Raw genomic sequence first — 273728 nt, 5'->3', positions numbered from 1 at the left:
TATGTATGTATGTATGTATGTATGTATGTATGTATGTATGTATGTATGTATGTATGTATGTATGTATGTATGTATGTATGTATGTATGTATGTATGTATGTATGTATGTATGTATGTATGTATGTATGTATGTATGTATGTATGTATGTATGTATGTATGTATGTATGTATGTATGTATGTATGTATGTATGTATGTATGTATGTATGTATGTATGTATGTATGTATGTATGTATGTATGTATGTATGTATGTATGTATGTATGTATGTATGTATGTATGTATGTATGTATGTATGTATGTATGTATGTATGTATGTATGTATGTATGTATGTATGTATGTATGTATGTATGTATGTATGTATGTATGTATGTATGTATGTATGTATGTATGTATGTATGTATGTATGTATGTATGTATGTATGTATGTATGTATGTATGTATGTATGTATGTATGTATGTATGTATGTATGTATGTATGTATGTATGTATGTATGTATGTATGTATGTATGTATGTATGTATGTATGTATGTATGTATGTATGTATGTATGTATGTATGTATGTATGTATGTATGTATGTATGTATGTATGTATGTATGTATGTATGTATGTATGTATGTATGTATGTATGTATGTATGTATGTATGTATGTATGTATGTATGTATGTATGTATGTATGTATGTATGTATGTATGTATGTATGTATGTATGTATGTATGTATGTATGTATGTATGTATGTATGTATGTATGTATGTATGTATGTATGTATGTATGTATGTATGTATGTATGTATGTATGTATGTATGTATGTATGTATGTATGTATGTATGTATGTATGTATGTATGTATGTATGTATGTATGTATGTATGTATGTATGTATGTATGTATGTATGTATGTATGTATGTATGTATGTATGTATGTATGTATGTATGTATGTATGTATGTATGTATGTATGTATGTATGTATGTATGTATGTATGTATGTATGTATGTATGTATGTATGTATGTATGTATGTATGTATGTATGTATGTATGTATGTATGTATGTATGTATGTATGTATGTATGTATGTATGTATGTATGTATGTATGTATGTATGTATGTATGTATGTATGTATGTATGTATGTATGTATGTATGTATGTATGTATGTATGTATGTATGTATGTATGTATGTATGTATGTATGTATGTATGTATGTATGTATGTATGTATGTATGTATGTATGTATGTATGTATGTATGTATGTATGTATGTATGTATGTATGTATGTATGTATGTATGTATGTATGTATGTATGTATGTATGTATGTATGTATGTATGTATGTATGTATGTATGTATGTATGTATGTATGTATGTATGTATGTATGTATGTATGTATGTATGTATGTATGTATGTATGTATGTATGTATGTATGTATGTATGTATGTATGTATGTATGTATGTATGTATGTATGTATGTATGTATGTATGTATGTATGTATGTATGTATGTATGTATGTATGTATGTATGTATGTATGTATGTATGTATGTATGTATGTATGTATGTATGTATGTATGTATGTATGTATGTATGTATGTATGTATGTATGTATGTATGTATGTATGTATGTATGTATGTATGTATGTATGTATGTATGTATGTATGTATGTATGTATGTATGTATGTATGTATGTATGTATGTATGTATGTATGTATGTATGTATGTATGTATGTATGTATGTATGTATGTATGTATGTATGTATGTATGTATGTATGTATGTATGTATGTATGTATGTATGTATGTATGTATGTATGTATGTATGTATGTATGTATGTATGTATGTATGTATGTATGTATGTATGTATGTATGTATGTATGTATGTATGTATGTATGTATGTATGTATGTATGTATGTATGTATGTATGTATGTATGTATGTATGTATGTATGTATGTATGTATGTATGTATGTATGTATGTATGTATGTATGTATGTATGTATGTATGTATGTATGTATGTATGTATGTATGTATGTATGTATGTATGTATGTATGTATGTATGTATGTATGTATGTATGTATGTATGTATGTATGTATGTATGTATGTATGTATGTATGTATGTATGTATGTATGTATGTATGTATGTATGTATGTATGTATGTATGTATGTATGTATGTATGTATGTATGTATGTATGTATGTATGTATGTATGTATGTATGTATGTATGTATGTATGTATGTATGTATGTATGTATGTATGTATGTATGTATGTATGTATGTATGTATGTATGTATGTATGTATGTATGTATGCATGTATGTATGCATGTATGTATGCATGTATGTATGCATGTATGTATGCATGTATGTATGCATGTATGCATGCATGTATGCATGCATGTATGTATGCATGCATGTATGCATGTATGCATGCATGTATGCATGTATGCATGCATGTATGCATGCATGTATGCATGTATGCATGTATGTATGCATGTATGCATGTATGTATGCATGTATGTATGCATGTATGTATGTATGCATGTATGCATGTATGCATGTATGTATGTATGTATGTATGTATGTATGTATGTATGTATGTATGCATGTATGTATGTATGCATGTATGTATGTATGCATGTATGTATGTATGTATGTATGTATGTATGTATGTATGTATGTATGTATGTATGTATGTATGTATGTATGTATGTATGTATGTATGTATGTATGTATGTATGTATGTATGTATGTATGTATGTATGTATGTATGTATGTATGTATGTATGTATGTATGTATGTATGTATGTATGTATGTATGTATGTATGTATGTATGTATGTATGTATGTATGTATGTATGTATGTATGTATGTATGTATGTATGTATGTATGTATGTATGTATGTATGTATGTATGTATGTATGTATGTATGTATGTATGTATGTATGTATGTATGTATGTATGTATGTATGTATGTATGTATGTATGTATGTATGTATGTATGTATGTATGTATGTATGTATGTATGTATGTATGTATGTATGTATGTATGTATGTATGTATGTATGTATGTATGTATGTATGTATGTATGTATGTATGTATGTATGTATGTTACTTTTGTATGTAAAGCAGTCTAATAAACGATATATTTTAAGGAAGAATACAGTTGTATTTTTCAGCAATATTCTTTTCTATGAATGCCATTGGCAAAAAAAAACCATTTTAACTACATTTTGCATAAGTCTGCATAATTTCCTATGCAGCCAAAGAAGTCCCAAAATGTTGGCCAACATAATAGTTTATCAAGCTAAATTATTTTATATAAATTGCTGATAAAGATCAAACCGACAATTTATAAGTTAGGAGTGATATAGCCAGCACAAAACGTAATTATTTCATTGAAATAATTTTGCACACAGTAGAGGAAACTAAAAATAAACTTGCCCACTAAAGGGTTAGCCTATAAATGTCTAAAAGGAAAAACAGGACACCAAGCAGCTTGTAATTTGGTTTCAACTGTTGCAGTACCAACTATGTTGTCATTAGAAGCTATTTACTTCAACTTTACCACTATTAGTACCATTGTATCTACACTACATCAATATCGTATTATCTATCTACCCTTCTATTCCCTTCATCTTCTTGCAAAAGAGCAAAGCTACCAAAATAAACTAAAGGTCCATTCCTAAATATTTTTGCACAAAACATGCAACTTACATAATTCACAAAAATAACTCAACTAACAGCTACCGCCTCAAAACTAGTCAGTTAAGGCAAATTGCTACACATTTTTAATGCCTAGAATGCACTTTGACCATACCCTATAGCTAAAATCCACCCATAAAGAGCATTCATCTATAACCATAAAGAATGGTAGGAACAGTAAACTCAATTCCACCATTTCCAAATGAAACTTTTTTCCTACAAAGTCGAAGTCTCCTCGAAGCTCTACTCGCATCACACAATACTCTGTCTTATCTCAAAGACTACAAAAACCACTACTATACTAATTGGTGATCACCTCTCTCCTCAATACAGAATGACAGCGAGCCAGAGCCAGTCAGCCAAGGAGCAAAAACCAAGAAATCAGAGTCGGCCTCCAACAACACTCTGCATATAGATAATTTTAGGAGCATCCATGGTGTTTTCACAGTGTTGAACCGACGTCTCCTAAATTTTCATGATATTGTGAAGAGCTTCACTTTTGCACCCAGCTTGGTCCCCTGCTCAGCCGAACGCCTGCCAGCCTAGCTTATTTCTGCCTTAATCGTTTGGCAAGGGGCCAGCTCAGCAATAACAAGTTGAAAGGAAATTGCTAGACTGAACTTAGGAAAGAGAAAATAAAACTGGCCCAGCCAAAAAAACAACCGGCATAGCATTAGCAGCTCTAAGAAGAGCAACAGGACACAGGCAGAACGGGCAGTTTTCCTATATATATTGATGCCATTAAAGCCAAACAAAGCAGAGCACAAGGAAACCACATGCAAATTGTTGTGTATATGTGCAAACTGTTATCAATAAACTAGCACAAATGTAGTATTTTTGCTCAAAACAAGAAAACGTTTTGGAGTTAATCAGTAAAGATCACAGCATATCCATTTAGAATATCCCACCTCAAATTTTCCATAGTTGTCAAATAGTAACTAGCATCTGAATTTTACAACAACAAAAAACTAACTGTTATTTGCGATTTAAAATAGCCATCCTAACAATACTTTCTTTTCCGAAAAGAAAATCCTTTCTTTCAAAAGTTCCATTCCAAAATACATCTGGACAAGACATGCAACTATTGATGTCTAAACTATCTCTTAATTCCATCATAAACTAGTCAGGTAACACGAAATGTGGCACTTTTTCAAGTAGATGCGGTGTTAAGCCAAGTAATGCACCGAAAGCATAATTCAGCAAACATTAGTCATCACTAAAACAAACATAGCCACTGAACAACAGATGGGCAAATCAAAACAAACATGCACACACTCACACACAAGTACCATGCACACCACTCATACTATTTGCACCAGTGGTACTACTTGAAGCTTGAAGTAGCATGGCTGATGGCCAGCTTTAAAAAATTTGTAACTTGCTTGCAAATGACCTTCAGTTGTTGGCATCTGTTGAACGTTAACTAATGTATTATGTTGACAAATATATTGACCAATGAAAATTGGCCTCAGCCCAGTAAAGACCATTATATTCTTGGCAGCTGTGTCTATTGTATCATAGGACCATTTGAATTGTAACACATATGATCCGTTATATGTGGTAGCTCTAGCGGTTGCGCATTCATCCGCTTTTCTATATTTTGCTGAAAGAAAGGAGCTTTACCAGACCTCCACATACATAAATGACCTACATTTTCATGGAAACTTTCTAAGCAATGATTTAAAACTTGTGCTGTTTTTTGGTACACCTGGACTTCATAACAAAAAAGTTTAAAACTGAGAGTAGTCAGTGCACTGCCTGAGCAGGGACTCATTCCTTAAAAAATTGTTAACGCAGTGTCCAATGTTACGTTGAGTGACTATGCTGAGAGAGAATATAATGTATGAGATTATGAGAAATGGTGAGAAAAATTTTCAAAACCTTGCCACTATAAAATCTATAACTACTAAGCTAGCCATTTTCTGATGGGATCAATTTTAGGAAAGTTACACACATTGTTGCCAAAATGTAGCAAATACTCTAAAAATGGTGAGCTTAATAATGGTGCAACATTTTACTATTACTTCCCGCTACATCCTACAGAATTCAAACACAACTGTAAAAACTTTCTCAAGGTCTGTGTAAGTCTACCTTTGTACAGAGCTGCTTTCTGGTATATGTACATGTATGTACAACTCTTGAGCCATGCCAAACATAATTGCAAGGAACATTACTAGCAGTCCAGTGATATTCCTTGCAATTATGTTTGGTAGGAACACACAACTGTTGATGTAGGTTGCCCATTTCTTCAGATGGTGTAAAAACCGAAGCAACTAAAGATAAGCTGCAATCGTAGCTACAAAATCTATTGATTCCTTTGAAGCGAGTAAATTTTTGACAAGTGATCAAAGAATAATATGAATGATGTTGCATTGAATAGCAATCAGCTACTGAAAGTCTACCATCTACTCACTGCTCCTTAGTTTGCCCAGATGTCGTAAGTATGGCGGCAAGCCAATGAAGCCAAATACAAACGTTGAGCTAACTGTTGCACAGCAGATGACAACAGAGGTGAAGATTTCTACCTCGCAAGTAGGTCATGTGGTAGTATACTACGCTCTGTAGTATTATACTATTTTCATGCAGAAAATATAAATTTAAACACAAATAAGTTATGTCACGGACCAGTAGTTTGAAGATTAAATGAGAATAATCCTTGTTATTCACCTGATAGTGACACGGATGAAGATTTGATATAGAAAAATGTGTGAAACTCTAAATGGTTGCCAGAAATTAGTATTGAGCCAGTACTTGGCTTGAGTATTGGTGACCAGTCCAATCAGATGAGAAGAAGGGGAGGAGGTGGTAGGATGGGGAGGAGGTGGAATGAGGGGGAAGTGGAAAGAAAGGGAGGAGAGAGAGGAAGGCGAGGAGGGGAAGAGGGGAACAAGGGGGAAGAGGGGAAGAGGGATACGGGAAGAAAGGGATGGAGAGGAGGAGGGGGAGGGGGAAGAAGAGGGGGGAAGGGGAGGGGATGAGGGGAAGGGTGTGAGGGGAAGGAGGGGGAGGGGAAGGGGAGGGAGTGAAGGGGAAGAGGAAATGGTGTGAGAGGGGGATAAGAGGAGAGAAGGAAAATAGGGGGACAGGCATCTATCTCTTTCTTTGTGGGAGATATTTTGGCAAAAAGTATCTCAGCTTCTTTATTACTTTGACGTATTCAACACAACCACTGCAAAAATTAAATTTTGAGAGAAACTTTGGTTGCTGTTGTATAGCAAAAGAAAGTTGTATTTCTGGTAAAAAACATTAAGTTCAACATCATAAGGCAAATAAGCCGTATATCAGAATAATCGTAACTCCGGGTGCACTGTACAACTACACAAAACTTACCGCAGCAAATGGAAAGAAGAGGAACAGCTCCAGCCAGCAAACAATTAATGCAATGCGATGTTGTATGGTAGTGCACGTGTATTGCTGCCAGAAATATAGAAGACCAGAGTTCCAGATGATCATCAGCTGCAATAGTTTTGTTTTATAGCTGAGACAAATATTGAAATGAGTGCAGCGATCCAAATCTTTTGTCCTTCATAATCAGAGCATCAGTAGTGCCTTGTGCAGAAGCACCTACATGAGAAGACAGTCATAATGAATGACAAGGTAGAGGAAAAAGCGATGCGAGCACAGCCATCCAAACAGAAAAACTGTGCTCAAGGATTTACAGCATGATGAGGCGTGAAGCAATGTAACAAGTAAACTGCACACATGATAAATATAACCACAATGCTACGAAACATATAAAACTTATCAAACCATCATTCAGCAGAAACCACTTTCAACAACCGGATAGACAATCAACTGAGAATTAAACCGCCTAACTTTAAACATTTTTCTTATGCATTTGGGAAAGATTATCATATCCATTTCAACGCGGACCAGCCACAGTTTGTAATATCATAGCAAGGAAGACAAGTACTAAGGGAATATGTACGCTATGATTGATGCTGAACCATTCTATGTTACACCAAAATGCACATGCTCCTAAATCTTACCAATACTTGACTTACCTGATGAGATAATGTCATTCAAACTCAATTGAAGTACACAGAAGGTAACACCTTTGTGCCTCCAAATATACAAAACATATACATTGATACTGAACAATAAGCTTATTGGCATATGAAAGGAGTAAAAAATATAGAGAGAGTCATTCAAATGGGTCTTCAATGATGGAAGAAAAACCAAGAAAGGCACCCATTACAATTTTATATCTGAAGCCTTATGCAACAACAGGATAAAATTATGACAAATATATGAACAGAGCCTTATTTCTTTCGCCACCGTAAGCCGATGTATCGGATTTTCAGTAATGTTTGTGATCATGTTGGTTTGCTTGGTTTGCGATCATGTTTGTGTTTGTTTCTCTTGAAAAAAACTGCAAACTATCTCCAACCCTGTCGCCTTATTCAATGTTTTGCCTGGCTAAAAGCCCTTGTGTTCATTTTAAAGGGTTTCAGTTTTATTTTCATTACAAAGCCCAGGCATTAGCTAGACCAATCAATTTTTGTTTCTAATAAAACAACCTTGTTGCCAATCGCGTGCAGCCAACAAAAGTTATTTTTTGCTCAGCAATGCCAATTCTATTTTTTTTTTCAAAATGGTAAAACCAGATCGGTAACCTTATAGCAATAAAAACACATCGCTTTGAATCAACGCAAAGGAAGCGTCAGAGATTTTGAGAAAGCGTGCAAGATTGAGATACACTAAACCATTCTACAGTATACTTATCTGGTAGAAAAGTTGATTTTGAATAAGATGCATTTTACAGTAAAACGATATCTGTTTTGATTCTCGAGATATTGCTTAAATACTAACAATATGTTGATTTTTCAAAAATCTGTATGAATTAATTTGAGCAGAATAACATTTGACCAGAATTTATGTGGCAGTGAAAGAATTAATAAAATGCACAAAGGGTTATCATTACACTCAACAAAGCTGGAATATACATACGTGTAAGTAGTGCTTAAGTCAGTTAACAAGACAATAGTCAGCTATGACATCAGCCAAGTGTGCGGCTATTTTGTTACTAACCTTTATATAAATGTCAATGTCTGCCTGTCTGTCTTCCTATCTGTCAAGTTACAGTGGTAAAGTTTTAAGCTTGAGAAGGTTGCTGTAAACTTAATTTGAATTCCCAACTTTCATTTCTGCTTACAGGCATTCATCCAATACAGTGCACACTCAGGCTATGGTTACCCTGATATACAATTTTTTCACCTCTCCTTACAAATTTTTCTTCACCATAAAAATTCAACAAAGTTTTTGCCCCATTTCAAAAAGGGCAGTCCTTGTGCTTAGTACCTACGTCAAAATCGCAAAGACACCAAAATTCTGTTTGCATAAAATATTTTCGCAATGCCTGAAGAAGAAGCAATGACATTTTTTTTTTCAATTCAGCAATTCTCGTGTGTAAAATGCTAATATTTTCCTGTCAAAACCAGTGGCAAAGTTGGAGTTGCAAACCCTTCATACAGAAAGTTTAGTGGTTGGGCATTTTCCACTAACCCATTAAAAACAACCACTTCATTACAAAAAAACCATCATTTGAGTTTTTTTGCCCAATTAGTTTGAAAAGGTTTCAAATGGGTGCGCTAAAATTAATGTGAAAGTGAAGACTGGTAAGTATTAAAAATTTAGTGATAAAAAGTTAAAATTCAGTCAAATAGTTTAAAATACATACTAAAACTTAGCTCTAACTGTGTGTGTTTAGTAAGGTAAACTTATTTGAAGTGAATTCAAAGTTTTTGCTATACGTAAATCAGAGATCGCTAAACATATTATGGAAATGTTTACTTTTCTATATCCATTTCCATAAACATAAATATTTCCATAGTTTTTTTGAAAATGGGTATGGAAATCTTATTTTAGAAATATGGAAATGTTATGGAAATGAAAATAATATGAAAATGAATTATGGAAATGTTATGGAAATGGAAATAAAATGGAAAATAATTATGGAAGTGTTTTGGAAATGGAAATAATATGGAAATGAATTATGGAAATGATATGGAAATGGAAATAATAGGGAAATGATTTATGGAAATACGGCAAAAGTGTAGGAATAAAGTTGTTTTGCACCAGAATCTAACTCGGGTACTTCAACTTCTCGTTTTGCACTTTAGTCTCTGTAACACTAAATTACACTATTAAACCCTGTACTAAAATACAACAATTGCCTACGTAAATGCATTTAGGCAATAAAAACTCTGACCCAACTTACTGCTGTCCAACCTACTATCTGGCTGAAACAAATTGTTGGCTATGACCTGTCATGCTACACTCAACGCAGCTCAAAATATTTAATAACTACAGATCTACAGACTGGGTAACTTTGAATGTACAATATTGATAGTTTAAGAGTTATCATTCTTATTTTATCAGTAATAACAATGCCATAAACTGTAACAATTTTGATAAATCATACGACTTGGAAATACTCCCAATATTTTTGGGAATAGCTGAAAAAGCTTTGGTTCTTGTTTTGCAATACGTTTGAGATATTATTCATCATATCAACTGATGCTTAATTTTATGATAGATAAAATATTATTAAAATATTTGTTATAGACCAAGTGGTTCAAAAGTTATGATTCATATGCGTCTTTGTCAAATATTACATTCTATCAGATACGTCAGTTACGTATTCAGTAAAGATTTTGAGATTAAAAACAATAGAAATGTATTCACTGGTATTAGACTCCAATTTTCATGAGACAGTTTTCTATTAAGCTAATATTGCAGAAAAAAGCTGAAAATCAAATTGAGAGTTATGAGCAGCAGACGTATTTGAGCTACTTTACTTGATTGTGTTCACCTTCCTATTTGTACTAACTGAGAAGAATGAAAAACAAAATGGAATACATAGAATAAAGGAAATAGAAGACTGGAAAAGAAGTCAGGCTTGCTGTTGATTCCCGAGCTCTAAACACAGCTCAAAGATGCGTTTAATGACTCACCATTGATTGGAAAGATCAATTATCACATTGCATTGTCAGGAATGTAATGTTCTCCTCCTTAGATGCCGCATCTGTATTTTATGCACTAGAAAATGAAGAAACTATTAATAAAACGACATTGTATCTGATAAAACAACTCACAATAACTCTAAAAAAGAATCCCAATTAAACTTCCTATTTTCCCTTTTTGTGTATTTCCAGATCAAAAAAAACTGTCAAAAGGCCTATACTTCCTAAGAACTATCAGTGAGATGTAGATAACTGATTTGTTCAAAGTCTGAATGCCTTTTCCGAGCATACAAAAACATTACAGACCAACTAACTTCAATCCCTACTGACCGACAAATAACCTATTGACTGAGAAGCTAAGAACACAGTTAACAAACTCTGGTCATACACGAGATCCACTAACACTAAAGAAAAAATGGTGGTGCACTAATGAAGCTGCTACTACCAGCCTTGCAAACAACCAGCAAAAACAAATATAAATGGCAATGAGTATTAGAAAATTGAGGAAAAATCTAGAACAAAAGTCAAGCATAAGAGCTGTCTGACAAAGATAGATAAAAAAAGTTTCATGGCAGTGAAGCAGACACTAACCAGCATAGTCTAAAACAAAGAAAACTAAATAAAACATGAAAAAATGACAATTCTAGTGCCGATCTTTTTTACAAGTCAACTAGTGAGCCTCAGATATTCGCAAAGCATAGAATTTGGCTGACCGAAATATGAAACAAAGTTTTAAACGGTAAACAGCACGAAAGCTAACTAAATAAAGCTTAATTGGAATAGTATATTTTAATCGTTCCGCACATGAATATAACAGTATACTTCTGCAGTAATCAGAACAAACATTTTACGAACAATAATTACAATGCAAGAACAATTACGATCACTATCATCAACGTTGCACAATGCAACAAAGTTTACAACTTACTGTACCTTTACAAGAATCAATCTACATAAAATCATAAATCAGCTACAAGGGAGAACAATTTTATAACATTTTTTCAACATATTTTTGGTACATTTGGAACATACGTACACTTTTATTAATCAAACTCTTGCATAGAATTTAGCGCTTTTTTCAAATTTGCGAACTTGCTCAAATTTCAGTATATTCCAATGGAATATTTTTGCAATTATAGGCAGTATTTTGCCATTTAAATATGTTGGTGATGACTGAATCATTGGGATAATGGCTTTTCGATTATATTTTTGTTCAGTAATTGAGCATGAAGGTTAGTCAACTACATGACAAATATTTTGTACTGCATCATCTTTTCGATGTTTACAGTTTTTCACTAATGCATCATAGCCAAAGTTACTTATTTCAAATATAACTTGAAGACAAGAATATTAAATTAAAAATATTACATCTATTCACCCGTTACTATCATATTTGGTTTTTAGGGATAACTTTGTTGCTCAAAGAATTAAAAGCAGCTTTGAACACAAACACACTCATGCTGCAAGCTTTTAGATTTAACATTAGGGGAAGGAGGTGATTTTTGGCAAAACACAGAGGTATAAGCAGTAACATTTTATAAAAAGCAAAGTTGGCGGTGGTTTATCTTGTTTTATCGTTTGCGTCTCTACAAATCACAAACATTGTCAAAGCATAATTAATTTTAAAGAATCATTCGTGCTATTAAGATAACTAGAATGTTGCATGCCTGATCGATTTGGACTCGTATTTAAAATTGTTAGATTATATTAGACAGAATTTAAATCCTTAATGACTGACAAATATTTCATTGACCACAAAGTTAAAAACATGATGAGCATACTGTGGACATGCACAAGCTAACAGTATAATATATGAGGCAAAAAAACTTTTGTATGGCAAACAGCTCAAAAGCTAACTAAATGAGCATCACTAGCAATGATTAGTACAACACATGAATACAGCAAAATACACCTGCAGTTGACAGAACAAAAATCTTAGAAACAACAAATACGAGAAAAGAATAATTATAACTGTTATCACCAACTTTGTAGGAGCCAGCAAGATTTAAAACTTACTGATTTATAATGGCATTCAATTCATGCAAAATCAGCAACCAATAACAAGCAAAAACAATGTTTATAAAATTTGATACCATATATGTTAGTTACATTTAAAACACTGTTTGATTAACTCTTTTACTATAGTGAGCTCATTTGTCAGCAATCGCGATAACAGAAGGACAGACCAACAGCTGATGAATCGGCTAATCAAAAGGGTTTAATTTTTCTATTTATGACAGACCCTACACATCAGCTAGACCAATCAAATTTTTTCTGCAACAAAACAGCCTTGTTTCCAATCACGCGCAACTAATCGAAAATAATTTTGCCAAGCAAATCTATTTATAATCGTTTTTCAAACCGGGAAAACCAAATCGCTTTTGTCATGGAAATAAGAAGTTCATCGCGTTTGCTCAATGCAAAGGAAACGTCAGGAATTTTGTGAGAGTGAGATTTACTAAACAAATTAATGTAACTTTTGTGAAAAGATTTGTTCTGAATGGGATGCACTTTACAGTAAAACAACATCTACATTGGGTTCTCAAAATATTGCATGAATGCTAGTGGTATATTGATTTTTAGAAAATTCGTTTGAAATAATTTGGTCAGAATGACGAATTTAGCACAGTTGTGATAGAGTTAAGGATATTGTATGGTAAAAATCATAGACTTGCTTGATATACTGATTCATAAACCTAAATGTTGGAACATGACAGGAACCAGCCCTACTTTGACAATAGCTTGAGAAAAAATACACAAAAGCATTCTTAACAAGCTACAATTTTAAATGCTGGTAAAAACCTTTGCAATAGCATCATATCTGTTGAACAAACATTTATCATTGTTTCACTACTCAAAACAATCTGGAAAGTTATAGGCAGTATCATGTAATGCTTCGTTTAAATCACAATCTCCCATAACCTTCCAACAAATTAGTTGTAGCATTGTTTTATGATGTCATTCTAAATACAATGGTTATTATAATTAAACCGGTAGATTAGGATTATTGAAAATGGTAAAAATGGCAGTGTTCATGCAGGTCAAAAGCCCTGTGCAAAAATTACTTAGTTTGGTTCCACTGGTTACTTCGCAATATTCCCCGTAAAAAGATTCATGTGAATGGCGGTATTTTGGTCTTTCGAGTTTCTGACATACCTTATGCAATGCCCAAATATCGGTCGTCAGAGTTCAATAGGTTGAGTTACTGCCTTTCAGTAGCATAATTGGCAAAACTTCATATAATATGCAAGCATATTCATTGGAATCCTAGGAACATACAGTCAGAAGTTTCATCAACAAACATTAAGATTTTAACAACAATTTTTTTTCCTTCCGCTGTAAAGTGTCAAAACCTCGTCCCTGCTAGTTGGCATTGAAAAATTGCCCGCTATAAACAGAGAATAAATCAAAAGTACGGAAAAAAGTTTTTGAACAGATCAACAGATGGCTGGCAAAGCAGCAACAACAAAGAAACTCATGCCACTAGTGACACCCACAACTCTCCAATGGCTAAAGGAACAGAACATTCAGTAATGAGTCTAGAGCCAATTCCCTTCAAAAAAGAGTCAGTAAGCAACGAATGCAGTTGAAAGTAGAGAGTGTATAAAAGACTCATTGGGCGGCATGTCACTATAGCCAAAAAAGTGTCAGTAGACAGCTACATACCTACAAAAATCCAATGTAAACTGAAAACTGTAACAACATAGAGCTAAGTATCCAAAGCAAATTGTCATCTCTGCTTTAGCTATTGAAAATCATCTCAAAAATTGTTATTTCTGATTCCCTTGTAATAAATAAAGTCATAGATACTTTGAAAGGTTAAAGTTCAATATTAAGGTATAAGATATTAGCACTACAACCTAAATGTGTCTATGTCAAACATCATCTCCAGGGCTTATCACTGATCAGTAGCACAATACTGGCTTACTGATGAAAACATTGATTTCTTGACTGGCTCAACTTGGTTTTGCAACAAATGTTATACAAGCATGTTGTTCCAGGTAATCTATGCCAATGATTGGCATTGCATATGATACACTTACACAAATGATGTCAAAGTCTAGAGACTATTATTATTTAAAACAACTGGAGGCTTGTAAGTCATTAAAACACTTAATTTAGGCATTAAGACCTTAACGGAAGAATTATCAATGCCACGGCTGTTCAAACTTGAGATATAGCCATTTTACAGTTTACAAACTTTTTTAGAAAGAATCACAGCTTATATCAAAGAAACTTTTTAAATTTTGGTAATTAAAGATGTTACCGGTGCATATCACCAACAAAAAGCGGTAGACGTAATTTGGTGTAGCATAACATGGCTTAAGTTAAAACAACTACACATACATTGATTGTTTTACTTTGGAAATCATTGAAAACTCACTACGCATTATGTTTTATTAGGTGATAATGATACAATGTTATCATATTCTGATTTAAAACGCTGTATTGCGGTAGAATATGGGGCTTCTAGCATCTAAATTTCAACAACAAAAAAATGAACAGGTCACAATACTGCAACAACAACTTTTTTGACAGTGTCCTAGAAAAACTGCAATATTTTGTTTTGTTTTACTCTGCACCCTTTTGCACACACTTTTATTTTGGCTTATTAGCACTGTTGGGATACTTCCTTTCATTCCCACTTCCTCTGTCCATTTAATCAAGTTATTAACCCTTTAACTGCCATCCAATAAAAAATTTAGCTATCGGCCTACTGCCAGCCATTTTTCCAAAAAATTGCCGATTTTGCTTCATATGTATACAATTTTTATCAACTTCATCCTTTATTTACATGTAGATCATTTTTCCAAAATGTTAAAAATAGAGCTATGCAAAAAATCCAATGTTTCTATACGCTGTGCATTGCTAAAGCTATGTGAAGCTACGATCACTACAAAGCTAAAATGAACTTTCACAATGTTTCTTTTCTTACAAAACTATTACTTTCATTACTATCAAAGTCAGTGCTGCTACTTCAAGTATATGTTTAATCACAAAAATATTAATCTGAAAAGGCTATCATGTCATCATCATAAATGATTCACTGTTTTCTAACTTGGGAGGTACTTACAAATCTTACACAAAAATGTTTGTTTTTATGTTGGAAATTCCCAAAGTCAAACGTCGCTATTGACTGTAAGTAATCACGTATCTAGACAATGATCGTTATTGTTTTGTAGCACTTGTACATTGATTCTTTTTGCAGAGAGCTAGTTTACTTCAAGCAGGAATATATCTGAACCTAGATAATTTTTGTTGAAAGTTTGTCACAGAGGCTAAAGTTGGTGGCCAGAACTATTTAAAAGAAGATAACTCTAGGATTTAAAAAAAATATGACATTGATCATTCTTCTGTTGAGGTCTTCATATATAAACATACATATGCTGAACATGATATGTTGACGTCATTTTATAGCAAACTCAGAGAAATGCATCAAAATTACATTAAGATGTCATTAAAACATCTTAATTTAAATTTGGATTCGCAAGTTGCTAAAACAAATGAGATGTTGACGTGAAAGTCACTTTATAGTAAATTTAGTCACATGCAGCAATAAATACCATTGATCCCAAAAAAAAGATAAGTACTACGCTGTAATCCAGACACGGGTCCCAAGTGGTTTTGACTGCAGAACAACTAAGCTGCTGTTTTCAGACTAAACCACTCTTGAACAGTATTTTGAGCTTGACAACAACTAAGGATACACGTGCTGACGATTCCTGCACCAACTAATGAACCTAAATATTCAGTGAGTCATACAATGACTCAATCTTCCCCAGACTTTTATATAATAACAAATCTATTTTACACCGACTTTTCATAGTTGATTAAAAACTAGATAGACCGCTGTCATTACATAAAAGTAAATAATATGTATAAATTACTAAAGAAGAACTGAAAAATTAAACTTACATTCTTGATACGCCTGTTTTATAAAAAGATGAGTAGCAAAAAAACTTCATGATTTGTTTAACAAGTTTAAAAGTCTAGGCATTACTCCCAGCATTGCTGATTAAGCAGTAACTGGCAACAATTACTTTAAGTCATGTTGTACCGTGATAGCTTTGATACTTGGATGTAATTGAATACTGGATTGGCTACACTACTAGCTAGATGAGCAGAACCTTCTATATAGTTTTTTGGCCAAATGTGGCTGTGACAAACCATATTGGTTCTCCAATGCACACTTGCTCAATATTAAAAAACTTGTCTTAATAGACATTACAAAGCACAATGGACAAACAAACAAGCATATAAGTTTACACTAAGCATTTAGCTGTTTTAATAATACGGTACTTTTTCACAATCAAATTTATCATACGCTGCAGCTCTTCCTAAAGCTTTGAGAGCATTTACTCTACCATATTGCGTTCTTTTTTATTACTAATTTTAGTAGCAATTATTTTGCTGCTGTTAAATTAAGCCAAAAGTAAAATATTTCTTTGTTAATGAGCTGATACAAGCCAAGTTTGTTTTTTTATTTCTCAAAAAATCGTTTTCTCATGTACTCATTTAGTCAATTTTAACTCTTTGAAGTTTTATGCTAAGAGAATGACTTTTGGTTTTGAGATTAATACAGATGAAAAAAAAGATATAAAAAAAAACTATTTATGGTAAAGTGTCATGATTGATCAAATAGTGTGACTTTGGGGCATGGCAGCAATGCAGCTTTTGTGTATAAACTGTGATAATATTTTTGCAAAGAGTGAAATATACATCTCAAGCTGCATATGAGCACCAGTCGGTTGAATGTAGAAACAGCAAATCGGCAACGTGTCACGGTCAGCTCACCAATGCTTTCGTCATGATTCTGTTGGTGTATTCAGTCAGGCCTTCACCAGAAAGAGAGGCTTCTTACAGGAATTATGCCTACAACAATGGTCTATTGGCAGAAAGAACCATGACAACTTGACAACTTGACAACTTGAGCCTGATCCTCAGATAAATGGACTTCATCACCACAAAAAATGAAGATAAGAGGAGTAACTGCAATGAATTAGCAAGGATTATTTTCTTAATGAAGTTTTACCACAGTGATAAATACACGTATTGCATCGGATTACTGAGTGAAGAAAGAATATACTCCGTGGGATGTTGGTTAAAAATCATCTATCCCATGATACAAGCAGTAAAAACTCACCTGAACACATTCTAAGGGAACTAATTTTTATGAAAGTAATGGACATATTTGCAAAAATATCGAGGATACTCCAAAATGGTAGGCCTATTAATGTCATAACGTATTCCAAATAATGCTCGCCGCATGCGACAGAATCTGAACCTAGCTGTACAAATTAGCTAAGGTTTGCGCAAATCTCCTCCTGCACACATTTTGTCACTTTGATGCTAATGAAAATTTGTGAAACTCTCTAGCAAAACAACATGAGTGATTTCGCATTCAATACTAATCAGCTGCTCAATGTTGATTATCCACTCCCTGCCTGTTTGCGACTCCAGGTATCTCAAACATGGCAGCATGTCGAAGAAGCTACAGGAAAATGGTAGGCTAGATAGCTGAGATCCTGCAGTATGACAACAGGGATAAAGTCTTTTAATCTGCATGTAGATGATATTATATATGTGATATAGAATAAAGATATATATGACAAAGATATATATATATATATAATAAATATATATATATATATAATAAAGATATAAAACTAGAAATTCCACTGTCATACAGCCCACGACCAAAGAGATGGCCAGAGATATTGGCAAAAAAATAAAGGGTACTGATGGTTGAGAAATGCAATATTAGCAATCAAATGGCTCTGCAGTGCAATAGGATAACTGCAATGGTAACTGTAATGTACTGGGTGTGGGTGTTATTATATACAACAATAAGCAATAATGAATGGAAAATATGTTTATATTTTTCCCCCTGCAATAGGAGAAATGCAATATTGGCCAATATTACAAGTAAAATGCACTGATATTCTTAGAATAATCAATTTTATTAATATAGTAATAATAGAAAAACAATGCACAATTTTGTTTACATTTCAAAACGTCATATGTAGCAATATCGAGAAGTTGTGGTATTTATATAGGTTTTTAGAAAATTTATTTAAAAAGTGTTTGGTCATGACAAACAACAACAATGAAAGGAAAATATTACACGTTTATATCTCTCCCTTGCAATAGGAGAAATGCAATCTTGGCCAATATTATAAGTAAAATGCAGTGATATTATTAAAATAACCGATATTGTTAATATAGTAATACAGCAATAATAGAAAACCTATGAGCGTTCATGCGTCTCGAAGATTTCTGCAAACTGCAGCAAAATAAAAGCTGTTATAAAAGTGTTATAAAGCTGTAGGCCTAATTTACTGTAATGTATGTAATTCAACAACAATAAAGAAATATGTTTATTATAACTCTGAAATGCCAAATTAGAAGTAAAATGGCAAGCTACTGTGTACTATACACAGTTTGAAAGTTGGTTGCGTTGAATGTAGAATGGTAAAAGTATTCACGCGTATAAAACTGTAGCAAAATAAAAAATGTTCTCGCCATAAAGGGGCGTTGTAGTTCGGCCCTAGCTTGTACATAAGTTGTAAAGAATTTCGGCTAACGTTTCAAATAATGAAACCTTCGGTAATTGGACAAAAAACACAGGCTGATAAACTGTGTACCACAATTTCGTACCTGTAAATCGGTCTACGCCTCAAACGGTCTACGTTTATTACAGAAACCTTCGAATAAATTCAATTACAAGTAAAAAATGCCATAGACTGATGAAATGAGCACGGTTTTCTCGTGAAATGCGCACTGCTAAATAGTTCTACAATCGGTCGCACGGCTTTATTGGCGTTTCAATTTTCGGTCTTAACTTTTATTAAACCAAGCTTTTCAAGCTTTTTGTGGCAATTTTCGTTCAATTTAATCTGTCTATTTGTGTATAATCCGATCAGATGGGTAAGTTTTAAGATATTATCGTAGGTTTACAAAGACTTGGTAACAAATTTAAATAGGTTTAAATGTGTTTTGTATCGTTATTATACTTTAACGACTTTAAATTCTGATGCTTAAATTTTTTGATGAAATTTCTTGACGACGGTTCGTCTCATTGTTGATGAATAATTTTCGTAAGTTGTGTGCACATGCATTTATCATAAAAACTCTCACACTTCCGCTCCACTCGTGTGGTCGTGGGATGATGATTTTTATAAACATGAGAAAAAAGTAAAATACTAGTTTGAAGATAATGGCAGAGTAAAAGACGTCATTAGCCTATGGCTACCAAACATTAAAAAGTGCCTTCAGAATTTTAATTATATAATCACATTGGCTTTAATAACTATAACTGTCATGAAGTACTCTATCAACAAGTAGACAATTTGTTGACATTTATTATAATTCATATATAATACAATAATATAATATATACATATAATATAATATGAACATATAATATATACATATATAATACAATAAATAATTTATACATATAAATAGAAATTTATATATACCTATGATACAAAATCGATATACAAGTCGCTAGCATAAAATCATACTTTATTATTGGCCACTGCATCATGATTACTATTGCTGTAATTTAACATTTATATTTCTCAGCGTTGTTATTTAAATTGACGCTCTATCAAATATTTATTTGGGCTTAAAAGACTAGTTTTATATAGTTAAATGATATGAAAGATCTGAAATTAATATAACAAACATGATCAACAAAATTAGAAAATCAGAGTTTTCTTTTGTCACAAAATTAAACTATAGATTTTTTTATATTCGAGAATCACAAAACATTTTTTTTATTCTCACTAACATTATTAGTGACGGAGTAAATGCCTGGCGCATATTTATCTATTTTTTGTAGATTTACAGTATATTCGGCTATTAAATGTAGCTATTAACTGAACTTTTTTGTTCTGGCTAACTAACAAACAAACAAAGACTACAGCAAATTAGTGCAACAGATGCTACAAGCATCTCACATGATCAGTTTTTTTCACATGATTGTTCCATATCAATGATCACATGATTGTTCCATATCAATGATCACATGATTGTTCACTATCAATGATCACATGATTGTTCCATATCAATGATCACATGATTGTTCACTATCAATGATCACATGATTGTTACATATCAATGATCACATGATTGTTCCATATCAATGATCACATGATTGTTCACTATCAATGATCACATGATTGTTCCATATCAATGATCACATGATTGTTCACTATCAATGATCACATGATTGTTACATATCATTGATCACATGATTGTTCCATATCAATGATCACATAATTGTTCACTATCAATGATCACATGATTGTTCCATATCAATGATCAAATGATTGTTCCATATCAATGATCACATGATTGTTCACTATCAATGATCACATGATTGTTCACTATCAATGATCACATGATTGTTCACTATCAATGGTCACATGATTGTTCCATATCAATGATCACATGATTGTTCCATATCAATGATCACATGATTGTTCCATATCAATGATCACATGATTGTTCCATATCAATGATCACATGATTGTTCCATATCAATGATCACATGATTGTTCCATATCAATGATCACATGATTGTTCCATATCAATGATCACATGATTGTTCCATATCAATGATCACATGATTGTTCCATATCAATGATCAAATGATTGTTCACTATCAATGATCACATGATTGTTCCATATCAATGATCACATGATTGTTCCATATCAATGATCACATGATTGTTCACTATCAATGATCACATGATTGTTCCATATCAATGATCACATGATTGTTCCATATCAATGATCACATGATTGTTCACTATCAATGATCACATGATTGTTCCATATCAATGATCACATGATTGTTCCATATCAATGATCACATGATTGTTCACTATCAATGATCACATGATTGTTCCATATCAATGATCACATGATTGTTCCATATCAATGATCACATGATTGTTCCATATCAATGATCACATGATTGTTCCATATCAATGATCACATGATTGTTCCATATCAATGATCACATGATTGTTCTATATCAATGATCACATGATTGTTCCATATCAATGATCACATGATTGTTCCATATCAATGATCACATGATTGTTCACTATCAATGATCACATGATTGTTCCATATCAATGTTCACATGATTGTTCCATATCAATGATCACATGATTGTTCACTATCAATGATCACATGATTGTTCACTATCAATGATCACATGATTGTTCGCTATCAATGATCACACGATTGTTCACTATCAATGATCACATGATTGTTCACTATCAATGATCACACGATTGTTCACTATCAATGATCACATGATTGTTCACTATCAATGGTCACATGATTTATTGATAGTGGACATGTCAATGGTGATGCTATACAATGTTATAACACACCAAATAGTGACTATTTCGACATCAGACATGCAAAGGAGTTGTCATGCAAGTATGATATAAAATATATATTTGGAAATTATTTGAAAGGCTACTAAACTTTGAATAATATTAATCATCAGCGCAATAAAAGCAATGCAAAATAAACCTTTCAATAAAGCAGCAACTACAAAGCAGGAATAATAATGATGACTATAATCAGCATTACAAAAACTAAAACAGTTTGCTACATACTAAACCTTTACAGCAGCCCATCTTCACTAGGTCATCAATAACCAATAATAAGAGCAACATTTACCCTCAATAAATTTAAATAGTTTTTTGAATATTGCTTTAGTAAGGATAATACTGTATGAGTCGTAAACCTGGTTGATATAATTTTTCATAAACATATATGATGTACTTCCATGTACACATACAACTAAAAAACACCTATGGATCTTTATTATTCAAAAAAATTTACTTTGTTATTATGATTGTTCATACTCAAGAATTTTATGAAGTTTCGATCACTTTTTTTTAATAGGTTAAGTTTTTATGAAGCTTGAAATTTCTCCAACAAAAAAGGGGAGCTTCTACCGAGATCAATTTAAATTTGTTTTTGCAAGCTTCATTTGTTGAACATTTTTATATTTAATTTATAATTCTATCTAATTTACCTCACTTATAAACAACCTTTCTTTTTGTTTGACCACCAAACAAAAATAGCTCGCCATATTAAATTTTCTGCCTGATGAAATAAAAACCTTACTAATTAATGGTATGTTTAAACCATTATGACATGGATTTGTATTCAATTAACATAAAAAATCTGTGGAACAATTCATAAAATAGAAGTCAGCAAAAATATGGGAAGCACAAAGCATTGATGAATAAAATACAGAAACATAATAGAAAGCTGAAAGGATGTCATTACATCCACATAAAGCTTACCATAGACAATAAATTGGAGGGAACAATTTGTCAATATAATTACAATACGCAACTAAAAAGAAAACCAGACATAATATCGGAGGAGAGGAATCAACAAGGAAACACACTGACTTTAAACACTAAGCAATTCTAATGACAAAAAAACAGGCGGCAATTACGAACCTAAGAGCCATTGTTTCCTTATTAGGAGTTTGACCACTCGCAAACTGTCTGCACATCTTTTCTAATTAAACAAACATTACCACTGCACGAACATAAAGCAAACGCGGCGACCTATAGCCAGACAAGTCATGAAGAAAAATGACAAGTCAACTACAAGCATTATAAACATAGCCACAATGTCACTAGTAATAGAAAAATATTGAAATGGTCCCACTGCAGACACAGCATTCTAGAACTCGGTAAACAACTACAAATTTATCTGTGAAGATTTGAGAAATTGCAATCAGTATTGAGGCAAAAAACTATTGTTATATTTCACTAAAAAGGTCTCATCATATGATATAATATTACAGCAAAGAAGCCAAGCACTGATGGAATATATGAAAAAGTCAAAACTGAATTAGCTGAAAAATTTACAATTGCAGAAACAATAAAAAACTCAGTATATCCAGCCAACAGAATGAAGCATTGGTTCAATAATGTTGGTAAATACTATGCTGTCATTGCTACCATAAACTTAGATACTGTTTTCTACAATGAATTAAAGCCCTCTAAACCAGAAAACATTGTCACCATTTGTCAAAAGCCTGCGATTGATTTTAACGAGAAATCTACTAAACAAGTCAATACGGCAGACACGCTTGACACAGTGACTAATCTACTAAAATGACATATGTTTTAGCGGTATGTGTGCAAAAGAGGAAACACCCCTCTTTCACAGTACACTCTACCCTAGCAAAGTGATGTTGCGCATTTCATTGGCGCCAATGTCTAGCCAGAGAGAACAAACATTGCCATTTTTAAAGGGCAAATGACAATAATAAGACAGAAACAGCAAGATCGTGAGTCAAGCGCGGCAATACACCTGCAAGAATAAACCAAACGGTGCAAGGACACATAAGAGTAACAAATAAAGGCATACATATAATTTTAGCTTGCAGAAACAACCAAGAATTTTCTAGAAGAGCCTGAGCTAATGAGCAACTACAAAAACATGATGACTGGTTGTCAGCAAATGAGGCATCTACACTAAAGACTGAACACAACAGTGACAAGTGGTGACGGCTGGTATTCTTATCGACCTGGGTAGTTGATCGTGTACTTTATAGTGAATAACAGAACTAGGTGTGCAAGGCAGAACATGCGCAGCTGGAAACTGATATAAAATAAAATATAAATAAATATAATCTATTAGTGAGTAGTTAACTAATTAGCCTATTGTATCTGAGAGGAAACAGAAGGAAGTAAGAAACTCTTTGGGCCAATAGAAAACATGTATAAAGCTTTCCAGAAACTTATTTTATTGTTTATTCTCCTCCATAGTGAACATCTGCTGTAGATGATTTACAGTTATTGAGTCTTCAAAAGCTTGTAGGTCAATAGGTTTATGAAGATTATCACTTGAGCAATAGAGTTGGTGACGGAAATTATCTCATCCTTAATACTGCCCGAAGCTACAGTTAAAGTAAAAGATTGTCTGACACGGAGTGTTCTAAAATTATTACTCACAATTATAGGATAAGTAGTTGAAAACATGTCAGAGTTTATTCTGCAGCACATTTTAACCTTGTTTTATGACTTCAGCTGATGTTTATAAAGTCCACGCTGAATAATTTTGCACCAAAATATTTTTGGTAGACTTTGCAGTTAAAAGTTGTAATAGTTTATATACACCATGGTCAAAAATTAGGCTTCATGAAATATTAAATTATTGTCATTTAGAAATATATTATATTCTCTGAATGTTAAATATTAAATATACTAAAACTTATAGCCAGACAATTCTGATCATGCAACATTGTCAGACACAATGCAGCATGATCAGAAGCCTCATTTACAAGACAAAGGAAACAGCTTTTTTTCCTTTGTTATAATTTGGATATCATTTTTAAAAATCCATAAATTCTTAATCATATAATAGGTGTTTATACTTTTATTGCTTTGGTTCATCCTATGGTTTATATTAAGCACCGATAAGTTTAAAACTGTCTAATTGGGTGAATGATATGTCTATGTCTAACAAGTTAAGAGTAGCACAAAAATCTGGCTTATACATCGTGTTGTTCTAAATATGCTAATGCATTTCATTTGCTCCATGCACTTTACACAAAATATGTCAGAATCAACAAAATATGGTTGTGTAAAATAAAAGTGATGGCTTGAATGTTATTATACGTTTAAATCGTTCCAGCTTCACTTAGTTTCGAGGCCTACCAGTTTAAAACCTGGTACAGCAAGCAGCAAAAAGAAAATTAAATTTTGCAAAATATTATGCTAGAAATTCCACTGTCATACCACGACCAAAGTGATAATGAAAAAAAGAAAGGGTACTGCTGGTTGTTGAAAAATTAGTTGTCAGCAGGAACTAGCAGAGTATAGTTTAAGTGAGAGTTGTTCGAGATGATATAAAGTAAATTTGAGGGAGCACGACAAATATAGATAAGTTAGATAAATGCAGTGTTTTGTTAAAGGTCGCGCAATCTAGTATCCTCTTTTTTACATTGTAGGATTCCACAGTATTGTAGTAGATTTATTTTACGTTTATGACATATTTGCATAATACTTAGTGCTTCAAGTTGTATAACACCTAATCTACTACTATCTCAAACCTATGTTTTACAACAATAAAATAAATATTAATTAAAGCTGTAGGCCTAACCTACTGCACTGTATGTAATTTAACAACAGCAATAAGGAAATATGTTCATTATATCTCTGAAATGCAATGTTAAAGAATAAAGAAAGCATAATATTATTATGCTTTATTATTCATCTTGAGTTGTTGACTGATGTGCTAAAAAAAGAATCAAGGAGATTGACCAACCAGAAGCTGAGATATAGCCAGCCAAACACAGGTCTACCAAAAAACAAAAGTGTTTTGGTAATCATCAATATATGACGTATGAAATCGACTTGTATGCCATTGGTCTATTAAGCCAACTAATGTGTTCTCCTATAACAATCACGGCGTTTTAATTGGTTTAATCCCTGGAAGTATAGAACAATCAAATTGGGCCTAACAATCATCGCTCCTAGAATTCCGAACCAGTCCCTCTGACGTGTAGATTAGTTTTAGCATAAAATAATTACACGCATCTATTATTTCGCAACATTTCGCTATCTTGCTAGTTCAGCTCAGTTTTGTTGTTCTCCTACTTAGCTTCCCTATTCAGACTCATCTTTAGCGTTGTTCAGATTTTTTAACTATAGCTATAGCTAATAAATAGAATCAATCATCAATCTCGGTTATCATTTGGAATTTTCTACAAATTATATTAGTTACATCATTTATTCTATACGCAGTTATATTATTATTTTGTATAATATGCATTATGAATATTATATCAATCATAAAAAATAATCATAGATAAGATAATAGATCAATAGAAAAATCAAAGCAAAAGTTATCGTTTTCTTTTCTTATAGCAAAAGCAGCACGGTCAAGTTAGTCTTTTTAAGATTATGGCTGTAGTGAACTTCCAGTCTGTTAATAGTGACGATAATCATGAAAATCAACTGAATGCTGCAGTAGATACACAGTAGAAAAATGATGAAGGAACAAAAAGTCCCATTCCTATTTCTTATTCTAAACAAACTGCAATCGCGGATATCGCATATAGACTATACACGCGCCGTTCGTTGAACAGATGATCTTCGGAGCATATCCGTGGAGATCGAGTTGAAATTTGAAGCACAATAGTCAAAATCTGCTCTTCTGCTTTAAAAAATCATGGCGAGGGGTTGTGGGCAAATGCCTTTACCACACAATGTTTGGATGATTTTCCTGAGAAACCAGAGCTAGTATGTAAATTAATTACTATCGCGAGAAGCGTTTCACATCTCGTAGCCAAAACAATCATTATACATAACGGCGGTAAGGGTGTATAACTCCGGCACATGACCATTAAGTCGATTTTATACGTCACAGTTTTCGGGATTTTCGAAGGGTTTTCCTCTGATTCGTTATTAGGTAGACCTGTGTTTGGCTGTCTATATCTCAGCTTCTAGGGGGTCAATCTCCTTGATTCTTTTTTAGAACATCAGTCAACACCTCAAGATAACTAATAAAGCATAATAATATTATGCTTTCTCTATTCTTTAAAAGTAAAATGGCAAGCTGCTTGGTAATATACACAGTTTGAAAGTTGGTTGTGTTCAATGTAGCATGGTTTTGATAGCGGTCTGTAACAGAAAGTATCAGCATTAACACGTCTGGAAGTTTTCTGCAAATTTGAGCATTATAAAAAAATGTTCTCATCGTAAAGGGGCGTTGTAGTTCGGCCCTAGCTTGTACATAAGATGTAAAGAATTTCGGATAACGTTTTAAATAATTTAATGAAACCTTTGGTAATTTGACTAAAAAACAAAGGCTGATAAGCTATTTACCACAATGTCGTATCTGTAAATGGGTCTACGCCACAAACGGTTTACGTTTATTACAAAACACCTTCGGAAAAATAAATTCGAATAAGTATTTTTCTAACTAAATCTCATAATAATTTTATAAAGTCGAGTAATTATTCTTATAATTAAATATTTTTGCAAAATATAAAAAATGGAAAATATTAGTAACCTTTGGCAATTGTACAATGCCATAGACTGATGAAATGTGCACGTTTTTGTCGTGAAATATGAACAACATAATGGTTCTACTCTTGGTCGCATGGCTTTGTATGTGTTTCATTGGGCGGCCTTCATTTTGATTAAAAAAAGCTTGTCAAAGTTTTAGTAACGATTTTAGGCCAATTTAATCTGTCTATTGATGTATAGGCCTAATCCGATGATATCGATTAGTTTTAAGATATTGTAGTAATCTTTCAAAGACTCGGTAACATATTTTAATAGGTTTATATGTGTTTTGTATCGTTATTACAATTAAACGACTCCATTGAAAAATGGTTAAATTTGTTGATGAGATTTCGGTACAAGGGTGTGCGATGGCCGTTGATGAATAGTTTTTGTGAGTTATGTGCACATATGCATTTATCTTAAATCTCCCAAACAATCGCTTCGCTAGTGTTTAGTCGTGGGAAAATTCAATTAATTTTGTACGGAATACTTCTGCAATGTTTTACCGTGAAGCTCTGAGTTTATTATAGAGTATTATAGGAAAACTTTGCAGTAAATTATATTTATAAATGACCTTATGGCTGCTAAAGGTCTTTTATATCTTCTCGTTTTAAGGCCCATGCTGCATTAGCTTTCATGTGTTTCAAGGAAAGGGTTTTCACCTGTCTTTTATTGAGGTATGGGTTGCTACTGGGCATTTTAATAACACTATAGGGAAAGTTTGAAAGCTACGTTTCTGTTTTAGCTCAGGATTCGTTCGGGTGTGGGTTTAGTTTTTTCAGTGTTAGTATTGAATATCCTCATGCTAAAAGCACTTTTGCATGACTCACTTGCTCTGTGCAGGAGATTCATGCAAAATCAGTACAACATGCAATCTTCATAGATACTTGGATGTTGTAAGTAATAAAATAGCCATGTAGGTTACGTAATGAAGTCAAACTTTCTTTTTTCAATTTTGTCACCGGTTAGCAAATAAGCGACATAATTTAGTTTAATTAAAACTTGAATTTCGAAAATGCTGGTTTAATTCAAAATTTATTGCAACAACTGAAATATTTTCTCAATAATTATACTATTTGTTAAACCATAATTTAGGTATTAATTCTTGACAATGCATAATCTCTATAATAATTTCTCTTATTTTTTGTGTTGTTTTTTTTCTAGCTTTTTGTGGGTTTTTTCTTGTGTGTAATTAACTATAGCTGTCTATATTTACACTAATTTTTGTATATGTGACCCCGGCCGTCAGAATGTACAATCGTGCGGTAATTGGATTGTTCACAATAACACGATACGCGTGCTTTACCTATTGTATGATTCACCGTCACTATTTCAGAAAACAATGGTTTATAGTGCATTAAACCCTGCTCTTTCACGTGGTCTTGTTTATTTTTGTGTCTGACCAATCATAAAGCCATAATTGCCATTTAATTATGCCCATCTCAGTGGTTGCTATGGAATTTTTCATAACCCAAGATCATAAATATAGGCTCTAACTACGGGTGCGTGCATGTATGTGGCTATTTCCTGTTTTGATGCTTCAGGCTAGAACAAAATAAAACCGTCGCAAAAATTACGGCTCGTTGCTGCTATTAATTTAGATGAGTATTTCTATTTAGAATCTGAGTCAGCTGCCTCAGATCATAGTGAAAGCGATGATGAGGGAGGGTTGTAATAATAGGGCAACCTTAGAAATACAGCTTCTTACGCAATATGAGGCTGCTAACGATAATGCGAGTAATAACGGTCATCCTAATGAATTAAATCAAATTACCGCCTATCAAAGATCAGCCTATCACTGCCGATAACATTCTTATTTTAGCTGTTGACATCAAACTAATAAGTGGGTGCAAATGTAGGGAATTATGCGCTAGTTTTATGTCGTCTGAACAATTAAGCCTCATTAGAACTGTGTATCAAGAATTACCGAAGGAAACATTGAATATGGTTGTGTTGGGACAAATTGCCACTAGCATAATAAACAAACCCCTCCAATGCACTACAATAAATCTCTGCAGCGTACTCGTGCTACACTGTGTGAGTGTTAAACTACATAAAAAGAGCTCTAGATTAAATGGTCACTTGATGGGTTGATATTTCCGCATCCTGATGCCCCCTGTTGCCACTTTTCCTTGACCTTACCATGACCTTCTGTATAGGTGGACAAATCTGAATGCACTTCCAACACTTTGTTAAGTTGTTGGACTGTCATTATATGCAGTCATAGCAATATAGCTTGATGAGAAGTGGCCAGTTTGAAGCATACCCTTTTAATGAAAAACTCCAGGACGGTGAGCTTTTAGCCACATATATTGTTAACCTTACCATGACCTTTGGGAGGTCAACCGTCAATTGAATTGAAATAAAAATGCAACCATTATCTTTTTCAGGGTTTTATTGTAGATAATGCCAGGTTTCATCAATATAGGTTGAGATTAAGTGGTCGGTTGCTATGGCATCTTGATTTGTAAACAAATACCATGATTTACAGTTCATGAATCATCAACTTTATCTTGCTTAAATTCAAAACAACAGTTTTAGTTCATCACGAGACCTTCTCTACTAAATCTTGCATAACCTGGGCATAAATAATCCGATTTAAAAAATTTAAAAAGCATTAAAATCCTCAGAATTTGCTGATTTCAATTCTTTAAATAACTCAAAAATGTGGTTTTAGCACGATTGTACATTCTGACTGCCTGGGTCACATATATTAAAAATATATTTTTTTATTTATTTTAAACTTTTTATATGTTTGGAATATATAAAAATAAAGATTACATTGCTAAAACAACAAAAAACCTGTTGCTAAACTCACTCAAATTTTGCATCATTAAAACATTTAGAAAAAAGATTGCACATTCAAGCAATTGAGCATTCTGATTAGAAGCTGACATAAATATCATCGCTATACCATATCGAGGCAATATGGTTGTGTGGAGTGATGGGTTTAATGTGAGTTACGCTTTCCGAACAAATCGGGTTTCGGAGTTCAATAGCATTTTCAAGTCAATTTCCCATTCCTAGATTTTAATTAATGTAATCGGACATCGGATGTGCAAAAACAGAGAAAGACTAACACAGAATTTATATATACATACATGTATATGGTTTGACTAACTAGCAGTGAATTAGTTTGTGGCTTAGAAGCTTGGAGTAAGGCAACTAAAGCAAATCTAAACCAACTCATTGCAATACAAAAACTCTCTACTTCGAGTCATTCATTACAAAAAGCAACAATTCCATCAATTTCATAATTTAAAAAACTTAGAATTTTACCATTAATTTGCTTTACAAGTTGTTATTTCTACTTTAACCTTCCATTATTTTAAAAGACACTACTCCACTTATTACATAAAACACAGATCAGTATTTGATGTCTCTATCACTTTCGTCATCTTCCTCAGCATCAATCACTAAATGAAACATGTTTTAAAAGTTTAGAACTCTTTTTCGACTAACCTCCGGCAAACCATCAAATTTAATCTTTTTAAATCAAATCTGAAACTTTACCTCTTTGATTTAATTGAATGGTGGTGATTTTTTTCTATCTAAATTTATTAACTAACTGACTTGAGTCAGATGAGATGGAACTTTTACTATTTCTTATGAAAGTATTATTACTGCTAAAATAAACAGCCGCTGTAAATAGTACTCTTGCTCAATAGACAATCATCGGAAGTCTATTAATGTACAATTGGTGAAACCTCAATAACTGTAACGGGCTTGTTACGGCTGGTTATTGTGAGGTAGAAATTGCATCAAAAAATGAAGTTTCTGCAAAGTGAAACAAGGCTCAGTATGGACTGTTCTATTACACAGATGGAGAGAATGGCTTGGATTATAACGAGAGCAATACAAGATCGTTTATCTTTAATTTTGTGTTCAAACGAAAACGCATGGTCATCCCCAGACATGAATATAATCTGCTCGTTAAATGCAAGAGTTGTCTACTCTTATTGAAAAAATGAACAAGAGAGAATAACTTGCACTTGTACTAATATCATTACAACATCCCTTCACAAGCTCAAAAGCCGGCATATTTAGATAATGATTTACTAAGATAAATTGGCACATAAAACCTGTGACAACCACATAAGCTATTGTAAATTTGTATGGGTAAATGCAACGCAGGTAAACAACAAGAATATTTGTCAAGAGTAAGGTACGTAATAATATGCAATAGTGATTGTCTAGCGTTCATAGTTTGTTGCTCAGCGATATAATGTAGCAGCATGTCGCAGTATGGTAGTTACCATACTCTTAAGCTTATGCCTCATATTTATCTGGCTGTTGCCTGAGCCGCATACTCCTCCTCGGGGTTGCCGTCATAGCTGATCTGACATTAACTCTGCGTCTTTCTGCATTTACAGTAGAGTCATTAATGAGATTACAGGTGACCTGTTCCATACCAAGTGCTAACCATTATCTCCCTCTATGATAACCTTTCAATTGCCATATTGGTTAGCTCTGACTACTGTGCCCACCTGGCTGCTATCTCTCATCATAACACGATCTCCACCACACACTGCTGGAAGATCTTTTACCTTGAGATTGATATCGTGGTTCATCTTCATTCTCTCTTCGTAAAGCTCATTCTTGGCTTTAAACTTCTTATGATCGGGTAGCTTTGGCATTAGACTATCAGGATGTACTGCCGCAGTTGTCTTCAGCATCCGTCCCATAAGCAATTCAGCGGAAGAGTATACTCCAAGCTGTGGTGATGCTCTGTAGGCAAGGAGAGCTATATATGGATCTTTCTCCTTGTTGAGCAAGGATTTTACTGTTGCAACCGCTCTCTCAGCTGCACCGTTGCCGCGAGCATACTTCGGGCTACTTGTGACATGGGTGAATCCATATGCTTTTGCAAATTTCTGAAAGTACTCAAATGAATACTGCGATCCGCTGTCAGACACTAAACAATCTGGAATACTGTGCCGGGAAAACATACTTTTCATGTGGGATATGACATTCTTTGATGTAGTATCTCTACCTAGTAAAGCTATCTCAGAGTATCTTGAATAATAATCTGTCACTATCAGGTAGTTGTTTCTCTCTAGTTGAAACAAGTGAGTGCCTAACATTTGCCAAGGGCGATCAGGGGTAGCGGAAGGTCTCAGGGGTTCGTATGTTATATTCAATTTTCTCTTACACACTTCACAATTAGCTATCTGTACCTCTATTGTCTTTGCCATAGACGGCCACCACAAACTGTTTCTAGCCCTTGCTTGGCCTTTAGTAATGCCTAAATGTTCCTTGTGTATATCCTCAAGATCCTGACTTTTCTGGGATAGGGGAACCCCCAATCTCATGCCTAGCATCAGCAGTCCCTTGTTCATAGTCAGTAGTCCTCGCCTTTCAAAGTACGGCCTCAGGAGTGTGTCCATGGATGAAAAGTAAACTGGCCAACCCTGTTCAGCATAATGAACAACCTGTCTCAAAGTTTCATCTTTCCTTTGTTCTACTTTGAATTTCTCCAACCTGTCGCAACTTCCATTGCAATGCACACTCTCTCGTACGTAGCTCTCAATCACTTATACTCGAACTATATCACTCTGTTCTGGTTCCCAATTGTTATATTATGATAGTGCATCTGCTGCCTTGTTGTCAGTTCCACTCACATATTTGCTGTCATAGTAGAATCTCTGTAGTCGCAATTTAAAGCCTTGAATTCTGGGAGGCAGCATATCTAGAAACTGATTACCGAACAAGGGAATGAGGGCTTTGTGATCTGTTTCAATCGTTACATCTTTCATTCCTAAGACATAATGAGAAAATTTCTCCATTGCCCAGCACACTCCTAGCGCCTCATTTTCTATTGCTGCATAACGTTGCTCAATTTCACTAAGGGATCTACTAGCCGCCGCCACTAGCTTACGGGTGCCGTCATTTTAAAGTTGACTCAGAGTAGCTCCTAGTCCTTGATTGCTGGCATCTGTGGTCACAAATGTGGGCTTTTCTGTACTGCATGGAGCAAGGATGCTTGGTTTGCTGAACAGCTCTTTGACTTCTTGAAGTGCACTCCCCTGCGCATAACCCCAGTGCCATTCAATACCTGTCTTCAGCAAAGCCCTCAGAGAGGCACTTTTCTAAGCCAGCTTCTCTGAGAAGCGTGCATATTGATTTGCAAGACCAAAGAAACTTCTTACAGCTGTCACGGAAGTGGATGTGGGAAAGTCTTGTATTCCTTGTAGTCGCGGTCCAGCGCTTATACCCTCCTTGGAGATGTTATACCCACGAAACTCCACACTTTTTTGACAAAAGTTACATTTTGACTTGTTCAGTGTCATACCCGTCGTCTTGATTGCGGCCAGGGCCAGCTCCAAACTTTTGTCGTGTATCTCTTCCGTTTCTCCAAATACACACACATCGTCCATATGAACTATCACTTTTTCAATCCCATTCAGTATTCTATTCATTTCTGCTGAAAACATTTCCGAGGCACCACAAAGGCCTTGGGGAAGTCTTTCATACATGTACATTCCTTTATCAGTCAAAAAAGTAGTCAACTTTTTTTACTCTGGCCTGAGTGGTATCTGAAAAAATCCACTGTTAGCATCAATTTTTGAAAACTTTACACCGTTTCCCAGACTAGCAAGACTGCTCTCTACAGTGGCCACTGGATGAATTTCCCTCATCACATATTTGTTAAGTTGGGTTAAGTCTGTACAAATTCTAACTTTGTCTTGGCCATTTTTGGTACAACGACCATTGGTGCAACCCAGGTTGTTGCTTCAGTATTTGGAGTGATGACTCTATCCTTCACCATCTCATCTAATGCTTGCTCCGCTTGTTTCTTTAGCGGGAATGCTATTGGTCTAGGGACGTGTATGGTAAAAGGTATGGCATCCTCATTTAGTGTGATGGAATGTTCACACTTCACTTTTCCTAGACCCTTGAACAGCTGCTGGTCCACATTCACATCACTCACTTCACATCTGTCAGCATCCACTGATATTAACTGTAGTGTTTCACAGGCTTTTCTGCTCAGAAATGGTGTCTGTTGATTCTCAACTACATATATATCTTCTTTTGTGACAAATTTACCAGCTTGGATGCGGCATCTTATAACCCCTAAGCAATTTAACTGTGTTTTACCTGCCCCGTATAATCTTTTAGTTAAAGGCTCCAATCTCCCTTTGAAGTGATTTGGTCCACAAACACTTATTGCAGCCCCAGTGTCCAATTTAAAGCTGGCTGTTTGCCCCTTTTTCAAGCTTGTGTCTACTTTGACTGTAGAATGCCATGCTCCTGTGTTGATGGATTCCACTAGGTATATTTCCCTTAAATAAACCTCCTCCTGAACCTCTGTTTCATCTTCTTTTAGAGCATTTATTTCTGCTCTTCCTCTGCACTGTTTGGCAAAGTGGTTAAATTTATCAAAGTTTCTGCATTTTTGACCCATAGCGGGGCACCTTACTTACTTGCTATGATTCCTTTCACATCTGCCACAAAAGCCTCCACCAACTGTTTTTATTGCTGGTTTAGTTTTCCAGCTTTTTCTTTTACTCCTTACTACCTCAATATCTCCATCCTTGATTTCCTGCTTTTCTTGCTGTGGGGTGGCCGTCACATTTTTTAACTTGACTGCCATTTTTTGCACTCGAATTGCCTTGACAACGTACTCTAAAGTGAGCTTCTCATCAGGCTCTCTCATTAGCTTATCATGAAGCTTCACATCATCCATTCCAAAGAGTAGTTTATCTCTGATGAGTAAATCCCTTTTTGTTTCAAAGTGTCACCCTTCAGCTAGCCTCTTCAGCCTCATAAGATATACATCACATGACTCACCTGACTGAGTGTAGCCGTGGAATTGAAATCTACTCACTATAGTTCCAGACCTTGGATTGCAATAATCTTGAAACTTCTTTAACACATCATTCAACGTCCTCGCCTCCGTTACTTCTTCTATCTCATGAATAAGACCATTTTCATCAGGGTCAGTTGTAAATTCCAGCTGTGAATTTACTTCCCTTACATATTCACCTACCACATGCCTGAACAAGGCAAGCTTCCTTTTTTTCTGCAGCTTTGCTTGTTGGCAAGGCTGCAGAAAACAACATGGACTGCAAAAATATTTCTCATTAACTCAACACAAATGGATAATTATGTCCTTTTCTGTAAGTACGGCTGTGATAGCCAACTAAGCAACTACTCATTAATTCGAAACATATTGTGCAAAGCCTACAACAGCCGTACCAAGCAGCTTTCATGCTGCCCATACACTGTGTGGCTCTGCACTACACAGCTGGTGGCAGTTAATGAATTACTCTCTTATGCAACATCTTGTCATGATAGGTTCGTGCAGCATGTTATGATTACATGACCAGCTTGTATGCAAACTTTCTCCATAAAGTTTGCCATTTTTGTGCTGCTTTTCTAGGGTCGGCCTATACGCGAAGAAGGCTTTTATTCCAGAATTGGCAATATTTTCATATTCCGGTCCTTCGATTGTTTGACAAAAAATTAACATGCAATTTTTTTTTGCACTTCTACGTCAGTTTGTACTTGATACTAACTATAGATATATACAGAGATTCCTCCGATTTATTTATATCTATGATCTTGACTTGGTAAAAAGCTACTTGATTCAAAAATAGGGTTTTTTCTATTGTAAATTACCTTTCAAATCACTTTATGCAACATGGAATTTTGCTTCAATTTGCTATTTCGTTTACATCAACCACACAAAAAATTTCACACATTGCACTATCTTTATCACTACAATTCAAATAGCTCTAAGAAATTTCTTTCTGTTCTTATGCAAAAATATGTTATGTATTGACGAGTTTTAATGTTGTTTCATTCCTTCACTTATAAAAATTGCAAAAAACCTCCAGCAACACTCTCCAACCTAGTAAAACAATTGCAACCTTCAATACCTCATCTGTAGATTGCTGCTATAGCTAAACTCTGTTCATTTACCACTTCATAAAATTTTATCAACTTTTTTTATATGTTGAGAACTCCTTTTTAGGTTAGTTAAAGTGCATTGCATGTTTTGTCGTATAGCAAAACAACTCCCTAAGGAAACACAGACTGTAAGGAAACTAATAAGTTTTTATTAGTGTGTATAATTTCTAAAGAAGTAATAAAATGTTCAACGGACGATATCACTCAAGACTATCACTTACAAGCAAAGCGTTATCGGCAATCAAGGAAAGCATGTTTGAATAACGATATTTCTAAACCATAAAACATGTGTAATTGAACAACATAATAAAGTTTAAGTAGTCATCACATATCATTCTGGAACAACTATACTAAATATGTTATATGTCTACCACTAGATTACTACAGGCTTCATGTGCTTGCATGTTAACATGAGAAGACATTATTGGGCAGCGTGAGTAAGTTCTGTGACTTCAGGAGAGGCAGTGCTTTACCCTTTAATCTCCTCATCAGCTGCATTAGTAGGTACTTCTTCTTCTTCTTCATACATTTGCTCTAAAGTAGCAAAAGTTCAAGAAAACTTTTACAGTTTATAAATGGTAATGAAGGAAAATATCGACACTAAAAAATCATCAAATTTGACTTATAAACTGATTTTACACAAACCTTAAAAGTGGACTAGCAACAAAATTCACATTACAGTTATTTGGTATCAAAAAAATTTACTGCGTCTTACTCTGCTGTGTTGCAGGTGCAAAATATGTAGACATGTGATTACACGCTCATAAAAGCTCGAAAACTAACAGTTAATCATCGCCATCACGAAACCGCCATAGATTGAAGTCAGTTTATTTCTTTGACGTAGTCACTACATTTGGTTATTGTTATGTCACATGATGTTCTATGAAAGGTCAATGAAAGGCTCAATATAAAACTTTTTGTACCAGTTTTTGCACTTTTCGCACTAGTTTATGACGAACACTTTGGGTTTTACTAAAAAGCCTGTATCAAACATAGATGCTCGCTACTTTACAGTTTTGTTTTGGCTTGGTCTAATCGTCTAGTCGTAATCTGATCATGTGACCCATATTTTGCGAATAACTTCTGCAACATTTTTTGATTATCATAGGTGACCAACAGGCTTGTCATGTTGATTATAGGATGATATGCACTCTTTCGAGCTAAGGTTAAACAATAAGATATCAGTGCTGAAAGTGACAGCATTACAATGATGATAAAATTGATGCATAAGAACAATAGACATGGTGTTTGAATGCTTGAAGTATATTGGTGAAAATATTTCGACAGATGAGGTTGCGTGAAAGTGTAAACAGATGCCATATTATACAAGTACGTCCTATTTGAGCAGTTTTGGTAAGAGGTTCTAATCTATGGTGGTTTCAGGATGGTGGCGATTAACTGTTTGTTTTTCAGCTTTTAAGAGCTAGTAATCACATTTACACATGTTTTGCACCTACAACACAGCAGAGTAAAACATAGTGAATTTTTGATACCAAATAACTGTAATGTGAATTTGGTTGCAAGTCAACCTTTAAAGAGTTGAGATAGTTAAAAACCTCTAACATAACAATACATATCTATAAACTATTAAATACTTTAAAAATTCTATGAATTCTAAAAAACCTATGGTAAAATACAGTTCAGCAAGAAATGACTCCAATGTCACAAAATAAGCCAACCTACTATGAAGAAATGACAAAATCCTATGTATCAGCAAATAGCAGCTGATCACACTATATATATATCAGCTAGAAAAATCAAATAAATAGAACTTTCCACAAATAAAGTTCATAATCTGCATCAAAAAAAGAGTACAGAACTTTCCTGATATATAGGTTTGCTTGAAATTTGCACAACCTAGAAATCTAGAAACCTGATTATGCATATACATAGAATAGTATATATATTTAGGTTGATTTATAAATATATATCTTTGCATATGTGGTTCGTTGTATATAAAAATTTAACATATATAACTACATATATATTTTAAATCTAGAACCTTGTGCATATAATTTTGCAAATGATCCAGGTACCTTTTGTAGATGCTGGCTTCTCAACCAGTTCTTCTTTTCCGATGGGAAGTCTAGATGAAGTAGTCACAGGTTTTCTGGAATGTTGCTCTATAAATAAAAATGCACAAAGTCAATGTTTACCATGTTATGCTTATCAAAATATTTGTCCTTAGAATGTAGTAAAATCATATTTGAGACTATATAGGAATTCAGGTTTTTGGGTGAAACTCCTAATGATTAGCCTCTTGAAACTAAAAATTTTCAAAGCAACAGATTAGCATTTATTTTAAGAAAATGATATTTCAATAAAGATTTTGTGGCAGAATAAACAAAAAACTGTTGTTTGTTTAAATTCTTAATATTTAGTAATGTATAACTTAGAGCTTCTGTCAATCATTCCATTTTCACTAATTAAAATAAGTCAAATTGTATAAGCAGTACCTGTGAAGCTAATGTTGTGTTTAAAAATTTGGGATGGCTTAATTGCAGTCTAAAATTATATTTTACAAGGAACATTTTTTTGCTCCAGATGCAATACAATATCCAGAGCTTGCACTGGCATAATGAGGTTTTTTTTCACAGTAATGGTTTTCCATAATGCCAAAACTGAGGCAGCTTTTCTTAGTAATTTCAAACACTATGTTCAAAACATCAATTATAAACCCGGCATCAACTTTTGCCCTTTCTTGACTACGTGCTCTACAAAATTCACTTGCTGATTTGGAACATGTTTAGTGTACATTCATTTGCCGAAAGAGTAATGCATCTCCATCAAAGGAAAATACAATTGGTCAATTGCCACTTTGGTAGTTGCCTATATACTGTATGTATATATATATATATATATATATATATATATATATATATATATATATATATATATATATATATATATATATATATATATATATATATATACATATATATTCATATATATATGTATATATATAAATTATATATTAAATTATAAATATAAATTATATTATATATTATTATAATAAATTATAATTATATAAATTATATTATATATTATATATTATTATATATAAATTATATATATACATATGTATGTAAAATTGGGTAAAAATGAAAGTTAAAGTTAAGTTTAAAATAACTTTATTACTAATAGTTTCATATTGCCATGCAATAATCATCATCATATATATATATACATATATATACATACATATGTATATATATGTATATATATACATATATATATGCATATCTATATATATATATATATATATATTCAAATGTATCCTACTTGAAACTAAAATCAGAGTGCTCAACATAGGATGGAGCAGTATAAATTGGAAAGTCAAATAGTTTACTTATCTTTCAGCTACTGTCAGTTTCCTGCTGGCGCATTCTTCAGGCTTCTTCAGTTGAAGCTTACAGCCTGAAGAATGCGCCAGCAGGAAACTGACAGTAGTTGAAAGATAAGTAAACTATTTGACTTTCCAATTTATATATATATATATATATATATATACCTATATATGTATATTTACATATGTATATATATATATATATATATATATATATACATATATATAATTATGTACACATGCACGGATAAAACTACAGACTTACGGATCTATATAAATAGATCTACATATATAAATATATAATATAACGCTTATATATATTATTTTTCTCTCTATGTTCTTCTTATACATATTTTTTGTATATGATTAGCCACCTTCTGTAGGAGTGCGCTTCTTTGGCAGCACAGTTTCATGAAATCTGGAAATTCTGGGCAACGTAGGCATAGATTCCCAGAAAAGAGGCTCTAGAAGTAAAGGTGTACAAAGCCAATGTTTACCATCCTATGGTTGTTAAGATACTTTTGCTCCGAAAGTAGCTAAAGACATATTTCAGAATATATAGGAATTTAGCTATTTGTAAAACTCCTAATAGTCTACTTTATAAACTGCAAGAAATATTTTTGTATATTTGCGTGTGTGTGTGTGCGTGCGTGTATTAGTCAACCTTATAGAGCGATCTTTCCTTTCTGCGATTCGATCGAACAAAGGAAACTGAAATAATAAAAGTAATGAAAATAAATTACCGTATTTTTCACACTATTAGCTGCTACTTTTTTCGATGTTTTGAGCCATGCAGGCTTATTTAGAGGCTGCGGCTATTCTGTGGCTTTTTCTTTCACCGCTAGCGTGCATTATATCTAGTTAGTAGGCCTCTAACAATGAAAGAAAACGAAACAATCCTTAATGGTACTGTTGAAAGCTATAGCATGGCTCTCCTACATCTACCTCTAGATATATTATAGCATGACATTTCTTGGCATGTTTCTGTGGGCAGCACACGTTTATCTTAAAACTAATTGTTGTCTCTACCATGATTTCTGTTATTTTATTCAGATTTGGACAACGGCTCACATAATCCAACGACAACAACGATTTTAGAGGTCACTGAAGCATATGGGAGCCATATAAGAGACGAAGCATCTATTATCACTCATATTTGGTCTACAACATTGTACCCTGTTGCCTCATTGCCTCCAGTGAAGGAATCTACAGAAAAAGTTAGGTTACATTTAATAATTTTGACAGTTTCACCAATTAAAATGCTAATCTCTCCTAACTGTGTTGAAGCGGTACAATGCCACTCAAAAAGCCTACTGCTAAAATGGAAGAACAGATTGATTCCCATAAATAAAGTGACCAAATTTGCAAAGCAGTAGCTACACAAACAGAAACTGCTGAGCAAACAAGCCTACAGCTCGAACAGGCCAAAAACTGTTACTGCAGCTGCTAGAAGTGCAGAAACTGCAGAGCAAACACAGCTGTGACTCATATGGCTTAAAGCAGCTGTTACAGCTGCCATACATGCAAAAACCACAGCAGAAACAGTGGCGACAAGAACATGCTGCATTATTTACAGCAGCTGCTCGGCGAGCTGAATTTTCAGAGCAGACGCAACGGCAACCACACCAAGATGACCAAACTACATCAGCTGCTCGGTCAGCTGTACGTTGCCTGCTCAAGAGTAGACACAAGTCAAAAACTGTTTGTTCATACACCTGACGGAAAAACCAAAAAACCTTGCCTATCTACAAGTGTTGCGTTAAATTAACGGTATGTTATTGTTATGTCATGCTATGTTTTTCATGTTCTGCTATACCTACATATTATGCACATGCAGCATTTTCCAACATATGTTTCCGTAAATATATATTTTCATGCATTCGTTTTTGTTATTGTATCTCATAAAAAGGCTATTACGTTGGCGTTGCTTTATTATTGTAAGGTGTTAATGCTGTGCTGTATTTGCCTTGACATCATACTGTCTGTGTTGGTATACTTGGAAATTTTACTGATAATAAATTTTAATAACAGAGCCACATTATTGCAGCACTGTTTGTATATACCATGTCAAAACACAGGCTATAGACGAAGAACTGATGAGCTGTGATTAGTGTTTTAAGCATGTAGAAGTATCCATTCAGTATATGCTGGCAATAGCTCAGCAGTGCCATAGCAAAATATTTTGTAGAACTTCTTAAAACATGCAAAATTATTCAACACTGCCAGTTTGAAGAATTTCAGTTTGCCTAGCCAGGTCAATTTCATTATCAGTTCTCTGTACAAAATTGGACAACTCCGGTTTGAGTAGTTTGATACCTGGGCATTGTAGACTAGCTGTAAAACACATTGCAGATTTCTATTGTTCTCCCCAACACTATTGGCATGTATGACTGTATATGTGTATGCATAGTCTGATCAGCAAAACAATATCAGTAGATTGCATATTTGGAGTTGTTTTACAGTATGAAAGACAACTCTTAAAAAACCTATTGCTTTACATGAATATGTTGCTGTGGACGGGTAATGCAGCTGGCTAGCCTCTAAAACAGAAACTGTGCAAAGCAACATATTAGGTTTGTTTTTTTAAAAAGGCAATATTTTCACTAGAAAATTGGTAAGAAAATATATGGAAAATAATAATTTTTCAAATAAACTTTTAATATTTAAAAATCTTTAACATAGAGCTTCTGTGAATCATTTCTGTTTTGTTAATTACCATAACTGCATGTATATAAGCCACACCTGAACAGATAACTTTTTGTGTAAAACTTTTGGGTGTTGCTTATATATGCAGCCTAAAATTAAATCTCGAAACTCTACGCTGCGTTCAGGGATAAGGTATTTTTTAGTATCAGGAAATGCTTAAAGAAATTTTTCCACAACAAGACGCAAAGAATTTTCCAGTACTTGTACTGGCATAATGAGGTCACTGTTCTGTGACAACTCCAGCATCTGATTACATTTGTTGAACTGCTTTCCTTTGATTAATTTGCTAAAGACATACTGCTTCACCACCCTTTAACATAAACCAATTAGTCAATTGCCACTTTGAGAGTCAAAGCGTGCCTGACAAGCATAGACGATAAACTTGGCCAAATGTTTCATGTGGCTGGCTTATTTAAATTAAGTTTGTTAAACCAATAGAAAATGTTGAATGCGGCTTCTACACAATTTGCACCTGTAACTCAACATCAGCTTTCAAAGTTTGGTTTGGAACCTATACACAGTGATAATTTATCAATGAGGATTTTTGTAGCTAATTGAATTTTTGTACTTTTACTATTGTGCAACATATAGCATAACTTGCATTCCAAATATTTGCTAAAGAACAGTAAGCAGTATTGGTGCCTTAGCAATATTACCTACAGTGTGCAGCATAGTGTTCAGATTAAATATTTCTAGTGCACATTCCTTATTACACTGTATATACTCATCCTGGTTCCAAAGGAAAGTTTTTGTAAATGATGATTCAGACTGTCATGTCTAACCATGTCTTATAGACACAAATCATCTAAAAAGGTGTTCATAGACATTGGTTAAAACTTGTATGAACCAATCAAAGATTGTTAATTATAGTCAAGAGTGCTTTGGCTTCGGATCATAATCCATTTCTCAAAGCTCTTTAAAAAGTAATTTGTTCTAAATTCGAAATTATTTTTCCGATATTCTTACTGTAAAGAACTTTAATCAATTTTACATCTACAGAAGCACTATCATTACTATTTTATAATGAAAAATCCTGAAAGAGCAGTAGGTTTTAATTTGATAAAATATTGCACATGCTATCTAAACTGCTATAAATTATTTTGTAATTGGATGAAATCTAACAGCAGCAAAAATGTGTAACTAAAATGTTCACAGATACCTTTTTCTTGCAAAGGGCAATTAGAACAACAAAATATTACAGGATAAACTGCACTACGGCTATTTTCACTAAAACCAAACATATTTGGAAATTGCAGTTCTCAACCACCTGTGCATTGAACTAACTTGAAATATTAACATCTTCTGAGATATATTTTTTATATTGACATGCACACACAGACCCACACACACTCGACACACATACCTGACGCACACACTCGACACACACACATGATACCCAAAAACACACACCAGAAATACAGACCCCGCGCAGACACAGACCCCGGAACACACATGCATGCACACAGTCTTGTAAACGCATGCAATTGGGGACGCGATATTTTTACCATCACTTTGAGGACATTTTTCATCTATCATTAAAAGCTTTAAAAAATAACATAATAAAACATTTTTTGTTGGGTTTACAAATGCACTGATTTTTGGAGCTGTCATCTTATCCGTTTTTCAGTTATAGCTCATGAGAATTTAACACTAACTTTGGGGACATCACATCACACACATGTATGAATTTTTTATCTAATAAACGGGGACTTTTGTGTAGAGAAGATAACTCTGGCTTATTTTTGTTTTTTTCAACCATTATGGAGTTGTCGGTATGTGATACTTTTCCCACACTTTCATAAATGTGCTTGTAAAAGTTATCCATCACTTAATTTTTCCCCAAATATCAACTTAGAAGTTTAATAGTTCTTTATGAAACCTATTTAAAGAACTAATTCTACACATGTATGGTGCGCAAAGGTTGAATCGACCTTAGACTTTTATGTTTAAAAATAAATTCAGTGTAATCAATTGCTTCACAGAATTTACGGTGATCTGTTCAAGTTAAGTTTTTGAATTGCAAACAGCCAGGCCTGGGTTGCAGGCTGATGTCTATCTAGATTTAAGACTTTTCAACATTTAACGCGAGTATGTTCAAGGTAAACATTTTAACATAGTTTTCATAGAACTCTTAAGCCCTGAATAGGCAACAAATTTAATTACTATAATCGATAAAGTATTTTGCTACATCTCATTTTATCACTACCAAGAGCAGCCATCAGAAAATTTACATTGCGCGATCATGAGTTAACTTTTTTAAACAAAAGTAAAAAAAACCAGGCAAGCAAATGCGAGTAATTTTTTTTAAATCAGGAAGCCAAATAAATTGGGATATAGTTAATTTTAGTCGTACTTTTCTGTTTGCTTGCACACGGTGATTACCACTTTTAATTTAAACTTTTGCGCAATTCCTTTGTTTGTAAGCCATCCATGAAAAGCCAAGCATAGGCAGAGACATATTAGAATCAAGCTTTGGAAATGAAGCATTGGTATCTCCAATATGCCTAATGTAAGCCCAATAACTTTTACCTTATAAAAATATCATTATGTTTAATAAAACGTGTTATCCGTACCAAAAAGTTGCCTTCTATTACATTTTCTTAAAAATATATTGAGTTGCCCATCTTTGCAAAAACCATACATTTAATTGTAATCTATTCAAATGTTTAATAACAAGATTGACTCAATTTTTAGTGCAGATATGACCAAAAAAATGCAAAATGATTTAACCATTAGCTTGGGAGTGTTAAATAAATACTATCACTGCACACACTGATTAGAGCTATCTCGGTACTATTGAAATAAACTTTGTTCAATTTGAAGGCGTGTACGTCATCTAAATTATGTATGATACTACAGTCAATGTTTTTTGAAGTAATTGGCCAGTTATTGTAACTGCAAACCGTCAAAAATAGTTTCAAATATGTTGTCATACAGTTTTTTTGATGTATGATGTAAACATAAAAGAAAAGTGTGTTTGTATTAGTATACAAGTATATTTGTTATTTACATGTAGGTACAATTGACAAACTATTACAAGTGCACACGATATCATAAATTCGCTCAATGCTAGTCTAATAGGGAGTCTGTACTTTTCACCATCAACTATTTAGAGGGCAATATGAACACAAGGGAATGTTTGGTATTTTAATCAGCAAGTTTGTAACCATTAGTTTAACAAATTAGTAGAAATATTGTCGTGAAAAGATATCCCCATATTGGTTATAGAAAAATTATCGCAGGTGTGTATGATACTTTTACCATTGATTTGGGGACACTGACTGATTATTTTATTTGATATCACAGTCATGATCATTCCTAATTCCATTGCTGCAAGATGTTCCAAATTTAATGCCAAAATATTAACCCTAATGAATGTACTTCTTAAGCAGTTTCCTGAGCACATTGAACAATTATAACAAAATAACTCAGTCAGTCATAGAATATGTCAACCCCATTGCAACAATATGTCCCCAATTTGATGGTAAAATTATTCTCACAGGTGTGCATGATATTTTAACCATGGATTTGGGGACATTGACTGTTTATCTTATTTGATGTCACAGTCATGAATATTCCTAGCACCATTGCTGCTCGATGTTCCAAATTTAATGCCAAAATACCAACTCCAATGAATATGCTTTTTAAGAAGTTTTCTGAGCACATTGACCAATTAGAACAGAAGAACACAGTCAGTCATAGACAATGTCAACACCATTGCAACAATATGTCCCCAATTTGATGGTAAAATTATTCTCACAGGTGTGTATGATATTTTAACCATTGATTTGGGGACATTGACTGATTATTTTATTTGAAATCACAGTCATCATCATTCCTAAAACCATTGCTGCTCGATGTTCCAAATTTAATGCCAAAATATCAATCCCAATAAATATGCTTCTTAAGCAGTTTTCTGAGCACATTGACCAATTACAACAAAATAACTCAGTCAGTCATAGAATATGTCAACACCATTGCAACAATATGTCCCCAATTTGATGGTAAAATTATTCTCACAGGTGTGTATGATATTTTAACCATTGATTTGGGGACATTTACTGATTATTTTATTAGAAATCACAGTCATCATCATTCCTAATACCATTGCTGCTCGATGTTCCAAATTTAATGCCAAAATATCAACTCCAATGAATATGCTTTTTAAGAAGTTTTCTGAGCACATTGACCAATTAGAACAGAAGAACTTAGTCAGTCATAGACAATGTCAACACCATTGCAACAATATGTCCCTAATTTGATGGTAAAATTATTCTCACATGTGTGTATGATATTTTAACCATTAATTTGGGGACATTGACTGATTATTTTATTTGAAATCACAGTCATCATCATTCCTAATACCATTGCTGCTCGATGTTCCAAATTTAATGCCAAAATATCAATCCTAATAATCGTGCTTATTAAGCAGTTTCCTGAGCACATTGATCAATTATAACAAAAGCACACAGTCAGTCATAGATTATGTCAACACCATTGCAACAATATGTCCCCAATTTGATGGTAAAATTATTCTCACAGGTGTGTATGATATTTTAACCATTGATTTAGGGACATTGACTGATTATTTTATTGGAAATCACAGTCATCATCATTCCTAATACCATTGCTGCCCGATGTTCCAAATTTAATGCCAAAATATCAATCCCAATAATTATGCTTCTTAAGCAGTTTCCTGAGCACATTGATCAATTATAACAAAAGCACACAGTCAGTCATAGATTATGTCAACACCATTGCAACAATATGTCCCCAATTTGATGGTAAAATTATTCTCACAGGTGTGTATGATATTTTAACCATTGATTTAGGGACATTGACTGATTATTTTATTGGAAATCACAGTCATCATCATTCCTAATACCATTGCTGCCCGATATTCCAAATTTAATGCCAAAATATCAATCCCAATAATTATGCTTCTTAAGCAGTTTCCTGAGCACATTGATCAATTATAACAAAAGCACACAGTCAGTCATAGAATATGTCCCCAATTTGATGGTAAAATTATTCTCACAGGTGTGTATGATATTTTAACCAATGATTTGGGGACATTGACTGATTATTTTATTTGAGATAACAGTCATGATCATTCTTAATACCATTGCTGCAAGATGTTCCAAATTTAATGTCAAAATACCAACTCTAATGAATATGCTTTTTAAGCAGTTTTCTGAGCACATTGACCAATTAGAACAGAAGAAAACAGTCAGTCATAGACAATGTCAACACCATTGCAACAATATGTCCCCAATTTGATGGTAAAATTATTCTCACAGGTGTGTATGACATTTTAACCATTGATTTGGGGACATTGACTGATTATTTTATTTGAAATCACAGTCATCATCATTCCTAATACCATTGCTGCTCGATGTTCCAAATTTAATGCCAAAATATCAATCCTAATAATCATGCTTATTAAGCAGTTTCCTGAGCACATTGATCAATTATAACAAAAGCACACAGTCAGTCATAGATTATGTCAACACCATTGCAACAATATGTCCCCAATTTGATGGTAAAATTATTCTCACAGGTGTGTATGATATTTTAACCATTGATTTAGGGACATTGACTGATTATTTTATTGGAAATCACAGTCATCATCATTCCTAAAACCATTGCTGCCCGATTTTCCAAATTTAATGCCAAAATATCAATCCCAATAATTATGCTTCTTAAGCAGTTTCCTGAGCACATTGATCAATTATAACAAAAGCACACAGTCAGTCATAGTATATGTCCCCAATTTGATGGTAAAATTATTCTCACAGGTGTGTATGATATTTTAACCAATGATTTGGGGACATTGACTGATTATTTTATTTGAGATAACAGTCATGATCATTCTTAATACCATTGCTGCAAGATGTTCCAAATTTAATGCCAAAATACCAACTCTAATGAATATGCTTTTTAAGCAGTTTTCTGAGCACATTGACCAATTAGAACAGAAGAACACAGTCAGTCATAGACAATGTCAACACCATTGCAACAATATGTCCCCAATTTGATGGTAAAATTATTCTCACAGGTGTGTATGATATTTTAACCATTAATTTGGGGACATAGAACAATTATTATGTGTGAACTCACAGTCATGAACAATCTAAAAACCGTTGCTGTAAGATGACCGTTATTTGACAGCCAAATATCTCAGACATGTTTACGCTATTTTAAACATTTGTATGGTCGCATTAACCAATTATGGTAAAATAATGTGCAGTTTTAAGCCATGTAAATTCATCATGCCAAGATGTCTCAATTTGATCACAGAACTATTATCACATGTGCATATGACTTTACAAATTTTTGTAAGTTCACTTACAGTCACTAATCATTTCAATGCATCTGGGCTGTGGTAAAATCTTTCTAATTTAATGGCACAAATATCACAGCAAGTTTTAGTTATATTTAAACCATTAGCTTGAAAAAATTGATCTACAATTGTAAGTTCACACTTATTCGTCAACCATCTTAAAGCGAATGTGTGAGAAGAGTTCACCAATTTTGTGGCAAAACTCTTATTGCAACTGTGAATGATATTGCTTCCATTAGTTTGAAACATTGACCAATTATTACAAATCTACACGCAGTGATCAAGCATCTCATAGCTATTGTGACAAGATGTCCCCAAATAGATGCTAAAATACCATCACCAGTGTTTATAATTATGTAACTATTCTGGGAAGTTGGCCAATATGCAACTCCGCTCACAGTCATACAACAGCTGAAAGTATCTGTAATAAAATGTCCCTAATGCTCGCTTCATTATCTCCACAAAGCTTGTATGATTTTTTAACCATTTGCTCGGGGATATTGAGCAGTTATTACAAAAGCAGTTTGTGTGATATAGCATCTCAACGCCATTGTGATATGTTGTTGCTAATTTGAGGGTTCAAATATAACCACGAGTTTGCATGATCTTTTAACCATTGGTTTGAAATAATTGTCAAAATTTTTTGATGCATACATAGTATTAATTCATATCAAGGATGTTATAAAAGGTTTTCTTCAGTTTGTTGTTACATTTGATGACAAAGAATAAAATATCTCTAATTTGGAAAGATGAATACCCCAACAAATAATTATCATATTACAACCATTAGTTTGGAACACTATACAATGATTATAAGAGCACAATTAGTCGCCACCAATCTCAAAACAATTGTAATAAGATGTTCCCAAATTGATGGTAAAAATATCAGTGCATGAAAATTTGCTTGTATGGCCATTGGTTTGAAAACATAAAGCAAATATCATAACTGTACATACAGTCATAAAATTTCTCAATGCTATTTCAATAACTACGAATATTATCAAAACCATTAATTAAAATACAACCATTACTTTTAGAATATTAATGAATTAATTAAGTATACTTTCATCCATACAAAATTCATTGAACATTGAGAAATCGGAGGTGTGTTTGTTATTTCAACGATTAATTTTGCAAACATTAGTTTAACCAAATAATAAAAATAACATTGTGATAATATATCCTCATTTCGGTTTTGGAATTATTATCATGGGTGTGTATGACATTTAACCTATTAGTTTGGGATTTTTACCAATTCTTGTACAAAAATTATTAGGTGTATTAAAATATATTTATTTTCTTTCAAATATTTGCATGATAAAAACTATTGAGCCTATAATTGGCAAACACATACACAAGGCAACAACACTAATGCAATACAAATATAATATAATTTGTGTACAGCTAAAAAACAATATTGCAACTAAAGGTGATTTGCTGTCCGCTAAGTAGGTATTTGCCAGATTATCTTCAGAATCTGTGAAACAAAATACAACCTTTCAAACACATTTCACTTGCTATGCCTGTTTGGCTTTTAATTCATATTTAAGTTTTTAAAATAAAAATAGACAGTAACTATCAAAGTTTTTAAGTATTTAATAAAATTTTAAGTATAACATTTCAACGTGAAACCTTCGGCAATATTTTACTAAGTCAGTATTGTTTATGATAATAATCATTTATGTGAGCAGCATCCAATAATATGAAATATTTTGAAAAGGTGATTCGTCTTTACCGTTAACTGTTGTTCACTTTATTTTTTCGATTCAAAACGCATGGCATAACTCTTTGGCAACTGTGCAGTAAGTTGATGAATGGTGAAAGCTGTTTAGATAGGCAAATATGTACGCATTTCCTTAAAAAAATGGGCTTAGTAAAAATCATGTGATCTGAAATGAACGTGAGCATGACTATCATTAATCCAAAACAAATGTAATATTGCCTGTTTGAGGCTAGCTAGGTGATGTTGCAAATAAAGTTTAAAACATGGCACCTGGGTAGATTCTTAAAAACTATTTGCAGTGTCTGGGGATTTTGAAGCCACCATAGCATTTACAACATGTCTCACTTGCTGAGTCGGCTTGCATTTTAGCTAACCATAAAGCTTTGCGCATAATAGAATACTGTAGAGCAAAGTAGACAGAAAATACTAAACTCATCGAATATTTGTAAATTGTATATGCTACCAAAAGCAAACTTTATGAGAGTAAACATTTGATTTGTCTTTGATTGGTGTATAAAGCATCAAATGTTATAATCTTGTTATTGTATATGACCAGCAGTACTGAATAAGTTTCTTTGTTCTCCAGATTTAACTCCTGCTTCTTCGATATTACATAATCATAAGCAAAACACTACAGGCTCAAGGTATGACAGGCAAAGATTGAAAAGTGATAACATGTTGGGTCAGACAAATCGCAAACAGCATCAAAATTTCACTAATGCCGTGAGACTTTTTCAAAGTAATTATGGAAAAAAGAACAACTATCAGTAGCACAAAGTACAATTAGATGGGTTTTCCAAACATTGAAACTGTAGATAAAATTTACAACCGAAGTTGTCAATGACCAGTTATAAAATAATTCTCAAAAAACTGATTAGTTCAAATTAGCAATCACAATAACAATAGAACAATAAGTAAATTATTGCACTATTGATATCTAAAATTAGTTTGCTACAATGCAATCTATAAAAAATTCTTGCAAATGTCAAATAGGATGTTTCCATGTGAAATATTTGACAACATTGATCTACGTCTGTATAGTTTATGATAACAGTAATCTTTGTGTGCAACGTCAATTCAGATGTAATATTTTGAAAATATGATCCGGCTTGATTATTACAGGTGGTTCACTTTATTTTCTCCATTTGAAACATATAAAATTACTCTTTGGCGCCTGAGCAGTAATTTGATGCATTTTGAAAGCTATTTATATTGGAAAATAAGTACGCATTTTCTTAAAAAGATTGGCATAGTAAAAACAGTGTGATTTAAAATGAACGTGAGCATGAGTATCATTACTACAAAACAAATACAATTTGTTCTATTTGAGGCTAACTGGGTGATATTGCAAATGAAGTTCAAAATCTCGCGCCTAGGTAAATTATTGACATATTATTTGCAGTGTCTGTGAAATTTACAAGCTACTATTTTATTAAAAACATGTCTCACTCACTGCATCTGCTTGGTTTTTAATTAACAATAAAGCCTTGTGCCAATAGAATATTATAGAATGGAGTAAATGGAAAATAATAAACTCGTTGAATATTTGTAAATTGTATATGCTACTGAGCACAAATTTTATGGAAGTAAACACCTTATTTGTCTTTGATTTGGTGTGTAAAGCATCCAATGTTATAATCTTGTTATTATAGATGACCAGCAGTACTGAATAAGTTTCTTTGTTCTCTATATTTAACTTGTGGTTCTGCGATGTTACATAATCATAAGCAAGACACTACAGGCTAAATGTATGACAGGCAAAGGTTGAGAAGCGACAACACGTTGGCTCAAACAAATCTCAGATAGCACGAAAATTTTACCAATGCTGTGAGAGTTTTTTAAAGTAACTATTAAAAAAAACAAGCAACTATGACCAACAAAAAGTAAAATGAGTCGGTTTTCCAAACATTAAAACTGTAGGTAAGCTTTCCAACAGAAGTAGTCAATGGCCAGCTATAGAATAATTCTCATGAAACTGTTTACTTCAAATTAGGAATCACAATAACAATAACACCATAATTAAATTATTGCCCTATCGCTATTGATATCTAAAATTAGTTTGTTACAATGCAATCTATAAAAAAAATTGCAAAGTTTTTTGAACAAAATTAAAAATAGCAAAAAAACAAACGTTTACCTGTGAACTTTTTTAATTAAAACAGCGCAAGTAATAACTTAGTCAAGAATAATTAAAAAAACAGTTTACAAGAAATTTCTAGCAGTTTTGCCAGTGTGATTTTGAAAATTTTTGACCAGGGATCTACTATTTGGTATTTTTTGGTGATCAACAGAAGTTTTGGTTTCATTTTGTGTTTTAATTATAAAAAATGTTTTTTTTGTTATATTGGTCTAACTTCTTTCGATTTTTTATTGTTGTGAATTTTTACAAATAGGTAGCAGCCTCTCTTGCTTTATATAAAACAAGCAGAATGCCCGATTTTGCACGGGTAATAAAAATGATGGTTTCAAATGAAGGTGTTTTTTTATTTCTGCGTACTGCATTTATTTCTGTGTACTGTTTATATATTTGTGTAATTTATACTGTGCCTGTTTCAGTCCTACTACAGCTCTCTACTGATTGCAATATTCTTGCTTATCATATCAATCAAGCTTATGCGAGAGTCATGTAAGTTATAAATGAACATACAATAAAAGACAAAAAGACACTGATATTTATATATAGATTTTCAGTATGCATTGCTTATTTGCTGAGACGTTAGCTAAGCGCATTTGGCTTTGTATTGTATAACAAACAAAGTTTCATGCATTCATTGAACCGTATTAGGGTCTTACATATATACACTACTGAAATCCAGCTAGAATTATATATGATGAATACTATAATAAAATTAAAAAATTTTTAATCTGTTGCATTCCCATGAACCAGGTAGTAATAAACATTAAAAAAATCATTCATGTTGACGATTATTTGCGTTCAGTATTTCACACCCATTTAACACCCCAAAAAATATTTTTATTGTTTGCGAGTATGCAAAAACACTTTGCTTTTTTGTATACCTAATTTTTTGCCAATTTCATGTGCTCGATGGACATTTTCATGTGCAATCTCATGTGCACACTTTCATAATTACGCTATTAAAAGTTATGCATGACTTCATTTCTACTTCAAACTCAGTTCAAAAGTTCTATAGTTGTCTATGAAATCTTTGTTGAGTAATAAATATACATATTATGACACTTTTTTAATTTACTTTTAGGAACTATTAATTCTACACATGTATGATGTACAAAAGATAACTCAGCGTTAGGCCATTAGTGATTGGCATAAACAGACAACAAATTTAATTACGTTACTGAATTAATCTTATTGCCGTATCTTGTTTTATACTGCTAGCAATGCCAGTTATCAACATATTTACATTGCGTCAGCATGAGTTAACTATTATAAACAAAAGTAAAAAGAACAAGTGAGGTGATGACAAGCACTTTTTCAAAAATCCAAAAGCCAAAAAAATTAAATATATTCATTAAATGTTGACACTGCTGCTTAGTTTTACACATTGATAACCGCAATTGATTAAACTTGAAACTTGTATAATTCCATTGTTTTCAAGCCATACATGAAAAGCAAGCATAGGGACATAGGAGTTAAATTACAATCAAGCTTTAGATAAAAATATTGGTATTGTCAACATACTCAATATAAACTTGATGAAATATATATATTTTCTAAAACAACTATAAGTATTTTCAATGAGGAGCGATAAATGTATGGCAGAATTTTCCATCTAGCTATTTCATTCTCTAAAGATATACTACCTTGTCAATCTTTGTAATTGAATCTGATCTTTTAGAAGTAACAAAAGTTTTTTAGTGGAGCTGATGAAAGAATACTACATAGTAAAAAAGTTCAATGATGGACCATTGGTCTGAGCAAGAAAAAATAGAAGATTTGATTGAATTCTAACAATATACAGATCTCAGATTACAAATTTGCAGAGACACTTGAAATTGGTTCAATAATGTTTGTTTTAAATGTTTTGAACCAAAATTATCAGACATTCAAGTTAACTTTTAAAATATATTTTAAATCAGAATTTTGACCATTATTATTCATAGCTATAGGAAAAATGTAAACGAGTTAGAGAAAGCATTGGAGGCTATATGTTTTATTTTAATATTTTATTCAGTCTAAAAATATCAAGGAAAGATGATGTAGTAAAGTTCTTGCAAAGACATACAATGGATCAAGATTTGAAGTCAATAAAGTACATGTACAGAGATGTTATGCTTAAGACTATGTGAAATTAACCTGAGATTTCATGCAGCTATAACTTAGTTAAGAAATTTACGTAATGAATTCAAACAAATCTTTTGAATAATAATGCACAATTTTTTTTAATTGCGTATAAACTACAACCATACTAAAAAAAGCTAGTAAGTAAAGAAGGATGCATATGTGAGAATATTTAAAAAAGTACAAGAGCTCAAAAGGATTATTAAAAGCTTGAACTATTGAAGGAAGCAAACGAGACACACTTTCAAATGTCTGCTGAGCGTGTATAACTGCTGACCAAATACATTATTTTGTAAAAAAAACTTTGCAGATGCTAAACTACAAAATACATTTGTAATGCAGAAGAGCAAATATAGCCTTTAGCTAAACATAAGTTCAAAAATAGTTTAAACGCTCAATTTGCTTCCGAAGCTACATTTTAGATAAAAACTCACAAATATTGTGACTTTTCACTCACAAATATTGTGAGTTTTCATCTCTTGTAATTTCATTCTTGTAGAAACTCGCAAATATTGTGAGTTTTTACAAGATAGAAATTAGCTCCCCAATAAGACATAAAGTCCTCAATTGTTAGGTAAAAAGTTTCTATGAGAAAAAAACTCCGCAAATAATTGCCTACTAACAAATGGAAACAGGTCAAATGTGTGTGAGAATTTAGCAAACTTTATGGGGACTTACATATTTTTTCACACACCCACACTCACAGATGTTCTCGTACAAATGCAGGCAATTGGGGACAGTGCTCAGATTTTGTCGGGAGTTGGATTAAACTATATATTTTTTAGTTTTTTATAAGAAAAAAGGGTTTAAAAGATTGGGGACTTCCCCAATTTCCGAACGTCCCCAATTTGCCTGTTAAATTCTGGTGTGAGTCCCCAATTGCATGCATTTACAAGTTCACTCTGCAAGCGCACACACATGCACACACCCACACACATGCGCACACCAACACACACACACACTTGCGGACACATTTGCACACATACATGCACACACAGTCTTGTAAACGCATGCAATTGGGGACGCGATATTTTTACCATCACTTTGAGGACAATTTTCATCTGTCATTAAGAGCTTTAAAAAATAACATGTTGCAATATTTTTTGTTGGGTTTACGAATGCACTGATTTTGGGAGCTGTCACTTTATTCGTTTTTCAGTTATAGCCCGTGAGAATTTAACACTAACTTTGGGGACTTCACTTCACACACATGTATGAATTTTTTATCTAATAAACAGGGACTTTTGCATGGAGAAGATAACTCTGGCTAATTTTCGTTTTTTTCAACTATTTTGGAGTTGTCGGTATGTGATACTTTTCTCACACTTTCATAAATTTGGTTATAAAAGTTATTCATGACTTCATTTTTCCTAAAATATCAACTTAGAAGTTTAATAGTTTTTATTAAATTTATGTAGAGTACTAAATCCACACATGTATGACGTGTAAAGGTTAAATTGACATTAGACTTTTGTGTTTGGTAATAATTTCAGTGTAACCAATTGCTTCACAGAATTTAAGGCAATCTGTTAAAGTTAAGGTTTTGAATTGCAAACAGCCAGCCCAAGGTTGTAGACTGATGTCTTATCTAGATTTACAACTTTTAAACACTTAACGCGATTATCTTCAAGGTAAACATTTTAACATAGTTTTTTTAGAACTCTTAAACCCTGAATAGGCAACAAATATAATTACTATAATCGATTAGGTATTTTTCAATATCTCATTTTTATCACTACCGAGGGCAGCCATCAGAAGATTTACATTGCGTAATCATGAGTTAACTTTTGCAAACAAAAGTAAAATGAACCAGGCCAGCAATTGCGAGTAGATTTTTTAAAATCAGGCAGCAAAATAAATTTGAATATAGTTAATTTTAATTGTACCTTTCATTTTGGTTGCACACAATGATTACAGCATTTGATTTAAATCTTTGCGCAATTTCTTTGTTTGTGAGTCATGCTTGAAAAGCCAAGCATAGGCGCAGACATATTAGAATCAAGCACTGGAAATGAAACATTTGTATCTCCAATATGCCTGATGTAAGCCCGAAAAACATTTACCTTATAGAAATATCATTATGTTTAATAAAATGTGCTAACCGTACCAAAAAATTGGCCTTCTATTACATTTTCTTAAAGAGCACATTGACCAATTATAACAAATGAACACAGTAAGTCATAGAATATGTCAACACCATTGCAACAATATGTCCCCAATTTGATGGTAAAATTATTCTCACAGGTGTGTATAATATTTTAACCATTAATTTGGGGACATTGACTGATTTTTTTATTTAAAATAACAGTCAAGGTCATTCATAACACCATCGCTGCGAGATGTTCCAAATTTAATGTCAAAGTATCAACCCCCAATGAATATGCTTCTTAAGAAGTTTTCTGAGCACATTGACCAATTATAACAAAAGAACACAGTCAGTCATAGACAATGTCAACACCATTGCAACAATATGTCCCCAATTTGATGGTAAAATTATTCTCACAGGTGTGTATAATATTTTAACCATTGATTTGGGAACATTGACTGATTTTTTTATTTGAAATAACAGTCAAGGTCATTCATAACACCATCGCTGCAAGATGTTCCAAATTTAATGCTAAAATATGAACCCCCCAATGAATATACTTCTTAAGAAGTTTTCTGAGCAAATTGACCAATTATAACAAAAGAACACAGTCAGTCATAGAATATGTCAACACCATTGCAACAATATGTCCCCAATTTGATGGTAAAATTATTCTCACAGGTGTGTATAATATTTTAACCATTGATTAGGGGACATTGACTGATTGTTTTATTTGAAATCACAGTCATGATCATTCATTACACCATCGCTGCAAGATGTTCCAAATTTAATGCCAAAATATGAACCCCCAAAGAATATGCTTTTTAAGAAGTTTTCTGAGCACATTGACCAATTATAACAAAAGAACACAGTCAGTCATAGAATATGTCAACACCATTGCAACAATATGTCCCCAATTTGATGGTTAAATTATTCTCACAGGTGTGTATAATATTTTAACCATTAATTTGGGGACATTGACTGATTTTTTTATTTGAAATAACAGTCAAGGTCATTCATAACACCATCGCTGCAAGATGTTCCAAATTTAATGTCAAAGTATCAACCCCCAATGAATATGCTTCTTAAGAAGTTTTCTGAGCACATTGACCAATTATAACAAAAGAACACAGTCAGTCATAGAATATGTCAACACCATTGCAACAATATGTCCCCAATTTGATGGTAAAATTATTCTCACAGGTGTGTATAATATTTTAACCATTAATTTGGAGACATTGACTGATTTTTTTCTTTAAAATAACAGTCAAGGTCATTCATAACACCATCGCTGCGAGATGTTCCAAATTTAATGTCAAAGTATCAACCCCCAATGAATATGCTTCTTAAGAAGTTTTCTGAGCACATTGACCAATTATAACAAAAGAACACAGTCAGTCATAGACAATGTCAACACCATTGCAACAATATGTCCCCAATTTGATGGTAAAATTATTCTCACAGGTGTGTATAATATTTTAACCATTGATTTGGGAACATTGACTGATTTTTTTATTTGAAATAACAGTCAAGGTCATTCATAACACCATCGCTGCAAGATGTTCCAAATTTAATGCTAAAATATGAACCCCCCAATGAATATACTTCTTAAGAAGTTTTCTGAGCAAATTGACCAATTATAACAAAAGAACACAGTCAGTCATAGAATATGTCAACACCATTGCAACAATATGTCCCCAATTTGATGGTAAAATTATTCTCACAGGTGTGTATAATATTTTAACCATTAATTTGGGGACATTGACTGATTGTTTTATTTGAAATCACAGTCATGATCATTCATAACACCATCGCTGCAAGATGTTCCAAATTTAATGCCAAAATATGAACCCCCAAAGAATATGCTTTTTAAGAAGTTTTCTGAGCACATTGACCAATCATAACAAAAGAACACAGTCAGTCATAGAATATGTCAACACCATTGCAACAGTATGTCCCCAATTTGATGGTAAAATTATTCTCACAGGTGTGTATAATATTTTAACCATTAATTTGGGGACATTGACTGATTGTTTTATTTGAAATCACAGTCATGATCATTCATAACACCATCGCTGCAAGATGTTCCAAATTTAATGCCAAAATATGAACCCCCAAAGAATATGCTTTTTAAGAAGTTTTCTGAGCACATTGACCAATCATAACAAAAGAACACAGTCAGTCATAGACAATGTCAACACCATTGCAACAATATGTCCCCAATTTGATGGTAAAATTATTCTCACAGGTGTGTATAATATTTTAACCATTAATTTGGGGACATTGACTGATTTTTTTATTTAAAATAACAGTCAAGGTCATTCATAACACCATCGCTGCAAGATGTTCCAAATTTAATGCTAAAATATGAACCCCCCAATGAATATACTTCTTAAGAAGTTTTCTGAGCAAATTGACCAATTATAACAAAAGAACACAGTCAGTCATAGAATATGTCAACACCATTGCAACAATATGTCCCCAATTTGATGGTAAAATTATTCTCACAGGTGTGTATAATATTTTAACCATTGATTAGGGGACATTGACTGATTGTTTTATTTGAAATCACAGTCATCATCATTCATAACACCATCGCTGCAAGATGTTCCAAATTTAATGTCAAAGTATCAACCCCCAATGAATATGCTTCTTAAGAAGTTTTCTGAGCAAATTGACCAATTATAACAAAAGAACACAGTCAGTCATAGAATATGTCAACACCATTGCAACAATATGTCCCCAATTTGATGGTAAAATTATTCTCACAGGTGTGTATAATATTTTAACCATTAATTTGGGGACATTGACTGATCTTTTTATTTGAAATCACAGTCATGATCATTCATAACACCATCGCTGCAAGATGTTCCAAATTTAATGTCAAAGTATCAACCCCCAATGAATATGCTTCTTAAGAAGTTTTCTGAGCAAATTGACCAATTATAACAAAAGAACACAGTCAGTCATAGAATATGTCAACACCATTGCAACAATATGTCCCCAATTTGATGGTTAAATTATTCTCACAGGTGTGTATAATGTTTTAACCATTAATTTGGGGACATTGACTGATCTTTTTATTTGAAATAACAGTCAAGGTAATTCATAACACCATCGCTGCAAGATGTTCCAAATTTAATGTCAAAGTATCAACCCCCAATGAATATGCTTCTTAAGAAGTTTTCTGAGCACATTGACCAATTATAACAAAAGAACACAGTCAGTCATAGACAATGTCAACACCATTGCAACAATATGTCCCCAATTTGATGGTAAAATTATTCTCACAGGTGTGTATAATATTTTAACCATTGATTTGGGGACATTGACTGATTGTTTTATTTGAAATCACAGTCATGATCATTCATAACACCATCGCTGCAAGATGTTCCAAATTTAATGCCAAAATATGAACCTCCAATGAATATGCTTCTTAGGAAGTTTTCTGAGCACATTGACCAATTATAACAAAATAACACAGTCAGTCATAGAATACGTCAACACCATTGCAACAATATGTCCCCAATTTGATGGTAAAATTATTCTCACAGGTGTGTATAATATTTTAACCATTAATTTGGGGACATTGACTAATTTTTTTATTTGAAATAACAGTCATGGTCATTCATAACACCATCGCTGCAAGATGTTCCAAATTTAATGCCAAAATATGAACCCCCAATGAATATGCTTCTTAAGAAGTTTTCTGAGCACATTGACCAATTATACCAAAAGAGCACAGACAGTCATAAACAATGTCAACACCATTGCAAAAATATGTCCACCCTTTGATGGTAGAAATATTATCACAGGTGTGTATGATATTTTAAACATTTTTTTGAAGACATTGACTAATTCTTATAAGCGCTCAATTTGATGACAGAACTATTATCACATGTGCATACCACATCACAAATTGTTTTAAGTTCACTCACAGTCACTAATAATTTTAAAGCATTTGGGCTGTCGTAAACTCTCTCTAGTTTGATGGCACAAATATCAAAGCAAGTGTGTGTTATATTTGAATGATGAGCTTAAAAATTGATCAACTGTTGTAAGTGCACACTTATTTGTCAACCATCTTAAAGCGGATGTGTGCCAATATTTCACCAATTTGATTGCAAAAATACTACTACAACTGTGAATGATAATGCATTCATTAGTTTGAATTTTCGATTCAAGATGCATGGCACAACCCTATGGCAACTGTGCAGTAATTTGATGCATTGTGAAAGCTGTTTAGATATCCAGATATGTACGTATTTCATTATCAAGATGGGCATAGTGGAAACCATGTGATCGAAAATGAATGTGAGCATAACTATCGTTAATGCAAAACAATTATAATATTTGCTGTTTGAGGCTAACCGGGTGATGTTGCAAATAAAGTTTAAGATCTTGTGCCACGGGAGATTTTTGACAAATTATTTGCAGTGTCTTTGATATTTACAAGCTACGATTTTATTAAGAGCATGCCTCACTCACTAAATCTGTTTGGTTTTTAGCTGACTACAAAGCCTTGCGCAGAAAAGAATCCTATAGAACGGAGTGGACAAAAAATAATAAATTTATGGAATATTTATAAATTTTATACGCTATTGAGCGCATATTTTAGGAGAGTAAGCATCTTAGTTGTCTTTGATTTGGTGTACAAGCTGAAAATTTTATAATCTTGTTTTTGCACATGACCAGTACTGAATTTTACCGATTGAAGTATTGAATAAGTTTTTTTGTTCTTTAAGTTTACTTGATGCTTCTTCAATATTACATAATCAGCAGAACACGACATGCTCAATGTATGACAGGCAAAGTGGCAACAATTATAAACAGGTTGGCTCAGAAATATTGCAAACAGCGCCGAAAGTTTACCAATGCTGCAAGACTTTTTCAAAGGAATTATTAATAAAAATGAGTGGCTATGAGTTACGCAAAGTAAAGTGAGATGAGTTTTCCAATCATTAAAACTTGAGGTCACTTTCCAACAAAATTAGTCAACGGCCAGCTATAGAGTAATTCTCCAAAAAATTTTTAAGTTCAAATTAGCAATAACAATAGAACAATAAGTAGGTTATTGCACTATTGCTATTGATATCTAAAATTATTTTGTTACGAGGCAATTTCCAAAAAATGCTTGCGTAGTTTTTTAAACAAAATTAAAAATTGACAAAACAGAAATTTTGGCTTGCGACCTTCCTTGAGTAAAAGAGCAAAAGTAATAACTTTGTCAGCAGTAATAAAAAACAGTTAACAAGGATCTGCTGGAAATTTTGCAAGTGTGCTTTGGCGAATTTTCAAAAATTCATCTATCAGTTGGTCGTTATTGGTGCTCAACAGAAGTTTTTGTTTAATTTTGTGTCTAAATTATTAGAAATATTTTTGCAAATTGAGATCATTCTTTCAGACTTTTTATTATTGTGAATTTTATAAACAATTATCAGCCTCTCCTGCTTTATATAAAATTAGCATTGTAATTAAAATCACTAAATATCTTTCAATTTTGTATGTTATGGAGTGCACAAAATTCTTCTCTGTATAAGAGACTGTGTAAAAGTCGCAAACCATATAATCTTATTATTGCCTGCAAGTAACCGTATTGCATAATTTCCTTTGTTCTATTAATTGACCTTGTGGCTGTTTAATTTTGCATCATGATTACCTATACCCTTGCTGCTGAACATTTAGCAGAAAATAAGTAGAAAGTAATAATATCTACTTGGTTCAGGAGATTCTCTAACAACACTGAAGGTATACCAAAACGACGAATATTAAAAATAATTATTAGAAAAACAACAGCACTAGAAAATAACTTTGCAATAAATACTCACTCACTATTAGAGTTCTTACTGTGCAAGCCGGTTCATCAACCAAACTATCTAATATGATGCGAAAGAAAAAAAAACTTTGTGAGTGTGATAGTCAAACAATCAACTTTGAGAATCAGGCAATTTGGGTTTACAAGATTTTTCCAATTGCAATTTAAATTAAAAACTAGAGCAAATCAGTAAATACATGTCTTCAAACCTGCCATGGTTAGGGGTGATATAATTCTACTGTCTATCATAATATTCTTCTGGGTTAAGTTGTTCATGGTTGAATTACATATAAATGGTCAAAATACTAAATTTTTCTTGAGAAATTGAAAAAATTTCATAAGAAAGACCGGTAATATTTGTTTTAAAATATAACTGTTAAACTCTTTGTAAATTCGATAGTTTGATTAAAGAATTAATTTGTGTTCCATATTACCCGTGTTGTTTTCATAATATTTTCAAATAAAATATTTGACAATATTGCCCTATGTCAGTATAGCGTCTAATAATAGTAGTTTATGGGAACAACCTCAATTTAGATGAAATGTTTTAAAAATATGATTTGTCTTGATCATTAGCTTTTGTTTATTTAATTTTTTTTATTTAAGATACATGTGATAACTCTTTGGCAACTGTGCAGTGATTTGATGCATTTTGAAAGCTGTTTAGATAGGCAAATATGTACGCATTTCCTTAAAAATATGGGCATAGTGGATTAATCTGAAATGAACGTGAGCATGACTATCATTAATCCAAAACAAATGTAATATTTCCTGTTTGAGGCTAACTAGGTGATGTTGCAAATAAAGTTTAAAACTTGGTATCTGGGTAGATTCTTGAAAATTATTTGCAGTGTATGGGGCATTTTGAAGCCACCATAATGTTTACAACATGTCTCGCTTGGTAAATCTGCTTACATTTTAGCTAACCCTAAAGCTTTGCGCAGAATAGAATACTGGAGAGCGGAGTAGGCAGAAAATAATAAATTCATTGAATATTTGTAAATTGTATATGCTACCGAGCGCAAACTTTATTTGGAGTAAACATTGGGCTTTGGTTTGGTGTATAAAGCATCAAATGTTATAATCTTGTTTTTGTAGGTGACCAGCAGTACTGAATAATTTTCTTTGTTGTCTATATTTAACTCCTGCTTCTTTGATATGCAAAACAAATATAATATTTCCTGTTTGAGGCTAATTACGTGATGTTGCAAATAAAGTTTAAAACCTGGCACCTGGGTAGGTTCTTGACAAACTGTTTGCAGTGTCTGTGAGATTCAGTAACTACCATCATATTAACAAATTTTGTAAATTGTATATGCTACTGAGCTCAAACTTCATGGAAGTAAACATCTTATTTGTCTTTCATTTGGCGTATAAGCAGCAAATGTTATAATCTTGTTAATGCAGATGAGGAGCAGTATTGAACAAGTTTCTTTGTTCTCTAAATTTAACTTGGAGTTCTTCGATATTACATAATTGTAAGCAAGACACTACATGCTCAATGTATGTCAGGCAAATAGTGAGAAGTGATAACATGTTGGCTCAGACAAATATCAGCCGGCACTTACTATTTACCAATGTTGTGAGACTTTCTCAAAGTAATTATTAAGAAAAAAAGTGACTATGAGCAACAAAAAGTTAAATGAGATGGTTTTTTCGAACACTAAACTGTAGGTAATTGTTCCAACAAAAGTAGTCAATGGCCGGCTATAGAATTTTTCTCGAAAACTGTTCAGTTCAAATTAGCGATGACAATAACAATAGCACCATAGGTAAATTATTGCACTATTTGTATTGAAATCTAAAATTAGTTTGTTATAATGCAATCTATAAAAAATACTTGCGAAGTTTTTCAAACAAAGTTAAAAATAGACAAAAACAAAGACTTTGGCCTGAGAACTTTCTTTATAAAAAAGCTCATGTAATAACCTTGCAACTTTGTATATATATATATTTTTTTTAATTATATATTATATATATATTTAAGTTTTATGAATGAATTTGCAGTCATCAACAATCCTAATAGAAATGGTATGAGATGTTTCAAGTTTAATGACAAAATATCACCACAGGTGCAAATGATATTTCAAACAGTTGTTTAGGCACACTAATCAGTCATTTAAAGAGAGCACATAGTCATAAACTATGTGAAAGCCAGTTCGGGCAATATGTCAAACAGATGGTAGAAATCTCATCACAAGCTTGTGAAATTTGAAACAATTGATTCGGGGAATTGGCCAATTATTGTAAGATAACGCACAGTCATATACCATATCAGAGCTGTTGTGATCAGATGCCTAAAATCTGAATGAAAAAAATAACCTCTCAACTGTGGGTGAACCCAAAGTGGGACCCATTAACCAAATAATAGAAATAGCATTGTGATAATATATCCTCATTTCGGTTTTGGAATTATTATCATGGGTGTGTATGACATTTAACCTATTAGTTTGGGATTTTTACCAATTCTTGTACGAAAATTATTAGGTGTATTAAAATATATTTATTTTCTTTCAAATATTTGCATGATAGAAACTATTGAGCCTATAATTGGCACACATACACAAGACAACAACACTAATGCAATACAAATATAATATAATTTGTGTACAGCTAAAAGACAATATTGCAACTAAAGGTGATTTGCTGTCCGCTAAGTAGGTATTTGCCAGATTATCTTCAGAATCTGTAAAACAGAATACAACCTTTCAAACACATTTCACTTGCTATGCCTGTTTGGCTTTTAATTCATATTGAAGTTTGTAAAAATAAAAATAGACAGTAACAATCCAATTCTTTAAGTATTTAATAAAATTTTAAGTATAACATTTTAACGTGAAACCTTCGGCAATATTTTACTAAGACAGTATTGTTTATGATAATAATCATCTATGTGACCAACATCCAATAATATGAAATATTTTGAAAAGGTGATTCGTCTTTACCGTTAACTGTTGTTCACTTTACTTTTTCGATTCGAAACGCATGGCATAACTCTTTGGCAACTGTGCAGTAAGTTGATGGATTGTGAAAGCTGTTTAGATTGGCAAATATGTACGCATGTCTTTAAAAAAATGGGCATAGTGGAAACCATGTGATATAAAATAAAAGTGAGCATGACTATCTGATGTTGCAAATAAAGTTTTAAATCTTGTGCCTAGGTAGATTTTCGACAAATTATTTGCAGGGTCTGTGAGATTTACAAGCTACCATTTCATTAACAACATGTCTCACTCACTGAATCTGCTTGGTTTTTAGCTAACCATAAAGCCGCGCACAGAATAGAATATTATAGAACTGCGTAGACAGAAAATGATAAGTTCATTTAATATTTGTAAAGTGTATATGCTATTGAGCACAAACTTTATAAGAGTTTAGGATCTTATTTGTCTTTGATTTAGTGTACAAGCAGAAACTGTTATAATCTTGTCATTGTGCATGAGCAGTGCTGAATTTTACTGATTGCAGTATTGAATAAGTTTCTTTGTTCCCAAAGTTTAATTGATCCTTCTTCAATATTACATAATCATAAGCAGAACAAGACATGTTCAATGTATGACAGGCAAAGTTTCAACAGTGATAAACATGTTGGCTCAGAAAACTCTCAAACAGCGCAGAAAGTTTATCAATGCTGTGAGACTTTTTCAAAGCATTTATTAATAAAAAAAGGGGTGGCTATATACATGTATGATCTACGCAAAGTAAAGTGAGATGAGTTTTCCAATCTTTAAAACTATAGGTAAGCTTTCCAACAAAGGTAGTCAATGGCCAGCTATAGAATAATTCAAAAAAAGATGTTTAGTTCAAATTAGCGATCACAATAGAACAATAAGTAGGTTTTTGCACTATTGCTATTGATATCTAAAATTATTTTGTTACAATGCAATTTCTAAAAAGACTTGTGAAGTTTTTTAAACAAAATTAAAAATTGACAAAACAGGAATTTTGGCTCGTGACCTTCCTTGAGTAAAAGACCAAAAGTAATAACTTCGTCAGCAGTAATAAAAACAGTTGACAAGGATCTTCAGGCAATTTTGCAAGTGTGCTTTTGCGAAGTTTCAACAAGGGATCTACCAGTTGGTAATTATTGGTGCTCAACACAAGTTTTTGTTTAACTTCGTGTCTAAATTATTAGAAATATTTGTGCAAATTGGTATCAATCCTGCAGACTTTTTATTATTGTGAATTTTATAAGCAATTATCAGCCTCTCTTGCTTCATATAAATTTAGCAATGTAATTAAAACCGTTAAATATTTTTCAGTGTAGTATGTTATGGAGAGCATATCTTAAGAGAAAAAATTTCTTCTCTGGATGAGAGACTGTGTAAAAGTCGCAAACCATATAATCTTATTATTGCCTGCAAGTAACCGTATTGCATAATTTCCTTTGTTCTATTAATAGATCTTGTTGCTGTTTGATGTTACATAATGATTACCTGGACCCTTGCTGCTTAATGTTTAGCAGAAAATAAGTGGAAAGTAATAATATTTACTTGGTTCAGGAGATTCTTTACCAACACTGAAAGTATACCAAAACGACGGATATTAAACAAAAATTATTAGAAAAACAACGGCACTAGAAAACAACTTTGCAATAATCACTCACTATTAGAGTTCTTGCTGTGCAAGCCAGTACATCAACCAAACTATCTAATGTGGTGCAAAAGAAAAAAACTTTGTGAGTGTGATATTCCAACAATCAACTTTGAGAATCATGCATTTTGGGTTTAAAAGATTTTTCCAATTGCAATTTAAATTAAAAACTAAAGCAAATAAGTAAATACATGACTTCAAACCTTCCATAGTTGGGGGTGATATAATTCTATTGTCTATCATAATTTTCTTCTGGTATAAGTTGCTCATGGTTAAATTGCATATAAATTGTCAAAATACTAAATTTCTCTTGAGAAATTGAAGGAGGTTTCATAAGAAATACCCTTCATATTTGTTTTAAAATATAACTGTTCAACTCTTTGTAAATTCGATAGTCCAATTAAAGAATTAATTTGTATTCCATATTACGTTTTGTTTTTCATAATGTTATCAAATAAATCATTTGACAATATTGCCCTATGTCAGTATAGCGTATGATAATAGTAGTCTATGGGAACAACATCAATTTAGATGAAATATTTTTAAAATATGATTTGCCTTGATCGTTAGCTTTTGTTCATTTTATTTTTTCTATTTAAGATGCATGTGATAACTCTTTGGAAACTATGCAGTGATTTGATGCACTGCGGAAGCTGTTTAGATAGGCAAATATGTACGCATTTCCTTAAAAAAATGGGCTTAGTGAAAATCATGTGATCTGAAATGAACGTGAGCATGACTATCATTAATCCAAAACAAATGTAATATTTCCTGTTTGAGGCTAGCTAGGTGATGTTGCAAATAAAGTTTAAAACCTGGCACCTGGGTAGATTCTTAAAAACTATTTGCAGTGTCTGGGGATTTTGAAGCCACCATAGTATTTACAACATGTCTCACTTGCTGAGTCTGCTTGCATTTTAGCTAACCATAAAACTTTGCGCGGAATAGAATACTGTAGAGCAAAGTAGACAGAAAATACTAAATTCATCGAATATTTGTAAATTGTATATGCTACCAAGGGCAAACTTCATGAGAGTAAACATTTGATTTGTCTTTGATTGGTGTATAAAGCATCAAATGTTATAATCTTGTTATTGTATATGACCAGCAGTACTGAATAAGTTTCTTTGTTCTATTTATTTAACTTGTGGTTCTGCGATGTTACATAATCCTAAGCAAGACACTACAGGCTAAATGTATGACAGGCAAAGATTGAGAAGCGATAACATGTTGGGTCAGACAAATCGCAAACAGCATCAAAATTTCACTAATGCCGTGAGACTTTTTCAAAGTAATTATTGAAAAAAAGAGCAACTATCAGTAACACAGAATACAATTAGATGGGTTTTCCAAACATTGAAACTGTAGATAAAATTTACAATCGAAGTTGTCAATGACCAGTTATAAAATAATTCTCATAAAACTGATTAGTTCAAATTAGCAATCACAATAACAATAGAACAATAAGTAAATTATTGCACTATCGCTATTGATATCTAAAATTAGTTTGCTACAATGCAATCTATAAAAAATACTTGCGAATGTCAAATAGGATGTTTCCATGTGAAATATTTGACAACATGGATCTACATCTGTATAGTTTATGATAACAGTGATCTTGGTGTGCAACGTCAATACAGATGTAATATTTTGAAAATATTATCCGGCTTGATTATTACAGGTGGTTCACTTTATTTTCTCCATTTAAAACATGACATTACTCTTTGGCGCCTGAGCAGTAAGTTGATGCATTTTGAAAGCTATTTAGATTGGCAAATAAGTACGCATTTTCTTAAAAAGATTGGCATAGTAAAAACAATGTGATTTAAAATGAACGTGAGCATGAGTATCATTAATACAAAACAAATACAATTTGTTCTGTTTGAGGCTAACTGGGTGATATTGCAAATGAAGTTCAAAATCTCGCGCCTAGGTAAATTATTGACAAATTATTTGCAGTGTCTGTGAAATTTACAAGCTACTAGTTTATTAAAAACATGTCTCACTCACTGCATCTGCTTGGTTTTTAGCTACCAATAAAGCCTTGTGCCAACAGAATATTATAGAATGGAGTAAATGGAAAATAATAAACTCATTGAATATTTGTAAATTGTATATGCTATTGAGCACAAATTTTATGGAAGTAAACATCTTATTTGTCTTTGATTTGGTGTGTAAAGCATCCAATGTTATAATCTTGTTATTACAGATGACCAGCAGTACTGAATAAGTTTCTTTGTTCTATTTATTTAACTTGTGGTTCTGCGATGTTACATAATCATAAGCAAGACACTACAGGCTAAATGTATGACAGGCAAAGGTTGAGAAGCGATAACACGTTGGCTCAAACAAATCTCAGATAGCACGAAAATTTTACCAATGCTGTGAGAGTTTTTAAAAGTAACTGTTAATAAAAACAAGCAACTATGACCAACAAAAAGTAAAATGAGTCGGTTTTCCAAACATTAAAACTGTAGTTAAGCTTTCCAACAGAAGTAGTCAATGGCCAGCTATAGAATAATTCTTATAAAACTGTTTACTTCAAATTAGGAATCACAATAACAATAGCACTATAATTAAATTATTGCCCTATCGCTATTGATATCTAAAATTAGTTTGTTACAATGCAATCTATAAAAAATAATTGCAAAGTTTTTTGAACAAAATTAAAAATAGCAAAAAAACAAACGTTTACCTGTGAACTTTTTTAATTAAAACAGCGCAAGTAATAACTTTGTCAAGAATAATTAACAAAACAGTTAACAAGAAATTGCTAGCAGTTTTGCAAGTGTGATTTTGAAAATCTTTGACCAGGGATCTACTATTTGGTATTTTTTAGTGATCAACAGAAGTTTTGGTTTTATTTTGTGTTTTAATTATAAAAAATGTTTTTTTTATATTGGTCTAACTTCTTTAGATTTTTTGTTGTTGCGAGTTTTTACAAATAGGTAGCAGCCACTCTTGCTTTATATAAAACAAGCAGATTGCCCAATTTTGCACTTGCATTTTGTTTTAAATGAAGGTGTTTTTTTATTTCTGCGTACTGCATTTATTTCTGTGTACTGTTTATATATTTGTGTAATTCATACGGTGCCTGTTTCAGTCCTACTACAGCTCTCTACTGATTGCAATATTCTTGCTTATCATATCAATCAAGCTAATGCGAGAGTCATGTAAGTTATGCATTGTTATGTTAAAACAATGCATACTTGTTATAAATGAACATACAATAGAAGAAAAAAAGACACTGATATTTATACATGTATATAGATTTTCAGTATGCATTGCTTATTTGCTGAGACGTTAGCTAAGCGCATTTGGTTTTGTATCGTATAACAAACAAAGTTTCATGCATTCATTGAACCGTATTAGGCTCTTACATATATACACTACTGAAATCCAGCTAAAATTATATATGATGAATACTACAATAAAATTAAAAAATTTTTAATCTATTGCATTCCCATGAACCAAGTAGTAATAAACATTAAAAAAATCATTCATGTTGACGATTATTTGCGTTCAGTATTTCACACCCATTTAACACCCCAAAAAATATTTTTATTGTTTGCGAGTATGCAAAAACACTTTGCTTTTTTGTATACCTAATTTTTTGCCGATTTCATGTGCTCGGTGGCCAATTTCATGTGCAATCTCATGTGCACACTTTCATAATTATGCTAGTAAAAGTTATGCATGACTTCATTTCTACTTCAAACTCAGTTCAAAAGTTCCATAGTTGTCTATGAAATCTTTGTTGAGTAATAAATATACATATTATGACACTTTTTTAATTTACTTTTAGGAACTATTAATTCTACACATGTATGATGTACAAAGGATAACTCAGCGTTAGGCTATTCTATTTGGATATAAATTCAATAGAACCAATTGCTTCTCAGGATCAATGCTGATCTTTGCGAGTTTAGTTTGTAAGTAGTAAACAGCAGGAGTAGCAAACTGATGTCTTATCTACGTTTTTGATTTTACAATTATTAATGCTTTTATCAAGGCAAAAATTTCAACAGAGTTTTCTATTAACTCTCAAGTCCTTCCACTTTGCAGAACCGAGAAGACAGCAGAATGCAAGGATGTTTTACACTCATGCCAAGCGATTGGCATAAACAGACAACAAATTTAATTACGTTACTGAATTAATTTTGTTGCGGAATCTCGTTTTATACTGCTAGCAATGCCAGTCATCAACATATTTACAATGCGTAAGCATGAGTTAACTATTATCAACAAAAGTAAAAAAACAAGTGAGGTGATGACAAGCACTTTTTCAAAAATCCAAAAGCCAAAAAGAATTAAATATATTCATTAAGTGTTGACACTGCTGCTTAGTTTTACACATTGATAACCGCAATTGATTAAACTTGAAACTTGTATAATTCCATTGTTTTCAAGCCATACATGAAAAGCAAGCATAGGGACATAGGAGTTAAATTACAATCAAGCTTTAGATAAAAAGATTGGTATTGTCAACATACTCAATATAAACTTGATGAAATATATATATTTTCTAAAACAACTATAAGTATTTTCAATGAGGAGCGATAAATGTATGGCAGAATTTTCCATCTAGCTATTTCATTCTCTAAAGATATACTACCTTGTCAATCTTTGTAATTGACTCTGATCTTTTAGTAGTAACAAATGTTTTTAGTGGAGCTGATGAAAGAATACTACATAGTAAAAAAGTTCAATGATGGACCATTGGTCTGAGAAAGAAAAAACAGAAGATTTGATTGAATTCTAACAATATACAGATCTCAGATTAGAAATTTGCAGAGACACTTGAAATTGGTTTAATAATGTTTGTTTTACAGTAAATGTTTTGAACCAAAATTATCAGACATTTAAGTTAACTTTTAAAACATATTTTAAATCAGAATTTTGACCATTATTATTCATAGATATAGGAAAAATGTAAACGAGTTAGAGAAAGCATTGGAGGCTACATGTTTTATTTTAATATTTTATTCAGTCTAAAAATATCAAGGAAGGATGATGTAGTAAAGTTCTTGCAAAGACATACAATGGATCAATATTTGAAGTCAATAAAGTACATGTACAGAGATCTTATGCTTAAGACTATGTGAAATTAACCTGAGATTTTATGCAGCTATAACTTATGTAAGAAATGTACGTAATGAATTCAAACAACTCTTTTGAATAATAAAGCGCAAATTTTTTTAGTTGCGTATAAACTACAACCATACTAAAAATAATAGCTAGTAAGTAAAGAAGGATGCATATGTGAGAATATTTGAAAAAGTACAAGAGCTCTCAAATATTATTAAAGGCCTGAACTATTGAAGGAAGCAAACGAGACACACTTTCAAATTTCTGCTGAGCGTGTATAACTGCTGACCAAATACATTATATTGTAAAAAAAACTTTGCGAATGCTAAACTACAAAATACATTTGTAATGCAGAAGAGCAAATATAGCCTTTAGCTAAACATAAGTTTAAAAATAGTGTAAACTCTCAATTTGCTTCCAAAGCTACATTTTAGATAAAAACTCACAAATATTGTGACTTTTCACTCACAAATATTGTGAGTTTTCATCTCTTGTAATTTCATTCTTGTAGAAACTCGCAAATATTGTGAGTTTTTACAAGATAGAAATTAGCTCCCCAATAAAATATATGTCCCCAATTGTTAGGTAAAAAGATTCTATGAGAAGAAAACTCCGCAAATATTTGCCTACTATCAAATGGAAACAGGTCAAATGTGTGTGAGAATTTAGCAAACTTTATGGGGACTTACATATTTTTTCACACACCCACACTCACAGATGTTCTCGTACAAATGCAGGCAATTGGGGACAGTGCTCAGATTTTGTCGGGAGTTGGATTAAACTATATATTTTTTAGTTTTTTATAAGAAAAAAGGGTTTAAAAAATTGGGGACGTCCCCAATTTCCGAACGTCCCCAATTTGTCTGTTAAATTCTGGTGTGAGTCCCCAATTGCATGCATTTACAAGTTCACACACGCACACACACACACGCACGCACACACACATATACGTGCACGCACACACATGCACGCACACACAGGCACACACACACATGCACACACACATGCACACACAACTGCACACATATGCACACACATATGCATGCAAACACACACACACGCACACACGCAAATGCACACACGCATGTGCATACACGCATGTACCCACACACATGTGCACACACGCATGTGCACGCGCATACACTTGCATAAACACATACACAAACAATTTGTTTTTTTTATGTTGATATGAGCCTCCTTATTAGGATATATATTTATATTTATATATATTGAGAGAGATATAGATATATATATATATATATATATATATATATATATATATATATATATGTATGTGTGTCTCTCTATCCCTCCCTATTTCTTTATCTCTTTCCATGTATATTTATCTCTCAACTTTTCTCTGTGTCTCTTTCTATCTCTTTATCTCTTTCTATCAACCTTTATCTTTCTATTTATCTCCATTTCTTTCTCTATCTCTTTATCTTTCTCTATATCTCCTTATCTCTCTCTTTATATCTATCTACCTATATATATATATATATATATATATATATATATATATATATATATATATATATATATATATATATATATATATATATATATATATATATATATATATATATATATATATATATAGAACTATATTTCCCAACTAGGAGGCTTCTATCAATATATAATCCATGTTAGGAGGCTCTGAAAAATTAGGAGGCGTCCAGGGAGCCTCCTAATTCTAGCAGTGTTTATAGTGCTTAACTACCCTATAGAAGTATTTTAAACATGATTCCCATAATTGCCTTATATATCTATATTCATATATATGGAAAAGAGGAGACAACTCCAACAAAAATGTGTGATTTTCTATCAATAAATTATAAACTCTAAGAGGTTCTTATATATGGAACTAGGAGGCATATATCACTTTTAAAATATTCTTACTTTTAATTGTTTTGGTATCGTTTCAGTTAATTGCACAATCTATTTAAAAACACATTGCAATAAGCTTATGACTAAGCATCAACCAATACAAGGAATTAGCAGCTATGTCGGATACAGTCAGTTTTGCTAATATTCATGATAGCTTTATTAGGTTTGAGAAATAAAGTTGTATATTAACAAACTACAATACATTACAATTTATTTGCTGACCCTCTTTATGGTTTTCAAGACTGCCATTTAAGCACTCCCTTTTTTTGCAAGGTTTCTCATTGATCTGCTCTTTTTTGTGAAAATTCACATTAATTGCACATTATGGTTTCAACTGATGTTTAAGCATGGCTGTAGTAAAAGTTTAAATAAGTCTATAATCAGTACAATTCATATTTTCGCTGCCGTTGCATCCAGCCACAAAATAAAATTTTTTTTTAAACTTTGCATTCGGACGCAATACCTGAGAGATGGTTTTCTAGTCAAAGAATTGATTTTTTAAATTTATTGAAGTAAAGTGGCAAAAGTATAACCACAGTATATAACAGCTAGAGAGATGTGGCTGTTATAATGTTGCTGTGGCTGTTAGGACTATTAGCTCTTCACCCATGTAGTCTACTAGAGCTTGGTAGCAGCAAAATAACTACATGGGGAGCACATCACATTTGGTAAGTTGATCATGTTATTTTAATCAATTTACAGTTTATTTACTTGAAACATACAGTTGTAGAAAAACAGTATAAATTTTATTTAATATTGAAATAGGACTAGCGTGAAAAAAGTATGTTTCAATTATTATAGCTTTTAAGGAATGTAGCATAGAACACGTTTGATATATATTTTTACACCCGTTTATGTCATCCAACTGCTGATATTGTTCTGCATAGAAAAGTCAAGAAAGGTCAGCATTATAATACCATAAAGGAGAATATCAAAACTTTTTGTAAAATTCTAATTTTGGACTTTATTATTGTTACACAAATGTTCAGTTTTCTAACATCAACACAGACACGCCAGCTGACAATTAATAGTTGTTTTAGTGAATCAGTTAAGTCTCCAACTTTGATCTATTTTCAGTTATTATTATAATAATTTTTGATGCTTTTTTATAATGATAAGTAAAGTTATTAATGTGGTTCTACCAACAGTCAAAACTGTTATTAGAATAACGTGATCATTATGTTATTGTATTATTGTTATCATGAATAGTGAGAGTTTGTGTATTTCAGTTATGATTTTGTGAGTAATAGTAGTACATGCATAGGCATAAGCAAGTAAGTGGGGTATATGCAGCCTTTGAATTTTAAAACTTTTAGTATTTAGTTTGAATCTTGTGTAGTAATTGTGTAGTAATTAGGAGCTTAGCTGTTTTATAGAGCTTCAGTAGTAGGAGGCAGATATTCAAGTTTGCCAAAAAAACCTAACCAGTGAACTAAAATGTACATTTTGCATTCATTTTGGTTTGTATATCTGTTTATGCTATTTGAATTATCTTTTCATTTTTTGTAGAAACTTGGTAAGCATTATTGCCAGTATATTCATCAGGTGGCAGAGAGTATTAGACAAAGTTGGATGTTCTTTTCTAGAAAAGGTACGTTGCTAATTACACGTTGGTTTGCATAAAAAATATGTCAAAATAATCAATGTTTCATCTACCAAATTTTATAATATTTTTGAACATATACATAATTATAGATTAAAAACTATAAAAAATTATATCAGTAAGGTTGTATTTTGAAATGTAGTAATGTTTGACGTTTTGGCAAAGTTACTATGATAAGCAAAACTTTAAATTCACCAATAGAAAATATACTGTACAAAGTTTTACTGCAACTAGCAAATGTATACCTGACGTAAGAATGTAAAAGCATGCCCAAAAGTAGTTTTTCTTTGTATAGTTGCAAATAATCAATGACGCTTTGGTTATAGATAACTGCTGGATGAGAAGCATTGATGGCCCACACCAAAGACTGATTTGCAGACATCAAATTAAAGGTATGCGATGTTGCAATAAGTTGCTGTAAAATAGCACATTATACATGCGAGCCAAAAATTAGTGTGATAATTTGATATAGCGATAGCTTCAGTAAGAAAAGCTGTCAATTTTTATAGGTATTGTATTATTTCAAACGCTTACATAAACCATTATGCCACTTTTGTGTTCTATTCATCTATTATTGGCAGATTACATAATACAGATAGTTCAAACCAATCAAAGGAATGTAGCATAGCATAGAGATTTAGTATTACTCTTCTTAGTCTTTATGAGTCATGGTAGCAATTGCTTAGCAATTGCATAATTATATAAAATGAATAGTTTTCTATGGTTACCCATTACCACTTTTAGTTACTCAGCCAACACTGAGAGTAATTATCAGATTTGAGATATCATGTTTAGAGGCAGGAGATTGACAAATATTTTGTTTGTTTTTACTCTTACCCTACCGTATGCGAATTTATGCTAAATCTATCAGCGACTGCCGTATGCACATTTATGCAAATTTTTTAACAATTGCGTGGTCACCTAATTTTATTATTCGTTGTAAACATAACCAATGATTTTAAATTTTTAAAATATTAAAAGAAGCAGTTTTAAATTTTTTTTTGTGAATTTTCAAAATAGAAATGGACATTTTTTGTGTAAGTTTTGTTAAGTATCGCGCAAGTCAGAAAACAGATAATTACTTATGTTGATGACATTATAGCCAATTCAAATTCAGATTTTTGTGATTACACAGATAATTAAAGTAGCAGCAGTGACTCTGATGATAGTGAAAGTAATGGTTTTGTAAGTGTAAGGGACATTGTAGAGGATCGTTTTAGCTTCGTAGTGATCGTAGCTTCACATAGCTTTAGCAATGCACAAAGTGAAGGTACATTGATTTTTGCATAGCACTATAATAGCTACTAGCATTGAAATATGTTAACATTTTAGCAAAATAAAATATATTACAAAAAGTTTCTAGATAACCTTTAAAGTTGAAACAAAATTGTATACATATCATGAAGCTAAATTGGCAATTTTCGGTGAAATGGCTGGCGGTAGGCCGGTAGCTTAATTTTTACATGGGTGGCAGTAAAAGGGTAAAGCTATAGAAGAATTAGAGATACAAATGTATGTATTTCCTTTTGAATGATTTAGTGAACTTTGATGATTCAAGACAATGAGTTTGGCAAATGATATATATATATATATAAGATGCTGCTGAAGTTGCGCAATGACTTGCATTTAATAGTTTGTTAGAAATTCAACTCATGGCTTTTAATTATTACCTCAAAATGTTGAAAACACGCGATAGGAAGGGTCAGAACACTACTAAAAGTCATAGTTGCTCAAACCTGAAATACAGTAGGTTTTATACAATTTGCTATACAATAACAAAACTGCAAAACTATTGGTAAAAATATAAATAGCAATATATATTATTATTTTTGGCCTTCGGTATCGGGCAGCATGTATGCAGTTTGTTTGCTGATGTTAACAAAAGTTTTACTAATAAGCTGCATAATTTGCTCAATTATTGGTGTCAACTTTAAAATTTAAAACAAATGTAGTGTTAGCACTTTTAGAATATACTACAAACAACGCAGAGGAATTTTTTGTGGCATATGACTTGAATCGAAGAGTTCTCTGAAAATGCAACTTGTATTTGCCCATTTTAATACTTTAAAATGTCAAAGGGAGCTCATAATGAAAGCAACTTTAATATAATTTCAAGATGCTCAAAGCGGTATGGATGTTATGTTGACAAACATTAAAAGGTCACTCTGTACTATGGCTAGTAAGTATTTACATGTATTTAGATTTTGCATTGATGCTTTCAATTAGGTAGTGTAGGAAATCTATTTACATTAGCTAAACTACCAGCATGTGCAATACCCAGCTTTGTTTCCTATCCATCACAAACATTTTGCTAACGCTTATAATAATTCATTGCTCTTTTTAAATCTGATTTCTGAACCAAAGGTAGTTTCAGCGGTATAAGAACATATACTTCTCTTCCTATGGGTCTACTCACTGTTTTGTAGCAGCAAAGGCCATTGTTTTTAAAAGGTCTGTAAGAATTGTATTACTTATTTTGACTTCCATCGGTGCTCGTAGCAAATATAATTTCAGTACCACTTGCATCAATAAAGTTATTATTACTTGTTTCGTAAAGTATTTAGAGCAAAACAATATTTTATGTGCACAACAAACATTTTTGCTGCAAGCTTACCAAAACAAACTAAAACATTTATTTTTATATTACATTTTAATTAAAGAGCATGTTCTATTCAATTATTGCTGTCAGTGCTATGCAGCTATTGCTGTCAATGTTCTTTGTGCATTCTTGGCACACTTTTATGTTAAACTGCCAATGCATTAAACACTTTAGAAATAAAGTGTCCAAACAAGGATGCATAACATGAAATTTGTCACTGGCTTGTTTTGACCTATATCTAGCACTTTTTAGCCAAAGGTGTCTAGCTTTACTAAAAAGTTTGGTAGTAAAATTGTACATAAATTCATTGCCTGCATACACGTCAATCATGATGCCTATGCTCTTATTATGTGTGTTCTACTATTGCCTGCTTAGCTAATTCACTTTCTACTTCTCAATAGCCTCAGCCTCCGAATGAAAGCTATTGTTGTTATTCCTATTCTTTGTAACTTTATAATGAAGGAGGTTGTGGTTAGGCAGCTCATTTGCTTTTCACTCTATTAGAAGTATTGCAGCACAATTATAACTGCAGTAATAAAATCTGCACAGAATTGCATAATGTGGTCTTATTCTCCAAGGTCTTCTAACTAGCAGAAATCACCTATGTACTTATGCAATTGTGGTTTGTGCTTAAAGTGACTCATTCTCCTAATGTGGCATGGCTTGCTACCCCTTCTTGCACGCTAGTCAATTGATTAAATAGATTGTAAGAAACCAGTCAACCTCTCATTCCTACACAACCTAAAGACTCATCACATAAGTTCAACCTTCTAGCGAGATTGTAGCTGCTAAAATTTTTGCTTTTTTCACGCGTCTAGCCATTTAGGGTTTTGCAGCAGCAGAAGAACAGACTAAGCATGTCACAATTGGTATATTTGTTTGTCACAATTGTTTTATATTACTTTTGCCAATTTGGTCACTGAATTAATTGTACCATATTATGGTGAAAAGACCTCATGAAAAGTATTTTACTTCGCCTCAATACCAATGCAAAAGGTTAGACCGGTAGTGGCCTATTTTGATATTTAGGGCGAGCCACTTTAAATACTATTTTTAAGCAACTTACTCATGTCATCAAATTGCGACGGCAAACAACAATGCATAAGTTTTCGCAGCCATTTTCGATTTGGATTTTACTGCCTTAATTGCAGGATCGTAATATTGTCAAGTTAAAAAGGTCAAGAAACCCCAACTTTATAATGCTAAAAGAATGAAATTATTACTAATTTTCATAAATTGATAACATTGTAATTATACACGAGGGTAGCTTTGTGAGATTAACCGACACACATTAAAATAATTATGGTGACATATAGCATGGTAGCCAGCAATTGATGAATATCTGTGACTCTGTCGATGCTCCTAACTTTTGTAACTTTTTAAAAAGCATTAAAATAATTATTGATGCTTTTTATTCTGATTAGTAGTGTTAGCTGATTGATAGCACCAAACAGCAGATATCGCCCTATCACAGCAGATAGGGCCTTTTGATTGCTTAATTGGACTGGTTTCTCATTGTTAGTTTGCCACAAGACCATTTGCCATGACTGGATTATCAAAGGATTACAAGTTTAAATTCTGATATTAATCCGCAATTAGTCAACAAAATGATATATGTTGCAATTCCTATTACTCATCCAGTCAACACATGGATTAAAGCCCTGTAATAGCCATATTGAACTCAAAAGTTAAGAGATGATCAAAGATCATGGTATCCTTCAAACCTGATGTTATGAAATGAAAGGAATAAGTAAAATAGTAGTTTAAAAAAGATCAAACGCTTTTATTGAAAATAATTTAAAACAAACAACTGAGTGCAATAATGTCAGTATTTTAAAAAAGCAAAGCCTTCCAATGGACATGTAATTAAAACAAATTTTTCATCAACTCTCTGAGTCAGATTTTTAAATCGAGACTTTTGTCACTTAGATATCCTCCTGTCATAATAAATATATTATGATAAAAAATATAGCAATAAGATTGAGCACTTAGAAGTGCACTAGCTTGTATGAGCTGCCTTAAAACAACCAATTATATATGCTTCAGTTTCGCTTCCCTTTGTTTATATACTCTTTGATTACATAATGCTGTTCATAATGTCCAACTTTGTGTATGTTCAGGCCAATCAAAACGCTGTATCTGCAGATAGAGCGCTTTGATTGCCACTTCATGTGTGGTAAATGTGGATAGGGCGTTTTGCACATTGTGAAAAGTGCTATTTCTGGTGGTCTCAGATATATGAAATTTTGAGACATGTTAGATCTCAACCTAAATTACATTAAAGCACAAATAAGTGAATTTTGAAAAACTTGTCAAATAGGGTGTTTTGCTTGCTTAGGGCAGTATAAAGTTATGATAATGTATTATTTTCATTGTAATTAACAAGTTGATGCATTTTAGTTGTAATTTGATACGGATTTAAACTAGAGGCTGAGTCATAAGTAAGTGACTGGAGTAAATGAAACCCTTTAAATTGTTGAAGCTTTAAAATCTATGTTTCAATTTTGTAGGAGAATATTGCATGAGATAAATTATTACTGCTTCATGGAATTTTAGTAATGGGAAGTATGGACACGGATTTGCTGAAAAACCTAAAAACATCAGGCATCTTTTCTATCAATTTTTAATCTGCATAACATCTGTTTGGGCTATTCAAATTGTTTTGCTTATTTTGGTAAAAACCTGGTCACCGCATCCAAGCACTATATCCACCAGATGGAAAATGGTACGAAGCACAGCTGGACGCTTTCTTGAAGGAAGTATGTTGCTAATTAACGGTTAATTCACACAAGAGCACGCCACTTTAATAAAAGTTTTATTTCACAAAGTTTATAAGAAATAAGATTACTGTAAAACCTTTGTTTGAATGCCATGGCGCTGCAGTTTTTAACCCTTCTAATTATAGTGGCAAAAATTGTCGATTGCGCTTCATAGTATATGTTCAACTTTTATTAGCTTCAAATTCTATCTAAAACACTTTTGTTATAGATTTTATTTTTCCAACACGTTTAAAAATAGTACTATTCAAAAAAACTTAATGCATTCCTACTTCGTGCATTGCTAAAGATATGTGAAGCTACGATCACTTCGAAGCTCGAAAAACGATGCTTTGCCATGTTCCTTACTCTTATGAAACTATTACTTTGACCACCATTGGAGTCACTATTGGAGCTGCTACTTTTATTATATGTGTAATCACTAAAATCTGAATCGGTCATCAACAATCATCAATACTGTCATCAAAATTAGTAATTCTCTGTTTTACAAATCTGGATGTACTTGCGAAAGCTATAATAGCACTAACTAATTTGAGAATCAGAAAGAATCTCAAATTAGTAAATCAAGAAACCTAAATGTTTCTTTTCAGGTTGAAAAGTCCTAAACAAAAATTTCAAATTGCTTTGTGAGTTTAGAGTAATTTTACAGGGAAATCTTCGGACAACACTGTCAATACCATAACAAGTCTTGTACTACAACATAATATTATTATGCTTTATTATTTATCTTGAGGTGTTGACTGATGTTCTAACAAAAGAATCAAGGAGATTGACCAACCAGAAGCTGAGATATAGCCTGGCAAACCCAAGTCTACCAAAAAACAAGCGTTTTGGTAATCATCATTATATGACGTATGAAATCGACTTGTGTGCCATTGGTCAATTAAACCAACTAATGTGCTCTCCTATAACAATCACAGCCTTTTAATTGGTTTAATCCCTGGAAGTATAGAACAATCAAATTGGGCCTCACAATCACTGCTCTGAGAATTCCGAACCAGTCCCTCTGACGTGTAGATTAGTTTTAGCATAAATGATTACACGCATCTATCATTTTGCAACATTTTGCTATCTTGGTAGTTCAGCTCAGTTTTGTTGTTCTCTTACTTAGCTTCCTTATTCAGACTCATCTTTAGCGCTGTTCAGATTTTTTAACTATAGCTAATAAATGGAATCAATTAAATCAATCATTAATCTCGGTTATCAATTGGACTTTTGTACAAATTATATTAGTTACATCATTTATTCCATACGCAGTTATATTATTATTTTGTATAACATACATTATGATTGTTATATTAATCATAAAAATAATTACAGATAAGATAATAGATAAATAGAAAAATCAAATTAAAAACTATCGTTTTCTTTTCATACAGCAAGAGCAGCACGGTCAAGATATTCTTTTTTAAAATTATAGCTATAGTGAACTTACCGTCTGTTAATAGTGACGATAGTCATGATAATCTACTGAATTCTGCAGTAGGTACACAGTAGAAAAATGATGAATGAACAAAAATCCACAATCCTATTTCTTATTCTAAACAAACTGCAAATCGCGGATGTCGCATGTAGACTATACACAGGCTGTTCGTTGAACAGAGGATCTTCGGTTATCAAATTTGGAGCACAATAGTCAAAATCTGCTCTTCTGTTTTGAAAAATCATGGCGAGGGGTTGTGGGCAAATGCCTTTACCACACAATGTTTGCTTGATTTTTCTGAGAAACCAGAGCTAGTCTGTAAATTCTTTACTATCGCGAGAAGCGTTTCACATCTCGTAGCCTAAAACAATCATTATATGTAACAGTGGTAAGGGTGCGCAACACCGGCACATGACCAATAAGTCGATTTCATATGTCATATATCTCCGGATTTTCGAAGGGTTTTCCTCTGATTCGTTATTAGGTAGACCTGTGTTTGGCTGGCTATATCTCAGCTCCTAGTGGGTCAGTCTCCTTGATTCTTTTTTTAGAACATTAGTCAACGCCTCAAGAAAACTAATAAAACATAATAATATTATGTTTTCTCTATTCTTTAAGCTATAGAATAATTAGCGGTACAAATATTTGTATTTCTTTTTGAATGATTTGGTGAACTTTGATGATTCAAGACAATGAGTTTGGCGAATGATATATATAAGATGCTGCTGAAGTTGCACAATGACTTGCTTTTAATAGTTTGTTAGAAATTCCACTAATGGCTTTTCATTGTTACCTCAAAATGTTGAAACCACCTGATAGGAAGGGTCAGAACACTACTAAAACTCATATTTGCTCAAACCTGAAATACAATAGGTTGCATATAAATTGCAATACAAAGACAAAACTGCAAAACTATTGGTAAAAACATAAATAGCAATATATATTATTATTTTTGGCCTTCGGTATTGGGCAGCATTTATGCGGTTTGTTTGCCGATGTTAACAAAAGTTTTACTAATAAGCTACATAATTTGCTAAATTACTGGTGTCAACTTTAAAAATTAAAACAAATGTAATGTTAGCACTTATAGAATATTCTACAAACAACATAGAGAAATTTTTGTGGCATATGACTGCAATTGAATAGTTCCCTAAAATTGCAATTTGTATTTGCCCATTTTAGTACTTTGAAATATCAAAGGAACTCATAATGAAATCCACTTTAATAGAATTTAAAGATGCTCAAAGCGGACGGATGCTATGTGGACCAACAATAAAAGTTCACTCTGTACTATGGCTAGTAAGTGGTTACATGTATTTAGATTTTGCATTGATGCTTTCAATTAGATAGTGTAGGAAATCTATTTACATTAGCTAAATTACCCTCATGTGCAAGACCCGGCTTTGTTTCCTAGCCATCACAACATTATGCCAATGCATATTATAATTCATTGCTTTGTTCAAAACTGATTTCTGAGCCAAAGGTAGTTTTAGCAGTATAAGAACATGTACTTCTTTTCCTATGGGTCTACTCACTGTTTTGCAGCAGCAACGGCAATTGTTTTTTAAAAAGTCTGTAAGAATTTTATTACTTATTTTGATTTCCATTGGTGCTCGTAGCAAATATAATTTCAGTACATTTTGAATCAATAAAGTTATTACCACTTGTTTCGTAAAGTATTTGGAGTAAAATAATATTTTAGGTGCAAAACAAACATTTTTGCTGCAAGCTTACCAAAACAAAATAAAACATTTTTTATGTTACATTTTAATTAAACACCATGTCCTATTTAGTTATTGCTGTCAGTACTCTGGCCTATGTTGGTAAAACTAGTTACCAAACCAAATTTTAGTTTTTCCGCTCGCCGCTCCAGAGTATTTAATCAACTGAGCTAGTTTTTACAACAGACCTGTATTACAAGACAAAGAATGTTCATATTTATTTTGAATGATCAAAGTAAAACCTAATCCTCAATAATCCCTTTGAACTAGTTATGCAAGCAAAATGTTGAGTAATTATGCCAGGTATTCTGCTGGATTAACTAAAAAAATCAGAAATTCACTACACAATAAGAAATAACTTTTTTTGGGTCATTTTCCAAATTTAAGTGAATGTGTCTGAGTAAAATGTTTTATCAATTTCTTGACAGTTCAGGGCATTATTATTACTGGTAAAATGTGAATAATAGGACTCAGTATTACTATTGATCAATAAAACCACCCAAAGTCGAGAGATCTAAAGTTAGAAAAAATTTGGTGCCGTGCTAGGTTCAGCCCGACTGATCATCGCTAACAATAAATTGCAGTCAAAAAGATGTTTTGAACAGCGAAAATGCCCTCAAGATAGAATGTTATTGTATTTTTATTGGCTCTCTATGTGACATTAATTTTTTCCCTGGGTTCTACATAGACACAATGGGCTTGTTTGGAATCTACCCAATTTATGGTGTTGTGGTATTGTGCCGGTTTTGCAACCTGACTCTCCAGGTTCCATCCCCGAGTGGGAAAATGTTTTTACTTAACGTTCTAAGAGTGGCTTAAGATGAATAGAAAGAAATTGCTGTTATTTTATGTTAGATTGAGTAACTAAGTACGTTGTGCAAGTAAATCATATTATTACTGTAGATAATATGCACAGCAAGGAAAAATGTGTGAGTTTCATTTTAGCAATCACAGTAACTGAGTTGTGTCAATGCATTGTTTCCAACTAATTTTTTTAAGTTTTTGTATGCAGTGCAGCAGCGATATGTGACTGAATAAGAAACTATAACATAGATCGTATTTATAAATATTGAGTTACATTATTTGTTTATTTTAGTGAGTAGAAAGTTATGCAGCCTAAAAGAAAATGGAGCGCTCAAAAAGCCATGATCATGATCGGATGATTTATGCAACCTACCAACAATGTCAGAGCTGTATACTGTTAAAAGAAATTGGTGTTTGAAAATTATAATGATGACTTATGCCCGAGCCCACAACTTACTCAAGAAGCTGCAAAATTAAATTGGCAGCAGGGTCTTCTTGTCGTTGAGGCTTTTGTAATATTGCATTAAACTTGACATCTGAATAAATTTACTCCGTTTGGCGACTAAGCAACAACCATTCTATGGTACTTGACTAGTTGAATTTTTTGGTACCAAGCATGGTGGCTGTTGTTGTTTTATATACACATTTATGGAATCCTACCTTAAAGTTTAACATACTATACAATATGTAAGTTTTAACAACAATTAAATTATTTCAGAAAAAAATACTTGGAAATGTGCAACAGAGGCCGGTTTGCCCACAACTCATGATCGCACCAATAGGCAAAAAGATATAGTAGATTCTATAGTAAAATGTTGTGAGTGTTTTTAGATAATTTTGTTACTTTTCTGATATGTCATAAGTCAGAGAAGTCATTATGCGTATAAGTTGCTAAAAGAGAACAAGGTTTTATGGCCTCTTAGCTAATGTGTGCAAGTTATGTTACCTTCTTAACATAGTACATAATCGATCATAGCCTTTTTGAAGTATGTACACTGTATACGTCATAGGTACCTCTAGAACCTATATTTAAGTTAAATAGCTTTTTACAAATGTGAAAGGTATATCGCTATAAGATACAAGTTGTATAGTTTCATGCAACCTTCTGACTAGTACATAAATTATGTTTGTTAAGTAATAATAACAGATAAATAAGTTATAGCAACCTACTAAATGATATATAAATAGCAGCAACCTCTTAAATAATATACAACTCATAGCAGCCTCCTAACTGATATAAAAATAGTAGCTACCAACTAAATGAAATTCAAATTATAGCAAACTCTTACGTGATATAAAAGTCATAGCAACATCCTAAATTCTATGTAACCCATAGCAACCTCTGCAATGATATGTAAGTTATAGCAACCTCCTAAATGATATATAAATAGCAGCAGCCTCCTAATTAATATATAATTCATAGCAGCCTACTAACTGATATATAAATAATTGCTATCAACTATGGAAAGTTCCAATTATAGCAAGGTCTTAGGTGATCTATAAGTGATAGCAACATCCTAAATTCTATGTAACTCATAGCAACCTCTGCAAAGATATGTAAGTTATAGCAACCTCCTAAATGATATATAAATAGCAGCAGCCTCCTAATTAATATATAATTCATAGCAGCCTACTAACTGATATATAAATAAATGCTATCAACTATGGAAAATTCAAATTATAGCAAGGTCTTAGGTGATCTATAAGTGATAGCAACATCCTAAATTATATGTAACTCATAGCAGCATCTGCAATGATATGTAAGTTATAGCAAACTCCTAAACGATATATAAATATCAGCAGCCTTCTAATTAATATATAATTCATAGCAGCCTCCTAACTGATATATAAATAATAGCTATAAACTATGAAAATTCAAATTATAGCAAGGTCTTAGGTGATCTATAAGTGATAGCAACATCCTAAATTATATGTAACTCATAGCAGCCTCTGCAATGATATGTAAGTTATAGCAACCTCCTAAATGATATATAAATATCAGCAGCCTCCTAATTAATATATAATCCATAGCAGCCTCCTAACTCATATATAAATAATAGCTATCAACTATGGAAAATTCAAATTATAGCAAGGTCTTAGGTGATCTATAAGTGATAGCAACATCCTAAATTATATGTAACTCATAGCAGCCTCTGCAATGATATGTAAGTTATAGCAACCTCCTAAATGATATATAAATATCAGCAGCCTCCTAATTAATATATAATCCATGGCAGCCTCCTAACTGATATATAAATAATAGCTATCAACTATGGAAAATTCAAATTATAGCAAGGTTTTAGGTGATCTATAAGTGATAGCAACATCCTAAATTATATGTAACTCATAGCAGCCTCTGCAATGATATGTAAGTTATAGCAACCTCCAAAACAATTTATAAATAGCAGCAGCCTCCTAAATAATATATAACTTATAGCAGTCTCCTCACTGATATATAGATAATTGCTACCAACTATGTGAAATTAAAATTATAGCAATTTCTCACGTGATCTATAAGTTATAGCAACATACTTTATTATATGTAAATCAGAGCAGCCTCTCAAACGAACAAGTTATAGCAAACTCCTAAATGATATAGATTACGGCATCTTACTAAAGGGTAGGTAAGCTGTGCCATGCTATGTAATGTTTCCATTGTGACTATTACATAAGTTACAATGGTAACATTCTAATTTTCTGTGTAATTTGTAGCAATCTGCTAACTGGTAATCATTATTTTTGCTTACTCATTGAGGTATGAATTATTTTACCTTCAGATTGATATGTAATTTACAACAACCATCTAGACATTCTCCAAGTTTTGACAGTTTTTCTAAAATGCATATATACAAAGTATGATAAGGCGATAAATATATATTGTATGATACCGTATTCTCCTAAAATTTCCATAAAAATATATAATAATTAGGAGGTGAATAAATATATATATATCTACAATGTAGATGTAGGTATATATTCTATTTATCTCCATTTCTTTCTCTATCTCTTTATCTTTCTCTATATCTCCTTATCTCTCTCTTTATATCTATCTACCTATATATATATATATATATATATATATATATATATATTTATATATATCTATATATATATTTATATATTTATATATATATATACCATGTGTATATACATATAGTTCTCAAAGTTGTCGTCCGCCGTCAGTTTTTGTTATCTATCATCCTTCGGTATGTTCAGCTATGGCTATTAAAATTTTGGAAAATAAGCTTCCTCATAATATGATGATTTTGAACTCACGGAAGGAGAGGGCAAAAGGGGGAGAGAGGTGAAAGAAAGAGAGAGGAAAGAGGGGGGGGGAATAAGAGGGCAAATAAGGAGGACAAGAAAGGAAAAAAAGGGGGCCAGAAGGGGTAAAAAGGGGGGAGAGGGAGAAAGAGGAAGAAAAGAGGGCAGAAAGAAGAAGAAAAAGGAGGAAAGAGGGCGATAAAGAAGGGAGAGAGAAAGAGAAGAGATAAAGAGAAGAGAGTTGAGATGGGAGGGAGAGAGAGTTGAGAAAAGGGGGGGAGAGAAAGTTGAGATAGGGAGAAAGAGCGTTGTGATTGGTGGGAGAGAGCGTTGAGATAGGGAGAGAGAGAGTTGAGATAGGGAGGAGAGAGAGTTGAAACAGGGGGAGAGAGTTGAGAAAGGGGGGAAAGAGATTTGAGATAGGGGGAGAAAGAGTTGAGATAGGGGGAAAGAGAGAGTTGAGATGGAGGGATAGAGAGGGTAAGAGAAGGGCAGAGAGAGGAGGAGAGAGAGAGAGGTAGGGGGAAAAGAAAGTTAAGAAGGCGGGGAGAGAGAGAGGGAGAGAAAGAAAGAGGCAGAGGGAACAAAGTTGAGAATGTGTGAAGAGAGAGGGAGAGAAAGAGGGAGAGAAAGAGAGAGAGGGAGAGAAAGAGAGGGAGAGAGAGAGGGAGAGAAAAATGGATAAAGAGGGAGAGAGATAAAGAGAGGGAGAGAGACGGAGAGAGAGAGAAAAAAGGAAAAAAAAAAGAGATAAGAAAGAGAGAAAGAAAACAGATAGGGGAAAGAGAGAGGGGAGGGAGAAAGGGAAGAGAGGGGTGAAAGATAGAAGAGAGGGAAGGGCGAGAGAGAGGGGAAATAGAGAAAGGAGAGAGAGTTGGAGAGAGGGGTAGAGAGTATGAAACAGTATTTTTCTTCCTACAGACACCTACTTCTATGCAAGAATTGTTATTATTATTTGAACACATTCAGTATTTTTATTCTCTTTTCTCAGTTCGTAGCAATTTTATCTTTACCTAATCACGTTTTATTGTAATTGTAGCCAAACAAATTTAATTTAGTTATTACACGGTACTCATTTCAACTTTACACCCGCCCGACCCTTGCATTTAAATTTATGCGCAGTAGAGTGGATTTAGAGTTTCAAAATATTTGAAATCTATATTTATATAGATTTCAAATAATTAAAAAACAAATTTCAAGTGCAGAAAACTAAACTGACTTTTAGGTGTCACATTAGAACTATGTTTAAGCTGAATCCATGATTAACTGCAGATCACGAACAAATAATGATATCTAAGTCTCGACTATATGTTTGCATAGATTTAGCTCCAAGATAAACATAGCATACATATAATTAACTTTCACCTTTTTTTGCAAAATTACAGTAGGTAATGCTAAAAATATTTGTCGTAGTACCCACAATATTTTTGCTGCGAAAGCCTAAAGTTTCTGTTATGAAGCGTTCATATAGTTTTTTTTAATTGAAATAGTGTGCAAAAATTCAATGCATTCAAAAGAAAATATTGATGTTTTTGTTCATTTTGTTGTCTGTATAGTGAAACCAGATCCAAAAGGAAAACACTGTTGTTTCTGCGGTTTGACCAAAGTGCCAACCTCTACTTGTTAAGATAAATGTATATTATAGTATTTTCAAATAACATATAGTAATCAAAAATATTTGACCACACTGTTGATGACTATCACTTGAGAATGATGTTTAGGCTGTCACTTACAGTTTCTCCTTTTGTACGCCATAAACTAAAATTTTAAAAATCTGAAAACCGACACTGTGCTGTGAACTCTGAGTCAAAGGCAATCTAATTGGTTCAATTTCCAACAAAATGATGGTCCAATTCCCTAAAGCTAGTATGTTATTATTATTGCCATTTTGGAGTTGATCGGCTAAATCTGTCGGCAGTGATCCGAACTTTTGTACAAGTGCAAAGGCAGGCCATCATATAGATTATGTAACAGTATGAACGAAGTGAGCAAGTGAAGGTAGTGAAGGCATTTAAGCTTTTCTTGCAGCAAAAATGTTTCAAATAAACCACGAGGGCAGCCAATTCATGAAACATGAAACATTACTAGTACACTCATTCTGTTGAGACGAGACATTTGTGATTAGATTAGTTGATGGCAAGTATCGGATCCAGTCGAGGCTGAAGCTGTGTGTAAAATACTTTTTTAACTTTTAAACAGCAAATATTGTGGTGAAAACTTAGAGCATTGTGCAGTAACGAAAAATTCTAGCCAAAATGATTGAAAAACCAGAAGTGTCAGTTGCTCTGCATCATAAACTTTATACCAACGCACAGTCACAGTAAACCTGTAGGTTCAATGGTCGATTATTGCACATTCACAATATGCATGATTTGTTGAGTCTCAGGTATCATAGAAGTGAAAGCGCGGTTGCATGATCAGTAAACGAATACCATGCATTAAAAATGTGTAATGCACAGCAAAATTGCAGCATTCCGCACACTAATGATGTGGTGCATTTACAATGTAACAACTTGGTTTGATGGAGTAGTTAAAAGTGGCGTATAAGTAAGATGAGCAATACCTTTGGTCATGCTGGTCTTTGAAAAGCCAATTTCCCTTATGTCAATGTGAGTGTGTCTTTGCAAACTCCCGAGCACTGAGGGATACTCTTCAAAGTAGTTTCCAAACAGCTGAAGGTGTCTCAGTTTCTTCAGCTTTTCAAAACTACAAACAATGTTTCATCCACACTTATTTCAGTCCTGGTATGCATTACCTCACTAGTTTAGTTAGACTATCTATTTTAGTAAGTTCAAGGAGCTGGTTCAACTAGTAAAATTGGATATCATAAGATTTGCTATAAGTTAAAGTGGCATGTTTACAGTCTTTATTTTTATGCTTACAGTCATAAATAGTTTTCTTAAAGGAGGGAGCAAGAGAAATGTGCATGAAATGTGTTTCACGCATATCATAGCGAATTGTAGTAAAAATATCGTAGTGAATACAGTAGTCGGGATGCGATGGTAGGAAAGAGGAACAAATGTAAATTTAACTTTTTACAGTTTATAAATGTTTAGCTAGCAGCAGTTGACGAGTAACACTTGCTTATGGAAATCAGCTTATACACCGAGATCAGCCTGGTCTTTGTGAGCAAACAAAACTATGGTTTATGACTAATTCAATTTTTTTTATAGTTGTTCTGGTATGGCCAACGTGGTATAAAAAGTAATTACAAATTGGGTTAAAATCAGAAGATGTAACATTGGCAATCTTACAAGTAATTCAAATAGTTTCTACATGTAAATCAGCAGCAGCCCACAAGTTTTCCTTGTAACGCATTGCAGAAATTAAATAGAAAATTAAGAGAAGGTTTCATGCTCCCCACTTTCTTAGATCACTTAAAATGCTCAACTTCCTTTTATGCGAGTTGAATAGATAAAGTTGTGGCTGACCGAGAAAAACAGAGAACATGACTTATTACTTATTAAGTTTTATGCATGGTGACTCAACAACAAATTATAACAATGCTAAAAGTCATTACATCTCACAGACCACACATGCACAAGCATCGTTATACCTTAGCACAAAAACTACAACTTTAAGTAACAAGTTCAATAGAGAACTGAAAATGCGGACAGTTATCTTTGTGGTGAGATAGTCAAGAAAGTGCAAAAACAAGAGCCATGATTGCTAAAAATAGTTGAGAGAATTTTGTTAAAGTTTTTGCTGAACAAAAGAACTTAACTGGTGGGTTAGCTGCTGTTAAACAAATTACAGACACCCCTGTAAGCAAACCTGCCTTTCAATGTTTTTTATTTAGCAGTATATACTTAATTTGAAAAAACAATTTGCGAATTTTTTTATTGGTATTATAACTTTCATGAAAGTCAAAGACAACATCATTTTTTAGGATAAATGTAATGTATTTCAAAGTAATAAATTCTTAGTTTTTTATTTTTAATCATCTTCCCAATTTAATTATTCCCTATCTACACTGATGCCTGTAAGAATTTGGAAACAAATTAGGTTGAGAAAACTCAGATGAAGATTGACATGAAATATTTTGTAGTGTTAGCTTTAAATATTGACGCTATTGATAGTGTGCCTACCTCAAAACCTTTATTCGAAACCCATGGGGCTGTGTTTTCAAACTTTCCGTTATAGCGATTTTGTATTAGAAATGCCGTTCAACATTTACATGTAGAAGAAGCTTTATTTTGTGGCTAATTTGTCAGATTTTCACGAAGTTAAATCTAACGCTTTTACAAGCAAAGCGATGCTAATTTTACCTATAGTTCACACTGTCCGTTGGGCAGAACAACATCAATGCCGTTAGTATCAGCATTCTGTGGAAAGTCGGAATTCCGAATTTTGATTTAGGTATAATTATGTTAGAAAATTTCTGAGCTCCTAGGGATATTATTCAAAGTTGTTATCACTGAGCTAAATAATTTTAAGATTTGTCCGTCTTTCGGTACTATAAATAAATGTTTAATGCACATTTACTGTAGTCCTGTTATGTTCCACCTCACTACTTCATTTGGACCATCATTCTGGATAGATCCTGTGAGCTGGTTTAATCCTTAAAACTGGTATAAAAAAGACTAGCTACTGTATATTTTAAACTAGCATTTTTGCAATCATTTTATTTTTTATTTGTTACGCATGTCAACTACAAATTGTTTTTTGTCTCTAGAAAAAATAGTGAGTTGCATGTTAATTCAAGTTTGTTTACAGCTGTCGACTACACATACCCAAAACTTTTAAAAAGCATTTTGATTATTTGGTGAAATATCATAAAATAAATTTTAGTTAAACCTAATATTTGTCTATTTATTATAAATTATTGATGTTAAATTTTTATAGATTATGAATTAGTTAGCAGAATATGCTGTTTTTGAGTGCTGTCGCTGACTTGGGCAATTCACATATTAATGCGTAGATATAGTTCATGGCAATGGAACGTCGATGAGTCACTCAGGCATATGAAAAGTTTACATGGTTGATTGAAAAACTTATATAACTATATATTATTATATATAGTATGCTATATTATTGTACCCATGTATATATTATCTGTGCGATGCTGGATGTCTGGCATTGCACATAAAATAAAATGATAACCAAATGAACTTGAGTAACGTTCCTGGTGAGCCAGGAAAAGTAAGTTTACATTTACTAAACAAATGTTGTTTTTGCATATGGCTTAACTCTTTCGCTACCATAAACCGATATATCGGCTTTCATGGTAATTCAAGTACAGATCGTAAGCCGATATATTGGCTTTTTAGTATTATGTCACTCTTCTTTTAATTACGAAGCCTATACAACAGCTAGACCAATCAAAATTAGTCTCCAGTGAAACAACCTTGTTGCCAATCATTTGCTATTAATATAATTTATTTTGGCTAATTTTTTCAACAGTTCGCGATGATAAAAGTACTAACCGTAAAACGATATATCTGCTTATCAATAGGGTTTCACTTTTCTTTTCATTACAAAGCCAACGCATTAGCTAGACATATAAAAACTAGTATCCAGTGAAACAACCTTGTTGCCAATCATATGCACTTAAAAAAAAATTTTGGTTTAACGATTCCATTTCTATTTATTTTTCAAAATGGCAAAACCAGATAATTATCGTCATGGCAAGGAAAAACACCGCGTTTGATCAACGCAAATAAAACGTTAAATATTGCACAATAGTGTAATAAACTTTGTACTTATCTTGTAGGAAATTTTGTTTTGAATAAGATGCATTTTATAGTAAAACTATATATATTTTCATTCTCAAGATATTTCTAAAATACTAGTGGTATATGGCCTTTTCGAAAAATTTGTTTTAATAAATTCGGGCAGAATATTCATTCGGTAAGATTTTAATGCGAGAGTGAAAAAGTTAATAACAGTTATGTTACAAAAAATGTCAAATTTGTTAGTTAGTGACACCAAAAACTTTTGACTTGGGTATTTTAACCACTGTAATGGATGTGATATCACTCATTCTCAGCTTAGGTATTGTACATGAGTAATTTAGATTGATGGTCTGACGACAGCGTGGTTCCAAAGATAACTCTCTGTAATGCACATTTTTAGTCATAGATTTCAATCGCTACAAATGAACATTAACACTACATCGTTTTACTCACAAAGACATTATGACGATATTTTACAAAAAATTTTGCTTATTCAGATAAAATTAGTTGTATTAAAAACATACAAAGCTCATTGGTAATGCAACACAAAAATTTCCATTGAACAAATTTCAACTTGTTTCTTCTCAAAAGCAGGAAGTCGTCTACCACAAATGTTCCTCACTGACAAATGGGTTTTTTGATAAACAAAATAGTTGCTGTAGAGATTAAACTGATAAAGATTTGATTTTCTAAATGGATTTGAATAACTCAGACAACCAAGCACATTTTACTGAGTGTGTGCTCGGCGCAAAGATTTTAGACTAACCTGCTTGGCAATTCAGTCAGCTGGCAGAACGACAAGTCAAGAACCTCTAAAGACTCAATCTTGGCTACTTCATCAAGAGTAGCAGGATCTAAAGGATTTCTTGATAGTTCCAAAGCTTCCAGCTTGGTCAATGACGAAATTCTTCAACAGAGAGTTAAAGCAACTTATTGTTACCATAAATGAACAAACCTAATTAATAACTAGTGGGAAATATCGAATAAAATAGCATTGGTATTATTTTATACTTTAAATTTACTATACTCATTCACTTTTATACAATAATAGTATATACGTGAATGAGCTAAAGTGTTATTGATGCTTCTTTTGTCTCAACTCAACCTGTTGAGTAGAGATCTAGAGCCTGATGATTGCATAAGCAAGAAATTGAGAGTAGGTGTTAAAGATAAGCACATTATCAAATTGTCTTCAAATTATCCGCAAATAAGTAAATAAAATATATCAATATATAATAGAAAAATATTAAGAAGAAAGTAAATTTTCAGTAAAAGCGCTACAAATCTGTCTTTTGTCATGGCTGCCATGTGCTGTTAATTTGTTCATTTTAGTTCATTCTGAAAGATCTCTTGTTCTTAATATTTTTTATTATTAATCTATACTTACTAATTATCTTTAAAGTTTCAAGTCTTGAGAGTAGTATAGTGAGAGCAGATCTACACATTTATGCACTTAAAGTTGGATTTTGGGTACATTTTAGCCCGAGAACCTCGGAGAATGGTGTTGTCTGATGGAAAGTTTGGGGGGTAGGTGTGTGAGTGTTGGGAGCTAAGGTTATGAAGTTTGAGAGGAATTGTGGGAAGGATGCGGTGCTGGTCGAGAGGAATTGTGGGAAGGATGAGGTGAAGAGGGCGATGGTTTCGGGTTTCGATGCGATGGGTTTGGGGTTCGGGTGTCGATGAGTTGAGCGATCGATCGTCGAATGGTTGGGGTTGGGTTGGCGACCGGTGGGGTGAGCGGTGTTATGTCGTTTCGGTTGAATGAACGCTGATGTTGGACGAGTTCGGGCGTGTCTATTCGTGGAATCGATTAACTGTCCATTCACTATTTATAAGTTAAGAGTTTTATATATATGAACATTATATCATTGAGAAGTTCAACTAGAAGGAATATAAAATTATGGAAACTATTCATAAGGATAATTCTAAAGTTTACAATTCTTGTGAAGAAGAAAAAGATGAAACAGATGGATTAGTTGAAGAGGCTGTATTATTACATAATCATTTTGATAACATCACTAAATCTACATCAAAACCGCTTCGACAAAGTTTGCTTCAATTTTTTGGAGTGGTTTTAATATTAATTGCAATAACTGTAGCTTCATCTTTGATTGAATATTTTTTTATTCGGATTACAGGAGAAAACATGAATGCTACTGTGAACTATGTAGAAGTATTTTTTCAAAATCTTGTGAATAATGAAAGTATGATTTTTGAAACATCTCCTCATCATTATAATTAGTTTAAATGAAAACTTCAAATGTTAGTAATTATCAAAACATGGAGAAAGACGGACTACAATCAATTGATGTGAGGTTACATTCTCCTTTCACATCTATGATAACAGGACCAACAGGATCAGGAAAAACTCAACTCGTTAAACGGTTGATTGAACAATCTCAATTAATATCTACTCCTCCTCCAATCGAAATTATATATTGCTATGGAATATGGCAGGAAGCTTTTGAGGATATGAAAGGAGTGGAATTTCATGAAGGATTGAAAGATCCGAGTACTTTTCCCAAAGATGGAGAAAATAGATGGATGATCATTGATGATCTAATAGAGGAATTATCATCAAATATCAAGATGGCTAACAATTTGTATACTCGAAAAAGTCACCATCTAAATATTAGTATTTTTACTATTACACAAAACTTATTCTTTGGTAAACTTAGAACAATTTCGCTGAATAGTCACTATTTTTTTATAGGTAAAAACCCCAGGGATTCTACATCAATCACATTTTTAGGAAAACAAGTTTTTCCTGGACAAGTTAAATATTTTCAGGAATCCTACTGAGATGCAACATCTTCACCATATTCCTTCATGAGACTGGACCTCCGACAAGAAACCGATGATACAATGAGAATTATGGGAAATTTCCCTCCTGTTGACTCTACGCCTATGATTATTTATAAGCCTAATTAAGCAAACGATTTTGATTTGTATTCCATAATTAAATAAAACAAGTATATATTCCAAGTTCTCTTTAAATATTCACCATACCACTTCTGTATCTTCCTCTGAGTGATTACTATAACATCACTAAAATTATCACATAGATATGGCTGAAACAAAAAGAATTCAACGAAATTTACTAACTTTATTATCTCTAGTTGGAGATTCTATTTCTTCTCAAGAATCGATTATTAAAAATGCTAAAACGGATTTAATTTTAGCAATTATTGATTGTGTGAAATTACTCATTAAAAGAAAAGAACGACTAACTGATGCTCAGTATAAAGCTTTGAGTCGACAAAGTAAAAACATCGCTCGACTGATTAGTCCTAGAACATCGAATTTGGAAAAGAAACAACTTTTGCAAAAAGGAGGGTTTTTATCGGCTTTACTAGGTCCGATCGCGGGTGCTATACTCCCAGGATTAGTTGAATGATTGCTCGGAGGATTGTTTAAAACACGAAGAAGAAAATAATTAAGTTATCATGGATAATTCTCCACTTTCTAAGAGAATGAAAAAAAACAGAGTAATTCTGCAAATACTGAACAGTCTTACCGATGAACTTGCAAGTTCTGCTTTACCTCATATGAAAGAAGAAGTAATTAGAACATTACTTGAAATTGTTAAAAATATTATATATGGAAATGTACCTTTAACGAAAAATCAATACCATTCTCTGAGTCAACATAAAAAGGAGTTGATGAATATTATCGATGAAAACAAACCTCTTAAATATAAACGAAAGATTTTGCAAAACGGAAAAGGATTATTGAAACGGATTATAAAGCCATCCCTCAACTTGTATTAATCATTCAGCAGGAAGATGAGCTTTCCTAAGTATACAAAAAAATTTTTTTTGGTTTCTGAAGACGAGTACAAAAGGAACCAATTTAAAAGTCAACAGGATTCAAAAATTATCAATGATGGCTATAGTTCGTCACTTCGTTTCAATCCATTAGAAAATCCAAGAGTAAGTAAGGTTAAGAAGACCAGAGATAGGATGCGTCAAATTTATAACGATAACACTATTTCAGACTATAACAAAGTTAATTTGTATGCAGCTGAACTTCAAAAATTTTCAGATGAAATGAATTCAATTCGGAGTTATCCAATTCAACAGTCTCCGACTATTCGAAATCCGATTTCAATGATGTCACAAACACCTTCAGCTCCACAAAATTCAAAAGAAACTCTAAAGAAAGATACACCTGAATTACCTGAAGATAATTCGTCTCAAGACTCTACAGTTTTAAAAGAATCGCCAAAAAAAGAAGACACATTATTACCACCGAAGTTAAACGAAGAAGAACCATCGTCAAATTCTTCTAGATCTTATTCCATTTCTTCAATAGTTGAAGACTTCGGTTCGATTCAGGATCGAACTAAAGCGAAAAATCTTCTGGAAAAATTGAAAAAGTCTGGAAATTATGATTCTTTAACCGGGAAAATAACAGGATCTACAGGAGAGATTAAACCTGAGAACTTACGAAATCTTCTTGAAAGAAAGATTCGAGTTAAAGATAGTTCAATTGTATCTTCTCCCTTTTCTCCAAGTTCATTTGAGAAACAATATAACTTATTTGAAAAAATTATCAAGGAGTCGAACTCGAATTTATCAAATAAATCAAAATCCAATTCGAATAGATCGTCTTCACGAAAACCTTATGTAGGAACAAGAGGAAAATGGACGACTTACTAAATGAATTCTATTATACCCCGGATCTACCATCTTCATTAGGTGGAGCACGAAAACTGAATGAAGCACTTCGGAGAAAAGAAAGCGAACAAGAAGTTAGAGATTGGTTAAGTGGTGAAGATGCTTATACGTTACACAAACAAATAAAAACGAAATTTAGAAGAAGACCTACAATTGTTGCAGGAGTTGGTGAACAATTACAGGCTGATTTAATGGATGTTAGATCTCATCGAGCTGAAAATGATGGAATTACATTTTTACTTACAATGATTGATGTTTTTTCAAGAAAAGCATGGGTAGAGCCTCTTGTTAACAAATCAGGTATATTGGTAGCAAAAGCCTTAAAAAAAGTATTGGATGGAACTAATTATAGAGTTTTTCAAACAGACAAAGGAAAAGAGTTTAATAATCGAGATGTCAAAAAAGTTTTGAAAGAAAATAAAGTAAAATGGTTTACATCTGAGAATGAGACAATTAAAGCTTCCATCATAGAACGATTCAACAAAACATTACGGGTGAAGATGTATAGATTCATGACATATTCGGATGATCGTAGATATATTGATGTTTTACCACAAATGGTAAAAGCATATAACAATACTATTCACACAACATTAGGAATAAAACCGAATGATGTAAATTATGAAAATCAAGAAAGAATCTGGAATAGGATTTATGAAAATGGAGAATATAGTTCTGACAGTACTCCCAAATTCAATATTGATGATTACGTTCGTATTAGTAAAGCTAGAACAGTTTTCGAAAGAGGTTTCACAATAAATTGGACAGTTGAAGTTTTTCAAATTACAGAAGTGCTTGATTTTGAAAGACCAATTATCTATAAATTACGTGATTTAGCAAACGAACCGGTTGATGGAACTTTTTATGAAGATGAACTACAGAAAGTAAAAAAACCCGCATTTTTTCGAATTGAGAAAATTCTCAAATCTCGGAAACGAGGAAGAACAAAGGAAATACTCGTTAAATGGATGGGATATCCTGATTCATTCAATAGCTGGGTCAATGAAAGAGATTTTGTTAAATAAAAGAGGATGATAAGGAATTGAACTTCATTGAAAGAATTGAAAATGTCGGAGTTCGTAACTCTTCCTTCTGATGCTAGTTTTAGTGACTTTCCTAAAAATACTAATTCAAACTTTACAGTTAGACTAGCCAGATATGTAGATTTTACAGAAGGACAATGGGAAGTTGCTCTAAAAGATATATCGTTTTTAAATAATTGGCCAAATGTAGTAGAAGGAATAATAAGCATCACAAAAGCGGAACTTAATGGGAGATTTCGTCGTTTCGACATAAAAATTGGAAATGGAAGATACGAAGATATAGATGAAGTAATTCAACGAACTCATGATGTTCTAAAACCCTTCAATCTCCATCCAACTATAGAATTCGAATACGACAAAATATCCAACAAATCTATGTTGTATGTAAGAGATTCGAGTGTTCAGGTTTCGTTTTCACAAGATTTCGCAAATATCTTAGGATTAGATCCGAAGATAACTTATAATGTGGGAAAACACGGAAACATCACATCTCCGGATATCAACTATGGATTTACATCATTATACGTATATTCATCAATTGTAAGTAACAGACTCGTTGGAGATGCAAATGTACGATTGCTACGAGTTGTCCCAGTAAGTGGAAAGAAGTTCTCTCGAGTTTATACAGAATTCAGTCAAGCGCATTACGTTGAAGTGGATAAAATTTCTACTGATGTGATAGAGACCCTTATAACAAGTGATGATGGAGAAAAAGTACCATTTGATGGAGGGAAGGTTACACTAACGGTTCATTTCAGAAAGAAACAATGAATTCCATATTAATTCCATATACTCCAGAAGACTCAAAAAACTTTTACATTCAATATTACACGTCTAATCAATCAGGAAATGGCGGATTGACACCATATAAAGGAAAGGGAGTGATGGGAAATGGACGACTATCAGGAATATTTAAAAAATTAGCAAAAGCTGTTGCGCCTCTAGCAAAAAAAACGGCTATCTCATTAGGGAAAAAAGGGTTAGATGCTGCATCCAATTATCTTAATAACATGGTAGAGAGACCAAAAGAAGAAGAAGAAGAAACAGATGAAGTAGTAATTCCAAGAGTTAGAAAACCTGGGAAAAGAAAATTAAATAACCGTAGCAAACCTGCAAAGCGACGGAGAAAAGCCACTCCAAATATTTTTTAAAATTTGAAAATGCTTTATATATTATTATCTCAATATTTTTTAGTTCATTTCATTGACATACATCAATAGTGAAAGATGAGTTCTGGAGAGATTGGTTCAACAGGTTTAAAAATATCGGGTTCTCCTTTTACGATAAACGAAAGTTTGGGTATATTTGATGTTCCAGGCACACATAGTTCGGTGGAGCGCGGATATTATAGTGAATTAGCTCCGTCACGTCTCAGTGAATATGGGCCAATTGAAATTGAAATACCTGGAGATGTAGATCACTATATCGATTTAAGTAATTCATATTTGCAAATCAAAGGAAAAGTAGTCAAGGACGATGGTTCCAATTTAGACAATACTGCTGCTAATGTAAATGTTGTACCAGGGGATGCGTTTTTTCATTCGCTAATCAAAACAGCAACATTCAAAATTAATGGATCTGTTGTTGAACATTCAAGTGATTATCATATGAGATCGTTCATAGAAACCCTTCTCAATAATAGCAGAGAAGCAAAGCAATACCAATTAAAAGCAGAAGGATGGTTTCAAGATGATAATCTTGCAAAAGATGGTGCGGAATTTGATAATAGTGCGGCTACAGCAAGAAAGAATCTTATTAGAGGTTCAAACTCGTTTGAGTTTTTTGGACGACTCCATCTTAGCATTTTTCAACAGGAAAGATATCTCATTCCAGGATTGAATTGTAAATTAGAACTAGACCGAAGTAAACCAAGTTATTGTTTGATGGCAGCAACAGCTACTCCTGGAGGAGGGGGAAAAGTAAAGTTGACGAAATGTGTACTTCATCTTCGAAAATTAAAAATCAACCAAACAATTCAGCTTTTACATAACGAAAAACTACTTAATGGTGTTAATGCAAAGTATCCTCTTTCTCGGGTATACACCAGATCTTATAATGTGAATACTGGATTAACCCATACTCAAATAAAAATTGCTGATAACACACTTAGACCAAATTTAATACTTGTTTCACTTTCATCACACGATGGAGAAAAAGGATCATACAATCGTAATCCTTTCAAATTTGGTCATTACGATGTGAGTCATGTAGAACTACAAATTGATGGACTACCTTTTGGAAAACGATATACTCCAAATTTTGTAAATAGAATGTATACTCGACCATATGTACAACTTCTAAATGCAATGGGAAAAGATCTTTCTTCTGAAGGAAGTGGAATTGGACTGAGTGAATATGAAACTGGACTTGCAATATACGCTTTCGATTTGACAGGAGATCTCTCATCCGAAGGATTTCATTTAATGAGACATGTTTCACTAACAATCGATATCGGTTTTCGGGTTGCAACACCAGAAAATGTCTATCTTAATACATATATACAAAAAGATGAAATGATGGAAATCGCTTCTGACTTTAGTGTTCGACTCAGTGGTGGAAGCATATTCTAAGGATGAATACAGCAAATATTTTCGATGTTCTTTCCCAAGATCACATGACTAATAATCATTTTTTTGCTGTCTGTGCAAGAAATGAATTTATAGAACAATTTTTATCGAATGAAGGAATATATATTTTTAACACACACTATTCTTATCAACCAGGAGAACACTGGATAGGAGTTATTCAAACAAAAGCCGAAATTAATTATTTCGATTCAACAGGACGAGATCCTTCAACATATCCAGATGTCGCTCAAATCTTAAAACTTTCTGGAATAAAGTTAATTAAATGGAATGATGTTCTACTCCAAGGTTTTCTTTCAACAACATGTGGAGATTACTGTCTTCTCTTTGCAATATTTTGGAGCAGAGGATGTTCAATAGAAGATTTTCTAACAGTTATGCTAAAAATTTCTGAAAAAGATACACGAGATCATGTAGTTCGAAAAACTATACTAGATAGATATGATTGGAATGGAAAAATTAGTAAAAGTCTTAATAACGAAGAAAATGAAGGTATTGACAATGTACATATTCAAGGAACTTCCCAAATTGTTAAATTACTAGAAGAACTGACATAAAAGTTTTTCTATATTTTACAATTGAATATACATATATACTTTATATCGAAATAAACTTGGTAAAAAATACAACCGAATGTTATTTACTTTTTTTGTTGAATATGTGTGTAGTTAATGCTGTAGAACGTATATTATGAATAACGAACAATAGTACATGTGAATAAGGAATACAATACAAGAGCATTAGAAAAACGTGTAACGCATCCTCGAGGATAAAAACAGAACTGCGTGCGCATGCACTAACCGGAAACGGCAAAGCCAATGATTCAATAACGTAACATTTTTGATATAAGTTTTATATATTGATATACTCACGCTGAGTTGGAGTTATCCTCAAAATAATCCACATATTAATCCATGTATGCCTCTTTACTAGTTCATCATCTTCATCTATTTACTGGTCGAGAGGCTGTTATGGAATGGTTAAGCCAAACCAAACAGGAGAATTCCATAGGTAAACCTAGGAAAACAATCAGGTCGAATGCCAAGGCGCTTGTCCACACAACAGCCCCTGAAAACAGCGACACTCAACGAACTTAATCGCGAGTAGCCGACTAACCGAATTCTAGCTGAAGCATACAAGCCTTATGGTATCAACGCTCGATCGACCCAAATTCTCAAATATAAGTAGGCATCAAGAGATGGTTAATGAGGCAGAATATTCCATCAGATCATGCAATGCTTATATAGTGAATTGAAGAATGATGGGTGTGTCCAAAGGAATTAATGAGGCGAAAATAGCAAACAGATTTTCGCGAAATTGAATTTTGCGAAAGTTGACTATATAATATATATGATGTGAAATTTCGCGAAATCCAATTTCGCGAAAGTCACTTTCGTGAAATTCAATTTCGCGAAAGTTGACTATATAATATATGATGTGAAATTTTGCGAAATCCAATTTCGCGAAATTCACTTTTCGCGAAATTCAATTTCGCGAAAGTTGACTATATAATATATATGATGTGAAATTTCGCGAAATCCAATTTCGCGAAATTCACTTTCGCGAAATTCAATTTCGCGAAAGTTGACTATATAATATATATGATGTGAAATTTCGCGAAATCCAATTTCGCGAAATTCACTTTTGCGAAATTCAATTTCGCGAAAGTTGACTATATAATATATATGATGTGAAATTTCGCGAAATCCAATTTCGCGAAATTCACTTTTCGCGAAATTCAATTTCGCGAAAGTTGACTATATAATATATATAATGTGAAATTTCGCGAAATCCAATTTCGCGAAAGTTGACTATATAATATATATGTGTAATTTCGCGAAATTCATTTTCGCGAAATTGTAAGCATAGAGAAATGTTTTGTAATCTATTTATAAATTTTCATTAAACTCACTCAAGCGTTTTACAGATGCTCAACTTTATAAAAGCAATCGAGAACAAATCATTATTATCATAACACTCTTCATAAGCTAACAGAATTCTGAGAAGGGTAAAATGTCAGAAGGGAAATGTACAGATAGTTGTGTTCAAATTTGGGCTACACCATGGGAATATTGTACACACGGACTACTTTCCTGTACATGTGGACATGTATATGATGGATTAGCACAATGTGTACATTGGTAAGTACATTTTGAAATTTTAAATTCTAAAGTTTTATATGAATATATAATTATTCATTTTATATACATCATCTTTTCTCAATTTTTAATGGATTTTCAAAAAATTAAACAGGTATCAAGAAGATGGTGAGGAAAGTGATGAAAAAAACATCTCGAAAGAAACAAACTCTCAAAATAGTGAAACGGAGTTGCAATTGGATTTACCATTGGATTATCCTATAGACAGATTACCTTCCTGCACATGTGGACAAGACGTATACGATGGCTTAGCTCAATGTATATTTTGGTAAGTAGATTTTGAGAATTTTAAAACCAAAGATATATAGTTATCCATTTATTTCATCCTTTCTCATTCCTCAATGTTTTATATATTTAAACAGTGATGATGCAAAACAAAAAGAAGATGATGAGAAAAGCGAGTCAAGCAGCACATACTTCTTTCTCGATAAGAAAGAATTACAATATTCTGAAGTGACAAGCTCTTCATCTCCACAGAAAACTGACAATTAGTATTTATAAAAAAGATTTTTTTTTTTTTTGAATGAATATATATGCAAATCAATAGAACCTTTAGAAATAAAATCTTCATCTCCAAAGATGGAGAATTTATATTTTATTGTATATTTTAAGATACTATTATTAAAATAAAATCAATACAATATTCACATATCATTTTCATTGTGGAATAAAAATTTAGGAAAGCATGAAAATTAGATTACAACTTTAGCAGCAGCATGCGATTATGATAAAAAATTTCGACATCCTGTAATTTGTCTACAGAAAAACTTTCATTTCCATAGCCTCTTTCTTTATTACTTGGAGGGGTATTAGTTATATTTCCCTTAAGATTTTCAGATGATGGAAGAGTTGTGATTCCACTTGCTAGAATGATGGTAGCGAGTGTAGTTGTGGTGGTAGTAGGAATTGTACTAGCGAGTGTAGTTGTGGTGGTGGTAGGAATTCTAGATGTATGTGTAGTTCTGATGGTGGATCGAGTAGTGGAAGAATTAATTGGAGCTGTAAATCTACCATTATTTTCTTCGAATTGTGGATGATAACAAACAAACTTAATAGGCATTGATCTCCATCCACAAAAGTTTGAACGAGCTGAGTTGCCTACACAATATCTCGCTGATCGTGAAGATGGATAAGCCCATTGAACAAGTCGTTCAGTAATTCCCAACCTTTGAATAATTTCATAACTAGCTATACCATAAGTACAATCCGAGGGGTTATGTTCAAATTGAATTAAATTTCGTAAAAATTCACCGTTAACCGGAAAAAATCCAAAACTAATAAATAGTAATGGAGAAATTTGAATTATATCATCTAGTTTTCTATAAAGACTCTTCATGTCTTCTCAAAAAAAATTTTTCATAATGAATAATTCATTCGACTTTCCCCTTTTTTATTACTCATCTTTAAAGAGTTTTATAACGAAGGGAGACTTAACCGATTCCACGAATAGACACGCCCGAACTCGTCCAACATCAGCGTTCATTCAACCGAAACGACATAACACCGTTCACCCCACCGGTTGCCAACCCAACCCCAACCATTCGACGATCGATCGCTCAACTCGTCGACACCCGAACCCCAAACCCATCGCATCGAAACCCGAAACCATCGCCCTCTTCACCTCATCCTTCCCACAATTCCTCTCGACCAGCACCGCATCCTTCCCACAATTCCTCTCAAACTTCATAACCTTAGCTCCCAACACTCACACACCTACCCCCCCCCCCCAAACTTTCCATCAGACAACACCATTCTCCGAGGTTCTCGGGCTAAAATGTACCCAAAATTCAACTTTAAGTGCATAAATGTGTAGATCTGCTCTCACTATACTACTCTTGAGTTCTATTTTTGAATATCTATTCATGTGCTTTTAATTACCAAATATATATACATAGATATATATATAAATTAGAAAATTAATTTGATCGCTTATATTTTTGTTCAGCTACTGACGGTTTTTTTCTAGTGGATTATTCAGGCTGTAGACTTTCAAGAAAGAGTTAAAGTTTACAGCCTGAGGAATGCACGAGCAAGAAACCGTCAGCTGCTGAAAAAAGATAAGTGAACTATTTAATTTTCTAATTTATACTGCTCCATTCTATGTTGAGCACTCTGATTTTAGTTCTAAGTATGATGCATTTCGATATATATATATATTTGAAATTTTTTTACGAACAAAGTAAACTTTTAGCAATTGCACTACAAATTTGTTTCGTGCAAAGCACTCATCAGACGCGGTTGTACTAAAATATATATATATATATAAATGTATATATATATATATATATGACTTTAATGCTTTGTTCTTTTTTTTAGTGGAAGAGAAAGAACAAAGCATTAAAGCCTATTCAGCCTCCATGGCCACCTCAGATCAGTTGATGGCTGAATTTCATTCGGCTAATCTGACAATGAAACTTCGCAGTCATGATGAGGCACTTGACTGGCACATAAAACCTCTTCATGGCTCTTGCTACCGAAAAATACCAAAGGTTGGCGATCTCCACCAGACATATATGTGGCTGAACAAAGGAAACCCAATGACCAATACAGAGTCACTACTCATGGCAGCCGAGGAGCAAATGCATCTAACAAGGCAACTCCAAACAAAAATCTATCACATTAGAGACGATCCTATATGCAGAGTTTGCAAAGATGCACCTGAGATCATCCAACACATCATCAGCGGATGCAAGCAGCTAGCAGGAAACGCATACACTGAGTCACATATTCATGTTGCAGGTGTTGTGTATAGAAGTCTATGTGATGAGTATGGCTTTAATAAACCACAATATTTTTGGGAAGCTCTTGGTAAGGTCGATGAAAATGATCGTGCTAAGATCCTTTGGGACCTCTACATCCGGACTGACAAGCATGTTTTAGCCAGCCAACCAGATATAGTGGTGGTGGACAAGGGGAACAAGGAGGAAATTATAATATATATAGCAGTACTCAATGATGACAATATAACCAGCAAAAAAAAAGTAGATAAATGCCTCCCTTTTGGAGAAGAGATTGAAAAATGCTGGAGTGTAAGAACAACAGTAATTCCAGTATCATTGGGGCACTGGGCGCAATAACACTGGCGCATAAAATGTGGCTTGCCCAAATACCAACAGTAATTAATTCAGGTGAGTTGCAGAAAAGTGCGCTATTGGGAACAGCTAAGATCTTGAGGCGAGTGCTCAAACTCCCAGGTCTCTGGTAGGAGACCCAAGTTAGAGCAGAAGTTACCACCCATACGGGGTAACCAGGGTGAGGAAACAACTTTATATATATATATATATATATATATATATATATATCTATTTATATATATATATATATATATTTATATATATATATATATGTGGGTGTGTTTGTGTGTATAAATTTATATGTGTATATATATATATAAATATATATATAAATGTGTATATATATAAATCTATATATATATACTTCTCAGTTTCTGTCCGTGTGTCGTCATATATTTTATATCTGTTGGTTTTCCATCAATAGATCTTAAAATCTTGATTTTCCACCATCTAATGGATTTGAACTCACTACGACTTTTGCACCGACGAGCGTTTAATTCGGATGTTCAACCACAGAGCTAAAAGGCCATAGTGATCAGCATTGTTTTTATATAAAATATACAGCATGCATATGTTGCTAATCAGTTTAGCCTGAAGTTTTCACAAAAAGTTTTGAGCTTTGTTTGCTTCGGAGCTTGAACATAAATTCGGTTCTCGACTAAACTGGCAACATGCGCATTGCAATTAGCAAAACTCCGGAAACGCTCGAAAATGAATAAGCATTTTACGCTTCGTAATATATTTACAAAAGAGAGAAACCATGTGGGACGACGCCTCCTCTATTGAAGAAAACTGGAGGTGTTTACAAACAGTTGTCAAACACTGGTATTAAATTTCAAAGCAATCTGATTACAGTAATAACTTGGATAATTAATCTAATATTTATTAAATAAGTCGTAGTTTTGAGGTATGCTAACAGCAAAATAATTTTTTGAGAGTCTATAGCATGTAGAGAACTCTTGAAACAAAACTATGGAAATAGGAACAAAATTAGGAATGAATCTTTACTAAAGCACATCAATGTAGCAATAAGAGCTTACTACAGAAGTACCTGCATCTGACCAAAATATCCAGTGTTCTTCATCATAATCAACTACATGTATGATAATCAACTTTTTCATAATTATGCAGCGTTTGCACGTTGTTTGATAAAGATGCATTTATCTTTCTAATACTACTACTACATGTCTTTAAAATAATTTTCAGCTTTTCTATTAAGAAGATTGTAAATATTTGATCACAATGAAGCATAGTCTTTTTATTGCTACCTCATGTTAATTGCTCACTTTCTTGAAGACATGTTTGGTATACACTTAAGCAAACTGGTTCCAATGTCATGAAAAATAACTACACTTAGTTTTGCAATTCTTTGGTTGTTTTGGCATTTCCATGTTAAAAATGGTAAACACATAGTGTTATGCTTACTGACACAACAACAAACAGATATCCTGTACACCACTTACCACTACTTTCAGACAGTAAACTAGTGGGTACCAAAAGGAATATTTAGAAATAACTTTCTATTTAGAAATTTAGAGAAAGAAATTTTTTGAATTATTTTAGAATATACTTTTGGTATGAAAGCTTTGTTTCAATCATCAATAAAATATACATATAGATATATACATATACATCACCAATAATATATACATAATACACATATGTTTATCTAAAATTGATCTAACAGACTTGTCAGCTTCTGTTCAAAAGTACAAAATTCAACATAAGAGTATTGTTACTTTAGAATGCAGAACAGAACAGCTTAAACTAGGACGATATAGGTGATCTTTTTAAGAATCAACTGTATTTTATTATGTTTACATTATACAAATATGTTTGTAATAAAATAAATACATATTTATTATGTTGTAAAATAAGACTCAAGATACTTTGCTGCTCTATTTGAACCTTTTGCCAATCAAATACGCGTATCATGTTGAGAATTACATAGTAAATCATTGTGAGAAAGACTTTCGCTGACTTTGGTCAGAAATGCAGAGATCTGTACATATATTTCACAACTATGACATGCAGACAAATGACCCTGGAGTATAGAAGGTTCATGTAGTAAATTGTTATCTGCTTTGCCAATTAAATGAAATATTTGATGAAAATCTAAATGCAGATGATTTACGGAAGATTTACAAACAAGGAAATATGACACAATATGGTCTACAAGAAAACAAGTCAAAACTAGGTAATCAGATAAGATTCACAAAATTAATTAATATGATCATTCCTATTTGTAGCATATGACTTGAGTTGAAAATGGTTTCTCTTTTAGGTAGTAAATACAGCATCAATAACAAATATGGCAGATGAAATATACCTTTGGAAATGGTGAATACGAGTTATATTTAGTTAATGTTGTGTTTTGAATACATGTTCTTGTTATTGTTAGCAGCAGCCATTTAAATGTTGAGGCAGATTTTGACATTGATACAAAAAAATTTGAAACATTGCATAATCGTAAATAACTTTTCGAAAATAATAGAAAAATGTTTATGTTCTTTGTTGTAATACATGCAGAGATATAGCAGTAGAAATACTAGTTGGGATGTATTAGCATAAAAGACAAGCAAACCCAGAGCTACGAGTTCGTCCTTCTTGAAAAATTATTGATTCGAGCCGTTTTTAAGAACAACAATTTTGGGCAAAATATTATGCAAGATTCAGGATCACTCCAAGATTTCTTAGATTATACTGACTCTAAAATTGAGGACGTGAAGAGACAATAGTCTGTATATATTGCTCAAAGTTATTGAGAGGCACGGGAATATATATATGTATATAAGCATATATGTATACATACATAGATATATGTATACATATACGTGAATATATATATATATACATAGATATATGTATACATATACGTGTATATATATATATATGTATACATATACGTGTGTATATATATATATATACATGTACGTGTATATATATATATATATATATATATATATATATATATATATATATATATATATATATATATATGTGTGTGTATGTATACATATACGGGTATATATATTTATATATATATCTATATAACAAGACAGATGGCACAGTTGGTAAGGTATCGGGACAGTGATCATTAGGTCATCAGTTCAAACCCCAACCACTGCACTTTTCTGTTGGTCTGCAGAAAAGACCTTTCCTTGTATAATGTCTACAACCTCTATGATGAGTGCAATAACCAAAGCTATGCCGGCTCGGACATTGCCCGATCAAACAAAGTCCGCGCTGCCGGTAGCTGAACCAGGAAAAGGCAGTGAAAAATGGGCTACTGGTTCAAAACGGATGAAATAGACTTGGACTGATAACACGGACCTTATGCAGTGCTACTTTATAAGTGAACCTCAAAAGTGGGGTCACATGGGAAGGATACGTCAACTGTGGGTAAACATGCGCACTGAATTGCCACTAACCGCTAAGCAACTTGTAGCTCAAAGGAGTAACATAATCAAGCGGCACCTCATATCAGAGCTTGAAGTAGATGAAATTAGGGAACAGTTCACTGAGGTAACTTCGACCAACGAGGAGTGCATATCAACGCACACTGTCACACATACACAATCATGTGTTGACTCACGGGTTGAAGAAGACATGCACTTAGACCGTGATCCAAGGGTGAAAGAGCTGGTGGAAAATATCATGCCAGCTGCTAATGATTCTGAAAGCAGGGTACCACTACGAAAATTTAGCAAAGCCATACATAAGAAGCTATTAGAAGACATTAACTTAGAACTGGAGTCAATCTCAACTAGATCGATCAATGAGACTAATGCCCTAATCTACAGTACAGCAACCGTCATCTTGGAGAAGATGGGTTGAGCCACTGCCAAAAAAGCTCCAAACCATTCCATCCTGGCAGCTGAGGCTACAAAATAAGATCAAGAACTTGCGGAAAAATGTTAGTAGGCTCAGTGAGAGATCTAACAAGTTTGGAGCATCCAAAAAGGGAAGCCACAATAGAAGCTCTAGAATCTGCCAAACAGCAGCTAGTATCACTCTCGGCACGACTGAACCGCTACACCAAAGAACGAGATAACAAGAGAATTAACAAACTGTTTGTCAATAATCCATCTAGAGTGTATTCCCATTTCAAAGGTGAACTGCAGGGGCCAATGTCAGAGCCTCCCCGATCTAGCATTTCAAAGTTCTGGAAGGAAATCTGGAAGGAAGAGACTACTCATAACATCACTGCAAATTGGTTGAATAAGCTTAAAGAGAGCCATCAACACACTGTGGCTCAGCAAGGACTCACCATCAGCGAAGTGGACATCAAGTGCAGAGTGCAGTGTATGAAGAACTTGGTTGCACCTGGCCATGACATGATTCAAGCCTTCTGGTTAAAGAAATTGACATCACTTCACACCATAATGGCTAAGCAGATGAAATGCATAATAGAACAAGGTGACCATCCAGAATGGCTGACCAAAGGACGAACTGTACTTCTGATAAAAGATCCAAAGAAGGGGCCAATTCCCAATAACTATCAACCAATAACGTACTTGCTCACCACCTGGAACTTGCTCTCAGGAATAGTTGCAGACAAACTGGAAGAGCACATGAGTCACTGTTGGACCAGTGCTCAGAATGAAATTGGGCGCAACACCCGAGGAGCTAAACATCAGTTACTGGTAGATCGGACGGTCTGTCAAGATCTCAGGAGAAAGCAAATCAATCTTGCCATGGCTTGGATTGACTACAAAAAGGCCTATGACTCAATTCCCCATAGTTTGATGCTTGAGTGCCCCAGTATGTACAATGTTCACCCTGCTCTTGTGGCATTCATCAAGATGTTAATGACCAAATGGAAGACAGAACTGGAGGCAAATGGCAAAAAGCTGGCGAGTGTAAAGTTTAAGCGAGGCATCTATCAATGTGACTTTTTATTACCACTGCTTTTCTGCATATGCCTATACCCTCTAAGCAAAATGCTGGAGGAGATTCAATATGGGTACCATTTTAGAAGTGGCACCAAGATAAACCACCTCTTCTACATGGATGACATCAAGCTATACGCTAACAAAGAAAGGGACATTGATTCGCTAATACTCCTCACACAGGTATACAGCAAGGACATCGGAATGACCTTCGTAATTGAGAAAGGTTAAATGCTAATTTTAAAAAAAAAGACCATTCTATGCTCACAGATGGCCTAAGAATGCCAAATGGTACCATCAAAGATGGTACTCAGAAGAGGAAGGGACTCAAAAGTGTACAGCAGATGGTGAAAGAGGATGAGCGAAGCATCAAAGCGTATGCAGCCTCGATGGCCACTTCAGATAAGTTGCTAGCTGAATTTCAATCGGCTGCTCTTACAACGGACCTACGCCCTGATGATGAGGAAATTGACTGGCATACGAAACCTCGTCATGGTGCTTACCACCAACAAATATCTAAGGTTGGCGATCTTCACCAGAAATATATGTGGCATAACAAAGGAAACCTAACGGCTAATACATAGTCGCTAATCATGGTAGCCCAGGAGCAAGTGCTCCCAACGAGGCAACGCCAAACAAAAATCTATCACACTTGAGACGAGCCTAGATGCAGACTGTGCAAAGATGCACCTGAGACCATCCAACTTATCATCAGTGGATGCAAACAGCTAGCAAGAAATGCATACACTGAGCGGCATAATCATGTCGCAGGTGTTGTGTATAGAGGTCTATGTGACAAGTATGGCCTTAATAAACCACATCATTGGTGGGAAGCTCCTGGTAGGTGCATGAAAATGACCGCAACTAAGATTCTCTGGGACTTCTAAATCCGGACTGACAAGCATGTCCTAGCAAACCAACTAGATATAGTGGTGGTGGACAAGGAGAACAAGAGGGCTACTATAATATATATAGCAGTACCTAATAACTACCATATAGCCAGCAAAGAAAAATAAAAGGTAGAGAAGTATCTCCCAGTTGGAGAAGGTATTGAAAAATGCTGGAATGTAAGAACAACTGTAATCCCAGTAGTCATTGTTGCACTGGGCGCAATAACACTGGCGAATAAATTGTGGCTTGCCTAAATACCAACAGCAAACTACCCAGGTGAGTTGCATAAAAGTGCGCTATTGGGAAAAGCTAAGATCTTGAGGCGAGTGCTACATGTACAACTCCCAGGTATCTGGTAAGAGACCCGAGTTAGAGCAGAAATTACCACCAATACGGGTTAACCGAGGTGAGGAAACATTTTTTGTATATATGTGAATATATATACCTATACATGTATACATACATACATGTATATATACATATATGTATATACATGTATATAGATATATACATATATATACATATATATACATATATATGTATACATACATATATGTATATATATAAATTGATAAAAAAATTGAAATAAAAAATCGATTCCTCACCCCGGTTAACCCGTATGGGTGGTAGTTTCTGCTCTATCTCGGGTCTTCTACCAGAGACCTGGGAGTTTGAGCACTCGCCTTTAGATCTTAGCTGTTCCCAATAGCGCAATTTTCTGCAACTCACCTGAGTTGATTGCTGTTGGTATTTGGGCAAGCCACATTTTATTCGCCAGTGTTATTGTGCCCAGTGCCCCAATGACTACTGGGATTACTGTTGTTCTTATAACCCAGCGTTTTTCAATCTCTTCTCAAAGAGGGAGATATTTCTCTACCTTTTCTTTTTCTTTGCTGTCTATATTGTAGTCATTTGGTACTGCTATATCTATTATAGTAGCTCTCTTGTTCTCCTTGTCCACCACCACTATACCTGGTTGGTTTGCTAGGAAATGCTTGTCAGTTTGGATGTAGAAGTCCCAGAGGATATTAGCGCGATCATTTTCATTTACCTTACCAGGGGTTTCCCACCAGTGTTGTGGTTTATTAAGGCCATACTCGTCACATAGACTTCTATACACAACACCCGCGACAAGATTATGCCGCTCAGTGTATGCCTTTCCTGCTAGTTGCTTGCATCCACTGATGATGTGTTGCATGGTCTCAGGTGCATCTTTGCACAGTCTGCATCTAGAATCGTTTCTAGTGTGATAGATTTTTATTTGGAGTTGCCTTGTTGGGAGCATTTGCTCCTGGGCTGCCAGGATGAGTGACTCTGTATTGTCCGTTAGGTTTCCTTTGTTCAGCCACATATATGTCTGGTGAAGATCGCCAACATTAGATATATATATATATATATATCTAAGGTTGGCATATATGTAAATATATATATACATATAAATATATATATACATATATGTATGTATATATACATGATGGTGCACTCTTCAGGTGACTTGTGTTGATTCAACACAAGTCACCTGAAGAATCCAGTTTATTGCGACTAACATTTAACTCTATCAGATGGGTTGGTGAATCAAATCTGTAAGAAAAAGGTAACCACAAATTTGCTAGAATTATTCAATCAGGCAAGAGTAATTCATGTCAGTAATAATTTTTACCTTTTCACTACCAAACTCATCAGGTTCTCAATTTTTTAGCAAATTGGGCAGTTGCCAAGTTCCTAATTCAGCGATGATTCCAGAAGGCTACTGAATTGTGCCTATAGCAGGTGGTAGATTTCCAAATTAACGTGCTTTGGGAAGTAAAAAAACATCTCTGTAAATTGATATATTTCATTATTTTTATTTTTTTTACAGAATGAACATCGAGGTTTAGAAAACAGATAAAAATCGATGTAGGTTGTCATTTGAAGTTTGCACTCCTCTCAGCTTAGTATAGGATTATCACACTAGTGGACCATATAAAAATGTGCAAAAGATAAGAAAAAAGAGAAAAGCTGTAAATACAAACCGATAAGACGTCTTACTTTTTACCTAATAACTGTACAGTCACTGCTACTGTACAGTAATTAGGTGAAATTATTACGCCTAGCTTTTTTTTGTTAAGGGCTAAGTTTGTGAGTCTAGGAAGAGCTTCGAATGGATCAGACATATTGAATGTATTTGACAGTTTTATAAAAATAAAAAATGTAAAATCCCTATAGCGTTAAAGCAATTGGAAAGTTTTATTGCTGTTATAGGAACATCTACTGTTTGACAGCATCAACTACAGCAACTCATCAAAACAAAATGAGTCAATTTGCAAATAACAACAAAAATAAAAAAACTGGTTTAACACAGTTTTATTACATTATCTTTGTGTCAACGTTAGTAAAGATTGTAAAATATTGTAAAAATTCAATATGGAGCTGAAAGGTTAATCTGCTCTAGTTATCTAGTTACATAGATAATATTGATGTTAGTGCTTGGAAATGTTAGTGTTAAGCAGCCATAGCAAAATAGCAGCCATTTGAAAGAACTTCCTACTTTTAATAATATTTTATATCGTGATCAAGTCACATGAACGTTCAGTTTGTAGTGACTATCAATATTCAATTTATAGTGAGTTTGGTTTTAGGAGTTGTCTCGAGAACATAAATGGCTTTGTAATTATTCTATAGATTTATGTGACTTTTTTCTAAATATCACGTGTCTTTAAAAAAAAAGTTGGAGTGGTTTACAAACAGTTGTCAAAGACTTGTGTTAAACTTCAGTGCATCCTGATTATTGTAATAGCTTGAAAAACTAATCTAATATTTATAAAATAAATCATAGTTTTGAGGTATGATAACAGCAAAATAACTTTTTTGAGAGTCTATTGTGTGTAGAGGACTCTTGAAAAAAAAACTATGGAAATACAAAAAAATTAGGAATGACTCTTTACTAAGGCACATCAATGTAGCAATAAGAGCTTACTACAGAATTACCTGCATCTGACCGAAATATTCAGTGTTCTTCAATCTAATTATTACAAAGTTTGTACTACTGTTAGCCAATGAAACCAGACAACCTGTCTACAAGATTATTTGGTTGCCAATTCAATTGAGAGGGTTAAGACAGTAGAGGTCATTGTAGTTATCTGACTAAGTGAAGATGCCAGGCATGCCATCATTAGTGACAAAACAATTTTCCTTGGAAAATTAGGAGGCAGTGGTCTGAGAGGACGTAAAGCCATTAGTACGCACCGACAGACACAGACACCTGCCCCAAAACAAGGCGCAAGTAATCAAGGTAGTAGTGGTGCCAGCTCAAAAGGAGATGGCACTGCACTGTCGTATCACCAAATGGAACTATTGTCTATTGGGAATGATTGAAGGTTACCTAACAGACGTCTTGGGCCTGAGGGCCAAGTCATGGCCAGATGCCTGAACACTATGGGACCACTGCTGGCTCACAATTCCGGTACCACTATTGGCACGTATACCAGGGTGGACACTCTGCCAGACGAGGAGAAAGATCTTTTATTGTGGACAGCTGGTTCAACTTCAACCAATGGAGTACCAACTCACATTTAGGAGTTTTTCTGAGCAGCTAGACCAAATTGCGTAAAAGCAGGCCAAGTAACAAGGCTTACTGCACTGCTGAACCATTATGGCTCTATGTTTTGCACAGGCAACCAGGACGTAGGAAAAACCTCCGATGTAGAGCACTCAATGTCTCTGAAGGAAAGGATTCGACGACGACGACTCATAGACGACGGCCAAAGAAAGAGGCAGAAGCCAACCAGAAGGTAGAGAATCCTCTAGAGAAAAGCCTTGTCAAGCCAGCGTAGCATGGAGCTCCACCATGGTGTTGGTAAAACAGAAGGATTAGAAGTGGTGTACCTATATCGATTACCAGCGACTAAACACAGTTACTTAGGAAGACTGGTACCCTCTTTTCAGGATCGACAAAAGTCCGAACACCCTGTCAGGCAGCCAATATTTCAGCTCGCTCGATCTGGTCAGCAGGTTTTGGCTAGTATCGCTGGAAGCAGACGCAATAGAAAAATTGGCTTTCTACCAGGTCTGGTCTATGAAAATGGAAAGTTATGCCTTTGACCTCTGAGCTGACCTCTGCTCCGGCAACCTTCCAGAGGCATATGGAAGGTGCTCTGCACAGCAACCAGTGGAAAACAATGTTGTTGTATATGAATGAAATTATAATCAATGCGCCAGTCTTGTTTCTCACCTCCATTACCCTGAGGAAGTATTATAGATACTCTATGAAACCAGACTGAAACTGAAACCTTCTAAATGTGAGCTGTTGCAATCCCAAGTGCGCTACCTGGGCCACACCCTCCGCCAGGATAGGGTCTCCACAGATCTAGCAAAGGTGCAGGAAGTCACCAAATAGTCCAAGCTGTAAGGAATTGCGGAACTCTAGGTATTTTTTGGGATCATGGGATATTACCGACAGTATATCCTGGAGTTCGTCATAATAGCCCACTCCCTGCTACGTTTGATGGCAGAGATAGAAATGTTGAGATAGACGAATGAGGAACAGACCAGTTTTGACCAGCTGAAAAACAGCATCAGTTCCGCACCATTTCTAAGCTATCTATACCCCCGGAATAGTATATTCTAGACACAGTCGCAAGTTAAAACAAGGTGAAAACTGTGCAATACCAGATGCAAAATGGCTTCGAGAAACTGGTCATTTTTTAAAGTAAGATTATAACCCCATCAGAGCGCAATTATTGCATCACCCGATAAGAACTGCTAGAACGGTCATCAAGGCCGTCAAACATTTTCGGGACTACATGTATGGCCAGGAATTCCTCCTCTGAACCGACCACGACTCCCTTTGCCGGCTATGACGAATGAAAGAATTCTCAAACCAAGTAGCCCGATGGCTCGAGATCTTGGGGGAGGTCTGTACATGCTTGAACACAGGTCATGTCTAAAGAACGGCAATGCAGGTGGCCTAAGTAGGCAAACCTGTGAGGATTGCAAGCAGTGTTCAGGCATCGAGCAGAGGGACAGATGCCCATAAATAAAGGACTCGTCCAAAAAGCGGGGCCACTAGCCAAGTGGGTACCGACCGGTTGACTGAAGAGGCTTCCTGCCCTTGACAAGGCGGGATCGAACCTGGGCAATACATGTACCTCATACGCCGGAACGCCAATTGGTAGTTCAAATGGGCACTGACCGCGGTTTTGCAGGGTTGCCTGCCCCCCACACTGAATCTAAGACACAAGGAAGCCCAGCCCAGGGGTTGCGACATCAGGTAGTACCAAGGCGTCCTGCCACCGGGTGAAGTAGTCGGTGAGAAACAGCCCCCACTTGTTCCCCTTGGCGTGACAGAAAATGGCCCAACCAGATCCATGACAACCTTCTGCCAGGGTCGTCCTGTGTAAACCCTCCTTTTTCTTCCGGACGCCTTCATCCCTCTATGCTTTGCGGCCTGGCACACATCGCAACTCTTGATGAGCCGTCTGACTGTGGACGTCAGTCTGGGCCAGTACAACGTCAGTTGGAGGCGACCTATCGCCCTTCGCACCCTAGAGTGAGCCAGGGCGTGTGTTTGCCAAACCGTGGTTTTCCGCATGGCCAGGGGCAGATGGCGCACCATCCGGCGTGGCCCTGCAGGGCCTGCGTGCTTCCAGCACGCCATCCTGTCGTATGCGCAGAGAGCCCCGCATGTGATGCAAGATGTCCAGCTCTTTGCTCCCGACCTCCATGTGTTCTGCTGGACCCTCCTCTCCTGTAGCGATGGCACAGTACATGATGGCAACTGATTCTTGTCCAATAGCCTGTGTCCTTAGCAGTTCGCTTTTTGGTCCTGTCCCTCCTGGCAGGCCTGATAGCCCTTCGGGAGAACCTCTGGCACCCAGGTTCAATCTCGCCACTGTTGGGACGGGGGTCCTGTGCGGGTTGCCGGCCGGCGCCCCGGGGTATGTGACATTGCCCAGGGTCGATCCCAATCTATCGAGTGCGGAAGTCCCTTCCAGGTAACAGGTTGGTACCCACGTGGCTAACGGCCCTTGTTCCCTTGCCAGCTCCTTCCGTGAAGGCCCCCATCCCTCTGTTCAATGCTTGCGCGTTGCCAGCAGTCGTTGCAGGCTTGCCTGCTCAATTCATCTGCCTTCCCGTGGTGACTCCATGACTGGAGCTCCAGGATGTAGCGGAACTCTACCTTGATCTCAAGCCACTGGCCTACTTGGTTTGAGGATTCCTTCCTCCTGCATAGCCACCGGAGTGACGCAAGGTCCGTCCGTAGGAGGAAATTCTGGCCATACAGATTTGGCCGAAAGTGCTTGACCGCCTTCACTACCACCAGTAGCTCCCGTCGAGTGACGCAGTAATTGTGTTCCAAGGAAGTTAGGGTATTGCTGTAGTAGGCGATGACTCTAGCAGCTTTCCTGCACTTGAGACAGCACGGCCCCTACTCCACATCTGCTGGCATCCATGACCAGGATGTACTGTCTCAAAGGATCCAGATAGCCCAAGATCAGGGCGGTGCTGATGCTCTCCTTCAGCGTATTGAAAGCGGCTTGTTCTCCCTCCGCCCATTTCCATTGCTCTCCTTTCGCAGTCAGTCGGTGCAAGGGGTGTGCTAAAGTGGCAAACTCCGGGAAATATTGTCAGTAGTAGCTGACTGTCTTGAGGAATCCTTGGAGTTCCGTCACTCCTCGCGGACTCGGCCATTTTGCTACTGCCTCCACCTTGTCAGGGTCTGTAGAGACACTGTCTTGGCTTACTATGTGAACCAGGTAGCGGACCTGGGGTTGCAATAGCTCACACTTGGAGGGCTTCAGCTTTAGTCCGGCCTTATTGAGTCTCTGGAAGACCTCCAGCCTATTTAGATGCGTATCGATATCCGAGACGATGACGATTATATCATCCAGATATTGCAGCAGCGTTCTCCAGTGGGGGCTGTGTAGAACGCATTCCATGAGTCTTTGGAAGGTGGCCAGGGCGAACATCAGTCCGAAAATCAACACTTTCCGTTTCCACAGTCTGGACCGTGTCAAAAAAGCCGACTTCTCCTGTGTCTCTGCATACAGGGGTACCTGCTAAAATTTGCTTACCAGGTCGACCGTGCTGAATTAGCGACTGCCGGACCGGGTGTCCAGGCTGTCGTCAATCCTGGGTAGCGTGTGGGCATCTTGCTCTGTGATGATGTTGAGACGGCAGGAGTCAATGTAGAACCACCCCTTCCCGTCCTTCTACCAGACCAACACCACGGGGGAGCTCCAAGCCCCTCTAACTAGCTCGATGAGTCCTCATTTGAACAGATCCTTGACCTGCTTCTTGGCCTCTTCCTCTTTATCCGGTCCTAGTCTGTGAAGGGGTTGTCGGATTGGCTGAGTGCCCTCCTTCAGTGAAATAGAATGTTCCACCTCCGAATTCCTTCCCATTTCATCATCACCCATACTAAACACAGTGGCATACCGACGCAGCAAGGTTGCCAACCTTAGCGTTTGTCCCTGCCCTCACAGTTGGGCTGAGCTGCCTGGAACAATTCTTCAAGGTGACCCGACACTCCATTGATTCAAGTCAGACCACCGTCACGCCGTCACACCGAGATCGTCTTCTTCAACTTGTGGGGTCTCTCTTGAGGGTTGGTCCTATACGGCTCTTGGCAATCAGTCCAAGACCTGCTTATTGATCAGATTTGTGGTGCATCCTGTATATAAAACACACTTGATGGGCTGCCCTCCCACTCTTCCTGGGAGGCAACAGCTGGTGAAGTGAGGTCGGCTGAGGTAATCATTCTTGGCCCGTACAACATCAGAAAGTGTGGGCATATGTATGGCCAACAGATGTCGCTGCAGGGCAGGGTCCCTTAATGAGCTGCAGAAAGTCTCTATAGCCATACTATTTTGACATCAATTCGTCAGTTCCCCGTACGCAATGCGTACCAAACTCTCGACCTTCATAGCATGCTCCTGAAGTGTCGTCCTTTATTTTCGCCTAAGGGCATTGAGCTGGCTTAGCACCTGCTTGGTGGATAGCCCGAATCTTTCCTAGAAGACATTTAAATTGGCCTCCTGGTCATTGTCCCGCTCGCAGTCCTCAGCCTTTTTTGCCAAGTGCTGCTCAGACGTGCAATAGGGTCGCTCTTTCCATCCGCTGGTTGGTGTTGGATACATTCGTAAAGCAAGTAATGAAGTACTCCATATCTCCCTTTTCAGTGAACTGGGGAATTCTAAAGCGTGGTGCTGGCTCCTGAGCCTTGGCATCAGTAGTACCCGCTCTAGTGCCTCGACTAGTCGGTCGGGTCCCGGGTCAGCATTTCTTGCTCTCTTATTTGCCATGTCTGGCTTTCAATAGGTTTCTGCTCTCTTTCCAGAGCAGTGACTTTACTGTGTCCATGGCTGTTGGCTCCTTTCCAGATTTGTTCCTGTAGGAAACTCCTCCGGTAGGCGCTCGCTGCCTCCTCAGGCAAGTCCTGTCGGAACCTTTAGTAGGTTTCTGCTCCCGGAGCAGTACATCCACTAGGTCCAATACTGAAGGGCTTTCTGCAGCTCTCACTGTGTTTCTTCCTGTTGTCAGGAAGTTCCTCCAGTAGGAGCAGTGTCGCCGTTTTTCAGGCGGCCCAGTTCATCCAAAATCCAGTAATCCTCCCAGTGTCCAGTGATCCCGATGCGAGTTCTGTGGTGGAGTTCTTGGGATCGTCAGCAATTCCACTGCTGCCACCAGTGTAAAGGTTTTTGCGCGACCTTTATTTTCTTCCAGTAGTACAAGACTCGGTGCATGAGTTTATACATATATTTCTGCTTAATTCATAAGTTTTACAAGAATAATCAAGTAACAGGCAGTGAACAGGCCCAGAACCGCTCTGCTCTTCTACACAAATGTTCGAGCTTTTATAGCTAGTAAGCTCCGCCTCCGTTCTACTTGGCTGGATCTCCCACGGCTCGGCTCAAATTTGACTCGGCACAGCTCTGGTTTGGCTTGGCTGAACTCTGACCTCATTATTCTGCTTGACTGAGCACAGCCCGGCTCTGTTTACCTCAGCCTAAGCTCTGTTCTCAGTGGACCACATTCCACAACACATTAACATATTCCAACAGTGTAGTTAGTTGCATATATATATATATATATATATATATATATATATATATATACATATATATACATATATATATATATATATACATATGTATATATGTATGTATATATATACATATAAATATCAATATTTATATATTTATATATATATATATATAGTAACTAAAAGCAGGTGAAAAAACATATAAAAAGAGAACTCTACACTAAAAACTTGAAAAATAATTAGTGAAGTATCAAATATTTGAAAAATTGTTAAGAAGAAGGTAAACTTTTATTCATTGCGCTACAAATTTGTTTTGCGTGATGCCCTCATCAGACACGGTTGTACTAAAACGAAAAGCTTTACCGAATTTGCCGAAAAAACTAGAAATGTGTTTCCTGTATTAATCATGTGATTTAGTGTAAAGTCTAATCAAGAAGATAACTCCTAGCGTGTCTGCAACTAGAAGTCAATTCATTTCTTTTATTCACTGTGCTTAAGTGTAGTTTGCATATTATGTAGTATTATTTTAGTAAACATAGTTTGCAGCTTTTTGTTTGTATATGGTTGTGCTTGGACTAATATTTTCCATGTTATGTTGTATGTTGAGTTGCTGTTTTTCAACTTACAAACTTGCTTGCTCAGTTCTGTGTGGGGTTGTTTGTTTTTGTGTTAAACGAGGCTTTAGCAAAGTGTTGACCAAAGTCCTATGTAGATTTCTATGTGGTTGTTTGTATGGTTGTTTACTGTTGCTTGGTATATCACATTTTTGGCTCCGCATTTTACTTCCAAAGAGCAATTGTTCTTTTGTCTGCAGTTGCAAATTTTCTTGTTGTCTTTTCTTTGTTGTGTAATGGTTTTAGTGAGGTTTTTTTTGATCCCATCAATGATTGTCTTTAGGTTTGGCATTACTGAGTAGCTCTGTTTCAAGGTTTGTCTTTTAAACATTGCTTAAAGTGGGTGTTTCTTTAGAAAGCTTGTCGTAACTATGCTGAAGAATTGTTGTCCGATAATGGTTGCAAAATGGGTGCTGAAGGGGGGGTTGTACCATGTGATTTTTTGTCTGTTACATTTTTGGATGTGTTCATGTTACTGTCATTTTGTAGTTTGCTGTTGTTTCCACTCTTGTGGAATGCTTCTTGGTATGGTTGCACTGTGCTGTTAAATTGTTGTTCATTTGATGAAAGTGCGTTTAATCGTTTGTTTATATTGTCGGGTAAGCTTTTCAAAATGGAATGTGAATGGTTGCTTTGTTCGTGCACATATAGTATTGTGGTACCTGGTTTTTGGAAAGGCTTGAAGCTACCATCTTGTAGATTTAAAGTTACATCAAGAAAGTTTACTGACCGTTTGTTTGCCTCAATAGTAATTTTTAAGTTGTTTTTATTAAGTATGTTGCATATTAGTCTTTTTCTTCTCTCTATAGCTTGTGGAGTACCCTTGTAAACCGCAAGTCCGTCACCTCTGTATTGTCCAATACTGCAAGTCAACTCATTGGGTATTTGAGTCAGTAAGTTAGACCCTACTAATGCACAAGTCTCCGCTTTGTCATAGCTAGTCCCATAGTCCTATAATACCCGTAGTCCTGTCAAACAATTTATTAGAGTCCTTCTTTGACCAAGACGTGTCGTTGTGAAATACAAGCAATTTTTTTGCACGTAGTATCATTGTCTTTTCGTCTTCTGTGATTTCTGTTATGTTGCTTGCAAAAACTAAAGTTTTTTTCAATAGTGCCTCTGTTCTTGAAGGGTAAAATTCACAAACGTCAAAAGTAATAAATGCTTGCAGTTGTTTTTCTTTTATTTCTCTAAACCAATTCAGTACATCACCCATACCTTTTGTTATCTACTTACTTTTTGTAATCACCACTGAACTAATTGATATTAGCGTTTAAACAACCTCTAAGCAGAGCAAAGAATTTATATGTCACTAGTTGGAACGCAAACATTTTGCATGAGAGAGACACTTTTAGCTAGTTTAACACGTGTGTGTTAAGTACAGAGTATAGCCGTGGAATAGTTCTGCAGATAATATTTCAATTACTCAAACTAATAATTAGCTGTTAACATACCAAGTCAAAAATAAATTAATCTATAATAAGTCTATCACTAAGTAAAGCCAAACTGTGTGCAGAAGTCTGGTTTGCTATCAACATTTTTGTACCCCGACACAGTCACGCTGAAGAAAATGTTAAAAGAAGTAAAAAACTGTTATGAATTTTTATGCAATATCAAAGTTGAAAAATTCACAACCATTTTTATTTTATATTTAATAGCCCTTGAAGTTAATAAATTAATTTGGAATTATAAAATAAAATTTTGATGTAGTCACACGATGCATCCAAATATAAACAAGTTTCTATCAGACTGAAACTGTTCTAACGCATTGCACAAGGATTATCTTTAGACTAACCTGAATGGAAGTACTGTCAGCTCACAAGACGTCATGTCCAGCTTCTCTAGCGACACCAGTGTGTCAATGCCAGCCAAAATCTCAAAATTCAGTTTACTGCCACTGACATCCAAATCTTTCAGAGTTGTTAGTGAAGCAAATCTGTGGTATACATGAAAAAAAATGATACTGCAGCTTGTACTGGAAGGCAAGACTCTAAAAATGCTACAAAATTTGTATTTGAATGATCAATTCAGCTTTGGTTTGTTCCCGTTTCAGTTTCTGCCAGCATTATCATCATTGTTTGTATGTCGCAATCGTTTGTGTGTGTTTATATGTGACTTTTGACAGATTTTTATATTTGTGCATCCTAAAAATTGGCAAAATTTTGTTTGATAACCATATGACTATACGTGACCTGTGCTTCCAATTAATTTAGTTTCAAAAATTCAATTTTTATGTTGAATAAGAATAAATTTTGCTGCAAACTACCAATCGTGTGAATTAATGCTAGGAAGTTTATCTAACACTATTATACATTTATAAAATTTGAACTGCATTGAAGTTTATTATATTGAAGAATAATATTCCCTGCTAAAACTGTAACGTATAATAAGATCTTCATAGGCTATCTGCAAACAGAAAATGTCAGCTTGTAGAAAAATTTGTTTCTCAACTTTCCACAGCACATTTATTTAGGTCTCTATGAAAAATTGGAGATAAAACATTGCTGTTTTCTGACAGCAATCTCATATTTAAATTGTGCTTCTAAGTAGCTCAATAATTTGGGTGCATTGCAGCCATGTGCAGCCAGTCGCGAAAAAGGTTAAAATATTTTTTCTTCTAATTTTGTTACCAGTAGTCACTGGACAAAAAAGTTTTTCTATTTTGCTGAAGACTTGTAGAAATGTTCTTTAAAACATGTAAAAACATTAAAAATAATTTATACGGTGTTTAAACAACATTGCTATGCAAAAATATTAGAGAAGTTATATTTAAAAAAAATAATGTATTCAGTTTAAGGGATTCGAGTTCGCTTTACTGACTATAAATAATTTGAAATGTTACACTAGTATACATTCTACTTTATAGAGACAAAACTAACTATTTTACATTGGTGTGATTACATCCCATAAGATACTTTGTACAAAAGAGACTACAATGCCTGAAAATGACCGAAAGAGTAGTAAACACTAAAGTATAATTGTAAGACAAACATAAAAACAGGAAAATACTACTAAATTCATACAAATAGAATTAGATGCTTGAATTAAACAAAATAACATCGGGTCTAGCTAACCACTTGGCAGCAGTGCATTATAAAGCAGTTGATTATTTACTAGCAATAGAGTATTATTATTGAAGTCACCAGTAATTTCTGAAATACCAAGAAATAGGAAAAAATATATGAGTACAAAATCATTTTCAAAAATGTAGAACATTAGGGGCTTATCGAAAATTAAATAAAATTCATTGAAAATTGTTTTCATCGACAGCTTCAAACGCCTGTTCGCTACAGAAGCAAATGCTATATATATAGATTGACATCAGGAAAAGACATTACTGAATCCATACAAGTAGAATTAGATGCTTGAATAAAATGAAATAATGTCTAGCTAGCCACTTGGCAGCAGTTGATATTAGTATTAAAAAGCAGTTGATATTTTACTAGCAATATAGTATTATTATCATTATTGGACTCACCACTCATAAAATGTGACACAGGCAGTCAGAATGTACAATCGTGCTAAAACCACATTTTTGAGTTATTTAAAAATTTTAAATTAGCAAATTCTGAGGATTTTAATGCATTTTAATTTTTTTAAATTGGGTTATTTATGCCCAGGTTATGCAAGATTTAGTAAAGAAGGTCTCGTAATGAACTAAAACTGTTGTTTTGAGTTTAAGAAGGATAAATTTGGTGATTCATGAACTGTAAATCATGGTATTTGTTCACAAATCAAAATGCCATAGCAACCAACCACTTAATCTCAACCTATATTGATGAAACCTGGAATTCTTCGCAATAAAATCCTGAAAAACATGATCGTTGCATTTTTATTCCAATTCGATTGACGGTTGACCTCCCAAAGGTCATGGTAAGGTTAACAATATACATATGTGGCTAAAAGCTCACTGTCCTGGAGATATTCATTAAACGAGTATGCTTCAAACTGGGCACTTCACATCAAGCTATATTGCTATGACTGCATATAATGACAGTCCAACAACTTAACAAAGAGTTGGAAATGTATTCAGAATTGTTCACCTTTACAGAAGGTCGTGGTAAGGTCAACGAAAAGTTGCAATAGAAGGCATCAGGATGCGGAAATATCAACCCAACTCATCAAGTGACCATTCAATCTAGAGCTCTTTTTATGTAGCTTAACACTCACACAGTGTAGCACGAGTACACAGCAGAGATTTATTGTAGCGCATTGGAGGGGCTTGTTTGTTTTGCTAGTGGCAATCTGTCCCGACACAACCATATTCAATGTTTCCTTCGGTAATCCTTGATACACAGTTCTAAAGAGGCTTAATTGTTCAGATGACATAAAACTAGCGCATAATTTCCTACATTTGCACCCACTTATTATTTTGATGTCAACAGCTAGAATGGGAACGTTATCAGCAGTGATAGGCTGATCGTTATTCTCTGTAATTTGATTTAATTCATTCGCATTATCATTAGCAGCCACATATTGCGTAAGCAGCTGTATTTCTAAGGTTGGCCCATTATCATAATTCTCATCATCGCTTTAACTATGATCTGAGACAGCTGACTCCGATTCTAAGTAGAAATACTCATCTAGCATCAACTAGCTGTAATTCTTGTGATGGTTTTATTTTGTTCTAGCCTGAAGCATTAAAACAGGAAATAGCCACATACATGCGCACACCCGCAGTTAGAGCCTATATTTATGATCTTGGGTTATGAAAAATTCCATAGCAACCATCGATATGGGTGAAATTAAATGGCAATTCTGGCTTTATGATTGGACAGACAAAAATAATCAGACCATGTGAAAGAGCAGGGTTGAATGCACTATAAACCACTGTTTACTAAAATAGTGACGGTGAGTCATATAATAGGGTGAAGCACACTTAGCGCGCTATTGTGAACAATGCAATTACCGCACGATTGTACATCATGACGGCTGGGGTCACAAATGCCTAATATAAAGTTCCAGAAGGCAAGAGCGGCAGTTAAATTTTCATTTGATATAACATATATTTAGCATTTTACTTTTGTTAATTGAATTTATATCTAAGCAATTATGAGATGGAATTTAGAAATGGTTAAAACACAAAATAGGTGTAGACCTGTAGTATCCAGACTTTACTACAAACATTTTATTCATAGAAAAATCTAACAAAACTCATAAAGCCTGTCGGTCATCAACCTTGACCAAAACTTTTTTCTTGCAGATATGAATAAAACAATTACTTCAACTTATGTAACCAAATATTTAGCTAACTCTTTATCTTAGTACAAATTTTCTAGTTTATATTACATATTTCTGCGGTGCAGTTCCGAATAAGTTAGTAGAAAGAAAGTCACATAGACCCAAAAGCTCTGGAGGGTATGGGAATAGACTGTGTTGGGCCACTAGCCCCACCAACTCTATGAATAAATGATGTTGGGCCATCAACATGATGTTGGCACATTGTTCAGCATCCTTGACAAGCAAGGCTCGTGAACCGATTTTGGATCGGCTAAGGAAACAGCTGAATCCGTGCACTAGCGATGGGGCAATAAATATCGCAGCTTAGGTAAGAGACCATGAGTGGCTCTGAACCAGGATGAACTTGGCATTGACTAACCCGCTCATTTGCGTGTTAGGTGGTGATACTGCTTGTCAATTTGAAGGAAGAAGAGTTGGTGACGCCGCCCAGGGAAAAGTTATAAAAGTCAACACTGGTACACCATGCCTTGGCAAGAAGCATGGCGTCGAAGTGTCCACTTCCGGTTTGAAGCCTGTGACACAGCTAATATTCACTTAGATTAATTGAAACGATTTTGCAGGACATTGGAGTGACTTCAAACGATTTAGGCTTCAAATGAAAATCTATGAAGGGTTTCAGGAATCCATATATGAGTTGGCAGTACCAACAGTGCATGTTTGGCATGCTGATTTGAGGTCGGGAAATGTTGGTTTTGCGTAGAATGATCGGAGAGCTATGCTGAGAGGGCACCTTCTGCAGAAGAGTTTGTAGATTTTTTGAAGGTACATTAAAGTAGCATGAAGTGCTATCGATGTTGTGGTACCCCCTAAGTCAATGGCTGGTCTCACTAGAGCCAAAAAATTCCATGAAATTAAAGCAAGCAAGGTTTATCGATAATCTCCCTTAGACCAAAGTACCTCTGTAAGCCACATATTAGGTCTTGCTTGTTTGGGGCTGCCTGTAGGATCACTCGCAATGACCACATGCCAGGTTTTCAAGACCTTTTAGGTGGGTCTTTCTAGTGTTTGGTTGACACTTAAAGTGAGCCGACATTGGCAAGTTATTTTTCTGAGAACTTACTTACTTTGTCCCTTACAGTTGGTAAATTATTCTTTGGACTTACCGATTGGTAAAGACTAGGTCTTTGAGCAAGACGACCATTGGTAACCTTGAACGGAAAAGCTGCGCTAGTAATTTGCAGCTGCTGCATCATGATTAGACTACAAATACACTGATTTTGTGTCTGTACCCAGTCACGAGGGAGTCGGAGAACCTCAGAGTTGACTGCTTCCTTTTAAGGGTGACGTGATCTATCACATAGGTTGTGTTTCCATAAAGAGAGGCCTCAACTTTAAATACTAAGTTGGCGGAAAATCTCCGCCATCTAGGTGCTGTAGTGTTTCTATTATGGGTGAGAAGCCTAACCATCCATACTTCGGGTAACCATCAATTGATGTCAAAGAATGACATTGTTTTTATAAAATATTTTGAGGTTTCATGTCATTTAGTTTGTCAGAATTTTAACAAACAATGAGTGAAGCGGAAATTTGAAAATTCATTTTTCGCTAGCCATTGAAGACATGGGTGAAAATATTGTTGAACCTTTTTCTGAGATGAGTTGCTGACTGTTAGCCAACCTGATTAAAATAAAATTTAACAGTCAAAGTTGATAGAACACCAAACTTTCAGAGCATTATCCATTACCCTACTTAGCCTAGATCCAGAATAAAGCATTTGAGACATTTTAAATAAAATTCTCTAAAAACTAAATAGAAACTTTGGATGTATATATAAATAATAATTTATACATTAGCTGAATGATTGTATGGTAACTGTTCTAAGTTATGGTGAGTTTGTTCAAGTGTCCACTTACCTGAGTTTCAATTTAGTGAGATTGAAACATCGCATGGCAAGTTTCTCAAGTGAATATAAACGTTCAATGACAACAGAACTAGCCGAATCTATGGTACAGCCAGCAAAGTCCAGCTCTTTAAGTTTGGGGAGTAAAGCAATTCTGTAACAGATGGTTCAGGACAATCCAATGGAGTAAAATCATATCGTTAATGATGATTGTTGCAAGATGACGCATATATTTCTATAATAATCTGAGTTTTCTGTTTCAGTTCTACATGTCAACAGTCGAACCATACATACTGTAGGTAATCACATATTAGAAGGCAAATATTACCTTACATCGAGTAATATGGAAATGTAATGCCAAAAACTGAACCGATAAAATAACCAAAATATATTATAGTTGCCAATTTGCCAATAAGCACAGAAGCACAATGGTAGATTATGCGAAAAGAGAAATGCCAAAACAGCAAGAACCACAAAAGTATTTTATGCAAGAGAAAAAGTCATAACAAAAAGATGTTGAGTAATTCAATCTAATTTTGTCAAAAGTATATTCATTTTTTATTATATTCATTATTTCATAGTAATTTTGCATTATTTGTAAGATTTTTTTCCAGTCATGTTATTATCTTTTTAATGACAGTAGTATTTACGACTTTGTTGGTAATATTACCACTAGCTTGTTAATGGTTACAAAAAAATTTGGCTGAGCTGGTCGTAGGTAGATGTTTATTATAATTGTCCTAAAATAAGTTTTTCATTAAATGTCGTGAAACTGTAAGATTTTTGGACACAATGGTGAGAAAAGTTTCGATGCTTGGAGATTTGAAAAGTTTTAAGTGGTTCTCTTTAAAAAGTCGGAAAATTAACAAATATAAATGTAAAACCATTTACATTAACTCAGATAAATTAATGTTAGCTATAGGCATGCAAGGTTAGTTGTGTTCATACTCTTCCTGATCATCTGGGTGAAGTATTACTTAGGTGATTTAAGGCTTTAACTGCCATCCATGTACAAATTTAGCATCGGCCTACTGCCAGCCATTTTACTGAAAATATCTGATTTTCCTTCAAGATTAGGATACATTTTCTTTTAATTTCAAACTATACTTGGAAAATTTTATTACTTATGTTATTTTGCCAATATGGCACCAAACATTGCTATGCAAAAAATTTGAAGTATCTAATGTATGTTTGGTGCATTGCTCAAGCTATGTGAAGCTACGATTGCCATGAAGCTAAAACAATCTTATACATTGTTCAGGACTCTTACAAAACTATCACTTTTACCACCACTATCAGAATCAGTGCTGCCACTTTCAATATCTTTGTAATCACTAAATTCTGATTTTGAGTTAGCTACAATTTCCTCAACATGGGTAGCTTTTCTGTTTCAACCTGGGAGGTACTTGTGAATGCAATAAGTGCACTAAATAGTTTAAACACGAGAAAATAAATTTTTTGGTTTTTGAGTGGTTACTTCCAAAAGAAAGGATTAAAATTCTGTTGCAAATTTAGATTAATTTTAATGATAAATCTTTGGACAACACTGTCAATGACATAAAATTCTTAAATAGTATTGGTTGATTTGTCAATAAATAATGAAATTAAGTTACTACGTGATTGCTCAGGAATTTGCAAAAATTTGCATACCGCAGTCGGCCATAGGTTTTGCATAAACACGCAATTGGAATTGAAAAGGTTAAAATGAATGAAATATTGTCTCAAACTAAGGTTTCAGCATACAGAAATTGTGGTAATTTACAAAAAAAAACTATTTTACTATCTTCTAATCCAAATGAAACTGCAACCAACTGCTTGGGAAAAGATTTTTCCGTTCTGCTAAAGGCTTTACTTAACAGAACAATTAACAACTTAAACTCATAATATTTCTGTGGCTGCTGGAATGAAGTAAATTTACCCTCTTTGCGGCTTAGACCAAATTAGCAAAAACCATCTGAATACCTCTAAATAAACGAATGCGATTCTTTTTTACCACAGTCAGTTGATAAAATTGCAAAGAAATAAACTCGATATAATTTTTCAAATATGATATTTATGCAAGCAATTAAATATCACATTGTTTCCAACCAGGAGAACAAAGCTTTAGAACTTTTGAAAACCTAATTTATATGATAAAGTAAATTGTGTTTTCTTGACTTTTTCAAGACAAAATTAGTTTTTCACAGCTTTCCAACACAATGAGTTAATTTTTGTTTTGGTTTTTCAAAATATCAAATCGTTTTGCAGAATATTGAAAAAAGAATTTAATATCTGTTTAATCACTATTTATTTATTCACAACTAACTTCTGGTTCTAACAAAATTTGAGTTTTGCTAAAACAACCTTTATTTAGACATTTCAAAGTATTTAATTATTAATAACTTTCCTTACTAACTTCATCGGCTATCGTAATTACATAAACAGACTCAAAAGTATTTCATACGATAACTATAGAAAATTTATGACTATTTAACCAGTTTAAACCAATAGCAAAAAACAGTGAACATTGATTGACATACAATTAACGGCGTGAATGGTTCTTTAAACTGATATAATAATTATATAGCCTGAAATACCTCTCAAAAAGTGTGAATAAGTTCTGCAACCTTTGTCAACTATCACAGGTGACCAACAGGCCTGTCATGTTTATCAAAGGATGATATGCACTCCTTTGAGCTACGGTAAAAAATTAAATGAATTCTTATGGCAAGTTCTGAGATATCAGTGCTTAAAATTACAATATTACAATGAGGTTGAAAAAGATGCTAAAAAGACAATAGACAGGGTTTTTTGAATGAGTGAAACACATTTCTATAAATATTTCATTTAATGAGATTGCATGAAAGTGTAAACAGAAGCCATTGTGTTCAACTACGTCTCATTTGAGCTGTTTGAAAAACGGATTCCAACCTACTGCCTATTTGTGATCAGTGTAATTAGCTGTTCGTTTTTAAGCTTTTAAAAACTTGTAATTACATTTACACATATTTTACACGTACAACAAAGCAGAGCAAAGAATGGTGAGCCTTTTGATTCCAAATAACTGTAATGTGAATTGTGTTGCAAGTCAACCTGTAAAATTCATGAGTATTCCTAATATCCAAGCTGCTCTGCTTCATTATTTTAATGTGTATAAAAGTCAACAAAAATGTTTAAGCATATTACCGAGACATTGCTTGTTCTTTTCGTTATCCCAATTTCCATTAATACATGAAAAAAATTTAAGCAGAGCCAAAGTCGTTCACCACGTAACTGATGGATTTTATTCAAGTTTCCAACAAGTACTATAATGTTTACACAGTCTTTAAGCCTGTCTGCACAATAAACAAACATCGTAATTATTTACTATAGAATTAGTTGGCCCAGTTGCTGCACAGTATCAATGAAAAATTGCTAGTTATGGCTCTGCAAAATTTAAATTTGTTAGACCGAGTAATAAACATCTTTTTCTCCAAACTAACTTAAACTTGCGGTACATTGTCCTGACATAGAGATAACTCTCATCAAAATATGTCGTAGTGCTGTAGTACCTGAGTGGTGAGTTGGTAAGGTTGCAGCCACATATGTCAAGTTTTTCTAGTGAACACAGATTATCAACTATAATAAGGCTTGTTGAAACCATCTGAATGGAGGAGAAGTCTGACTCTCCCAATTTGGGTAGGGAGATACTTTTGCAAAATATGGTTTACAAAGTTCAAGGTAAAAAGAAAGCCAACTTCAATGCTAATTCTTACATGTGAAAGCAAATATTTTAATTACAATACAAATTATTTGGTGGTTCAGCTTTACATGAAAAATGGTCAGGCATGTTCTGTTTAATATGCCTAACCAACCATACTCACTGCATACATTCATATATTATAAGAAAATAGTTACATTATAGCGAAGGCTCCTAATGTATGATATGCTGTATCCATCAAGGAGCCTTTGCTATGATTTTCATTAGCCATCAAAAAAATATGTGAAATGTTTTAGGACATTTTTCAGCTATGAGTTGCTGACTCTTAGCCAGCCTCATTGGATTCAAATCTAACCAACAATGTTAATAGGACATCAAAATTTATGACCAGTAAACATTAACTTATGTGTACGTCCAATATTGGGCATTGTAGACATTCAAAATAAAATCCAATAACAATTTAATAGAAATGTGAGATATAGAAAAAATAAAATGTACATAAGTTGAGTCAGATGAATGTATATATATATATATATATATACATGTATATACATATATATATATAAATAATACATATTGTATATATGTATATATATATATATATATATATATATATATATATATATATATATATATATATATATATATATACGGGACAGATTTAATAGAAATGTGAGATACAGAAAAAATAAAATGTACATAAGTTGAGTCATAAAAATGTTAACTATAGTAAGTTATGACGCTTTTGGTTCTTGTTTCCTCTTACCTGAGCGATGATTTGGTCAGCTTGCAAGATGGCATGGCAAGTTTCTCAAGTGAATCCAAACTTTCAATGACAACAGAACTAGCAGATTCTATGGTACAGTCAGCAAAGTCCAGCTTTTTAAGGTTGGCCAGTGAAGCAATTCTGAAACAGAAGGTCTTGTACAATCCAATGAATTCAAATCCTACCGTTTATGATTATTGTTGCGAGACGACAGATATATTTCTATAATAATCTGAGTTTTATGTTTCCGTTCTAGATGTTAACAGTCTAACCATACATACTTTAGATAATCACATATTGGAAGGCAAATATTACTTTATATCGAGTAATATGGAAATGCTAAGCCAAAAGCTGAAACAATAAAGTAAAAATAATATATTAATTATCAATTTGTCGATGAGACAAAAAATCATAAGGGTAGATTATGCAAGAGGAGGAAAAATATAAAATCTCAAATTTTCTGAAAACTATTTGCTAACGATTTTAGGTTTCATGAATTGCAGCAAGTTTAACTGAGACTGAGTGTGGTGAAACTTTGAAAACCAATTTTTAGTAGCCATCAAAGACCAGTGTGACTAATTCTTTAACCATTTCTCAGAGATGATTGCTGACTTTTATACAACTTGATTAAAATTAAATTTAACTAGCAAAGTTGACAGGACAGTAAACTTAAAGAACGTTATGCGTTAAACTAGACACATAAAATTAAGGAATACTAGCAATTACCACCATCACCTGTTATTAATTTCAAAATGAATGCAATGCAAATGTATATTCTAAGTCTGACTCTCCCAATTTAAGTAGTGAAATACTTATGCAAAATATGTTTTACAAAGTTTCAGTAAAAAGAAAGCCAACTTAAATGTTAATTCTTACATGTGAAAGCAAATGTTTTAATTACAATGCAAATTTTGTGGTGATTTAGTTTTACATGAAAAATGGTCAGGCATGTTCTGTTTAATATGCCTAACCAACCAAATTAACTAATAATGTTAATAGGACATCAAACTTTACGACCGTTAAACATTAACCTATGTGTATGTTCAATATTGGGCATTGTAGACATTCAAAATAAAATCCTATAATAATTTAATAGAAATGTGAGATATAGAAATAATCAAATATGCATATGTTGAGTCATATGAATGTTAACTACAGTAAGTTATGACGCTTTGGGTTCTTGTTTCCTCTTACCTGAGTGATGATTTGGTCAGCTTGCAAGAACTCTTGGCATTTATCTTGAGTGAATCCAAACTTTCCATGACAACAGAACTAGCAAAATCTATGGTACAGTCAGCAAAGTCCAGATCTTTAAGGTTGGACAGTGAAGCAATTCTAAAACAGAAGGTCCAGTACAATCTAATGGAGTAAAATTTTAAAATTTATGATGATTGTTGCAAGATGACACATATATCTCAATAATAATCTGAGTGTTAGGTTTCGGTTCTACTGTCTAACAGTCTAACCAGACATACTTTAGGTAATCACATATTGGAAGGCAAACATTACATTATATCGTGTAATATGAAAATGCTATGACATAAAACTGAAACAATAAAGTAAAAAAAATATATTAATTATCAATTGGTTGATGAGACACAGAATCATAAGGGTAGATTATGCAAAAGGAAAATAAATATAAAATAAAAAATTCCCAAATTTTCTGAAAACTATTTGCTAACTGTTTTAGGTTTCATGAAATGCAGCAAGTTTACATGTGACTGAGTGTGGTGAAAGTTTGAAAACCAATTTTAGTAGCCATCAAAGACCAGTGTGACTAATTTTTAGACATTTCTCAGATATGAGTTGCTGACTTTAATACAACTTGATCAAAATCAAATGTAACAATCAAAGTTGACAAAACAGTAAACTTAAAGAATGTTATATGTTAAACTAGAGACATTAAATTAAGGAATACTAGCAATTACCACCATCACTTCATATTAATTAAAAAATGATTGAAACGCAAACGCACATTCTAAAGTTCACAATTTCTAAAGTTACAATAAAGATAACACAAATTAAATATTTTTCTCTTCAATAATTCAAATGTAACACAGTTAAACTTTCAAAATCGATAAAAATTTGAAAATCCAAAAAACAGCTTCATGTAATTAGCATCCGCTTACCTACACATTTTCGTTTTTACACATTTTCAGGTTATTTCTGGTATTTCTGTTTTTTTTATGAAAGTGTTCATCAAGAAAGTCAAAGCCCAAAAAATGTGTTTGTATATTATTTTAGTCTTACCTGAATGTTGAGTTCGTAAGTTTGCAACCACGGATGTCTAGTTTCTCCAGTAAATCTAAATTTTCAATGACAACAGGACCAGTAAAATATACTTTGCTGCAAGAAAAGTCCAACCTCTTAAGCTTGGGCAGTAAAACAATTCTGTAACAAAATATCTCAAACAGATCAGCGGCGTCTAAAGCTGTTTTCAAAGTTAATAATTACATGTTGAAAAAAGATATTTCTATGGGAACATAACATATTCTGCAAGTTAGTTCAGCAGGTCAAGAGTTTAACCATACATACTATGGGTGATAAACCTTTTGAAGGCAATAATCACTTTGTATCGTGCATTATAAAATTGCAATTATAGAAACTGAATGATTGAAGTAACTAAAACATTTTTTTATAGTTGTGAAGTACTAGAGACACAGTAGCGTAAATGCAGATTTTGCAGAAAGCAGACGCTAGAACAAATAGATGGGAAGAAGTTTAACTTAACTAAAAACTAAGTTTTATCCAATCAAAGTTTAGTACATAATTATAACTATATAATTATACTATAAATACTAAAAAAATAACTAAAGCTATATCTATAAGTAATCAATTACGCTTAAATTTGTTTTCTTCTAATAACTGCAACAAATGAAGACAAACTGTAAACTGTGTAAAACAAAAACCTGAATTAGTTTCAAGGTAAAGTGCAGCTGCCCATCAATACTTGATATGAGAAAGTAAAAGGTTGTCAAACACAAGTTGATTACAAGTTTCTAAAAATAAAATAGTATTAATTCACAGAGTTCTCTGATAATTTTAAAATTCATTACTACATTAATTCATTGCCGTCATTATCGGAGTTGATTAATAAGCGGTAAGAGCACACAACACTGAATATGAGAATTAAGACGTCACACTTTTTCGAGACTTTCCGAGCCTATGCCAGTAAACATTTTTGCAGTAGAACTCTGGGAAAATCCTATAAACACCGACCAATGTCTGTCTCACCATGGCAAACAATAGCTCATTCAAAAGCCAAAACTCTGATGTATTGAAATACACCATAAAATATTATTTAATTCATGTTCTTTAAAGAAAGTTATGCGTTAAACTAGACACACAGAATTAAGGAAATCTAGGAACTATCACAATCACTTTTTAATAATTTCAAAATGGTTGCAATGCAAACGTACATTCGAACACTCACAATTTTTTAAATTACAATAAAGATAATACAAATTAAATATTTTTCTTTTTCATACTTCAAATATAACACAGTTATATTTTCAAAATCAAAAAAAATTTGAATATCCGTAAAAACCGCTTCATGTAATTAGCTTCCATTTACCTACCCTTTTCCATTTTTTACACATTTCCAGATTATTTCTGGTAAAGAATGCTAAGAAAAAGTTCTTTTTTCTTGAAAATGTTTATCAATAAAAAACAAAGCCCTGAAAAATGTGTTTGTATATTATTTTTGTCTTACCTGAATGTTGAGTTGGCAAGTTTGCAACAACGGATGTCTAGTTTCTCTAGTAAAGCTAAATTTTCAATGACAACAGGACCAGTAGAATCCATTTTGCTGTGAGAAAAGTCAAACCTCTTAAGTTTGGGCAGTGAAGCAATTCTGTAACAGAAAGTCTCAAACAAATCAGCGACATCTAAAGTTGTTTTCAAAGTTAATAATTACATGTTAAAAAAAGATATTTCTATTGGAACACAAAATATTCTGCAAGTCAATTTAGCAGGTCAAAAGTTTAACCATACATACTATGGGTAATAATACTTTGGAAGGCAATAATCACTTTGTATCGTGCATCATAAAATTACACTGATAAAAACTGGATGAATGAAATAACAAAAACATTGTTTTATAGTTGTGAAGTTCTAGAGACTCGGCAGCATAAATGTAGATTTTACAGATAAACAGTAGCATAAATGCAGATTTTGCAGATAAGCGGTAGTATAACCGCAGATTTTGCAGATAAACGGTAGCATAAATGCAGATTTTGCAGATAAACAGTAGCATAAATGCATGTTCTGCAGAAAGCAGACGCTAAGACAAATAGATGGAGAGAAGTTTAAATTAACTAAAAACTAAGTTTTATCCAATCAAAGTTTAATAATTATAACTACGTAATTATACTCTAAGTGTTAAAAATATAACCAAAGCTGTAATTATAACTAATTAACTGCATTAAAAGTTTTGTTCTTTAAATAACTAACAAATTAAGACAAACTATAAACTTTGTAAAACAAAAATCTGAATTTGTTTCAAGGTAAAGTTTAGCTACCCATCAATACTTGATGTGAATGTAAAAGATTATAAAGCACAATTTGATTACATATTTTTAAAAGTAAAAAACTAGTAATTCACAGAGTTCCCTGATAATTTTAAACTTAAAACTATGAATTTTATAGCAAATTACTCAATTCAATCTCATTAAAGATATAAATAAATTATTTACCATTGTACATGCATTCAAATTTTTATTAAAAGTTATAGTTTTGCAGACGGTAAAAATGATAAAAAGAGTTCTATCGATTTAAAATTTACTTTTAAAAAACATTTATATTTATTTATTAACACGAACCTTTTTCTGTTTGTTTTATTATTTTGATGTGTATGAAAGTCATCAAAATTGTTTAACCGTACTACCGAGACATCGCTTGTTCTCATCATTATCCCAATTGACATTTCTACATGAAACGACTTTCAGCAGAGTCAAAGTTGTTCACCACGTAACTGAAGGTTTTTATTCAAGTTTCCAACAAGTATTATAATGTTTACACAGTCTTTAAGTCTGTCTGCACGGAATAAACAAACATTGTAATTTATTTACTGTAGAATTAGTTGGCCCAGTTGCTGCACAGTATCAATGAAAAATTGCTAGTTATGGCTCTGCAAATTCTAAATTTGTTAGACCAAATACTAACCAATTTTTTTCCAAACTAAATTAAACGTGTGGTACATTGTCCTGACATTTAGATAACTCTCATCAAAATATGTCTTAGTAATTTAGTGCCTGAGTGATGAGTTGGTAAGGTTGCAGCCACGGATGTCAAGTTTTTCTAGTGAACACAGATTATCAACCTTAATAAGGCTTGTTGAAACCATCTGATTGGAGGAGAAGTCTGGCTCTCCCAATTTGGTGAGAGAAATACTTTTGCAAAATATGGTTTACAAAGTTCCAGGTAAAAAGAAAGCCAACTTCAATGCTAATTCTTACATGTGAAAGCAAATATTTTAACTACAATACAAATTATTTGGTGATTTAGCTTTACATGGAAAATGGTCAGACATGTTTTGTTCAATATACCTAACCAAACATATTCACTGCATACATTCAAACATTGAAATAAAATAATTACATTATAGCGAAGGCTCCTATGATATGCTGTATCTATCAAGAAGCCTTTGCTATAATTTTCATTAGCCATCAAAAAAATACGTGAAATCTTGTTGGACATTTTTCAGCTATGAGTTGCTGACTCTTAGCCAGCCTCATTGGATTCAAATCTAACCAACAATGTTAATAGGACATCAAAATTTATGACCAATAAACATTAACTTATGTGTACGTTCATTATTGGGCATTGTAGACATTCAAAATAAAATCCTATAACAATTAAATAGAATTGTGAGATATAAAAATAATCAAATATGCATAAGTTGAGTCATATGAATGTTAACTATAGTAAGTTATGACGCTTTTGGTTCTTGTTTCCTCTTACCTGAGCGATGATTTGGTCAGCTTGCAAGAACGCATGTCAAGTTTCTCGAGTGAATCCAAACTTTCAATGACAACAGAACTAGCAGAATCTATGGTACAGTAAGCAAGGTCCAGCTCTTTAAGGTTGGACAGTGAAGCAATTCTGAAACAGAAGGTCCTGTACAATCCAATGGATTCAAATCCTACCGTTTATGATTACTGTTGCAAGATGACGCATATATTTCTATAATAATCTGAGCTTTACGTTTCCATTCTACACGTTAACAGTCTAACTATACATACTTGAGGTAATCACATGTTGGAAGGCAAATATTACATTATATCGAGTAATATGAAAATGCTATGCCAAAAACTGAAACAATAAAGTAAAAATAAAATATTAATTATCAATTTGTTGATGAGACACAGAATCATAAGGGTAGATTATGCAAGAGGAGGAAAAATATAAAATTCCAAATTTTCTGAAAACTATTTGCTAATTATTTTAGGTTTCATGAAATGCAGCAAGTTTAACTGAGACTGAGTGTGGTGAAACTTTGAAAACCAATTTTTAGTAGCCATCAAAGACCAGTGTGACTAATGTTTTAGCCATTTCTCAGAGATGAGTTGCTGACTTATATACAACTTGATTAAAATCAAATTTAACAGTCAGTTGACAGGGCAGTAAACTTAAAGGACGTTATGCATTAAACTATACACATAAAATTAAGGAATACTAGCAATTACTACCATCACCTTTTATTAATTTTCAAATGATTGCAATGCAAATGTACATTTTCACACTCACAATTTTTAAAATTACAATAAAGATAATACAAACTAAATATTTTTCTTTTCGATAATTCAAATACAACACAGTTATATTTTTGAAATCGATAAAACTTTGAGGTTCAAAAAAACAGTTTCATGTAATTAGCTTCCACTTACCTACACATTTTCATTTTTACACATTTCCAAGTTATTTCTGGTGAAGAATGCCAAGAAAAAGTTTTTTTTATGAAAATGTTCATCAAAAAAAAACAAACCCCTGAAAAATGTGTTTTTACATTATTTTTGCCTTACCTGAATGTTGATTTGGCAAGTTTGCAGATAAACGGTAGCATAAATGCAAATTTTGCAGAAAGCAGACGCTGGGACAAATAAATGGAGAGAAGTTTAATTTAACTAAAACTAAGTTTTAACCTATCAAAGTTTAGTAATTATAACTACATAATTATAAAATAAATACTAAAATATAACTAAAGCTATAACTATAATTAATTAATTACGCTTAAATTCTTTTACTTCTAATAACTAACAAATGAAGAAAAACTGGAAACTGTGTAAAAACAAAAACAAAAACCTGAATTTGTTTTAAGGTAAAGTGTAGCTTCCCATCAATACTTGATATGTGAAAGTAAAAGGTTGTCAAGCACAAGTTGATTACAACTTTCTAAAAATAAAAACTATTAATTCACAGAGTTCTCTGACAATTTTAAACCAAAAATTAAGAATTTTATAGCTAATTACTCAATTCAATCTCATTAAAGATATGAATAAATTAGTTACCATTGTACAAGCATTCAATTTTTATTAAACATTTTAGTTTTGCTCTGCTTCGCTGCTCTGCTTTATTATTTTGATATATATAAAAGTCATCAACAATTTTCAAGCATGTTACCAAGACATCAGTTGTTCTTTTCATTATACCAACTTCCATTTCTACATAAAAAAAATTCGAAAGAGTCTAAGTCGTTCACCACGTAACTGATTGTTTCTGTTCTAGTTTCCAGCAAGTAATATAATGTTTAAAATGTGTTTAAGCCTGTCAGTATAGAATAAAAAACATCGTAATTATTTTACTACAGAATTAGTTGGCCCAGTTGCTGCACAAAACCAACGGAAAATTGCTACTTATGGCTCTGCAAAATTTAAAATTGTTGGACCGAACACTAAACCATTTTTTAAAACTAACTGCAACTTGTGGTACATTGTCCTGACATATTATAGATAAATCTCATCAAAATTTATTTTTTTACTGTATTACCTGAGAGGTTGGTGAGGTTGGTGAGGTTGCAGCTACAGATGTGAAGTTTTTCTAGTCAATACAGATTATCAATCATAATAAGGCCTGTTGAAACCATCTGATTGTAGGAGAAGTCTATATCTGTCAATTCGGGTAGTGAATAATTTTGCAAAATATGGTTTAGAAAATTTCCATAAAAAGAAACCCAAGTTCAATGCTAACTTTCTCATGTAAAAGCAAGTATTTCTAATAGAATACAAAATATTTGGTGATTTAGCTTTACATGAAAAATGGTTAGGCATGTTCCTTTTAATATGCCTAGCCAACCATCCTTACTTCATACATTTATACGTTGAAAGAAAATAATTAAATTATAGCGAAGGCTCCTATGATGCACTGTATAACTCATGTAACATGAACTCTACATAAAGTCAAGATTTCATGTAAAGTTTTTGCTTCCTACAAGGTAAAAAATTCCATAAAAGATAAAGTAAAAATTGGGCAAATTCTCGAACTCGATTTCAACATGAATCTGCTATACTGCATCTGCGAAACAAAAAATGATGTGCATTCAGCGTTACACTTATTATACATGTATATACAACTTCGCAACAACCTAGTTCATTGTTAGAAGTTTTAATGTGTCGACAAAACAGAGAGAACGGTAGCTGCCCTATTGTTAATAAATACAAAAGCGATTGATTGTTTCAGGTGTTACAGCATCAATCCACCAATCTGTATGTCACGAGTTGGATCATCATGTAAAGTTTTCGTTTATCCTAAAATAATCTCCTGGATACATATGATGACGAGCAGGTAGTATCATCTGTCTGCAAAATATTTTGTCGTTTTCTTTTTTTAGACATGAAATATTTGTTATTGGTTTTACTTAGCCGTTTAGAAAAAATCAGCAAATTGTTGCAAATGGATGTCGAAGAAGTGCGTTCCCATCAACTTGTTGTAAATTTCATGCAATCATGGTCCATGAAACCAGTGAGATTCATCATAAAAAGGAAAAAAGTGGTCGATGCTAGCTAATAATGGTCCAGTTTCGGTAAAGTCCACAAATTGAAAAATAGATCAAGTATTTGTATATATATTTAAATTTAAATAAAAAATTTATTTTGCATATGCTCGTAGGGGTGAGTTTAGAAAGATCTTGGAACCGTTTAAAGTATTTACATAAATTTTACGGTTCATATAACATAAAATGCCATTAACGTAAACGTTCTGGGAGTGAATCACTTACAATGTAAAAGCGCCCACTGTATACCAAAATACCTTGTAAATATCTTAAAACGCCATGAAAAAGGGAAAGCTTTGAAGCCCTCTGCATACACATTAATATTTTGTAGGAGGAGACTGTGAGTGTAGCAAAACTTAGTTTAAGACTAAAAATAACCAGAACTTATTAGTTGTGTTTCATGGTGTTTCTAATTTTCATTAATACAGCCCTTTAATATCCAATGAAGAAACTGAAATATTTTAATAAACTGCAAGTTTGCATCTCAGAAAAGACTTTATTATATGGTAAAATCCATTTTTACACCTTATCATGATATGGTGAAAATATTTTACCTTGGCTATCCCGCTGCAAGAAAATAATTACTACAAATTTTATCATTTGCTTTGAATGTATGATATATATTCATAATATTCATTAGTCATATATTCAATAAATGAAATTTAACTTTAAGACTGTTCGACATCAAAGTTGCAGTAGTTTTATTATTCGACATATACAACATTTGGAATGAAGAATGGTTGAAAAACTGAAAATATTTGTGATCAATGAAAATATATTTTTTATATAACATGCAGATGCTGAGTTGAATAATCGTTGGATATTTTGAGTAAGGGTAAGTTGTGTTCATGTTCTTTATCAAAAGCTTGGTGAAGCGTTGCGTATCCAATTGTTCAAGATACATGTAGTTACTTCTTTATAGTAATTCTAATTTATATTCCAGCCCCTTTGTGCCTTTCAACATTTTTAGAGTCCATAAAGTGTTTCTTTACTATCTTTAAGGTCAAATGGCATACCAATTGCTAGCTTGAAAAGCATATTAGTACATTAAATAATTCACAAAAAAAGATTTTTAACCTAGCTACAGCCAGGCGAGAAATTTTTTTAATAATGACCACAGTCATGCATGGCAGTTAAAAATAGCTTGGCAATACAACAAATTTCGTACAAATGCTAAACACTGACTTTTTTGCGGATGATTGTGGATTTTCAAGCTGAATTTTTAATTGAGTATGTATGATGCAAAAAATGTTTGAGAGATCTATGAAATTGCATCAATAGGGCATTTGCTGATTTTTAGTTACAATCGGATTATATTCATACTTTGATAAGGATATTATGGTCGAATTTGGACTTATATTTGAAGTTAATTTATTTTCTAGTTGCACACAGTTGCGGCATGTGGTTGTGGAACTTTATATGGAACTTATATGAAAAAAACGGTGTCAAAGCAAACTCTTTTGACAGTTAGAAGGGAAGCAAAACAAAATTAAAATCCAGGAAATTTATCTTCAAGTTGCTAGTAATTCTATTTAAAAAAGCAAGTAAAAAACCTCATTTAGTGTTAGATCTAAATATTCAGAGCGTACACTTAATTTTCTTCAAAATGACAACCTAAAACTTTATTATTTTCTTATAATAGATTTAGTCAGCTTCTTATGTTATTTACAAGTTATTAAAGTTTAATTTATTATATTGATAAAAGAATTCATAAAAAAGTGACTGATGGTCTCATTTTTCTAATATTATCCCACACTTTCACTGTGGAAACATGTTTTCAAACAGTGGAAGTTCAGACTTAAAAGTTAGAATGAACCATTTTTGCTTATTTTACCATAACTGTATTACGATTGCGGCTGCTCTGACAAAAACACAAATTTCGGAAAAAAAATCCCAATTCCACCCTTCCTCAAAATATCCGGAAATAAGTTGTCGTTTCTGAACCCAATCTCAGAAAATTTGTGAAAAACTTGAGAAAAAGTTATTTTATTTATGTAAATTGTATGCATTGTCAAAAGTAAAGGAAGATAAAAGAATATAGTTTCAACATTTTTATTTAACAACTTTAAAGCTGTTCAGCACGATTCACATATTAAACAATAATTGTTAATGCGTTTTTAATTAGCCAAGAGTTGATATGAATGGACGATTATCAATTGCAACCACATTCACCGGTTAGAGTAAAAAATAACTTCAACATTTGTAACTAATCCATGTTTTTTGTGAAAAACAGGAAATTGGTTTTACACGAATGTAAATTGTAAGACTTGAGTTCAAGTTGGGTACTGGTTTATGGTAAATTTTTATACTTTTCTGATGCTAAGAATTTAAAAAAAGATGTTATAGAGTTCATGGCTACTAAACTATGTTGCAATCTCACAATGAAAACAAAAATATTAGCAAACTCAAACAAACTATAAAAGTGGAAAAACAAATATATGAATTAATTTTAAATTAAGGTAAGTTATTGCTGTATTTAAATAAAAGAGTGTGTCATAGATTACAAACAAATCTCACCAAAGATTATCATAGAAATCAAACTTGCTTGTTTTTATTTCGAATTTGATTGAAAAAGTATTCAACCAAATCCACTTTTTGACTAAATATTGATAAAAAGAAGGCAATGCATATGCTCATCATATACCTGTATTTTATCATTTTCTAAATTACAATTGAAAGATAAAATGATTAGTACATTTTTACGACTCATTCAAAAGTGAACCTATTCTATTTCAAAACTGATAAAATTTTAGACTCAGACAAAAAACCAGCTTCATATGATTGGTTTCCATTAAAAGGTACCAAGCCTTGATAGCAATCATTGTGGTGCAAAATAGTAAATCACACAAGATTGTTTACATGCTTTATCAGAGTACATAAAACAGCAAAAATCACTCAAACAATTTCTAAAACAATTTCTCAAGACAATTATATTTCTAAATATTGACTCCTCCAAAAAAGAAGTTTATATGTCACCGAATGATTAACATATGAAAAAAGGCATCAATTGTGATTAGTTGTTGATTAGCAGAAATCAACAAATAACAAAAATATTAAGTGGCCGAAAACCCTAGCTTATATAATTATGAGAAAACTAGTCTCAATCTTTATGATTCATTTTTATTAATGATCTGTGGGATTGTTAATGCAAAATGATACTGTCACAAGGTTAATAGGCACTGAATTTGCAGAAAAATATAAAGAGAATTTTGCAGTACACTTGTTTACATTGTGAAATTTAACTGAATGTCTCAGCTTATTACTATTTAAACAATATAAAGCTGTAGAGCACAATTTGAGTAGTACTGACTCTAAATAGTTAGGCAATTTTACCTTGTTACAGCAACTTCTGAATATGAGTGAACAAATCTCCAGTGCAACTGCAATTCTACGTGGCAGTTAAAAATAGCTTGATACAAACACCCATATTTTTGGTGAAAAACACTGCAAAATAACTATTCGTTGGTATATGATGATATATTGTAATGTATACACTACATAAAAATTGAGGGTCAAAAAGAACCGCTTCATTCAATTGGTTTCCGGTAAATAGTAACATGTCTTATATATACTGTAAAACCTCTGATTGAACAAAATGGCGCTCCATTTTTTCAACTCTTCCTTTATAGTGGCTATCAATTAGACGTGGTGTTCAAGTAAAAGCTGAAGTTTTATTTTTCAAAGGACTCGTCAGAATTTTGAAAAATTATTTTCTGCCCTTCAAGGGTAAATCAATTCTTGCCTACATATTTTGCCCTCTTTTTCCGGTTGGGCAATCTTAAAAATTTTGAATGAAATACATCTGCTCACTTACCAACAATTTTTCAAAGTTATTTTAATCAATACGCCTAGAGAAACCAAAAGATATTTTGAAAGCTTATATATTTGGCTTGCAGTTAACCTGCAATGATATTATAGCCTGTGTCAAGCTTTGCAACTTGATGAATTTAAAAAAAAAAGTTCACTCTAAATTTAAGAACATATTTTTATTTTATATTTTTATTTAACAGTTGTACAACAAACCTCATTGCACTTATTGATATGTTTGCTAAAGTTTGCAGCCAAAACTAGCTTTTTATGTGCAATAGACAATGAATTACCAGCGCCGATCAATTGTAAGAACAGATTACCGCAACGATGCTATAAAAATAATGCTAAAAATCTGCAAATTTTAAGGTTACATAATGATAAAATTTCACATGCTACAAACATATATTTATGACCATGATGCATAACTAAATCATACTTACAAAACTTGCAGAAACCAAAAATTAACCTTTTTAAAATTAAAATATTTGCGTCATTTGCTCAATTACTGCGTTCTGTTGGTTGCTTTTGATTGAACGAACATTTTCTGGTTGTCAAATACCTTCCACAATGTCTTCTGATTTCCAGTATTTTTTCAGAACTAGTTAACTAGTGAATATTGGCATTTAAACGATTTTTTAGCAGAGCAATACTTTTACGAGTTGTATTTAGCGCAGAGGCAATGTATAAACGTTTTGCCCACTAAATGTAACCACTGGCAAAAACCTAGTCATTTATCTACATGTACCAACGCAAATTTAAACCGTCTTTTATACAAATGTACTAAAAGTATCAAGACTGCGTTCAACAGAGAGCTACTACCAGCCAAAAACAGTTATCATTGATTTCCATAGTGTTTCTTTCAAAGTTTTAATGGGAAAAACCTAAGAGTTGAACAATGAGATAATTAGATGTTGTTGTTGTAAATGATTCATTTTTAATACAATTTTGTGAACACTTTTTACTGATCACTTGATATAATAGGTTGACAAAAATAAAAAGATTATCAAAAGAGCGGTCAAATGGAGATGGTTCAATTAGACAGTGGCACTTTATTTTTTTATTTCTTACCTCAAAGTGGTGGTCAAATGGGTAGCGGTCACAGAAAACATGGTTAAGTCGCTAATCACAAAGTTGAGTTATCTGAATTTTAAGCTGCACTAACTGATTTTATAATATTGGTAGCGACTTTTGTAACACGTGCATGTGGACCAATCAAAGAGCGATCTTTGTGAATCTGAAATCAGTTTAGCCAATAGAAGTCTTTAACCCTCGGAAAAACTCCTTTAGAACCGTCACTATGCTAAACAGGAAGTACTGAAAAATGGCGCCCGATAAATATAATCGTTTCTTTTTTGTCGACTTTTAAGATAACTTTGACATTTTTGACACTTATATGAGTACGTTAGTATTCCAACTGATGTCAAAAACAGTGAAAGTAAAAAGAATTGTGATGCTATTTTTCTAACGATTCTTGCAAAATTATTACAATATTTAATTGTAAGAAAAATTATTCAATATAATAAGAATACTATCAGATTTGATTACTGTATAAGAACAATTATTCATATTTGCAAGATCGAAGTATATAGTGACCTATGGTGTGCAATATGTTACTGTTGTTATTTTCTAAACTTTGTTGATGATTTGGCTGTTCCAAATATTGCGATACTGCCAAGCCGTTTTTAATATCTGCAAAATTAAGTAATACAATTTCTAATAAATATGCAGCTATTTCTATGACAATCAGTTAAAATTTGTTTAGATTTTCAAATTCAGCGTAATTTTTTGATAAAAATACAGAAATCTAGATAAATTTCACAAATTTTTGATATTGGTTGCCATGACGTTTTGAAATGTAAAAAAATTGTGCATTGCTTTTCGTTTCTCAAACTTTAACGCCAGTTTTCTCGGAAACATGTTTCCGCACTAATGATAAACATGCTTTCAGTTTTTTTGACCATTAAATCCGCTGTAATTAAGCTAGAATCAAAATTCTTTTTGCAAAATAACTGTGAGAGTTTTATCCTTCTGCTAGTATAAATAACTCTAAATCTTATAATCCCGACTTAACCGTGGTTTTTGTGATCATGACACAAATAGTGTTGGAGTTCAAAAAGAGGTGGCATAAATTACAGGTTTCTCGGTATATACACATATATATGTATATATACACATATATTTGTGTATATAAATATTTGTACTCAATTATATATATATATAATTATGTTATATATGAAAAAAAAAAATATATATATATATATTTATGTATATATGAACATTTTTTATACTGATAGCTATATATTGATATATATATATACAAATGTAGATACGCAAATATATATATATATACATATACAGCATATATATATGAAACATAAAAATAAGTACATATATATATATAAATATAGTAAAAATTATATATGTGTCTGTATATTTTTATGCATTTGTATATTTGAATACATAAATATCTATATATATTTTTAAAAAGTCTATCAACAATCTTAAGAAAATAATGCTAGGAGTTATTTTCTTGGTTACACTTAACACTAAATCATGTGATTTAAACATTAAGCCCATTTCTATCATTTTGGTACAGCTTTTCATTTGAGTCAAACCACGCCTTAAGAGTGAATTGCACGAAACAGATTTCTAGCACTTTTACTGAAAATTTACTTTATTCTCTAAATCTTTCTATTATTCTATACTCAACTAATTATCTTTCAGATTTTTAGTTTGGGTTTCTCATTTTATATGCTTATGCACACAATTTTAGTTACTATATATATATATATGTATATATATACCCATATATATATACATATATATATATATATATCTAGCTATGTTAATAGCTATAATTTAAACAAATGAACTACATGCTCACAGATTTATATATAAATATATAAATATGTGTTTATATATAAATATGTGTTTTTATATACATATGCATATATAAATATATATATATATATATTTTTCAGTGTGAATTCATATGAAAACATTGCTCTTAATTTAGATATGGACTTACCCGAAAAGAGGTTGCTCAGTTTACATGACCACAAGTTGAGCTTTTGTAATGAGACCAGTTTTTCCATGCCAACAAGATCATCAGAACACAATTTATTTAAGCTGATACCTAACTCTCTCAGATTGATCAGTGATTCCAATTTGATAACTTGATCATAGGTTGCCATAGGATTACTAACATTAATCACGTCTAAATACATAATGTTGATGATACCTTTAAGACAACTGCTAGCAATATTTCATAAGTTTGCTGGAAAAATAAAATTGTTTTTATTGCTCAAATTTTATGCTGAATACTTGCAGAGTTTCAACAAAAAATATTTTGTAAGGATCACACCAAGTAAATACATGCATATTGCGCTGTTGCCTGATTTATAGCAGTTGACTCAGCTAGACGACATCTAATGACCACTGTTCTAATAATGAGCCAATATAAAATACCTTGCCCCAAATAATTATATAAGTAGTATTAGGTGAAAATTAATAAAATGAATGCTCACCAAATGTGTCAATATAAATTTGTGGAGTGTGGTGAAGCTATTTAGCTGTTCTTAGCCAATTACTACTGATTACGTCCAGCATGAATCTGCCTATTGTACCGACCTAATTGGTAGATCAAGTTTAACTTTTGACATTGATGCAAAAAAGCTGCCATAACTTTTTTTTTTTTATATTTTTAAATAAAAACATGTCAAAACACAAAAAACCTCTATATCAGTTGATACTTATTGCTTGCAGTTACCCCGCAACAAATTTATAGCTTTTGCTGAAATTTATAGAGCTGTCAATCTTCTAATTTATTATCATATATTTGAAAGTGTTTTCATTTTTTTAACTATATTTAACAATGCTGCACAAAAACTCATTGCACTCGCTAATTAATATGTTTTTTTTTAAGTTTGCAGCAAAAATATGCATTTCTTATTAATAGTAGAGGCATTACATGTATGAGTCTCGATCTAACAAAAGCTGAGTTTAGATAATGGCAATGATGATATAACATGGTATGCTACAAATCTGCAAATTTATAAGTTATATAATAGCAGTATATTTAATGCAATGAGGATATATTAGTAAAGGGTTAGGTAAACCAACCAAGCTTATAATACATGGGGCCACTAACATCATTGCGTTCAAAAAGTATTTGCATAAGTTGGTTAGCCAGTTGCATTCTGTTTATTGTTTTCGTTTGGCTTCATTTCATTTCCAGCCTGTTTGAAACATTTCAATATGTCTTCAGGCTTTTATTTCTGGTCACCACTTCTCAATTAGTTGATAGCATCTAATTAATTAGCATCTAAATAATCTTTTAATTTGAGAAAAACTTTTACATGTAGCCATTTAAAATACATACTTATTTAGTGGAAAAAGAGAAACTGTTAGTCAGATGTACGCCTGTGCGCTAAGCACATAGTTTAGCCTTGAAAAATTACTACATATTCAATTAAAACAATTTACACCGACATTTTGTTGCTAAAGTACAAATTTCAAAGAAAACCAACAACTTTTAAAATTGCCTATCACTAAGTAAACCCAAACTGCCGGCACAGGTTTGTTAAGTTGTTGGATAAAACTCTCGCTACAATATAGACAATTATGCTGCAGAAAGTGTTAACTCACGTAATAAATTATTGTGAATTGTTATACAATCAAGATTGTAATAACCTTGGATGTTAAAAAAATTATTTGCAATCATAAAACAAAATATTATAATAGTCATGCAATGCATCCGAATATAAAAAAGTTTGTAACAGTCTGAAACTGTCCAAACGATTGCACAGAGTTTATCCTTTGACTAACCTGAATGGAGGTTTTGTCACCTCACAACACCTCATGTTCAATTTTTCTAGTGACACCAGTGTTTCAAGGCCACCAAAACACTCAGAGTCCAGTTTACAGCTGCTGACATCCAATTCTTTCAGATTTGTCAGCAAAACATGTCTGTAGTGAAAGTAAAAACAAAATGATATTGTAGCTGGTGCCGGAAGCCAAGAATGTAAAGATGCTAAATAAATTTATTTAAATAAATATTTCAGCTTCAGTTTTTTCACTTTCAGTTTATCCCAGCATAATAGCCATTAGCTGTGTGTTTCAAGAGTTTATGTGTGTTAATTTGTAACATTTGGCAGATTATTATAACTACGCATCTTACTCAAATTCGCAATATCTCGTTTGATAACCAAAATAGTTATCTGGCCTGTGCTTTCAATGAACAGAGATTCAGAATTCAAATTATATGTTAAACAAAAAGCGATGTTGCTGCAAACTACCAAACATGGTAGTCAGCGCAATGAGATTCATCAAACTCTCTTACAAATTTATAAAATATAAAAATGCAAACTTAAATTCAAATTTGGCTTATTAAAGAATAAAATTCACTGTTAAAAAACTGTAACAGATGATGAGATACTTGTATGCTGTCTGTAAAAAATGTATGTCAGCCAGCAAAGAAAGTTGTTTTTCAACATTTCAAAGCATATTTATTTATAGATCTATGACATTTTAGAGATAAGTTATAGCTGTTTTCTGACAGCAATCTGAAGTTCATATTTTGCGAATAATCAGGTCGCTAATTTGGGTGCTCTCCAGCTGCATGCAGCAAGTTGCAAAATGGTTAAATCTCATTCATTCCATTATATTACTTATAGCCACTGGACCAAAAGGTTTTCCTCTCCCACTGAGGCGTGTTAGCAATGTTCTTAGACTTATGTAAAAGCATTAAAAATAAGTTATCCGATGCTAAATTGAGTTGCAATGTGGAGGTTTTTTAAATAGCAAGACTGGACTTAGATTATGTAATTCAAGTTTGTTTTATCAACTGTAAGTAATTTGAATTGTGATACTATTATACATATTCCTTTGCAGAGACACAAAACTACATATTTTTATAATTGTGTGATTATTTCAATAATATACTTTATGCAAACAAGACTACAATTATAGAAAATTACTACAGGAGTGGTAATCACAAACCTTCACTGGTAAAAAACAAGATGAAAACATGAACAGACTTTGTTGAAACTGTGCAACTATGTAGAATTAGATGCTTATATAAAAAAAACATTATCTCCATATGGTCACTTGACAGCAGAGCAGTACCTAGAGTAGGTGGTTACTTTACTAGCAATACATTATTGCTATTGCTATTATTCTTGGAATTGCCGGTATTTCAAAATTGTAAATACCTAGGAGTAGGAGAGAAATTTAGGGGTGAAAATTCATTGCGAAGTTAGTGGATCATTAAGAGCTATTCAAAACGCAATTGAAATTAACTAAGAACTATTTTTATTTGCTTGCCTTCAAATCTATTTTGCTACAAAACCAAATAAATTACATCCTTAAGCAATGGAATCAGAAGATATAAGCAAATTTCAAATTTTATTTGATCTAATATATATTTAGTCTTTCAAATTAGTTCACGAGTCATTTAACATATATATCTTACATTAATGTATATATAATGTTTAAAGTTTGTGTGCATTCGTGTATTTGGCGATGTAATTTTTCAGCTATAGCTTTTAGTTGAGCATGTACCCACGCATTACTATGCTCTTGTTAAGAAATATTGATCATGTATAAGAAATATTCTGGGATTTAAGTCTATGGAACACGATATCTCTACGTCTTCTTTTCATTAGGGCTAATTTGTTCCGGCTAGTGATATCAACAATATTTTATTTCAAACTTATACTTTTGCGTGTTTGTGCTGATTATATGCTATTAGGAGGCTTTTGCTAGACAAGTTATCTATTATGATCAAAACCGATAACCCGGACAAATGATAAAAATTTAGTTAAAAGTTTGAAGTTTATTCAAATACTTACTAAAACTTCTTGAAAGTATTGGATTTATAAACTAAATTCATTTATATTAGATTTGATGTTTATGTTACACAGCGGTCTCACAGAAAAAAACACTTTTCTGGTAGTACATTGTAATGTTATATTATCTTGCAGATTATAGCAACAAAATGCACTAAAGTCATTGGAGGTATTTATGGCTACTAAGGTTAGCATATGGTTTTGCTACTATTTTTAATAAAGACGATTTTGATGATTTTTACGAAAAGATGATGAAAATAGGTAAATACCACAGGTTGCTATACCACCCTGTGTATTTTTATAGCCTACGATATTTTTTCTTGCTAATTTTTGAATGTCAACACTGAAACAAACTAAAATCATGTAATTGTATACCAAGTAATTTTTCATTTTAGTTGTAGCAAAACCAAATATATGTAGTCATTACTTGCTAAAGATTTTACATTTACATTTAAGAATCTTTACACTTTTATTTTTCATGTTGAACTATTTAAAAAAAACTCTTCTTTTGAGTTACGAGGTTTAAAAGTTGAAGTTGTCTGACAAAGTTGGAAAACATTGGCAGTTTTTTATTTTCTATCTTAATTTATTTCAACTGCACAAAACCCTTTTCTCATGATATGTAGTTAGAAAGTTAGAGCGACAAATATATTTATATGTTAAATACAAATAAATTTTTTGTCCAAAGACTTATTTTATTCCTCAGACAACACCGGTTAGTACAGCTAGTATATCTAAAATTATAGAAGAAAGAACTTTAGACAAAAAGGCTTAAACATAAAAGTTTGCTAATAAAATGCAATATCTAATCTACGTTATATTGCTGAATAATTATTTGTGCAAATATATATACATATATATATATATATATATATGTATATATATATATACATATATATATGTATATATATATACATATATATATACATATATATATATATATATATACATATATATATATATAGATATATATAGATATAGATATATATATATATCTATATATCTATATATATCTATATATATATCTATATATATCTATATATATATATATATATATATAAATATATATATATATTTTTATATATAGATATATATAGATATATATATATGTATATGTATATATATATATATCTATATATATATCTATATATATATATATATGTACTAGCTGTGTTACCCGGCATTGCCCAAGTGATAAAAAAGTCCTTGGACAGTAAATTGATTTGTATTTAACATATAACAACAATTCCCATTCTAACTTTTAAATTACATATAATGAGATAAGTGTTTTATGTAGTTGAAATGAATTAAAAGAAAAATAAAAAGAAATTTGAAGGCTTTAAAACTTTGTCAAAAATCTGATATTTTCAAGCTGTTAGCCAGGCACAGTGCCAGTGTGAAATTCTAGTAAGCTGGTTAATAAGATAGGCTTCTAATGTTCTAATGGCGGTAAGCCTTGAATTTGTGTCTGCATTGTTGTCCAGCTACAACTATTCTAATAATTGCTATGATAGCCAGACAATGAATCCTACCAATGCACATACGAACATACTTTGATACATATATATATATATATATATATACATATATATATATATATATATACATATATATATAAATATATATATATTTATATATATATTTCTATATAGTATATGTGGTTTACACTGTAAAGTAAAGTGCTCAATAATTGAGTCGATTAGAGCTGTGTATGAAGTTTATTAAAAACTACAGGTTAAAATCATTACTACTATTAGTTTCATGCAATCGTGTTGCAATCTTCAGGTAGAATGACTAAAATGTATAATGTACAAGCTATAAGATTACTTATTAAAGCTGCGGGCTTAACACTATTGTGTGATATATATATATATATATTATAGTATACAGCAAATTATGTAGTCAAATTATGTTATTGAGCTAATTAGATGTTTTCTGGCATGCCGGCATGTGGATATTAGCTCACTTCTAGTGTTAAGGCTGGCTAACTTCGGTTCGATTATGATGAAGTACTTTTCCCATAGACATAACTGGCAAGATTTTGTTGATGTGTTGTAAGACCGCACTCTTTCGGCTAATATCCACATGCCGGCATGCCAGAAAACATCTAATTAGCTCAATAACATAATTTGACTACATAATTTGCTGTATACTATAATATATATATATATATATATATATATATATCACACAATAGTATTAAGCCCTCAGCTTTATTAAGTAATTTTATAGCTTGTACATTATACACTTTAGTCATTCTACCTGAAGATTGCAACACGATTGCATGAAATTAATAGTAGTAATGATTTTAACCTGTAGTTTTTAATAAACTTCATACACAGCTCTAATTGACTCAATTATTGAGCACTTTACTTTACAGTGTAAACCACATATACTATTCAGCTCCTTCGGTTGAGCACTTTATATACACGGTACAGAATGGAAGCTACAAGGTTTGAATACTCGACTAAATGTATTCCGATTCCATCAAGAAAAGCTTATATAAAACAACTTATACAGCAAACTGAGAAGTTATGCAGAAGAATGAGATGGAAAGCCTTTTTTCATCTAAACAAATCTGCAACTGCAACCCAAACAGAAAACTTTGGATTCAACTCAACTAAGTCTCCACCTACAGTGAAGGAATTGGCGAGATTCGAAGACAAACTCACCCACATGATCAGAAATATCAAGTTCAGAAAAATCCGATGCAACTTCCAGCACAAGATGAAAAATGATCTAAGGAAGAAACTTAAAGAAAAAACCAAAGTTATTGTGGCTGCAGACAAAACTAACAATTACTATTGCATGAATACTCAGACCTACCAAAGCCTCTTAACCAACAACACCACGAAGGACTACAAAAAGATAACTACAGCTTCAGTAGATTCCATCAATTTAGAAACAAAGGCATTTGCAGACCAACTTAATATCGCAGACCGCATATATAAAACTAGCGAGCAAGAAGCATTTATCACCATTAAAGACCACAAGGGTAACTTCCCCGAGAAACCAACTTGCCGGCTTATTAATCCTAGCAAATCGGAGATAGGCATAATCAGTAAACAAATCACGGGTCGCATCGACCAAGAAATACTCAACCAACTGAATTTAAATATGTGGAAAAATACAACTTCGGTGCTATCCTGGTTTAAAAACATTACTAACAAATCCCAGCACTCTTTCATTGTATTTGATGTTGTTGAATTTTATCCCTCAATAACGGAAGATCTACTTAACAAAGCTTTAACGTTTGCGTCTAAATACACAAATATATCTGACTTGGACTAGCGTATAATACACCACGCAAAGAAATCTATACTCTACAGCGCTAATGAACCATGGGGTAAGAGATCAACTGCAAACTTGTATGACATAACAATGGGCTCTTATGATGGAGCAGAAAGCTGCCAACTTGTCGGAATCTTCATGCTACACCTTATTACTGAGAAGCTTGGCAAAAACTTTGGCTTATATCAAGACGATGGTCTAGGACTACTAAAAGATACTGCACGAAACATCGAGCACACTAAAAAAGAACAATGTGAAATATTCCGTAAACACAGCTTACGTATCACCATCGAAGCAAATAAGAAAGTAGTAAACTTCTTAGACGTAACTTTAAATCTTAACAACAACAGCTTCAAACCGTATAGTAAACCTAACAACACAACCACATATGTACACAAAGACTCAAATCATCCACCATCAATCATAAGAAACATACCTGAATCCGTCAACAATAGACTCACTAACATTTCGTCAAGCAAGCAACTCTTCGAGGAAACAAAAGCCCCATTTCAAAATGCACTTTCTAACAGTAAATACAACTTTTCTTTAAAATACCAGAGCAACAACCAAAACAAAGAAGCCAGTCAACACAGAAACAGGAAACGCCAAACAATATGGTACAACCCTCCATACAACAAAGCTGTTAACATCAAGATCGGTAAACAATTTTTCCAGATCCTGGAGAGTGAATTTCCACCAGAACACAAATTACATAAAATCTTCAATAAAAACTCCCTAAAACTGAGTTATAGCTGTGCTTCTAATATCAACCACATAATTAGCGGGCACAATAAACAAGCACTATCACAACCAACCAACACCGACACAAAATGCAATTGCAAAAATCGGGAAAATTGCCCTCTAAATGGAGAATGCCTTTCAAAATGCATAGTATATCAGGCAACCGTAGAGTCTGAAGAACGTGATGGGCAAGAGAAACAAACGTATGTAGGCCTCACCGAAACAACTTTTAAAACAAGACTAGCCAACCACAATACATCCTTTAAATATCCTACGGAAAGGCTACAAACAGAATTGAGTAAATACATATGGGACTTAAAAGACAAGAACATTCGCTATAATATAACCTGGAAGATCATCAAAAGAGCGCGGTCTTACAACACATCAACAAAATCTTGCCAGTTATGTCTATGGGAAAAGTACTCCATCATATTCGAACCGAAGTTAGCCAGCCTTAACACTAGAAGTGAGCTAATATCCGCATGCCGGCATGCCAGAAAACATCTAATTAGCTCAATAACATAATTAGACAACATAATTCGCTGTATACTATAATATATATATCACACAATAGTATTAAGCCCTCAGCTTTATTAAGTAATTTTATAGCTTGTACATTATACATTTTAGTCATTCTACCTGAAGATTGCAACACGATTGCATGAAACTAATAGTAGTAATGATTTTAACCTGTAGTTTTTAATAAACTTCATATATTTATATATATATATATATATATATGTATCAAAGTATGAGACTAATAGTAGTAATGATTTTAACCTGTAGTTTTTAATAAACTTCATATATTTATATATATATATATATATATCTATCTATATGTATCAAAGTATGAGACTAATAGTAGTAATGACTTTAACCTGTAGTTTTTAATAAACTTCATATATTTATATATATATATATATATATATATATATATATATATATATATATATATATATATATATATATATATATATATATATGTATCAAAGTATGAGACTAATAGTAGTAATGATTTTAACCTGTAATTTTTAATAAACTTCAAATATATACGTACTAGCTGTGCTACCCGGTGTTGCCTAAGTGATAAAAAAGTCTTTGGACAGTAAATCGATTTGTATTTAACACATAATAACAATTCACAGTCTAACTTTCAAATTACATATAATGAGATAAATGTTTTGTGTAGATGCAATGAGTTGAAAGAAAAATAAAAATAAATTTAAGGGTTTTAAAACTTTGTCAAAAATCTGTTACTTTCAAGCTGTTAGCCAGGCACAGTGCCAGTGGAAAATTCTAGTAAGCTGGTTAATAAGATAGGCTTATAATGTTGTAATGGTATTAAGCCTTGACTGTGTGTCTGCATTGTTGTCTAGCTACAACTATTTTAATAATTGCTATAATAGCCGGACAATGAATTCTACAAATGCACATACGAACATATTTTGATACATATGTAAATATAATACATATATATATATATGTATGTATATATAATACATATATATGTTCATATATATATATATTTATATATATATAAATATACCGATATATCTACATGTACATGTAGATATATATGAAAGAAAAAGTGAATGAAATATAAAATCCACAGATTATTCGCAGTCTCTAAATTAACTGCATGTCTCAGAAATGCAGAAAAAATTTGTGGCTAATAGTCCAAAAAATATGGTACTTTAAGTATAGGTCCACTGAATCGATTTAGTCACACAATGTTTCCATATATAAGCAATTTTTATCAACGTAAAACCGGGCCAAAAAAAACTTATCACGGAGCCTAAATACAGACTTACCTAAATATATGTTTCGGCAGTTCGCAGGAACCCAAGCTGAGATTCACTAGCGAAACAAGCTTGCACACGCCATCAAGAAAATCGGAATCCAGCTTACTATGACTGACATTCAAATACTTCAGACTGGAAAGTGAATCAAATCTGTAACACATATTCTTAAGTAATTTATTCGATGCAACAAAACATCAACTTTGCAAGAGTATATTACGCTGATTGAACATTCAAGGCAGCTATTATATCATCAGTTTAATGCACAGTAAATTAATTAGAAGTACAGAAATCTATTCCACTTGGTCGCTTAAATTACCACATCTGTGATATGTCGTGAGTTTATCTGCTACCCTTGGTTTTTTAGTTTCATTCAATAACGGCAACCTACGTTTAAAACTTATTTTATTGTTTTAAAATGAATAAATAAAAAAGTACAGTTTAATGCATTTTACTGCGCTGTTTATTTTATATTTTGTCTTAATGTTATTTCATTGCATTATGTCCACTCAAAGTGGCTTTCATTTGGAGATGCATGGCAAAATGTTCTGTTATTACCAACTTAAATTATGAATTTAGAGCCACAGCCAATAAATACAAAAGAGCTAGCAACAAGCTTACTGAGACTAGCATTTAAATCGATTTTCTACTAGAAATAGCTGAGCACAATGTTTTTAAAGGAAATTAAATTTTATATACAGGGAACTGGTAAATAGAAAGTTTGTCTATTAACAAAAATGTCTAGTATTGGATTTTCCCCTTTGATTATTTGCCTCAGTCAAGTTTAGTTTGACTGAAGAGAAGAATCAGTCTTGACTTATTCTTTATTTCTTGCTTGAAGGGAACAATCAAGATAGGCATGACTAGCTTGAATAGTAAACACTATTGCTTAGCTAATGTAGTCAGGCTACTATTCACCTTTGTCACATTACCATTTTTTGTATGGAGTTCAGTAATCTATAATCGATATATATATATTTCTCACAGTCCGTCCATCCGTCGTTGGAAATCCGGCTATAGATTTTAAAATCTTGATTTTTTGCCATCTGATGGATTCGATCTCACAACGGTTTTTTCATCGATGATCCATGAAGCAATCCAGTATTTCCGGATGCTTTACCACTGAGCTATAACGCTTTTTATAACGCATTTTTATATACGTTCTCATATAGCGGATACGCTATGCGTGTGCAAACTGTAAATTAGCCCTGCTAAAAAAAGCTATTTAAACATTGCCATTAAAACTTCATCTTAACTCACGACGAATTTAACTGATACACATGTGCTATTTATTTTCGCCTCGGGTCCACGACTTACATTGCTACTGTTCCAAAATATTTTGGGACCTAAATATATGCAATGCGATGCTTCTTTGTTTTTATTCTTTAAAGCTGGTAAGTTTTCTCAAACTATAAGTTTGATGATTTAGTAGATATTATAAACGTTACCAAACTGGGTGTACACGTTTCGTCGACATTTTTTACCTTAAATACCTGTTATTTACTAAACATCTACATTTAGTTACTAATTTATTTCAGCTGTTCAGAAGACTTTTACAGTTACATTATATTTCTTCTTAATTTTACTTCATAGAATTATGTCCACTCAAGGTGGCTTTCATTTGAAGATGTATAGCAAAATGCTCTGTTATTGCTGACTTAAATTTTGAATGTGGGACCACACCCAATAAATACAAAATAGCTAACAACAAGCTTACTGAGATTAGCAACTAAATTGATTTTCTTCCAGAAATAGCTGAGGTAAATGTTTTTAAAGGAAATTAAATTTTGTCTGTAAGGAACTGGTAATTAGAAATTTGTCTATTTATGAGCAAAAATATTTAGTATTGGATTTTGCCCGTTGATTCTTTGCCTCAGTCAAGCTTAGTTTGACTGAGGGGAAGAATCAGTCTTGACTTATTCTTTACTTCTTGCTTGAAGGGAACAATAAAGATAGGCATGACTAGCTTGAATAGTAAACCCTATTGCTTGGCCAAAATAGTCAGGCTATTATTACCCTTTGTCACATTACCATTTTTTCTGTATGGAGTTCAGTAATCTATAATCTCTCTCTCTCTCTCTCTATATATATATATATATATATATATATATATATATATATATATATATATATACATGTATATATATACATGTATATATATATATATATATTTCTCATATATACTTCTCAAACTCCATCCGTCCGTCGTCGGAAATCCGGATATAGTTTTTAAAATTTTGATTTCCTGCCATCTGATGGCAGTTTTTCTCATCGATGATCAATGAGGCAATCCAGTATTTCCGGATGCTTTCCCACTGAGCTATAACGCCTTAGTAAACCTTTGCATTTTTATATACGTTCTCACATAGCGGAAACGCTATGCGCGTGCAAACTGTAATTTACCCTTGCTAAAAAAGCTATTTAAACATTGCCATTAAAACTGCATTTTAACTCGCGACGAATTTAACGGATACACGCGTGCTATCTATTTTAGCCTTGCGTCCACGACTCACAATGCTACTATTCCAAAATATTTTGGGACCTAAGTATACGCAATGAGATGCTTCTTTGTCTTTTTTTGTTAAAGCTGGTAAATTATCTCGAACTATCAATTTGATGATTATTGTACAGATTATATACGTTACCAAACTGGGAATATACGTTTCGTCAACATTTTTTACAATGAAAATATACATAAACAAGCACAATCAGCAAAAACATCTACATTTAATTACTAATTTAGTTCAGCTGCTCAGAAGACTTTTTCACAGTTACATTATTTTTCTTGCATTCTCATTTGGTACATGGCGTTCCACAATCATTAAATACAAACTAAATGATTGTTTGTTTAAAAAAACATTTTACGTTATTTCTTTTAGTTCAAATTAAAACATCTTTGTTTGGATGACTTTATGATTAAATTTATGATTTAAATTTGATGAATGTTTATCTGCATGGAACGGTTAATTAGAATTGTTTTCCATTTATTAGTAAACATATTTAGCATTGAAATTTGCCCTTGATTCTCTGCCTTAGTCAAGCCTTGTTTGACTGAGGCAAAGATTCAGTTTTGACTTATTTTTTACTTTTGGTTTAAATTGAGAAATTAAGCTAGGCATGACAAGCTTGACTAGTCAGGCCTAGTGCTTGGCCTACTGCGTTGCCAACAAAGTCAAGCTATTCTTCGTCTTACTCACATTATCATTTTCCTTTTATGGAGTTCAGTAATGTAGATATATAACATACCACGCAAATAAGCCACACGTAGAACAACCAGTACAAGTACACGTATAGCATCTCCGGATCTTTACAAAAAGGTTCGAGTTTATAAAAGTGTGAAAGCTATAGCTCATACCTGTAAATGTAGTTTCTATTACCAAGAAATTCAATTTTCACAAGCATGGCCTAGAACCGTAATGCAGGAGAGATTAGTTGATGCTAGTCATTAAAGGATGATAAAAATGTTCTTTGTTTCTTATATTTGTAAGTCCAATTAATTTGGCAGGGTAACAATAACAATTCGCAACATGTGAAAGTTGTGATTGTTAAGTAGATAGCTAAGTATTGGTATATCATTCTATCATGCTCCATTTAATAACCAGAATGGTAATTTAAAATAATTTTCTTTCCGCTGTCGCTTCTGGTTGATTAACATATAACATTTAATGTAAAAATTAGCTAATGAAATTGGCATACTATTAAATATTTTGTGCATATAAAATGTCTGCTAAAAAATTGTGCATGAATATTTACTACAATGTTGCGATATAATGCTTAAACATAAAATCACAAGTATGTTTCATGATATGAAATATCGTTTATCTTGGTTGATGAAATTCGACATCAAATAGTTGTTATTGAAGCAAAGAGTTAGATATTTTGACTAGAACACTCGCTTGGGACTTATAAATGGTTAATGACTGAAGCAAGTTATACAACTTTCTTTAAATTTTTAAACAGTCTATTATCATTGCATGCCTCGAGGAAATATTAAACCATCAACTATTTTGTAAACCAAAATAGATTTTGAGCAGATGTGAGCTCGTTCACCACTTTACAATCACTATAGCTTTTTGAAACTATGAAATCAAAGTGCTAGTTTAAAGGTAAAATATTTACTTTAACAATTTATGGGGCGTAATTTTTGTTAGAACTACATGATATTATTTTAAAATAATTTGAAAAATACTTAAAAAAATATAAAACTAGTTTACATATAACTACCAAACAAAAAAGTACCACGGATTCTGGCTCATTCTATGGAAAGTACTATCAAAAACTATGCTAAATCATGACACTGGCCTCACAAAAAGCTAATCAATTAGATTTTGCAGGTAGGCTAAACAAAATATCTACTAGTGAAACCCGAACAAACAAATTTTATATTTCAAACTGTGAGCAGAGACACTAACTAACAGCATACTGCTTGGAAAGTTGATGCGACTTGTACTTATTAGTTTCAACTTCAAATATTTTCCAAAGATTGAAAAAATATTACACAGCAAATTGCTTTTCAGATCTATTTTATTTGGTAAAAAAAGTTCATCAGTTGTGAAATAGGTGGTTAATTTATAAAAACAAGTTCAAATCAACTACAATATAACTTTTTACGGCACAAAAAGTAGTTCACAAAAATCAGAGCTAAAAAAAGATACATTTTATTTGAAAAAATTTCATAAATAACACAATACTTAAAAAACCGTTTTGCCTAAAAATTTTAGACCCACCTGATCACCGATTTAGTTAGATCGCAACTAGCCAAATCAAGTTTATCTAATGAAACCAGATTTTTGATGAGAACAGGCCCAGTAAAATCCCTTTTACAGTAAGAGAGGTCCAGTTCTTTCAAATTGTCCAATGCAGTATTCCTGTAACAAAAATTTAAAGTAAACTAGCTGTGCTAGTTGTAGTGTAACAAAACAATTTATGGTTTCATGCAGTATATTAAATAGGTGAACAGTAAACAGTCAAATATTGTTGGATGAGCGCAAAAGATTTGGAGATTAAAATTTGAAATATTGGTGGTTGATAGCATGAGTGTTTGGTCTTAAAGATGTGGTAGCGTAAAATTTGAGTTGATTCTAAAAGAAAGAATTTTTTTGTCTATCTGTTGATCTGTTGTTTGTTGTGTTAGGCGATCTCATTTTCAAGATATTTGAAGAACAACATGCAAAAAATGATCGCGGCAAAAATGCTCAGGCTAAAAAAACATGCCCAGACTTATTCAAAAGGATGTAACGAGTGATACAACCTGTTTCTATCTCTAGTATTCACGTCAGCTATTGCGATAAAGTCTATTCATACGCGGATCTGTTGGCATGAACTTTGTTTTTGCATATGCGCATGTTGGCTGGAATAAAATTTTAAATCCAGCTACATATAAATTATTGTGAATGTCTCAAATGCCTTAAATAAGGGAAACTCAAAACTTGTCATATTAGCTTTCTCTAAATGCTGTGTATACATTTGAGTACCAAATGCGATTCTGCCAGTCTACGGTAATTAAGTTGTCGAGTTAACTTATTTCATCGTGGCTTTTGTATCAGCTAAGTTCTCAGTTACTACCCACACCGGAAACTAGCTACTAAACAAAATATGGCATGCCGCCAACTTTGAAAATAATATGTTTCGATATATGGCGAAACCAGCTGCATCTCAAAAAGTCATGTATAGTCAATGTTATCTGGTCATTATCATCTAGTATCATTATCAATTTGTAAAAAAATGGCTGGTCACATTTGATTAGTTCATTCAAGTACAAAACAAATGGTTTTATGAGATGACCCAAATAGTGAACGCATAAAAACGTCAATTTCGTTGAAATAAATTTACCAACTTGTTTTTGCAAAGGATTACCAATGCCCTTATTGCACCTTGTTGTCTGTTGGTAGACTCAGCTGTTTTCACTTAGTATGGTAGAGCATAACATTTTTTGAACTTTGTATTTAGTCCATTAGAACAGAGTAGAGCTATGCAAAGGTACCAGGCAATGAATACAGCTCGGATTACACTTCATAAATCCATTCATCAGCTAAGATTTTAGAACATATGGCAACAGGGCTATGATGTATTCAATTTGTTCAGCAAATCATGTTTACATTGTCTTCAACAATATTATTTTATTGTATAGTTTTTCCAAAACCAAAAATCATTCATCCATCTATTTAATCATCCATCAAAGTCGTAGCCATTCCCATTGTTTCATCTCATATAATAAGACAAATTATTCTACTGCAGCAAACTCAAGCAAAACATATTATGGTTTGTGCAGCGCACATTCATATCTTTCTTTCCCATTTATGGCAGTATCCAGACCGACACGACTGCTCCTTTAGTGGACCATGAACAATGAAACAAAAGTCATTCATATCTACGTCATTTTAATGTGTATCTACTGAATGCTTTCAATTTGAGAGTTAGATTGCGAATGTAAATTTCAAAATGACTAAATGTTTAACAAAAGCATATATACGCAAAGCCAACACTTCCAAACTTTGTTCCTGATAGTTGAAGATGACCATTGATCAATCGATTTTCCTCACCTTCTACAAGTGAGAAATGAACAAAAATTCTAATCATAAATCTAATTTATTAGCTAGAATTGCCAAAGAAAATTTTAAGCAAATGTTATTGCTAGATAAAACGATAAAAAGTTGAGAAACGATGATTGAACGAAAAAGTTATAATGTTACTTATAGTATATGTATTCATGATTAATAACATTATTACCGTTAGTTTAGAATATATGCAAAGGATACTCATAGTTAAAGATAAATTTACTTACATTATCCTATCTTCCTCTGCAGCATAATGCTATTGACGCCTGTCAGCTCTAACCATAATCAGTCTGCGCCAATCTTTAATTACCTGACGCTCAAACAACTTTGAGTCACCTTTGTAGTGTTACAATTTTGTTGTTCGTCAATAAACCATGTCAGTGAAATAATTCAGTAAATTAACGATGTCCATAACATATCGATGTCGATGTATGTAGCTAGTAAGATCTACTACTAGTCAAAGAGCGTGACTAACCAGTTTTGGAGTAAGATCTCTAACAACCAGAATCTCTAAAATTACAAACAACCCGTTTTATGAGCGATAATATTTAATATGACCAATATTAAAAGTTCATGCTGATGATTGGCTAATGAAGAAATCTTATATTTATTGCTCATGGACTCTTTTTAGATGCATCACTCGTTACCTCACTACTGAGCCATCCGCTTTAATCTGAGCTTTTTAAAAGATGGCCTCATTCAAACGCTATATCTCTGGGCAAGGTTATTCTACAAAGACAAAAATTACATCAAATTGTAACTAATGTTTTCACCTCTTATTGGTTTAAATTTTATCAAATTAACCTTTTTGATGCAACCACAGCTTTAAAGACCGAAAGAAACTAATAGCCAAGATATTGAGTTGTAACGTACAAAAAATATATGAAAAGACATTACATCTCCCTGTTACCGTTGCATACAATAGTGGGTATGTGTATTAAAATTGGCTAACATACAGAAATGGTTATTCCTAAATGAATTAAAAACAGCCCATAGTTATTACAAAAAAAATTGTAGTGATTATTATATATTAAGGACATCCAGCATGAAGCTTTTCTGTGCACACTTTTGTGATATCAGCTGATCAAGTACTCTGTGGGACTGAGGTATAAAACCACTTACACGTACCTGTGCACAGATAATTGCACTTTGTCATCAATGTCACAGGAAAATTCTCAGTGGCTCGGCTTTGATGTTAGAAATATAATAAGTAATGATTATTTAGAAATCAAGTAGGATTCATAGATTGGCTTAAAGGCCAGGTTTAAAACTGAGTTAATCATCTCGAAAACATTGAAAAGGAGAGATTCGGTTATCAGACGATCGTAAGCTTTCTTAAGACATGTAGCTTTCGATCTCAAAAACCATAGTTTAGCCGCTAGTCATAAAGTTGAGTTATCCGTCTTTGAAGCTGCACTAACTGAATTTATAACATTGATAACGTTTTTTGCAACACGTGGATCTAGACCAACCAAAAAGCGATGTTTTTAAATTTGAAATCAGTAAAGCCAATAGATGTTTCTATTCCTCAAAAAAACCATTGCTACGCTAAACATGAAATACTGAAAAATGGTTTTTGGTGCAAGCAATTGATTCTTTTTGACGATTTTAAAAGTAACTCGGACATTTTAGAAACTTTTGATAAGTACTTTAGTATTCTAATTGAATTCAAAAACAGTGACAGTAAACGGAGTGATGATAATATTTTTATAAAGATATTTGGAAATTATTATAAGATTTAATTATTAGATTAGTTATTTGGTTTTATAAGATTATTATGAGATTTAATTATAAAATTAATTATTTGATTCCAAAAGGTCAAAGTTTATAGTTTCTGATGAGGTGTCATATGTTACCATTACTGTTGTTTTTAAAGATTTTTGTAAGATCTAATTATAATGTACATCGTCCAATTTTATAATATTTAAAAATATTATTATAAAATTCAATTATAAGATTTTTACTTGATTTTATAAGATCGAGTTTATGGTTTTCGATGGTGTACAATATGTTACTGTTATTATTTTTCTAAAGATTTTGAAGGTGATTCTATGGCTGTTCAAAATCGCCAATACTGCCAAGCCGTTTTGAGAATCTGCAAATTAGGAATAAGTATAACATTTTGTAATAAATCTACAGCTATTTTTATGACAGCCAGCTGAAATGTGTTTAAATATTTGAATTAAACCTAGTTTTTTGTACGTAAACACAGAAATCTAGATAAATATCACAATTCCCAAATATTTGTTGCAATGATGTTTTGAAAGGAAAACAATATTGTGCATCAATTTTCATTTCTCAAACTCGAACACCAGTTTGCTTTGAACTGTGTTTTAGCGCAAATATTGAACATGCATTCAGTTTATTGATAATGAAATCTGTTGTATTCTAGCTAAAATCAAAATTTTTTTGCAAAACAACTGTGAAAATTTTTTCCTTCTGCTTGCGTAGATAGCTTTGTACTGACAACACCCAACTTTACTATGGTTTCTGAGATCATGACCCATATTTCATTAAATAAATCTATCAAATAGTGAAAGGATAATAATAAGATATTAGTATAATAGGATAATAGTAAGATAATTGTCCTGTTTTATAAGAATTTAAAATATTATTATAAAATTCAATTATAATATTTTTTATTTGATTTTATAAGATCGAGTTTATGGTTTTCAATGATGTGCAGTATGGTACTGTTATTATTTTTTCTGAAGATTTTGAAGGTAATACCAGCTTGTTCAAAATCGACAATGCTGTCAAGCCGTTTTTAGAATCTGCAAATTAGAAAGAAGAAATTTTTTGATAGATATACAGCTATTTTCATGACAATCAGCTGAAATGTGTTTAGATATTTTAGTTCAACCTACATTTTTGTATGTAAATACAGAAATCTAGATAATTATTTTATTTCGCTGATATTGGTAGCAATGATACTTTAAAATGTAAACAAAGTTGTGCGTCGGTTTTCGCATCTCAAACTTTAACACCAGTTTTCTCAGAAGTAGGTTGCAGCACAAATAGTGAACATGCATTCTTGTTTATTGACCATAAAATCTGCTGTCTTCTAGCTAAATTCAAAATTTTGTGGCAAAATAATTGTGAGAATTTTTTCCTTCTGCCAGTGTAGATTACTTGGCATTGTACACACCCGACTTAGCCATTGCTTTAGAGATCATGACCAATATTTAATTAAAGAAATCTATCAAGTAGTGAAAAGTGTGTCAGCAGTTAAAGAAATGTATTATCGGGTGAACACAACACCTTAGCAAGCACAATGCTTTAGAAAAAACCCATAAAGGTTTGTTGAATGTCAAAATAAGGAGAAACCAACTGATCATCAACTATCAATATCTCAGAGAATATAATAGCAAAGCCAAAATAACATCGTACCAAAACCGCTATATAGTACAAATTGGCTATATTTGGTGCGGTAACGGTCCATCAAAATCAATTGGTTTCTGTTAGATTATCACTTGTCTTGTCACTGTTTTCATTAATAGTTGTTCACTTGTAATATTTCTTATCACCTATCAAAATGAAATTTGTAAACACATTCTTTAAACACATTCGGCACTTGCGGTAAAAAAGTTTGACAGCATGGCACTAAAGTTAAACCTAAAAAATTGGCGTAGAAAGTTGTGTACATAAATTATGCACATTTTACGTAAAAAAACACAAGTCTAGGGTGTACTTTCAGCCAAAAATCAATTTCAGAGCAGAATAAGAAGTGCTTTTGGAAATTATTTGCCATTTTATCTGCTCAGCAGTTCATTATTTAATAAAAAATTGTGTGATCATTAAAAAACTCTGTGTTGATTGCAAAAGCCCTAATGTTTGTAGGTACTTACCACAGTTTGCCATATAATTTTTTCACTGCTTATCCGCTTTATGCAATTGAAGCAATATTTCCATTATTGTACATGTACTTCGACTATGTGACAAGACAATGTAAATACATTGTCTTTACATTATTACAATGTCTTTACACTGGCAATGTTATTTAGCCGCATTCAAATATATATACACATCACAAACTTGTAGGGTTTGGAAAATAACTTGAAGAGGTGTATATTTACCAAAATCATATGATGTAGCATCACACAAAGATTTTCATCGCAAATTTTAATTTGCGATGTAAATCTTATTGGGTATTTTAATTTTGAAACAATCGATCAAAAAACTATATAACATGCCAAAGAAAGACATATATTGAATCATAAAACGAAGTGTATAGCAAAATCCATTTTTTCTCAGACAAAAAAGAGACAGAGAGAGCACTTGGTTATCACATTAAAATATTTAATGTAAAATTGACTAAGATTCTCACAACCTACTACACATTGATTACAATTTTGTCAGACTCTTGAATCAATGTTAACTTTTTCATGTTACAGCAAGTCTGTAAACACATATTTGCTATATCCTATATAAATATATATATGTATATATATATATATATATATATATATATATATATATATATATATATATATATATATATATATATATATATATATATATATATATATATATATATATATATATATATAGAGAATATTATTATTATCACCATTATTGTACATGCATACACCAGATCAATAAACAAATGACCAACACTGAGATTTACATACATAAATAAATTAAGGTGTTTGTGTTGGTCACATGTCCAGTGAATATTGAGTGGTTAAAATACACCAGCTTTGAGCTCACTGTCCAGCTAGTGTTTGCACAGCCCTTCCAGCATTAGCATGCAGTTCTAGATCATGATGTGTAATCATTATAGCGCACAAGTATTCTAAAGTGTGACAAGGTGGCTGCATGGTTTATCGGCTTCACAACTACATGTATGGACTGGAACGTACAGGTTTTTTCTTGCGAGGTGCAATGTTTTTGTTAATGATTTTAGCTACTTTAATACTTTGCTGGCGTTAATCAGACAAAGCTTTTATTAGCTACCCAGTTACTAGTTAAGTTACTCGTATACATTCATATTCATTGAGTAAAGAAATTTAATCTAAGACAGCTGTATCATTCATCACTGTTTATCAGCTATTTTTAATATTTAGTGAATCTGTAAGATATTAGGTAAAAAACAATTTTCAGTAATCTGTTTTAGCTATACTTCAATTGTTCAAATACGTAAATTATGTATTTACCAAGTGGACACTAGTCAACAAATAGCTTTATTTTAAAGTTAGAGTGGTAAATGTTGGATATGTGATAAAAAGGAATTATACATGTATATGCAAACAAGTTGTTAATACCCACTCAACACCGGGACTTTAGCTTGTATCTCTGCAGCACCAGGGTAAGCTTGCAAAAAGTAAAACTGTGACAGAGATATGTGATTAAAATTAACTTTGATTAAGTTTATATCCATCGGTCTTACATTTCAACACTTAGAGTCATGCATTGAAGCATGACAAACAAAAAAAATATACGCAAATTTATATAAAACATAAAATGCCTTGAAAAAATGTTTTGGGATAGTATTTCACACTTACCTGAGTGACAATTTGGTCAGGTTGCAACTACGCATGTCAAGTTTTTCTAGTGAAACCAGATTTTCAAGCACAACAGAACAATCCAAATCCATTTGACTGGAATAGAGATCTAGCTTTTTCAGCTTGGGTAATGAAGCAAATCTGTAACCGATAATTGAAGATGATCATTGTTTTTGGACTAAAATGCAAATCAAACTGAGTTGAACATAGCATTTAAAGTTGATTGTAGCACAGCAAAACCAATGCATTTACAAGGCTACAATGATATATGTTCTTAACTTCAGCAGTTAAAAAGTCTAACCATACCTACTTCAGCTATTTATAGGGTGGAAGCCAATATTTATATTATAGCAAGCATTGAAAAGATACAGCAATAAAAACATATCAATAAAAAAAATCTAATTGATGAAAATATACTTCATTGCTAATGTATCAGCAAGTTGAGACACAAAGGTAAATTCTGCATCTAACAAAATATTAACAGATAAACTAAATGCAATTTAGTTTGTGTAAAATCCGAGCTAATTTAGTTTTTTATGTTGAAATGTTTCTTTATTGGTTATTTTCTAAGCACTTTCGTCCCAAAAATTTAACATACTATTAAACTACAAAAATTGGATGTGAAGAACCTCTTTTGAGAAGGCATTAGATATTTGCTCAACTTTACTATCACAAGTTGGAAAATGCGGAGCCGGCCATGAGTAAAGGTTCTAACGATTGCATAAACATATGTTTTTTGCAACTTTAACAAGACATTTAAGAGTGTATGACAGTTGCCTATCTTTTCTAATAAAACTGGGCTAACTCAGTAAAAAAGATTCTAACGACTGAAAAAACATCAGAGGAAACAATTACAAAAACAAAGTAACCAAAATATAAACTACTGAGATTAACTGACGTTGATTATTGTGAGTTAGTTATATCATTTATTAAAACATTAATGATGAGCAATACAAAATTTGAATAATTAGTAATTACATGTTATTGTATAGCTCTAAAATATTAGTGAATTGCTCCAAAATAATTCCACTAGTTGCTTTAGCATTTCTTCACTTTTTTATAAATTATGTAAAAAACTAGTTTACTAATTTCCCAGTGAAATAGTAAAACCACCATCTGGTTAACAATTGTTTTAAGATTTTTGCTTTATTTAACACCACGCGAATGCCTAGCATTGCCTGGGTAACATTTTCTTTTTTGCGCAGACAATATAATTTTAAATAATGTATGCAAGATTAACCGGTATAACTTTTAAAGGAACGTGTTTTGCTTGTTTTTGTGTACTGTGTTTATATCTGTGTACTGCATTTATTTTTGTAAAATTCACACGGTATCAACTGAAGTGTTTCTTACAGTGCTATATACTAATAGCAATAGTTTTGTTGGCAATATGAGATGAAGCATATTTCTTCATATATTGGCCCAAAGTTTTCTTCTTGGATCATTTTATGCACAACGCTATCAGCATTTTTTGTGTTAAGCCGTGAAAGTATGGCATGTGCAATATTTATGTGCCCGAAATTGTCTAGTTATATATTCAGAGGGACTATTAGGGGTATTACATAAATTTTAAATTAAATGATACTTGATGACAATGCTAAAAATGATTTTGATGCCATTTCTTCACGTTTTATAAAAAATGTGGAAATTTCTTACAGTTTGTTACTGTAGAAACATATTTTTTTCTGAATTCAAGTGGCGGATGATGCAATCATCTTTACTGTTTTTTTCTAAATTGCAAACACTGACTTAATTTTTCCATTGTCTTAAAACTTTATGGAAAGGTAGATAATACACATCCTAATACGTGCATCACAGAATTAGTTGGCAAGAGCTTCTGCATGGTGTCATATTAATTCTGACATTTTTAGCAACCAAAATTATCGTTATTTTTTACTGATTATTAAAGCAGTTATCATTTAAAACTAATTCAACTTAATATGACGCCTCCTAAAATGTAAAAAGAAACTATACCACTTTGTTGCACAATGAAAATTCTAAAAGCACACAAAAAACAGAAGAAAGTGTTTTACAGGTATTTAGACTGAAACCATAGAAATTTGTATGACTTTAAACACTCGTAAAATGTTTACAATAGCATCATATTTATTGAGTCCTTGTTCATCGTCATTTCACAACTGAAAATGAACTGTAAAATTGTAGTTAGTATCATATAATGCTTCATTTGCATCACAATCATTCACAATTTGAATAAAAACAAGTTTTTTCGATTGCTCCACAATATAATAATTTATTCAAAGTTGTTATTATAAAAAAAATGAGTTAATAAAGCTATTTGAAAACGACTAAAAAGGAAAGCAAAAATTTTGATCTAACATCTTGCACAATGTTAGTTTTTCTACTCAAATCCAAGTTTCAACAGTGGTCTCATATGGCAAGAGAAATTTCGCTATCGTGAACTTTGGCTAGCTAGGTTTTAGAGGTCAGATCTAAAAGAAAATTATTTTGTGGGCAAAAGAGACACTTTGTTTAATATAAGGAATTTTAAGTTAAAGATGAAATTAAGATAAATTTTCTGTGGGTCGTTGATGTTGTGATGGTAATACATCTGGAAGTATATATAGGTTTTATTGTTGTTGATCTCTGGATGACGATCAAATATAAATTCCAAAATGTTCTCAAGTTAAAGTGAAGCATCTTTTGTTAGAAATTAAGAATAATTTACAAGCAAATTAATTACGAACATTGCCAAATCTAGCTTGCCAAGATAGTAATAGGCTTGTTTATAATTATACGAGTTATTAACATTGCCTCACTTCATATTGACAAAGCTTTTGTAAATTATAAATTTTGACATTTTTAGCAATTTTTTAGAATAATAATTGATCTGGAACAGCGGAATTGCAAAAAGTTAAAATAATTTTTTAGTTGTAGTTCTAAAAAGTCAAAGAATAATGTCAATATTTTTTGCATCATAATGTACTTGGTTAGCCTTTTAAATTAGTACAAATCATTAAATTTACATTTGAAAAAAAACATTTGAACAACTGACATAATTAAACTTAATAAAATTAAGTATATGGCATATTTTTTACTACAAACTCAACCCAAACTTAATTTTACAAAATAGTTAGATTTTTCTGGCAAATTGCTCCTTTTAAACATGGTAGATAACAAAATAACTAATTTTGAACCAAACTTCATAAAGATATTCCAGCTGAATATTTTTGCACAACAATTTTTAGTAACATTAGAAGTAGCTTTTAGTGGATAAAAGAACACTTCTGGATTCTACTCTCAGAGTGGGAAACTGATTGGAAACAATAGATCATTTAAAAACACTACAACAACTGAAACTAAATGAGACTGACCAAAATTTCCTTTCCTAAGCTTTAAGGCAATACTGTAAAGGATATCGCTGGCCGTTAATTTGGCATAATCTAGAATGTTGCATAAAAAAAGAGAGTAAGTATGAATTATCGTTCGTTTTATTCATGAAGGAAATTTCATTAGTCAAGAAGCTTATGACTAATGCTCTGCTCTCTTATTGAGCACGCTTCCTTTATGTTACCCGTGCCGAATAATGGAACCGAGTTAGAAAAACCAAAAGCGATAAATGTAAATGAAGTCGCTGACGCAATGGCATGGTTTTATTGATTCAATAGCAACACATCATAAATTAAGGCAAACACAATAAAAGTCTACTACATAAACGGCAATCGTTGTCTATCTCTCTGTCTGTGTATCCACCTTATAGAGTATCTTACTTTTCGGACTATGAGCCGCTAGTAGTAGAGTGAGAGCAGATCTACACATAATAGGCGGAGCTTAGGGAGCAGGAAGTGACATCACATCAGGATCTGTTTGATTGACAGTTGGGGGGCGGAGCTAGGCGGTGTTGAGTCATGGTGTGAGTCATGGCGATCTGTGTGATTCGTGGTGCGAGTGAGTAATGGTGTGAGTTGGTTGGTGACGTCGCGGTGGTGGTGTCGGTGGCCGAGTGGTGAGTCGGGCCGCAAGACGATTCGCGGTTGTATTTGGGATTATCGGATTTCGTTGGCGTCCGGTAGAGGTCGCTCTTCCGTGCCGTTTCGGGAATTGACGGAGAGCTCGGTGGCGACGGGTTGACGGACGGTGGCGGATGGATTTCGAGATCGTCGGAGCTTGTATGTATTTTCTTTTTTCTGATCCCGAATGAGAATGATGTGTCTGCGAACGAATATTCATTTTGATTGTAAACTTCATAAATTCTGAAATTATCCATCGCTGTTATGGTTCCACTACTTTTTTAAAGATAATGTATAAATTGATGAAGTATTATTAGTTAGTGTTGATTGTTACTGGAGCTTCTGAGGAGTCAACTTCCAATAGTATGAATATCGACATTATTTCTGAAAGAACTTCCCAATTGAATATGAAACAAAGAGAGTATAGAAGATCAACCAAGTCTAGATTGAACAGAACTACGTCATTACGAAGATCATCAAGAAAAAGTTCGGTAGTAAAGCGGTTATTCGAATCCAAGGAAAATTATATGGAAGGAGATGAGAAAATTACGTCACCTATTGCAACAGTTTTTAAAACCGAGGAAATGCAAGAACCATGGAAATGGATTGATCTAAAAGTTTTGGATATTCCAGCTTCGTTAGAAGTAATACAAGCAAATAAGTCTGAAGAAAATGACAATTGTGAGATTGCGTTGCAATTCTTCGTTGAACGTAAGGGAGAGCGTGTGGTATTATGTTCGATCATCGAACCTCAAAAGTATAACATTCCCTCATCATTTCAATGGTTGACACCAGCTCTCATGATATTGGATCGAAGTGAGATTTACATGAACTCTAAGTCTTCATCAGGATTAAAACTTTTCAGAATTGATGGAGCATGCAATCTGAAGGAATTCAGAGAGAAATTAAACAAAGATTATAAACTCTGTATATCAAGACAGTAATGAGTTAAGGAAATGACATTATGATTAAATTTTATATAGTTTATTTGATGATATATCATAGGGATTTAAACTTACTATCAATGGATATGTTATTGAATAAAAGTTTTGTATATAAAAATGCTGAAACATAATATAAAAAAGACTATTGAATTTCATTCAATCCCAATTTTCTTCTTCTTCTTTCATTGTCGAATGAGAATGAACTGTCTACAATCAAAACATACATTATTTTTAGTGAGATATAGTAAAAGTAAGACATACAATCAGATTAGATGTACATATACTTATTATCTGTACTTTAATAACACTCCTGATGATCTCTTACTACACTTTATAATAATTGTACATATACTTATTCTCTGTACTTTATTAACACTCCTGATGATCTCTGACAGCACTTTATAATAATTGTACATATACTTATTCTCTGTACTTTATTAATACTCCTGATGATCTCTTACAGCACTTTATAATAATTGTACATATACTTATTCTCAGTACTTTATTAACACTCCTGATGATCTTTTACAGCACTTTAGAATAATTGTACACATACTTATTCTCTGTACTTTATTAACACTCTTGATGATCTCTTACTACACTTTATAATAATTGTACACATACTTATTCTCTGTATTTTATTAACACTCTTGATGGACTTTTACTACACTTTATAATAATTGTACACATACTTATTCTCTGTACTTTTTTACCACACCTGATGATCTCTTACAGCACTTTATAATAATTGTACATATACTTATTCTCAGTACTTTATTAACACTCTTGATGATCTCTTACAGCACTTTATAATAATTGTACATATACTTATTCTCAGTACTTTATTAACACTCTTGATGATCTCTTACAGCACTTTATAATAATTGTACACATACTTATTCTCAGTACTTTATTTACACTCTTGATGATCTCTTACAGTACTTTATAATAATTGTACATATACTTATTCTCTGTACTTTATTAACACTCTTGATGATCTCTTACACCACTTTATAATAATTGTACACATACTTATTCTCAGTACTTTATTAACACTCTTGATGATCTTTTACAGCACTTTATAATAATTGTACACATACTTATTCTCTGTATTTTATTAACACTCTTGATGGTCTTTTACTACACTTTATAATAATTGTACACATACTTATTCTCTGTACTTTTTTACCACACCTGATGATCTCTTACAGCACTTTAGAATAATTGTACACATACTTATTCTCTGTACTTTATTAACACTCTTGATGATCTCTTACTACACTTTATAATAATTGTACACATACTTATTCTCTGTATTTTATTAACACTCTTGATGGACTTTTACTACACTTTATAATAATTGTACACATACTTATTCTCTGTACTTTTTTACCACACCTGATGATCTCTTACAGCACTTTATAATAATTGTACATATACTTATTCTCAGTACTTTATTAACACTCTTGATGATCTCTTACAGCACTTTATAATAATTGTACATATACTTATTCTCAGTACTTTATTAACACTCTTGATGATCTCTTACGGCACTTTATAATAATTGTACACATACTTATTCTCAGTACTTTATTAACACTCTTAATGATCTCTTACAGTACTTTATAATAATTGTACATATACTTATTCTCTGTACTTTATTAACCCTCTTGAAGATCTCTTACAGCACTTTATAATAATTGTACACATACTTATTCTCAGTACTTTATTAACACTCCTGATGATCTCTTAATACACTTTATAATAATTGTACATATACTTATTCTCTGTACTTTATTAACACTCTTGATGATCTCTTACAGTACTTTATAATAATTGTACATATACTTATTCTCTGTACTTTATTAACACTCCTGATGATCTCTTACAGCACTTTATAATAATTGTACATATACTTATTCTCTGTACTTTATTAACACTCTTGATGATCTTTTACAGCACTTTATAATAATTGTACACATACTTATTCTCTGTACTTTATTAACACTCTTGATGGTCTTTTACTACACTTTATAATAATTGTACACATACTTATTCTCTGTACTTTTTTACCACACCTGATGATCTCTTACAGCACTTTAGAATAATTGTACACATACTTATTCTCTGTACTTTATTAACACTCTTGATGATCTTTTACTACACTTTATAATAATTGTACACATACTTATTCTCTGTATTTTATTAACACTCTTGATGGACTTTTACTACACTTTATAATAATTGTACACATACTTATTCTCTGTACTTTTTTACCACACCTGATGATCTCTTACAGCACTTTATAATAATTGTACATATACTTATTCTCAGTACATTATTAACACTCTTGATGATCTCTTACAGCACTTTATAATAATTGTACATATACTTATTCTCAGTACTTTATTAACACTCTTGATGATCTCTTACAGCACTTTATAATAATTGTACACATACTTATTCTCAGTACTTTATTAACACTCCTAATGATCTCTTACAGTACTTTATAATAATTGTACATATACTTATTCTCAGTACTTTATTAACACTCCTGATGATCTCTTAATACACTTTATAATAATTGTACGTATACTTATTCTCTGTACTTTATTAACACTCTTGATGATCTCTTACTACACTTTATAATAATTGTACATATACTTATTCTCAGTACTTTATTGACACTCCTGATGATCTCTTACAGCACTTTATAATAATTGTACATATACTTATTCTCAGTACTTTATTAACACTCTTGATGATCTCTTACAGTACTTTATAATAATTGTACATATACTTATTCTCTGTACTTTATTAACACTCCTGATGATCTCTTACAGCACTTTATAATAATTGTACATATACTTATTCTCTGTACTTTATTAACACTCTTGATGATCTCTTAATACACTTTATAATAATTGTACATATACTTAATATCTGTACTTTATTAACACTCTTGATGAACTCTTACAGAACTTTATAATAATTGTACATATACTTATTCTCAGTACTTTATTAACACTCCTGATGATCTCTTAATACACTTTATAATAATTGTACATATACTTATTCTCTGTACTTTATTAACACTCTTGATGATCTCTTACTACACTTTATAATAATTGTACATATACTTATTCTCAGTACTTTATTGACACTCCTGATGATCTCTTACAGCACTTTATAATAATTGTACATATACTTATTCTCAGTACTTTATTAACACTCTTGATGATCTCTTACAGTACTTTATAATAATTGTACATATACTTATTCTCTGTACTTTAATAACACTCCTGATGATCTCTTACTACACTTTATAATAATTGTACATATACTTATTCTCTGTACTTTATTAACAATCCTGATGATCTCTGACAGCACTTTATAATAATTGTACATATACTTATTCTCTGTACTTTATTAACACTCTTGATGATCTCTTACAGCACTTTATAATAATTGTACATATACTTATTCTCTGTACTTTATTAATACTCCTGATGTTCTCTTACAACACTTTATAATAATTGTACACATACTTATTCTCAGTACTTTATTAACACTCCTGATGATCTTTTACAGCACTTTAGAATAATTGTACACATACTTATTCTCTGTACTTTATTAACACTCTTGATGATCTCTTACTACACTTTATAATAATTGTACACATACTTATTCTCTGTATTTTATTAACACTCTTGATGGTCTTTTACTACACTTTATAATAATTGTACACATACTTATTATCTGTACTTTTTTACCACACCTGATGATCTCTTACAGCACTTTATAATAATTGTACATATACCTACTCTCAGTACTTTATTAACACTCTTGATGATCTCTTACAGCACTTTATAATATTTGTACATATACTTATTCTCTGTACTTTATTAACACTCTTGATGAACTCTTACAGAACTTTATAATAATTGTACATATACTTATTATCTGTACTTTAATAACACTCCTGATGATCCCTTACTACACTTTATAATAATTGTACATATACTTGTTCTCTGTACTTTATTAACAATCCTGATGATCTCTGACAGCACTTTATAATAATTGTACATATACTTATTCTCTGTACTTTATTAACACTCTTGATGATCTCTTACAGCACTTTATAATAATTGTACATATACTTATTCTCTGTACTTTATTAATACTCCTGATGTTCTCTTACAGCACTTTATAATAATTGTACACATACTTATTCTCAGTACTTTATTAACACTCCTGATGATCTTTTACAGCACTTTAAAATAATTGTACACATACTTATTCTCTGTACTTTATTAACACTCTTGATGATCTCTTACTACACTTTATAATAATTGTACACATACTTATTCTCTGTATTTTATTAACACTCTTGATGGTCTTTTACTACACTTTATAATAATTGTACACATACTTATTCTCTGTACTTTTTTACCACACCTGATGATCTCTTACAGCACTTTATAATAATTGTACATATACTTATTCTCAGTACTTTATTAACACTCTTGATGATCTCTTACAGCACTTTATAATAATTGCAAAACTAGGATTGTGCTAGGCCATGTTGATATACAAGTGAGCAATGATTATAAATGTATATATATTAATAAAATGTGAGTAAGATAAAAGCTAGGGTTGTGCTAGTCCATGCTAATGTACAAGTGAACAGTGATTATAAATGTATATATAATAATAAAATGTGAGTAAGATAAAAGCTACTCAAGATAGAATAAACAAAGCTAGGATTGTGCTAGTCCGTGTTAATATACAAGTGAGCAGTGATTATAAATGTATATATAATAATAAAATGTGAGTAAGATAAAAGTTACTGAAGATACAATAAACAGAGCTAGGATTGTGCTAGTCTATGTTAATATACAAGTGAGCAGCGAATATAAATGAATATATAATAATAAAACGTGAGTAAGATAAAAGATACTGAAGATACAATAAACAAAGCTAGGATTGTGCTAGACCCTGTTGATGTACAAGTGAGCAATGATTATAAATGTATATATAATAAAATGTGAGTAAGATAAAAGCTACTGAAGATACAATAAACAAAGTTAGGATTGTGCTAGGCCATGTTAATATACAAGTGAGCAGTGATTATAAATGTATATATAATAATAAAATGTGAGTAAGATAAAATCTACTAAAGATACAATAAGCAAAACTAGGATTGTGCTAGACCATGCTGATATACAAGTGAGCAATGATTATAAATGTATATATAATAATAAAATGTGAGTAAGATAAAAGTTACTGAAGACACAATAAACAGAGCTAGGATTGAGCTAGTCTATGTTAATATACAAGTGAGCAGCGAATATAAATGAATATATAATAATAAAACGTGAGTAAGATAAAAGCTACTGAAGATACAATAAACAAAGCTAGGATTGTGCTAGACCATGTTGATGTACAAGTGAGCAATGATTATAAATGTATATATAATAATAAAATGTGAGTGAGATAAAAGCTACTGAAGATACAATAAACAAAGCTAGGATTGTGCTAGTCCATGTTGATATACAAGTGAGCAGTGATTATAAATGTATATATAATATTAAAATGTGAGTAAGATAAAAACTACTAAAGATACAATAAGCAAAACTAGGATTGTGCTAGGCCATGTTGATATACAAGTGAGCAATGATTATAAATGTATATATAATAATAAAATGTGAGTAAGATAAAAGCTAGGGTTGTGCTAGTCCATGTTAATGTACAAGTGAGCAGTGATTATAAATGTATAAATAATAATAAAATGTGAGTAAGATAAAAGCTACTCAAGATAGAATAAACAAAGCTAGGATTGTGCTAGTCCGTGTTAATATACAAGTGAGCAGTGATTATAAATGTATATATAATAATAAAATGTGAGTAAGATAAAAGTTACTGAAGATACAATAAACAGAGCTAGGATTGTGCTAGTCTATGTTAATATACAAGTGAGCAGCGAATATAAATGAATATATAATAATAAAACGTGAGTGAGATAAAAGATACTGAAGATACAATAAACAAAGCTAGGATTGTGCTAGACCCTGTTGATGTACAAGTGAGCAATGATTATAAATGTATATATAATAAAATGTGAGTAAGATAAAAGCTACTGAAGATACAATAAACAAAGTTAGGATTGTGCTAGGCCATGTTAATATACAAGTGAGCAGTGATTATAAATGTATATATTATAATAAAATGTGAGTAAGATAAAATCTACTAAAGATACAATAAGCAAAACTAGGATTGTGCTAGGCCATGCTGATATACAAGTGAGCAATGATTATAAATGTATATATAATAATAAAATGTGAGTAAGATAAAAGCTACTGAAGATACAATCAAAGCTAGGATTGTACTAGTCTATAGAACAATTTTTATCGAATGAAGGAATATATATTTTTAACACACACTATTCTTATCAACCAGGAGAACACTGGATAGGAGTTATTCGAACAAAATCCGAAATTAATTATTTCGATTCAACAGCACGAGATCCTTCAACATATCCAGATGTCGCTCAAATCTTAAAACTTTCTGGAATAAAGTTAATTAAATGGAATGATGTTCTACTCCAAGGTTTTCTTTCAACAACATGTGGAGATTACTGTCTTCTCTTTGCAATATTTTGGAGCAGAGGATGTTCAATAGAAGATTTTCTAACAGTTATGCTAAAAATTTCTGAAAAAGATACACGAGATCATGTAGTTCGAAAAACTATACTAGATAGATATGATTGGAATGGAAAAATTAGTAAAAGTCTTAATAACGAAGAAAATGAAGGTATTGACAATGTACATATTCAAGGAACTTCCCAAATTGTTAAATTACTAGAAGAACTGACATAAAATTTTTTTCTATATTTTACAATTGAATATACATATATACTTTATATCGAAATAAACTTGGTAAAAAATACAACCGAATGTTATTTACCTTTTTTGTTGAATATGTGTGTAGTTAATGCTGTAGAACGTATATTATGAATAACGAACAATAGTACATGTGAATAAGGAATACAATACAAGAGCATTAGAAAAACGTGTAACGCATCCTCGAGGATAAAAACAGAACTGTGTGCGCATGCACTAACCGGAAACGGCAAAGCCAATGATTCAATAACGTAACATTTTTGATATAAGTTTTATATATTGATATACTCACGCTGAGTTGGAGTTATCCTCAAAATAATCCACATATTAATCCATGTCTGCCTCTTTACTAGTTCATCATCTTCATCTATTTACTGGTCGAGAGGCTGTTATGGAATGGTTAAGCCAAACCAAACAGGAGAATTCCATAGGTAAACCTAGGAAAACAATCAAGTCGAATGCCAAGGCGCTTGTCCACACAACAGCCCCTGAAAACAGCGACACTCAACGAACTTAATCGCGAGTAGCCGGCTAACAGAATTCTAGCTGAAGCATACAAGCCTTATGGTATCAACACTCGATCGACCCAAATTCTCAAATATAAGTAGGTATCAAGAGATGGTTAATGAGGCAGAATATTCCATCAGATTATGCAACGCTTATATAGTGAATTGAAGAATGATGGGTGTGTCCAAAGGAATTAATGAAGCGAAAATAGTAAACAGATTTTCGCGAAAGTGAATTTCGCGAATATGGATTTCGCGAAATTGGATTTCGCGAAATTACACATATATATTATATAGTCAACTTTCGCGAAATTGAATTTCGCGAAATTGGATTTCGCGAAATTGGATTTCGCGAAATTTCACATATATATTATATAGTCAACTTTCGCGAAATTGAATTTCGCGAAAGTGAATTTCGCGAAAACTGTTTATATATATCATTAGATCACAAAATTATTGAACCGCGATAACACTTCTACTTGTTATAAAACCTTCGAGCGAATATGCCTTTTCAATTCAGTTCATAATTTCACAATGAGTACCAGAGACAACAGAAAAAGGAAATTTCAAGAACGATTACATTGTGTAGATAAATGTGTGAAGCGATGGGGTTACTGCTCTCATGGAATGGAAATAAGCGTTCGGAAGCGAAAAGCTTGTCGATTTCTCTTACGTGAAAAGTTCTATCAAGATCTCAACGAAAGATTACGGTTTACAGTAAGTACTACAAATTCAATCTAGATGTTATGTAGGAATGATACAATGAATCTTCTCTTCTGAGTAGTAACTATGTGTTCTAGGCTGATTGTATTCATTGCAATTGCAAACTCCAATATCTTAGCAAAGTGTATGTTATATCCCTACTCAGATTAAAACAGATTATTTTAACTGAATATCCTCCTCTGTCTGTGTGTCCTAGTCTGACTATGTGATGTAACATATTTGTTTTTCTTATTGTCTGTATGTCCTACTCTAGCTGATTGCATATCCTATTCTGTCTGCATTACATCTTGCATATCATTCTATGATTCGATGACTAATGCAATTGAAATTTACAATTTAAGTTGGAGTCCATTGTGAATGTAGAGTCTACTATCTCAGCAAGGATATAGTAAACCATCCTGACTGTAATCATTGCAATTGCAGGCTCCCGTATCTCAACAGGAAGATTCCATTCAGAAAAAGGATGGATCTTCTTCTTCTTCAGTAAGTATTACATTATATTTGATTTTTAGTTTGAATGAATGATCTAATCTGATTGTATGTCTTACTTTTACTATATCTCACTAAAAATAATGTATGTTTTGATTGTAGACAGTTCATTCTCATTCGACAATGAAAGAAGAAGAAGAAAATTGGGATTGAATGAAATTCAATAGTCTTTTTTATATTATGTTTTAGCATTTTTATATACAAAACTTTTATTCAATAACATATCCATTGATAGTAAGTTTAAATCCCTATGATATATCATCAAATAAACTATATAAAATTTAATCATAATATCATTTCCTTAACTCATTACTGTCTTGATATACAGAGTTTATAATCTTTGTTTTAATTTCTCTCTGAATTCCTTCAGATTGCATGCTCCGTCAATTCTGAAAAGTTTTAATCCTGATGAAGACTTAGAGGCGATAGATAATTTCAGAATTTATGAAGTTTACAATCAAAATGAATATTCGTTCGCAGACACATCATTCTCATTCGGGATCGGAAAAAAGAAAATACATACAAGCTCCGACGATCTCGAAATCCATCCGCCACCGTCCGTCAACCCGTCGCCACCGAGCTCTCCGTCAATCCCCGAAACGGCACGGAAGAGCGACCTCTACCGGACGCCAACGAAATCCGATAATCCCAAATACAACCGCGAATCGTCTCGCGGCCCGACTCACCACTCGGCCACCGACACCACCACCGCGACGTCACCAACCAACTCACACCATTACTCACTCGCACCACGAATCACACAGATCGCCATGACTCACACCATGACTCAACACCGCCTAGCTCCGCCCCCCAACTGTCAATCAAACAGATCCTGATGTGATGTCACTTCCAGCTCCCTAAGCTCCGCCTATTATGTGTAGATCTGCTCTCACTATACTACTGCCGCTACTTTTTTCTGACGTTTTGTGAGCCATGTGGCTTATATAAGGGTGCGGCTGTTCTGTGGTTTGTACTTCACCGCTAAGGCGCAATATTGGGAATATCCGGTTAGTACACACCTCTACTATGGACAATAAATACTGATATGTTATTATTGTATCTTTGGGAGTTGGCTGCTCGATATATCGAGTTACCGATAACTCCCGAACACTGGTGATACAATCAACTACCTACCGAAATAAAATAACTATTGACCTATCATGTGATTTCAGGTTAGCGTGCTTCTTTACAGTGCCCAACGACACTGTTCCATTTTAAACAGCAAAGTTGCTGCCGCGTTAAAAACACAGTCCTGAGTTCTGAAGCCTATACAAAGGTGCCTATACAGCAATACAAATGTACTTATCATTAAATAAAATAAATGAATTAGTAGTTATTTACATGCAATTAATATTTACTGCCAACGTGTACCGAGAAGGTCACGTAAACGTTTGTTTCTTGCAGCCATTGAAAAAACGCAATTCTCACATACTAAATTTCCACATAAAAAATGTAAGTGCTTCTTATTCAATGTTGTGTTGTCTATAAATTGCCACACTTTCAGTATATAACCCTTTCACTTGCGTCCATGTACAAATTTAGCTATCAGCCTACTGCCAGCCATTTTGCTGATATTGCTTTTGATATGTATACAATATTTTCAATTTCAGACTCCATTTAGATTGTTTGATTTGGTTATATATTTCATTTTGCCAACATGTTAACAAGCGCTGCTAAGCAAAAAATTTGTTGTAGATATACTTTGTGCATTGATAAAGCGATGTGAAGTTACAAAGCAAATCAATCATCTACAATGTTCCTCATTCTTACAAAACCATTACTTTTATCGCCATCAGAGTCAGTGCTGCTATTGCTATTTCAATTATCTGTGTAATCACAAAAATCTGAATCGGCTATAATGTCATCAGCATAAGTAGCTATTTGTTTTCTAACTCGTATGCATTTTCAAAACTTACACAGAAATTGGTTGTATTTAACCACCTCAGGTACAATTGCATAATCCAATTTTGCGTTCAGGTACAATAAAGTCATGGTGATCTACAAATTATGACATGGGTCAACAAAATGTCATTTTAACCATAGAAGCACTCACATTTTTACATAAAACACCTATAATTTATAGGAAAGCTGAGAAAATTCTGGATCTGATCATATCATCTTTATTGCAAAAATTAAAAAGAATAAATATTGAAAGTAGCATGAAATAGCGGTTTTATTGAAATTTGTGTTCTACGAACATATTTGACTAATAAGGGTAGCATATGAATGTATAAAAGTATATATAATAACAAGCAATTAAAACATTATACTGTGTATAAAATGCAATCTACAGTTTCTTCCATAGCTGTTAACTTATTTTCGTCACCGCTCCACTGAAATCTGCCATTTCTATTGCTGAATTGAAGCCTATACGCATCCACTACTAGCTACTACGCATTGTTTTTAACTGATCGCAATGTTGAAATTTGTACGCAAATTACTTGAATTTGTTTTATTTGACCATAGCTGTTTAACCAGTCCAATGTCTGCAAACATGTCTGAAGTTCATGTTTAGCTTTGTACATAGATAGAGTGTAACATTAGGCAGGCTCTAAATATTGATGAGTAACGCAACTACGCAAAGCTTAAAAACTGTTTGATGAACTTTAAAGGAATATACTTGAAGCCGCTATAGCAGCACATGCACCCGAAGTGGTTAAATTGGAAATGTTCAAATAAAGACTTAAAATTAAATTTTAGGCTAATTTTCCAGAGAATTTTTTGGACAACACTGTCACTATCATAAAAGTCTTAAAGATCGTTAGCTATGTTATCAACGAATAATAAAATTCAGTTACTAGCAATTGCTTGGAAAGTCAAAAAAATTTGTCTACGGTGGTAAACTATAGAAAACGCATGAATGAATATATTTCAGTGAAAGGATTGAAAACGTTGGATTTGCCACTGTTTGTGATAGTAAACATGTTCATTTCCTTCTGCAGTGAAGTTACTTTTACTTTTTTTCAGCTACGAGTACTACAGAACTACAGCTACTACAGAACTTGCACGGGCCTCCGAGTGTTGCGATAAGCAATGGTGAAAAGAAAGCGAGCAGCGTATATTACAAAAAATCATACCATTTCATTCTTTTTTAGAAACGCTTGAAGCAGTACAATGCTTCCCAAAAAGCTTACTGCCCAAACGCAAGAACAGATTGATTCTCGTAGAGAAAGAAATCGAACTCGCAAAGCAGCAGCTAAACAAGCAGAAACTGCAGAGCAAACGCAGCTATGCCCACAACAAAACAGAACATCCACAACAGCTGCTAGAAGTGCAGAAACTGCAGAGCAAACACAGCTATGCCCACAATTAAGCAGAATAGCAGCAGCTAAAAGAGCAGGAACTGCTAAACTAACACAGATACATCAAGAGCAGGGCAGAATAGATGCTGCAGCTGCTAGAAGTAGAAGACTGCTGAGCCGACCCAGCAACGACTCAAACGGCTCAGAGCAGCCGCTACATTGGCCAGACGTGCAGAAACCTCCGAGCAGATGCAGCGCCGACAAGAACATGATGCACTAGCTACAACAGCTGTTCGGCGAGCTGAATTTTCAGAGCAGATGAAACGGTGACCACAGCAAGATGCACTAACTACAGCAGCCGCTACCAGGCGCCGTGTATGGGGACAAAACTTTGCACTTGACTACAGTCCAGCAACACAGTAAAGGGTCGAATTCTTTTACGGGACAAATGTCCAAAAATTTTCCAGATGTATTGCATTATGTTGGAAAGGCAAAAGGCCATACATATAGTTTATATAGTAGATTTTATTGATAATAAATTTTATCAACACAACCACATTACTGCTGCACAGCCTGTATATACCATGTCAAAACACAGGCTATAGACAAAGAGTCGGTGAGTCATGATAGGTGTTTTAGGCATGTAGAAGTCTCAATGCAATAAATGCTGGCAATAGATTAACAGGGCAATAGCAAAATATTTTCTATAATTTCTTAAAATTTGGTAAACTTTTCAATGCTGGCAGTTTTATGAACTTCAATTTGCCTAGCAATGTCAATTTCATTATCAGTTATGTGTACAAAATTAGGACAATTCCAATTAAAGGGGTTCTAGACTGATGCATTGTAGACTAGCTGTAAAACACATTGCATATGTCCATTGGTCTCTGTACGACTGCATATGTGTATGCAGTCTGATCAGCACAAAATTTTCAGTAGATTGCATAATTGGAGTTGTTTTACAGTATGAAAGACAACTTTTAATAAAACTATTGCTTTACGCAAATCTGTTTCCGAACACTGGTCATGCAGCTAGTACAATATAAATGAACAATTTTTTAATGACACAATATTCAATAGAAAGAGCATGCACAACATGCAAGATATATAGGAGTATTTATAAAATAAAAAGTCATAGTCCAGCGTCAACCACAATACTTTAATAGTAGAAACGTAGGCAACACATTTAACTATTAATGCAGCAAACTAGTTTCATATTCACAAGTTTCAAATTTTAAAAACTCAAAGCTGAACTAGCAAAAGTTGAGAAAGAAATGTAATACTATCTCAAACCTACCTGAGTGGCGATTTGGTGAAATTGCAATTACGCAAGCAAAGTTGTTGTAGTGAGTCTAGACTTTCAATGGCAAAAGGACTAATTGAATCAATGTTGCTGTAAGAGAAGTTCAGCACCTTCAAATTTGGCAGTGAAGCAAGTCTGAAACAGACGGGCAAGAATAATCAAATCGAGCCAGACCGCCACATCTAGAGTCGATTGTTGCATGTTGAGTAATGTATTCCAAAAAGAATATTGCAATGTATTATGTTAGTTATTATTCTGGAAATGAAGGTTTTGTGGAAGGCATCAATTATGGCAGAGGTAGTGAGAATTAGTCTAAGTAAAACTAGGTACAATCAGAAATTAGTTACCTAACCCGTCTAACTGACTGCCCTTTTATTTGAACCCAACTTCTGTTTGACAGCAACTTTGACATTTTTGGATGGTTACGAGCCCACAATAACAAATGATTAGTAGAAAAATTTCCACAAAATCATAGCGATAATATTTCTTTTACATCAATAACAATTACCTCTTTCATTGCTTCTGTTTGCATCAAAGTCTATTTTCCAACTTAAATTTGGGTTTTTTTTGTTAAAATCTTAGATGAATCAGCATGAAAACTGTGAGTTATTAGTCACGTGGTGCCCGCCGATAGCTCGGAAGGGTTCGTGGGCATGCGCCACCGGACGAGAGAAAACGGCCATGTTGTCATTGGGAATCCAAGCTCCGTTCGCGTAGCTTGTGACTCTGTGCTGTCGTAGCGAAAAAGGATTGTTAAGAGTCCTTCTGAGTCTTGGTGACTCGTGAGTAACCCTACTGGTGTAGTCTGGCACTACGGTGTTTTCTGGTAAAACGTGTAGGTGGAGTAAGGGTGACATAAGGGGAGGTTTTGGAGTGTCACGGCTGGCAGTCTGGTACTGCGTTATTTTACTTAGTAACTTACAAGCTATTTCGGCTTATATATTTGTATTTACTTTGCCTTGTTGTTAGGTGGTGCCACTCAGCTGGGCTGAGGTGAGCACGAGCGGGCCATGAGCGCGCCCGGGAGCAGCCAAAAGGCTGAGCCATCTACCGATGGCGAAGGTGGTCAGCCACCCGAGGGCGCCGCGGGCGCTGTAACAGTGCCGCTGGTTTTAGATGCCGCTTTTTTAGCGAATCTGATGAACCAGGCACGAGGGCCTATTTTAGAAAGGCTGAGCCGGCAGATGCAGCCATTTGCCGGTGATGGTGCGGTTGAGGTAACCGCATGGCTCTCGCAGTACGAGCGACTGTGTGAGTTGGAGCACATTGCTCCGTGCACGCTGATTGCGTACATGCTCGATGGCACTGCTGCCAGAGTGCATGGGCGCATGAGGGTGGGCGACGCATCCCAGTGGGATGTCGTGAAGGCAGTTTTGACTGCCGAGTACGCCATGCCTCGACAGGAGGCATGGCGTCGCTTTGTCAGCTGTCGACTCGAATCCGGGGAGACAGTTGACGTGTACCTGGACCGCTTGGAGCGGCTCGGCGGTAGACTGGGGGTGACGCTGGAGGACCTGGTTTTTAGGACCAAGTTTTATGAAGGGCTGCCCGAGTCAGTCTACGAGTGGGCAGTTACGCACGATCAGGCGTATACTGCTGACTTTGGTTCAGTGCTGAACCGAGTGAGGGGAAGGTTGGTTTCCCGGAGAGCTGTTGAGGGTCGCCCCTCAACAATTAGCTTAGCGGCCAGTTCTGGTAACCGGCCGGCGACTGCTTCTGGCAAGCAGTTGGGGGCTGCTTCTAGCAAGCAGCCGGGAAGCAAAGACAGTTGCTTTCGATGTGGGGGTCCACACCGGGTGAAGGACTGCCCACGTATTAAGCGGCCTTCGTCTGGTACGGGGGCGAAAAAGACCTCTTCTGGCAAGAGGGTCGGGTGTTTCCGGTGCGGCAGCACGGATCACTTTGTACGGGATTGTCCTGTACGGCCACCGCCTGGGGCGGCGGCAGGGCTCACGGAGGATGAGCCGGGTTTTCATCAGGAGGATGCAACTCGGGGCGCCGCATCCTCTCATATGGACACCGTGTAAGCCAGGCTTACGAGGGGTCCCATAACATCAGGGGGACCCGAGGTGGTGTTGGCGTGACAGGGGGAGGCTGGAGGTCACATGTAAGCAGTAAGAGTGTACTGCGGGACAGTCCTCGGCTGTCCGGGGCGACTGGCGAGCCTACGACGAGCAGTCGTATGCCGGTCGTTCGAGCAATTCTGAATGGTTGCGGTTTTCAGTGTCTGGTTGACACTGGAAGCGAGAGGACTCTGGTAAGTCCGCAGGTGTTGATAGGCTCAACCCGACTTAGGCCGAGCCACCCGCTGTTGACAGCGGATGGTAAGGCGTCTCATGTGAAGGGTCAGTGTCGGGTGGTCGTCGGTGTACAGGGACACTGTTTCGGTGTTACGGCACTCGTTATGGACAAGCTGTGCAATCTTGGGGTTGACTGCTTGCTGGGTGGCAACGTCATTGACCACATGGGAGGTGTCACTGTCCGTAGAGGAAGTGATGCGAAGTATTCGGTCAGGTGGGGGAAACCCTATCAGAATGGATGCTGTGGAGTACCTGCTGGGCAGGATACTGGGGCTGGCTGCGCATGCGGGGTGGCAAGGGTGGCACCGTTGTCGGGGTTGGGTGGTGATCTGGTGTCACTGCGAGTCGACGACCCCGATTTTGTTGCCACTTTTGCCCAAGGCCGATGGACCGTTAGCCGGCGGTGGTCCGGGGAATCTCCGAAAGGATTGCAGACCCGGGTCGCGAAGTACAAGTGTACTCGGGCACCTAACCTGCATGAGCGGTACTGTGCTGAAATTGAGAGCTGGATCTCAAAAGGTTGGTTGAAAAGGTGGAGTCGGCCCATTGAGGGTATTATCCCCCTTTTGGCTGTGTTCCAACCAACGAAGGACAAAGTGCGACCGGTCATGGACTACCGTGAGCTGAACGCGTTTGTCGAGAGTCACACGGGAGGTGACGCGGTCGCTGTGTGCGGCGAGAAAATCCGGAAGTGGAGACAGTTGCGTGGCAGACTTGGGGTAGTTGACCTCAAGTCCGCGTACCTACAAATCCATGTTTCGGAGGACCTGTGGAAATACCAGGTCGTGAAGTATAAGGGGGTCCCTTATGCGCTGACACGTTTAGGCTTCGGGCTTTCGTGTGCTCCTAGGATCATGACCAAAATCCTAGGCAAGGTTCTTTCGCTCGACGAGCGGGTCCGACGAGGGACTGACCACTATATCGACGATATAGTGGTGCAGGAGTCTGTGCTTGGCGTGGAGGAGCTGAGGAAGCACCTTGCTAAGTATGGACTGGCGACGAAAGAGCCGGAGGGCCTTGATGGCGGTCGGTTGTTGGGCATCTCTCTAAAGGGAAATGCTCGTGGACATTTGCAGATGTCGAGGGGAACTGCACTCTCCGAAATTCATCTTGAGCCAGCTGGGCTGACTAAGAGAGAGCTTTTCTCGTTTTGTGGCCGACTTGTCGGTCATTACCCAGTGGCTGGGTGGTTGCGGCCCTATTGCAGCTTCTTGAAGCGGCTGGGATGCAACGGAGCCTGGGATGCCCCTGTTGAAAAGGAGGTCCGCTCGCTAGCTAGTGAGCTTTACACAAGGGTATGTCAGGAGGACCCTGTTAGGGGTCCGTGGCACGTAAGACCGGACGGTTCGGTCGTTGTGTGGACAGATGCTAGCTCTCTGGGCCTCGGTGTGGCAATCGAGGTTGATGGCAGCATTGTTGAGGATGTGTCGTGGCTGAGGAAGGAGTCAGACCATTCACACATCAATGTTGCCGAATTGGAAGCTGTGGGACGAGGTGTTAACCTGGCTATTGCGTGGGGGTTCAAGACCTTCACCTTGGCGGTTGACTCTCTCACAGTTGTCAATTGGATGTAAAATACAATTGACGGGCGCAATCGTGTTCGCACGAAAGGTGCTGCAGAGATGCTGGTGAAGCGTCGGCTGGGGGTGATCCGTGATACGATCACCGAGTACGGCTTATCGGTCACTATGCGTCTTGTACCTACTGTGGAGAACAAGGCGGATAGGATGACGAGGGTGCCCAAGAAGTGGCTCGGGCATCGTGGGATGAGTGGGGGCGAGGCCGAGAGCATGGCTGCTGCCATCTTCACCGGCGAGACCCTCGGGGATGCTGTGTGGGCGGCTCATTTGCCTCACCATCTGGGTGTCGAGAGAACACTGTACCTTGCTCAGCAAGTACGCAGTGACTTGACACGGGAGCAGGTCAAACGCGAGCTGGCTGGCTGTGAGGCCTGTCAGCGCGTTGACCCGGCTCCGAGAGGTGAGAACCTCGTGGAAACAGGCAGCTTGGCTGTCGAGGGGAACTGGTGCCGGGTGGCCATAGACGTGACTCACTATGGCGGCCAGGTGTTCCTGTCCATGGTTGATTGCGGGCCGTCACGTTTCGCTATCTGGCGCCGCTTGCCAAGTGAGACGGCAGCGCACATCGTGGCTCAGTTACGCACGATCGTAATTGAGCGAGGGCCGTGTGACGAATTGTTAATGGACAATTCCATGGCGTTTAGGTCAGCAACTGTTGCACAGTTCGCTGACGAGTGGGGGATTTCTCTGAGATTTCGTGCCGCTTACGCCCCGAGTGGCAACGGAATCGTTGAGAGGAATCACCGGACAATCAAGAGGATTGCCGAGAGGGGAAGAATTAGCCCCGAGGAGGCGACGTTCTGGTATAATGTCACGCCTCGCAAGGGTACAGATGGGGGTTCGGTACCCTCGAATAATCTGTATCGATACTCATGGCGAGTGCCTTTTGACGCCAATCTACGTGGGTTAGATGAGGTCAGTCAGGGCAAGTTTGCTGTCGGCGATGAGGTGTGGGTGAAACCCTCGACTCCTTCGTGCACTAGGCAGTGGGCACCGGGAGTGATTACCGGAGTCGTTTCAAAGCACAACGTGTGCGTGGATGGCATGCCAAGGCATGTGAGGGATGTCCGCAAACGGCGGTTTGGCACTGACCGTAGTAGGGAAAACGGCATCCGTGAACTGGCCGAATACGGCCGGCCTAATCTAGATAGATTACGCGGTTCTGCTGCTCCCCCACCGCCTCACCTGCATCCCTGTGAGGTGGCTGAGGTCTCGGAGGGGGATGTGGAGGACGGTCCTCAGACTGCTGAAGATGAAGTTCAAAACATGGATGGTGAGCGTCAGACTGCTGGGGTTCCGTCCGGGGATTTAGATCCTGATGAACCTGAGCTTCAACCGTTAATGCTCAGGCGGTCGCAGTAAGAGCGACGGCGTCCCCAGTATTTGGATGACTATGAGGGATAGCTGGTAGCTTCTTAAAAGCTGGGGGAAATGTGAGTTATTAGTCACGTGGTGCCCGCCGATAGCTCGGAAGGGTTCGTGGGCATGCGCCACCGGACGAGAGAAAACGGCCATGTTGTCATTGGGAATCCAAGCTCCGTTCGCGTAGCTTGTGACTCTGTGCTGTCGTAGCGAAAAAGGATTGTTAAGAGTCCTTCTGAGTCTTGGTGACTCGTGAGTAACCCTACTGGTGTATTCTGGCACTACGGTGTTTTCTGGTAAAACGTGTTGGTGGAGTAAGGGTGACATAAGGGGAGGTTTTGGAGTGTCACGGCTGGCAGTCTGGTACTGCGTTATTTTACTTAGTAACTTACAAAAACAATTAACAATTGTATAAGAATAAGAATATTTTATGGTTCAACGCAGTCTTGATACTCAAACTTTGGTGAAAAACAGTTTATATTTACGATGAATGACTATTTTTAGGAGTTTATCATTGTTTGTGCAAATATAATAAATACTTATTATTTAATAATCAAATAGGATTAATAAATTGGCTTAAAGGCGAAGTTTAAAACTAAGTTAATCATTTCGAAAACATTAAAGAGGAGAGATAACATTATATTTGGTTATCGGAAAGCTGTGAGCTTTTTTTAAGACATGTAGGTTGCGATCTCAAAAACCATAGTTAACCCGCCAGTCACAGAGTTATCTGTCTTTAAAGCTGCACTAACTGAATTTATAACATTGGTAGCATGTTTTGCAACACGTGCGTCTAGACCAACCAAAGAGTGATATTTTTTTGTAATCTTAAGTCAGTAAAACCATTAGAAGTCTCTATCCCTTAAAATAACCTTTAAAACCAATGCTACCTCTAAACAAGAAATACTGAAAAATAGTGGCCGGTGCAAGCCATCAAATCTTTTTGATGATTTTAAAAATAACTTGGACATTTTACAAACTTTTGATGAGTACTTTAGTATTCTAATTAAATTCAAAAACAGTGGGAGTAAAGGGAGTGATGATAATATTTTTCTAAAGATTTTTGAAAATGGTTATAATATTTAATGGTTAGATTAGTTATTTGGTTTTAAAAAATTATTATAAGATATAATTATAAAATAAATTATTCTATCCCACAATATTGCAGTTTATAGTTTTTGATGATGTGTGATATGTTACCATTACTGTTATGTTCTTAAAGATTTTTGTAAAATTTAATTATAGGATAATCATCCTGTTTTATAAGAATTTAAAATATTATTATAAAATTCAATTATAATATTTTTTATTTGAATTTATAAGATCACGTTTATGGTTTTCAATGATGTCCAATATGTTACTGTTATTATTTTTTCTGAAGATTTTGAAGGTGATACTAGCCTGTTCAAAATCGTCAATGCTGTCAAGCCGTTTTTAGAATCTGCAAATTAGAAATAAGTAAAAGTTTGGGCTAGATATACAGCTATTTTCATGACAATCAGCTGAAATTTGTTTAGATATTTTAGTTCAACCTACATTTTTGTATGTAAATACAGAAATCTAGATAATTATTTTATTTCGCTGATACCTTTGATTTAAAGTTAGAGTGATAAATGTTGAATATGCTGATAAAAAATAAAATATATATGAAAAAAGTTGTTAATACCCACTCAACACCGGGACTTTAGCTAGTATCTCCGCAGCACCAGGGTAAGGTTGCAAGAAGTAAAACTGAGACAGAGATATGAGATTAAAATTAACTTTGATTAAGTTTATATCCATTGGTCTTACATTTCAACACTTAATGTCATGCGTTGAAGCAAAGGAGGTATGAATAAAAAAAAATACACGCAAATTTATATAACACATAAAATGCCTTGACAAAATGTTTTGGGATAATATTTCACACTTACCTGAGTGACAATTTGGTCAGGTTGCAACTACGCATGTCAAGTTTTTCTAGTGAAACCAGATTTTCAAGCACAACAGAACTATCCAAATCCATTTTACTTGAAATGAGATCTAGCTCTTTCAGCTTGGTCAACGAAGCAATTCTGTAACAAATATTTGAAGATGATCATTGTTTTTTGACTGAAATTCAAATCAAGCTGAGTTGAACTTAGCATTTAAAGTTGAATGTACCATAGCAAACCAATACATTTACAAGGCTACAATGATATATGTTCTTAACTTCAGCCGTTAAAAAGTCTAACCATATTTATATTTCAGCTATTTATACATTGGAAGCCAATATTTATATTATAGCAAGCATTGAGAATATACAGCAATATAAAGTATATCAATAAGAAAATTTCTAATTGATGAAAATATACTTTGTTGCTAATTTTTCAGCAAGTTGAGACACAAAGGTAAATTCTGCATCTAACAAAATATTAACAAATAAACTAAATGCAAATTAGTTCGTGTAAAATCAGAGCTAATTTAGTTTTTATGTTGTAACGTTTCCTTATTGTTTATCGTTCAAGCCTTTTCATTGCAAAGATTTAACATACTGTTAAACTACAAAAGTTAGATGTGAAGAACCTCTTTTGAGAAGGAATTAGATATTTGCTCAACTTTGCTACCACAAGTTGGGAAATGTGGAGCTGGCCATGAGTGACGGTTTCTGATGATTGCATGAACATACAAACTTTACAACTTCACCAATACATTTAAAAGTGTATCTCTTTGACCTTTGTCTATCTCTTCTACTCAAACTGGGCTAAATCGGTTATTAACAAAGATTCTAACGATTGACAACACATCGGAGGAAATATTTACAAAAACAAAGTAACTAAAATATAAACTATTGAGATCAACTGACGTTGAATATTGTGAGTTAGTTATATCATTTATCAAAACATTAATGATGAGCAATAAAAAATTTGAATAATTAGTAATTACTTGTAATTGTATAGCTCTAAAATATTAGTGAATTGCTCCAAAATAATTCCACTAGTTGCTTTAGCATTTCTTCACTTTTTTTTATAAATTATGTAAAACACTAGTTTAATAATTTCCCAGTGAAATAGTAAAACCACCATCTGCTTAACAAATGTTTTAAGATTTTTGCTTTATTTAACACCACGCGAATACCTAGCATCGCATGGGTAAAATTTTTTTTTGCGCAGACAATATAATTTTAAACAAAGTATGCAAGATTAGCTGGTATAAATTCTAAAAGGATGTGTTTTGTTGGTTTTTGTGTACTGTGTTTATATCTGTGTACTTTATTTATTTTTGTGAAATTCACTCGGTATCAGCTGCAGTGTTTGTTACAGATATTTACTAATAGCAATAGTTTTGAGGGCAATATGAGATGAAGCATATTTCTTCATATATTGGCCCACATTTTTATTCTTGCATCATTTCATGCATAAAACTATTAGCATTTTTTGCGTTAATCCATGAAAGATTGGCAGGTGTAATAATTATGTGCCCAAATTTATCCGGTTATGTTATCAGAGGGAATGTGTAGGATTATGGATAAATTCCAGTCTGCGGAACTCTAGGTAATAAGTTCAAAACTGGTGTGTAGTTTTCAAATCCTAATGCGGTATAACTATAAGCTGATTGGTGGACATAATACAGACATACAGACATACATACTGTGTAACAATTCTATATAATATATATCGTGGCCTTCCACACTTTTAATGGCTTTTGAATGTGTAATGAAACCTCATCAACATATTTTTGGTTGTTTAAACCATTCGCATTGTGTTCTGAACTGCTATGGCTACGTTTAAATTGAAGAACACGCGAGGAAAGCTAATTGTGTTTTGTTAGCCTAAAAGTTTTAAATCAAATGATACTTGATAACAATGCTAAAAATGATTTAAAAAATCCTTCACGTTTTATAAAAATGTGAAAATTTCTTACAGTTTGTTACTGTAGGAACATATTTTTTCTGGTTTCAAGTGGCGGATGATGCAATCATCTTTTTTGTTTCTAAATTGCAAATACTGACATAATCTTTACATTGTCTTATAACTTTATGAAAAGGTAAATAATACACATCCTATTACTTGCATCACAGAATTAGTTAGCGCCAGCTTTTGCATAGCGTCATATTAAATCTGTCATTTCCAACCATCAAAATTATTATCATTAGTCACTGATTATTAAAGTAGTTATCATTTAAAACTACTTAAACATATTATGATGCCTCCTAAAATTTAAATAAAACCCATACCATTTTTATGACTTTAAACACATGTGAAAAAGTGTACAATAGCATCGATTGGTCCACAATATTGTTCTAATAAAGGTTGTTATTATAAAAAAAATAAGTGAAAAAAGCCATTTGAATACGACTAAAAAGGAAAGCGAAATTTTTGATCTAACATCCTGCACAATGTTAGTTTTTTTACCAAAATCCAAATTTCGACAGTGGTCTCATATGGCAGTAAAAATTTTGCTATCGTTATTTTTGTTAGCTAGCTTTAAGAGGTCGAATCAAAAATAAAATTATTTTGTGAGCAAAAGATAGACACTTTGTTTAATATAAGGAATATTAAGCTAAAGATCAAATTAAAGTAATTTTTTGTGGGTCATTGAAGTTGTGATGGGAATACATCTGGAAGTATAACTAGGTTCTATTGTTGTTGATCTACCGATGAAGATTAAATATAAATTCTGAAATGTTGTCAAGTTAAAGTGAAGCAACTTTTGTTTCAGATTAAATATAATTCGCAATCAGTTTAATTTCCAAGCACCGGTTTTACTGTTGTGAACATTGCCAAATCTAGTTTGCCAAGATAGTAATAGGCTTGTTTATATTTATACGAGTTATTGCAATTACCTCACTCCTTCATACTGACAAACCTTGAATAAAATATAAATTTTGACATTTTTAGCATTTTTTAAGAATAAAAATTGTCCTAGAACAGCGGCTTTGCAAAAAGTTAAAATAATTTTTAGTTGTAGTTCTAAAAAGTCAAAGAATAATTTCAATTATTTTTACATCATAATGTACAATGTATTTGGTTAGCCTTTTAAATTAGTATAAATCATTAAATTTACGTTTAAAAAAAACATTTGAACAACTGACATAATTGAACCTAATAAAATCAAGCGTATGGCATATTTTCCTCACTCCAAACTCAACCAAAACATAATTTTACAAGAAAGTTGGATTTTCCTTGCAAATTGCTCTTTTGAAACAGTAGATAGCAAAATAACTGATGTTGAACAAAACTTCAAAAAGGTCTTCCAGCTGAATATGTTTGCAGAACAGTTAGTAGTAACATTGGAAGTATGTAGCTTTTAGTGGCTAAAAGAACACTCCTTGATTTTACTATTAGAGTATGAAACTGATTCGAATCAATCGATCATTTAAAAACACCACAACAATTCAAACTAAATGGGACTGACCAAAATTTTATTTCTTAGGCTCAAAGGCAATACTGTAAAAGATATTACCGGTCTTCTTTTTGGTATAATCTAGAATGTTGCATAAAAAAAGAGAGAGTAAGTATGAATTATCGTTTGTTTTATTCATGAAGGAAATCTCATTAGTCGAGAAGCTTACAACTGCTGCTCTGCTCTCTTATCGAGCACGCTCTTTTTATATACGTTATTGTTACCCGTTCCGAATAATGGAACCGAGTAAGAAAAACCAATAGCAATAAATCTAAATGAAGTCGCTAATGCATTGGCATGGTTTTAATGATACAATAGCAATACAATATAAACGAAGGCAAACACAATAACAATACATTATAAACGAACAATTTTTTAATAATAAAATATTCAATAGAAAGAACAAACACAACATGCAAGATATATGGGAGAATTTATAAAAATAAAAAGTTGTAGTCCAGCGTCAACCACAGTACTTTAATACTAGAAATGTAGGCAACACATTTAACTATTAATCCAGCAAACTAGTTTCATATTCACAAGTCTCAAATTTTAAAAACTCAAAGCTGAACAAGCAGAAGTTGAGAAATAAACGTAATACTATCTCAAACCTACCTGAGTGACGATTTGGTGAAATTGCAACTACGCATGTCAAGTTTCTCTAGTGAATCCAGATTTTCGATGGCAAATGGACTAATTGAATCAATGTTGCTGTAAGAGAAGTTCAGCTCCTTCAAATTTGGCAGTGAAGCAAGTCTGAAACAGACGGGCAAGAATAATCAAATCGAGCCAGACCGCCACATCTAGAGTTGATTGTTGCATGTTGAGTAATGTATTCCAAAAAGAATATTGCAATGTATTATGTTAGTTATTATTCTGCAAATGAAGGTTTTGTGGAAGGCATCAATTATGGCAGAGGTAGTGAGAATTAGTCTAAGTAAAACTAGGTACAATCAGAAATTAGTTACCTAACCTCATCCAACTGAATGCCCTTTTATTTAAACCCAACTTCTGTTTGACAGCAACTTTGACATTTTTGGATGGTTACGAGCCCACTATAGCGAATGATTAGTAAAAAGATTTCCACAACATCATAGTGATAATATTTCTGTTACAACAATAAAAATTACCTCTTTCATCGCTTCTGTTTGTATCAAAGTCTATTTTCCAACTTAAATTTGTGTTTTTTGGTTAATATCTTAAATTAATCATCATGAAAACAATTGACAATTGTATAAGAATAAAAATAGTTTATGGTTCAACACAGTCTTGATATTCCAACTTTGGTGAAAAACAGCTTATATTTACGATGAATGACTATTCTTAGGAGTTGATCATTATTTGTGCAAATATAATAAGTACTGATTATTTAATAATCAAGTAAGATTAATAAATTGGCTTGAAGGCAAAGTTTAAAACTAATTTAATCATCTCGAAAACATTAAAGAGGAGAGATAACATTATATTTGGTTATCGGAAAGCTGTGAGCTTTTTTTAAGACATGTAGGTTGCGATCTCAAAAACCATAGTTAACCCGCCAGTCACAGAGTTATCTGTCTTTAAAGCTGCACTAACTGAATTTATAACATTGGTAGCATGTTTTGCAACACGTGCGTCTAGACCAACCAAAGAGTGATATTTTTTTGTAATCTTAAGTCAGTAAAACCATTAGAAGTCTCTATCCCTTAAAATAACCTTTAAAACCAATGCTACCTCTAAACAAGAAATACTGAAAAATAGTGGCCGGTGCAAGCCATCAAATCTTTTTGATGATTTTAAAAATAACTTGGACATTTTACAAACTTTTGATGAGTACTTTAGTATTCTAATTAAATTCAAAAACAGTGGGAGTAAAGGGAGTGATGATAATATTTTTCTAAAGACTTTCGTAAGATTTAATTATAAAATAATCGTTCAAATTTATAAGATTTTTAAATATTATTATAAAAGTCAATTATAGGATTTTTCATTTGATTTTATAAGATCGAGTTTATGGTTTTCGATGGTGTGCAATGTGGTACTGTTATTATTTGTCTAAAGACTTTGAATGTGATACAATGGCTGTTCAGATTTGACCATACTGCCAAGCCGTTTTTAGAATCTGCAAATTAGAAATAAGTAAGACATTTTGTGATAGATATACAGCTATTTTCATCACAATCAGCTGAAATGTGTTTAAGATATTTTAGTTCAACCTACATTTTTGTATGTAAATACAGAAATCTAGATAATTATTTTATTTCGCTGATATTGGTAGCAATGATACTTTAAAATGTAAACAAAGTTGTGTGTCGGTTTTCGCATCTCAAACTTTAACACCAGTTATCTCAGAAGTAGGTTGCAGCACAAATAGTGAACATGCATTCTTGTTTATTGACCATAAAATCTGCTTTCTTCTAGCTAAATTCAAAATTTTTTGCAAAAGAACTGTGAGAATTTTCTCCTTTTTCTAGTGTAGATAATTGTGAATAGAACACAACCGAATTAACCATGGTTTCTGAGATCATGACCCATATTTAATTAAAGAAATCTATCAAATAGTGAAAGGAGTGTTAGCAGTTAAAGAAATGTATTATTACTTGAAGCCGAAACTTTAGCAAGCACAATGCTTTAGAAAAAAACCATAAAGGTTGGTTGAATGTCATAATAAGGAGTAACCAACTGATCATCAACTCTCAATATCTCCAAGAATATAATAAAGTAACCAAAATAACATCGTAGCAAAACCGCTATATATTACAAGTTGGCTTATATTTGGTGCAGTAACGGTCCATCAAAATCAATTGGTTTCTGTTAGATTATCACTTGTCTTGTCACTATTTTCATTAATAGTTGGTCACTTGCAATATTTTTTATCATCTATCGAAATGAAAATTGTAAACACATTCTTCATGGCGATAAAAAAGTTTGACAGCATGGCACTAAAGTTAAACCTAAAAAATTGACGTAGAAAGTTTTGTACATAAATTCTGTACACTTTATGAAAAAAAAACAAAAAGCTATGGTTAAATTTCAGCCAAAGACCACTTTCAGAGTTGGATAAAAAGCGTTTACAAATGATTTGCCATTTTATCTGCTCAGCAGTTCATAATTTAAATAAAAAAACTGCTTGATCGTTGAGAAACTCTGTGTTCAGCGCAAAATCCTTAATGTTTGTAGGTGTGTACCACAGTTTATCATATAATTATTTCACTGTGTATCCGCTTTATGCAATTGACGCAGTATTTCCATAATTGTACTTCGACTTAGGGAATGCGATTAAGCCGCATTCAAATATATATACACAAGACAAATTTGTAGGGTTTTGACATAAATCCGAAGAGGTGATTTCGAATTTGGAGCATCACAAAATTTGAATTTTGTGATGTTACACCAAAATCATATGATGTAACATCACAAAAAATTTTTCATCGCAAATACCAGAATTTCATATCGAAACAACCGAGTAAAAAACTATATCAAGTGCGAAACAAAGGCATATGTTGAATCTTAAAACAAAGTGTATAGCATTACACATCTTTTGTCAGACAAAAAAAGAGACAGACAGAACATTTGCTTATCACATCAAAATCTTTAATGTAAAATTGACTAAGATTCTCAAAATCTACTACACATTAGTTGCAATCTGGTCAGACCCTGAAATCAATGGTAACTTTTGCATGTTACAGCAAGTATGTAAATATATATATATATATATATATACTATATACATCTATATACATATACTTAGCTAGTATTATATTTTTTTCAGTTTTCCTTGATGAATAGTAAAATCCATGAAACTTTAGAAAGTAAACAGTTTTTCAAAGTTGTCACTTACTAACATGATTTCTTTATATATATATATATATATATATATATATATATATATATATATATATATATATATATATATATATTGAATATATATATATATATATATATACATATATATACATTGTACACTATTATTGTACATGCAAACGCCAGACCAACAGACAAATGTATTGGTCACATGTCCAGTGAATATTGATTGGTTCAAACACACATGCTTTTAGCTCGCAGTCCAGCTAGTGTTTGCACAGCGTTTGCAGCATTAGCATGCAGTTCTAGATCATGATGTGTAATCATTATAGCACACAAGTATTTTAAAGTGTGACAAAGTGGCTGCATGGTTTATCGGCATCACAACTACATGTGTGGACTGGAACGTACAGGTTTTTTTCTTGCGAGGTGCAATGTTTTTGCTTAGGAGTTTAGCTGCTTTAATATTTTTCAGGTGTTAAACCGACACAGTTTTATTAGCTACCCAGTTACTAGCTAAGTTACTCATATATGATCATATTTATTGAGTAAAGAAATTTCGTCTAAGGCAGCAGTATTATTCATCACTGTTTATCAGCTATTTTTAATATTTAGAGAATCTGTAAGATATTAGGTAAAAAACAATTTTCAGTAATCTGTTTTAGCTATACCTCAATCGTTCATATACAGTCAAACATGGATAACTCGTCCGCGCATAGCTCAAACACATGGTTAATTCGAACATTTCCTTTGGTCCGTTCCCACGTAATGATAAATTGCTATAGATAACTCAAACTCAACACTGTTAATTCGAACTGTTTTTTGCCCAACGGCTACCGAAACGGTTGTTATCGCTTTAGAAAATCACTTTATTCAAAGCCATAGAGGTAAACTTCATCTTTTCGTAATTCATAAGCGTCGTTATTACCACCATCGGCAAAATATTTTTGTCAACGACTTTTCTAAAGGTTTGGTGAAATTTGATTTATACTGCTATACGATGAACAGCACAGACTAGCCGGGTCACGCGCGCAAGGATTTTCGCCACGCACATACAAAACAAAAATCGCATGTTGTTTTTGTTTTGTATGTGCGTGTCGAAAATCTTTGAGTGTGTGACCCGGAATAGTTGAATAGTTTTCCGACGTTGACTCCGTGTTGAATCAACGTCGGAATGTTGAATGTTTAAAACGTCTTAAAAATTGTTGTAATTAAATGTATACGTTGTCTGAGCTACAAAAAACTATTCATCGTTTGACCTAAACACAGAATACGTGTGTACATTCAATAAGTATCTATTAAAAAAGCATGAGTGATATAGAATGTACCGTAAAACCTTGTAAAATTTCTAATTGAACTGCCTCGGAGTGTTGCTCTTAACGAATCCCAAGTAAAGTAAGGTAATCTGCTTGAACTGCAAGAAAAAACGGCAAAATTGATCGTGGTTAAAACCCCAAAAGAAAAAAATGTCTTTTCTTTGAGCATTTCAACAACGATCAAGTTTGGCCAATGTCAATCTGAAAAACGTCCTGGCAATAACATCACCTCAAACAACAAACCAATCTCAAGTGATAGAAAAATCTCTATACTTTTTCATAAAAACGTTTTAAACTTTACATTAGAAGCATTTAAATTGAAACAAGCCATTTGTGCTTTTGATTTATATTATAGTTTGTATATGTACATGTATCTACTAATAAATAAGTAAATACATGGACTTGTGACAGAGCTCTGATAACTTGAACGCTCTGATAATTCAAACACTTTTGCTCGGTCCCTTGAAGTTCGAGTTATCCATGTTTGACTGTACTTAAATTATGCATTTACCAAGTAGACAGTAGTCAACAAATAGCTTCATTTCAAAGTTAGAGTGGTAAATGTTGAATATGTTGATAAAAAATGAATTATGTATGCAAAAAAGTTGTTAATACCCACTCAACACCGAGACTTTAGCTAGTATCTCTGCAGCACCAGGGTAAGCTTTCAAGAAGTAAAACTGTGACCGAGATATGTGATTAAAATTAACATTGATTAAGTTTATATCCATCGGTCTTACAATTCAACACTTAGAGTCATGCATTCAAGCATGACGAATAAAAAATTTGACGCAACTTTATCTAAAACATAAAATGCCTTGAAAAAATGTTTTGGGATGGTATTTCACACTTACCTGAGTGACCAGTCTGTCAGGTTGCAACTATGCATGTTGAGTTTTTCTAGTGAAACCAGATTTTCTAGCACAACAGAACAATCCAAATCCATTTTACTGGAATAGAGATCTAGGTTTTTCAGCTTGGGTAATGAAGCAATTCTGTAACAGATATTTGAAGATGATCATTGATTTTGGACTGAAATTCAAATCAAACTGAGTTGAACATGGCATTTAAAGTTGATTGTAGCATAACAAAACCAATACATTTACAAGGCTATAACAATATATGTTCTTTTCTTCAGCAGTAAAAAAGTCTAACAATACCTACTTGAGCTATTTATACTGTCGAAGCGAATATTTATATTCTGGCATGCATTGAAAATATACAGCAATAAAAGCAGATCAATAAAAAAAATCTAATTGATGAAAATATACTTTGTTGCTAATGTGTCAGCAAGTTGAGACACAAAGGTAGATTCACATCTAACAAAATATTACCAGATAAACTAAATGCAAATTAGTTCGTGCAAAATCCGAGCTAATTTAGTTTTTATTTTGTGACGTCTCTTTATTGGTTATCTTCTAAGCCCTTTCATTGCAAAGATTTAACATACTGTTAAACTACAAAGGCTGGATGTGAAGAACCTCTTTTGAGAAGGAATTAGATATTTGCTCAACTTTGCTATGACAAGTTAGAAAATGTGGAGCTGGCCATGAGTGACGGTTTCTAACGATTGCATAAACATATGTTTTTTGCAACTTCAACAAGACAGTTAAGAGTGTATGACTTCTGCCTATCTCAACTAATCAAACTGGGCTAACTCAGTTAGTAAAGAAGATTGTAATGACGGAAAAAACATCAGAGGTAATAATTACAAAAAACGAAGTAACCAAAATATAAACTACCTGAGATTAACTGACGTTGATTATTGTGAGTTAGTTATATGATTTATCAAAAACATTAATGATGAACAATAAAAAATTTGAATAATTAGTAATTACATGTAATTGAATAATTCTAAAATATTAGTGAATTACTCCAAAATAATTCCACTAGTTGCTTTAGCATTCCTTCATTTTTTTAAATTATGTAAAACACTAGTTTACTAATTTCAAGGTGAAATAGTACAACCACCATCTGGTTAACAATTGTTTTAAGATTTTTGCTTCATTTAACACCACGCGAATACCTAGGATCTCATGGGTAATGAGAGGCTTTCTGCACATACAATATAATTTTAAACAATGTATGCAAGATTAACCGGTATAAATTTTAAAGGAACGTGTTTTGCTTGTTTTTGTGTACTGTGTTTATATTTGTGTACTGCATTTATTTTTGTAAAATTCACATGGTATCAGCTGAAGTGTTTCTTACAGTGCTATATACTAATAGCAATAGTTTTGTTGGCAATGTGAGATGAAGCATTTTTCTTTATATTTTGACCCACATTTTTCTTCTTGCATCATTTCATGCACAACGCTATCAGCATTTTTTGCGTTAAGCTATGAAAGATTGGCATGTGTAATAATTATTTCCCTGAATGTATCCGGTTATACATTTAAAGAGACTGTGTAGGGTTATGGATACATTCCAATCTGCAGAACTTTAGGTAATGAGTTCAAAACTGGTGTGCAGTGAGTTTTCAAATCCTAAAGCGTTATTACTATAAGCTGATTGGTGGACAGAATACAGACATACAACTACAATTCTATATAATATATATTGTGGCCTTCCACACTTTTAGTGTCTATTGAATGTGTAATGAAAACTCATCAACATATTTTTGGTTGTTTAAACCATTCGCATTGTGTTTTGAACTGCTATGGCTACGTTTAAATTGAAGAACACGCGAGGAAAGCTAATTGTGTTTTGTTAGCCTAAAAATTTTAAATTAAATGATACTTTATAACAATGCTTAAAATGATTTTGATGCCATTTCTTCACGTTTTATAAAAAATGTGGTAATTTCTTACAGTTTGTTACTGTAGAAACATATTTTTTTCTGAATTCAAGTGGCAGATGATGCAATCATCTTTACTGTTTTTTTCTAAATGGCAAACACTGACTTAATTTTTCCATTGTCTTAAAACTTTATGGAAAGGTAGATAATACACATCCTAATACGTGCATCACAGAATTAGTTTGCATGAGCTTCTGCATGGTGTCATATTAATTCTGTCATTTTCAGCAACCAAAATTATCGTTATTTTTTACTGATTATTAAAGCAGTTATCATTTAAAACTAATTAAACTTAATATGATGCCTCATAAAATTTAAAATAAACCTATACCATTGTTTGCACTATAAAAATTCTAAAAGCGCACAAAAAAACAGAAAAAAGGGTTTTACAGGTAATTAGACTGAAACCATAAAGTGTATGACTTTAAACACTCGTAAAACGTTTACAATAGCATCATATTCATTGGGTCCTTGTTCATCGTCATTTCACAATTCCAAATAAACTGTAAAATTGTAGGTAGTATCATATAATGCTTCATTTGCATCACAATCATTCATAATTTGCATAAAAACAAGTTTTTTCGATTGGTCCACAATATTGTTTTAATAAAGGTTGTTATTATAAAAAATAAGTGAATAAAGCTATTTGAAAACGACTAAAACGGAAAGCGAACATTCTGATCTAACATCATGCACAATGTGAGTGTTTTTACCCAAATTCAGATTTCAACAGTGGTCTCATATGGCAGTAAAAAACCTTGCTATTGTTATTTTTGTTAACTAGCTTTAAGAGGTCGGATCAAAAAAAAAATTATTTTTTGAGCAAAAGATAGACACTTTGTTTAATATAAGGAATATTAAGTTAAAGATCTAATTAAAGTAATTTTATTACTTTATTACTTCTATTACGAACCTGAAGCATCAGGTTCGTTGGTCATAACTGTATTCTGATAGCTGACAGAACTGGACATGCATGCATTGGGCAGTGGACATGTATAGTTGTCTGGACAATTGCATGTTGCTGTTGGGTTTTCGCTTGATAGCTGTGCTTTGTTGTTCTTTGCAATAATCTGTCTAATATTATTCATGCAGATGTAGCTAAGTTTTACATTGTTTCTATTAAATATCGAGTAAAGATCACAAGCTTTATTCGATATTTAATAGACACAATGTAAAACTAAGCTATAGCTGCATGAAGAATATTGGACAGATTATTGCAAAAAACAACAAAGCGCAGGTATTAAACGAAAACCCAACAGCAACATGCAAGTGTCGAGACAATGATACATGTCCATGGCCAAATGCATGCACGTCCAGTTCTGTCATCTATCAGGCTACAGTTATGCCCAACGAACCTGATGCTGCCAAACAAACATATGTTGGCCTGACAGAGGGCCCATTCAAGAAAAGATATTATAACCATCGTAGCAGCTTCAACAATCCATCAAAACGAACATCAACAGAACTAAGTAGTTATATATGGCAGCTCAAAGATTGGTCCATCTAGTATGACATCAAGTGGAGAATATTGAAGAAAGTGAGTAGTTACAATAAGATGTGTAAAAAGTGTAATTTGTACATTTGGGAGAAGTACTTTATTCTATAACAACCTGAGCTTGCAAGTTTAAACTAACAAAACAAGCTTGTGTCAAAGTGCAGGCATTCAAATAATCACTCAATTTGCAAGGCTGTGACATGAACCAATTAAATTGTTGTATTATATACAGCTGACTTTTATCGTTAAGCTATACATTTTGTTTTTTGCATATATTAATATGAGCTTCAGACCTTTTTAATTTTACCTGATGAATGGTAACAATCATGAAACTTCAAGTAGTAAACCGCTTTAAAAGTTTTCAGCTCCTAATATTATATATATACACTAAATATGTCTGTAGCATGAGTATATATATATATATATATATATATATATATATATATATATATATATATATATATATGTATGTATATATATTAGAGCTGCACAACGATTATAGAAATTTATCGCAATTAAGACAGTTAAGAGCTGGTCTGAACCAGTCAATCTTTGATTAATCTTAGAATTAATCTAGCCAAAACCTGTCTATTCAAAAACAAATAACACGGCAATATATAAATTAATTATATTTGAGACACTTATTGTTAACAGGAGTACATGTTAAGTAATCTAGCAAAATCTATACATGTAATTAATCTAGCAAAAACCTGCCCGTTTGAAAACAAATAATACAGGTACCTATAAAATTATAAATTAAATATATTTGGGACAATTATTGTTAACAGGGTTACAGCTTATGTACAATGTACCTATGTTACAATGTATTAACTATTATGAGTATGAAAATAGTTTATGAAAGTCTATAGTTAAGCCAGCCAAGAGTTGAGGCAGCGCAGTTTAGCTATTCACATTGTCCGAATGAAGAGATGCCCTCTTCATACATACACTAGTAGTAGTTATTGTCTTCGACAGCTGGTGATGATTTCTGAGCGGTAAGATGAGAATTAGTTAAATGATATATTAATGATGATGTGCTGTGGTGGTAGACAAATTCTTTCTGGCATATATTGCACTTCACTTTCTTGTCATGCTCCCAACCACATATGAAAATGCGCTACCTAGTACGGAAGACATTTTTCTGCTTTTATGTTCCATTAAAGTGTCAATCTTATATTACTATCATTTTAAAGCTGAAATATGGAATTGGCATTTTTTGAAAAGTTAAGATACATGTATAATTCACCTTGAAGTTTTAAAATATAAACAAAAAATTCGCTGTAAGGTATTAAATAATACTGAAATCACTTTTGTTGCCATTACCTAGAAACATGTGCAAACAACTAACAACATGGGCCGCTTACAACTAGACCAACACGGCGGTCGAGTTTTTGTATTGTATAAACAAATTTTATGTTAGTGACTCACTTCATATTTTCAGAGTTGAGTGCAAAATAATTGTGGTTGTCTCTAATTGGTAAAAAAGTGTTGCTTGTCATGATATTTATTTGTTAATAAATTAAATGGTGGTAACCTGCTTTGTTAATTGTGGCAAACACCGGACAACGAATTTATTTCTCATAATTTATATACTCGCATATAATTACTTTTATATATTGCATGATGTGTCTGTTTTTATGGTGTGTCTTACTTGCATATAATTGCTCTTATATATATTTAGCATATAGCGGTTGTCTTTATTATGTGTCTTATCGCTAATACTTTGTTAGTTTGGCCATAATTAAGCCAACGTGTTAGCGAGTCTATTAATCCTTTATTCTTTCATGGTTTTTCATCTGGTTCCATTAGACAGTTCGGGAAAAATATATGTATATAGAGAATGTGCGCTCGCAATGAGAGCAGGGTAGTCGTAGCTCCACAACTAATGGAAATTGCTTCGGAATAAAATGAATGGAAAACCATACTCACTTCTCTTACCATTTATGCAATAGTATTGCAAACTAGATCGTGCCTGAGTAAAGACTGGCAAATTCCTTTACAATATATTAAACAATACAAAGGAATCACATCATGATCATCACCTTGGTTGCATTCTATTTGAAGATTAATTGGCTCAACGCAGTTAATCATGTATCGATTGCGTTAATCGTTTAATTAAGCTCTATTATATATATATATATATATATATATATAAATATATATATTTATAAATATATATACATATCTAGCTATTATGTACATATATGTATATATTGTGGTGGATGGCGTCCCCTTATATTTAGCTAAGCCAAGCCGATGTACAGCCGAGCCAAGCTTAGCCAAGCCAGGGCCATACCGACTGAAGACCGAACCGAGCTAGACCGAGCCGAGTCGAGCTGGGCCGAACCGCGCTGGGTTTAACCAAGCAGAACAGGGGCAGAGTTTAGCAGCTATATAAGCCCAAACATTTGTCTAGTAGAGCAGAGCTGTGCTGGGCCTGTTCATTGCTTGTCACTTGATTCATTCTTGTATACCTTGATGAACTAAGCAGAAATATATGTATTGTACTCATGCGCAAGTATTGTACTAGTGGAGGAAAGTGAAGTCGCACAAATCTTTTACACTGGTGGCAGCAGTGGGATTGGTAACGATCCCAAGAACTCCACCGCAAAACTTGCATTGGATCAACGGACTCTAGACAAACTGGGCTTTTGGAGCAGCCCAAGTTGGCAGCACAACTCCTACTGAAAGAACTCCTACTGGAAGAAACACAAGGAGAGTTGTGGAAAGCCCTACAGGATTAGTAAATGTACTGCTCCAGGAGCAGAGACCTACTAAGAGGGCCTATCTAAGGAAGCCGCAAGCTCCTACTGGAAGAAATTCCTACCGGAAAAAACCCAGAAAGAGCTGAGGAAAGCCTGCCAATCGGACCGGTAGATGCACGGCTCAAGAAGCAGAAACCTATTAAGGGATCCAACAGGACTCGCTTAAGGAAGGAGTGTTCTTCTACTGGAAGAAAATATCATAGGAATAAACCTACTAGGAACCCGACATGGCTAATAGGAGAGTCAGGAGCGCTGACCCAGGACCCGACCGACTAGTCGAGGCACTAGAGTGGGTGTTGCTGATGCCGAGAGCTCAGGAACTGGCCCCGCGCTTCAGGACTCCCCAGTATACTGGAAAAAGAGATGCGGAATGTTTTATTGCTCGCTTCACAGAAATAGCCGACGCCAACCAGTGGACAGAATTAGCAACACTATTGCATCTACGGGAAACGTTGGACGAGCAGGCTGAGGACTGTGGGTGAGCTGAAGACCAGAATGCCATTTTCAATGCCGTCTGGGCAAGGTTCAGACTATCCGCTAGGCAGGTGCTGAGCCAACTCAACGCCATTAAGAAAGAGGAGGGAACGACGCTGCAGGAACGTGCTATGGAGGTGGAGAGGCTGGTACGCATTGTATACGGGGACCTGCCGAATCGCAACCAAAATAGCATGACTATGGAGACTTTTTGCAGCTCTCTGAGGGACTCTGCCCTGCAGAAACATCTGTTGGCCGTTCTTACGCCCACGCTGTCGGACGCTGTTTGAGCCAGAAATGACTATCTCCAAATCCTGGGAGGCGAGCATAGGCCCAGCGGATCCTCGGTGCGAGTCTTGAAGAGAAGAACCTCTGACCAGGTGAACTCGGCTGAGGCCGATGTCATAGGTCAACTAGTCCGGCTGGTCCAAACTCTCACGGACAAGGTGGAATGGCGCCAGGAGCAGGTGCGCACCCCAGCTGAGAAAAGGAGCCAGCCAGCTACTCTTTGCTGGGGATGCGGCCAACCAGGACATGTACGAAAAAACCGCCCTCGCCACCCACACCAAATCGGCTTTGGGAAACGGAGGAGGGCCACAAAAGTAGCTTGGACTACTGGCTTTGCCAAGGCCAAGCAAACCCGGAAATATACGAGGATTTCGTGGGACTCGGCGACGGCTGATGGCTGGTTTCAACCGGCAAGGGCTAGGCCAAGGAGAAATCGTGTACAGGAAAAACCTGTGGTGACTCGGAATTATTGCCAGTTCTTGGGTGAGATTAGTTTGGACAACCTCCTTGTCCCGGATATTGCCTACGCCCCTCCATGTAAACGACAGGGATTTAACCTGAAGCGTAGGAGGGTGACTCCTAAATCCCTTCCATCCCAGACACTGAGAACAATCCCCACTGACCCCACAATGACCAGACAGTCAGAAGCCTGCCTTAAAAGCGGCAGGGCCAACCCCTTTTCCGCCTTGAGAGTGGCAATCGCGGGAGCAGCAGAACTGCTCGGGGAGTGGTACGGCTCGAAGTGCTGACCTCGCCCCACCACGAAATGGAAGCCTTTCAGGCTTTACAAAGGATGTCCTGGAGGACACCACTAAAGCCCAAGCCCTCAGCCGACCTCACTCCCTGAGCTAGTTCCTCCCAGGAAAAAGTGGACGGGTGGCCCGTCCAGTTTCTACTGGACACCGGATACACCACCAATATGGTGAATAAGCAGGTATTCGATCGATTGCCAGGAGCCGTGTGGGACTGACTCAAGGAGAGTGACAGCCTCAAACTATTGGCTGGCGGAACATGGCTTCCCTTCTACAGAATAATCCGTCTAACCAGCTTGAGGGACATGAAGACGGAAGGGGTTTTCGTATTGAGCCGACTGAGCGAAGATGCCATCTTCGGAATGCCGTTCTTCATGGCTCAACAATGCGTTCCTGAGTTTTAGCAACTGGTGGTTTGGGTAGATGGCAGACAGCTAATCTGCACGGACCGACACGGGCGGTTGCTCCAGAGCAAAGTGCAGGTGATAAGGAGGTAGTGGAAGAGATGGCGATACACTGTTGCATCACCACGCGGACCTATTGCCCCCATGGGACTCATCGAGGAGTTTCCCGACAGACCTCCCGTGGCCAGTAGCTTGAACCAGCCAGAACCCAAGGAACCAGTCAACACTCGCTGTATGAATACTACGAACCGGCTGCTGACTTTTCAGTTCGGAGCCACTATCAGCCTGTACACGAGAGTGGAGGCAACGCAGCCCAAAGTGGACGATCCCTTACTGTGTGACGCCGGTTCGACTTCAATTAATGGAGTGCCGGTTCACCTTGAGGAATTGTTCCAGTTGGCATGGCCGAACTGTGAGGACAGGGGACAAACGTCCAGATTGGCAACCTTGCTGCGTTGGTATGCCACCGTGTTCAGTGCAGGTGATGACGACGTATGAAGGACCTCGAATGTGGAACATTCTATTCCAATTAAGGAAGGTATTCGGCCGATCCGACAACCCCCTTACCGACTCGGACCAGAAAAGGAGGCAGAGGCTGAGAGGCAGGTCCAGGACCTGCTCAAACGAGGACTCATCGAACCCGCCAGAAGAGCTTGGAGCTCTCCCGTAGTGTTGGTCCGGAAGAAGGACGGGAAATGGCGCTTCTGTACTGACTACCGGCGTCTCAACGCCGTCACGGAGCAGGATGCTTACCCGCTACCCAGGATCAACAACAGCCTGGACGCCCTGTCTGGCAGTCGCTATTTTAGCACGCTAGATCTGGTGAGTGGGTACTGGCAGGTGCCCCTGGATGCAGAAGCACAGGATAAGTCAACCTTCTCGACACGGTCCGGGCTGTGAAATTAGAGGGTGTTGCCTTTCGGACTTACGTTCATCCCCCGCCACCTTCCAAAGACTCATGGAACGCGTCCTAAGAGGCCTTCACTGGAGAATGCTGCTGCTATATCTAGATGATATTATTGTCATCGCACCGGATTTCGATATGCATCTACATCCGTTAGAGGAGGTCTCCCAGAGACTCCACCAAGCCGAGGCTGCAGCTCCAGCTCCAGGCTGCAGTCTCCAGCTCTGGGCCGAGCCGTGCTAGGTCTAACCAAGCAAAACAGGGGCGGAGTTTAGCAGCTATATATGCCCGAACATTTGTCTAGTAGAGCAGAGCTGTTCTAAGCCTGTTAATTGCTTGTCACTTGTTTCATCCCTGTACACCTTGATGAACTAAGCAGAAATATATGTATTGTACTCATGCACGAGTCTTGTACTAGTAGAGGAAAGTGAAGGTCGCACAAAACTTTTACAATATATATATATGTATGTATATATATAGATATATATGTATATATATATATATATATATTTGCCATATATTTATCCAGCTAGTATGTATATATATATTTTGTTTGCTATATTTATATATAGCTAGCATGTGTATATATACGTTTTCTTCTATATATATTTAGCTAGTTTTTACATATATCTTTGCTATATATATTTACCTAGTATAATACTTTTTCAGTTTTACCTGGTGAACGGTAAAATCCATGAAACTTTGGAAAGTAAATAGTGTTTAAAGTTATCCCTTTCTAACATATATATATATACATATATATAAAAAATTGTTTCCTCACCCCGGATACCCCGTATGGGTGGTAAATTCTGCTCTAACTCGGGTCTCCTGCAAAAGACCTGGGAGTTTGAGCACTCGCCTCAAGATCTTAGCTGTTCCCAATAGCGCACTTTTCTGCAACTCACCTGAGTTGATTGTTGCTGGTATTTGGGCAAGCCACATTTTATGCGCCGGTGTTATTGCCCCCAGTGCCCCAATGACTACTGGGATTAGTGTTGTTCTTACATTCCAGCATTTTTCAATCTCTTCTCCAAGAGGGAGATATTTCTCTACCTGTTGTTTTTCTTTGCTGGCTATACTGTAATCATTGGGTACTGTTATATCTATCATAGCAGCCCTCTTGTTTTCCTTGTCTACCACCACTATATCTGGTTGGTTTGCTAGGACATGCTTGTCAGTTCGGATGTAGAAGTCCCAGAGGATCTTAGCGCGGTCGTTTTCATTGACCTTACCAGGAGCTTCCCACCAGTGTTGTGGTTATATATATATGTATGTATGTATGTATGTATGTATGTATGTATGTATGTATGTATGTATGTATGTATGTATGTATGTATGTATGTATGTATGTATGTATGTATGTATGTATGTATGTATGTATGTATGTATGTATGTATGTATGTATGTATGTATGTATGTATGTATGTATGTATGTATGTATGTATGTATGTATGTATGTATGTATGTATGTATGTATGTATGTATGTATGTATGTATGTATGTATGTATGTATGTATGTATGTATGTATGTATGTATGTATATATGTATATATGTATGTATGTATATATGTATATATGTATGTATGTATATATGTATGTATGTATATATGTATATATGTATATATGTATATATGTATGTATGTATGTATATATGTATATATGTATGTATGTATGTATGTATGTATGTATGTATGTATGTATGTATGTATGTATGTATGTATGTATATATGTATATATGTATGTATGTATGTATGTATGTATGTATGTATGTATGTATGTATGTATGTATGTATGTATGTATGTATGTATGTATGTATGTATGTATGTATGTATGTATGTATGTATGTATGTATGTATGTATGTATGTATGTATGTATGTATGTATGTATGTATGTATGTATGTATGTATGTATGTATGTATGTATGTATGTATGTATGTATGTATGTATGTATGTATGTATGTATGTATGTATGTATGTATGTATGTATGTATGTATGTATGTATGTATGTATGTATGTATGTATGTATGTATGTATGTATGTATGTATGTATGTATGTATGTATGTATGTATGTATGTATGTATGTATGTATGTATGTATGTATGTATGTATGTATGTATGTATGTATGTATGTATGTATGTATGTATGTATGTATGTATGTATGTATGTATGTATGTATGTATGTATGTATGTATGTATGTATGTATGTATGTATGTATGTATGTATGTATGTATGTATGTATGTATGTATGTATGTATGTATGTATGTATGTACGTATGTACGTATGTACGTACGTACGTACGTACGTACGTACGTACGTACGTATGTATGTATGTATGTACGTACGTACGTATGTACATACGTACGTATGTACGTACGTACGTACGTACGTACGTATGTACGTATGTACGTACGTACGTATGTACGTACGTACGTATGTACGTACGTACGTATGTACGTACGTACGTATGTACGTATGTACGTATGTACGTATGTACGTATGTACGTATGTACGTATGTACGTATGTACGTATGTACGTATGTACGTATGTACGTATGTACGTACGTACGTATGTACGTACGTACGTATGTACGTACGTACGTATGTACGTACGTACGTATGTTCGTACGTACGTATGTACGTACGTACGTATGTACGTACGTACGTATGTACGTACGTACGTACGTACGTATGTACGTACGTACGTATGTACGTATGTACGTATGTACGTACGTACGTATGTACGTATGTACGTATGTACGTATGTACGTATGTACGTATGTACGTATGTACGTACGTATGTACGTATGTACGTACGTACGTATGTACGTACGTACGTACGTACGTATGTACGTACGTACGTATGTACATACGTACGTATGTACGTACGTACGTATGTACGTACGTACGTATGTACGTATGTACGTATGTACGTACGTACGTATGTACGTACGTACGTATGTACGTACGTACGTATGTACGTACGTACGTATGTACGTACGTACGTATGTACGTATGTACGTACGTACGTACGTACGTATGTACGTACGTACGTATGTACGTACGTACGTATGTACGTACGTACGTATGTACGTACGTACGTATGTACGTACATACGTATGTACGTACGTACGTACGTATGTACGTACGTACGTACGTACGTATGTATGTACGTATGTACGTATGTATGTACGTATGTATGTATGTATGTACGTACGTATGTACGTATGTATGTATGTATGTATGTACGTGTGTACGTATGTACGTACGTACGTACGTACATACGTATGTACGTATGTATGTATGTATGTATGTATGTATGTGCGTATGTACGTATGTACGTATGTACGTATGTACGTATGTACGTATGTACGTATGTACGTATGTACGTATGTACGTATGTACGTATGTACGTATGTACGTATGTACGTATGTACGTATGTACGTATGTACGTATGTACGTATGTGCGTATGTACGTATGTGCGTATGTACGTATGTACGTATGTACGTATGTACGTATGTACGTATGTACGTATGTACGTACGTACGTATGTACGTACGTACGTATGTACGTACGTACGTACGTACGTATGTATGTATATATGTATATATGTATATATGTATATATGTATATATGTATATATTTATATATGTATATATGTATATATGTATATATGTATATATGTATATATGTATATATGTATATATCATTCATTCGGCATACCAGGTGAACGCTTAGTGTTGCCCGAGTAACAAAATTATTGCCCAAAGAATTTCCTTAATTTAAGCTTTTAATTTATTCTATTCTAAATATTTATTATAATAACAAGCAGGCCTGCAACCAGCTTAACCCTCTGAACCCTAGCGGTCCTTGTGAATATGTTTGATTATTACCGGGCAAATTGTCAAATGTTAAAAGTTTTTTAACGTTCATTAAATATATCTTTCCATATTCATAAGTCAGAGATGTGTGGTAAAACACAATTAAAACAAGGACCAAAAGCAGGAGCTGTGTCAAACATACCAAAATATTTCACAGTTATTTATGCTAAATTTATGCTACAATTTTAGCAAATTCTAAAAATCTTTGTGTTCGCATGATATTTATGGCACTCATGCATCATCGCCTTTGATTCAAAATCATCAGAAAAAAAATAATTAGTATCACATAATTTTTCATCTTCGTGACAATCATTCATCAGATACCAACAAATGATTGGTATCAATTTTTTCGGCAATGGTGTTATAATAAAATTACTATTATAACGAAAGAAGAACATAAAGATATTTGCAAACAGGTATATATAAAATAAAATTTCTGGTCAATCACCCCATTTAAGGGTTTACCCGATTGGTTAACATAAACATCATTTGTAAACAGAGCAATGTAGATGCCAAAGTAACAGTTGTCAGGGTTGACAGGATCGATGTTTGTTACGTTATGCATAATGATCTGTCTAACAATCATGATTTTCAAAAGTGCTAGAAATAACCAATAGTATTTTCCCAAGCATTTTCAGTGTGCGTATTGTAACCAATATATAGGGTATGACATAATGTTGCAATGTAATCCCTCGGACTAAGGATTTATCATGCCTCTTTGCATACCTGAAGGTTCAGAGTCCAAATTCCCAGAAATTCAGTGAATTTTTGTTAATGAAACTTTATCACTATTATCGTACATGCAAACGCCAGATCAACAGACAACTGACCAACACTGAGATTTACATACATAAATAAATTAAGGTGTTTGTGTTGGTCACATGTCCAGTGAATATTGAGTGGTTAAAATACACCAGCTTTGAGCTCACTGTCCAGCTAGTGTTTGCACAGCCCTTCCAGCATTAGTGTGCAGTTCTAGATCATGATGTGTAATCATTATAGCGCACAAGTATTTTAAAGTGTGACAAAGTGGCTACATGGTTTATCGGCATCACAACTACATGTATGGACTGGAATGTACAGGTTTTTTTCTTGCGAGGTGCAATGTTTTTGCTTAGGAGTTTAGCTGCTTTAATATTTTTCCGGTGTTAAACCGACACAGTTTTATTAGCTACCCAGTTACTAGCTAAGTTACTCACATATATTCATATTTATAGAGTAAAGAAACTTAGTCTAAGGCAGCTGTATTATTCGTCACGGTTTATCAGCTATTTTTAATATTTAGTGAATTTGTAGGATACTAAGTAAAAAATAATTTTCAGTAATCTGTTTTAGCTATGGCTCAATTTTTCAAATACTTAAATTATGTATTTACTAGGTAGACAGTAGCCAACAAATACCTTTATTTTAAAGTTAGAGTGGTAAATGTTGAATATGCTGAAAAAAAATAAAATATATATGCAAAAAAGTTGTTAATACCCACTCAACACCAGGACTTTAGCTAGTATCTCCGTAGCACCAGGGTAAGGTTGCAAGAAGTAAAACTGAGACAGAGATATGAGATTAAAATTAACTTTGATTAAGTTTATGTCCATCGGTCTTACATTTCAACACTTAGAGTCATGCATTGAAGCAAAGGAGGTATGAATAAAAAAAACTACACGCAAATTTACATAACACATAAAATGCCTTGACAAAATGTTTTGGGATAATATTTCACACTTACCTGAGTGACAATTTGGTCAGGTTGCCACTACGCATGTCAAGTTTCCTTAGTGAAACCAGATTTTCAAGCACAACAGAACTATCCAAATCCATTTTACTTGAATAGAGATCTAGCTCTTTCAGCTTGGTCAACGAAGCAATTCTGTAACAAATATTTGAAGATGATCATTGTTTTTTGACTGAAATTCAAATCAAGCTGAGTTGAACTTAGCATTTAAAGTTGAATGTACCATAGCAAACCAATACATTTACAAGGCTACAATGATATATGTTCTTAACTTCAGCCGTTAAAAAGTCTAACCATATTTATATTTCAGCTATTTATACAGTGGAAGCCAATATTTATATTATAGCAAGCATTGAAAATATACAGCAATATAAAGTATATCAATAAGAAAATTTCTAATTGATGAAAATATACTTTATTGCTAATGTTTCAGCAAGTTGAGACACAAAGGTAAATTCTGCATCTAACAAAATATTAACAAATAAACTAAATGCAAATTAGTTCGTGTAAAATCAGAGCTAATTTAGTTTTTATGTTGTAACGTTTCCTTATTGTTTATCGTCCAAGCCTTTTCATTGCAAAGATTTAACATACTGTTAAACTACAAAAGTTGGATGTGAAGAACCTCTTTTGAGAAGGAATTAGATATTTGCTCAACTTTGCTACCACAAGTTGGGAAATGTGGAGCTGGCCATGAGTGATGGTTTCTGACGATTGCATGAACATACAAACTTTACAACTTCACCAATACATTTAAAAGTGTATCTCTTTGACCTTTGTATATCTCTTCTACTCAAACTGGCCTAAATCGGTTATTAACAAAGATTCTAACGATTGACAACACATCGGAGGAAATATTTACAAAAACAAAGTAACTAAAATATAAACTACTGAGATCAACTGAAGATGAATATTGTGAGTTAGTTACATCATTTATCAAAACATTAATGATGAGCAATAAAAAAGTTGAATAATTAGTAATTACATGTAATTGCATACCTCTAAAATATTAGTGAATTGCTCCAAAATAATTCCACTAGTTGCTTCAGCATTTCTTCACTTTTTTTATAAATTATGTAAAACACTAGTTTAATAATTTCCCAGTGAAATAGTAAAACCACCATCTGCTTAACAAATGTTTTAAGATTTTTGCTTTATTTAACACCATGCGAATACCTAGCATCGCATGGGTAAAATTTTTTTTTCTGCGCAGACAATATAATTTTAAACAAAGTATGCAAGATTAACTGGTATAAATTCTAAATGAATGTGTTTTGTTGGTTTTTGTGTACTGTGTTCATATCTGTGTACTTCATTTATTTTTGTAAAATTCACACGGTATCAGCTGCAGTGTTTGTTACAGATATTTACTAATAGCAATAGTTTTGAGGGCAATATGAGATGAAGCATATTTCTTCATATATTGGCCCACATTTTTATTCTTGCATCATTTCATGCAAAAAGCTATTAGCATTTTTTGCGTTAAGCCATGAAAGATTGGCAGGTGTAATAATTATGTGCCCAAATTTATCTGGTTATGTTATCAGAAGGAATGTGTAAGATTATGGATAAATTTCAGTCTGCGGAACTCTAGGTAATAAGTTCAAAACTGGTGTGTAGTTTTCAAATCCTAATGCGTTATAACTATAAGCTGATTGGTGGACATAATACAGACATACAGACATACATACTGTGTAACAATTCTATATAATATATATCGTGGCCTTCCACACTTTTAATGGCTTTTGAATGTGTAATGAAAACTCATCAACATATTTTTGGTTGTTTAAACCATTCGCATTGTGTTCTGAACTGCCATGGCTACGTTTAAATTGAAGAACACGCGAGGAAAGCTAATTGTGTTTTGTTAGCCTAAAACTTTTAAATCAAATGATACTTGATAACAATGCTAAAAATGATTTAAAAAATCCTTCACGTTTTATAAAAATGTGAAAATTTCTTACAGTTTGTTACTGTAGGAACATATTTTTTCTGGTTTCAAGTGGCAGATGATGCAATCATCTTTTTTGTTTCTAAATTGCAAATACTGACATAATCTTTACATTGTCTTAAAACTTTATGAAAAGGTAAATAATACACATCCTATTACTTGCATCACAGAATTAGTTAGCGCCAGCTTTTGCATAGCGTCATATTAAATCTGTCATTTCCAACCATCAAAATCATTATCATTAGTCACTGATTATTAAAGTAGTTATCATTTAAAACTACTTAAACATATTATGATGCCTCCTAAAATTTAAATAAAACCCATACCATTTTTATGACTTTAAACACATGTGAAAAAGTGTACAATAGCATCGATTGGTCCACAATATTGTTCTAATAAAGGTTGTTATTATAAAAAAAATAAGTGAAAAAAGCCATTTGAAAACGACTAAAAAGGAAAGCGAAATTTTTGATCTAACATCCTGCACAACGTTAGTTTTTTTACCAAAATCCAAATTTCGACAGTGGTCTCATATGGCAGTAAAAATCTTGCTATCGTTATTTTTGTTAGCTAGCTTTAAGAGGTCGGATCAAAAAAAAATTATTTTGTGAGCAAAAGATAGACACTTTGTTTAATATAAGGAATATTAAGCTAAAGATCAAATTAAAGTAATTTTTTGTGGGTCATTGAAGCTGTGATTGGAATACATCTGGAAGTATAACTAGGTTCTATTGTTGTTGATCTACCGATGAAGATCAAATATAAATTCTGAAATGTTGTCAAGTTAAAGTAAAGCAACTTTTGTTTCAGATTAAATATAATTCGCAAGCAGTTTAATGTCCAAGCACCGGTTTTACTGTTGTGAACATTGCCAAATCTAGTTTGCCAAGATAGTAATAGGCTTGTTTATATTTATAAGAGTTATTGCAATTACCTCACTCCTCCATACTGACAAACCTTGAATAAAATATAAATTTTGACATTTTTAGCATTTTTTAAGAATTAAAATTGTCCTAGAACAGCGGCTTTGCAAAAAGTTAAAATAATTTTTAGTTGTAGTTCTAAAAAGTCAAAGAATAATTTCAATTATTTTTACATCATAATGTACAATGTATTTGGTTAGCCTTTTAATTTAGTATAAATCATTAAATTTACGTTTAAAAAAAACATTTGAACAACTGACATAATTGAACCTAATAAAATCAAGCATATGGCATATTTTCCTCACTCCAAACTCAACCAAAACATAATTTTACAAGAAAGTTGGATTTTCCTTGCAAATTGCTTTTTTGAAACAGTAGATAGCAAAATAACTGATGTTGAACAAAACTTCAAAAAGGTCTTCCAGCTGAATATGTTTGCAGAACAGTTAGTAGTAACATTGGAAGTATGTAGCTTTTAGTGGCTAAAAGAACACTCCTTGATTTTACTATTAGAGTATGAAACTGATTCGAATCAATCGATCATTTAAAAACACCACAACAATTCAAACTAAATGGGACTGACCAAAATTTTATTTCTTAGGCTCCAAGGCAATACTGTAAAAGATATTACCGGTCTTCTTTTTGGTATAATCTAGAATGTTGCATAAAAAAAGAGAGAGTAAGTATGAATTATCGTTTGTTTTATTCATGAAGGAAATCTCATTAGTCGAGAAGCTTACAACTGCTGCTCTGCTCTCTTATCGAGCACGCTCTTTTTATATACGTTATTGTTACCCGTTCCGAATAATGGAACCGAGTAAGAAAAACCAATAGCAATAAATCTAAATGAAGTCGCTAATGCATTGGCATGGTTTTAATGATACAATAGCAATACAATATAAACGAAGGCAAACACAATAACAATACATTATAAACGAACAATTTTTTAATAATAAAATATTCAATAGAAAGAACAAACACAACATGCAAGATATATGAGAGAATTTATAAAAATAAAAAGTTGTAGTCCAGCGTCAACCACCGTACTTTAATACTAGAAACGTAGGCAACACATTTAACTATTAATCCAGCAAACTAGTTTCATATTCACAAGTCTCAAATTTTAAAAACTCAAAGCTGAACAAGCAGAAGTTGAGAAATAAACGTAATACTATCTCAAACCTACCTGAGTGACGATTTGGTGAAATTGCAACTACGCATGTCAAGTTTCTCTAGTGAATCCAGATTTTCGATGGCAAATGGACTAATTGAATCAATGTTGCTGTAAGAGAAGTTCAGCTCCTTCAAATTTGGCAGTGAAGCAAGTCTGAAACAGACGGGCAAGAATAATCAAATCGAGCCAGACCGCCACATCTAGAGTCGATTGTTGCATGTTGAGTAATGTATTCCAAAAAGAATATTGCAATGTATTATGTTAGTTATTATTCTGCAAATGAAGGTTTTGTGGAAGGCATCAATTATGGCAGAGGTAGTGAGAATTAGTCTAAGTAAAACTAGGTACAATCAGAATTTAGTTACCTAACCCGTCTAACTGAATGCCCCTTTTATTTGAACCCAACCTCCACTTGTCTGCAACTTTGACATTTTTTGAATGGTTACGAGCCCACTATAGCGAATTATTAGTAAAAAGATTTCCACAACATAATAGCGATAATATTTCTGTTACGTCAATAAAAATTACCTCTTTCATCGCTTCTGTTTGTATCAAAGTCTATTTTCCAACTTAAATTTGTGTTTTTTTGTTAAAATCCTAAATTAATCATCATGAAAACAATTGACAATTGTATAAGAATAAAAATAGTTTATGGTTCAACACAGTCTTGATATTCCAACTTTGGTGAAAAACAGCTTATATTTACGATGAATGGCTATTCTTAGGAGTTGATCATTATTTTTGCAAATATAATAAGTACTGATTATTTGATAATCAAGTAAGATTAATAAATTGGCTTAAAGGCAAAGTTTAAAACTAAGTTAATCATCTCGAAAACATTAAAGAGGAGAGATAACATTATATTTGGTTATGGGAAAGCTGTGAGCTTTTTTTAAGACATGTAGGTTGCGATCTCAATAACCATAGTTAAGCCGCAAATCACAAAGTTGCGTTATCTGTCTTTAAAGCTGCACTAACTGAATTTATAACATTGGTAGCATGTTTTGCAACACGTGCATCTAGACCAACCAAAGAGTGATATTTTTTTTGTAATCTTAAGTCAGTAAAACCATTAAAAGTCTCTATCCCTCAAAAAACCTTTAAAACCAATGCTACCTCTAAACAAGAAATACTAAAAAATAGTGTCCGGTGCAAGCCATCGAATCTTTTTGACGATTTTAAAGATAACTTGGACATTTTACAAACTTTTAACGAGTACTTTAGTATATTAATTGAATTCAAAAACAGTGACAGTAAAGGGAGTGATGATAATATTTTTCTAAAGATTTTTGAAAATGGTTATAAGATTTAATTGTTAGATTAGTTATTTGGTTTTATGAGATTATTATAAGACTTAATTATAAAATAAATTATTCGATCCCACAAGGTTGAAGTTTATAGTTTTTGATGATGAGTGATATGTTACCATTACTGTTATGTTCTTAAAGACTTTCGTAAGATTTAATTATAAAATTATCGTTCAAATTTATAAGATTTTTAAATATTATTATAAAAGTCAATTATAGGATTTTTCATTTGATTTTATAAGATCGAGTTTATGGTTTTCGATGGTGTGCAATGTGTTACTGTTATTATTTGTCTAAAGACTTTGAATGTGATACAATGGCTGTTCAGATTTGACCATACTGCCAAGCCGTTTTTAGAATCTGCAAATTAGAAATAAGTAAGACATTTTGTGATAGATATACAGCTATTTTCATGACAATCAGCCGAAATGTGTTTAGATATTTTAGTTCAACCTACATTTTTGTATGTAAATACAGAAATCTAGATAATTATTTTATTTCGCTGATATTGGTAGCAATGATACTTTAAAATGTAAACAAAGTTGTGCGTCGGTTTTCGCATCTCAAACTTTAACACCAGTTTTCTCAGAAGTAGGTTGCAGCACAAATAGTGAACATGCATTCTTGTTTATTGACCATAAAATCTGCTGTCTTCTAGCTAAAATCAAAATTTTTTGCAAAAGAACTGTGAGAATTTTCTCTTTTTTCTAGTGTAGATAACTGTGAATAGAACACAACCGAATTAACCATGGTTTCTGAGATCATGACCCATATTTAATTAAAGAAATCTATCAAATAGTGAAAGGAGTGTTAGCAGTTAAAGAAATGTATTATTACTTGAAGCCGAAACTTTAGCAAGCACAATGCTTTAGAAAAAAACCATAAAGGTTGGTTGAATGTCATAATAAGGAGTAACCAACTGATCATCAACTCTCAATATCTCCAAGAATATAATAAAGTAACCAAAATAACATCGTAGCAAAACCGCTATATAGTACAAGTTGGCTTATATTTGGTGCAGTAACGGTCCATCAAAATCAATTGGTTTCTGTTAGATTATCACTTGTCTTGTTACTATTTTCATTAATAGTTCGTCACTTGCAATATTTCTTATCACTTATCGAAGTAAAAACTCTGAACACATCCTTCAAGGCAGTTGCGGTAATAAGGTTTGACGGCATGGCACTAAAGTTAAACCTAAATAATTGACGTAGTAAGTTTTGTACGTAAATTCTGTAAATTTTTTGAAGAAAAAACGCAAGGCTAAGGTGTACTTCCAGCCATAGATCACTTTCAGAGTTGGATAAGAAGCATTTTTACAAATGATTTTCCAGTATATCCGCTCAGCAGTTTATTATTTATTAAAAAATTGCTTGATCATTAAAAAAACTCTGTGTTAAATGCAAAATCCCCAATTTTTGTAGGTACGTACCACAGTTTGCCATATAATTATTTCACTGCGTGTACGCTTTATGCAATTGAAGCAATATTTCCATTATTGTACTTCAGCTTAGGCAATGCTAGTAAATCCCATTTAAATATATATATACACAAGACAAATTTGTTAGGTTTTGGAAATTGCTTGAATAGATGTATATTCACAACATCATATGATGTAGCATCACACAAAGATTTTCATCGCAATTGCTAGTGTTTATTATATCGAAACAACCGAGTAAAAAACTATATCACATGCGAAACAAAGACATATGTTGAATCTTAAAACAAAGTGTATAGCATCATACATTTTTGTCAGACAGAAATGAGATGAACAGAGCATTTGGTTACCACATTAAAATATTTAATGTAAAATTTACTAAGATTCTCACAACCTACTACACATTGATTACAATCCGGTCAGACTCTTGAATCAATGTTAACTTTTTCATGTTACAGCAAGTCTGTAAACAAATATATATATATATATATATATATATATATATATATATATAATATATATATATAATCTAATATTGTAAGAAACATGAGTATAAACATTTTTTAGCTCAGTGTGTATTTTATGAAAATAAACGCAATGCCATTTTGCTTCCTAACTTTCATATTTTTTATTTCTAATTAAAGTTCATTGCAAAAGGTTTATCACATCTTTCATCAAAACAATATTTTGATTGGGGTCTCTCTGACAAAAATTGAAGCTTATAGAGTCAACACAACTCAATATTTAGGTCATAAACAACAACTTGCCTTTTTTAGTTTGTCAGCTATTATAATTCCCAACAATTTCCTTGAAAAGATTATCACAGCTATCACAGTTAAAATGTATTAGTTTTTAGTCACTTTCTTAATCTATGAGAAAAAAAATTTTTAGCCAAAGGATTTATACGCATTTACAGGGCATCATTTAAACTTGATGCTGGTTAAACATTAATTAACCTGGAATATATGTTTACTTGGAAACTATTTAGGTTTAAATTAGCAGAACATTCATAAATGACGCTATAACTCCATAGTACTTATATTTTTTTTGTTCATCAAAGTTCGAAAGTTTATACATCATTAATTTCAACATATAGAGCCAAGAAAGGTAGTTAGGAGAAGAAATCTCTATGGTCATTTTCATAAATATGTTAGTTTTGCAAAAGTGATTTGATCATTCCTACCTGAGTGATGATAGGGTCAACTTGCAACTGCACATAGTAAGTTTCTCTAGTGAATCCAAATCTTCGATGACCACAGGACTAACGGAGCCCATTGTAGTGTAAAAACAGTCCAGCTCTTTAAGGTTGGGCAGTGAAGTAATTCTATAACAAAGGGTTTCACAAATCTGATTGAGTCAACACCTGCATTCAAAGTTAACTGTTGCATATCAAAGCAAATATTTCTGTAAGAACAAATCGTATTCTATTACTTAGTTCTTCAGATCAAAAGCTTAACCACACCAAATGAAGTAATCAATCGCACAGCGAAAGGTAACAATAACACTATCAAACAATGTAAAAATTCAATATCAAAAATCTAAAAAGTCTAGATAATTAAAACCTATGAAAATATATTTTAATTGCAAATTTACACCTGAGGCGCCAAAGCGCAAAAGAAGTTTATCTGAAAAATCAATTAGAGAGCTTTGGTACAAATTAGTAAGTCTAGATAGAATCAAACTAACATAAACCTCATGTTTTTTGTTTCTCCATATTTTTACCCTTACAGGCTTTTTATGAAGCCTTAACTTTGTTAAACTTCCCTATTGGAATATAAGGAATGAGACGTATAAAAATAAACATAAAATATTATTTTCAATTTGACCTGAAACATTTTTTTCAAGTTTGTGACTTGTAGCGGATACCATTAAACATTAAAATTTTGGTTTTAAATAAACCGCACAAGTGGCAGGTTAAAAATTGCTTTCATTGTTTAGTCAAATATTTGCAACATCTTGGGATACTGTGGAAATGGCGAAGAAGTGCCGAAGAAATGTAGAGTTTACCAAACTAACAAACCAAAGTGCAGCGAACCTTAAAACCCAATACTGATAGGGCATGGCAATGAGTCGTATCGAATATTTTCCGCTACAAAAGCATTGACTGCATACTTATAGTATAATTCTTTATGAGTTGTAGCAAAATCTCTATTCTTCACAATATGGTGAGTTCAGCAATTGTCATTTATCTATAGGCGATATTCCAGTATAGCCACGCATAGTATTCCAGAAGCTTCATTCTGGTGTCTAGAGTAATAAAGTCTTAGGACACGGATGTGTCAAGTTGTATTTCAAATTTTAACTACATTTGACACAATTGGGGTGACTTTGTCAACCTTCAATGGTGTGATTTATCTTGCATTTAAAAGCTTCACATAAAACTTGACACGTGGTTTGAAAGTATTTAGGAGAGATTGTTTTGCATGAACAGAATTGCTAGATACTTCAGGTAAAAACTGTTTTGAATGGTTATAAAATGTCTTAGCTTAGGTTGAACTTTTCGCTTTGAATGAAAAGGCCGTAATAAAGACATCATCAGTATAGGCCTGCAAGATCAAGCAACTACCTTTTTGATAGTTCTGTATGTCCTATCATCAGTAGCATCTCTTTGTTGATGATCTGAACAGTTCAATGCATAGTTGACAATCTGTTTTCTTATTAGGTCAAGAAATTATTTTATTTGTCAGTTCAACTATTTATTAGTTCAACAACATTGCCAGATCTAGTTATTCGGTGCTCCAGGCACTTCCTAGCAACCATTATTATATCATATTTTAAAAACAAACACCTCATTTCCATGTAGTCAAGAACTATATTCTGTCAACACCTTTTTTATAGTTTTCTATAAATTCAAACTTGGAAAACCGTCAGCTATGACTCGACAACCAGTTTTCAACTACTTTCCAGCAACTTCCATGAGCACATCTGATATATAATTTTCTAGTTTTATCAACTGAATCTAGATTCAACTCATTCAAGGTGATTGAGGTGCATATTATACTAAATCATATTCTAATGGTCGTTCCATAAACCTTAGGCAGTCAATGGTTTTCAATAATATACTTCCATAAAATAGACACAAATGCTTAATCGGGCATAATGTGAATGCACCTAAAATGCCACTTAAAACCACAGAGCAAACCTTTAGTCACTGTTTGTAATTATGTGACCTAAATATGTTTTCCATGAACTTTCTGAGCCAGAAACCATCAGCGACAGCCGCAAGACCAAATAAAAAAAATATTCCAATAGCGAGACCGCAAACATCGCACCTTAAAAAACATTTTATCAGTACTATAAAGTCAATCATATACATCCAACATGATCTTTATCATAACACATTGCATTAGTGGCACGTTACGTAGATACAAATCTTGCATAAATATGATCTTCCTAACCGTAATAATTTGTTTGTCCTTCCAAGAAGGTACATCTTACTCTCAATCTAATACCAACAGGTTGGTGGTTGAACCTGTAGCAAACATCGGCTTCTACTGTGCGTCAGTGTTCAATGATACTAATCCAAAGTCATTGATCAGGTCCAGTGCACTGTGGTACTCACAGGCAAACTATGCATTGAGACAGTTGTCAGTCTGAACAAGGAGTAGCCGTCACGGTCAGTGATGGCATTCAACCGCTGGTAGTCGACACAGATTCACCATTTTTCATCGTCGTTTCTGACCAATCCCACCAGAAAGCTCTAGGTGCCTCCAGCAAGCTCAATTAGCTCTTTGCTCAGTAGAACTTTAATTTGCCACTTGGCTTTTGCCTTTTACTTTGCTCCTAGCTGATGGAGTCACTGGCAGATGAGCTGGATCTCCTTCTTCAGTGAGGTGGAATGCTTCACCTCAGAGGTTTATGACATGTCTCCGTCGCTGGAGCTGAAAATGCCCTAACAACGTCTCAGCATAGTGTTACCTAGCTCAGTGGGCTGAGCTGGCTAACCTTTGCCTAAGCCTCCTGCTGTAACGATAAAACTCGGTCCAGCCGTGGCGTCAGTTATAAAATCGGCTGAGCAGTCGGTCCTGATCTCGGCACTCTGCCATTATGTTACGCTCTAGCATCAACAAACAAATAAAATCATTTTTTTAACTAATCAAAAATCGCAGGCGTCGCAAATATCTTTAAAATTTTAAATTGGCGAACTTAGGTTTTAGATAAAGTCACCACACCTATATTGTGTCATTGTTAGACTGAAAGTCATTGGATGATAAAATGCCAAATCGTGTAGTGAATTGTGCGAGCCAATTGCTGAAAACGCATGAAACATGGAAAACACAGGCCTAGCCACAAGTCATCAAAGTAATACAAGTTTTAAAACTAGTTGCTGTTATGTAATTTACTAATTTCTCTCTTTTGTATCCAAGGTTACATAGCGTCATATCATGCAGCTACAACGAAACGTTAAAACTTAGAATCAAGGAATAAGCATTACAAACTTTTGTTAGACTAAACTAAGAAACCATTTATTACCTTGGGAACCATAAAAACCATTACCTATAGGGTAAAATATTCTTTAGCCCACAGTAACTGTTTAACAGTTGCTTTAATGCTTTTTCAATTGACTGCCCATTGTATGATTGTCACAAACCAACCTGATTTCTTGAAACTCACACCTGCGCAGCGTAAGCTTCTTCAGTGATGTAAGTTTTTCCAAAGCTTTAACATCACTGCTGTCCAATTTGGTGTCCTTGATTTCTAAGTCACATAGGTTGGTCAGTGAAGAAAACCTGTAACAAACAACCAAGACTAACTACTACCAAGTAATCAAGCACAATTTTGCTGTATATTACCTTATTTAATTAAAACTCAAATGGTAACAATGTTTCATACTAAAGTTCTTTGATTTTAACGTAAACCTTGTTACAGTTTGTTTACTCATGTAAGATTAGCTCTAAAGAAAAAAATTAATGAGTTTTTAAAATGACTGAGAGTAAGCTTTATCTTTCACTCAAAGTAACCATACACATAGTTTTTTTTTGAGCAAGGACATAATGTTTCCTTCAACAGCTGAACACATGCACTTTTAGACAAGCGTTTGATTAAGTCGCCTGTAAAACTTGAATCTTGCATATTATTAACATTGTGGATATTTTAGATAATTATTTACCTTTCCTTGCAATATTTGAACTCTTCTTCAAATAATATGCAAAGGGATTCCTCAGAATTCTTTTCAGTTCCATTATCTATTTATGTTTAATACTCCAGTTAATTTAATTTAAATGTAAGTCTTAATACAGTTCTCTTCCTTACGTAACTTTCTCATCAAAATAAAAAATAACATGAGTTTTAAAAAAGGCTGAGAGTAACCTACATCTTTCACTCAATATAATCATACTCCTAATCTTATAGTTGTATTTCAAATATACCATTGTAGTTATTTCTGACAGTTATTTACCTTTTCTTGTTATGTTTGAACGCTTCCTCACTTGATATGCAAAGGTACTCCTCAGAACTCTGCTCAATTCCATCATCTATACCACAAATAATTACATAAGCTAAACTAATTGAACATGAAATAATATTGAGGCGCCAAAGTAGTTTTGCTCTACTGCAAAAGAGAAAGAATTTCTAGTCAGAAATAGTATAACAAAACCTAACCACCTTTGACCATAAACTCCCTTGAGAGTTTTTAGAACAAACGTTCCAATGTAATAATGGATGGAGTAAAAGACTATATAACTAGTATAGCACCAGGTTAACAGTTGAATAATTTTAATTAAAATTTTAGATTGTCACGTTTGCTGTCTAGGTTTATGGCTCCTGTCATATCTTTACTCAGAGCCAATTTTTAGCAGTTTCCATTCTTTTGAATTTTGTAACTGAATTTAAATGGTGTTTTTTGGTGGTAATACCATGAGATTTTGTTGTTATTTTATGCCACGGTCTATTAAATACCAACAGAGTTATAAATTGACTAGAGTTAGCACACTATTGTACCATGATAAGTAGGATATAGCAAACAGCAGAACCTAATGTACAGAGCAGTATTTGACAAGGAATACGTTATATAAAGTGCAGAATCTGTCATCAAGTCTTTTAATAGACACGCAGATCATTTTGTGATGTTCAAAGCAATGCTTGACACACTGGGCTGTGTTTACCAAATAGTACCATAAACTAACATTGATGATAATTCTATTTAAAGTGAAAAGCCATAAAAGTTGATAATTTTTGTATACCAGAATAAAGAGCGGATGTTGGATGAAGCTGGATATTGGAAATCATGTCTCCAAAGTCTCTCTCTATCTCTTTCAGGGCTTCACTTAGAATGATAGCAATGTAAATGCTTGACCCATACTCTGGTATTTCTACTGTATATTTGCCCACCAGCATAGCTATTGGCATCCAATGACCCTCTTTGTCTAAGATATGTAAAATCTTTCCACTGTCACCTTCTTCAAACCTTCAAAGAGAACCAAAATTTGATACACCAATATGTCTATATGTGCATGCGACAACGGACCAAAAAACGCAGCCAGAAGCGCAAGCGCGAGTTTAACTGTTAGTGCTAATAAGTTAGTTAACACTGGCTATACAAATATCTAAATAACCCATATAAAAAAGTATTATGGAGTTGTTATAAAACATAATTTGCATTTTTATTAATAAACCTTTCTTGGATTAAAAACTTACAAAATTCAAAAATTATGAATATGAAGCATGACATTTTGAGATGCAAAGCGTTAGCCTAATTGGAACATTGTGCAATTTCAGTTTTTTCTAGCACAACAACAGAGGTCTAACTCAAAAAAGGTTAGAAAAACTCAAAGTTGCTTGCAAAAATTTGTAAATATTAAGTTATGCGACATTATTATTACATTACTAAGAATCTTTTGAACTGCAAGTCTTTTCTGCAAAGTATGTGAAGTTTCACCGCTAGTTTAACTTACCGAAAAATCTCTCGAATACCAGGTTATACAGAAAAAGTACAGTACAGAAAAAGGTTTGAAAAATACAACAACAACCTCTAAGTAAACACCATCTTTATCTGCTGGCCACATTGACATTCTTTTGATTTTTATGAACTCATATCATAAAGAGATCAATAGAAAGGTGTCCACTAAATAGTATTAACAATGATTCGATTTGATCAATCACAGTTAATTTTGTCATTGTTGCTGTTTATAACAAAGTTCATTTTGTAACTCTGAAGCTTTACAGCTTTTGTTGTAGCTTTGAAAGCTACACAATCAAAATAATTAATAACTGAATCAGGTTAATAGTAGCTCTTTGTTTAGCGCGGTCTTGATGCTTCAACAGATGTGAAAAAGGATTAGGCATATTGCTATGGAATCTGTGATACTACTTTGAAGCTACACGGCTTCTTCTTAGCAGGCATGTGCAAGATTACACACGGTTTTTCATTTTCCCATTAAGCGTATTCTGAATAACATGAAAAAAAATGCCTAAAGAAAAAAATGTTTGAACACTAACTTTGACTAGTTCATCAGTGCAGAAAAACAGCGGAGGTCAGAAGGCATTGTATAAGGAACTGAACAGCTAGAAAAAAAAATTGAAATGGGTCTAGCCGAAAGCAACAACAATACACAACTGGCGGAGCAATTGATGAAACATATTTTTATTTCAACAATGTAAATTTTTGTTTTTGCATGTATTATATGATTTGTGTATTTAATTTGCTCTTAAATATGTATTTGTAGCATTTGCTAGATTTTAATTTTGGTAACATATAGATTTGCAGGTTTATAGCATATTACTTGATAACAACATAGCGGTGATCTAAACTCGGGTTATCATAGATCGACGCTCATAATTCCTTTTAAAAAGGTAGTTTGGGTTGCAAACTGTAGTAAATATAACAATGAGAGCAATGAGCTTTGATGCAACATTGTGAGATATAGGTAAGAATTTAATATAAGCCTTCAAATTTACAACAGAGTAAAAAAAATCAAAAGCTCTTAAAATTTTAAATGCAGGCTGTAAGATCATAGTAGGTTAATTTCAAGAAATAAATATCAACTGACAGAGATATTTTTAGGTATCGTGGTACATATTTATGTAGAGATTTACCAGTTGGAGCTAAGTTAAAACCAATTTTTTGAGTTTGAAAGAGCTCATGTCGCTGCGCTCAAAACATAGATAAAATAAATGCTACATTTGCTTTGCAGGTAAAAGGGTTAGATTTAGTTTTCCAAAAGTTTGTTCTATTTTAGCGTCACCTCTGATAACCGCCAATTTAGGGGAAGGGTTGGAAAATAAAACGTCATGGCATTCAAACAAAGTTTTTTTTCTAATTTGTGTAAGCTTTTCCAAAAAAAAACTTTTAGAGTTATTTAAAAAGTTTTAGAACTTATTGCAATATCTATTCCAATTTTTCAGATTTATTTTTTATTTGATAGAATGTTTTTACGTCGCTGAACATTGTACCAAATGTTACAAGGAATAATACCTCAAAAAATATATGTAAAATTTTTTGCAAGTATTTTTCCATTTCTATCACACACCTCTGCGTTTGGCTAGATCCTGTAGAAGGAATTACAAAGGCAAGGTGAAGCCCAAAAGCCCAGCAATCGTTTCCTATAACAATGGGTGAAGGAACAATCCGTCCAAAATGACCTCCAACCGTGACTACAGATTGCCTTCGAGCAAGAAAGTTGAGGTGGGATTGCTTTGGAACAGGCAGCAGCTTTGCAGCGGAGTTCAGGGCTTGTTTTGGTTTTTTCTCAAACCTCAGAGCTGCAATATCATTCATATGCGAGTGGCCTTGTTCATCACTTTGGACTTTTGTTGTGATTCTGTACTTGAAGATTGGAGTAGCCTGTAGGTTGCAAGGTTGAGTCTCATTTTCAACAAAGGTGTAGATGAATTGCTGCGAGGCAGGTTCAACAAGGTTTATTGAAGCTAGGGGTTGATTGCTTTCATCGGTATCACTGTGTAGAAGGTGTGCTGGTACAATAGCATACAGTACTTTGAGCTGACTTCCATCAGACTGTTTCTCTTGAGCTGTTGCTATTAGTTCACATTCAGCTTCTTTTTGAACAACTTGCTTCTTTATTGAAAACTGATTTTGAAATTCTGCAAGATTTTTTCTGAGACGAGCTAGCCATTCAATATAAGGAAAATTGTCAGTTGGCGTTTCTATTCTGATTTCATTTACGAATCCTGAAAAAATATTTTCAATTTCGTGACGAAATCTTTCGATATCTTCTCCGCAGACACAGACTTTTGGTCCAGGTACCGAAGAAACAAACATATGCTGAATTCCAAATCTGGCCTTCAATCTAAAACAGATCTCTTAGACTTCAGGCTTTTCCAATATACCTCAATAAACAAATTCAAAACTCAGTTGTGAGCCAAAGGTAATGAACGATATTTGGGTTAAATACCGTCTCACTACTTTATATAAATGCAATATACTAAAAACTTCAATTCATCTTTACTGGTTGTTTCGTTTATTTTGCTATTGATCCTATTTTTTCAAAAATTCCACATGAAATTTTGATTTTTCACTCTTTTTTTTAATAGGTGGGCACATATTTTTTTAATGTTTAACCTTTTGAACTCGGGCTGTGTCTGTCAATGTATTAGTATTCCGGGCAATTTGCCCAACAGGTGGGAGTTTTATTGTTTTTATTAAATATATCTAATCATGCTCGTACCAAAAAAAAACATATTTTTTCAAAAATTCAGATTACAACCATAAACATGCACACGATTTTAATTACCTCTAAATTCCTTTACACTAGCATCAAACTCATTAGGCATGGCATTCATGCTGATTTGTGGCTCAAAATAGTTTGTAGATTTACACTTATTACCATATAATTTTATATCTGCATCACAATCATCTATCATATACTAACAAGCAATTAGTATCACTTTTTTGCGATATCATTAGTAAGATTGTTATTATAATGAAGAAAGTAATAATATTTGGGTTTGGTCGAAAATAAAAGTAAGACTTCCAGTTAAATGCCCAGTGCAAAAATCATCTTGATTGTTTTTGTTGTTGCTCAAAAACAAAACTTGTAAACAGAGCCATATAGATGTCAGGTTACTGGTTGCCAAGTTTCATAAGTTTAACTAGTAGAAATGTTTCATTAAAATTTAATAACAAAATTTTTATTAAAATTTGTGTTTTGCTAAAAATTTTTAAATGCATTGAGCCTCTTTTTTAGCAAATCCAACTTATACTAAGACCAAAAATATTGAACGACCATCAATGAGCAAAACGTACTGTTTTAGGTCTTCAATACACTGTGAAGGAACCTCCTGGAGTTGAGCAAAAATTGGATCATCATATAGGTGGTCATAGCTTGCTGGTATGTTGTTATCTACAAACAGCAAACGTTTTGGCTGGACTAGTATCTGTTTCTTCACTTCTACTTCGTTTTTCTTTAATCTTCATTACAATTCTTAGTTTGATTAAATTTAATCCACTTTAATTCCATATGACTGACATAATTAATCTCTATACTGTGTCTAAATAAATATCTAAAATCTTTAAATAATCTTTATACTGTATTTTTGGAGACAGTATTAAGACCGCTACTATGACTTTACTTGCTACTGTTTTTATTCACTGGGATCAATTAGCTGCTTAGCCAATAAACAACAGATGGATGATGATAAAAGTTTATGTTGTCAGTAGAGACATTAAGAACATGACCTATGGAATATTCTTGCAAAAAAGTCTAAACAAATACATGTAGGTAAAAATACTTATTCCTACCGTCAGCTAAACTAAGATCTTCAAATGTGTTGTTAATGAGAGAAGCAGAGACTTCTTCTTCCTCTTGTATATTGCTCACGGGACTGGTCGAATCATATTCTGAAAAATGCAATGATGATTAGTAACCGCAATTATTTTTTTCAAATAGTACATGTATATTATATTTTAGTGTTAAAAATCTTGCATAGACCTCTGTTACAGTAAAGATATGGTAACCTATATCACAATTAATAAGCATGAAGACAATTGAAATAAATGGGACATTTGGAAGCAAATGATTGCAAGATATATCACAGTATTACTACATAACAAAAAAATCAAGTTGCGTTTTGAGTAACTATTAAAATAAATTTTCTAAATCTAGCCAGTTCTAAACACTATGGCTACAACTTAATTGTAAACTATGTATTGATTGCCGTAATACTACAATGGTATTTATGATATCTACAAAATTATCAGCCAGTGATGAACAAATTAAAACAAATACAAATTACAATTTAAATGGTGAAGTTTAGTTCACCTTTAATAATAATGTCACTATGTCGTATTGAAATGTTCATCAAAGGGTTGTCTTTTTCATGACTTGTACCTGTCTGTGAAGGTTCTTTAACTTGGCATGCTAGAAGAAGTAATATGATATTAGTAAAATCAGGAAAAACGAATTATGGCATTTCAACACTGATACCAAATTTTTATTAGACTTGGAGAAAACTATGCTAAAAACAGTAACAACCTGGAAGGCAAAACAAATTTATATGCAAATAAATTAAATTGTTTAGTAACTGTGTTTATTTGTGCACACACGTTACATATGTGATACAAAAATCATAATATGAATCGTGTATGCAAGCTTTTATTTTTGCATTGTAATTTGATACATGACCAAGTCAAGTTTTGATATTTTTTTTGGTCTGCCTATTATATATTTGTTTGTTTATAAGCTAATATCTACAAAATTTATTTTATTTGTTAGTTATGCTTTGTAGCAGCATGTAGCAAACATTTTACAAAAGGATCACTTTTTAGGCAAGAAAACTAAAAGTATTTAGAAGCAGTAATACTGACATTTTTGCATGCACAGAGTTTTTAAAACCTAGCAAAAAGCAATGAAAACAAAGATTTTATTTTTGCCATATTTCAATAGCATAATATTAGTGCCTGCAGCAATTGACAGCTGCCTGTAGTAAACTTGAAGTTTTTTAGCATAGCATTTCGGAAACTTGGTTGGATAACATTGGACATATTACTGACCAACATTGGGTTTGTTATCATTCTTCCCAACTGCATGTGTGCAAGCATGGTAATCTATAATAATATGTTTCATCAAAAAATGACATTAAAGAAATCAAAATAGCAAATGTTCAACCTATAGGCAAACTTTGCTACAATAAAAGCCTCCTTTTATAAGACGTACATCGTTGAAATGAGAATCTTGGAAACTAAAAATACTTCAGTGAACAGTAATGTTCACTGAAGTTCATGTTAAATCATCAGAATAAACATATACATACTACAAACAGAATTTCCAGCATTGCACAGGTTTTAAAAATTAGCTTATAAACAATGGAAGGTAACACAGTTGCCTACCACTTGCCATTAGTCTGGCACAGTGCTAATGCCTAATTTGAGTAAGCTTACTATTTAGAGCTAATGGCTTGATCTCGCGGGAGAGCATAAATTGTGTCGCACCTTAACAGAGAACTGTAGCGTAATTTCACCCACATTGCAAAATCTATTGCCCAATGAAACCATCAATGTCGCATAGCTAAACTGGTAAAACTATTGCATGGTGAACAGCAGGTCGCGATGCGAGCTACAACGATAAGCTGCAATTGAGCAAAATGTTACTCTCAACATCAAAGATCCTTCTGTCGGTGCAAAATTGGAGGTCGAGGCAACCGACTCTACAAATAAGTTACCTTTTGAGCATGTAAACTTAGATTCGGGATATTCGAAACTCACAAAGTATTGAGAATAGCTTCAACAAACTCAGTTTAGATTCTTTGTTTAAATTATCTCAACTCTTGTAGCCGACATGCATGCACATATATTGAGTTTTAATGTTCATTACGTTTATTATAAATGATGAGATTGATAACACTCTTTGTACAGAGGTCTTTAACAAAGACTATATTTGGAATCATAAATTCAAACGGCATTTTGTGAAAAAATAAAAAACAGTTTAATGAGCTTGGTGAATTTCCATTGATACACAGCAAAGCTTTTTGTTGTTTTTTGTTCTAATGAGTCATATTACATAAAATAACATTAATCATTGATTATATCTATTGATTACTCAACTCTATTCAATGTTGTGCCTGACGATATATTAACAGCTTTTACTCCCATAGCAGCTTCAAAAAGGTACTGTCACAGGGAATATCAGTGTCCCACTCATTGGCTAATTTGCGAGAACCAACCTAAATGCTGTGATGCTAAACTTTGGTTTTAACTGATTGCCTACAGCGCATAGTGACTTTACTAGATGTACATATCTGCTCAGGGTTTGCCAAAAAAGTGGGAGCACCCCTTTCAAGCTTATATTAAAATAGTGTTACTGATAACTCCAATTTTACCTAAGTATAAAAAATGTAAATAATCAATAATTTTATAGTCTAGGTGCCAGCTAAAAACCTAATCAGCACATGGATGCAAACTACTATCAATGATTAAACATTGCCACTTGCTTTCAGGTCGAGCCTTTTGAGAAGGTGCAACACTATTATTTTTGCTTTCATCTATAATAGAGTGTTCTAACTGTAGATTGGCTGCAAAAAGATGTCTAACAATTAAAATAAACACATAATAAAGTAATCTTTAGAGATGCCAAAATTTGAAAAAATTTAGTTTTAAAAATGATCTTATGATTTCCTTCAAAATCAATTTTGCGGGATATATATTTATGAAACTGATCAGACTAGTGATGAAATTGCCACTAGCTACAAAAAAAGTGAAACAGTTTTCCATAACTAGTATATTTATATATAAATATATATATGCTAGCGGAGTTTCTAGTGTACCTCAGGTATTAACTCTTTCGCAGGCAAGTGTTTTTGGGCAATTTAAGACTCCTTGAGCAAATTAATTTTTCAAAAATAGATTTAAAAAAAATCACCGATACACTCTTATTTATGATATTGTAAATATGTATTATATGTTTATGATGCGGGCAGATACAAAAAATTGTGTTTCAAAACAATTCTTCTCATAACTGTTTCTCTAATTATTTTACTTTTGGAAGCTTTTGTCCTTGCACAGGATTGATTAGTACATAAATTTCTGTTAGTAGTCCAGGCACTAGCATCACTACCACCTCCATAAGGATGAAAACTGTTAACTGTTACTTCATCACTTTCACTTTCAGATTCTGGTGCAACATCACTTCAGTCACAATCTGAACCAGTTTCACTGTCACTATTAGTTCTGGCTACTAACTCTAAAAACTTATCACAATCCGCTGATATCATCCTATTACGGCTAGCACTAACACTGCTACTCCTTGCAGCATTAGAAACGTGGGTAATTTCGTTTGGAGGCCGCCATGGCACTAAAAGAAAGCTGTTGCACTCTTCAAAGTTGCACTGTTAAAAGACTTTTTTATTTCGGACTTTTCATTCAGTTGATATTGCAAAAATAATCGTTTTTTTTTCAAAATGGCTTGTTTTTAGTCTCTAACAAAGATCAATATATTGTAGTTTACTATTAGTAAATAAATTAACAGAAAAAGACAAAAAGCCAGCCAAAAATTAATTTTTGAAAACCTTTCGTGTGGCGACAAAATAGTAACTTTGCCCTTTGTCGTAGTTATTGCAAAATGACAATAATGTCACTCTGCTTGCAAAAGGGTTAAAACGGCTTATAAACAGCGGCAGGTAACTTAGTTGGCGGTCACTTTCCATTAACCTGGCACATCACCAATGTCTAACTTGAGCAAGCCAGTATCAGTATTGCAGAACTTACTAATAAAAGCTCTGAGAGCAAGCTTTTGTGACATTACGCTGTAACTTAATGCAGAGTTGCTATGGCTGTTTGAACTTAAATAATGACTCATATCGTCCAATGAATTTAATTCATCTTGCTTAGCTCAATTGATTAAATTATCACCAAGTAAAATGGAGGTTTCAATGTTGAATACTATGCGATATAGATTATTTATTGCCAGATACTAACCAGCTACAGCTGGACAGACATTGACAAACTTTGAGATATATATATATATATAGATATATGTACAGATTTTTGAGAGTAAAAACAGTAAAGTTGTAAAATATGTCACACCTGATAAGTCCTTTCTATTATTATCTGATTCATCTATAGCATTATAGCATTTTGCTGCGAACTTCACATGTAGCCATTGTTTGCATTTGAAATGTTGGCCTAAAATAGATTGCTCAAATTGTTTGCATGTCATTTATATGGCATGAATTATTTGTAAAATTTGTTCTAGCTATGGCAAGTAAAGTACCTGACTCGGACTCATCCGAGTCAGGTACTTTACTCAGGTACTTTGAGTCAGGTCATTCAAATAATGCTATAGAACAGGTCATACCTAACAAATTCTCCCCGGTGTTCTCTGAATCATCAGATGAGTCTGAGTCAGGTACTTTGCTTGCCATAGCTACAACAAAACCACCAATTAATTCGTTATATGTAAATGTTTAGCCACTATTTTGTGCTTTCTCTTGTGGGTAGACATCTAATAGAAAAACAGTGGTTAAATGTACAGTCACACCTAGACATTCGACTGCCCAATGTACCAGAAAATCGAGATATGAGCTGCATCTTGGGTAGTCAGGTTCATATTCCAAACAGTATTCAACATTATTCAAAAGCATCAGATTGAGTTACGAGTAATTTATAAGATACGAGCATCGAAGCTAGTTTTTAATAGACCCATTATGGTCAAGTACTAAAAAGACCAATTTTGAAAACAGCTTTGCTAAATCTTCTTCATTGAATCACTTTGAAAAACCTTTATAAAAGAGCGGAAGCGCCAACTTGGAAACATATAACTAAGAAATGTAAACAACAAAATTAAAGTAAGTTTAACAAAGTTATTTTACTTAGCATAAGTGTGTATTTGGTAAATAAATTTAAACTAAATTCAAAATTTTTATTACATAATGTCACCAAAGTTTAGTGTGCCGAGCGCGTTGTGTATATAAGTGGAGTCAATTATAACTGATAACTCTAGCGCTTGCATGGCCATTTGCTTTTCTATATTTAAAAAAAAGCTTAGCACATCAATGCATCAAGCAATCAATTTATAACAGCAACTACATGTATGTATAAAATAATTCAAGATTATAAAATGAAATGTAGTTTAGATAAAAGATTTAAAAGTGTTCAATTATAACAAAATGATCAAAAATGCTTCATAAACTGTTCTACTTGACACTACTAGATGTAGATTTTCTACGTGTGATACACAATAGAATAATTACTGCAAGTACGCCCACCGTATTTTTGTTTTGATAGACTGCATAATGCTGATTTGGGAAAAAGTGAAAATGTTAAGCGCAAATTTGAGCCTGATCATCCGGTACATAAATGGTACATGATTTGACGGAGATTTGATGAGCAATAACTGCAGCCTTATGTTGCCCTTACGCTTTGTAAATTTGGAAATAATTACTAAATAGATATAAAACGAGAGAAGTCACTGCACCGACCAAGCAAAGACACTTCATTTATGAGATGTCAATATGAGATATCAATGCAGTCACATTTGACGGCTAGATTGTTTTACGTAATATATACTGTCGCCAATATACTCATGTTGGCTTTATGCTTCTTGGGATGATCGCTAAAAGTAATCAATGCTATGATAAAATCAGGAACTACTGACATGGCAATACCCCAATGAAAACAATTTTAGGAAAGTTATGCACCTATTTGCCAAAATATAGCAGATATTATAAAGTTGTTAGCCTATTAATGCCACAACAGCTTACAGTTTAACCCGCTACATGCTACGGTAACATAAACATAACGGTAAAGATTTGTCTAAATTTGTACAAGTCTACCGTGTCATAGAGCCCTTTTTTAATACATACATATATATATATATATATATATATATATATGTACAAACCTACACAAATGCTCAACATTACTGCATAGACTATTACTGGCACTCACACAGATAAGTATTTAGGCCAATTTTAGAGGTAACTCATAGAAAAAGCATGCATTAAAAGCGAGTTAGGAAAAAGGCACATTTTAGTATGGGCTTATCATTTAAATAATTGGCATGAAACAGAACTGAAGGCCAACTAGCTATAACAGCTTTTAAAGCATTTAGGTTGCTTCATTGCAGGTAAAACCCTGACAAACAAATTGACGAATGATACAGGTAATGTTACATCTAATGCCAATCAGCTACTGGAAGTCGACAATTGACTCACAGCGCATAAGTGTTTCTGAATGATGCAAGTATTGCAGCGAGCCCATTAAGCTACAACATGTGTAAGCTTACTGAGACACATTGGTATGACAACAAAGATGAAGCCTTTTATTCTGTGGTATTATTATACTGCACGCAATGAGGTTGTAAAAACCAAACATCCAAGCTGAATAAGCGTTAGAGAAAACACTGTAATCAAAAGTGTGTCCGACCCCATGTTACATAAAGTTAAATAAATTACATGTAATAGTTCATCACAATATCTGTGTCCTAGCGCAATTGTATTTTAGAGTGTTACAATTTTATGCTAAAACTGCATCTAATTGCCAAAAGCTATTATTCATTAGTGGTCTCAAGAACGTTCATCGATGTGTTCGTTTTGTTGAACAAGAATATACATTTAGTAATTGAGTTGTTTTGTGAAAGTGAGATTACCTAAGATTTGCTTAAGCATTAGGCATCATGGCTGAATTCCTTTGTTTGCAAGTCTGCTGGGAAAACTATCGATTATTTGGATGAAGCTGAGCTTTCTGCGCAAATTGATAGAATGAGTTTTATGTGCAGCCATTGTGTTGGGTCACGCACTGGCCTATCGTTGTCGATGCGGTCTTTTGAAATGAGCATTTTGGCCGACATCCACAAAGATAAAGCTGACACGACTGTGATTAGCGGACTTAGTTCAACATAACGATCTCATTTTAATTAATTATGTTCAAGAAAAACAAGTTGCACTAAATATTGCCCATTGAAAAAACTTAACACAAACACTTACTAATTTAAAAAATGTTTATTTTTGTAGCTGCTCGCAGCTGCATTCCACATAAATATGTCGGCATTTCAACATATTAACATAGTTCTGTTTCAAAGTCCTATGGTGTATCTTTTTAAACAAAATATAGCGACACTAACACCACAAATCCTATTGCTATCACAAATCTTTGTTGAACTATACTAGATAATAGTCATTCTGTAGATACATAAAAATGTACGAGAACATCCTGGAATGACATCATAAACCTTTCATAACTGAGACAAATTCTCAACCCACCAGTGGTGCATTTTATTGTTGTGTTGCTATGCCCTTCAAGCACTCATTGTAGTAAAAAATTTGGGCTAGTTATGGCTTTTCATCACTTAACATGTCGATCGCGTAATATTTTTGACAAACGTTTCTTGCCGAAAGATTATGTTAGAAAATTCAAGAAGCTAGTAATTTGGTGCTAGATAATAACCCAAAAAGGCATAAATTATATGGTTGGCTAGAATAATATCAACAATGTTTACTTAAGTATTACTTGCATGAAAATATTAGAGTTTCTAATTTTTGAGTCATGCATGAATTCAAGTTGTAAAGGTATAAACACAATAGCACGCTATTGACAGAGTTCAAGATGAGCATGCGTAAGGAGGTTGCTAGTGAGGAGAATTGAAGTATATCAATTGAAACCAAAGTGCATTCTCGTCAAGGTAGCTCAACATGTCTGACTAAATACAAGTTCATTTTGGTCTGAACTACATTATAACTTGTCATGTCTTACTTCATCTGAAGCTTAAGCATCTGTCCAGGTGAATCAACTTGCTGTTCTGAATCCTGCAACCTTCTGCTTCTACACAAACAACCAACAATGAACCTACAACAGTTTATTATAACAAGGCTTATCTTTCAGTCACAATAGACGAAATTGCCATTTAAGATTGTCAAACAATTACTTTGAAAGAAACCCTCTATTCACTTGTAGACCTGCTCAAACCAGGTCAATCGGTTTACAGGGGAAAATTAATTAAACGAATTTGTACGGAAAATAAATATTTAAAAATAATAGTATAACATTTCAATTGAAACCTTTAAAGCCATAGTATTTTTAAGTAAATCAGTGGTTAGTATTATTTCTTAAGCTAGAACCTTAACTATATTTGCAGCTAAAAAGCCTTTTACCATTTAGCTGCAAATCTAGTTGTTTACTAATCTCATCCAATATAATTGATAGGGTACCTGCTATTCGCATAAATCAAATAATTTACAATGATAACGAGGCAAATTTATTTGCTACCATGGTGAATTGCGAGTCAGCATCAAAGTCTAGTTCCACAAACTATGAACTATTTTAATAGTATATAGTATAAGCTTTCTGACCCAAAAAATGATACTGCCATAATTTTTAATTTTTCTCTATGCTCAATGAAAAGAAGACATAGAGCTACAGCACTTTGAACAAACATAGTTGAGTATACTCCTCATCAGACTTTTAAGTTCAAGTTATTTACCAAATAGTGGTGCCGACATTTTGAAAAGAAAGTCTTTAAAAATTTTATAAGTTTTTCCTGCTGGCAATAATTTACTTATAAAACTGACTTCTTTGTTCTAAGTCTCCCCATTGATTTTTGCTAACACCACTTATTACAACTATATTCAGCTGTTCCGAACATGGTGTACACTGATGAACTAAAACAAGCAAATATTATATAATAGCGTGATTGTTGTAAACTCTATATAAAACTAGGAGACAATTAGCATCAAAGATCTTTGATGTCTGAACAAGAGAATAAAAATATACAACTTTTTAGACAATAAAGTCTCTGGGAGGGTGATTGCAGAACAATATGAGCTGCTGTAAACCAAACCAGAGCACTGTTGAACCACAACTGAGTTGTGCAACATTCGAGCAGAGACATACTGACAATTCATGTTGCATTCATTTTCCAAGCCAATTACTTAATAATACAATCATTGGTGCTGTCTACTTGGCACTGACTTTTGTATGTGTAGACAGCCTACCTGTATATGCATGTATTTTAGTAGATTTTATTAGAAAGTATTTATTTAGAAATATATTTTTAGATATTATTTTAGATAGTAAAATTTCTATAATTTGCAATTGTTTTTTAACTTTTGGGTTAATCTGAGAACCAGGTTGTTGCAAGGTTAAAATTTTCAAACATTGATTGCTCAAAACACTCTGTTAAATGCTCAGAAAAAAAACATATAAAATGACATCACTAGTTAAACATTAACATCAAACATTAACAGCAATAGCAAAAAATACAAAAATTTCCATAATTTCCGGTAAACTCGGCTAAAATTTTGTGTAATTTTTTTTTAATGTTGAAAAGCAGTAAAGGCCATTACCTCTTTACTGGACTTAACTGTGTTGCAGATACTGTGGGCTTATTTGTATTGTAACACATATAATCAATGGTAGATAGTATAACTAAAGCTTGCTCATTAATTTGTATCTCTACATTTTGCCAGAAGTGAACTTCTTAACACATCAATGATAGAAACAATTACGTGCACAGATATTTCAATGTCATAACTTGAAGTGAAATTCACATACAAAAAATTTGCGCCTAATTATCAGAAAAGCATCGAAATTGTTTCAAAAATGTTTTTCTCTTTATGCAAAAAGAATCGCTTCTATGAATGGGTGTAATCAATACTGTTTAGTTAGACGTTAAAAATTAACAAATTTGAAATAGGATTATGGTAATAAACGCTTTAGCTAATCACAATTACATATGTTTTAGAGCTATCAACATACATACACCAGCATTTTGGATGTTGAAACTACACATCGACAACTTGTTACAATCAGTTAAGTAATGCTTTGGTCAGAATTATTTTGGTGTAGGCAACCAGGCCTTCACCGGAAAAGCAGGCTTCTTAAAGTAATTATGCATACCGAATTGTGAATTGACAAAAGCTTTATTATGGAGAAATATGCAAATGCTACATGAAAACTTAAGCCCTGACATATAGCATCCTTAGATACATGGACTGGATTACTACAGAAGTTAAATATAAGAAGAGTAACTGCACTGACTAAGCAAAGACCCCTTATAAAGAGATAATAAACACAGTGATACACATAATATCAGATTACCAGCTTGAGAAAGAAAATATTTCCATGGGATGAAGGTTGAAAATATTCAATGTCATAAAACAAGCAGCAACTACTGCTTTTATCCTATTCTAAAGAAACCATATTTATGGAAGTAATGTAAAAATATAGCAAATATTTAAAAATGACAGGCTTATTATTATCGTAACATCTTATAATTAATGTTCACAGCATGCAACATAAGTATAACCGACTTCAAAAACTGGCCAAGGTTTGCGCAAGTCTACACCTGCACACAGCTTTTGTCCAATATATTTATGTACCCTTCTTTAGCCAAAACATGGTTATATAGAAAATCACAGACAATCTATGGATAGGCTTTAAAACTAAATTTCAAATGTAATTCTGTAAAAAAACATCTTTGAAAAGTGAATCACAAAACAAACAGAGTTTAGTTTCATCAAATGGTATAAATAAGAACCAAAAACCAACTAGGTGCGACATTTTTATCACATTGGCTCTGGTAAAATTATGCGAAACAATCGAAAAAAACAACATGATTGCAACATATTGCATCCAACGCCGATCAGCAGCTGAGAAGTTTCTACGTATATCATTATATACATTTATATTTGTTTATAAATTTGGATCACTCATTTTTAATTTATTTCAGCTTTGTAAAAATCTAAATGTTTATAATAACAAAAGGGATTTTTTACCAAGTTTTATTCAAATTTATGTATCTACAAGTTTTAACTATGAAGGCTTTTAATATAATATTTTAAAATACCATTTATCATATATTTCTTTTGAGCAACCGTTCTTTTAGTTTTTCCACCCAAAAAAATGGATTTCTATACTACTCAAAACTGCTTTAACAAATAAACATAAACATTAATTTTATTTGAATTCAGACCATTTAAATTTAATTCAAATATTATCTAACTTGACCAAATTTTGTTCTATTATACAAATATAGTCCAATTTCTACTGTTTATGCATATAAAATCTTTTTAAATCTTTACTACGTAAGTATATACCATTATGAGTCAAATAAAGGTTACAGGTATGTAGCTGGTTAGCATAAATAACTCTTAAGGAACTAAGAAAAGCAAGAAAGAGAAGTCAGCAGAAGTATTTTGATGTAATCTAGTCATTACTAGTATCACTTTTTTGAAAAGATTTCCAGTGATCGCTTTACATAGATAGTTAGTTATTAATGATCAGTTTTCAGAATTCTGACCAGAGCAGTGAACTCCAAACATGTTGACCGTTTTCTAAAATTTATCAACCAACGGGAGAAAAAATTTTGAAAATAAACTTTTTTTGTAAATTTTTAAACTACTACAATCCAGGAGAATAGCTACATAACTACAACCTACAAAGATGAACTCTTTGAAAATCTACTCATACCCAACAATAATATGTCTTATATTGCAGACTAAACACCGCTACTCGCTTACCAAATGATATTCTTCTAAATACAAAATGTCGCCGAGTCGGCATAAGCCCGCCCAGAGCCTGTCAGCCAAAGAGCAAGGGTCAAAGAATGGGGAAGTTTTAGCCAATAACAGTTAGCACGTGATTTTTACCTGCATCAGCTTTAGTTGTACATGTATATTGTTAAGTGGATATGACTTAAATCTATAAGTTTAAGCAAAGGGTTGCCATCAATCATTTGTTAAGCATGCTGCTCAAAGCAGCCATAACTGTCTTTTATTATGAAATCAGTCAACTGACTAGTTTGATAACAGAAAATAAATACATAGGAATGTGGTATTGTTTGGTTTGCAGCAAACTTAAGAATTAAGTCAATATTATTACAATTTGGCTCTGGAGCCTATAAAAAGATGTGGGATCCGGTTTTACTTATTAGGAACAAGCCAATATTCATTGTCAAACTAATTTCTTTAGGATTGGGTTGAGGCTTGACAACACACCAATGAAATGCGACCTTGGTGTATACAATGTGTTGGTGCCACTTGGTCTCGCCTTATCAATGTGCCATTTAAAAGCGAGCATGTTAGTCTACCGTAGTAGATGTATAACTAATATAATTGTGATTGACTGAATTAGTTGATTATAACAAATGTGATTAGATCTTTTTTTAATATTTAACATAAGTAAGTTACATTTAAGATTGACCTTTAAAGAGCAATAGCCAACCATCTTCAAGCAAGCTATTTATAAATCAAAGAACAACATAGTTTTATTGCTACTGCTAACAGCTACATGTTAGATAGCTGTTGGGTCAGTAAAATATGAGTAAGACTTAAAGTTGTGAGCACCTTGCGTAAAATTTGATAATCTTTATTAAGGTTTTCAAGCTTTCACAACTTTTACTGTCAAAATACAAAATCTTAACTATGTAAAACTTTTGAATTTCTAAAAATTGGCTGTTTATTTTACATTATATTGACCGTTATGTCAAATTTCATGGAGATGCAGTAATATGTGACAAAAATACAATATGATAATTATAAGACCATAATTAAGATTACTTGGAGAAAAAGTATCAAAAAATTGCATCTCGCAGTATATTTTCAGTCAGATCATAATGAGAGATAGCAAAATCTGGCAGTTCTCATAATAAAATGATATGTAAAGGATTTTGTTACTCCATAGTTTAATGTACATAATTAACAAGAATTATTTTTGGTTTAACTTTTTATTGTAAGCCTGTTACATTTTCTTCCAAAATATTGTGATACGGCTAATAGCGCAAATTGTGATGATTCCTAGAATGACAAACATCTTGATGGTGTTTCTTTGATATTTTAAAAACTTTGAAGGCATGTTAAAATATTGCTAGAGCTTTGTCAACTGTTAACTGCTTGCAGTATGAGTTTTATGCTTTTGAACCATTGGATAAGCTTTTAATGAATCTTGTAATCTTAATTTTTGAAACAGATCTAGTTAGTCATTAACTGGTTATTCTGAAATTTGGCAACTGTTTTAACTGTTCCTAAAGTAAACCTTTGAGAGTTGTATCAGTACTTGAGAAATCTGTGCAAACTTCACAAATTTGCTATTACCCAAAAAACCTCTAATAGAACTTCTTTCCATATATGAATGCCACTCGTTTTTGACCACCGCCATGTGAGAGAAGGGTTGAAAAGAAGAACGCCACACTTCGACTAAACACCACCCTCATTTGATTGTAATTTTGGCATTCCTTGATTTTCATGGGCCCATAATATCAAGGGATTGGTAAAAAATGTCTACAAAATTGTATTATTAATGACTCTGTCAGATCAACAATAACCAATACTTACATTGCTTCTGTTCAAATCAAAGTCCGTCTTCCTAATCCAAAGTATTTTCCAATTTTTCCAGTTAAACTTTGAAAGCAACATCATAAAAAATTAGTAGCTTTGTGGGGCTAATGGCAGTTTTCTGTTTAATGCAGTCTTACATTATTGGTGTTATATGAACATCTAGTTTTAGGCTGAAATTTGTTCTTGATATTCAATGTGATTGTATGATATGCAATATGTAAAAGTTTTTCTTTGCCGAAATAATCATTTGAAGGCTGGTATCAACAATTTCAAAAGTGCAGAACAAAATTTGATATCAGATAACATAGTAGCAGGTAATAAGCAGCGAGAAAAAGATTAAATCCTTTTAAACAAAGCACCAACCAGAACAAAACTAGCCAAGCAAATGATGCAAAGTTTGTTTTCAAGTTTGGTAACTTTTGTTTCTGAAAGTATTATAAGTATGGTTTGTTTATGTGACTTGTTTTTGAATATATATTTTTATGACTTCATAGGTTATTATGATATAACCTATAAATTTGCAAATTTCTAGAATACTATTTGATAGCACATTTGTGAATATATAAAGCTTGTGATAGGTCATAACCTTTTATCTATTGCACATAAAAAGCCAGTTTTGGCTGCAAACTGTAAAAAACATATAATTGAGCGCGATGAGTTTTTATGCAGCATTGTTAAATACAGTTAAAATGTGAAAATATGCTTTCTAATTTAAAACATATATATAATTCTCATGGCATTCAGTAACTGAAAAACTAATCCTAGCCTATAATTGAGATGATTCCTACTTATTAAGCCTTTCTATCTTGATATGGATAGTATTTTCTGACTGCATGACTGTGAAGACATAAACAAACTAGCAAATGTATTTGGTGTTTAGAAAAACATACTTAAAAGTTGGCTTGCAACAAAATTCACATTACAGTTATTTTGTATCAAAAGATTCACCATGTCATAGTCTGTTGTGTTGTAGGTGCAAAATATGTGGAAATGTGATTACAAGCTCTTAAAAGCTAAAAAACGAACAGTTAATCGAAGCCACACTTGACCGCCGTAGTTTGAATTATCTTTCCAAAAAGGTTCAAATGTGATGTAGTTGTAGGAGATGGCTTCTGTTCACACTTTTATGCAACTTCAGTCGTCGAAATATTTTAACGAATATACTTCACGCATTCAAAAAAACCATGTCTATTGTTCTTATACATCAATTTTATCGTCATTGTACGACTGTCACTTTCAGCACTGATATCCTATAACCTACCATAAATTATTGTTTAATTTTTTTAACTTAGCTCAAAGAAATACTTATAATTGCCAGATAAACAGGATGAGCCTGTTGGTCACTTGTGATAATCAAAAAATTCTGCAGAAAATAATCACAAAGTATGGGTCACATAAACAGATTACGATTAGACGATTAGACCAAGCCGATACAGAACTGTAAAGTAGTGAGTATCTATATTTGATACCGGATCCTTGGTGAAGCCCGAAGTGTTTGTCTTAAACTAGTGCTTTGAGAAGTGTTATATTGAGCCTTTTATTTGCCTTTCATTTTACGTGAGAGCATCACATGACAAGACAATAACCAATTGTATTGACTACGTCAGAGAAATATACTAGTTCCATTTTACAACGGCTTTTCGTTTTGGAGCTTTTTAAGAGCTTGTAATCACTTTTCCACATATTTTGCACCGACAAAACAGCAGAGTAAGACATGGTGAATCATTAGATACCAAATAACTAAAATGTGAACTTTGTTGCAAGTCAACCTTTAAGGTGGTTATAAAGGAAGATAATTGAGGTATCTATAATAGAAACTTAATCATATGCTCATACAACGTAGCTCAACATGACTGACTCCAGATAATAAACCACAGTTAGTCTTGGTATCAACTACATGTACATCCAAACTTGTAATGTCCTATCTCAGCAAGATATTAAGCATTCGTCTGAATGGGTTAACTAGCTGCTCAGCATCTTAGAACCATACACACAGTGGTAACAATGAGCCTACACAAATTTTATAACAAGCATTCTTGTCTGTCACAATCGACTCAATAGCAACTTGAAATTAAAAAAAAAGGCTCACTAGCCACTCAAACTATTACTCGTTACAACAATTACAGCATGGCACTGGTGCATCAGCTAATACTAGCATGGCACTAGTTCATCAGCTAATACTAGCATGACACTAGTGCATCAGCTATTACTAACATGGCACTAGTGCATCAGCTATTATTAGCATGGTACTAGTTCATCAGCTATTACTATCATGGTACTAGTGCATCAGCTATTACTAGCATGGCATTAGTGCATCAGCTATTACTAGCATGGTACTAGTTCATCAGCTATTACTAGCATGGCACTGGTGCATCAGCTAATACTAGCATGGCACTAGTGCATCATCTATTACTACCATGGCACTAGTGCATCAGCTATTACTAGCATGGTACTAGTGCATCAGCGATTACTAACATGAAGCTAGTGCATCAGCTATTACTAGCATGGTACTAGTGCATCAGCTATTACTAAAATAGTATTAGTGCATCAGCTATTACTAGCGTGGCACTAGTGCATCAGCTATTACTAGCATGGCACTAGTGCATTAGCTAATACTAGCATTGCACTAGTGCATCAGGTATTGCTAGCATGGCACTAGTGCATCAGCTATTATTAGCATGGTACTAGTGCATCAGCTATTACTAGCATGGCACTAGTGCATAAAATATTACTAGCATGGCACTAGTGCATCAGCTGCTACGATCATGGCACTAGTGCATCAGCTATTACTAGCATGGCACTAGTACATCAGCTATTACTAGCATGACACTAGTGCATCAGCTATTACTAGCGTGGAACTAGTGCATCAGCAATTACTAGCATGGCACTAATGCATCAGCTATTACTAGCATGGTACTAGTGCATCAGCTATTACTAGCATGGCACTAGTGCATCAGCTATTACTAGCATGGCACTAGTGCATCAGCTATTACTAGCATGGTACTAGTGCATCAGCTATTATTAGCATGGCACTAGTTCATAAGCTATTACTAACATGATGCTAGTGCATCAGCTATTACTAGCATGGCACTAGTGTATCAGCTATTATTAGCAAGGCACTAGTGCATCAGCTATTACTAGCATGGTACTAGTGCATCAGCTATACTATCATGGCACTAGTGCATCAGCTATTACTATCATGGTACTTGTGCATCAGCTATTACTAGCATGGTACTAGTGCATCAGCTATTACTAGCATGGCACTAGTGCATCAGCTATTACTAGCATGGTACTAGTGCATCAGCTATACTATCATGGCACTAGTGCATCAGCTATTACTATCATGGTACTTGTGCATCAGCTATTACTAGCATGGCACTAGTGCATCAGCTATTACCAACATGGCACTAGTGCATCATCTATTACTAACATGGTACTAGTGCATCAGCTACTACTAGCATGGCACTAGTGCATCAGCTATTTCTAGCATGGTACTAGTGCATCAGCTATTACTAGCATGGTACTAGTGCATCAGCTATTATTAGAATGGCACTAGTGCATCAGCTATTACTAGCATGGCACTAGTTCTTCAGCTATTACTAGCATGGCACTAGTTCATCAGCTATTACCAACATGGCACTAGTGCATCATCTATTACTAACATGGTACTAGTGCATCAGCTACTACTAGCATGGCACTAGTGCATCAGCTATTTCTAGCATGGTACTAGTGCATCAGCTATTACTAGCATGGTACTAGTGCATCAGCTATTATTAGAATGGCACTAGTGCATCAGCTATTACTAGCATGGCACTAGTGCATCAGCTATTACTAGCATGGCACTAGTGCTTCAGCTATTACTAACATGGTACTGGTGCATCAGCTATTACTAGCATGGCACTAGTGCATCAGCTATTACTAGCATGGCACTAGTTCTTCAGCTATTACTAACATGGCACTAGTGCATCAGCTATTATTAACATGGAACTAGTGCATCAGCTATTACTAACATGGTACTAGTGCATCAGCTATTACTAACATGGTACTAGTGCATCAGCTATTACTAGCATGGTACTAGTGCATAAGCTATTACTAGCATGGCACTAGTTCATCAGCTATTACTAGCATGGCACTATTGCATCAGCTATTACTAGCATGGTACTAGTGCATCAGCCATTACTGTCATGGTACTAGTGCATCAGCTATTACTAGCATGGCACTAGTGCATCAGCTATTACTATCAGGGCACTAGTGCATCGGCTATTACTAACATGGTACTGGTGCATCAGCTATTACTAGCATGGCACTAGTGCATCAGCTATTACTAGCATGGCACTAGTTCATCAGCTATTACTAGCATGGCACTATTGCATCAGCTATTACTAGCATGGTACTAGTGCATCAGCCATTACTGTCATGGTACTAGTGCATCAGCTATTACTAGCATGGCACTAGTGCATCAGCTGTTACTAGCATGGCACTAGTGCATCAGCTATTACTAGCATGGTACTAGTGCATCAGCTATTACTATCATGGCACTAGTGTATCAGCTATTACTAACATGGCACTAATGCATCAGTTATTACTAGCATGGCACTAGTGCATCAGCTATTACTAGCATGGTACTAGTGCATCAGCTATTACTAGCATGGCACTAGTGCATCAGCTATTACTAGCATGGCACTAGTGCATCAGCTATTGCTAGCATGGCACTAGTGCTTCAGCTATTACTAACATGGTACTAGTGCATCAGCTATTACTAGCATGGCATTAGTGCATCAGCTATTAGTAGCATGGCACTAGTGCATCAGCTATTACTAACATGGCACTAGTGCATCAGCTATTATTAACATGGTACTAGTGCATCAGCTATTACTAACATGGTACTAGTTCATCAACTATTATTAACATGGCACTAGTGCATCAGCTATTATTAACATGGTACTAGTGCATCAGCTATTACTATCATGGTACTAGTGCATCAGCTATTACTAGCATGGTACTAGTGCATCAGCTATTACTATCATGGTACTAGTGCATCAGCTAATACTAGCAAACACTAGTACATCAACTATTACTAGCATGGTACTAGTGCATCAGCTATTACTAGCATGGCACTAGTTCATCAGCTATTACCAACATGGCACTAGTGCATCAACTATTACTAGCATGGTACTAGTGCATCAGCTACACTATCATGGCACTAGTGCATCAGCTATTACTATCATGGTACTTGTGCATCAGTTATTACTAGCATGGCACTAGTTCATCAGCTATTACTAGCATGGCACTAGTTCATCAGCTATTACCAACATGGCACTAGTGCATCATCTATTACTAACATGGTACTAGTGCATCAGCTATTATTAACATGGTACTAGTGCATCAGCTATTACTATCATGGTACTAGTGCATCAGCTATTAATAGCATGGTACTAGTGCATCAGCTATTACTATCATGACATTAGTGCATCAGCTAATACTAGCATGGCACTAGTACATCAGCTATTACTAGCATGGTACTAGTGCATCAGCTATTACTATCATGGTATTAGTGCATCAGCTAATACTAGCAAAGCACTAGCACATCAACTATTACTAGCATGGTACTAGTGCATCAGCTATACTATCATGGCACTAGTGCATCAGCTATTACTATCATGGTACTTGTGCATCAGCTATTACTAGCATGGCACTAGTTCTTCAGCTATTACTAGCATGGCACTAGTTCATCAGCTATTACCAACATGGCACTAGTGCATCATCTATTACTAACATGGTACTAGTGCATCAGCTACTACTAGCATTGCACTAGTGCATCAGCTATTTCTAGCATGGTACTAGTGCATCAGCTATTACTAGCATGGTACTAGTGCATCAGCTATTACTATCATGGTACTAGTGCATCAGCTATTACTATCATGGTACTAGTGCATTAGCTATTACTAGCATGGTACTAGTGCATCAGCTATTACTATCATGGTACTAGTGCATCAGCTATTACTAGCATGGCACTACTGCATCAGCTATTCCTATCAGGGCACTAGTGTATCAGCTATTACTAGCATGGCACTAGTGCATCAATTATTACTAGCATGGTACTAGTGCATCAGCTATTACTATCATGGTACTAGCGCATCAGCTATTACTAGCATGGCACTAGTGTATCAGCTATTACTAGCATGGCACTAGTGCATCAATTATTACTAACATGTTACTAATGTCAGCTATTACTATCATGGTACTAGCACATCAGCTATTACTAGCATGGCACTAGTGCATCAGCTATTACTATCAGGGCACTAGTGCATCAGCTATTACTAACATGTTACTAGTGTCAGCTATTACTATCATGGCACTAGTGTATCAGTTATTACTAACATGGCACTAATGCATCAGTTATTACTAGCATGGCACTAGTGCATTAACTATTACTAGCATGGTACTAGTGCATCAGCTATTACTAGCATGGCACTAGTGCATCAGCTATTACTAGCATGGTACTAGTGCATCAGCTATGACTAGCATGGCACTAGTGCGTCAGCTATTACTAGCATGGCACTAATGCGTCAGATATTACTAGCATGACACTAGTGCATCAGCTATTACTAACATGGTACTAGTGCATCAGCTATTACTAATATGGTACTAGTGCATCAGCTATTACTAGCATGGTACTAGTGCATCAGCTATTACTAGCATGGCACTAGTGCGTCAGCTATTACTAGCATGGTACTAGTGCATCAGCTATTACTAACATGGTACTAGTGCATCAGCTATTAATAGCATGGTACTAGTGCATCAGCTATTATTAACATGATACTAGTGCATCAGCTATTACTACCATGGTAGTAGTGCATCAGCTATTACTAGCATGACACTAGTGCATCAGCTATTACTAACATGGTACTAGTGCATTAACTATTACTAGCATGGTACTACTGCATCAGCTATTACTAGCATGACACTAGTGCATCAGCTATTACTAACATGGTACTAGTGCATCAGCTATTACTAACATGGTACTAGTGCATCAGCTATTAATAGCATGGTACTAGTGCATCAGCTATTATTAACATGATACTAGTGCATCAGCTATTACTACCATGGTACTAGTGCATCAGCTATTACTAGCATGACACTAGTGCATCAGCTATTACTAACATGGTACTAGTGCATCAGCTATTACTAACATGGTACTAGTGCATCAGCTATTACTAGCATGGTACTAGTGCATCAGCTTTTATTAACATGGTACTAGTGCATCAGCTATTATTAACATGATACTAGTGCATCAGCTATTACTACCATGGTACTAGTGCATCAGCTATTACTAGCATGGCACTAGTACATCAGCTATTACTAGCATGGCACTAGTGCATCAGTTATTACTATCAGGGCACTAGTGCATCAGCTATGACTACCATGGCACTAGTGCATCAGCTATTACTAACATGGTACTAGTGCATCAGCTATTACTAGCATGGCACTAGTGCATCAGCTATTATTAGCATGGTACTAGTGCATCAACTATTACTAGCATGGCACTAGTGCATCAGCTATGACTACCATGGCACTAGTGCATCAGCTATTACTAACATGGTACTAGTGCATCAGCTATTATTAGCATGGTACTAGTGCATCAGCTATTACTAGCATGGTACTAGTGCATCAACTATTACAGCACTACAGTGCCATGCTAGTAATAGCTGTTGCCTAGTACCATGCTAGTAATAGCTGATGCACTAGTGCCATGCTAGTAATAGTTGATGCGCTAGTGCCATTCTAGTAATAGCCTAGTAATAGTGAATCAGCTATTACTAGCATGGTACTAGTGCATCAGCTATTACTAGCATGGTACTAGTGCATCAACTATTACTAGCATGGCACTAATGCATCAGCTATTACTACCATGGCACTAGGGCATCAGCTAATACTAGCATGGCACTAGTGCATCAGCTATTACTATCATGGCACTAGTGCATCAGCTATTACTAGCATGGCACTAGTGCATCAGCTATTACTAACATGGCACTAGTGCATCAGCTATTACTAGCATGGTACTAGTGCATCAACTATTACTAGCATGGCTCTAGTGCATCAGCTATTACTAGCATGGTACTAGGCAACAGCTATTACTAGCATGGCACTAGTGCATCAGCTATTACTATCATGGCACTAATGTATCAGCTATTATTAGCATGGTACTAGTGAATCAACTATTACTAGCATGGCACTAGTGCATCAGCTATGACTACCATGGCACTAGTGCATCAGCTATTACTAACATGGTACTAGTGCATCAGCTATTATTAGCATGGTACTAGTGCATCAACTATTACTAACATGGCACTAGTGCATCAGCTATTACTAGCATGGCACTAGTGCAACAGCTATTACTAACATGTTACTAGTGCATCAGCTATTATTAGCATGGCACTAGGGCATCAACTATTACTAACATGGTACTAGTGCATCAGCTATTATTAGCATGGTACTAGTGCATCAACTATTACTAACATGGTACTAGTGCATCAGCTATTACTATCATGGTACTAGTGCATCAGCTATTACTAACATGGCTCTAGTGCATCAGCTATTACTAGCATGGCACTAGTGCATCAGCTATGACTACCATGGCACTAGTGCATCAGCTATTACTAACATGTTACTAGTGCATCAGCTATTATTAGCATGGTACTAGTGCATCAGCTATTACTAGCATGGTACTAGTGCATCAACTATTACAGCACTACAGTGCCATGCTAGTAATAGCTGTTGCCTAGTACCATGCTAGTAATAGCTGATGCACTAGTGCCATGCTAGTAATAGTTGATGCGCTAGTACCATGCTAGTAATAGCTGATGCACTAGTGCCATGCTAGTAATAGCTGATGCACTAGTGCCATTCTAGTAATAGCCTAGTAATAGTGAATCAGCTATTACTAGCATGGTACTAGTGCATCAGCTATTACTAGCATGGTACTAGTGCATCAACTATTGCTAGCATGGCACTAGTGCATCAGCTATTACTACCATGGCACTAGGGCATCAGCTATTACTAGCATGACACTAGTGCATCAGCTATTACTATCATGGCACTAGTGCATCAGCTATTACTAGCATGGCACTAGTGCATCAGCTTTTACTAACATGGCACTAGTGCATCAGCTATTACTAGCATGGTACTAGTGCATCAACTATTACTAGCATGGCACTAGTGCATCAGCTATTACTACCATGGCACTAGTGCATCAGCTATTACTAGCATGGTACCAGTGCATCAGCTATTACTAGCATGGCACTAGTGCATCAGCTATTATTAGCATGGCACTAGGGCATCAGCTATTATTAGCATGGTACTAGTGCATCAGCTATTACTAGCATGGCACTAGTGCATCAGCTATTACTACCATGGCACTAGTGCATCAGCTATTACTAGCATGGTACTAGTGCATCAGCTATTACTACCATGGCACTAGTGCATCAGCTATTATTAGCATGGTACTAGTGCATCAGCTCTTACTAGCATGGTACTAGTGCATCAGCTATGACTACCATGGCACTAGTGCATCAGCTATTACTAGCATGGCACTAGTGCGTCAGCTATTATTAGCATGGTACTAGTGCATCAGCTCTTACTAGCATGGTACTAGTGCATCAGCTATGACTACCATGGCACTAGTGCATCAGCTATTACTAGCATGGCACTAGTGCATCAGCTATTATTAGCATGGTACTAGTGCATCAGCTCTTACTAGCATGGTACTAGTGCATCAGCTATGACTACCATGGCACTAGTGCATCAGCTATGACTACCATGGCACTAGTGCATCAGCTATTACTAGCATGGTACTAGTGCATCAGCTATTACTAGCATGGTACTAGTGCATCAACTATTACTAGCATGGCACTAGTGCATCAGCTATTACTAGCATGGCACTAGTGCATAAGCTATTACTAGCATGGCACTAGTGCATCAGCTACTACTAACATGGTACTAGTGCATCAGCCATTACTAGCATGGTACTAGTGCATCAGCTATTACTAACATGGTACTAGTGCATCAGCTATTACTAGCATGGTACTAGGCAACAGCTATTACTAGCATGGCACTGGTGCATCAGCTATTATTAGCATGGCACTAGTGCATAAGCTATTACTACCATGGCACTAGTGCATCAGCTATTACTAGCATGGCACTAGTGCATCAGCTATTACTAGCATGGCACTACTGCATCAGCTATTATTAGCATGGTACTAGTGCATCAACTATTACTAGCATGGCACTAGTGCATCAGCTATGACTACCATGGCACTAGTGCATCAGCTATTACTAACATGGTACTAGTGCATCAGCTATTATTAGCATGGTACTAGTGCATCAGCTATTACTAGCATGGTACTAGTGCATCAACTATTACAGCACTACAGTGCCATGCTAGTAATAGTTGTTGCCTAGTACCATGCTAGTAATAGCTGATGCACTAGTGCCATGTTAGTAATAGCTGATGCACTAGTACCATGCTAGTAATAGCTGATGCACTAGTGCCATGCTAGTAATAGTTGATGCACTAGTACCATGCTAGTAATAGCTGATGCACTAGTGCCATGCTAGTAATAGCTGATGCACTAGTGCCATGCTAGTAATAGCCTAGTAATAGTGAATCAGCTATTACTAGCATGGTACTAGTGCATCAGCTATTACTAGCATGGTACTATTGCATCAACTATTACTAGCATGGCACTAGTGCATCAGCTATTACTAGCATGGCACTAGGGCATCAGCTATTACTAGCATGGCACTAGTGCATCAGCTATTACTATCATGGCACTAGTGCATCAGCTATTACTAGCATGGCACTAGTGCATCAGCTATTACTAGCATGGTACTAGTGCATCAACTATTACTAGCATGGCTCTAGTGCATCAGCTATTACTAGCATGGTACTAGACAACAGCTATTACTAGCATGGCACTAGTGCATCAGCTATTACTAACATGGTACTAGTGCATCAGCTATTACTAGCATGGTACTAGGCAACAGCTATTACTAGCATGGCACTGGTGTATCAGCTATTATTAGCATGGCACTAGTGCATAAGCTATTACTACCATTCCACTAGTGCATCAGCTGTTACTAGCATGGTACCAGTGCATCAGCTATTACTAGCATGGCACTAGTGCATCAGCTATTACTAGCATGGCACTAGTGCATCAGCTATTATTAGCATGGTAATAGTGCATCAGCTATTACTAGCATGGCACTAGTGCATCAGCTATTACTAGCATGGCGCTAGTGCATCAGCTATTACTACCATGGCACTAGTGCATCAGCTATTACTAGCATAGCACTAGTGCATCAGCTATTACTAACATGGTACTAGTGCATCAGCTATTACTAGCATGGTACTAGGTAACAGCTATTACTAGCATGGCACTGGTGCATCAGCTATTATTAGCATGGTAATAGTGCATCAGCTATTACTAGCATGGCACTAGTGCATAAGCTATTACTAACATGGTACTAGTGCATCAGCTATTACTAACACGGTACTAGTGCATCAGCTATTACTAGCATGGCACTAGTGCATCAGCTATTACTATCATGGCACTAGTGCATCAGCTATTACTACCATGGCACTAGTGCATCAGCTATTGCTAGCATGGTACCAGTGCATCAGCTATTACTAGCATGGTACTAGTGTATCAGCTATTACTAGCATGGCACTAGTGCATCAGCTATTACTAGCATGGTACTAGTTCATCAGCTATTACTAGCATGGTACTAGTGCATCAGCTATTACTAACATGGCACTAGTGCATCAGCTATTAATAGCATGGCACTAGTGCATCAGCTATTACTAGCATGGTACTAGTGCATCAGCTATTACTAACATGGCACTAGTACATAAGCTATTACTAGCATGTCACTAGTGCATCAGCTATTACTAGCATGGCACTAGTGCATCAGCTATTACTAGCATGGCACTAGTGCATCAGCTATTACTAGCATGGCACTAGTGCATCAGCTATTACTAACATGGCACTAGTGCATCAGCTATTACTAGCATGGCACTAGTGCATCAGCTATTACTAGCATGGTACTAGTGCATCAGCTATTATTAGCATGGTACTAGTGCATCAGCTATTACTAGCATGGTACTAGTGCAACAGCTATTACTAGCATGGTACTAGTTCATCAGCTATTAATAGCATGGTACTAGTGCATCAGCTATTAATAGCATGGCACTAGTGCATCAGCTATTACTAGCATGGCGCTAGTGCATCAGCTATTACTACCATGGCACTAGTGCATCAGCTGTTACTAGCATGGTATTAGTGCATCAGCTATTACTAGCATGGCACTCGTGCATCAGCTATTACTAGCATGGCACTAGTGCATCAGCTATTATTAGCATGGTAATAGTGCATCAGCTATTACTAGCATGGCACTAGTGCATCAGCTATTACTAGCATGGCACTAGTGCATCAGCTATTACTAACATGGCACTAGTGCATCAGCTATTACTAGCATGGCGCTAGTGCATCAGCTATTACTACCATGGCACTAGTGCATCAGCTATTACTAGCATGGCACTAGTGCATCAGCTGTTACTAACATGGTACTAGTGCATCAGCTATTACTAGCATGGTACTAGGCAACAGATATTACTAGCATGGTACTGGTGCATCAGCTATTACTAGCATGGCGCTAGTGCATCAGCTATTACTACCATGGCACTAGTGCATCAGCTATTACTAGCATGGTATTAGTGCATCAGCTATTACTAGCATGGTACTAGTGCATCAGCTGTTACTAGCATGGTATTAGTGCATCAGCTATTACTAGCATGGCACTCGTGCATCAGCTATTACTAGCATGGCACTAGTGCATCAGCTATTATTAGCATGGTAATAGTGCATCAGCTATTACTAGCATGGTACTAGGCAACAGATATTACTAGCATGGTACTGGTGCATCAGCTATTACTAGCATGGTACTAGGCAACGGCTATTACTAGCATGGCACTGGTGCATCAGCTATTATTAGCATGGCACTAGTGCATCAGCTGTTACTAACATGGTACTAGTGCATCAGCTATTACTAGCATGGTACTAGGCAACAGATATTACTAGCATGGTACTGGTGCATCAGCTATTACTAGCATGGTACTAGGCAACGGCTATTACTAGCATGGCACTGGTGCATCAGCTATTATTAGCATGGCACTAGTGCATAAGCTATTACTACCATGGCACTAGTGCATCAGCTGTTACTAGCATGGTATTAGTGCATCAGCTATTACTAGCATGGCACTCGTGCATCAGCTATTACTAGCATGGCACTAGTGCATCAGCTATTATTAGCATGGTAATAGTGCATCAGCTATTACTAGCATGGCACTAGTGCATCAGCTATTACTAGCATGGCACTAGTGCATCAGCTATTACTAACATGGCACTAGTGCATCAGCTATTACTAGCATGGCGCTAGTGCATCAGCTATTACTACCATGGCACTAGTGCATCAGCTATTACTAGCATGGCACTAGTGCATCAGCTGTTACTAACATGGTACTAGTGCATCAGCTATTACTAGCATGGTACTAGGCAACAGATATTACTAGCATGGTACTGGTGCATCAGCTATTACTAGCATGGCGCTAGTGCATCAGCTATTACTACCATGGCACTAGTGCATCAGCTATTACTAGCATGGCACTAGTGCATCAGCTATTACTAGCATGGTACTAGTGCATCAACTATTACTGGCATGGCACTAGTGCATCAGCTATTACTACTATGGCACTAGTGCATCAGCTATTACTACCATGGCATTAGTGCATCAGCTATTACTAGCATGGTACCAGTGCATCAGCTATTACTAGCATGGCACTAGTGCATCAGCTATTACTAGCATGGCACTAGTGCATCAGCTATTACTAGCATGGTACTAGGCAACAGATATTACTAGCATGGTACTGGTGCATCAGCTATTACTAGCATGGCGCTAGTGCATCAGCTATTACTACCATGGCACTAGTGCATCAGCTATTACTAGCATGGCACTAGTGCATCAGCTATTACTAGCATGGTACTAGTGCATCAACTATTACTGGCATGGTACTAGGCAACAGATATTACTAGCATGGTACTGGTGCATCAGCTATTACTAGCATGGCACTAGTGCATCAGCTATTACTACTATGGCACTAGTGCATCAGCTATTACTACCATGGCATTAGTGCATCAGCTATTACTAGCATGGTACCAGTGCATCAGCTATTACTAGCATGGCACTAGTGCATCAGCTATTACTAGCATGGCACTAGTGCATCAGCTATTACTAGCATGGTACTAGGCAACAGATATTACTAGCATGGTACTGGTGCATCAGCTATTACTAGCATGGCACTAGTGCATCAGCTATTACTACTATGGCACTAGTGCATCAGCTATTACTACCATGGCATTAGTGCATCAGCTATTACTAGCATGGTACCAGTGCATCAGCTATTACTACCATGGCACTAGTGCATCAGCTATTACTAGCATGGCACTAGTGCATCAGCTGTTACTAACATGGTACTAGTGCATCAGCTATTACTAGCATGGTACTAGGCAACAGATATTACTAGCATGGTACTGGTGCATCAGCTATTACTAGCATGGCGCTAGTGCATCAGCTATTACTACCATGGCACTAGTGCATCAGCTATTACTAGCATGGCACTAGTGCATCAGCTATTACTAGCATGGTACTAGTGCATCAACTATTACTGGCATGGCACTAGTGCATCAGCTATTACTACTATGGCACTAGTGCATCAGCTATTACTACCATGGCATTAGTGCATCAGCTATTACTAGCATGGTACCAGTGCATCAGCTATTACTAGCATGGCACTAGTGCATCAGCTATTACTAGCATGGCACTAGTGCATCAGCTATTATTAGCATGGTACTAGTGCATCAGCTATTACTAGCATGGTACTAGTGCATCAGCTATTACTAGCATGGCACTAGTGCTTCAGCTATTACTACCATGGCATTAGTGCATCAGCTATTACTAGCATGGTACCAGTGCATCAGCTATTACTACCATGGCACTAGTGCATCAGCTATTACTAGCATGGCACTAGTGCATCAGCTGTTACTAACATGGTACTAGTGCATCAGCTATTACTAGCATGGTACTAGGCAACAGATATTACTAGCATGGTACTGGTGCATCAGCTATTACTAGCATGGCGCTAGTGCATCAGCTATTACTACCATGGCATTAGTGCATCAGCTATTACTAGCATGGTACCAGTGCATCAGCTATTACTACCATGGCACTAGTGCATCAGCTATTACTAGCATGGCACTAGTGCATCAGCTGTTACTAACATGGTACTAGTGCATCAGCTATTACTAGCATGGTACTAGGCAACAGATATTACTAGCATGGTACTGGTGCATCAGCTATTACTAGCATGGCGCTAGTGCATCAGCTATTACTACCATGGCACTAGTGCATCAGCTATTACTAGCATGGCACTAGTGCATCAGCTATTACTAGCATGGTACTAGTGCATCAACTATTACTGGCATGGCACTAGTGCATCAGCTATTACTACTATGGCACTAGTGCATCAGCTATTACTACCATGGCATTAGTGCATCAGCTATTACTAGCATGGTACCAGTGCATCAGCTATTACTAGCATGGCACTAGTGCATCAGCTATTACTAGCATGGCACTAGTGCATCAGCTATTATTAGCATGGTACTAGTGCATCAGCTATTACTAGCATGGTACTAGTGCATCAGCTATTACTAGCATGGCACTAGTGCATCAGCTATTACTACCATGGCATTAGTGCATCAGCTATTACTAGCATGGTACCAGTGCATCAGCTATTACTAGCATGGCACTAGTGCATCAGCTATTACTAGCATGGCACTAGTGCATCAGCTATTATTAGCATGGTACTAGTGCATCAGCTATTACTAGCATGGTACTAGTGCATCAGCTATTACTAGCATGGTACTAGTGCATCAGCTATTACTAGCATGGCACTAGTTCATCAGCTATTACTAGCATGGCACTAGTGCATCAACTATTACTGGCATGGCACTAGTGCATCAGCTATTACTACTATGGCACTAGTGCATCAGCTATTACTACCATGGCATTAGTGCATCAGCTATTACTAGCATGGTACCAGTGCATCAGCTATTACTAGCATGGCACTAGTGCATCAGCTATTACTAGCATGGCACTAGTGCATCAGCTATTATTAGCATGGTACTAGTGCATCAGCTATTACTAGCATGGTACTAGGCAACAGATATTACTAGCATGGTACTAGGCAACGGCTATTACTAGCATGGCACTGGTGCATCAGCTATTATTAGCATGGCACTAGTGCATAAGCTATTACTACCATGGCACTAGTGCATCAGCTGTTACTAGCATGGTATTAGTGCATCAGCTATTACTAGCATGGCACTCGTGCATCAGCTATTACTAGCATGGCACTAGTGCATCAGCTATTATTAGCATGGTACTAGTGCATCAGCTATTACTAGCATGGTACTAGTGCATCAGCTATTACTAGCATGGCACTAGTGCATCAGCTGTTACTAGCATGGCGCTAGTGCATCAGCTATTACTACCATGGCACTAGTGCATCAGCTATTACTAGCATGGCACTAGTGCATCAGCTGTTACTAACATGGTACTAGTGCATCAGCTATTACTAGCATGGTACTAGGCAACAGATATTACTAGCATGGCACTGGTGCATCAGCTATTACTAGCATGGCGCTAGTGCATCAGATATTACTAGCATGGCACTAGTGCATCAGCTATTACTAGCATGGCACTAGTGCATCAGATATTACTAGCATGGCACTAGTGCATCAGCTATTACTAGCATGGCACTAGTGCATCAGCTATTACTAGCATGGTACTAGTGCATCAACTATTACTGGCATGGCACTAGTGCATCAGCTATTACTACTATGGCACTAGTGCATCAGCTATTACTACCATGGCATTAGTGCATCAGCTATTACTAGCATGGTACCAGTGCATCAGCTATTACTAGCATGGCACTAGTGCATCAGCTATTACTAGCATGGCACTAGTGCATCAGCTATTATTAGCATGGTACTAGTGCATCAGCTATTACTAGCATGGCACTAGTGCATCAGCTATTACTAGCATGGCATTAGTGCATCAGCTATTACTACCATGGCACTAGTGCATCAGCTATTACCACCATGGCACTAGTGCATCAGCTATTACTAGCATGGCACTAGTGCATCAGCTATTACTAGCATGGCACTAGTGCATCAGCTATTACTACCATGGTACTAGTGCATCAGCTATTACTACCATGGCACTAGTGCATCAGCTATTGCTAGCATGGTACCAGTGCATCAGCTATTACTAGCATGGCACTAGTGCATCAGCTGTTACTAGCATGGCGCTAGTGCATCAGCTATTACTACCATGGCACTAGTGCATCAGCTATTACTAGCATGGCACTAGTGCATCAGCTGTTACTAACATGGTACTAGTGCATCAGCTATTACTAGCATGGTACTAGGCAACAGATATTACTAGCATGGCACTGGTGCATCAGCTATTACTAGCATGGCGCTAGTGCATCAGATATTACTAGCATGGCACTAGTGCATCAGCTATTACTAGCATGGCACTAGTGCATCAGCTATTACTAGCATGGTACTAGTGCATCAACTATTACTGGCATGGCACTAGTGCATCAGCTATTACTACTATGGCACTAGTGCATCAGCTATTACTACCATGGCATTAGTGCATCAGCTATTACTAGCATGGCACTAGTGCATCAGCTATTACTAGCATGGCACTAGTGCATCAGCTATTGCTAGCATGGTACCAGTGCATCAGCTATTACTACCATGGCACTAGTGCATCAGCTATTACTAGCATGGCACTAGTGCATCAGCTATTATTAGCATGGTACTAGTGCATCAGCTATTACTAGCATGGTACCAGTGCATCAGCTATTACTAGCATGGCACTAGTGCATCAGCTATTACTAGCATGGCACTAGTGCATCAGCTATTATTAGCATGGTACTAGTGCATCAGCTATTACTATCATGGTACTAGTGCATCAGCTATTACTAGCATGGCACTAGTGCATCAGCTATTACTACCATGGCACTAGTGCATCAGCTATTGCTAGCATGGTACCAGTGCATCAGCTATTACTAGCATGGCACTAGTGCATCAGCTATTACTACCATGGCACTAGTGCATCAGCTATTGCTAGCATGGTACCAGTGCATCAGCTATTACTACCATGGCACTAGTGCATCAGCTATTGCTAGCATGGTACCAGTGCATCAGCTATTGCTAGCATGGTACCAGTGCATCAGCTATTACTATCATGGTAATAGTGCATCAGCTATTATTGGCATGGTACTAGTTCATCAGCTATTACTAGCATGGTACTAGTGCATCAGCTATTACTAGCATGGCATTAGTGCATCAGCTATTACTACCATGGCACTAGTGCATCAGCTATTACTACCATGGCACTAGTGCATCAGCTATTGCTAGCATGGTACCAGTGCATCAGCTATTGCTAGCATGGTACCAGTGCATCAGCTATTACTAGCATGGCACTAGTGCATCAGCTATTACTACCATGGCACTAGTGCATCAGCTATTGCTAGCATGGTACCAGTGCATCAGCTATTACTACCATGGCACTAGTGCATCAGCTATTACTATCATGGTAATAGTGCATCAGCTATTATTGGCATGGTACTAGTGAATCAGCTATTACTAGCATGGCACTAGTGCATCAGCTATTACTATCATGGTAATAGTGCATCAGCTATTATTGGCATGGTACCAGTGCATCAGCTATTACTACCATGGCACTAGTGCATCAGCTATTACTATCATGGTAATAGTGCATCAGCTATTATTGGCATGGTACCAGTGAATCAGCTATTACTAGCATGGCACTAGTGCATCAGCTATTACTATCATGGTAATAGTGCATCAGCTATTATTGGCATGGTACCAGTGCATCAGCTATTACTACCATGGCACTAGTGCATCAGCTATTACTATCATGGTAATAGTGCATCAGCTATTATTGGCATGGTACCAGTGCATCAGCTATTACTACCATGGCACTAGTGCATCAGCTATTACTATCATGGTAATAGTGCATCAGCTATTATTGGCATGGTACCAGTGCATCAGCTATTACTAGCATGGCACTAGTGCATCAGCTATTATTAGCATGGTACTAGTGCATCAGCTATTACTAGCATGGCACTAGTGCATCAGCTATTACTACCATGGCACTAGTGCATCAGCTATTGCTAGCATGGTACCAGTGCATCAGCTATTACTAGCATGGCACTAGTGCATCAGCTATTACTACCATGGCACTAGTGCATCAGCTATTGCTAGCATGGTACCAGTGCATCAGCTATTACTACCATGGCACTAGTGCATCAGCTATTACTATCATGGTAATAGTGCATCAGCTATTATTGGCATGGTACTAGTGAATCAGCTATTACTAGCATGGTACCAGTGCATCAGCTATTACTAGCATGGCACTAGTGCATCAGCTATTACTAGCATGGCACTAGTGCATCAGCTATTATTAGCATGGTACTAGTGCATCAGCTATTACTAGCATGGCACTAGTGCATCAGCTATTATTAGCATGGTACTAGTGAATCAGCTATTACTAGCATGGTACCAGTGCATCAGCTATTACTAGCATGGCACTAGTGCATCAGCTATTACTAGCATGGCACTAGTGCATCAGCTATTATTAGCATGGTACTAGTGCATCAGCTATTACTAGCATGGTACCAGTGCATCAGCTATTACTAGCATGGCACTAGTGCATCAGCTATTACTACCATGGCACTAGTGCATCAGCTATTGCTAGCATGGTACCAGTGCATCAGCTATTACTACCATGGCACTAGTGCATCAGCTATTACTCGCATGGCACTAGTGCATCAGCTATTACTAGCATGGCACTAGTGCATCAGCTATTACTAGCATGGCACTAGTGCATCAGCTATTACTACCATGGCACTAGTGCATCAGCTATTGCTAGCATGGTACCAGTGCATCAGCTATTACTAGCATGGCACTAGTGCATCAGCTAGTACTACCATGGCACTAGTGCATCAGCTATTACTATCATGGTAATAGTGCATCAGCTATTACTACCATGGCACTAGTGCATCAGCTATTACAATCATGGTAATAGTGCATCAGCTATTACTAGCATGGTACTAGTGCATCAGCTATTATTAGCATGGTACTAGTGCATCAGCTATTACTAGCATGGTACTAGTGCATCAGCTATGACTAGCATGGCACTAGTGCATCAGCTATTACTAGTATGGTACTAGTGCATCAGCTATTATTAGCATGGTACTAGTGCATCAGCTATTACTAGCATGGTACTAGTGCATCAGCTATGACTAGCATGGCACTAGTGCATCAGCTATTACTAGCATGGCACTAGTGCGTCAGCTATTATTAGCCTGGTACTAGTGCATCAGCTATTACTAGCATGGCACTAGTGCATCAGCTATTACTACCATGGCACTAGTGCATAAGCTATTACTAGCATGGCACTAGTGCGTCAGCTATTATTAGCCTGGCACTAGTGCATCAGCTAGTACTACCATGGCACTAGTGCATCAGCTATTACTATCATGGTAATAGTGCATCAGCTATTACTACCATGGCACTAGTGCATCAGCTATTACTAGCATGGCACTAGTGCATCAGCTATTACTAGCATGGTACTAGTGCATCAGCTATTACTAGCATGGTACTAGTGCATCAGCTATGACTAGCATGGCACTAGTGCATCAGCTATTACTAGTATGGTACTAGTGCATCAGCTATTATTAGCATGGTACTAGTGCATCAGCTATTACTAGCATGGTACTAGTGCATCAGCTATGACTAGCATGGCACTAGTGCAACAGCTATTACTAGCA

The 273728-nt window shown here is 34.0% G+C and overlaps 1 protein-coding gene across 1 annotated transcript; it reads right to left on the bottom strand.

Annotated features, from left to right (window-relative positions):
• Window positions 1-35480: 35480 nt before the first annotated feature.
• Window positions 35481-202051, bottom strand: LOC137410410 (leucine-rich repeat protein lrrA-like). The gene is made up of 15 exons (XM_068095830.1): window positions 202047-202051; window positions 201689-201829; window positions 197623-197763; window positions 165057-165197; window positions 160342-160482; window positions 152478-152618; window positions 138564-138704; window positions 134852-134992; window positions 130420-130560; window positions 125121-125261; window positions 95133-95273; window positions 91255-91397; window positions 38692-38778; window positions 37129-37189; window positions 35481-35808 (listed from the first exon to the last, which is right to left on the bottom strand). Exons 1-15 carry the CDS (start codon window positions 202049-202051, stop codon window positions 35481-35483), a joined length of 2034 nt encoding a protein of 677 aa, XP_067951931.1.
• Window positions 202052-273728: the final 71677 nt, after the last annotated feature.

The sequence above is a fragment of the Watersipora subatra genome, unplaced genomic scaffold, assembly GCF_963576615.1.
Source record: "Watersipora subatra unplaced genomic scaffold, tzWatSuba1.1 SCAFFOLD_80, whole genome shotgun sequence".
Lineage (NCBI taxonomy): Eukaryota > Metazoa > Bryozoa > Gymnolaemata > Cheilostomatida > Watersiporidae > Watersipora > Watersipora subatra.
The sequence above is the reverse complement of the archived record's forward strand: the minus strand, read 5'-3'. Positions and strand labels throughout refer to the sequence as shown.

Coding starts and splice junctions, on each gene's coding strand:
- LOC137410410 (XM_068095830.1), bottom strand. Junction 160,483..165,056: donor CTAACTAAATCGGTGATCAG/GTGGGTCTAAAA, acceptor TATGTGTTACAG/ATTTGATTCACTTTCCAGTC. Junction 130,561..134,851: donor CTGACCAAATCATCGCTCAG/GTAAGAGGAAAC, acceptor CATCTGTTACAG/AATTGCTTTACTCCCCAAAC.